Source organism: Labrus bergylta, chromosome 20, assembly GCF_963930695.1.
Source record: "Labrus bergylta chromosome 20, fLabBer1.1, whole genome shotgun sequence".
Taxonomy (NCBI): domain Eukaryota; kingdom Metazoa; phylum Chordata; class Actinopteri; order Labriformes; family Labridae; genus Labrus; species Labrus bergylta.
In genome coordinates this window covers 2496748-2785105 of record NC_089214.1, presented here as the reverse complement: position 1 = coordinate 2785105, position 288358 = coordinate 2496748, and the positions used below count along the sequence as shown (strand labels likewise).

Here is a 288358-nt window from a genome sequence, read left to right as displayed (position 1 = left end):
TTTTACTTACTTTAAACTGTGATCAGGGTGACTTTGTACGTGTGAAAAATCACAACTATTTATTGACTTTTGGGAGCAGCAGCTCTGTCATTTGTTGAATAAACTGTGAAAATTTTGGGACAAAAAGGTAAAGAAATAGAGTTTGAAAGAAGGAACAACATATTTTTTTGTTGCGGAGGATAGGCAGCAACAGAGCAGAAAAAAGGAGAATCATTTGGACAACAGAAGGAGAGATAGTGAGAGGAAAAACTGGGAAAAGAGGAGGCGGAGAAAGAGAAACTCAAGTGTGAAGGAGAGTTGGACGGAGAGAAACAGAAACAGAGAGTAAAAGAGGAGTCGGAGAAGAAGGAGAGGAGGGTTGGAGTGGCCATGGGGGGCTCGCTGGCAGCCGATTCAGTAACCAAGGCAGCTGACATGAGGGAGAGCCAACAGGGGACAGTGGGATTTCTATTTTTCACCCTCCCCGAGATACGCCGGGGCTCTGCCAAGTCCCCTGCCTCATCCCCCCACGGATAAAGATTTCATTGTGCCGAGCCGTGACCAAATTCATTAAGCATCAACATGTACTCTCCACTGGCCGCTCTAGACTCTCTCTGACGCTCTCTCTCCCTCCTCTCCTCCTCTCTCCCAACACTCACTCTCACCGCTGATACTCGCTCTCCTGTCGTCTGCTCCTCCCCTCGCGCCTTCATTACTGTCTCAATTGGCTCCACAGTCAGCCAAACCCTCGCTGCAACAGTTGCATTTTGCAAAAAGCTCTGCAGAGAATAATGTACAAACATTTTGGAGGGGTGGTTTTATATCACAAGGGGGGGGGGGGGGATACTTCTGGACAGACAAGTTCAGGATACTACACGGGGTCTCTTTGTGAGCTGCTTCAGGGGTTTCTGGAGATTTTAAATATGGCCACTTTGCTTGAATTTGGGTGATTTATACTTAAATGTTTTACAAATGGAGGATGAAATTCAAATGTATATTTACTTTTTTCTTGCTAAGATTTCCAAGCACTATAATGGATATGGGATAAAAAGCAGCCAGCACAGCTTGATTGGTTAATAAGATGCTAGCACAGAATAAGACATCTTAATTATTTTAGAAAACTAATGCTGTTATATTTGTAAAATAAAAGAGCCATTAATAAACTATTGTGTGAACGTTGGCTACAAACAGAGATATGTAAACCTTCCCTTCAGTTCTCCATATATTGTTTTATGGAGCATTTTACCATCGTTCAGCTACTTTTGTTTTTTTACGTTTTGGTTTTTGCATTCAGAAACAACAGGCACACATTTCAGTGGAAAGAGCTGATAAACAGACTCTAAGCTAGCACAACAGAGCAGCCTTACCCTGGCAGCCCTGCAGCGTTCTGCTAGAAGGCTTCCAGAGAGCTGGCCAATCAGAACACAATGGACATGTGGGTAGGGGGGCCTTAAAGAGACAGCATCTGAAACTTACCGTATCAGTGTGTTGTATTACAGACTCACATCATGAAATGTGAAAATGTGTATAATATGGGATGTTTAATGATTTACCTTTTCAAGGTATTCAAAATGATTCCATTTACATGCTCATGTTTTGTTTCTGCATGTTGTTCTCATAAGCAGCTTTTGTTTTTAGCATATAAGAAGTGAATATTGCCAGTGAAAACATTAAGTTTGGCAATTTGTTTTTGCCATTTTCTTTCTCTTTATGCCCAGAGCAACCGTATTTGGTTGTGAAGGTCAACCCAGTAGAGAATTGTCAGTCAAAGGTAACCATGCCCAAAGCATACCCTGCTTTATGTAACTTTAACTCTTAATGGCTCCTTAAGGAACAAAATTAACATCAGGCTGTTCTGAAGATTCTAAACTAGTGAAATGTTTACAGGGGTGAAGCAAGAAGTAAGCTAGATTTCCAAAGTCGCCCCCTGCTGGACATTAGAAGAAAGCAGCTATGTTGAGCTTCTGCTGTGATTTCACTTTTCTTACCCAGTGGATACTTTGCTTTTTTCTGGAAAAATGAAATCTGATTTGTTACGTTATATCCCCAAAGTATCAAAACCCTCTCCTAAGGTTGGTTAAGTAAACTGACTATAGGTTCAAAACATTGTCCACACAAACTTGTATGGAGTTTTTATAAATGCATGACTCTTTCCATTTTAAAATATTAAGTGAATATAAAAAAATCCCTTTTGTTTAGCCTCATGGAAATGAATAAAATGCTACTGAGGTTAAACTCCAACCACCCAGTGTTCTTTTGCATTTGGTGAATTAATCTTAAATTGTGTCACGTGGGTCAATAGCTTATTGGTATGTCGAGCACCCCATGTGTGGAGGCTCCTCCCAACATTTCTGGTCTCTCTTAAACTGTCCAATCTAATAAAGGCAAAAATATTTAAATATATTTTAAAAAGTATCTCATGAGGGGAAAATTAAGCACCTATATGTTCTTTATTGTGTGCTACTCTTGACAAAAATTAGTCATTTGTGTTCCTAGCTAATATCTTTGCCACTGTAACTGTTTATTTTTTTATTTCAAATGGTTAAAAGTCCATTTTGAAAGCTACATTTAGGACGTTTTTCCTTTAATTTTGAATACATTTAGACACAAAAGAAAAATTATACCTCAAGGTTTGGGTCAATCCCAAAGAAAGTAAAAAAAAGTTTGCATTGGGGGCATCTATGGTCTTGTGGTTAGGTTGGGGCACGATGTACCAAAGATAATCCCAGGTTTAAATTCAACCTGCTGCCCCCCTCCCACATGTCATCCCCTACTCTCTCCTTGGTTACTCTATCCACTGTCCTATCAAATTAAAGCATTGACAATGACTAGATACTTCATATAAAGAAGTGTTTACACATAATCTCTATATGGTATCACACATTTGCAATAAAAGGTTTTATTATTCCCTCATAGATAATCTAATATATTCAGACAAAAAACAACCCTGAGTGAAAATGTATCATTCTAGAGAAGTAAATGAGTGAAGTAGGAGTAAGCTGGTGTTCAGTCTATCCATCACACTGAAGTCTTTTCATGCCCCTCTACACACTGGAGACCGAGTCACCCCTTCAGCTAAAAGGCTGGTAAAAGGCTCCTCATTGTTTCCAAGACGTGAACACTTTGCTTGTGGTGGAATCAATAGCCCAGTAAATTCTTAATTGAATGACTGCGGGGCTCGGAGCCTGATGGTGCTTTATGGCCCACCAGACGGCCCCATTGAGAGCACAAGGAATGACAAGGACCCTGTTGGCATTGTTGTGGTCTGGGAAACATTCACGTCAATCAGCCGTGGCCTGGCAGGCGACAGCGGCGGTGGGAGTGTGTTAGCGCTTGTACACCTGCCACGTTATACGCCTGAGCTGAGCCTGGTGTCGTATGACCTCCACATAGCTTTTGTTCCTTTTCAAAACACTTTTTTTGGCTCATTTGATCATCATGGAGCCTGTTTTTTTTTATGTTTTGTTTTTTTTCTCCTGCCGTTATTCAACACCAGAGTGAGGTTTGCTAGATGTCATCCAGGTGAATAAAAGGCAGAAACCACCCTCAGGTGGTTGAGGGTAGAAAGTTGGCAGCGAGATGTATGTTTTTCTGTACACAAAAAGTAGCTGAACAGATTCTTTTGTCGGAGCTGCAACTCATACGTCTGAGCTGGTGATGGATTGAATGACCTCTGGTTTCACACTTCAACACAAGCACACAAACTACAATGCACACTTTTGGTCAATTTTTCTGAGTCTACTTTTTCAAGCTGCAGAATCTCACCCATCACTTTGCTAACCTGATTCTTCACAATGGAAAAGTGTTGACGCTAAAGAGTTGAAATTGTATACTGTGATAGAGTAGAAATACCTGGACGTTCTGGAAAATAGGGAATATACGTTTCCTTAACTTGTTATTTCAGAGCACACTTATAATTCATCCTTTATTAATCCCGCGAGGGAAAATTTAATTTTACACTCTGTCTAATGAACATGAACACACACATAGGCCGAAATACACACACATGCACAAACAGGATCCTGTGGACATGCATTAATAGAGAGGTCTCAGAGTGAGGGGGCTGCCCACAGCTGAGCGCTCCAGAGCAGTTTTGGGGTTCGGTGTCTTGCTCAAGGGCACCTCGGCAGTGCTCAGGAGGTGGACTGGACTTGAGCCACTGAGCTACTGCCGCCCCACTTAGGCCAAGACTTCAGCAATGATCAGAAACAGTCCCAGATTTAGCTTAAAGGCTTTATATGCGATCTTTTGATCCAGCAGATGTCGCCCTTGAGCACCAGCATGAAACCAAAACAACTCGCGCTGCATTGTTGTGTTAGCATGCTAATGCTAGCGATCTTTATGATGCTGGTATCTTCACACTGCATGTAAATTTACCTGAAATGAGCGTGATCTAGAAACACAGTTAAGCAGTGAGTACAGTATGTTATTCTTCTTTTCTCTAGTCCCTCAATTAAACAACTTTTATACACGAGGGGAGGAGTCGGCCGGCCGTCCTGGCGATGTAAACAAACTGAAGATAGGACTCTGAAAACTCTGAAAACATCACAGACAGTGGGACTCGGGTGTTACACCCATTGTAGACAGTCATGACTCACAGAGTTATTTTCAGAGGATATACTTGATTTATATTATATTTAAGTGGCATATAAAGCCTTTAAGAAGTGTGCCCTTTGCATTCTTTAAATAAAACAGTCACAACCAGCACTTTTCAACTAGAAACCTGTTCAGTAGTTAAAGTTAAAGTAGACAGACACACAGCGGGCAAATAGACTGCAGCAGCTAAAAATATGGCTGTAATTTAAACTGTCAGCAGCAACACAGGGAGCGCAGCGCAACCTTAAAGAACACCTACAGCGAGTAATAAGTTCAATCCCGAGGCACTCTGGGTTTTAAACAAAGGCAACACTTCCACTTCTCCCTCAGCGTTCATACAGTACAATAATGTTCATCGGTGTGTGATATATGCGTGTGCGTGTGAGTCATTGTTAGTGTGTAAGACTGAACAAACTCCTCATTGCCTGAGTCTGATCATGCAGCGGAAGATGCAGGTTTTCATTTCATTAAGCTGTTCCTGCGACTCCCTCCGAGCTCAGACAGTGAATTATTTCATCCCCTCTTGGATTGAAAAAAGTAATCATGTTTTCACTCCTTCTCCCCCCCCCCCCCCGAACTGACTCTCAGGCAATGGATCTATTGAAAATGATAGTTGCTTAAAGTAATAGACAGAAACAGCTCATCTCTGAAATTAATTTGAATTGATTCTCTCCAGTCTCTTTTCCGCTGCTCAAAAACCAAGGTTTTCAGGAGGAAATTTGAAGAGTTCAAGGCCACATGTAAAAAATCAATTTCCAAATGATGAGCTGATCCGAGGGATGAGCTTGTCCGTCTCAGGAGTCCTCATAATGGACAGAGTATCATTCAAAATCCTGCAACAACGGCTGAATGGAAAAACATAGTGGAGCGCTCCTTTGTGTAATTAATGATTTCCGGTAGAAGAAAATACATCTCTGCTTGTGTTTGTTCAGTGGAACATTGTTGAATCTTCTCCAGGCTCATTGTTTGATACCATTTGTTTGAAAATATATCACCTCTGTTATTGTATTGATTGATAGTATTGAAAAGTACCTACACTTTCAATCTTTGGTCATATTTTAAACCAAAGCTGCTGCGAGTGAAAGAGAGTGAGTTCTGTCTAAATTGCAGAAAAACATTGGCAACAATTCTGTATTTGTGCGTTCAAGACATTGTGCAGGAGTTTGTAAATTCAAAACAAGAAAATGAGCCAACATTGGGTGTCTATGACTTACAGCTTTTGTGTCCTTGATATGGAAACAGGTATTGATAACACTTGAGTTTTACTCAACAACTTGAGAACCCAACCACAAATGATTGTAATAATTGTAATGTAATAAAGTCCCCATGAAATGGAATGTAGGGCGTATCAAACTGCCATGTAGTGATGTATTTCCTACTGAAATGGGATAGAACCAATCACAAGATAGAAGGTGGGACATAACGTTGTGATGAGTTAGATTGGATCGTTGAAAAGTGGACGTATCACAACAAACTAGGCATAACAATTAGACAAAGCTTATTGGTCGAAAATGATTAAACACCTCTGAGTGCAGGATGAGTCAGAGCATTTTACAGGAATAGAAAATACTGTGAGTTTGATGTAATAATACACAGAAAATGAACATTACACACAGGAACACTGGATTCAAATCCAGAAAATGTATTTCAAGAGTCCCAATCAACTTCACCCAAATGACAGAGTTTAAAGACCGCTTTGTTACGAGTTGTCAGGACTTTCCGTCATCGTCCGGAGAAAAAACAATCAATTCACTGCAACTGTGTTTCTTCACACTAAAAACATACAGGTTGACGAACAACCTACAAACCCATGTAGCTGTTTTTGCAAATAGTTGCTACGATCTGGTTAGCTTGGAGATTTGAAATCAAGTGCCAGTAGGCTAGCATGCAGTTATGGTAGCTAAATATGTGCAAGATGTGAATTATCTTATCCATCCTTGAACTTCCCCCACTGTGGATCAAAAAAGGATTGTCTTATTATATCACTTCTTTTCACTGCTTAGGATGTCATTACTACACAATTCATTTACATAGGATATACAGTATATTTGATTTTATATTTATATTAATATTCAGAATGTCAGATGTCAAGTATTTATAGCTTAACCCATTAAGGGGCAAGCAGGGTGCTATACGGTATTGATTCAGCATATACTTAAGCTTCTTGTAAACTTCCGATCTTCAAAAGGGAATATTGATTAATAGTGAATTGTGTTTATAGCTAGTTGTTGAAAAAATGAGAATAATTAAAGCAACTTAAAATAATTGCTTGCTAGTAGGTTTTGTGTATTAGAGAGAAGGGGCTCAAAATTGAAGATGTTAACGCCCCTAAACCCAAGATGAGTCATTGAAATGTTTCTTGTAGATGGTGGCATAACCCGAATATCTACAAAACAACTTCTTTTTGATGAAGCAGCCTCAGACAGTGACAGAAAATGTGATTGGTTGAATGGTAGCTTTAGGTTACATTACCTAAAACAGGAAACAGGAGACGGGATAGTCAAGGAGACTGTTACCTTACAAGCAGATTTCTATATGCAACACCAAATATGCTCAGAGTAAACCGGGTCAGATATCGAACCAACTCTGTTATCACACACTCTGGGTTAGTGCTGAAGGAAAAGCACCTCAAATATATTCCTAAGCTATGATTTGCAATTACCTCAAAATCAACCCCCGCACCCCACCCCCTTATTGATTTTTATAAAAATCCATCTCTGAGACGAAAAACAAACAGCTCATCGACCTTGAGGCCAGAATAAGCATCTCATTGCATAAAGAACGGAGTGTGACCTTGGTCCTGGCAGACAGTGATTATGTTTTATTGGTCCAAAAAAAGGAGCCCAATACTCACCAATGTACTCTGAGAGAATAAAAAGGGAGCGCAGCGCAGAGAAATGAATTATAGTCCCTAGAGTCTGTGGGCTCCAGTCAACTTTTTTCTCTCCTTTAGCAATGGAGGGGATGAGTCGCCATAAATCTGAAGCCGCAGATCCATTAAGTTTCTGGACTCTGCAGCACACAGTATCGGACTACTCTCAATTTCTCACTCCGTCCAAGCTCAGTAGACCGGAACTGACTGTAAAAATCTGGGCTGTTAATGGTGTTAGTTCATGTATTTCTGAAAACATATGTCCCTGTGTGTATATATTATTTTATATTAACTGTTTGATTGTTGCAAAGAAAGTACTACGTTTGTAAGACAAACTCATACCATTAATCACAAGAGGTCATCGTGGTTCCGCACCCTAAACAGACCTGCTGTAAATCTAAACAAAACAGGATGTGGGGAACATTTCTGTGGGGAAAAAATTAGAAAAAGGAGGTTGTTATACGCACGTCACGTAGGTGCAGGGCAGTGCAAAATCATCAGACTGTGGAAGAAGATTTGCTCAAATGCCACAAAAAAAGTTTTATAAAACACACAAAAAAGCACAAGTGTGCAGGCCTATCTTCTCCCACAGTCTGTGGGAAAAATGTACAAATTAATAATACATCAACCGATGTAGTGAATGTTTGAACTGGATTGAAAAAAAAAGACCTTTTCAATTTCCACACTCTCCCTAATCCTGGTTTGCTCGTCTATCCACGGTCCTATCTACTAAATGAAGGCATATAAGCCCCAAAATAAATCTTAAAAAAAAAGGTTGTCAACAGATGTAATGTGGACCTATTGTAGATTAGCTGTGATATTCTGCTACGTGCTGCAGACAGTGCTTAGAGTAATGTAAGATTGAAGACTTTGTGCTTGGATTGACAAACTATGGTTGACACCTTTTCTAAACGGCTTAAAGCATTTTTTTTCTGCATCATAATGACTGCAAATATGATGTTCATGTTGGTTGGCAAAGAATTTGGCAGCCAGATTAATGAACAACAAACTTCATTGTCCATGCAAATTCGACCGGAAACTGGTGGCTATTTTTTTTTATTTCCACAAGTTACACTGGGTGCAGACAAAATGCTTCTAGATGCAACAAGAAGGCCACATACTGTATGAACACATGGATCTCCTTTAAGATTAGAGCTGAACGTAGATGTTTTTTGACACCTCCAAATCAATGTTAGCAGGAAAAAATGTTCCTATTAATATATTTTACTAAGTTTGTAATGTTGGCTCGACACTTAAAGCAACAATATGTAACTTGTCCACCTTAAAATAGTACTTTTAAAGCCGATCTGTACATCAACTTTTAACAGGGAACTGGGATGTTAAATAGATGTAGGCTTCTATGTTAGCTAACTAGCTGCGACATCAAACTACGAAGCCTTCTCATTCAAAAGACAACACAGGAACTAGCATATATCTAAGAATAGTAGATTTGGTAGTTACATTCTACCTGGAGAGTTACAGTTTCACTGATGTGCCCCCCCCCCCCCCCCCAAATTACTTCTGGAATAGCATTTTATCTTTGAACAGTTACAGGGACCAAATTGTCCTCTGATTACAGTTTGCATATATAATTATGAACATACACCACAGAATCTGAACATTTCTCTACCAAAACTCCACAGTGCACTTTTAACTATAATTTTAATCCAAAAGTGCAGACAGCAGTTAGTAAAAGAGAAGTGTTTAAAAGGTTTAGTCAAAACTTTAGATGAATAAAATAGATACTTTTTTTTTTTTTTCAGAAAAGGCCATGGCCTCTGCTGATACATTTGTATTGAGAAGCTTTCAGCATTAAAGAGTGTTGTGAGCAGAGTTCAGTAGGTGAAAACTAATAATAAAGAATTTGTTAAAAAATTGCCTCTTTGTTCACAACAAAAGTCCTTGATCGTCTTTGGCTCATGGCCGAATTTTCCGTTAGATTTAGAAATAGAAAAAAAATAATTCTTTCCTGCGATCATGTGTGTTCTCCCTGCAGGACCTGGAGCAGATTCTGCTTCTTTTCATGCCCAGGCTTGATGTGAGAGCTGCTACTACTATAGTATTGTATTTGTGTGTGTTTTCTTTTTGTCCACAACCCGTGACTACATGTGTGTGTGGGTGTCAGAAGGAGGGTGTTTGCATCAGAGCAGATTGGTGATGAAATCTGACCTCTGGAAAAAAGTTTCCTGTCCACATTCTCCTCCTTGAACTCCAATCCATTAACTTCAGGTATCAAATTCATCCCAACAGGTGTATGTGGTAAACGATACGGGCCTGTGGCTGCCTGCCACAGATGCCGGGATGAAAGGGAAGCTCGAGATCAAGTGCTCTGCTCACACACACATACACCCAACATACCCTACACATTTCACAGGGGCCCCCATGCAGCAGCTATCACCCGCATCATCTGCAGCTGTGAGGAAAGTGAACGCGTCACGCCATGGTAGTCATCTGATGGAGGTTTAAAGAGTTTTGAAGGAGATGTGACAAGTTTTGAGAAACACATTTTATTGTAAGATACAGTCGGCTCTCTGATTGGCTGGGAAAGCTTTTATCTGTGCCTTCCTCAAACATAATTTTTTTCTCTCCGTATCCCTGAGCAGCCAATCAATAGGGAGAGTCGTGTAGACAAAAGAAGACGAAGTCAGAATAGAAAGCTCTTACATCTGTTTCTTCCCCGCTGTTTGCTGAGACGGGCAGGAATTTTTTAGTTGTTTGAGGAGAAAAAAATAAATGTTTGCCGAAAACTTTTTGACTTACAGTACTCTGTAAAAAGGTCAGGTTCATCCACTCCTCCTGAACCTTGAGGAATAAGTTTCCATGTGCATGCATCGACTCAACAGCTCTTTTATGTACTAAAAAGGTCATAAAAAACTCAAAATTCATGTTTCACCTAAACGTCACACTCAAGATTTGCAGCAGATTTAAGTAATGAGAGTCCTGGACGAGATTTCTTGTTTTCTGGTTCATTTAAAAATGAGCTCAGAGGTGAATGTCAAAATAAAAAACAATAGTTTGGAAAGATAAATATCAAGTCAAGCAAATGAATGCATGGCACATTCTAATCCTCATTTGCATGATATTCTGCATGAATACTTCTGCATCTGACAGAATTTCCACTTCTGTTTCAGAAAAACGGAGCTTTGAAATTGGATTTTGGATCTTTTACTTACAGTTGAATAATACAGTACATGTTGCTGATCCTCTCAGAAACTATTTATTTGCTCACGCTGAGCTTAAATCCCCCCGTGTGCTATGTTCGCGCTAGCTGTTTGATGGGCCCCGACATCTCTTACGCCTTGTTGCAGTGATGGGTGGGAGTGGTGGGGCGGGGTACCTATACCCCCCTCCTCCTCCTGCTGTACACACGAACACAGACGAGTTGTTTGATCTCACTCTACAACGGTTCAAAAGAGATCTACGCCTCAACTGCCGTCATAACCCCCCTTCACACTTCATCGCCCGCCCTCCCTCTCTCTCCACCCACCCACCCACACACACCCCTCCTGCTGGTGTCGGTATACACTATTTCCCTTTGAAATCACATTACCTGTGTCCCCTCTTCAAACTGAGCGGTGTATAGGAGCAGATGAGACAGAATGGGAGAGGAGAGGGCGAGTGAAGTGAGGAAACAACCGCAGTAAGAGCTCAGTATCAGCTGTCTGCAGGAATTCCTGCTCAGATGGGAAGATCGGTTGCTCTGTCTGTCGGTTTTCTGTCTTGCATATCTAACATATTAAATATAAGGATATTTTAGTGTCTCATTAGGTAGCCATGACATCAATCTGTGAAGGGGAAACCAATAACAGTGATTTTGTTTTCCTTTCTGGCTTTGCAGATAAAAGCAATTTATTAGCATGGTTCAGTCTTTTTCAGGTAAATGCTTCTTTAAAGTCTTTCTATGTGATGTTTCACACTTAAATGTAGAAATCAAATATCTCCTCTGAAAATAACTCTGTGAGTCATGACTGTCTACAATGGGTGTAACACCCGAGTCCCACTGTCTGTGATGTTTTCAGAGTTTTCAGAGTCCTATCTTCAGTTTGTTTACATCGCCCGGACGGCCGGCTGACTCCTCCCCTCATGTATAAAAGTTGTTTAATTGAGGGACTAGAGAAAAGAAGAATAACATACTGTACTCACTGCTTAACTGTGTTTCTAGATCACGCTCATTTCAGGTAAATTTACATGCAGTGTGAAGATACCAGCATAATAAAGATCACTAGCATTAGCATGCTAACACAACAATGCAGCGCGAGTTGTTTTGGTTTCATGCTGGTGCTCAAGGGCGACATCTGCTGGATCAAAAAATCACATATAAAGCCTTTAAATGAGTTTTAACAGCCCTTTAAATCTAAATGTGTATAGTCACTGGGCTTAATGACAACAAAAGCAGTATGAAATCGTGTATGGCCACTTCAGTGCAGAAGAGATATCCTAAACAGTCGGTATAGCAAATGTGCTAGCCAACAATTGTTTGTTTGCCGTCCGCTCTTTAAGCTATTTGTGTGGCTAGCATATTAGCCAACACTTGCTCATTTTAACATCCAAGTGCTTTGCAGGAACTTGCATTGTTTTTAATCATTTTCAGGTAAAATTGCTGCTTTAACAGCCTTTGAATTATACGTTTTATAGTCACTGGGCTTCACAACATCAACAGCAGTATGAAGTGATGTTTTAGACATTTCTGGGCAAATGAAAAAACATAGTGGTTGATTTTGCAAAAATGCTATCTTACAGTTGCAGGCTCTTTTCTGCGTTCTAGCCTAGGCCTTTTAGTGTTTTCTGGGCCAATAGAAATGAAACTTAATCCATCAGTAACTTGATATGGCTAATGTGTTAGCTAAAACCGGCTAATTTAAACATCTATGAGCTTTGCAGTCACATTAGTATTTCCTGGAGTGTCCATTTTCTTACTTTCTAACAGCCTTAAAAGACCTTTGGTCAGTGCATTGGATTCTTGGTCATCGGGACTGTTTCAGGAGCCAAACAGTTAATAGGCTATAGCAAACATGCTAGCTAACAGTTGCATTTTTAAATAATACCAGGAATGGAGAAACATTTGCATTCATTAGCCGGTTTGTACACCTGTAGTTGTCTTTCTGTTTACTCAAAATAATCGAGCACAGCATAAATCTTCCTTGTAGTCCTGTTTTGGTCTTGGTTTTGACACGTATAGATGTAGAGGTACGAGGTTTCTTTTTGAAAAGGAATTTTTAGGTATCCACCACAAGAAAATAAGTTATTGTAACATGAATATTCTAATGTATGTATTTGTAAAATGGTAAACAATCAGATTAAAACCACTTAATTTTAGAAATGAAAACTAGCTATTAGAAAGCCAGACAGTTTCAATTTAGCAGTCTAGATGCTTTTTCACCTTCCAAATCACTAAACAAGTACTTCAGTTTGATATCCAAGAGTGCAGCTCGCGAAAGGTGAACTGCACGAGTACATCGTTGTTTTGGTAATGGAGAAATGTCGGTCGGGGACAACGCTTCGGCTTCACTCCTTAACAAGAGCGGCGAGCACTGGTGGCCATATGTTTGAGTAAGTGCCTGTCTTGTACAACAAGCCAGCCTGCCTAGTCAAATGGGGCCTGGGATCCATGTTTGCAGTCACTTCAATTCTTAAATCCTACCTTTAAATATTTGAAGAGCCAGACGCGAATTAAGAACAAGGAGCGGAGAGTCAGCACAGAGCACATGCAAGAATAGGAGTGCATTTATAATGAATGGTCCCCCCTCTTCATTTATTTCAAGGCCAATGAGCATACGAACGAGAGCATTAACTTGTTTTACACACTTAACATGTGACGGGAATGGCAATTGTTTCTTCTGGCTTTGGTTTCCAAGGTTGTGATGTTTATTGAAATGGAAACTACCTACTTTCTCTGCCAAATATGAGTTTGAGTCCTTTATTTCGGGGCTTAAACTCACTTCCCCCCTCTTTCTAGCTTGTGTGTGTCATCTTGAGTTTTGTCATTTCTGACATTTCCAAGGATATGTTTTTTGAAAAGTGTCAGACAACATCCTGTATGCAACCACAGGAAACACTGGAGCCACTGTCAGGAATAAAATGGGGAGTCGTGTAGTCTTGTATCATCACGGTCTACTGAACCTGCTGTTGTTTCAGAAATCGGTCTCTGTCTGACTATGGATGTTTCTCAGTATGAAGCTTCAGATGGATAAAAATGTTGACTTGCCTTCAGACATCACTGTTGTTGGGGTATTTTTGTGCATTGCATCATCAGGATTGATTTCTTCTCAGGCTGCCCCAGATTGAAGAGTTTCCTGGTGTTTATCTCAAGCCATTATTGAACTAGTCTTTACACTTTTTTGGCATCAATTTGATAATTTAAATATATAAGTTTTAAGCTTCATTGTTTGAATCCCAGGCCTGTAAAAGAGCAGTACTGATGTTGAATCTAAAAGAACAAGTAAGGACTGTTATTATTATAATTATTCAAATTTTATCTAATAAAGTCCCTCTCCAGCTTTTGTCCAAGCTGTAGTTAGGAGATCTCTTGTTTCTTTAAAGGCTTTATATGTGATGTTTCACACGTAAATGTAGAAATCAAGTATCCCCTCTGAAAATAACTCTGTGAGTCATGACTGTCTACAATGGGTGTAACACCCGAGTCCCACTGTCTGTGATGTTTTCAAAGTCCTATCTTCAGTTTGTTTACATCGCCGGGATGGCCAGCCGACTCCTCCCCTCGGGACTAGAGAAAAGAAGAATAACATACTGTACTCACTGCTTAACTGTGTTTCTAGATCACGCTCATTTCAGGTAAATTTACATGCAGTGTGAAGATACCAGCATAATAAAGATCGCTAGCATTAGCATGCTAACACAACAATGCAGCGCCAGTTGTTTTGGTTTCATGCTGGTGCTCAAGGGCGACATCTGCTGGATCAAAAAATCGCATATAAAGCTGAAAGATAAAGATTAAGGCCAAATTTACACCATAACAATCCACCAAAAATTTAATTGTTTTCATTTTCAAAATCCACAGTCCCATCCACAGGGAACAACATTTTGTTAACAACCAACTGGTACAAAATGACAAAAATGCTGTAGTTGGCAGAGAGAATTTCTGATGTATTAACACACAAATGTGCACATACTCCTCCTTCTACAGAGCGGTGAGGTGGAAACATATAAAAAAGGCTGATGGCCCTTTGGCTGCCTTTTGCCGGTGAATAAGGTGGAATAGCGTGGTTAGACTCAGTAGAGTGAGCAGCACAAACCGAACTCAGGAGTCCACCATTGTTGTTGTTTTCCACCTACTCACACGTTGCTATTGACTGGAAGCATTTGCTAAAATATTCAATTTTCAGAGGAACTGCCAGTTTACACAAAGACAGAGATGGTGCCGTTTTCAAAAGTTTGCACTCCGGGGACCATTTTCAGCAATTCAGGCACCCAAAATGCTGTTTTGTGCAAATAGGATAGGATAGGATAGGATAATACTTTATTGATCCCCAGAGGGGAAATTCAGGCGTTATAGCAGCACAGACAAGAAAGCTCAAAATACACATTAAACAGAATAGATAAGATAAATAAAAATAAAATAAAATAAATAAAAACAGGGGGTATATAAAGTACAAAATGAATGATGAAGTTAACTGGGGGGAATTGAGAATTGAGACAGTAATTGCAGAGAATGACAAGATAAAGTGACAAGTGATTAAAGTGATCTATGATGTTGTATGTTACAGTTTCCGTTCATCACGCTCCTTGTTACTCTGTTACCATCCTGTCTTTATCTGATTGTTGATGCAATTGAAAAATCGTCTTTCAGTATGTGGCAGTGATGCTAACAAGATAGAGTCTTTCAGCGTCTGTTGGAGTAATGATGAAAGAAATTGGCACCTCAACCCTTCACTCGTCAAACTGACCCTTGAAGTTGAAGTACATCGTCACATTTTAAAGCGAATGACAAAGTTGACATTCGTCAAGTGAGACGTAAGATTGTGTCGCACACAGATTTTCCAAAGTTTGAAGATGGGCTTTTTTCTGTAGTTATCAAAATATTATTTCAAAGATTAGATACAATCTGGCAAACTTTAGCATACAGAGAGCTGGACGGATGTGCTTAAGATTCTCAACGACGCTTCAACAAAGTCCCATCCTGCTCGTTCTTGGTTGGGCAAACCAACCACACACTGCAAAACTAATAATAATCATTTTTGCGTCGGTTTGTTTTGTAATGGGAATTGGAAGCACACATAACCACGAGAGAAGCCGTATTTGAGAAGCATTTCAAAACCTTCAGAGTCATGTTTTATTTGCTTAGTGGATACTCTAATCTGTCATTTCAACACCGACAGCTTTACACATTCTGTGCCGCCGGATGGATTTGTTTTTATGGCTGAATGTTTATTAGAGGCAGCTGAAGTAAATGACTTCTCTTGAGGAAAACACTACAGCGCCGTTTCATTTCCCTGCGCCTACAATTACACAGCTCCATCGAGTACAACACTTTTTGTTTACTACAGTGTTGAGATGATAATTTGCAAGTTTACAGCTCCGCGTTCGAGGCTTGTAAGGAAATCTTGATTAGTATTCAAACACAAAAAGGAGAGGAGTGTGTAAAATCTGTTTCCAGACATCCGTATGAATATAAGCCGAGCTGAAACGAATAAAATAATAAATGTCAGACTCTGATATGAAGAGAAGTGCGAGACATAGACAGACGTATGCAAACAAAGCCGGCAGAGAAAAAAGCAGGGTGGAAGCCTGCTGAGTGTTGGACTGTGGATTTGTCTCCTCAGCTGCTGGCTAAGTCTGTCATCTGTTCAACGGTTGAATCAACATCTGGTGAAACCCTGCATAAACACAGCTTGCCGGGAAAAAAACCCACCGACAGAGAGGCGGTGCGGGAGAGGGAGAAGCTTATACACTCGACTGGGTGTCACACTTGTAATGCTCCTACAGTGAGAAGCAGATATAGAGCTTTTTTTCAGAACACCTCAAGTCAATCCTGTTGGAAGTAATGCATCAGAAAGCTGCTGTGATAACATTACAGCTTCCTGTAATAGAATAAAGCTCTAATTTTAGTCATCACATCACATTTACTGATCTTATCAACAGGTCATGACTCGAATTACATATAGAGTATCATAAATAATTCAGAAATGGTATACCTGTTAGAGTCTTATTTATTTAGTCTACCTTGCTCCTGTGTCTGCATTACAACAAAGAGAGCACAGAGGATGCGTGCAGTTTGGAAAGATGAGCCGAGGCAGTGTGAGAGGAAGAAGAGATCACACATGATAGAAGAAGAAGCATCTCATAGCCAGAGGAGCAGATTCACTTTTGCTTAATATCATCTGGGGGGAGCTCAGTGTGCATTTGCAGGAGGTTTTTGGGGTGTGAGCTAGAGGTCTGCAGTCAGTTTTAATCTGATCTGAGGAAACCAAGACAAGACCTGGGATTCAGGTTCAGGTCCATGTTTTATTCAAGAGGCAAACAACTGTGGGTGAAATGAAACAAATGAAGCCAATGCAGGAGTGCGAACCAAAAAAAAACTGCCAATCCTTCGAGTGTCCACTTGAAGCTGGAGCTTAAAAAAGCCTCAAAGTCACAAACACAACCAATTCGAAAAACTGTTAGGCAGGTACGTCATGGCTGGTTTCCAAGAGGCTTAAAGCCCTCCTCAGCTCCAACTCTTGGCAACAACATGGCAACCGGCATTGTTGGGCCTCAAAAACTCCTCTTCAGACACCAATTGTGTCAAACTATGTCCATGTTTGTACAGTCTATGGTTTTATCACACAGTCTCTCCAGGATTTCAGGGGGATTTTTCTCTGATTTCATGGCTGATTCCGTGGCAGCATTTTGAATAATTTGCAATGCAATGATAGAGTAATGAATACAGACTGTATGGAATAATGACATAGTCTCAGCCACATCACCCACTGGTGTCTGATTGGTGTTATGAAGCCGAATGATGGAGGCTGTGAAGAAGGGACTAAATCTCTGCCCCTGCTAAATTTCAATGATATGAAAATAATTCAGTTGCAGCACTTTTCTTTATCCTTTCATGAATGGGACCCTTTTTTGTTTTTGTTTTGTTTTTTTCACTCAGGATTTTGATTTGAGTTATTTTACACAACTTACGTGCACTTCCTTCATTTAAATTGTGCACCTTCACTTTTTACAATACACTGTCTGCCATATTGGATGTGCTATTTTGACAAAAATTTCAAAACAGATGAAGAGGCGGAGCTGAGGCGGGCTTTTAGCCTCCTGGCAACCAGCTACATCATGCCATGAAAAGGGATTCTTTATGAAAAAACTCCCTGTACAGTCTTTATGAATATAGAAATGAGCTACAGAGGCGAAAATGTTTTTTTTGTACTGGGCTGTTAACTGGTTTATTTCTGCTGTAACATATATAATGGGACCATAGACTGTGAATAAATATTGAAGAAGCCTCAGTGATGTCACTCATTGGTTACTTAAGGCGCCTCGATGGCAGTTGCCATATTGGACTGTACAAACACTCTTTGGGACGACTCTCATTTAATTTGCCTCTGATTAATCATCAGCCCAGTCCTCTAACCACTCTTGATTTGCTGTTGTGTCTTCTTCTATTTTTTCTTAATTTTTTTGACAAATATAAACTATGCTAATGATGATCAAGGTTTTTGTAAATTTGGCACACAGTGAGCACTGGACTGGATATCATTTCAGGCAGTTAGCGGTTAATAAAACAGAAAGGCATGTGAAGGTGTTTTAAACTTTTGTGAACAACAAAAGCTATTTGGAATTCATACTGAGTGCATAGTTTGGCATTAGAGACGAAGATCACTATGGAAACCAAAATCTTCATCTGATGGACTTTGGACAGAATCAGTACCACAGCAACACAACACTGTTTTTGAAAGTTTTCATTGGAAAGAGCGCCTGCAGAAACTTCTTTTGATTGACGAGGATGGATGGGTTACAACATGCCATCGAATATGGCGCCAAAAGCTAAACAAAAACAACTCACAGTTAACCACTTTAAATGCGTGTGCAGACAGTGTTTTCAGTCAGCCGTCACAGGCCGTCCTCGATGCGTCAAGCTGTCGTTCTATTTCTGGGCAGCGGGAGAGAGACGTCCTATATCAGCGCCCGCTCAGGCCCGCTTCATGGGAGACCTCCTCCCCATGCAGTTCAAGTCAATTGTCAACATGATTTATGGAGATGTGAGCTATCTCCAGACCGGCTCCTCAATCTTCCCCCTGACGAATTGCTACCATCGGCCCCGTGTAACCGTCATTTGTTTTCTTCACTGGACGATTTTCATCCACGCTAACAAATTAAACCTGCCATGTTTTTGAGGAAGCAATTTTTTCCCTTCCCTTCTTCTTTCTCCATGTATGACCTGCTCGGCAATTACGGGAGATGTGGATCTGACTCTAAGCACTGAACTTCACAGAACAGTTTGCCTCTTCTTCTTTTTCCCCCTCCTGCAAGGCTCCAGTATGAGTAATATCCAGGTTTTAATGGAGGCAGAGCGTCGTAACATTTAATGGCAGGGAACATGACACGTTCGGAGTGTCACATCTCTCAAAGACACGCACCACTTATTGTCCCAATCATCTCGTACAGCTCACCAACACCAATACAACTTGATTAATGCGACTGGTTTTTACGAGCAGGATTAAAAGGCTCAGCATATTACCGAGGCAATTATCATACCCCAGGAAACTCCTCTGAAAACAATGGAAAAGCTCACGCAATCAACGTAAGTGGAGGTAACTTTTTTGAAAGTTTGGCTATTTAAGTTTTTAATTGACTCCTCTCAGCCAGCGCTAAAAAGGAAATGAGGGTCCGGCGAGCAATCAGCCGTATCTTCATCCAGGAAGTTTGTTGCCCTGCTCTGACCTGACCTGCCTGCAGATTAAAGGAAATGAACAGCCGGTGGCAAGGTGGCTAGAGGTCGGAGAAAACTGAAAATGCAGCAGGTCCTTTTTTGTCCTGAGCAAAGACCTGTTTGTCCATCTGCAGCCCGCGAAAGAGCGAACAGTGCTTTATCTTGATGTCAGCAACATACCATTCAAGCAGTCCGTCTAACTCAGCTCAACTGAACACCTTTATGTTTCTGTTTTTATCTAATGTGGGTTGCAAATACATTTTATTTAGTAAAACTAAAGCTATTCAAGCATGGGATGATATTCCTGAATTTGGATTATGTGGAAAACAAATCAGAGAGAAGGACAAACTGACAAAATAAGCCAAATCATGTGTTGTCTTCGAGAAACATGCTTCAAAAGAAACATCTTTTTTTTTCGGCCAAAACAACAACAGCAGCTCCAGATTCTTGTGTAGCCAACACTCCAAACAGAACAAACTGACTGGGACATGATTGGTTGGAATTAAGGTTGATCCACTGTTCATTACTTTGATGTTAATATGAGTTTTATCCACCAGCAAATATTGTCATATTGATACAAATCAGATACTTATTGTCTTCATTTTTCAGTGTTTTGTGATTCGTCACTGACCAGTAGAATAAACTGAAGGAATTAAACAAAGCGTGGAGCTCTGAGAGAAAAGTAATCGAGCTGAAAACAGCCAGGATGGTGATTCATGGGAGTTGTGGATTTCAGGAGACAGCAAGCAAAAGCTTTAAAGACTCTTCATCAACCCCCCTCTCTCTTTTCCTTCTACTTCCAAACAACACACAATCACACTCTGGAGTAAGCGCACACACACATGGTCGGCTGAGAGAGATGGATGGGGCGGCGATGGTTTCTGATTTAGTCCCCACAATGAGGCTGAGTGATTTTCCCTGTGGAGCATGTCTTGCCTCTTTTAACCCTGTAAAGAGAGATCGCGTCCCCCCCGACGAACTACCCCCCCCTTACTCAAAAGATTGCTTCCCTTTTGTTGGTGTGATTGTGGAGATAATCACTAATGGATGGAGGCCTGAGTGCATTTAGGAGGAGAAATGTTGGTGAATCTTTGCTTTGCCTCTGCCTTAAGCAGGAAATGCTGGGAGACGTTAACTGAGCATTAAAGTCAGGATCACGATGGTGAATAAGAGACATGATTGAGTGTTGACCGTCTCTATTGGGGTTAGCAGAGAGTTTATTTCCTTCTCTCATTCATTGATACCAACACTTTGGAGGAAGTCAAATAAAGTACTGTTTTCCTTTTTTTACATTGCTAACCTAAACTTAGTGCAGCTTAGGTGAACATAAAGCTCAGACTAACTGCAACTAAAACAGTTAAGTGTCGGCGCACTGGTTAGCTTAGCGGTTATGACGCTGTGTGTTATGTGCGCCCCCATGTGTAGAGTCTGTAGTCCTCGTCGCAGCAGCCATGGGTTTGAATCCAACCATGACCCTTTGCTGCATGTCGTCCACCCCCTCTCTCCTCCACACATCACCTCCTGCCCCTCTTCAGCTGTCCTATCAAATAATGGCGTCCATGACGTACTCATTTTTTATGTTTTTCTTCTTCCATTGTGTGTATGCTGTTGTTGTTTTTTGTCGATGTAAAGCACTTTGTGACCTTTGTCTGCGAAAAGCGCTATGTAAATAAAAACTTTCATTATTATGTGTATTATACAGAATTGCCACACGTTGTTGCTTTAAGCATCATTTTGTCATGACAGGAAAAGATGATACATTGCACCTCTTAAAGAGGTGTTTCATTATTGTCGACCTTTCTCATTGTCCTGATATAGCCAGCAATAAAATGCCTGTATGTAGCCGAAACCTTGGATCTCCTTTTGTTTATTAGAGATGGGAAAGGTTGTCTTATTGTCTGTAACCACTGCAGTATAGTTCTTGGTTCTTATCATGTCATTTCATTTCACATGTATTTCTTTAATTCGCTAACGAGGAGGAACTTTTTCACTTACAATGAGGAAGAAATGTTGGGTTTTTATCTGTTTAAAAGTCAGGAAATGGGAACATGTTAACACTGTGTAACAAGGTTGGTATGACAAAAGCCTGACACAATACCGACTGTTTATTGTGCATTGGAGACATGGAGGATTGTTCCCCTTCCATTCATAAATACCAAGACCTTGAATAATAGTCGAGCGCAGCAATGTTTTCCTCTTTTTCTACACCAATCCCTTGAAGGAACGGCATCAACAACAGCTCAGCACGGGGAAAAACTAAAGCGCAAGAATCACAAATTCATACATGCAGCCTAAACCAAATGTGTACAAACAGTGGAGCGCCTGCACAGCGGGATCTGTACACAGGCGTCTGTCACCTCGCCTCAGGGCGGGCAACCCTTATTGTCATGTTTAACAAATGTGCCGTCAAAGCTGCACTTTAAAGATGGAACGTGTCACAGGGGGGCAAAAGAAAGAAGCCCACTCGCCTGCAGGCGATGCGGGACGAACGGTCCGAGACAGAAGGGGAGGGAGGAGGAAGTAAACACAACAGGCTGCAGCAACAATCCTTGACATTTTGCTATGAGCGCTTGTCTTAACAGGCCGCTGAGTACAGCGTCTGAGGAGAGGGATGATAAATATCTCGACGGGTGGAGAGAGGGGGAAAAGCTTGAGCCGGGGCCTCCACAGGGAAGAGTTATTGGGTTTGAGGTGAGGAGTCTGAGACGCGCGGGGAGTCCATTTGACTTTCATCCAAACAGAGACAAATCAGATGGTGGCTCTGTGCTGCAAGGCCAAAACTCCTGACTTCATAAAAACACTCCCTCTGAGTGTGGAGATGTGTATTTAAAAGGCAATAAATTACTCATTCATGTTAAACAAATCCAGGAATTTATTGGCAAAATAGTAAGTAAAAATGTAAAAACCAGACCCTCAAAGTCCTCCAAAAACAAAATAAAAAGTAGTTTTTTTTGGCCATTATCTAATCTAGCACCCATATCCGCAGCATTATTGGCCATCGCCTTCCTAATTTGTTATGTTGAGTCTTCCTTTCACCCCGACCGCCTCCCTACAGGTGATGTTTTCAGACAGAACACACAAAAACAGAATGTGTTATTTGCACAAATTTGCGCCGGCGGGCTGTTTTTGTGGATGTTGTTTATACGCCCCAAACAACCAATGTACTGACCTCAGATCTCACCAGGAACTCCACTTATTTTTCCTCCACTCTTTATTCTCTTTTTCTCTCACCTTAAGGACGAAAGATTTACAAAGCTGCAGAAATAATTCTGAAAAGTTTGGCTGTAACACTTTCATGTGTCTTGTCCTCAGCTCTCACACTGCCCACTGTGAACTGTGCTGCTTTTTGTTCCCACGCGAACATTTTCATTGGATTTGTAAACAATCATGTCGCACCAGAAATAGCTTTGCACTCTTTATGAAGATGCTACTGTAGACAGAAAAGGGGGTTTTGTATGCTGCATTTTTTTTTTCTCAAAACCACAAATATTGCATCGAAGGAAAAATGAAAGAGACAAAAGATCAATGTCTTTGTTTTTCTTCATCATTTTTTTTTGATCAAGTTAAACTATTACTGTCCCTATGGTACATTTCAAAAAGTTATTCATACTTTTTTATACTCTCACAAATCTCAAATGTATTTTCTTCCACTGGTCATCACTTTATCTCTTTTGTGTCCCAACAAGAAGTTCAATGTAGCATCTTTGTTAACACATTATTAGGTCTGTCTTTAGGCACCATACTGTGTTTCTGTGTTTCTGTGTTAAGATTTGTTTTCTTTTTTATCTAACTTATTGTTTGACCTGTTTCAGGGAATCATTTATCTCCTGAATACCTGTTTTTCTTTCAACAAATTAAGGCCTATTTAAGGTACCCTAAGCACAATATAAGGGTTTGTTTCCTACTGTCTTAAGAAGCCTTTTATCCTCTGATGATAGTCTTGTTTTCTTTCTTTCCATCTCATGGTTCGGTCTCTGTTTTGAAACGCTAAATCATCAGTTTCAAAGCCAGTTTTTCTTCTTATCCATAACAGCATTTGCTGCGTTGTCTGTTTTCTTCCCCTCTAACACATGATGCAGTCTGTTGCTAGGTACCCTTAAGTCCCTGTTTGGAACTTAACTTGTAGTTTCTTTAGGTACTTGTTAGATTCTGATTTAAGGTCTGTTTTCATCCTTTTCACACTAATCATAAGTTTTCTTTAAAGGTGCTTTTGAACACAGTATTGTGGCCTGTTTTGCTTCCTATCTAGCACATTGTTTGGCCTGTTTTGAGGTACCCTTAACCTTCTGTTAATGGACTGTTTTCTCCTCCTTTCTGATCTAAAATTGCCTTTTCATTTAGATTTGGGAAAGAAAATCTACTTGTAATGTTACACATTAATCCAAACACATCATGGGTTGGATTAATATACTTAATCACCAATCAATCTTTATTTGTATATTGCCAATTCATAACAAATGTTATCTCAAGATGCTTTACAAAAAGTGAATCTATATCCACTTTCTATTTTCCAGACTAACCGGTTCTCCGGGGTTGAAGGTCTGTCGTTTGACGCATTCATCGCCTCCACTCGTCACCTGAATCCGACTCTTCTGCACCTCCTCTTCAGGTAGGACCTCTACATTTGCTAACACTAACAGGGATTCATTTACAAGGAGATTTTCTAGCATTTTAAATAAATTAAAGTGACAAGGAGGTTCCAACACTCAATACAAAGTCAATGAAGACACATGATGTTTCCACATTTTCTTCTTCTTCTTCCACAATCTCAGCGGTTTTTGTGTTGGATGGATATTCTTCAGTTCCCAGAAAGCTTCTTACTGTGTAACTTATGATCTTAGTTACATAATATCAAATCCCTTAAAGTATTAGAAGTTACTTCCCAAACATTTTTGAGATTCTGTTTATTCTCCAGACAGTAGATCACCTGCTTTCTTTGTGTGAATGATTTTGACATAACGAGGGAGAAAAGTGGAGCTGCTACCTCTGTTAGCGTGGCTACGGTTACCCATGATGCTTTGAGCAGCAAGTCATCACACGATGAATAAAGGAAAATGTGGATTGACATAATGTGAGCTGCCACGACCACACAGTCTTGAGAAATGACCTGTTTTACAAACAAGGTTTTTTGCTTCAACAGATGAAAACATGGACGTGTAAATAAAGCAGAAAGTGCAACAGATTTTGATTAATTACCTGCACTACTTAAGGAGACAGGTTTTATCTGCTTGTTTGGCTCAAAAATGTAATATTTCTAACATCTGTTGCCTCTAATGAGGAACTCTTGAGAATACGAGTTGGCTGGCCGGGTTGTCACAAATCTCAGCAACTGGCAGGGTACCTGTTGCTTTATTAAGGGGGCTATTTTGGATTGTATCATTTTGAAAATTAGCAAATACATAGGTCAGTTCTTTTTTAGGAGTGATTTGATTGTTGCTGTGCCGTCCAGATTGCAATATTTCATCCACCGCCAAAAAAAACAGATGTTTTTCAAGTTCTTCTTGCTGAATATTGGAAAGAGAGTTGGGCATTTCTTTCCCTCTCCTCCTGTTATCTGACTCCCTCCCCTCCCCCCCCCCCCCCCCCCTCTTGCACCGTTTGTCGTCTAACACGCTGCCTCAGAGGGCTTTCATGCTCCAGTAGGTGAACATGCACCTCGATGGAGCTTCTTAAATGGGCAGATAGGTTGAACACTCGCAGGAGTGGAGTCGACGCTGGACTTACAGGCGGTGTGGCCAATTATTTTTCCTGCTCTTCATGTCCGCTTCTTTTCTCCACCTGTTAAAACTACACTGAAGATTCCTGCTTCAGAGTGAAAGGTTCCCCTCTCTTGTTAACGTCTCCGTGAAAGGTGTGGATGGACAGATTTTTGCGTCTTCTTATCAGTTCGATCCATTTTGACACGTTTCTCGGCTCTTTCTTAAAGAGTTTTTGGCATCAGAGGAGGAAACAACCTCGTGCTGGCCTCAGTAAGAGCGCGTACTAATCAATGATGTGTAGATAAGCCCCGCTATCAGTCCTGACATCTGCTCGGCCTCCTCTTCATCTCCCTGTCTGTGAAGAAAAAAAAACAACAGAAACACAAGCATCAGAAAACATTGTGCTTTGTGTGCACACGTCACATCAGGGGCAGAAGGGGAGGAGAAGGTGTGAGGAAACACAGAAGTTTGGATTTTGAGAAGTTTGCGGATGAAGTTGCAGTCAGAACGCTCATTTTGAATTATGGTAATTTTCTCTAAATCCTGAGTCTCGCATCAGCAGGGGGGCGAGGAGAGGAAGTGAGAGGTTCAAGGTTTAGCGACGGAAAGTTGTGAGAGATCTAATTAAATAATTTCAAACTACAGTTGGAAATATTCACTTTGCAGGGTACAGAAGGGGTTTGAAGCATTTAAAGAGGACACATCGGTCAACATGTCTCATTGCACTTAATGTTTAATATTTATTTTATTCTGACATTTTTATGTATTTTATAAAAACATTACATTCTTTAATTTTTTGTGCTTTTAAGTCACTGATAGTGGGAACTGATGTTTTCATTTTTTCACTTTGACACAAAAGTCAAAGGGATAAGTCCACAACAAGCAGTTTTTGCGCAGCTGTGAAGCTCTTCATTAGATTAGATTTATCTTTATCGTCATTTCATGATATACAACGAAACTCAGTTGAAGCAATCCTGTTTGCAGCATATAACATATAAAATATAAGATAAGTACACATACACCAGCACACATACACATACACAAACACAATCCAAGCACATCTCACCCACACCCACATGCACATTTATACCTGTAAACATTTGTAAAAAAGAATGTAATAAATACTCTATAAATTAATTAAAATATAGGGAGTTAAAACACGAAAGTTATTGCACAGTCCATGTCCACAGCTCTGGGGAAGAAGCTGTTCCGCAGCCTATTTGTGAGTGTGTTGGGGGTTCTCAGTCTACCTGAGGGGAGGGTGGTGAAAAGGGGGATACCGGGGTGTGAGGGGTCCTGCACGATGCATGTACGAACTGATTTCACCACATGGCAGCACATCACAGTAGTTAACCTATACATTAACGTTGATAGTTGTGAAGTTGACCACCTCAGATGGTCTACTTTTCAATCAAACCAGAACCCCTCAAGGTTAATACTTAACAGTGTACCACCGCGTCTTTAAAAGCAGGATTATGACCTAATGAGGTAGAAAAGGTGTTAAAAAGTGGATCCACCAGCCTGCTCTATGTTGCTATACATCCCAGCATGCTTTGAGCAGTGAAGACCTGAAGGGCCAATTTTCCACAGCGTAAAGGTGCATACAATGTGTGATGATTGAACCTGCACTTGCGGTAATGATGGTGACTGTCTCCATATTTTTATTCTGTTATATTGTTCGCTCCAGTACATATGACGCAGCCAACCTTCAGAGAAAATAAGAGGTATTTAAAGTGCATATTGTAAAATGACCTGTACAGTAAATGGAATACTATTTTTTTTTCATGTATTTAGTTTCTCCCTATGCGTTTATTTGAAGATACATTTGTTCCATCCTTGCCATCATCGCTGCTACACTTTTGCTAACATGCTACAGGTGGCCTCACTAAGCGAGCAGAAAGACAGAAAAGTCACGTCTGCCAGTTGTAACGCGTCAGAAATGGATGATTGACTTCATCACACCACCCTGATCCCGAGCTTTCATTTTATCCGTTCGCTCTCTCTTCAGCTTTACTCGATTTCAGACGTGCTGAGAGGGGAATGAGACCCAATATTCTCTCCCCCCACTTCCCCTTCCCCTTTCCCCTGCCGCTCTCTCCTCCACTTGCAGAGGCTAACATGAGACATGACAGGAGGCAGGAGATGGAAGATTCATCTCCTCAGCCACACAGAGTAAGCCTCAAATTACAGGCTAGATTAGAGCCAGCATCAGAGGCGCACATCAGGGCTCGAAAAGTGCCCGGCGTGAAGAGGTGCGGGTCAACATCAGAGTGCGTCCTAGAGCCACAGCTGCATACGGGCCCTGTCGCCGGCAGCAGATGGTTTGTGGAATTACACATAATGAGGAAGAGGAGCAGGCTGGAAAAAAAACCGGCTATGAGGTTAGGGTGAAGGATCGGAGAGCGAGGCAGCATACTCATGTCTAATTCAGGACGTTCAGAGAGACAGTGAGACAAGTTTCAGGATGGGAGATGCTGTCGTTTTCTCTACAATGTGGAGGATGTAGTTATTATATGGCCGAGTGGAGAGGGGGGGGGGAGAGATAGAGAGAGACTGAATGAGGTGTGAAGAAGTAATCATGGTCTGACTGCAGAGGAGGATGTGAAGAGGTATACTGCAGCTGGACTGTTACAGTTTTTCCACTCCCATTGTTTGTTGTTTTTACAACCTCTTCACTCACAGAGATATTTAAAAAATGTCCCCAATGAAGTTTCTTTACTCTATGGGTCCAAGCAACAGCAGAGCTTTGCAGGAAGTTTTTGAGAGTGCAAAAGGGGTAAGCAGGGCTGAAATGATTGGACTGATTTCTTGTGATTAAAGCAGTCATACATGGGAATAATTAGATTAGATTAGAAAACTTTATTGATCCACAGCGGGGAAACTCATTTACGACCTGGTCAGTTCATACACACAACAAACAATATCGATAGTACACAACAAGATAGTAAATAACAAGCACCACTGAAACCATTTGAATAATCAGGTACAGCCGAGTGTTAAAAATGTTCATTAAAATATCGGACTGCTGCAGGAACAAAAGGACCTCCTGAGCCGTTCAGTGGAACATTGTGGCATCACTAGTCGACCACTGAAGGAGATTTGGAGTCCATTAAAAACACCGTGTAACTTTCTGCACCCGTCTTTCCCAAGTCCCGGCGGAAAGGGGGACAAACAATGGACAAATAGTTATAAGAGGATCAAGGAAGTCTGTTAAGTAATGAAGGTTATGTGCAATGTAAATTATACTGTGCTTTTCCTAATAAAAAGAAAATAAAAATAAAAAAACACAGTGTAAAGGATTGCCTTCAAAGATCAAAACAGTTTTAAGTTTGGTCCTCATTTTTTTATCAACAGTGATCTCAAGTGAGTCTGGGGTAATGCCAATCACAGAGCCAGCTTTTTTAGTCAGCTTATTGATCCTGTTTTTATCATCCACACAGATGCTGCCACCCCAACACAGCACAGCATAAAAGAGGACATCAAGAAGATTCTTGATCATTTCAAAGGTTCTCAGCTTCCTTAAGAAGAAAAGTCTTGACTGTGCCTTCTTGAACACAGCATCAGTATTCTTTTTACAGTTTAATTTACTGTCCAGGAAGACACCAAGGTATCCATAAAACTGGTCAGTCTCGATCTGCTGACCCTTAATGAGGTTATAGTTTGAGGTGATCAGCACCTGACCCTAACAGACAGCACTGGAGAGTCTATGCATGCAGAGTCAGTTTGCAAAGCAGCCATCTTTATATAAAGATTTTGCAAGAAGAGTTTCTGTATATGCCTTAATCACCTCTAGGGACAGTGGGGGTCCCAAGTCTCTGGCACCCTTATTTTTGGGGGTCAGGAGCTGGTAAGTTGGAGAACCCCTGACATGTGCATCATTAGGCTTTGGCTGTCTGTGTTGAGAGAAAAAAAAGAGGTGGCACACAATCGCAACCTTTTTGTGGTCCTCACATTTAACCTTTTGTATTTTCCGACTGATATCTTCATGCGAGTGAAGCTTACGATCTGCTCTTATATGTCATCTGTCAACACCAACACCAACTCAATTCACACAACGAACTGAAAATAAATTTCAACTGTCGGCTGCACCAAAAGGCTGTTGCTCACAGAGGCTATCATAACATTGGCAGACAATAGCCGATGAGTACAAAGATTAGAAAAAAGCAAAACCCTCAGGGTGATTGTGAAGGCCAAAAGAATTTAAAGATATTTCAGCCAGCAGTGATTAGGAGCAGCTCTTCCTTTATTCTTAAAATCTTCATCCAGAAAGAAATATATATATATAGGGGCTATACACTGGAAGATATTCTCTTTCTATTACACACATTGTAAAATAGTTTAGTGCAACAGGACAAAGTGATTTTCTTTGCTATTTTTGTTCATTGTGATGTCATTTATCCTTCATATCCCTTAATTCAAAACCTCAGGGCAGTGATCACTATCTGGCGGCCCGTGGGCAACGTCCGCCCCCCTAAAGCTTCCCATCCGGCCACCTGAATATAAATCATCTCGGGTGATTAGACAATAAACATCAAAATACAAATCACAAGGCTGAAATACTCCAATACCAACTTCTTCACATCGGGCTTGACAGCTGTCAGGCTTATGTGCAAGCGTATTTGAAAGTCCGGCCCCCACAGTGTCAGTCAAGAAAGAAAAGCTGGCCCTTGTTCAAATGTCGCTGATGACCCCTGACTTAGGGTACTGTTAGTTTTTGTAAATTGTGCTTTAGCTGTTGTGGTTTTATTGAAACACAATTCAAACAGAATTGTACAAACAGTGATCTCCTGTAGCCAGATTTCATCGCCCCGGACAACCGTGCCTGTTAACCCACACAAACAACAAAAGCATAAACTTTATTTAGACAAAACAATGAGCTGTCTTGCCATGAAAGCTCTTATTTAAGATCCATAAAGAGTCCATGTGAACTAGTATCTCCAGGCAGCATGAGGTCTGTGTTAAAGCAACATCCAGAAGGCAGTTAGCTTTGTTTAATGTCAAGAAATGTAAAAAATAAGAAATAGGGGGGACTTCCTAGTTTGAACAGGCCAAGAAAAAATGTTTTATAAAGAGCTGTTTTAAGTATTTTAAAGCTCTGTGTGTTGCTGATGTCTCTTATTCTGCAAATAAGAGAGTAAGTGTGTATTTTAAAATGTGGAGCATATGAGTGCACATTATTTCTGCACTTCAAAGAAGATGTTTCCTTATTTCACCTGCTAATAAGCTGCTCTAGAGAGAGCTGAATCAAGCTAGCTGCTTGGCTATAAGCATCTGCTCCTCTGTTTCTCTGTCATTATACTTGCAAACTCCGAGGTTTATACAACATGGAATCAAAGGCTTTAAAGCTGAAATGACAAACAAAAAGTTTCAATGAGAGTGAGCAAGTTTTGAGAGGAGCAGACAGCAGAAGAAGGAGAGAGAGACGATGGCACCCTCGGGGTCTGTGGTCGTGTCATTTTGTTCTTCTTCTGTGCCAGACCCTGTTCCCTCTGGGCTCCATTACAGCCTGAACCAACTCTCCCTGCCCCGGCCAGATACAAACATAATCCCTCTGTGGTTTGGTGCAGCCAGAAGCTCGGGGCGGGGAGCATGTTTAACATCTCGATTCTTCTTATTCCACGGCGCGGGGGGAGGAGGGTGGGGGGAGCGGTCTTTTGGCATGATCGTGCTCCAAGATCAACACGAGGTTGACGGCCATCTGGTCTACAGCGCTGAAAATCCTCACATGGCAAATATACCACCCACAGCCCGGGCCTCTGTCTCCCTGCAAACACAGCAACAACAGAACCGCAGCGCAGTCCAACAATCAGTCAGGCAGGCAGGCAGGCCGGAGCAGCGGCCGGCCCCCGACCGAACCGGGGAGATCAGATCAAACAAACGATCTCTTTAAACAGTGAGGTGACCGGGTTTGTGCTCTTTTTTCTTTTATTATTTATATCAGCGTTTATCTGTGAGAGAAATAGACTTTGTGAAGGCCAGGAGGCTCAGTCATCCGAGGGGAGTCGAGTTTGTGAGGCAGTCAAGGCTCCGAGAGGATGGATAGGAAGCCGTGCACACAGGGGTACCATTATCCTCCTTCACTAACATGACCCCCTCTGGATCATCATTTCTGCGAGCGCCCCTCTAAATCATTTTTACCGCGATGGAAACATCTATTGTGATTGCCTGCCCTTCTATTGGCAAATGTCATTGTCATAATAATACCTGGGAGGGTTCGTTTTACTGAGATTATGAGTGCCACGCTGATGCTGCCAGGCGGGCCGCGCAGAGAGGTGAATGTGAGTGAAGAACATCCTCAGGGGGGAGGATGACTTTTACACAGCAGTTAGAGACTCGTGTGTGCATGAAAAGTTCTGTTTGAAAAAAAGTTGAAACAGGAATATCAATGTTTAACCGTGCACTCGGAGCCATAACAGCACTTTAATATATTTTTCTTGGTCAGAGAAAAACTGTTGCTAGATAACTTTTTGGACGCGTAAAGTGCAAAGACGTTACACATTTAAAGTTTCAATGTCAAACCAGTAAGTTATACTCTAATGCTCAAACTGCCTTCAGGAAAATATCAGTAAAAATACGCATTTCAGTGCTTGACACTAGGGCTAACTAATGCATGGGACCAATACCCTTATTATGAAATTGATTATGCACTTATTACATTAACAGAGGAACATCTCTTTTACAAAGAAATGTTTTTCAGAATCATCTTAGCTGAGCCCGGGATTCAGATTTGTTGACCTTTGGAAATAATGTTGGGATAAAATGTTGTTTAATGAAATATTCAAGACTCACTTTGGAGCCAGTATTGACTGCAGTTTTTGGCACTTCTGCTTCATTTTTCAGCCCCCAAGATTGAGGCTGTGTCGTGGCTGGTTGGGCGTCAGTGCACCAATCAGAAGGAAGCTAAACTTGACACAAAATGTGATCACAGCTGTTGGATCGTTTGCTTAAATTACCATGAAATAAAAAGACATTTTTAAGTTGTTAAGTAATTCCTGAGACATTTAAACCTGTGCTGACTTTGAGCGGTGTACTAATAAAGCATCCATTGGGGACTCTCTCTCACCACAGTGACTTTATTTATTACTAATTGTTGCGCAGGAACCACAATCTAGCTAACGCTACATGCTCAACAATTTTCTTGTTCCCTCTCCTCGTGATATTAATTTCCTTAATTTTAGTTTCCCACTCCTTTAATGTTGTAATAGTACCTTTTGTACATTGAAGCTGATCATCCCAGAGTCCTGATTACATGAAAATGAGCTTGAATAGTTCGACAGCAGAAGGGAATTTGCATGAAACATGTTTTTGTCTTGATCTTTTTACCATGAAGTGTCTGTGAAGGAACGAATATGATAACAATTTAGGAGATGTCATAAAGTTTTTAGTTTCCTTTTCTTCTAGCAAAAAAAAAAAACACTATAAAATAACTCACTTAAATTGTCTTTAAAGGCTTTATATGCTTTTTATTTTTTGATCCAGCAGATGTCGCCCTTGAGCACCAGCATGAAACCAAAACAACTGGCGCTGCATTGTTGTGTTAGCATGCTAATGCTAGCGATCTTTATTATGCTGGTATCTTCACACTGCATGTAAATTTAGCTGAAATGAGCGTGATCTAGAAACACAGTTAAGCAGTGAGTACAGTATGTTATTCTTCTTTTCTCTAGTCCCTCAATTAAACAACTTTTATACACGAGGGGAGGAGTCACCCGGCCGTCCTGGCGATGTAAACAAACTGAAGATAGGACTCTGAAAACTCTGAAAACATCACAGACAGTGGGACTCGGGTGTTACACCCATTGTAGACAGTCATGACTCACAGTTATTTTCAGAGGAGATACTTGATTTCTACATTTAAGTGTGAGAAATCACAAATAAAGACTTTAATATCAAATCTTCTGTTGCAAATAAGAAGTTGACAGATATCATTTTTTGTAGTGCAATAGAAGTGTCCATTAACACCACAATGAAAAATCCAGTTCTCTCACTTTTCCAAAGCTAATACAGTTCCCAATGCTAAACTGCATTGTGTTTAAACATGGAGCAGAAGGACAGAGCATTACACATACAGAAGGTGTATAGGTAATTACTAACTAGCTTTATTTGCTTAAGTGCATTGAGACGCACAAAACAGGCAAATCGAATGAGCTGTATGCAAACGCTTCAATCTGCCACATGCAGGAACAAGCTCCCAGCAGCTTTCTGTAAACAGTGTTTTTTCCATGAACCTATATGTCAAACATTAGCATGCACAGTGTCTGACTCGCTCACTGAAGAATCCTGTTGTTTGGGACCTGGGATGTGTCATCCCCAGTTAAGGATATGTCAGCTACGAGGGTGGCTCCCTGCTCTCCCATCACCCTCCACTGGACCCAATACATCCATGTAACTAACTTCTTCTTCTCTGTCTGTTATTCTGCACAGCTACACATTAGATGTACTCCCTCTGCACCGAGCATCCTCCATGTGTCTCTGGTTAGCTGTTCATAGATCAATCCTCTGCCCGTTTAGCTAATTGTAGGCAATTGTGAGTGGTGTGTAATTTATCCCGCGGTGTGATCCATCAGCCGATCGATCGTATTGACGTGCAGAAGTCTCCACGTTTCGACGCGTGTTTATCACAGTGTGTAGCCCAGAGCACATGCAGAGAGAGAGGCTGATGTTTGTCATGTTGATGAATGAGGAACAAAAGAATTCAAGTGGGATAAGAGCATCATTATGAGTCATGCTTTGTCGTTTATTGCTGTAGTATTTTATGTTTACATTATGCATTTGTTGTTCATACAGTTCAACAGGTTTTAGTTCAACATTAACACTTTGGTTTCCATTTCTTACTTTAAGTATCTCTTTTAAACTTAGCCAGTGCATCAACACAATTTGAACCAATAAATCCACCAATAACTCTGGTTGAGGTTAGGGTTAGGGTTAAGGTTCCTGCCTGTTTAACCAGTAAAAAATCCAATGGCTGCCCGCAGGCCGGGAGTCTGTTTACTCATTATCATGAATATTTACACAAATGTGGTATATAATTATGAAACATGTCAGACATCTTTAGAAAGTTCCTGTGATTCTGACCATTTAAACCATTTCAAGATCCAACCACCTCAGTAGCCACAATCGACACATATGTCAGATCACCGACAAAGAGACAATGATTTGTACTGTCTTGTGATAGATAGATATGATAGATACTTTATTGGTTATTATTATTTATACCTCTAGATGAATCAAACTTAAACTGTGCAATTAAAAATAGACTTATACAAGAAATGTACATAACCCGTGCAGGGATAAAAATATATGTGAGATTTAAACAAGAACCTAAAAACAGTTGAAGAAAAAGAAAATCTGTAATTAGACCTAAATATAAAAAAGAATAAAGTGTTGACCTTCTGAAGTTGTGATTTACCATTTGTACTGTACTCTCCTGATCATCATATTCCACATGGTCTTGCTGCATCTGCATCCATAAAAATCTACAGATTGCATCAAATTCTCCCCCGCTGTATCTTCTAAAATAATACATTTTTGACAATACATTTTTTCGGTATTGCAAAACATCAAGATATCGGCCGCACTTTGACTTGTCATCACACACCTCATTTGGCCAATTACAACCTTACTCTGACTATAATGGTCCAATGACAGCATGAGTTGAAAGGAGGTGCCTGCCCTTGCTCTGATATCTCTGTAGCATATCCAGTATGATATCTTTGTATTATATCCAATATGAGTTATCATCAGGGAAATCTGCTGTCTTAATCCGAAGCTCCACATATGGCCAACGAGCCCTGCGATTGGTAGATAGACAAAAATAAATCTAATTTTATTCTTAGCACTAGGTATTTACTCAACAAAAATGCCCCAAAAAAAATGCACTTCCCCTTAAAAAATAAAATATATAGAGATAATATGCTGTCTCTTCCAATTTTAGATTAGAAAATGATGAAGAAGGTGGTTTTTGAGTCAACAAGAGAGCTTATGTAGGCATCTCTTTAACACCTGATTGAGTTAATGATTCCCCAATTCATGGATTTATTTTTCAGTTCTGAAAATCACAAGTAGCAGCCCTTTTTAAAAGGGTTATTCTGGGTTATTCTGTAAACAACAGCAGATACAAATCACCTTTCCAGATAAACGTTTTGGGCCTTAAGACAACATTGAAATGATTCCCAAAAGCCATTGTTCGAGTAGGGGACAGAAGGGCCAAGGACTCATTTTTGCTAGAGATAAAGAAAGAGAAAGAGAGCTGAGACACAAACCGACCACACAGTCTCTGCGCTAAGATCTAAGAGTCCGAGAATCCGAGTACAGCGATGGCAGCGCCTGCACTGGGTGACAGGCCTGATCCATTTGGCGCCGGCGTAGACACAAACACAAGCTGTCTGGAGGGGAGTAAGGTAGACTTCAATCAGCTAAGAGGTGATAAAACATAATTAATTCAATCACCCACTCACTCTCACTTCCTCTCTCTCTCCCTCAGTCTTCTCCCTCGTCCTCTGAGAGAAGAGCTAAAAATGTTTTTTTTTTAAAACAGCAGTGCGTTCACATTTTCCTTTTAAAAAGCTCCCATGTTCTCTCGTTATCAAGTACTCGATAACAAGGTTGCACCTGATTTTGTGCTAGGTGGTTCACAAAAAGAGCCCCTGCCATTAAAAACACACTCAAAAAATATTCACACAATGCACGTCGAGCTCCTCTTTACATCTCCGTTATTAACTTCAAGACCTCGAAAATTATAAATGACGAGCAAGTGAGAGATAAAAGACTTCGATGTGAGCAGGTGTGAGCGCCTGTGTGTATATTGGCATGTTGCAAAGTGGAGCGAGAGATCGGACCATTAGCGCTTTTCAGTGCCCTCGCACTTGTCTGATAGACCATTAACACCCAAACCAACCCGGCTCTGCGTCCGTCAGGGTCAAGTATAGGCTGCGATTGCTCCGCCGCTTCACGCTCCACGTCTTTAGAGAAAGAGAAAACAAGCTTGTGGGGGAGGAAAATGAGTTAGCATTAGATCTGTTGTCAGACAGGTGTGAAATATGCAGCAGGAAAAAATTAGTTGAAGATCGCGAAAAAGCTAAGAGGGGTAGGAGAGATCAGAGAAGTGAAGCTTTTTTTTTTTTGGTCGTTAGCCAGAATTTTGCAAAGTGAGCAAGTAAAGTGTTTGAGTGAACCTGAGTGGGAGAGTAGACGCTCATTTCAGGCCATACAGGCAGCGTATATATTTATAACGCTGAGAACGAACTAATGCACCCGGTAAAGTAGAACCCACTTTCCCCGAGGCGCTCGTCTCCCACAAGAGCAAAGTTGTGAGGAATGAGAACAATAGCTTGTTGAAGGCAGAGTCTTGTTTCAGCACAATCGCTGCCCGCTGTAACACAAGGCCACTACATCCTGTGTCCCTTGACAACTGAGCGCTATACGCTCGAGGGATTGGCCTGTATCGCAACCCTCTCCGGCGCCTGACTGTGGTGCAGAGTGGCTACTAGAAGTGATGTCGAGTGAAAGGACTCTCAGAGGTAAACAACAGCCTCCTGTTAAAAAGACAAGCTGCATCAAATCAATGTGCTTCAGTGAGTTTAAGGTGCTAATTCCAGCTTTTCTCCCTTAAACACTGTAATCAGATAGCTTTCATTAGCCTTACCAAAGCCTTCTCTAATGCCTCTACCAGATGCAGCTGTTTGTGAAGTTTATTTATATAGCGCATTTCAGCAATAATGCAATTCAAAGTGCTTCACACAAGGTATCAAAACCACCAAAACAGGCAATTAATAATCACAGGGAGAAGAACGAAAGGAGAAACTAGCTTGAAAACTGCACCAATTATTTCACTTCAAAATGTTTGATTGCTTGTCAGAATAGGTTTGTGAAGTTACCGACCAAGATAGGATGATGTTAAAGGCTTTATATGTGATTTTTTTTTTTGATCCAGCAGATGTCGCCCTTGAGCACCAGCATGAAACCAAAACAACTGCCGCTGCATTGTTGTGTTAGCATGCTAATGCTAGCGATCTTTATTATGCTTTATCTTCACACTGCATGTAAATTTACCTGAAATGAGCGTGATCTAGAAACACAGTTAAGCAGTGAGTACAGTATGTTATTCTTCTTTTCTCTAGTCCCTCAATTAAACAACTTTTATACACGAGGGGAGGAGTCAGCCGACCGTCCTGGCGATGTAAACAAAGTGAAGATAGGACTCTGAAAACTCTGAAAGCATCACAGACAGTGGGACTCAGGTGTTACACCCATTGTAGACAGTCATGACTCACAGAGTTATTTTCAGAGATACTTGATTTCTACATTTAAGTGTGAAAAATCACAAAGAAAGACTTTAAGAAAAACAACATTTCAATTGAGCATTTTAGCCAAAGCAAGTTTAAAAGCTCATAGTTTTAGCCTACTAAGGGTCTACACAGCTTTAAGCAAAATATAATAACACGTGGAGGTGAGGTGTCTGAAATATTGGCTAAACCATCAAGAAATACTTATATTTATGTTTTCTGCTATTTAAATATAATGCCTGGCTCTTTTGGTTCAAATGACATTTATATTGTTCGACAAAAGAGGGATTGGAAAGCCAAAGATGAGAAATTAGATTATAAAAAATAAATTGCTAATTAAAACTTTAATGTCAGGAATGCTAATTACTTAATTTCAACAAACTCATTATCATTCCAGACTTGTTTCATTCATTTGGACCAAACAACTTGTTAGACTTCTTTTATGTGCATTTAAAATGATGATTTAAATAGCTTTTCTCCCCACCTGACGACATCATAGTGTAATGTAGCATAGCGAGCATGCAGGACAGCACATTATAATCCCATTATGAAAAAGTCATTTAGTTTCTATTGAGTTTTTTTAATCTTGTTTTCCTCAAATCAGGTCAAAATTATCTGCCAGTGGGTTAAAACCATAATGAATACAATCTTAATATTGTTTTTTAAAGCTGTTTTGCCTTTTATGGGATTTTCTTTACTGTTAAAAAAAAATGATGGAAGACAGGTTTAACATCCCAAAATCACCTTACATTAGGTTTATGAAACAGTACACATATGTAATGGTTGTTTTCCTGTGCTGAAATACAGCTCTAGTTCTGTTTTTTGTGCAGCAGTGGGTGACGCTGCACATCAAACAGAAGCCATTGAGCAAGAAAGAAAAGGGAGCATAATAGTTAGACAGACACACAATGAGACAGCGGGGCAGAGGGAAACACGGTCTCAATGTGGATAATTACATTTCTACCTTTCTCTAGCAGTTGCATCGCCTTAATGCTCGTAATTAATTTCATTATTTTTCGGCCCTGGCTGTTGAGTGCAGATTAGTTCTCTCTGAGTTGTGGGGATAAACACACGGTAATTGCTTATTACTCTCAGAGCCCACATTAGATTATACTAAAGCCAAAGAATTCCAAAATATTCAATCACCTTTAGCTCAAAACCCGCTGTTATTGTCGCTGCTCGTTTTCCCTTCTTTTACTGCGCCCTCAGTGCTCGGCTGGATTAGTTCTACCTCTGTGGTTTTTATGTTACTTTCCAAATTTTGGGGTATTTTTTCTCAATTTATGACAAGGCTGTGTCCCAAAATTGCCTTACAAATGAATGAAAATCCACATGGTAAAAAAACTAATGAATCTTTACACTGTAAACATGTTTTTTTTAGAGTAGTATTTATAGTCGACATTCTTTTGTGAATCGAACTCTACCAAGTCCTTGAGTCTTCTGTTATTTGTGTGAAGGTCATCAGAGCACCGCTGCCCTTTTTCAGTCCACAGTTGTCCTTATACCCAGGGGGCCGGTAACACAGTCCTCTTTTTCTGACTGCCGAGCAGCAACAGGCTGGGGGGTTAAGTGCCATGCTGAAGGGGACCTCGGAGCTTTTTGTTTATGTTCAAGCACACAGCTGAGACTTCTCCAGCTGGACTCAAACTGGCAGCCTTCTGGCCACAACAGCAATATTTTTTTTAAACTTTGTTTGTGACTTTTCTTCTAATGAAAATCTACACGTGAACTCATTCTTCATTGATAAATGAATGAACCGCCGTTTACCATTATACCAATTTAGTCTTTTAAATCCACCAGGCCATAGTAAACTGTGTCTATTATAAAACATTTTTTAACTAAAAAAAAGTAAAAATACAAACAATGTTCAATCCTGGCTGATTAGTTCAGATTAAGTTTGCTGTTATGTTTGTGCGCAACTTCCTTTTGGTGACGCTCCTCCTCGCTCTCATCGGCCATTTCCTCATTCCGTCAGAGTTGGCCGGATCTAGAATCTCACATTCAGTGCTCAGTCTGTAGGGACTTGGGTTGGGAACCGGAAAATCGCCGGTTCAAGTCCCGGTGCGGACCAAATATGGAATTTGATCTGGTAGCTGCAGAGGTGCCAGATCTACGGTGGCTGATAAGTGCAAAGCAAAATCACAAATGTGAGACAAATTTACATTTTGGAAAACCTTTTTACATTTTTAGAAAACAAAATTACAAGATGTGAAACACTTTTACAATCGATGAGACAAATTTACAAACGACAAAATGGGAATGTACCAAATGTCAGAAGTGACCCGGAAGTGATTGAGTGAGGCGCCATTTTGTTTTGTTTTGTCGTGGTACATTCCCTTTCCGTCAAGATTCTGTAGTTTGTAAATTTGTTTGGGGACTGGTAAAAGTGTTCTGCCTCTTGTAAGTTTTGTAATTTTGTTTCATAAAATGTAAAATTGTTTTTCAAAATGTAAAGTGTAACACTTTCCCAGCCACCGTACAGATCACCACCTGAGCACTGCCGAGGTGTCCTTGAGCAAGGCACCAAACCCCCTCCCCACCACCCCTTCAGGAGCGCCTGCTGTGGGCAGCTCCGTCACTCTGACATCTCTCCATTAGTGCAGGTCCATAGGATCCTGTTTGTGCATGTGTGTGTATATTTCAGCCTGTGTGTGTGTTCATGACTTACAGAGTGTAAAAACTGAATTTCCCCTCACAGGGATCAATAAAAGTAAATCTTAATCTTAATCTTTCATATAAACTTAAAATTGAATTTAAACTCAATATGATGTTTATTCATGTGTTTCAGCCTACATTACATTATATGTAAATAATTTTGCATTAAACATCAAACCCATTTAAGACAACACCTTTGGCAGGCATCATGTACAGTAGCAGCTAACACTCCTGGGTGTAGAGAAATCTGAGCGTCAGCCTGCATTCATACGCCTTTCTGACAGCGCTCAAGGCTCTGATTTACAACCCCGGTAGTGACACACATGTGAAAAGAAAGTAGACTTGAAACCTAAGAATGTGCTGCAGGTTACACAATGAAGCTGCTCAGAGGTAAGGTCGATAAATGTAGGTGTCAGTCGACACACACTTGAAATGCGTGAGGTTGTAGTGAAGGAGGAACTGGATAGATGAGTTTTGTAGATACAGTAAATCTAACCAAGGGCAGTCGATTTGAAGTAAACTATACCTTCTTTTGAATCTGAAAATGTTACTTTACACCTCTGTTTTGTTGTAAAACTCGAGTATCTATGTCTAGCTTGCAGCTGAATATGTTGTTACATCCCCCTCAAAGGCAGAAACCCACTTATCTGTCAGCAGCAGCACACAATCTACCTGAGAAGCACCTGAGAGTGCAGGCTGTTATGAATAGATCATAAGTCAGGTAACAGGATCTCAAAACAGACACCTTGTGTTCCGTCAGGCAGGATGTGAGGCTGAGAGCGACGGAGGGTTAGACCTCAGACAATGTGCCTTTATGTTTGCCCAATTTTCAATATGGCTCTGGAAAGGCAAATGAAACGAGATCCAGCAGTCAGGAGAGGAGAGGAGACAAAGGAGACAGTGACTCAGGGGAAACAGAAATACAAAGAGAGAGAGAGAGAAAGAGGAGTCACTGTGGAGACATACCTCCAAGGAATGTGTGCAAATGTTTTCTTAAAGGTCCAATATGTAAGACATCTGGTGAATAAAATCATAAAATGACCTCACTATCTCATCAGACATTTTGGAAACATTCATGTTGAAGTGCTGGCTTCTGTAAAAACAATGCAGAAGCCTGTATGTCCTCTTTCTACGTTTCAAAACTGGTACAGAATGGTCTGTATTTGTCTCGACCAGAAAAAGAAGGTGGTTTTAAAGAACCCCCCACACAATCGTTTTGGATGCCCCTCGGTTTACCAGATATGAGACCAGTCATCGCGGGAAACCAACAGGTGTTGCAGTGTTGGGAGCGGGCAAGCTAACTGGTTCTGATATAACTGACTATACCCGACCTTAAAAAAGCTCCATGGCCAGAAACGTGGAAAAACTAACATTATTGGAGATGCTTTTAAAAAAAAAAAAAAAAAGGGGGACATATTAGAGCCCTGAAGGGTTGCAAGACCGATGCAGAACAGGCTAAACCTGCTATCTTCTAACTGTCCTTTTAACATTGACCTTTCCTTTCAGTCAAACTAAAGATAGGACTCTGAAAACTCTGAAAGCATCACAGACAGTGGGACTCGGGTGTTACACCCATTGTAGACAGTCATGACTCACAGAGTTATTTTCAGAGGATATACTTGATTTATATTATATTTAAGTGTGAAAAATCACATATAAACCTTTAAATAATGGTAAAAAAAAACAGAGAAGCTTCCCAACCTACCTGCGCATTGACTCTAGGGAGGAGGGGGAGGGATATCGCTCTCTAATGTTTTGAATTTGGACTCCAGTACCAATTTTAAACGCTACATGTTACATATTGCTCCTTTAAACTTCTAACCTGCTCTGAATGTTTTATTTCTTTCCATTTTTGTTTTTTGGTTGTTTTTGTTTAAATCACCCACGAGCAAGAATTGATAAGAATCAGCAAACAAGCCAAACTTATCCAACTTTACTCTTATTTCGTCACACCCTTAAGTCGTCTCTAGTTATATAGATGCAGTAGGATAACATAGCATACAGAGTGAGACAACCAGGGGGGTTTGAAATTGGCCCAGAAGCAGATTTTAGCCCACGGGCTGCTCAGGGCGAGTCATTAAGGAAAGTTTTTTGTGTGTTTTTTGTAAATTTTGTGAACAAACCCTTTAGAGATGTAAGTGTATGGGTAGCAGATAGTTTTCTAAATCGTACCTTAATTTGCAGTCAACCTTCTCCTCATGCAGCCCTCACTCCTTCCTGCTCTACATGCTAAATAGTATGGGGATTTTCTCTAATCACTTACATACTAGCATTGCTAACGAACGGTTCTGTCGACCCCTTCGACTACATCAGCTTATTAACATGACGTGATTCGACTCACAGATCAAACACTTGCTTGTCATTTCTCGCTGTCAGATTCACATGTTCGTAGGGAACGCATGTAGAGTGCAGTATGCGAAGCGCCTCCTTCAGAAGCCCTGACTAAATTTCTTCTGAAGAGGTGGAGGAGCTCTCCCTGGAGGAAGCAGCCTGGCCCTGCCACTAAAGGTAATAGAGTCAGACAGCTCCACATTAGCTGTGGATCATCTCCTTTGACACAGCCAGTGATCTCACTGGCTGCAGCAGTGCAGCGCCCATACCTGTACCTGCCAGGCATATATCCATGCTCACTGCAGAGAGAGATGCGGGGGGGGGGTTTTTCTGATCCTTGCAGCCTAGTAACACCTCATGCCTATTGGAATCTTGATGAAGTACCACTGGCTCCACATGACATCGTCTTAGGTTTTAATGGTGAGATTGTATGGAGTCAGAGGAGTGCCATGGGAAAAACATTTCCTATAGAATGAGAAAGTAAATAATCGCTAGGGTTTCAAGAGGGTCCTTGCATGGTTCATGCTCGGGCCCTAATGAAGAAGTAAAAAGGACGGGGAAAATAAAGTAATTAAGTCAGTGTGGAAACTAGAAATACATTAATCGATAAATAAGTTGATGATATTTAAAAAAAATGACAAAGTAAGGATGATAAATGAGAATAAAATATTAAAAATGTATCATTAAAACTTTAAAATAAAGATAATAAAAAATTAACAGGTTAATCAAATGTGTATAAATAAAATCAAGACTCAAGTTATTATTGTCATTGTGCAAGATATCTAAACAACAAAGCATCTCCCGTGCAAATAGATAAGAATAGTATATTTTTGATTTTTTTTTTTATTATAACTGAATAAAAACATTATAACCTGATTTAAAACAGATTTAAAAAAAAAAACTATTTACAAGGAATCATAAAGTATATGCAGGGAAAATAAGAATAAACACAAATGTAAAAGTTTAGAGACTTTTAATATCCATCTATCCAAAGACATTTTTTTGTATCCATCTTGTTTTTTAATTTGTTTGCCTTTAGTTTATTCATATCCTTTCTATGTTTTGATTTGACCAATTCTTTGAACATCAAGTTGTGAATCAGTACTTTTTAGTTTGGTCTTGCTTCTTTCACAAACGTATTCTCTTTTATGGCACTCATGGGACTCCATACATTTTGGTAAAAAAACAAAAACAAACACTGAAACAGGTGTACACAAACTCTTCATCAGCCACAGACTATAAACTCACTCTCATTTTCTTCTTTCAAACATTCTGTTGGAGGAGGATGAATGCTGAGAGAGAAGGGTGGTCAGGCCATTTCATTTCACTGAAACAAGAACAGATCAGACTTAGAGAGCTGCTTCTCCCCAAGGCCTCTCATTGGAACAAGACAAACACGCGGCCTGTAATTAAAGATGTAACAAAAGCTCTGTCAATTGTCTCTCCTCTCTTCTCCAGCGGCGAGTCTGCTTGCATTATGGCACAAAGCTTAGTCTGCTGTGCTCCAAGCACAAGGCTGTACGAGCTGAGGTTCTGCTGTCCTCACATCCACCCGGATAAAAAAAAAAACTCCGGAGAGTGGGAAAACAGCACTCCGGCTCCGGTGTCGTGCTTTTGTTTTAAGCTTCATAACATCAGCGGCGGACATAATGAAATCCTTCAAGCTTGTGGTGATTCATATTGCATGAGTGAGCAGGTTGGGATTTAGAGTCTCGCTCAAGGACACTTTGACGTTGATGGACGTATGCCGGTTGTAAAGGGAATTGAACCTGTGAGCAGATTTGAGATTTTGCTCACAAAAGAGACGGAGCTGTTCTGGAGGCGGAAATAATCTCATTGATTAAGTTAAACCTCAGTGGGCAGAGCCAAAAAACACTATTTCAAGTATCAAGTCGAGGTACATCTTCAAAAGAAAATGTGATTTTCTGGTGGATACCTCACGCTTTTTTTATGTTTGAAGAGCACTCGAGTTTATAATACTACCTTATCCTCATACTTAGTCAGTTTCTAAAGTGCCAACATGGGTAAGATGGACATCTAAATATTACCAATTGACATTTGTGCTGTGTTTATGTTTTCACTAGTGTAGGCAGCTTTGTTTTAGCGAGCCTGAGGTGACCATGTTTGGCTCAAGAAGACGCATTGTGACGCCTTTGTCCTGACATAAAGGCGTCCATTCAGAGCAAACCCATCATTTTTTTGTTGATCCTTAAATAATAAATACTGACTTAACTGTCACTAAAGCCATTTATCAGGTAAGCGATCAGCGATCTTCAGTTCAATTTGGCTAAATTTTAAACTAGTGGAGTCGCCCCCTCCTGGCCATTAGAAAGAATGCAGTCTTCCCATTTAGTGCAAACTTTTCAGAACCTGAATATATGTATTAACATCTCATTTACAGACTCAATGTGTCCAACACACAGACTGTGCAAAACAACGGACGCTGTCGTAGTGACATCACCTATAGGTTTATGAAAATAGGTTTTTATTTAACCCAAAGATGGTGGTCACTATATTTAAAAATGCAATCTCCGACTAACTTTTGATTAATCTAGAAACAAGCAATGTAGTAGAGATAAGAAGCCGTCTTTCAAAAAGCCACAAAGCACCCACCTGTCAGTTCACTCAGCCAAACACCTTAAAAAGCAAATTTATGCTGTAAAACTGAACATTTTAATATGGGACCTAATGGGGATTCTTTGGCTTTTGCTCACAGCCTCAAGTGGACAACCAAGGAACTGCAGATCCTACATTTCGGAAACACTCAGTTTTCATCTTACCTTCAAATAATCTGGTAAAAGTAACTACAACCTGTCCAATTATCTGAACACATTGCTTCATTTTTCATCTAGATTTCTTAAATCTTTGATGCTGACCTTTATTCCCAATCCCGACGGTTTCTCTGAAAAGTGTTTCATCATTGCACTTCAGTTGTTGGGTGTGTTGTACAGTAATAAAATATCCAGATGCAGAGGTAGAAACGGCCTCATTTGCAGTGTGCTATAAGTTATCCTGAGTCTCTTCTGCAGCTCTGAACATTAAAATACCCCGACACTTCCTTATAATCTGCCCCTAATATTATATGTCACTCTGACTTTCTGGCTACAGCATCTCAACTAAATTTGCAGACGTCCATTCGGTGAATGTGGAGGTGTCACATTATCCCCATTTTTTGGTGCAGGGGGAATGAATTCTGGTTTAATTTTCCTGCAGATAATGCCCAGATCAGTCCCAGAAGTGTCACATCTTCAAAAACTCATTCATCGCATAACGGCAGCAGTGACGACAATTAATTCCGACTTTAAGGGAGCTCTGGCCTTTGGTCTACTCTCGTCAATAACGTTTCCACATTCCTGGGATAGTTTTTGTCAGCTCGGTAAATGAGGTATTCAGATTCTCCTTTGCTTTTCTGAGGCTGTCTTTCCCTGCGCATAAATGACTCTCTTTTAGAAGTAACTGATGGCGACGTTTCTCAGACGCCTCCAGATCCTGCCTCACCGTCGGGTTGAGCACAGCAGCAGTCATTAGAGCAGTCAAAGTGAGATGATTTCAGATCAGTCTGTCACCAACCCCTGGGCTGCAACCTCAGCGTATAGCGTTAATGGGAACATTATTAAATCAGCCAGAAGAACAGGTGCCAGATTTTTTAGTCTGAATCACAACGCCACTTAAAGCTAAGTTTCTTCTTCTCTTTCTTTATCTCTTTTTTCTTTTGATGTGTCTCTCCATTAGCAGTGTAACAAAACAATCAGCTCAAGTAGAAGATCAAAAGTTCCTGGTTCGATACCAAACTGATAAGAAGATGGAGTAAAAGCACGCCGTGACTGTGTGAAATCCTTTAAAAGTTTATTCTCAGGTAAAACTTGCGCAAGAAACCTCTTCAACTTTCACTCTTCTCTTTTCTTTTAGGTTTATATGTAAGTTAAAGAGTCTCTTAAATGTAAAAACACTGCAAACTTTTGTGCAAGGAGTTTCACCTTCACCATCGAATGAAGACATGTGTATCTGAATTTGAAACATTTTGCAGATTTCTGGGTGAAAAGACAAATTTTATCGCAACTTTGACAGAACTCGATATGTTGTGTCAATGTTAACAACTCTTTTCTACTCTTGTCCTGTCTTAAAGGATTAATATGTGTTTTTTCTTAAATATAATAGAAATCAAGTCTATCCTCTGAAAATAACTCTGTGAGTCATGACTGTCTACAATGGGTGTAACACCCGAGTCCCACTGTCTGTGATGTTTTCAGAGTTTTCAGAGTCCTATCTTCACTTTGTTTACATCGCCAGGACGGCCGGCTGACTCCTCCCCTCGTGTATAAAAGTTGTTTAATTGAGGGACTAGAGAAAAGAAGAATAACATACTGTACTCACTGCTTAACTGTGTTTCTAGATCACGCTCATTTCAGGTAAATTTACATGCAGTGTGAAGATACCAGCATAATAAAGATCACTAGCATTAGCATGCTAACACAACAATGCAGCGCAAGTTGTTTTGGTTTCAAAAAACAACGCTTAAGGGCGACATCTGCTGGATCAAAAAATCGCATATAAAGCCTTTAATATCCATCCTCCATCATCTTTGGTCATACGGGGTGTTTCATGCTAATGCTTTTCTTCTTTATCCATGAGAAGTGCTCACAAAGCTCCCACACACACATAAAATAAACACATGTACCTTCTAACAGGCGGCACCTTTTAAAGTCACCAGCTCTGAGAGTCTTCAACATAATCGCTGTAAAGTGCAGAGACGAGAAAGTTCTCCGGTAAAAGGGTTTACCGCGCAAGTCTAAGTTACTCTAACCTGCAGGTAGCATGTTTTGAAGACTACAGCATTTGATAAAGCAAAGGTTTTGTGCATGTCAGACCTTCTGAGATGAACAGGTCCTTTGTAGCTTTTAGTTGCCAGGTGACAGAGAAAAAAAGATTTCCCGCCTGCACAGTTCAACCGAGGAGGCAGTTACAGACCTTGGGAGTAGGATTCCAGGTGGACTTAATAACTATCATAATTGATTTTTGTCATGCACCGGTAGTTAAGGAGTAGTTTGCCAAGATTGAGCAACAGCTTCATCTTTAGTGGGACCTCTCAGGAGATTGCACTAATGAAACAAACCAAGCGTCCCGTCCTCCTGTTCCTTTCCATTTATCATGTTTTTTGTAGCGGGAAAAGAAAAAACAGAAACTTCTCAAACATGTAGCTTTCAAATAACCCTTTTTTTTTTTTTTCTATCCACGGTTGGGGCCAGGGGAGTGGCGATCGGTTTTGTTTAAACCCCCGCTGAACTATTTTTTTCTCTGATCACTGGATCAGTGTGAAACTACAAACACACAGGAACTACCAAAGGAGACATTTATCCTGTGTGTGTGTTTGTCTGTGGTTAGACCTGCATACACCCCCTGCATACCAAACATGTAATGGAGCGCGCTCACTCCCCCCCCCCCCCCCCCTAATTGCTATTCCATAGTCTCTAGGAAGTAGGGGTAGAGACAAGGACTCAGCAGACCTGCTGATAAGAGACACGTACACTTGCTACCGAGGCATGAACCCCTTTTGAACCCCAAATTATGTCCATTATTTGCATTTAATCAATCCAGATGTTTAACCTTTTAAATCACGCAGCAAACACAACCCTGGGCAATTTACTTCTGTCTTTGGTTTCCAGACATCCTCTTCCTGTGGCATTAGCATGTATTATTACTATTATTATTATTATTATTAACTCTGCTCGGTTCTGATAAAAATGGAAAGACAGCCTGCGACCAATTCCGACTTTGTTGCTCTGCTCACCTCCGCTGGTGTCTTTAAAGTCTTCTCAATCATAATTAGCACTTCACAAGGTTTATTTACTTTACAACAGTGCTTCCCAAAGTGTGGGCCCCCCTGGTGGGCCGTGTGGGTACTGCAGGTGGGCCGCGAAAACCCCTCCACCAATTTTAAAAATACAATAAATATCACAATAATGATGATTTACCATGAGTCAACCCTTTAAGTGATTATTAAGGCGTGTCATGGCTATTCATGGACATATTGTTTACTAAACTTTTGTGTCTATCTTGCCATAATATCATGTTGTCATGTCCAATAATATACCCTTACTGAAAGTGAGAGCTGAAGTCATAAAAAAAATGTATAATGGGCCCCGGAGTAATTTTGTATTTCAAAGTGGGAAAGGCTGCTTTACAACATACCACCGTTTTCTTTGAATAAAGGATTATGACCTAATGAAGGAGAAAAGATGGTAAGAAGTGTAACAGCCCAGCGCGCTTTGCTAGTGGAAGCGGCTGCTTGTAATACACGATCAGATCAGGTGGCGTGCAATGGGTGATGGTGGCGACTGCACTTGCAGTGATGACAGCAATGTCACACACATTTTATAGCTGTATTGGTTGCACCGGTATAGAGGATGCAGCCCACTTGTTAAATAAAATAAATGCATTCAAAGTGAATCTTTAATCTTTAAACCTGAATGCTGACTGTGTGAGTTAAACCACTCTGGAGCGCGATGTAATTTTTCATTTGGAGTAACATGTTTTCCTTTCTTTTGCATGCATGTTTTTCTGCATGTAAATAATTAAGCGGGAACAACACTGCAAGACAGACTACATATAAAAAGCATTCATAATTCAGTCGTTGCATGTTCTGTGTTCATTACTGTTTGTTGCTTATGTCAGTCATAACATATGTGGTCCCTTTTAATTCCGACTTCAAAAGTAACTTTAAGTCTCTCATTTATGATTTAGCAGACGGGGTCACAGGCGGAGAGAGAAAGGGGTTATTGGGGATGACAGAACGGGGAGGGGTAAATATGAGAGCGCGGCACACTGTTTCTCTGAGGTTTTGTGGTCCTGCTGCTCAGAAGCCCCCACGTCTCCTCAACTCCTGTCAGCTCATCAAGGCCAAGTCCCTGCCTATCCCCGCCGGAATACCGCATCAAACAGCCCGGGGAGCCCTTTTATCCCAAACAGAACACATAGTCCCTCGTCACTGCAGAGGGGGCTCTGCTACACCGCCTGCACGCGCAACACTGAAGTTTAACACGGGGAGTGAACGTCGATACCCTGCAGAGGTGGCGTAGCTCCGACATGGGGAAGGGGGAGAAGCGGTGAAAAGGTCACCAGGAAAAAACAGGATCTTGAAAGACGCAGCTTGTCTGAGACAAGCGGGGGGGGGGGGGAGTCAGATGATGCCAGGCAGCCAGTTAATGTCACGGTTCACTCTTTCGACCTTGTGCCAATTTCCATGTCTCACAATTAAAAGCCAAACATTTTATTTATTTTATTTTCCACCAATTACTGAAAAGGTTACTGCTCCAGTTGCTTGCGTATATAAGTCACCCCCCTCATGTGCATCCACCTCAACAAAGACGCATTACCTCCCTTGTCTTACTTTTTTTTTCTCGACCTGTAGCCAAAATCAGACATGAAAAGGCTTGACTGTGCACCCCCTTAAGACACAGAAGAGCTCTTTGTACTTGCGGCTCGTTCTGCTCCATGCCATTTTTAATCTTGGGCAGAAGGAAAGAGAGCTGCTCCTCTTATCTTAGATGACATGGAGGCTTTGCTCCCCCTCACTGCCGCTCCCTCTTCATCTCGTTCTTCTGAAACATAACCCTCTTTCATGCTTTCCCCTGGTGGTGGTGAAGTGATACACGGGATGTGACTGGGTTGAGTTTTTGTTTAGGTTATTCAGTCTAAAGGCTGTTACTTGATAAGTCGGGGTAAGGAGGTGTAGACGAGGAGAGGGTATTACCGTCCATGTTCCTCCAGTCTGCTGCACCTAACTTGTTGTCATTATTTTGAATTGCTTATTGGATGCGCAGCACTATTAAGAGCTTATTTAACTTTCAATCTTGGGAGAGAGACGAAGGAGTGTTTATAAAGTGGAGGATTGTGTGCTTTGTCTGGTTAAAGCTGGACCTCTGAAATGTTGTCTCAGTTGAGGAAATAATGTCCCAGTGCAGTTTAAGACTTGTCGGGGGCTTTGGTATACAGTATGTTCCACAAGGGGGTGATGTGAACTATCACAGAAAAGTTTGTTCTGTTCAAAATAATTATATACATTGTGTGAGAAAGGGATAAGTGGAAAATGGCCTGGAAAAAAAAAAAAAATTGCTAAAGAATCTTCTCATAAAATGTCCTGTTAAAGGTCAAATATGCAACATATTCAAAATGAATACAGCACATATCAATTATATCCAAACCAAAACTATTGAGTAATTATTTTATCAAAATGAAAAATAATGAAGTCAAACTTGTTGTTTTGAGCTCCATGTCCACACACTTTTTCTGATCTTAAATAAATTGTTTAAAGAAACTGTAATCAGATGGGTTCAATGTTTTTTCCTTTTTGAGGATACTTCTTTCTTCTACATAAACATACTTAACAAAAAACTATCTCTAATCTAATCTAATCCAAGATGTTCTCCTTTATATGTTTGTCATTCTATACGCACCATTTTACATAGCAGCTAAACGCACAGTATGTAAAATCCGCCACCAGGGGGCTCTCAATCAAAACAATAACAAAAGATGACGTCGAGGCCAGCAGGGAATCATGGGAGTTTTCTTTGCTATTCTCTCCCTCCCCGAGACAAACGGACGATACCGACCTGTGAAAGAGAATATGTTTACCAACGAGGTGTCCAACTATAATGTTCGCCTCTCAACCGAAAGGTTCAAATCCCCAGCTGAGCAACATGTCCGATGTGTCATTGGGCAAGACAATTAACCCTGCATTACCCTTACTCACAGATGTACATCGCTTTGGATAAAAGCATCTGCTAAGTAAATTGTAACATTGTAATAAATGTGATGTTTATGTTTATTAAATTAAGGACATACAGCAACAGTAAGTCAACTTTCAGTAGCAGCTCCGTAACATCCGGTGTTTCCTTGGCGATACACATTCCATGTCTGTCATGGCGGCTGCCGCAACAAGACCCGTCCCATTACTACTATAAAATTATGGATTTCTCTGGCTTTGATAACTGTTGGAAACATTTGAGGTAATGTAACTACTCAACAACAAAAAATAAATATAACATTACTGCTATTACGTGCTTTTTGTGAAGTGTCTCGAGATAACACTTGTGATGAGTTTACACGATACAAATACAAATTGATTGAAATTGAATTGATTGACATACTATACCTTTAAATGTTATCAGAGCCGGATACGCAAGTGACGCAAATGATTCTCAGTGGCCAACAAGACAATGACATCAGACTGACTTACGGCAGTAATAGATGGTAATTGAGAGGATATGTAACTTAACAACCATGAAATCTACTTTTCTAATGAAGACCTGAATAGTCTGTTTGTAACTTCTGGTACAAGGTACTCTGAGGTGACAGAACAAGTCACGGCCTTTATAAAGCCTGCGACCCTCAACCCTTAAGAAAAGGCGTGTTTGATCAGATGCGTGAAAGCACCGTGTCCTCATAACATGCTTTTAAACCATCGCCAAAACAAAGTTCAGCAAACATGCAGAACGCAACTGTATCCAATCTATTTCTACGGCGGATCTGGGGCCTTTGTGAAGTGACCCAGTGGGACTTGTTTTTCCAGACGTCTAGCACCATAACAGACTTTAAACACAGACAGAGGTCCTATAGGTTCAATTTGTTCTGCCAATTATTATCCTCCGCTCTGCCACAGTGATGGAAGGTGCTGTTCAATGGGCCTGAATGCCACCCTCTCTACGGCCCGCCCTGACAAAAAAGGGAGCCCCTGCCTTTTTCTTTTTTTTTTTTTCTTATTCAAGGGTCCAGTCAAGCATTCTCTGACAGATTGGCTGGGGTGCTAACCAGTCAGGTCTTCAAAGAGACAAAGACGATGGGGGGGGGGTGGAGGGGTCGGCAGTGAAGAAGAATGACCTGCCAAATGAGAAAGAAGACATATTGAAAGGGACAGAAAAAAAAGAAAAAAACATATTGAACCAATGAAGAAGTGCAACCTTTTGACCATCTGGCATCTGTGGGTGACAACAGCCTTCATCTGTATTTTTAGAGCTGTACAACACACCAAATTACTCTGTCAGGAAGATTAAGGAGAGTCAAGAGGCTGTCGAGTGGAAAGAAAAGAGCAAAGTCATCCCAGAAGGCCGTGGATGGTGGAGAAAGTTTGCTAGCTTAAGTCTGGAGCTCCATCACTTCACTTTGACTCAAAATATAACACACCATTTTAATGAAGTGTTAGAAGTAACAAAGTAAAGTGAATAGTAGTTTTATTTGTAGGTTATGATGTTAAGATCTCTAATGCAATTTAAAACAGACATTTAGAGGGATTGATCAAAATCAATTACTGGCTAAAAGTTAAAAATCATTATGTGATTAAAAAGGTTTAAATACTTCTACTAATAATCTGGGGTCTGCACATTAATCAGTAAGGCTGAGATTGATTGCTTTTGTCTCCACCCACGTACCAGAAGAAGAAGTAGAAGATTATTGATCCAGCGAGGGGAAATTCAGTTTTACACTATTATTATTGAGACATGCTTACACACACACGAGCTGAAATACACACACATGTACCAACAGGATCCTATGGACATGCACTAAAGGAGAGACACCACAGCGAGTGCTTCTGAGCTGGTTGGGGTTGGGGGGGAGGGGAGGTCGGTGTCTCAAGGGCACCTCGGCAGTGCTCAGGAAGTGACCTGGCACTTCTACAGCTACCAGACCAATTTCCAGATTTGAACCCTCTGGACCCTCCAACCCAAGTCCTTACAGACTGAGCTCCTTATTTTACCATCAGTGTTGCTGAGGAAACATCTTGGGATTATTTTCTTCCCATTTTCAGGTGTTCTATTTTGAACACTCACTAGGCGGTTGTCAAAGACTACATCATACATACATCAAGTACACACAGTATAACTCGTCATGTTTATTTAACATTTCTGCAATATTTACATACTTATAACTTCCCACTGTGTCAATGACAACATGTGTGTTTCAGGTTTCAAACTCTTCCTCGACCTCTTCTCTTCATAGAGCTTGAGCAAAGAAGCAGTAATTAAAGAATCTTAGAATGCTTTGCAAGACAAGAATATGAGACTATTGTTGTCATCATGTAACATCAAGTGTGGTGGTACACGTCAACCGCTCTAGTTTATTGTCCTTTTGCTCCAAGCTGACAGTTTCTCACTTGTCTTGCATGCATTATGATATACAAGAACCGTGTTGAAATGCATCTGCTACAGTTTGAAAAAAAGGCAAAGCACACATGAAAGAGAGGAACTTGCAAACATTTCAAGACAAGATTGTCACGATAGTCGAGGTAAACTTTAAAAGTTTAAGTTTATTTAAGTGTTTGTTGATAAAAACAGAAGCTGTTATTTCATCTTAAAAACTTGCGTGCATGTAAGAGTGTGAAGAAGAAGGCCAGCCATTGACTTGAGTATTAGTCAGTGACGACCCGTCTCTGTCTCCTCTGCCGTACAAAAGTGAAGCCAAAAAGAACGCCCCTTCCACAAGTAAACAGAAGATTACATTTAATTTACTGATGAAGTCAAAGATTCCTCTGGTGGGTTCAGTCCACAGCAGAACAGATTCTTAGCGTTGGGTTTTGAAGCAGACACTAACGGTTATAGAAAGTTCAATGACTCTTGCGTTAGTGTTTGTTATGCTTCCTCTTACTGTTCCTTCTCTACTGCTGCTAATCCAATCAAGACAGCTGTAAATCATGACGTTACATCCGGTCTTTTTTGCATCGAGTAACTCATTAAATCAAAACTACTCCAAAAAATAACCGCTTGGACATGGATCAGAAGTAACTAACTATCACGTCAGATTCCGGGTTTCTGTCTCTTCTGTTAACATGGAGGAGATGAGGTTTATGACCTAGACTTTCAGCCATTCCTCAGCGGGAACTTTAAATATTTGGGTTCACTCCCAGGTGGCTGTCCATATATCTTAAACAGTCTGGTGCAAGCAGAGCCCCTGCTCAGGCGTCAAGGTAAAACAGTAGCTGTGTTAAAGAAACCCACATTTTCTTGAGTACAAATTCACATTTACTCTTTAGGGTTACATTCTTCACATATGCTAGAGGAGCTCCTGTTTGTTCACAGAGGAAACCCAATAGCTGCCAGCTGAAGTGCAGTCATACTTGTACTGACTGTGAGTTATATTTTATACTATCATCAGTATATGTTTCATTCACTTTGAAGTATTTTAATGAGCTTAGTGAGAGGCCAGAGAGTGTAAGCGTCTTTGTGTTTAAAGGCTTATTATGTGACTTTTTCAGACCTAAACAAATGTTCTGTTTGGACACACGCCCTTCATCCTTCAGCCCCCCCCCTTCAGCCTCCTTACTTTCTCCGCCACTCCATTCCTGTTTCACCAGCAAGTGTCTGTGAGACAGAGAGCGCCACTCAAGTCTGAAAACAGCATTCTTTGATTCAGTTATTACCTTGTTTTCCTTTAAAAGACAATATTTTCAGTTAGTTCTCCCTGGATTGTACTACGCCCAATGAACTCCGCCATTGTTAATCTACAAACAGCGTTCATGAGAGTGGGAGGGGTCCTCTCTCTCAACAGTTGGATAGGGAGGTGTTCACATGAAAAACAAATGAATGAAACATGTTCGAATCTCTGAGTGAAACATTAACAAGCTGAAGGAAGCTTGGCCCTGTCGGTGTGAACACAGTGCTGTTAACAACAAACCCAGAGGGACTTTGACTTCACACAACAACAAAAATTGTGTGAATGCAGATAAAAAAGTTGTACGTTAAGCTTTTAAATAAAAAGGCAAAGAAAGTTAGTAATGTGGCAGGAGAATACCGGGTTTGTGATTTAACTGAAAACTGGGTGTGTACTCTACCTTTCTGTACATGTGCTGATGTGTAAAAGAAGTTCAACTCAAGAAGTTTCTGAGAAAACATCGCCTATCAGTATTTTTTCAGGACTGTAACAGTTCACACTTTGCACTGAAAAGCATACAAAAATAAGCAGCGGAGCAGCAGCCTAGAACTCTTCTTGTTTCTGTGTAATATATTCTCATTTCTGTTTAAACATGCTTCAGTACATCTCCAATATGATTTCACTCCCACCACTCGCTCTCCTCCTCAGGAGAAATATGCAAGAGACTCAAAAACTGAAAAAAAGCTCTTTTTGCTGCATTAATTCCATGATTGCTTAAATGAAACACTGCTATTTTCTCCACTTGGTGCTAAACAGGGATCAGATCTGCGTGACCATGACTAATCTTCCGCCGCGCTTTTTGTGCGTATTGGCGTGCACCTAATTTTTCGGGATCTATTTGCCAATTTGGGAAACTAATTGCTTTGGCTCTTAACTGGGCAAGCTGAGGAATACAATGCAGTTTTAAAGCTTCATCTTTTATTCCCGTAAATCCCTCTACAGATCCAGCGGTGTACGACGCCGGCTTATTAAAATGCATTAAGACAGGTTTCTACGGCCTGAGAGGGAAAGTGGTTCCCCCCCTTCATCCTGTGCGTTTTCTACTTGGCTGGTCAGTGATCCAAGCGCCTTGCACTACGTCGCAATTTTTAACACTCTGGAGTTCTTCCTCCCTCCATGCTGGTCACTTTATTCATTTGCAAATACCCAGTGAAGAAATGAATTGCTTTGGTGGTGGTGCGTGCAGGAGCATTTCCCTCCACTGCTCCTTATCTTCTTCTCCTCCTCTCATTCCCTCCATGCTTAGCTTGCCTCCCTCTTTGATTTCCACCACCCCCCCTCCTCCTTCTCGCTGTAATTTCACCCCCAATACTGCTGTCAATCTACCCCCCTACGACTCCCTCTCTCTCTCTCCCCTCCTCCTCCTTTCTCCACCTCTTGCCTTCCCATGCCAGCAGTTGTAGATGACTGGAGCCAGAGGAGGCCGTCCCACTGATTGTAAAGAGAGGGGACAATTGCTCCTTTAGTCTGATTGGGTCCCTAGATAGGCCACACCAATGATGAAGAGTGTGCAGACAGCACTAAGAGGCAGAAAGCACGAGTGACAGAGCAGAAGCAGACGGAGAAGACATATATATATATATCTTTTTTTCTTATAGATGAGGAGAGGGGAAACTTTACAAAGAGGACAGTGAGAGAGAGAGTAGGACTCAAGGTGACTTTAGGGGGAAACTGATGCACTGCAGGCAGTCGCTTTCACAACTTTTACAAGGCAAATTTAGGGAGCGTGCGGGGAAAAGAAGAACAAAGACGAAGAAAAACGAGCATTTTTCACAGAAGAAGGGAGGAAGGAGAAAAATGGAATAAATTTTGAAAAGGAAAAAGGTAAGGCGGGGGAATTTTCTGCTTTAAAAAAAAAATGATCCTTGACTTTCACCGGTCATGTTTCCAGAAACAAATCGTGAAACTGGCAATAATACTTTTGAAGCTGTAAACAGGGGGAACGGAGAGATGATGATTTAAGCGTAACTGGGGAATTGTCCCAGCTGGAGCTGAGTGCTGAGATGAGTGAGACACGTGGTGGGGAAGCACTATTCCCCCGACTGTACCGAATCGATAGCGGAATGTTTTATGTGTTAATTGATAAACAATGTTTTAGAGAGAGACAAATATCACGTGTCTGGCTGTTCAAAAGTAGGTCATGGTGATTATTTTTTGGGGGGTTGGTTTGTTTTGCACTTTCAGAAACTTTTCAAGAACATGGAGGTTCAATTCTCGGCACGTCTGCTCTGTCGCTGCTTCAAACAAGTCACACTGAAGGAGGAATGCCGATCTGCTTTTTTTATGGACCTCTGTTTGGCATTCAGACCTCGTTCCTCCGCCTGAGCCAAGGGTTCTGGTTCCTCCAAGATGAGGACAGATGCATTTTTTTTCCCCCCCTTTGTAAAAATCCATTAAGCTATCGCCTGTCTTGTAAGCTCAGCTCGACAAATAAGAAGCTCGAATTGGCAGGTGCCTTGCCCTGCGATTATCAGTGTCAGCATGAGGTGTTGAAAGACGAGCGTTGTGAGCAGGATCTCCATATTAAAAAAACCTTTTCAGCTTTCTGTGGTGGCTCCTTGTAGGTTCAGAAAGCTTACATGACAACATGTGGATGCAGGATAATAGAGGAGAGGGGTTTTCCAGCTGCAGCCACGTGGAGAGTTCAAACTGTACACCCAGATTTCCCTGTAGACCCCAAACCCTTAAATCCAAAAGAGATGAGTCCGATATTAATTTGAAAGGATCCTTCCCCCCAAGACGCCCCGCTGCTCAATTTGCGGCTGGGTGACACTGATTGCACAACTTTTTCCAGATGACGCTCATGCACAGTGACATCATCTCCATGCACCAGTGCCCGGGATGAATGCCAGTTTGTGTGATTTAATTTCTCCATAAATGACAAGGGCTCCTTTCATGGCCTCCGCGGAGGAATGAATGAACTGAATGTGCATCTCAAGAGGAGGAGGAGGAGGAAGAGTAGAATAGGATTACAAAAATAGCTACAACAAAAAAAGTTGGAGCAGGACAGTCAGGCTGATGTTGAAGACATATTTTTTTTTTAGTGTGGGTTGCAGAAACAGGAGCAGCAGAGCTGAGCAAACTTCTGAGGCTCAGCCAGCACACACAAAAGCAGATAAGAGAGCGGGACGAGTAATTAAAAGCACCTTACAGTAAAAAACGAGCCGCAGGGAGGGGAGACCCTCGTGGCGGCACAGCGGTGGCGGCGCACACAGCTGCACGCACCGAGCTCCCCCACAAATTAGAGAGAGCACGGCGGAGGCGGGTTCAAAAGCTTGCCCCATGCCGGCATCTCTGTCCTGAGGGGGGGACGAGGATGGAGGAATGAGGACGAATAGAGGGTAGCACTGACACGCAGTATGCAGGCATGCTGTGCGTACACAGATACACATATTTATATCCCCACACACACACACACACACACACACACACACACACACACAAACAACTGTGTGATGTTGAGAGAGTTTGGCCAGAAAACACACCTTCGCTTTTTATCCCGGCTGTGTCTTTGAAGGCTCGCCTTTGCTCCCTGGGAGACGGCTCACCAAACTGGGTCCTTGCTGCAGGCGGTGATGATATAGAAACTAGAAGACCTGGCCACCTTATTCCATCTGTAAACACACACACACACACACACACACACACACACACACACACACACACACACACACACACACACACATACCAGAGGCCCTGCTACTTAAAAGTTACTACAAGACACAGAAAATGCAACTAGATTCAACTTCAACTCTTCTACATCTTATAACTTCTTTTGCAGTATTTTGAATTTTTTTAATTCATTTTTTGGGGCTGGTTGTAGTTTCCAACCTCCATCTACCTTTTTATTTTCACCACAGAACACTTGTTTGACCTCTTGGTGTTGGTTTTGTACTTATATAGTTTTAACTAAACTTAAGCCAAAAGTCTAAAAAATCATGATTCAACTCTGTGTATGCAAAAAATGGATTCCCTCCACAGCATCATTTGCACGAATGCAGTGTAACTTTGGGACCTCGTGATTCTGAAAATGACCCACCACATCTTTATTTAGATTAATGCATTAGCCCAGAATAACTAGAAGCCATGCCCTGCTTCTTAAAAGTTAGGGCAGCTGCAGAGTCTGAATTAAGTTTTTGGGTAAATAAGTGAATAAAAAAAAAAACTATGCTTGGTGGAGGAATGTGGCCCGTCACGCTCAGCTCTCCACCCAGGAAGTAAAATTAGATTCAGCTTCAGCTCTTCCACATTTTTGCAACAGGCTTATTGTGCTCGGCTTATTTAAAGACACTTCTTCATGCGGAGGGATTCTGATCCTTCAAAAAAAAAAGTCAAAGTGCATCGATGCACCCGCCCCTGGCTGCCTTGGTCGGAGATATGCAGCGCCTTCATGGTGGCGTCGCTTTTTGCACCGTGCAAAATCAATTGTGGTTAACAAATTGGCCATGACGTTTGGCCCTGCCGGGGTGGGTGGATCCCCTTTTTCATGCTTCCTCCCAGTTTTTTAAGGACCTTTTCCACAGTCTGGGAGGCCTTCCTTTAAGAGAGGAGGTGAGTGGAGCACAGACATGGCTACTGTGAAATTAACACTTAATAATGCTCCACATAGCACTTAAACAGGGCCGAACCATGCTAATGCACCACACACTGAGCTGGCCCTCAGTAACCTCTGTCAGGAAATGAGAGTTTGGTGGAGCTAAAGGTCTGGAACTAATGATTATTTTGGTGATTAATAAAGTCATCATTTGGACAATAAAAGGTCAGAGAATTGAAAAAACCACCCGGCACTTTCCCACATCCCAAGAGGAGCCCCCTTTTTCTGAGTGCCAAACTTCAAATAAACATTTTTTCTCTTTAAGATGACAATCCCAGAAACCAAAGATAGACATTAAGATCTTAACTCTTGAGAAGATGATTCATATATTTAATGTAACGTTATTTCCATTATGACTTCATTTCTTTATAAAGACAGTGCCGCCTTGAATACCTCACTTTGAGAAACTAAAACTTTTCACTGTCTGAGTGAACAAAATAAGAAAAAAGGAAACAAAAATCCACCTCAAACCACCAAAACTTGGCTTATATCATCACATAAACTCTGCGTTTATAGAAATATGGTAGATAAATTGTGATGGAATTTTTTTCTCTATTCATTTGCACACAATTAAAGTCACAAATGATCTCTGAATAAATGAAGATTCCTTCAGGGCCAAGGGTAACAAAAGGGTCGTACAAATAGGGCTTTAAATGATCCGCTAGGCGATATAAGTCAGGAACAGAGATAGGAGTCAGTGCCTCAAAGTCAGTCTAACTTCACTGGTTCAAATAAACGAATGAAATGCTTTTCTTTAACTATATTTTTACAGAACAGACTCATTAATCCAAACAGGTGAACTTAGTGAGATCCCGTCTTTCGGTTCAGTCTGTCGTACTGTAGCAGGTGTTTCCTGTTTGTTTTTTTCCTCCATTAGATGGATGCATCCACCTCTCTCTCTTTTTTTTGCGTAGGAGCAGTTTGATTTAGTCTGTTGTTGTTGGAATCGCAGTTAATGGAGCAGCAGGTGGACTTGGGAGTAAAATGATACAACAATATGGCCGATCATTTTGTCACACCAGCTGCTCCCCCCCTGACAATCAGCGTCTCTTCCTCTGTCACTCAATTTCCGCCTCCATCTCCACAAACGCATTTCCTTTCAAGGTTGTTTTTTTTTTCTCCTTCAAAACAATCATAAGAATCGGATGTTCCTACACCTGTTTTTCTGTTCTTCTGTTAAACTCTAACAACTTACATTTTGCTGTTCTTTATCGATTTCAAAGTTTTTTTTTTCCGCTTGGAGGAGGAGAATGTTTCAGCCTGGTGGGAAAATACCTCCTCCCCTTAAGTCTGGCAAATCTTTTTCATATGATCTCTCCTCCACCCCTCCACCCGTCTCCCTCTACATCCGCCTTTCACAGCTTGTGTGGCAAACACCAGCTGCTTTTTTCCTTAAACAAGCGGCATGCCATAAGATTAACTGAAGAGAGATGTGTGAAATGTTTTGCCAGCACAATTACGTTGCATGTCACCCCATTAGGTTCGACAAAACGGAGCAAAGAAGCCCGGGTGCAAGCTGTGACCTTTGAAGGGGGGCGGAGTTGAGGGGGTTTGTGAGCCGAGAACAGGGAGCTAATTTCACTTCATAAAGGCGACCGGGCGCCTTGAATGGACAGAAAAGAGGGGAGCAAGGCAGGTCAAGTGTCAGAGCCGTCCTGCCAAGCAGTGTGAGGAGGAGGCCCAGAAACACACACACACACACACTGCCTCATGCTGACAATGCAGCCACGCCCCCCCACCCTTCCCTGCCTTTTGTGCCTCTTCAACAATGATTAACTGAGTTTGGCGATTCAGAGAGAGTCTCCAGCCGCACAATGCACTCTCTCTTACAAAACATAATGGAGTCAGCCCGCGAGTCAAACAGTCTCTCTTTCTTCCGCTGTTTTTTGTATTTTTTTTTTCCATCTCCCCCTGCTAACAGCCTCTTTGCTTTTCTTTTCCTTTCATGCTTGCTCTTCTTTTTTGCCTTTTTGACCATAAATCCGTCTATTTTACCCCCCCTGAGCTCGTTAATGCAGGAAGAGCGAGCAGATGCCATGGCGTCCTCCTAATACATAAAAAATAAGATGCAGATGGAGAGAGGTGCCATGCGCTGCATTTGAAAAAAGGTATTGATTGGCTTAAATCGATGCGTAACCTTAAAAAGCATCTCCTGCAAGAAATTTGCGGAATTGACCTCGCTGATCTTAAAGATTCACATGATGTTTGAATCCAAAAGAGCAAAGCGGAGGGAGAAAGTATTTAGAAAGGAAAAACCACAGGGGCCTTCAAAAACCTGAGACACGGAGAGAAAGAGAGAAAAAACACCTTACACTTGTAATGAGCGGTGTGCAGCAGCGCTGACAGGAACTTGTAGAACATGGTGTGAGTAAAGCTGAGCAGGGGTGTTAACAGAAACACAACAGTCTCAGAACATCACACCCCCTGGGTCTTTTACAGGAGGTGTGAAGGAGCTCACCTCTCCTCATGACAGGAGGAGAAGGAGGAAGGGAGAGAGTGCAGCTACCATTTTTATTTTTTTTTTTTTTTTTCGATTTGAAAACTGCCTGATTGTCCAGAGCTGCAGGGAGAGAGAAGCTGAAGCTGGTGGTTTTCAAAGTGTGCAACATATTTCTTTCTTCTCCTGCAGGCACCAAAAAAGTTGAGAGATCATGCCAGACCCAGGAACTGTGAGAAGCCTCCTGAACATTTTTAGAGAATTTCAGGATAGGCTGCCTCTGAAATCTTCTTGAGTTGCCTGTTCACAAATGCACCTCAGCGGGAGACTTTTACTGTCGGATGTGGGGGGGGGTGGGGGGAGGGGGTCTCAGGAGGCAGGACATGACATGAACAGGATGATGGTGACATCAGTGCTTAATGTAATTAGACATAACCAGGTATCAAGGAAGGGTTGGTTAAGAACGTACTAGCAAGGAGAAAAGAGCATTAAGCAGCTTCATAATGTGCACGATGATCGCACCATCCATGTGATAAAACATCATCATGCCCTCCCGCTTGCTTGCAGTGAAATTTTGTGAATATTACGTATCACCCATTGACTTACCCCAGCTTCACGCAGAAATATAAATTGGATGCTAGCAGGATTTGCGCTACACATGCAGCTTAAAAAAAATGCATACAATTCCTGAATCAGAAATACTTTACACATGCCCGGGGGGGTAAATTTGGTTCTCTTATTTTTTGTTGTAAAGACAGTTGTTGCAATCCAACTATTTTCTCAATTTACTCATGTTGTTGCACAGTCATGACAAGCGCTTAAGGAGACATAATCCCGGAATATTTTTGACTCAAAGATAAGCAGCCTGTGGAAAAAGGCGTCCTCTGGTGGACGTTTTTGCCAGTGTTTTTTTCTCTTTAGCTTTCACATTTACTTTTGCATGGAATCTGGGCTAGACACTCAACACGTCTCAACACGTGAAGTTCACCAGGATGTTAAAGGGTTGAGAATATATGTTTTATCTTTTGCCAGAGTATTTGTCAATACTTTATATATATTTTGCCTGCTAAGCTAATGGAGCACAGGTTTGTTTCGGCTCACTGGTTATATATATATATATAATACATGTGTTCTGTCTGACTGTGGCAACATACTGTAGTTCAGTTATTGATTATTAGGTGACGTTTTCGTTAAAGGCTTTATATGTGATTTTTTGATCCAGCAGATGTCGCCCTTGAGCACCAGCATGAAACCAAAACAACTCGCGCTGCATTGTTGTGTTAGCATGCTAATGCTAGTGATCTTTATTATGCTGGTATCTTCACACTGCATGTAAATTTACCTGAAATGAGCGTGATCTAGAAACACAGTTAAGCAGTGAGTACAGTATGTTATTCTTCTTTTCTCTAGTCCCTCAATTAAACAACTTTTATACTCGAGGGGAGGAGTCAGCCGGCCGTCCCAACGATGTAAACAAACTGAAGATAGAACTCTAAAAACTCTGAAAACATCACAGACAGTGGGACTCGGGTGTTACACCCATTGTAGACAGTCATGACTCACAGAGTTATTTTCAGAGATACTTGATTTCTACATTGAAGTGTGAAAAATATATATAAAATATATAAATATATATATACGCATATAAAGCCTTTAAGGAGACATAATCACAAAATATTTTTTACTAAAAGATACAAGATAAACAGCCTTTGAAAGCCACAAATTGTCTCCTCATTTTGCAGTCAAAGACAGCTACTGTACTTTGACATTGTCAGTCCTTTTTCTTTATACCCTCACCGTGCGGTGTTAAGGTAATGATGAATGACATGCTCTGTTTTGTACCTATTGTCCTCGTCTTCTTCTCTGCTTGTATTACCTCCTCTCCTCCTCCACTGAGTAACCACAGAGTAAGAATAACCCCTGCATTCAACACAAAGACACAGCTCATTATAACTCCACAAAAAAACTCAGTAGTGGACGGCTAATTTGGAGGCAGAAGAAAAGATGTGGAATATGTGTGATCTGTGGGACTCCCGCAGCGCGACACAAACTGCTGCTCACTGTATGACAAAAGGATGATGGCGTCCAAGAAAAGAGATAAATCTGAGACTCATCTGTCTTTTTTTTTTTTCTCTTTGCAGGACACCAAAAGAGAAGTTGAAGAAAAGCCTATAACTGCACTCCTGAAGAAAGAAGACCTTTTGAAACACTCCTCTGTGCTTAACAATGGGTGACGGTTCGCCTTTTCCAGCGGTTTCCAGCACCCTGCTCCCGCTGGCCCTTTGCATTTTGACCCTTCTGCCTCACTGCCTTCTGGGTAACCCTGCGGAGGAGGAAAACAAGGGCAGCTCAGCGCTCCTCCGTCGGGTGAAGAGAGGCTGGGTGTGGAACCAGTTCTTTGTCCTGGAGGAGTATACCGGACTGGAACCGCTTTACATTGGAAAGGTTAGTGTTGACTTCAGGTTGTATTAGCATGCACATGTGCAGTACATGCACACACATGAAGGTATGACCTGAAGAAATGCAAACTGTACATGTTTCAGGCCCGGGAGGAAGAGGGGGGAGCAGCTTCTATGTGTGACCTTTCTGATCGATGCGTTAGGTGCCTCAGTGCACGTTATGCAAAGAGATTTCAATCCTAACTTTTTCAAACAGCCAAAGAACTGATCCAGCGCTCAGCAGCCTGGAGGTCATCTCCCGCTCCGCTAGTGCTGAGCGCATGAATGCAAAAGAGAAGATCATAGGTGAGGCGGAGGCAAACTTCAACAACCGATTCCCAATTTGAATCCCTGGATGCACTGCGTCCCTGCTAAGACAGCCTCTCTTCTGTCCACTTTGAACCCCAGCCAGACAGCAGTGATTGAGTTAATTGACTCTAACCGAGGCTTCACTCAGTCCTGAGAAGTGGAGGGTATGTCTGCAACACAACTGACATGCTCAGGAAAAGAGCAGACGAGGGAGCCGCTCACAAAGGAGCACTTTGATCGGTCGGTTGCTAAAGTGAATGGAGCATTTGATCAATAGTTGTAAGGACAGTCATCATCAGGAGAGAGAGAGAGGCAAAACTATCTTGCAAACTGTAATGAAACTGCTCATACCTCATTAACATGGTAGGTCTTAGTAGAGCTATTAAACCATCTCAAGAGGTCAACCCATGGAAAACATGGCACGCTCTGTTTGCCAATTTAATTAATTTGCAAAAATGTTATCAATCCCTTTAGGAGCCACTAGTTTGGATACATAAAAGACATCTGAACACATAGACGTGCAGACCACCAGTAGAGAGGTTTTCAATGTGCATGGTAGTCGGTCATCGCCTCTAAATATTCATTACAAATCTGTAGTCCCTCTGCACCTTTAAGAAAAAGCTAAAGACCCAGCTCTTTCATGAATACCTACTAACTTAATGATGATGGGCTCCATATTATTGATGATGATGATGGTAATGACGATGGTTTTTGTTTGATAACGACGACTTATAAGATGGTTTCTATACTGATTAGAGCTCTCAAGAACTGCCCTCAATGTTGTGCTTTGCCTCTGGTCACTTCCTGTCAGCACCTGTGTGTCCAATCAGACTCAAAGCTGATCGTTTGCTCTTACTGACATTGTTCCCTTTTTTCTAGATCCTTGCTTGTGTTGTTCTTACTCTCTGATGTACGTCGCTTTGGATAAAAGCATCTGCTAAGTGAATTGTAGAATTGTAGACGAATGGGTTCCAAATCGTACTGGTCTATTTTTCTGTGAATACTGTTTACAAGATCACTTTAGATCATTTCTGATCCAATCTTCAGCTTTAACCTTCACACGTGGCTTACCAGCAGTTTGTCTTCATTACCATGAGTGAAAAGTCATCATGAAATTAATGATGCCACTGTTGAATGATAGCTCTTTTAAATAATTGTATTAACTCATAAAAGTACTCCTGCTGATGTAGTGAAATAAGAGTTAGAGTTAGTTGTTCTGACTTCTCATTTGTAGATCAACTTTGACGCATTTTAAATTTATAACTGATAGGGTTATTTGTGGTCTCAGATCATTTCTGTGTCTGCTTATTTAGCCTGAGAAAAAAAGGAAAACTTAATCCTGTATGACTATTCACAAAACCTTCACATTTCTTACTGTCCAAATGTTTGAACACGCGTCCCAAAATTCCTAGAAATACGCTGCCCCAAATTCCAGTTCCCAGATCTTTTATAAAATTGTTAGTGGCCTGAGTCAACTTCTAAAACACTGCAGTGCTTAACACTAATCTTTTAAATCTCTCTTAGAAACGATGTAAACCCTCCTAATTAGTGTAAAAGAATCATTTCCCATGACAGCGCACAGGAATCCCAAGTAGAATGCCAGGTTCAAGGATTCTCAGACCAAATAGATGAGCCCTGGGAAAAGCACTGTACCTACTTATGTGGTATGCCTAAGTTTCTTAAGCATGTCCACTTCAAACCTAGCTCTTCAACTTTCCCACTTAGCATTTCTTCAATGATTCTTTTCAGGACGCCCACCATAATTTTCCAAGCTGAATGAAATAAGTGATTCTGACAGGCCGGGCTACTTCCCAGAGAGGCACTCAAGGCAGAAAGGCATTGTAAGACATGACAAACCAGGAGAAACATGTACTGTAGCCACCCTCATGAGTGTCCCCCCCCCCCCCTTGCAGCTCAGTATTCTCAGTATGCAAAGCCATGGGGATGTTGGATTTTTCAGGCTTAGGCTATCAATTACCTGCTTGATTTTAGCCCGAGAGTCAAAGTCCTTCTTTTCATCGGCATGGTTGGAGAGGAGGGATAAGTGTAAGAGAAGTCGGATAAAGCGTATAGGGAAGTGACTGGTGTAAGATATATCACCACGAAAACGACAATGGGTTGTTGATTAAAAAAAAAGTCTTCTGGGTCAAGCCGGGACGCACAGAGCTTTTGCAAAAGAAAAATGCAGGAGGGCCACAAGATAGCAAAGCTATTTCGTCTGCTTCTCAGGGAACGACGATGGCATATGAAGATTGCTTCTGAACTATCCACCTGAATAACAACAATGAATGCCTTGCAAACTTGAAGAGTTGGACAACATCAGTCAAGGTCATTTCGCTTTGTGGAGCCAGACGACCCCGAAGGCCAACAGCAGTATCTTGAATAAAGTGTGTTTCCCATCAGCAGGTGGTTTCTGTGTTGTTTGCTCTCTGCGCAAGTCAACAATATGTGAGACAAACGTCAATAGGGGCATTGAGTTTTGCTTCACCAGTAGAATGGGAGAAAGCACTCATCATACACCAAGACCCTTTGAGTACACAGTAAGCAGTGATTGCAAATCAACAGGCTGGAATTTGCACTCAAGGCCACAAAAGCTTCTGATTGCACTGCATGGCTCGTGGCAACAATTGGGCTGTGAGCCGTGATTAGTTGTCTTCTTACAGCTTCGGCATTAAGGTAAAAGCACACACCAACCCTGTAGGTCTACAGTTAACTCATCAACTGGTTTAAGAATAGGCCTACTAATTTTTACATTTTAGACCAAGGAATAAAGAAACAGCTACATTCCTAAAATGTTTTTTATCTGCAGAGTCCCTCTGCACCTTTAAGAAAAAGCTAAAGACCCAGCTCTTTCATGAATACCTACTAACTTAATGATGATGGGCTCCATATTATTGATGATGATGATGGTAATGACGATGGTTTTTGTTTGATAACGATGACTTATAAGATGGTTTCTATACTGATTAGAGCTCTCAAGAACTGCCCTCAATGTTGTGCTTTGCCTCTGGTCACTTCCTGTCAGCACCTGTGTGTCCAATCAGACTCAAAGCTGAGCTGAACAACTGACATTGTTCCCTTTTTTCTAGATCCTTGCTTGTGTTGTTCTTACTCTCTGATTTACGTCGCTTTGGAGAAAAGAGTCTGCTAAGTGAATTGTAGAATCTGCAACTAAAATCATTCACAAATAACAAAGATTGTGGATTCCTTTATTATCTTCTTTTCTTCAAAGAACATCTCGATTGAACGCTCTATAAAGTACCTTACACCACATTTTCCGTTGGATCAGACTAGAACTCTCCATTATTTGGCCCAAAAAAATGTCCTTTGTCTTGTCTTGATTTTGAGGATCACTGTGAAGCTGCATTGCAAGGTATGACCTGAATAAATAGCCTCAGAAATAGGTCACTGTTCTCCTACTTTTGGACTGACTTGTTCCCATTGTACCTTAGTTGTTTCTTTCTTGTGGTTTTGTCATTATTTCTAAGAGTTACCCCCTTAAGTTTCTCGAACAAGTTTTGGCATCTGGCACCAATTTTACTCGTTTAAATTACTTTTTGTTGAACCATATGACTTTCCCAACCCCTAATTTGTCTTATGTATTTACAAAAGAGCATTGTGGAGTAAATTGTTTTTTTGAGGTTGGGTTGTTCCAATATCAATAACAAGCCTAAAGCTTAAAATGTTGGGTCCAGTTTCATCACTTTGTCTGTCTTTGAACCAATCTGAAACCAGAGTCTATTCGCCCCAATTTAAGTGAACATGGTACACAGCAAATCTAGTCTCCCACAAAAAAATGTTCAGACCTGTGTTATCTTTTTGGATGTCTGATGGCTACTACAGGCAAATTAGAAGTGTTTTGACAAAACAAAAACCCTGCGTAATGTGATAGATTAAGTTCGCAATGCAGCATGTTCAGAGGGGTTGCCAACTGAGCTGCTACCAAAGTTAGCTTTGCTTCTTTCTATAAGCATGTTTATATTAGTTTATATTGTATGTAATTATGTCGTATTTGTTTGAAACTGTGTTTAGTTGGTTAGAAATTTACTGGGAAAAGTTGCTCATTGTGCTCAGGACCACTGTTGCATCGAAAAGAATTATGATTTGATTTCTCATACTCAGTCGTTCAAAGGTTGGAATCCACAGTTGAAAGTATTCTCAGGGTTCAGTAGCAAATTAACTACAGAGTTCTTTTCAACATTAAAAATTACTTGGTCATTAGAACCAGTAGAAACACTGAGTAAAGCTACTTCATCTCTTCTTTCTAACACTCTTCAGAAAATACTAGAGAGAGAGAGAGCGATCTGTCACAAAATCATCACACAGGAATATTTACTTCTGCGTTCATTTTGATGTTATTTTTCAGCTTCAATTGACTTGAAATGTTGAAGTTTTGAAAGAAAAGAAAGTCCTGTTGCATTTGTTCTCTGTCTAGGTTTGTTCATGTGTTAAAATGATTTAACAAGAGCCAGGCCAAACAACAATCACTGCAGTCATATCACATCCAGAGAGCTTGAGTAGTATCAAGTTATTTCATTTTTAGACCACAACAGTTGTATCTAAACTCAGTATGGGCTGGTTAGCAATTTTGGGGATCAGGCTTGGTATTGAGTCTGATTTTTAAACAATTCTGTGAACTTCCTCTTAGCTCCACTCAGACATGGATAAAGGCGATGGATCCATTAAGTACATTCTGACTGGCGAAGGTGCCGGCTCCACCTTCACCATCGACGACAGCACCGGAGACATCCACGCCCTCCAGAGGCTAGACCGGGAGGTGAAGTCCCAGTACATCCTCCGAGCACAGGCCCGCAACCGCCTGACGGACAGGCCTCTGGAGCCGGAGTCCGAGTTTATCGTGAAGATCCAGGACATCAACGACAACGAGCCGAGGTTTCTAGACGGACCCTACCAGGCGTCTGTGCCGGAAATGTCCAATATAGGTGAGCAGGGCGAGATGAAGGCAGTGGCTACTTTAAAGTGAATACGTATGGTTCATTCCTCCAGCTGCAGATGGAAAACTCCAACCAGTACTTTGATTTATGTGTTGATACTGGCAGGACCGGACCAACTTCTTTTCTCTTCCTTATCTCCTCACAAGCCACTGTAGAGATGGAAAAAGTAAACTTGTTCTTAAGTCCATATAAAAGTACTGAAACGTGTTTAAAGAAGTAAGAGTGAAAAGTACAGGCTTTGAGATTTAGGCTACTGGCTGTATAAATGTAATAAGTGGACCTCATATGGACGTTTCTATAGCCTGTTTCTGTGCAAACCAACTGAACCTCATGTCATATTTGGTTGGATTGGATTTGACTTTAAATATTAGAAGACAAAAAGATTCAGAAAATATTAATAATTTGCTTTGTAGTAATTATGTCTCTACAGCTTCACATCACATTTATAGTGTATGAGCCAACACAGGGGTTTATTATGCATACGTATATCCTAGAATAGCATTGTATTGTAGTGGTTTGTATTAGCTGTAAGTATTGCTGTAAGACAAATGCTCAGGTATAATTTGAGAGAGTCTCTGTCCAAGTCAGATGTTTGATCCTGGAAAGTGCTGCTATCACTGTAGATATGGGAAATTTTGATTATTTTGCACTGTTATAGACTTTAATTCCCATCATTCCACTGTTATAGACTTTAATTCCCATCATTCCACTGTTATAGACTTTAATTCCCATCATTCCACTGTTATAGGATATAGATGCATGACAAGTACCAAACAGTACAACAGTGTTGGCAATATTAAAATAAGTATTGACAATTCAGACCCAGATACAAAAGGAAAATGTAAATAAGTATTTGTTACCTCTCTCTAACCTCTTCCTGTTGTCCCCCATGTTGTTAACTTAAACCCCGCCTCACCTCTGTGTTTACCCAGGAACTTCTGTGATCCAGCTGACGGCCACAGACGCAGACGACCCCACGTATGGTAACAGCGCTCGCGTGGTCTACAGCATCCTGGAGGGACAGCCTTACTTCTCAGTGGACGCCAAGACTGGTATGACTTTCACACATGATGCAAAACCTCCCTCTAAGACACTCAATCTGTGACCGCAGAAAGCAACATTTTTATCTGTCACATAAAGCGTTTGATGTATTTCAAACCTCTCTAGGAAAGTCGTAAGTATTTCATGAACTCCATATGAATTTGTGATGATGTTAGATAACCTGATAAAGCACTGACATTTGGGATTTGCTAACACTCATTTGACAGCTACTGTTAAACCCCCACCTTGCTTTCTCACACTGTATCACACTTATAATTGCACCAGAGTCTGAATTTAGCAGTGCTCACTAAAAGCCCCTGTGTATCCCAGCCGGCTCCAAATGTGGGAAGCTCAGCATGGTTCTGGTAGCTGTTACGAGACTACCAAACACTTTTTTTCTGAAACACTGCTTCCTTTTATTACAACTTGCAGAATCTGGAAACTCTTCTTACAAACCAAAAAGAAGTGCTAAACTCAAAGTCTGACTGCTTTGTTGAAAACAAGGACAGAAAGAGACAAGCTACTCTTCATAGTGAAGTGGCTTGTTAGAGTAAGTTCAGGTTTAATCTCCTACAAATGTATCCACTTATCATTGTGTAGCAACTAAAGGACCATGACAACCATTTAGCATGTTGACTGTGAATAAAAACACAAATTACATTTCAGCCAATCAGTTGGCAAACACTGCTGTTGTGTTTACTTATTTATATCATCATGTGTGTTGTGATCTGTGAACATACTTGAGGTGATAAGCGTAGCTTAGCATACATAATGAAAAAGGTGGATACAACTAGCTTGGCAATGTCCAAAGTTAAAACAAACTGTTTTAAAGCTCAAATTTTATCCCTGTATATCTAATCCAAACAAACTGGAGGTTAGACTATCTTAGCATAAGAAATTACATTGAAGAATACAAAACTTTTATGCGATTTTTCACACTCCAATGTAATATAAATCAAGTATATCCTCTGAAAATAACTCTGTGAGTCATGACTGTCTACAATGGGTGTAACACCCGAGTCTCACTGTCTGTGATGTTTTCAGAGTTTTCAGAGTCCTATCTTCACTTTGTTTACATCGGCAGGACGGCCGGCTGACTCCTCCCCTCGTGTATAAAAGTTGTTTAATTGAGGGACTAGAGAAAAGAAGAATAACATACTGTACTCACTGCTTAACTGTGTTTCTAGATCACGTTCATTTCAGGTAAATTTACATGCAGTGTGAGGATACCAGCATAATAAAGATCGCTAGCATTAGCATGCTAACACAACAATGCAGCGCGAGTTGTTTTGGTTTCATGCTGGAGCTCAAGGACGACATCTGAAAAAAAAATCGCATATAAAACTTGTTGATAATGAGCTAAACTCCTTGAGCCTGAATATTTCCCTGCAGCACTACCTCCTCCAAAAGATCCATTAGTTCCCCTATAGGCAGAGAGTCAGTGTCCATTGTTTACCACAGCTGCCTCATTTCCTTGTTTGTCAGCACAGAAATCTGCTGCCAAACCTCTCAGGCTGCCCGGCCATCAGCAGCCTCTCAGACGGCTGCTGCTGTACATTCATTCATCACTGGAGCACAAGTGGCTCTCCAGCTATCAATCAGCCTCCCTGACTGGACTATAAGCACCACACTTGGGGGGGTTTTATTGGAAGAAACACAATGTAAAACCTTAACACACACACACACACACACTGCTACACTCACCTCTTTTCTTACTCTGCAGCACAATACATCTCTTGACCTTGGTTTGATTCTGCTGCCTCTGGCAAAACTGTCTGTCTCCGTTTATAATAGTGTGAAGATGGCATGCAGCGATAGAAAGTGGGGGACAGAGAGTGTACAGTTTTTGTCTAATATTTGATGTTTGTCTGTATTTCATGAAAATTGTAATTTCCAGCCATGAACACTCACTTTTTTTTTCTTCAGTTTCAAGTCTGTTTTAACCATTTACAGTGAAACTTTCCCTATTTCATGTCCTTATATGTCCCTGACAGCCCTGCAGCGTTGTGTGTGTGTGTGTGTGTGTGTGTGTGTGTGTGTGTGTGTGTGTGTGTGTGTGTGTGTGTGTGTGTGTGTGTGTGTGTGTGTGTGTGTGTGTGTGTGTGTGTGTGTGTGTGTGTGTGTGTCTCCTTCACACTGCATCCTTTAAATCCTAATGGTCGTCTTGGGAGCAGGATAATTATAGGACCTAATAATTTCAGATTTGGTTGTGTGTCTGACAGAAACAGATTGACCTTTAATGACAGAAGTGGCGGCCACATGACTGTAATGTGATAAACTTTATGACATTTATGTAATCCTGTACTTAACGGACTAAGCCTGGGATGCAAAAACCGTCGTTAATGCAGATAAATCTCCATTTTCCCAGCATAAGAGTAAAATAAAAGTGCACTCAAACTTTCCCATTTCTTACGTCTTTAGGGGCAAGGATCACTTTGTTTCTCTGCTATTGCGTCCACATAAAGAAGCTGCACGCATAGTCCATTAAAGCTTTACTTAAACAGACTATAAGATGAAGAAGTTTAATTAACAATCAATTCATGCAGCCTCTTGTCCAGTCCGTTGGGATTTTGACATTCCAGGACTCTCGCTCGGACACATGACCCTAATCTGTGTCACCAGCTCTCCCTGTCTGACCTTTACTTCACCTCCTGTCTCTGTGTTCTCCTCAGGCGTGGTCCGGGTGTCTCTGGCAGACATGGACAGGGAGACAAGAGAGAACTACACGGTGGTCATCCAAGCCAAAGACATGGGGGGCCAGCTGGGGGGGCTCGCCGGCACCACCACTGTGAACATCACGCTCGGCGACATCAACGACAACCCGCCCATGTTTGACCAGAGTAAGAGAAGGACTTCACTTCTTCTTCTACACTGCACTCTCTCTTTTTATTTTTACTTTTCACTCCCTGTTCGCTCTGCAAAAACACATTGTGAGCTTCAAACATGTCTTCTAAGCTTGCTTCATTTATCCACTGTTAGAGTTTCCCTGCAGATTAAGACTTTTTTCTTTTCGAGTAAGATGCTTTTTGATATCAGAAACAACTGTAACATCTTTTTCTTCAAAGCCACCAAACTCCATCGACAAAACCAGTGATTTTACCCTGCAGAGTAGTAGTAATGAGGTGCTTGTCTTCCGCCACCTCAATCAGTACGTTTTGTTAATGTTTATTACATACATTTTGTGTTTGATCAAAATCACACAATAACACAGAAAAACTAGCCGATGAATGCAGCGGCAGACCAGCACCTCCCAAGAGCTGTAAGATAAAATCGTTGTTTTTATCAATGGAGTCTGGTGGCTTTGAAGGGAGCGATTTAAGGTGTTTTCATTAACAAATACGTTTTATCTCTGTAGGTTTCTTATTCCGTAATGTTGTCAGGCCTTGGGAATAATAACCTGAGACTGTCAGTTGCAGAAATAAGACCTCAGATGTGCACATTTGCCCTGCAAGATTGCATTGCAGCCATTGCAGCCTGTCTTAAGCGGCTTTCTCTAACCATAAGCCATTTAGACCCCAAAATATGTTGTGAAAAAACGGCTAAAATAAAAAATAAAAACACAGAATTGCTCTAAAAATGACAGTGAAAATGAATCTCTTAGGGTTATGGACAAAACAATATTTAAAGACTTCTTTGAGGCCATCATCTCAAAAAAAAAAAAAATCAATTCATGGAAAAATAAACAATTATTAACAGTAAGAATAACTGTTAGTTGAAGCTGTAGTAAAGGAAAACCAGATGCATCATGGAGCTGCAATAGTATCTCAAAAGAAACTAAATCAAGTCCCTTGTTATTGTTTGATTTTAAGGCTGAAACTAAAGATTAATCAAAATATTAGCACCCTTAATCCGCTCCCAGAGGTATCCCACATGTCGTTCAGTCTATAATTCCATGAATTTATTATTTTAATTAGTGCTTTCTTATAACACCATTGTAAAGAGACCCCAGTGGAAAACGGCCAACCATGCTGATATGGACTTTTAAGAGATTGAAATACTTATTGGGCTGCGTTTTTTTTGTTGCCTCGAATGACCCTGAAGTTCCATGAATCTTAAAAACAACACTCTGTCTTGTTTCAGGGCTGCTGCTGCTGCTTAACTTGTGGTTAGGGTCATCTGTGTTTTTCAGCTGCATATGGGGCTGCAGAGTGGCGTGTCTGCAATAAAACATGGAACAGCAGCTTACATATTCATCGTGACACACACACACACACACACACCAGGAGAGTTCACTGTTTTTGTATGTGTGCCTCCACCTCGGTTCTCTCAGGCCTCCGAGCTGTTAGCCCCTCTGCCCTTCTCCCTTCTGTCCTCATCTGGCCACCAGTCCCTGAGCATTTACCCCCTGCCCCCCCCCCCCCCCCCCCCTCCTTCCCCCTCCCCCCCTCCTCTCCTTCCTTTAGCCACCAGTCGCCCCCTCGCTGTCTCTTTGATTATCCCTGTTCCTGCTCCTCTCATTACCGTCCTCCTGAGGTCAGGGTTTGTCTATAGCTGTCCGCGGTCATCTCTCCCTTGCTAGACAAAGAAAAACACCCGCCGCCTCTACGCGCCCGCCCGCCCACCTCCATCACCACCAGTCCCCCGCACCAATTAGCGCCATCACTTGGATAGAACTTTGATCGGTTGTGAAGAGCTTCAGGGATTCCCCTCTGTCAAGCACAATGTGCCGGCATTTCACTTCGGACTGCAGGGAGCGCCGCAAATTGGGCAGCTGTCACCTCTTCTTTGAGGTTAAACGGTAGATGAAATTGAAGCTGACCCGTGAGACTGTACGTAACCCAATTGTGAGGCGTTTGTGGACCCGTTAATTCTGAGCTGTCTGAGATTCTGAGAGCACATGGAAGAGGTTTGGCTCCCTCTAGAGGACAATTAAAGACAGGAAAATGTACAGCAGGATGATCACTGTTGTTTGTTTACCTCCTCAGGGTTGTATCAGATGAGCATCCCCGAGTCGGCCCCCGTGGGGTCTGTGGTGGGGCGGATCTGGGCGAAGGACCGGGACATCGGGGTCAACGCAGAGATGAGGTACAGCATCATCGACGGAGACGGGAGGGACACGTTTGATATCAGCACCGACCCCACCAACCTGTTTGGCAGCATTACGGTGAAAAAGGTACAGAGCTTTATAAAGAAAGGTCTTACATGTACTTTTTTTTATCTGTGTTACAAGTTAGAGGTCACTAAATCACTTTAGTATTCATTTATCCTTTTGTCAAAAATCCATAAATTACTCTTATCCTACCAGTCGACAGATTTGATGATCTTTGATCAACCATTTCCTGTGAAACATCAAATGAATAGCCCAGGTTTTTATTGATGTCAGTCTATAGAATTCCCCTAACTTGATTTGGGACAGGCGACAATACGTACTATGCCTTTAATTATTTTCAAACAAAGAAAACTTGTGATGTGTTATAATAATAATAATAATAACTTTATTTCTATAGCACCTTTTAAAAACACAGGTTTACAAAGTGCTTTGACAAACAGCAAAAACAAGAACAAACTAAACCAAACACAGAAGAACATAAACAACAACAAGAACAGAACATGACAAAATACTAAAAATAATTAAATACAATTCAACAGAAAAGAACCCAAAGTGCACAATACCCAACAGACATATAGAACCCGACCATCACAAGAACCATTATAAGAACCATCATACGAACCCAACAACACGAGCTGAGACCAAAAGGAACCAAAGATTTAAAAAGATGTAAGAAACTAAAAGAGCTAAAAGAAAATAAAAAGATGACAGCAATAAGAAGGTAAGAGCAGGAAAAGAAACAGAAACAAGTGAATAAATTACCAAAAAAACCAATAATATTAATAAAAATAAAAAGTATATATACATATAAAACATAAATAGACAAAGTAAATAAGATTTTTTTTTAAATTACCAAGTTAAAACACAAGAGGAGTTAAGATAAGAGCATAAATAAAAGGACAGTAAGAAGTAAAAGAAGATAAAAATAGTAAATGACGATGAGGAGAAACAGCTTGAGTTTGTACTTTTTTTATTTCATTGCAAACCTGCTACATCCCTGAAAAGCTACTTCAAGATAAAGGGAGAAAGTTAGAGAAACCTTTTGGAAAAATGTATGAACTTAAAGATTATTCCTGCTGTTTTTAAACGTGTTCCCTACTTGTGTCGTTTGGGGTCTAAATGATTCATTCCTACAAAATGATCTGGCTCCTGTGGAAGCTGGCAAAAATGACTTTGGGACAATTTTGCTCGCTCAAAAAAATGCATCTACTAAAAGATTGTCTTCTCACTGAGAGGCTCAGATTGTTCCTCTCTGTGTCTGACTAATTACAGCGAGGGTTCCTACAGAGATACCGCCAAGATTAATGGGCTTTTTTGAAACCCAAAAATAGCCTTGACATTGTTCTCATAAAAGTTACAAGGCTTGATTGACATGAAGTTTCTCTTAGTAAGTATCGCATATCTGCTGCCTCCCAGTTCAGTTTGAATGAAAAGGCACATCATGTCAGTGTGTAGCACTGCAGGAACTTCTTTCTTAGGCATCAAAATAGCGACGAAATCAAACTTCAGGGAGCTCAAAGTTGTTTCTTGTGATATACTTTAAAACTGCAGTAAAAAAAAAGTATGTCACCCTTGAAAGGCTTTGTGTGTTTGTGCACCCTCCAGCCGCTGAACTTTGAGAGTAAGCCCAGTTACACTCTGAAGGTGGAGGGCGCCAACATCAACCTGGACCCGACTTTGCGCCACCGCGGGCCTTTCAAGGACGTCACCATTGTGCACGTGAGCGTGGAGGACGTGGACGAGCCCCCGCTGTTCGACTTGGAGGCGTACATCATCGAGCTGCCAGAGGATGCAGAAATAGGGACGGTGTTGAAGACGGTGTCAGCAAGGGATCCCGACGCTGCCAACAACACTGTGAGGTGAGGAAGACGACGACAAACACCGCTCTGACTTCATGTGGTGCTGCAGAATTCTTTAAATATTCTATTCTAGTATTCTAGAATACAAGCTGTCAGTGCCTCTCTTGCCAAAAATGCTACATCATATTCATCACAAAAACACTTTTAAGGTGATGATATGTTTTTTTTTTAAATGCAGCAGAAAATGTGCATGAAACACATTTTACTATCTCACTGTTGGATGGCAGAAACAATGAAACAAATAATACAATTTTACAACAAAAGAAACTCGTTCGAGAATTTGTCTCATTTTAATTGAAATAAAATGAGTACAAATCACGTTAATAATACACAAACGACATCAGCAGATTCAGGGATTTGAATGACCTCGTTCATTCAGAATAAGTCATATTTCTTGTTTATTTCCCAATGCATGCTGGGTAAGGCTGTAACACCTGCAAAGCAAGTGTGACTTTTTGTAAATAAACAGCGATTAGATAATTAAATTACGCTGGATTTAACCAACATGAAGAAGTTTACAGTCAGTGGTAACACGTTTTTTTAGAATGTGGCTCTTCTTGTGTGTGATGCTACCTGATCACCAGCAGGCGGCAGCATTACAACATATCTAGCAGGCACAATTTAACAACCCTGTGTGTTTGAGATCTCCATGGTAACACATGTGACAGTAATGAGGAGGAGGAGGAGGAGAAGGACTAACGTGATAACCGAATCTGACAGGTTTAGAGCTCCAGCGATTAGTCAGCACCCAGAGACTGAAAGCTGAGGACTTCTCTCAATTATGGAGGTGTTTGTTTGTTGTGTTCTGACGGAACAGATGTTGCTTGCTGGGTTAACTGTCCAGACTGCAACTCTCATAAACTAATTAGACATAAAGCCTTTTAATTAGCACATTAATCATGTGTGGGAATCAATGACTGTGGCGGTGGATGCACACTACACGGGCTGCACCGCGTCCCAGCTGTACCACCTCGATTAGGGCGAAAAGAAGAGCACGAGAAGTGGATGTAGTTGACAAGGTGGTTACTCCTGTGTGTGTGTGTGTGTGTGTGTGTGTGTGTGTGTGTGTGTGTGTGTGTGTGTGTGTGTGTGTGTGTGTGTGTGTGTGTGTGTGTGTGTGTGTGGACACTCAGCAGTTTATCTCAAGCGCTGCATCTGAAAAATGTCCTCCTCATTCTCGATTGTTTTACAGTCAATACTGAGCAGGAACACTTATAGATCCTCATTATTTTACCATCCTTGAAAGATAAAGTGCTCTAAAATTATAGTTTATCTAAAAAAATTTTTTTTAATTTTGTATGCAAAACAAGCAGGGCACACACGTTGTGGATCATACTTTATGCTGCATCATGGAAATTTATGGCATTTGTGAGACTTTGGTATTTGAGGCAAAACATAGTCCTGGAAATGTAAACATTTTAACTGGTTGCAAAACAGATAAAATGTAAATCGCTAAATTATTAGGTTCCGCTTTTTGAAAGAGATTATCTGCTTGATGCAGGAAAACAGAAATAACTAACAAAGATATGCAAATGACAAAAATGAAACTTTTCACATTTTATAAGCGGCATAACAGTTTGCCTTCACCTGAAAGCTAAAACAAATGATAAAGTTGAAGATCTGATCCTCCTCTTGGAAGTAACCAAGAGAAAACAGACACATACAAAGACACACCCCTGTGGAGCTCCAGAGTGAAGTGACTGTGTACACAGGTACCTTCACGGTTACATAAAGACGTTTCTAAAGCCTGGAAGAGGATGAGCTGGGTTCTTTCTGTGTGTGTGTGTGTGTGTGTGTGTGTGTGTGTGTGTGTGTGTGTGTGTGTGTGTGTGTGTGTGTGTGTGTGTGTGAGGAGTGTTTTTGGAAAGCGGCCCGCAGTGGCATCACTCGAGCCAAAGCTGCAGGTCTGTGTGTCCCCGCGTCGTCTTTGGCAGAGGAGGCAGATACTCTGATGAAGTCTTATCTTCTTCCTCGTGTGTCTTCAGACGCTGCCAGCCTGACGCCTTATCACACACACACACACACACACACACACACACTGAATCACTTTACATAACACATACATTCCCCGTGTCTCCAGGTATTCCATCGAGAGGTCCAGTGACCCCGACAAGTTCTTCTACATCGATATCACTTCAGGGTCGCTGATGACGGTGCGTTCACTGGACCGAGAGGAGCTCGGCTGGCACAACATCACCGTCCTCGCCATGGAGATGAGTACGTCCCACACACACAAACACACAAACACACACACAAACACACACTAGCAGAGAACTTTTCCTGCACACAATCTCTTGATCCCACAAAATGAATCAAAGTCCAGAGAACTGCAATCGTCTTGACTTTATGAATGGTATCTGTTTCCAATTGTCAAAGACAGAAGGAGATATTTGTCTTTATCATCCATTTATTTTATGTATTTCATTTTAAAAACAGAACATGAAACAAAACAAAGACATATGTTATCGAAACGTCTAAACATTTCAATTCCATTTCATTTTTTAGCAACCCTTTTTAGCTAAGATTGCACCTAGTTTAACGGTCTTTAAAGTAAAATAAATACATGAATGAATAATAAACGACAGCGTAACGTCCTGATCTGCTGGATGTCAAACTCATGTAGGTTTCAAAGAGAGATGGAAGCAACACGTAGAGTGCTCTACCAGAGAAAGAAAATGTCTTACCCTAAAGAACAACCTTATTGAAGTCAAACTCTAAAGTCTGAACCTGCATTGAATTAAGGAAAACGACATTTAGTTTCTCCAGAATTAGGGAATAAGCCTCATTTAGTAAGAAAACTTCTCGCTATTTTTAGGAGAGAAAAGCATTCTGGGAAAACAAAAATTTGAATTTAACTTTGTTTTTAATAAACTGAAAGGATATCGCAGTCACAGCTGTATTTTTTACAGTTTTTGTGGAAACATTCAACATTTTGGGATGATGAGGTTTTTTTTCTCCCTTTTTTTGATAATTTGCTTCAATTTTCTTTTGTAATTTTAGACTTTAGAAGACGCAATGTGCTTCAAAGTGAAATGATGATACTGACAATAAAAAATAAAAAAACAAGCTTTCTCTCTGTAAGCTGAATCTAGTTAGCCAAAATAAAAACTTGGAGGAAACTGAACTTCAAACATTAATTAATTTGAATGATTTCTATTAGAAGAAATGAACTCTTTTTGCTTTTTTCTCAAAACTCTTAAAGTTATAAACAACAAAGGGAGGATTCAAGGAGACAAAGAAAGCCCACAGACAAACAGATCAGAGAAGATATTTGCAGAAAAACAGAAGCAGTGATGTTTGATAACATCTCCTGCAGAGTTACATAACGTGGAGCACAGAAACCGTGCAGATCTGCACACAGCTGCACAGGCTCTGAAAGTCACCTTCACCCTCCTCCCTCTGCGACTCTCTGTTTGATACACAAACACAATCAAATGAACGACTAATTAACAAAGTTTTCACATGGAGGCTGATCAAAGAAGTGACGCAGGCAGAGAGGGCACAGGTGAGAAGGCGTGGAGAGAGAGGGAGAGAGGGAGAGAGGAGTGACAGAAACTATAAAACAAAACTGATTGAATTAATAGAATAATTCAAAATACTCAAAACCAGTGAATGTTTCCTTCCTCTTTGTTTTCCAGTGATCAACTTTCATATGTTTTTTATTCTATTATAACTCTGTAAAATACATGAACTGATTTATTCCAATTAAATTGCAGTGAAATTATACCCAGAGGATAAACTTTCATTCAGAAGACTTTTACTTTTTGTCTGAATAAATAGACACATTTACATTCACTTATTTCCCTTCTGTTCAAACCGTCAACAGAGCTCAGTGTATGAACTCCTCATTGACCCACACACACACACACACACACACACACACACACACACACACACACACACACTAACACATACTCAAAGCCGCGTGGAGCTTCGACCTCGAGAGCAAAAGTCACCTCATCGATTGATCGATCATGTGATGAAACCTGAGAAAGTAGTTACCACTCACTAATTGCGTTTCTATTGCCTATTACACAGCTGGTTAAGAAATGCAAATGTGTGCTTGTTAATGGAGAATAATAGAATCCTAATGTGCCGCCGGCTCGCTGTAAATGAGCCGAGGATTAAGAGAGGCACAAACTGAGCTCAGCAGGTTCATCAGAGCCTTTTTTTCTGAGGCCATTGATGCATCGTATACAGCCTTTGACCTCCTCTGTGTGTGTGTGTGTGTGTGTGTGTGTGTGTGTCTCTGCAGATGACCGTACAAAGGTGTCGAGTGTGCCTGTGGCTGTGAGGGTCCTGGATGTGAACGATAATCCCCCCTCGCTGATGCACTACCTGGAGGCTTATGTGTGTGAAAACGCCAAAGCAGGACAGGTACCGAGACACAGACAACTTTTAACACCCCGGCATGCAGAAAAATACAATCCACAACTTAAAGAACGTTCAAGTTAAATACCTCGCCTCCACCAAACTCCAGAGGAAATAAACTAACTTTTAACTCCCTTGTATTTATTTAACTGCTAAAGCTACTAATTATCTTGCAGATGAAGATTTTTTTAAATCAAAAATCAAAAATATTCCTGTGAAGATATTCATTTTTCTTCCTAAGTAGACTTCCCACTAACTCTGAGTTTGTTGATGTAATCCAGCTGATCCAGACAGTCACAGCCGTGGATCCGGACGAGCCGCTGGGTGGACAACACTTCTACTACAGTCTGGCTCCAGAGGCTGCAAACAACCCAAACTTCACCCTGAGAGACAACCAAGGTGAATAAAGCATGTGTACTATCAGGCTGCTCTGCACAGATCAGGGTTTATACCAACCTGCACTCATAAACACCCACATAAGTCTTACATGATTATACAACTACAGTGTTGCGTTGGGTCACTTCCCAAGTTCTGACGAGGTTCCCATTGAGCAAGGCACTGAACACCCAACAGCTCCCTGTGTAGCAGCCCTACTCTGACATCTCTCTACTAATGCATGTCCACAGGTGCTGTTTGTGTATGTGTGTGATTTGTGTCTCTCAATAACAGAGTGTAAAACTAGAATTTCCCTCAGGGATTATTAAAGTTTGTTTAAAAACATTGATGACATGAGTCTTTGAAAGCTATGGCTCAATTTGTTTTTGAAGAACACCTAAAACCAAACAGGAAATCTAATCCAAACCTGACCAGAAGTCAAAGCTAAGTGTTAAAAGGAAGTAAACAGGTATGGGCAGCATGGGTTCAACTCCTGGTATGGAGACTAGACTCTTCTCCTTTGTTGCCCCCCGGTGGTGGAATGAACTTCCAAACTCCATCCGATCTGCAGAGTCCCTCTGCAACTTAATGATGACGGTCTCCATATTATTGATGATGATGATGGTAATGACGATGGGTTTTGTTTGATAACGATGACTTACAAGATGGTTTCTATACTGATTAGAGCTCTCAAGAACTGCCCTCAATGTTGTGCTTTGCCTCTGGTCACTTCCTGTCAGCACCTGTGTGTCCAATCAGACTCAAAGCTGATCATTTGCTCTTACTCACATTGTTCCCTTTTTTCTAGATCCTTACTTGTGTTGTTCTCACTCTCTGACGTACGTCACTTTGGATAAGTGTCTGCTCAGTGAATTGTAGAATTGTAGGTATGGATAAGACTGGGTGATTTTTTGTAACTGTAGTCAAAACTATGTGTATAACAGCTGTATTCTTCACATTCTTCCACATGTGTGGATTTTAGGAAGTGTGGCATTTTGGTTTTAGTTTAAGGGTTTGTTTTTTTTTCCTGGGGGATAAGTGCTCTTTTATTTTCTTTGGTGTAAAACAAATCTCCATAATTTATAATACCCATAATGGTTTCCATGTCCCATATGGTCTAGCGGTTAGGATTCCTGGTTTTCACCCAGGTGGCCCGGGTTCGACTCCCGGTATGGGAATGAAGGTCTTTGTGATACTTCTGTTTACATGACTTCATTAGGCCTGAATCTTCAAGATCTGTTGTAATGCAAATTATCAGATAACTTAAGAACAATGCTTGGCATTCAATGCCCTCTTCTTCTTGTTAAATACTTACCAATAACAAAATCAGTCTTTGCTTTACAATTCATCAATTCAGTTAAGTTTGGATTTCCATACATTTTGTCAGTTGTTGTGAGGAAATCGTCTCCTTTTTAAAAAATTATTTTATTTCATAAAACCATTAATTTCTGACTTAATGTCACAAAATGTTCAGGAGTGACTGAGTGTCCCTTATGGTTGAACCCTGTATGGTCATGATCACCTCTAGATATGGGATTGGATTGGTGTTTGTCAGTATTTCTTCTCTCTCACACTGCCATTTGTAAAATACAGTAAAGGCTCCAGGATCCTTGAAATAAAGTGATTTCATCTCTATAAAGCTTCTGTTGTGTAGATGCCTTTTGGCTGGGTTAAACTAGCTTATAAGCCTAAACTGTTTAATAAGATCTAAAGTGACAGCCAAAAATCTGACTCCTTTTAACAAGCATAGCTGTCCCATATGGTCTAGCGGTTAGGATTCCTGGTTTTCACCCAGGTGGCCCGGGTTCAACTCCCGGTATGGGAATTAAGGTCTTTGTGGTACTTCTGTTTACATGACTTCATTAGGCCCTAATCTTCAAGATCTGTTGTAATGCAAATTATCAGAACAATTCTTGGCAATGATTTGTCCTCCATTCAATGCGCTCTCATCTACTTCTAGTAACCAATAACAAAATCAGTCTTTGCTTTACAAGTCATGTATTCAGTTAAGTGTGGATTTCTATACATTTTGTCAGTCCTTTTAAAAATTATTTTATTTCAGAAAACCATTCATTTCTGACTTAATGTCACAAAATGGAGTGACTGAGTGTCACTTATGGTTGAACCCTGTATGGTCATGATCACCTCTAGATATGGGATTGGATTGGTGTTTGTCAGTATTTCTTCTCTCTCACACTGCCATTTGTAAAATACAGTAAAGGCTCCAGGATCCTTGAAATAAAGTGATTTCATCTCTATAAAGCTTCTGTTGTGTAGATGCCTTTTGGCTGGGTTAAACTAGCTTACGTCTAATAAGCCTAAACTGTTTAATAAGATCTAAAGTGACAGCCAAAAATCTGACTACTTTCAGTGAAACATAGATGTCCCATATGGTCTAGCGGTTAGGATTCCTGGTTTTCACCCAGGCGGCCCGGGTTCGACTCCCGGTATGGGAACACTAAGTTTAACTTGGGAACTCTAAATACACAGTCATGTTCTCCACAATAACGATAACAGCATCGGTAAGACAGTTCTCTGATAATCAGTAAATAATGCTTCATCACAATGACACCCACATGGTGTCAGTTTCACATTTTATCAAGCTTCATCCTTTAACTTTAACTAAGTTTTGTCCGACATTAATAAGCTTTGGCCGATTGGACACACAGGTGCTGACAGGAAGTGACCAGAGGCAAAGCACAACATTGAGGGCAGTTCTTGAGAGCTCTAATCAGTATAGAAACCATCTTATAAGTCGTCGTTATCAAACAAAAACCATCGTCATTACCATCATCATCATCAATAATATGGAGACCATCATCATTAAGTTAGTAGGTATTCATGAAAGAGCTGGGTCTTTAGCTTTTTCTTAAAGGTGCAGAGGGACTCTGCAGATCACATGGAGTTTGGAAGTTCATTCCACCACCGGGGGGCGCCAGAGGAGAAGATATTTCAGCTCAAACACTCCTCTTTGATCCAACTCAACCTTTTCCCTGACATTTCTCTTCTCTTTCCAGACAACACAGCGTGGATCCTAACTCGGCGAGGGGGCTGGTCTCAGCAGGACCAGACCGTCTTCTACCTGCCCATCTTCATCTCTGACGGCGAGCAGCCGGTCCAGACGAGCACGAGCACGCTCACCATCCGAGTGTGCAGCTGCGACCAGGAGGGGAACGTCATGTCGTGTAACGCAGAGGCATACAGTCTGCCGGCGAGCCTCAGCAGAGGAGCGCTCATCGCCATCCTCGCCTGTATCTTTGTCCTGCTAGGTGAGCCACATCCTGCTGACTGAAACTATGACTGCTCAGAAATTACATGTTTTTATGCCGGGTTTACACCAAAAGTACCCAGAATTCAAGATCGTGAAATCTCATTTGTTATAGTACTCCATTATCACCTGAATTCCAAAAAATATCCAGGGTTCTCAAGAGTGCGTAGAATCCATACTAAAAATGTACGTGCGCCAAAAACCCAGAAATGGCGTGCGTACAAAATGATTCAGATTTATAAAACCGTTCGTACACACACCTGCACGCAATGTTCCCTTTATAAATCACGATCCACCTGGAATTGTGCACACGTACATTAGTCCCATGTCCCACCCTCTACAGGCCCACATTCAACCATAAACGGTCAATGCAAAGCAGCTCGTGAATGAAAATGCATACAAACGAGGGGGCAGATCAAAGGTTTCCAGCGCTGGATCCCGGAAGTTTAGACAAAGAAATGAAACTTTCTGACCCAGAAACAGAGGAGTTTGTGAATGAATTGAAGGATAAAATGGACATATCGGTAGTTTGCTGCAGCAGGAGGATCACAAACTTAAGAAAATTCAGAGAATGACACCACGTCGCTGCTGCATTCACGCTGTCCTATGTGCCAGAACATCCACCGTTCATCATTACGCACGAGTATATCTGCAATGTTTACATGTTAACAGGACCCACACTGACTTCTTCATATTGTCAGAGTGCTCACGTCAGTCAGCAGTCTCCCTCACTCCATCATATTAGTAATCAAAAGTTTGATCAACGAACTAAAACGTTTGATTGTTGGCCCCTTTTTTTCATGAGAAACTCGGTCTGCTCTGTGACTCATTATGAGGATATATAGACCTAATGATCGTGTCAGAGATGCCCCGACTTAATGTCCACACTTGAATTATTTACAGAATAAATACGTGCAGCTGATGAAGATGTGCTGAGTATGATGATGCGCAGTCATCTTTATTAAAACTAAAGATCACACTTGATGATAAATGGACGATATTGAAAGATATTATTGAAAACTGGAGGCTCTATGGTTTTTGTGTTAGTCTAATTTTTAACTGTAATCAGTGATTACATTAGTGTACAAGTCCGGTCCTCTGAGGTCCGTCCGGGATAGTGAAGGCGAGACGGCGCTGATGCAATATGTATGTGGCGGACTTATATTTTTTATTGTATGTTTTTATTTTTAAGATTCATTTTTGGGCTTTTTATGCCTTTAATAGAGAGATAGGACGGCGGATAGAGTCGGAGATCAGGGAGAGAGAGTGGGGAATGACGTGTAGGAGGGAGGCCACGGGTGGGGTGTGAGCCCGGGCCGCCCACTTGAGACGACAGCCTCCATACACGGGGCGCGCGCACTAACCACTGCACCACCAGCACCCCTATGTTTTTTTTATGTTTAAATATTGTCATAATGAAAGTTACTTATCGGAAACGGCTCACTACATGCACGATTATAGCCTGAATAAAATCCTCAGTTAAAATGATTAGGATGACGTGGATCTGTCAGTAAGTTTGTTAGTGAAATAAATTGTGGAAGAGGCATCAATATGTATCGGCAGGCTTCAATTCACCACTTCGCCGTCTGTGTCGCCAATTTCCCATGCCTCCAAAATGTACGTACGCCTGGGTCAGAGTTTGCTTACCGATGCGCACATTTTACCGTCAGGGTTTTTTTTATAGATCACAAACTTTGTGTGGGAAAAGGCATACGCCAGTTTCAGACCCGCTTTTGTGCGTACGCAACGGTTATAAATGAGACCCCATAACTTTCAGTCAGAGGAGGAGCTCATAAAGGATTAAAAAGTTCATCCAAACTTTTCCAAAGAGGTCTAATGAACGTGAAGATTATTAGGAAGATCAGTCATAATTAGGCAACTTGTTCTTCTGCAAGTGTTCAACCAATCAGAATGTGTTCTGGTCTGTAAGTCCAATTACTTTCAAAAAAGTTATTTTACAAGAGCGGAGAACTTTGGAGGGATAAATCTCATACTGTGATGTACCATAGGGTTTCCTTACAGCACAATTTAACCTGGAACACAGACTGCAGACACAGTGGTACAAAGTTCAGAGGGAACAACAAACAATTGAATTCCCATACCGGGAGTTGAACCCGGGCCGCCTGGGTGAAAACCAGGAATCCTAACCGCTAGACCATATGGGACTTGCTGTGGACTTAGATACTGAAATGATTTCCTCACAAGTTTGAGTTCCCATTTTAAAGTTAAAAGAAAAGCTGAGCCCCTCTCTGGACCCTCACAAAAGAGTGACATGTTCTGCCAAATCGTTGAATTGATTTCATTAGAAACTAAATTAAACATGTGGCAGATTATGTACCCTGATATTTGTGAGTGAGGAAACATTTTTCAACATATTTTGAACTTTGTCCTCCCCCCCAGATCTTTTCCGCCCCCTCTAAGGGGACCTTGGACCCCAAGTTGGGCACTAATGTAAACATCTGCTTTACAAATAAACAGTAGGTTTAACAGTAAACAGAACAAATTGAGCATAAATCCATTGCAGAGAAATAGGGACTTTAAAGGCTTTATATGCAATATTTTTGATCCAGCAGATGTCGCCCTTGAGCACCAGCATGAAACCAAAACAACTCGCACTGCATTGTTGTGTTAGCATGCTAATGCTAGTGATCTTTATTATGCTGGTATCTTCACACTGCATGTAAATTTACCTGAAATGAGCGTGATCTAGAAACACAGTTAAGCAGTGAGTACAGTATGTTATTCTTCTTTTCTCTAGTCCCTCAATTAAACAACTTTTATACACGAGGGGAGGAGTCAGCCGGCCGTCCCGGCGACGTAAACAAACTGAAGATAGGACTCTGAAAACTCTGAAAACATCACAGACAGTGGGACTCGGGTGTTAGACACATTGTAGACAGTCATGACTCACAGAGTTATTTTCAGAGGATATGCTTGATTTCTATTATATTGAAGTGTGAAAATTCGCATATTAAGCCTTTAAGGAAAATCTCTGTTCCCATACCGGGAGTTGAACCCGGGCCGCCTGGGTGAAAACCAGGAATCCTAACCGCTAGACCATATGGGACTCTTCTGAGAGATTAGTGACTATTGCTTCTTGATAACAAATGGAGCCAATGCTTTCTAAGTTTCTAGTGATTATAAAACATACAAACATGATCAAGCATATTCATATACATGCATTTAAACCTACAGTATGGACGTTAGGGGGACAATAACAGGAGGAAAAGTGAGCTCACATTGTAGTAATGCTTCTGTAATAAAGTCACTGCAGATGAGACTTCAGGTAGAACATAATAACCTTTATTACTATTCAAATCAAACAATATTCAAGAAATATTCTTACCAGCAACAGTATCCATGTTTAAAAAAAGCTAAATTCAAAAGCATAAATAATCATCACTTGGTTGCATTTTTAGTATATCTTGGACACCTTGTTGAAAATGTGCTCTGCTAACACGGATTTACATCATTTAGAACAAAACCCTTCCTGCGAAATCAGAGTGAAGACATCTATTCAAAAACAATAAGATCATAATGAGAGACGTTTTTAATTTAAATGATTGCTTCCTCCTGGTGGAGCAGATGTATTCAAATTCACAGGTCTACAGGGAGAGATAAAGAGCGTCCATATCAGCCTCTGGGGATGAGACGGAGTGATGCTACAGGGAAGCTGGTGCTAATGAACGCTAGCCAAGACGCACAAGAGAAAGTCATGTTTTAATCCTCAGCTGGCTTCTTCTAATAACCTGGAGCTGTCTCCTATTTCAAGTTGAGAATATCTACTGTGAAGTGTAGAGGACAGGACTTAGTTTAAGAGTTTAAGAAATGTACATCTCGATTCAAAACAGCCTCTCTTCTGATGTTTTTATTGGGGGAAACGTCTTTATAACAAGTGAGGACATAAGCCCCTTCTGAGGTCATAAAATTCTGCAGATATTATGTTTATTGAATTTGCATACAGTATATTCCTATGTCCTAAGGAGACATTTTATCAATACCCAAAGCCGGACTTCTTAAAGAAAGAATACCTCAAGGCAGGAAGGTCAGGGAGTAAAAGTGCTGCAAAGATTTTAATCATGTCCGGCTGCCCTGAGGCTCGCCCTCGGTCAGTACTTAAACATTCCACTCATAAAGATTTAAAGGTTTTCTGAGTAGGAAGCATGTTTTACCAAGTGAGAGTTTCTACTTTACAGCAACTGCTTGATAACTTCTTAAAACCATGTGCATTCATGAGGTGAAAAAAAATCTGCCTCAGAAATGGATAAAACTAACTCACTTTTAGTAGCCTGATAACAACTGCTTAAACTTTGCCACCCGCCCACTCAGGGACACTGTGTCAAGGGACATAGTAATGGAGAGTCGTAGCAAGAGTACGATTAGTCAACAGGCTTTCCAAACCTGCCACTTTCAAAATAAAGTCGTATTTGGATCCACACATGTTCATAATACAACACTAACTACAACATGCTGCTATATGTATTGTTGCTGAATGTATTTCTTCTCCTGTTACAGTGATGATTCTGCTCATGCTGTCACTGCGGACTCACCGCAAGAAGCCGTACCTCTGTGACGAGGAGGAGAACGTCCACGAGAACATTGTGCGCTACGACGACGAGGGTGGCGGCGAGGAGGACACCGAGGCCTTCGACATCGGCGCCATGTGGAACCCACGCGAGGCACACCACCACCCCGGCGGTAAGATGCGACAGGACATGCTGCCGGAGATCGAGAGCCTGTCCCGTTACGTCCCGCAGGCGTGCGTGATGGGCTGCGGCAGCGGGGACAGTAACGTGCACGGGTACGTGCTGGCGAAGCTCCTGGAAGCAGATGTAGACCCGTGTGCGCCGCCGTATGACTCCCTGCAGACCTACGCCTACGAGGGAGAGGGCTCGGTCGCCGAGTCGCTCAGCTCGCTCCAGTCGGGGGGGTCTAACGCGGACCACGAGTACGACTACCTCAACGACTGGGGGCCTCGCTTTAAAAAGCTCGCCGAGATGTACGGCGTGCTGGAGACAAACAGCCCCCCGACGTGGTAGAACAGAACCGTTTGCCTTTTTTTTTGATGAAGTACGCAAATAAAACGAAAAGAGAAAATATCAGAGAAAAGACACAATAAAGCCAGGATGTGCTCACGCTCTCATCCATGACTGTTAGCACTTGAATTCCTGCCGAAGCCGCGATTCTCCTCGGCGATGATGGCCTGGGACGCTCGCAGCAGCAGCACTGTGAGCTGGTTTTTAAATCTAAAGAGTCGGGTTGGATTGGCCGCCCCCGCGAGGTCTAGAAAAGGAACAGCTTCAAAGCACATGTTAACTCTCCTGCCTGACCCCGCTCTGTTCAAAGTGACGACTGATTTACGGCAGAAAGAGGGACTACTTTTTCTAACAGAGGGAGATAAAACCCCTGAAAGCTGATCCACTCTTCTGAGTTTGAGCTTTCTGACATCATTGCTGCAAACAGAGATGTCTTTTTTTCCCCCCGTTCCATCAGTGGCAGGTCTTAATTTATTCCTTTGTTTCTCGTGCTGTATTTATATTTTTTGCTAAATTATTCGGGTACTTAAAAACCAACACTGTACTTAAAAACTGCAGCTGTGTGAGGAAATCTTTAAAAGATCACTTCTATGTTGTAACATACATGATGTAACTGCCCTTGTTTTTTTGTCTGTTTGTGTGATTTGTCATCTCTGCATATCACACAGACGAGATGTGTAATCCCATGTGGGTTTCTCCAGGTTGATATGTTTGTTGTATTCTTGTTTTTTGTATCATTTTTGAGCTCTTTGTATTGTAAATCCCCCCAAAACATAAAGCAGTTATCTATTCCCAAGGATGAGAAGGAAGCCATTTCTAAAAAAAAAAAAAAAATCTTTTGATTGAACTGTAGATTTTTTTCCCCAGCAGACGGTTAAATGTTAAACGGAAATTGAAGTCGCCTTTCAATTTTCCGATCCATCCACCACCGTGCCACAGCCAGTGTCGGACGGCAACTAAAAGGCTTGATCTGTCCTTTCAGAGATACTTGTGTTGCTTTTTCTGCCACCACACAAATGTGGCTTAAATCTCCAAATCCTGTGGACTTCAGAGACATCGATAATCTGCATCAAGTGCCAAATGTAAAAAAAAAAAAAACGGACAAAAAAAAGAAAAACCTGTTTTGGATGAAAACAAAAGAAAAGAACACAAAAACCAAAAGACAAAAAAATGATTTTTCAAACTGGGAGAGAAGTGAAAGGAACATTTTTGATAATTTGATTGAATTTTACTTGAATCAATGTGGTGAGTCATGCTACAGTTAGTGGTATGTGAATGTAGATAATTTTTGTATTCTTGCTAATAAAAAGATCGAAAAACAACGCGGCTGCTCTTCTGTCCTGAAACCACCTTGAGTTCAGAATTTGTTTTATCACAACACTCACACTATAAAATTATACTTTGAAATCTGTAGAGTGTCTCACATTAACAAAGTGCTTCTTTTCATGGTGAAGAGCAACTCCCCGAAGCATTTAGAAGATTAAGTAGCTTTTTTAAAATTTTCAATCACATGCTGAATTGTCCTCCAAAGTGTTACTGTAGTTGATTCACTTTTCATAACAGTTTCCCTCAAAAGAACTTAATATGCTTGACTTGTTTTTGCAGCGCTGATTAAAAGTTCATCCCCTCCGCACTGCATGCTGCAAAACAGTTCCATCTGATTGCTTTCACTGTAACACTTACGAGAGCGAGCGGAACATTTGCCACTGGGGATTAATCAATTATAAACAAGAGGCTTAATTTAATTGCTTACGTCAATCAAAGGGATACCAAGGAAAGAGAAAGAAAGAGAAAAGAAAACAAGAGAAAAGGGAAGAAAATCAGAAGAATCAAAGTGATAATCTACCTCGATATTGTTTTCCACAACAATAAAAATCCATTCCAACTGTCACAACAAATAACAAAGACCTAACCCTGAAATCATCAGCTCTGGCTCACCTGCTGGTTGGCATTCAACAGTGAAATTGCAACAGAAGATGATCCCATAATTCTCCCTGGATTTTTAGTTTTCACATAAATACATTTATATCCTCTGGCATACTGAGCAGAGCACTTCAAATACTGACTCAGGACTTCTCTCTAGTCTGTCTCTCTTTATTTTTACACTCAAAAGTTCCACAAAGGTTTTAGGTTTCTTCATCCCTTCTTGCATCACATCACACCTGCTCCTTGTCTGGATTTTACAGAAACACTTTCTTACCTGCAGCTTTACATTATTTTTTTGATGTTATTTGCTTTACTGCCCTCTAGTGGTCCAAAAAAAAAAGCTTTAAACAGCTTTTTAAAAAAAAAAAAGTAAAACCTTTACAGTAGCATCAACATGATTAAGAGACAAAGATAAAAACAGCAGCTATGTTGGTTGATCCACTATAAAAGTCCTTGCGGAGGAGAAACTTTTATGTTTTGACTGCTACTTTGGAACACAGTTTAAGGCAGGGGGTCTCAAATTCAAACTGGCATGGGGCCACTGGGAGTACTGTCGACTTAAAGGAGGGCCACTACAAAGTTCAAGCACCACAAAAAGGACTTTATTTTTGCAAATGTACTTTTTGTTTCTGCAAAATTTTGTCACACATCACTAATACAAACAGCAGTTTATATACATTTTTCACAACATCTGCTTTCATTTAGTAGTGCAAGTCTTTTGTGTTTGCTTTATTACTTAAATAACTAAAATAACTTAATCAAATAATAAATAAAACTTGCACTGAACCAAAAAATGCAGTTACTCAAAATACCAATACATTAATCCTGCATTCTATTTCTTGCCAGACACCTGGCAGCGCTTCTGCTCACACAGCTGAGCCACATTTACCTTGATGGAGGTCACAGTTGAAACCCTGAGTACAGCTTCAAGGTGTGCATCACTAAGCCTGGACCTGTACTTGCATTTATTAAAGTTCATTGTCGAGAAAAGTTTCTCACACAGATATGTGCTTCCAAAAAGGCACATTATACGACTGAACAATTTGGATAGCTCTGGGAAGGATGCAGGTAATTCTCTTAGAAACTGTCCAGTCAGGTCTGCCTTCCCCTGTACCTCTCTGAATTTATTTTTCAGTTCACTGTTACACTGCAGGTCAACAAGTTCCATTTGCAACACACTTGGTACACTCTCAACATCAGCTGAAAAAGGGTCTGCAAATACCTGGAAAGTGAAAGTCAGCAAAACGCTGATCAAACTCCTGCAGAAGATTGTCAATAGCAGAGGCATATTCATCACCTCTGTACCAGCGCAACTAGTCCGTTTTTTTTGCCTGTCATGGACGGGGCTCCGTCAGTGGTGATGCCAACCAGTCTATTCCATGGCAAACCCGCACACTCAATCGCGTCAGAGAGCTGCTGAAAAATGTCCTTGGCTGTAGAGCGGCCGTGCATTGCGCACAAACTCATCAGTCACTTCGAATTAGTTATTAATACCCCTGATGAATATGGACAGCTGGGCAGTGTCCGTTTTATCCGTGCTTTCATCAAGCGCCATAGAGTATGCAGTGAAACGTTTTGCTCTGTCACATAACTGGTCATGAATGTCACTTGATAAACTGCTAATCCGCTCTGCCACAGTGTTTGCCGATAGAGAAATATTGTTGAACAAACTCTTCTTTTCTGGACACAGAATGTCAGCAACTTGCAACATGCACTCCTTCAGAAACTGTCCTTCCGTGAATGGTTTCCCCGTTCTGGCAATTAATTCACTCAACACGTAACTTGCTTCAACAGCAGCATCGGCCTCCTTCTTGGATTTGTGGAAAAGACTTTGCTGAGAAAGAAAATGGCCCGCGGGCCGGCAGTTTGAGACCTCTGGTTTTAGGGTTTTATTATTCTTACTCCATCCAGGTCGTCAAAACAATTCTCCATGGGGTCCAGCTTGGTTGAAATTGTATTACGATTTCAGAAAAAGAAAAAGGAAATGAGTTTGAAGAGAGAATACCGGAAAAAAAAATATGCTTAAAAGTCTGATCAGAGTTGTTTGTTGTTGTCTAGCAGCTGGACGCCGCGATCATGGATCTCGCGCTGTCTCGTGAGAGTTGCGTTCACCGTGGCATTGGCGTTCTTCTGCTTAAATTAAACTTACCGGCCTCGACACACGAATCGCACTGATTGAAGCTGTACACTAAAAAAAGGGTGAGATTTCTGCCAAAGCACCCTGTCTCTCACCCACAAACAACAAAAAGTCATAATAACATACAATTCTAAGTTAGTTTTACTTCAAGTCCATGAAAATGCTGTGTTTACTCAATATTATACGTTTATGTCCCCTCAACTAAATGAAAGGTTTCCAACTTTGAATAGTAGTTCATATTAACTTAAAAATGGCGAGCTCTGTCGAACCCACCTTGCTCACAGACAGGTGGTCCATACGTCTGTTGTTAGTGCAACAGAAGGCGCAACTGTTATTTGTGCTCATCTGCATATGATTTTGAACATTGTCACACGGCACTTTTAGGGAGAAATCTCGCGCGAGATTTCTCCCGAAGCTGCCCTGTCTCTCGTCAAAAGCTGTAAAAAAAAAAAAAGAGCAGAAAAGAAAGCAGCAAAACAGCAAATTATACAAAAGAAATAATTTATGATTTTATTGCAGATTTGACATGTACATTTTGGCCACAAAGCTTAAATGTCTTGTAGAAGACTCTAATCACTATTTAACTAATAAGCTAGCATTTAAAGGGTTACAGAATGTTGAATGTTTGGTAGTTTTGAGCAATTTGGAAGTTGTTTAAATCAGGTTCAGGTTCAGGTTCAGGTTACTTTATTTTTACCCTTCGGTAGTTTTGTTTTGCAGCCAGCAAGATGCTGTGATATTCATCACATAAATTACAGAGTGGATATAGCAAGAGACAACCACATAAGAGAAAAGGAAAAACTTTTTCAACCAATAAGAGTTATACAAATCACAAATAAATGAATTATTCCTTCTGCTCGGATAAAAAGAGTTTTGCTTGTGCAAATATCGCGACAGCTAATTTAGTTCAGTGATAGCAGCAGGAAACTTTCTTCTGCACCTTTGGACCTCTGTCCACAGGAAAGAAGCTGAAAATAACTGTGCAAAGGGGTTGGTGTCATCCTTTAAGATAGAGTTATATAGCTATCCGCTGTGACTGTCCAGTAAACAGGGATGCTGGGTAGAGCTGTGAGTCACCAATCAGCCAACTTTACCATTTAACACTGTGGTTTAAGGAATTTCTATCTTTTAAAGATGTGTTGACCAAACCATGACACCAAAAAAAAAGGCAGCCTGAGTCAGTGGCTATACTATACTGCAATCTGGCCTAATGCTGCGCTATGACCTGAAAGTAAACAACAGGACAGTGGAAGAAGGGCATCTGATAGCGCTACACAGTTTGGCAGTAGTTGCAGCTATAATTTGGAGAAAATGGTGTGACCACATTTAGCACAGGCATGAATACTTTAACCTGTAAGGAGGACTGAAAGCTGTTGTTAGCGATGCTAACGTTAGCCACACTCAGCAAACCTATTTGACATCGTTTACAGGCGGACAAATTTAACCCACAATGCACTTTTGCAACATTTTGGTTAACTTCCCTCGCTTGGTTCGGACCACGTTCTCACAGGGCGAACCGAACTCTGGTGCACTTGGAAGTTCCCCGTTTTCAAGTACATAAATTGGTTCTTTTGTCAATACCAGGGTTAAAAACAACTATGCTTTTTCCCTGAATTTGATCAGATATGTTGGTAGCTATAATACACCAAATGTTTTCATAATGTTGTTTACAGTTAACCTTAAAGATAATACTTGTATTTGTAGTAGCATTTTTTTTTCACCAAAAACTGTTTGAGTGGAAGTTCAATAGACCTCCTTTTTGTTTCTGCGTTTACTTGAAAGTTGGACCCTGTTCCCACTGAGCTGTTAATAAGTGCATAATAAAGTATTTATTAATCTTTATAAGTTGTGTTCCCACTTTAGATCCAGTACCTGCAGAGGAGCTTTATTAACTCTTAATAAGTGCATAATAAAGTATTTATTAATCTTTATAAGTAGTGTTCCCACTTTAGATCCAGTACCTGCAGAGGAGCTTTATTAACTCTTAATAAGTGCATAATAAAGTATTTATTAACCTTTATAAGTAGTGTTCGCACTTTAGATCTAGTACCTGCAGAGGAGCTTTATTAACTCTTAATAAGTGCATAATAAAGTATTTATTAACCTTTATAAGGCATTGATATGAACCTAATAAAGTCTTATCAATGTCAATAAACATCTTATGAATGTTGATAAGTGGTCTATAAACAAGTTTCTTTGTGTTAATTAATATCTTACAAGCCAATTATAAATTAATTTATAGTTTAATTAACACTCATGAAGTCTTATTAATGTTCATAAACATCTTATTAATGTTTATGACGGTATATAAAGTGTCAGTACATTTCTAATAAGAGCCTATAAGTTTCTTCTTTCTGGATCTGGTGTGATTTGGATTCAACAAGACTCGTTCGTGTCTCACATCGATCATGCAGAATGGGATCCTTGCGCGTATCTGTGAAAGTGTTGGTGTGTTAGGTAGAGAGAGAGACAGAGAGAGAGGTAGTTGAAATGCGCGGTGCATTCTGATAAATACCTCATTTTTTTCTGTAAAAAAAATAGCTTGTCGCTTTTTCTACTCGTGAGGAAGTCCAAAGCCTTTTTTGTTCACTCCACATTCAAGCTGGAAGTTGTGTTGCCCGGAGCCTCCTGGGAGTCTTGTACCTTCCCAGCCCCGTTTTGGGGGGGTTGATTTGTCCCCCTGTGGATCATCAGCATGGAGGATTCTCCATTTTGGAGAATATCAGTACAATGGTAAGATCCAATTATCAACTGTAACTTTAATGTATCGAATCAAGCTTGCATTTTGCATTTTTAGTTTTTTTGCACGAGCGTTGAGCTATAGTCTTTGAGGATGTTTAGGGGAGGGGAATTGAATAAGCATGCCGGGATCTTGCGGCATGTGTCGGCTGGGCTCAGTGAGGAGGTTCCCTTCTTTCTCGTGACTCCTCACATCGAGCAGATTGCACAATTGCTGCAAAACATAAACCATCAATCAAGGATTGCAGAAAACATTGCACGGGCTTATTAGAGGTAATGAGCTCACTGACACCCACTGCATGTTCTTTAACATGTTGACAAATGGGTATACTCTTCATATTTGCTCATATGCATTAGGAGGTTTAACACCTTTAAGTCTCTCAAAGTGGTTACTGAATAAAGATTGAAGTGAAAGGAAGGTCATACATGACGTTTGCTGCTTAAAAATGATGTCAGTCAACATGCATTTTAACAGTACAGGCCTGCAACATATTGGCGTTTGCAGGAATTACATTAACCAACATTATGTCAATACCAGCTTCCGTTTCATGTATTTAAGGATGTAGTATTTGGGCGTTTGTATTCCTGAAGATCAAATACAATCCAGGCACTACAGAACTCTGATGTTTGGCTCCTCAACACACACACACACACACACACACACACACACACACACACACACACACAGATCACACACCAGTACAAGTCTTTAGGTTCAGAGTAATAAGACCTGATAGTTCCTGTCATGTGACCATGTACAAGTGTTACTGCACACTTTATCTTTAAATATTGATAAGGCAATGTATCCTGAGGTAACGCATATCCAGTGCCAAATCAATAAGAGAACATTTTTTTTGTTTTTTTTAAATCCTAAACAAGCACACACACACGAACCCAGCTGATTTCCTGTAAATGGAGGGGGAGGGGCAACACTAACCAAGTCATCCAGGCTCATGAGAGGAGGCGGGACGGTGAAAGTGAAAGTGTTCAGTTAGTAAGACTCCATTTTAAATAGACAGCAGCAGAGAACTGAAGAGTGAAGCGGGGTGAGTGTTTATCCAGTTTTTATATCTTCACTTCTGTTGTCTCAGTTTTCTCCTGAGAACTGAACACAGAGAGTTTCAAATGAAGTCACAACTGAGATTAATATGACGTGTGTGTGTGTGTGTGTATGTCGCTGGATCAAGCTGTTTCCTGTTTCTTGTGTGTTGATCTCTCAGTGTGTGTTTCTGTTTTTCCTCTTAGACTGACTTCAGATCAGAACATGGACGTGTGTTTAGAGGACGAGGAGGACAGAGCAGAGTCTCCTGTACCCAGCTGTCTGTCTATGAAGAGTGATCTGTCCAAAGATGAAAATCCATACTTCAGTAAAGAACCTGGACCCTCAGACACAAAGTAAGAAAACTTACCAACTTATTACACTTCAGATTTAATTTCTACTTAAATCAATCTGCTAGCTTAAACTTTCTGATTTAAAGAGAAATCATTTGATATTAAAGAGGACATATCATCCCCCTCCTCCACCTTTTCAAACAGTCCCCTGTGGTCTAAATGAAACATCTGTGCTGTGCTTTGGTCAAAATATAACATGAATCAAGCACCAGAGGAGGTTTTTGACCCTGTATAAACAGCTCTCTCAGAACGCTCCGTTTTGGTGTGTGTGTCTCTTTAAATGTAATGACCGCCCCCTGAGTTTTCCCAGTAGACATCACTCCTTCACTAGCAATAATAAAAATGGTTGACCTGCGCAAAAGTTTTGTTCTAGTCTGGGGGTGGAGTCCATGGGTGGAGGTACCAGGGGAGGGGAGGAGATTTATTTTTACCAGAATCCCACTGTGACATCACAAGGAGAGCACATTTGAAACAGAGCTCTCTGTGTTGTAAGACTTATGCAGACCACAAACAAAGGACTGGATGAGTTTTTTTCACATTTTGTGGGTCAGTAGACTCTCAGGTTACCCAGATATATGTTCAACAACATTGTAGAAGTGGATTTTTCATAATTTGTCCCCTTTAAAAAAAATCCTCCTTAAAAATGTTCAGCCTGTCATCATATCAGGCCGTCTGAAGTAGCAGAAACCAAAAATACTTAATTTAACAAGAAGGCAAAAGTCAAAAACAAGCTACTTGTTTAAAGATCAAGACCACAAACAGGTAGAAACACAAAACTCAGGGAGCCAGAGAGCAAAAAGCAAATGAAACAGGAGCACAGGAAGGTAGACGACTGACAATGAACTGACACAGAAGAAACACTAAATACAAGGGGCAATCAAACCCAGGTGAGACAGACAATGAGGGCGATCAAAACTGGAGGGAAACACACAGGCTGGAGGAAGCACTAAAGACACAACACACAGAGGGAAAAACTACAACATGAAACAGGAAACACTGAAAAGTAAACACAGGAAATGAACCAAATATGAAACTAAACAGGAATCATGACACAGTGATCTTTTCTGTATCACCACTGTGTGCAGGTTGCTCATTCAAAACAAGAACATTACCTCGTCTGGGTGCCCAGACTTCTGTTTTTTGTTGCTGTGGTATCTAAAAAGGTATTCATGTGATGGAAATATAACAAAAGTTTGTTATTGCAGATTTGAGTGGAGCAGACAGAGAGCAGAGTCTCCTGTACCCAGCTGTCTGTCTATGAAGAGTGATCTGTCCAAAGATGAAAATCCATACTTCAGTATTGAACCTGGACCCTCAGACTCAAAGTAAGTCTGCTTACTAACTCCTTCTCACTTCAGATGTTTCCTTGGTTGTGGCGTTAGATCTGTTCGAAAGGCTCTCTGGGTGATGATGTCATAGCCCCGCCCCCGAGTGTGAGAGTTAACTGTTTCTTGTTAACTGCTCTGTCTGAATCACCAGTTGTGTTGAGTGCTTTATTGTGTGCGTCCATGAGAACCTAACCACACACGTACACACGGATATTCTTACACACATCCTAACAGACAAACAGCTACCTATGCCCAGATACTGTACCAGCTTGGCTGTATTTCAACACACTGGAATAAATGAGAAACTCAAGAAGGAAAACTGCTTCACTGGTGTGCTTACCGACATCACCCGAACAACACTCACCATCCATACCCAGTTATACAGTCCTAACCAGGTCCTCACCTACAGGATCAAACTGGTTTCCTGTTTCTTGTTTGTTGATCTCTCAGTGTGTGTTTCTGTTTTTCCTCTTAGACTGACTTCAGATCAGAACATGGACGTGTGTTTAGAGGACGAGGAGGACGGAGCAGAGTCTCTTGTACCCAGCTGTCTGTCTCTGAAGAGTGATCTGTCCAAAGATGAAAATCCATACTTCAGTAATGAACCTGGACCCTCAGACACAAAGTAAGTCTTCTTACTAACTCCTTCTCACTTCAGATGTTTCCTTGGTTGTGGCGTTAGATCAGTTCGAAAGGCTCTCTAGGTGATGACGTCATAGCCCCGCCCCTTGGACCATGTGCAGCTCTACTCACCTCATGTAGTTCAGTTAAGCAGTGTGTGATAGTTAACTGTTCCTTGTTAACTGCTCTGCCTGAATCACCAGTTGTGTTGAGTGCTTTATTGTGTGCGTCCAAGAGAACCTAACCACACACGCACACACAGATATTCATACTGGAATAAAGGAGAAACTCAAGAATGAAAAGTGCTTCACTGGTGTTCTTACCGACATCACCCAAACAACACTCACCATCCATACCCAGTTATACAGTCCTAACCAGGTCTTCACCTACAGGATCAAACTGGTTTCCTGTTTCTTGTGTGTTGATCTCTCAGTGTGTGTTTCTGTTTTTCCTCTCAGACTGACTTCAGATCAGAACATGGACGTGTGTTTAGAGGACAAGGAGGACGGAGCAGAGTCTCCTGTACCGAGCTGTCTGTCTCTGAAGTTCAAAAATGAACCTTTACCTTCAGACATAAAGTAAACAAACCTGGAAACCTTCTCGTTATCAACAGCTGTAGATCTTTTTGTATACGGCTTCTTTTACAGCATTGTCATCAGAGAGTTGATCAAAGATTCATAGAAATATAAAACTTGTTGGTTTTTTGCAGAGTTGAGTCGCGCAGACAGAGAGCAGAGTCTCCTGTACCCAGCTGTCTGTCTATGAAGAGTGATCTGTCCAAAGATGAAAATCCATACTTCAGTAAAGAACCTGGACCCTCAGACACAAAGTAAGTCTGCTTACTAACTCCTTCTCACTTCAGATGTTTCCTTGTAGGGTCGCTCAGTCACCTTGTAAAGCTGTAATCTAATCTAAGAGGACTCTTACAAAGCTTTGGACCTGCTCCTTATCCTCTTACTTCTCATTTGTACGTTTATTACCAACAGAAGATGGCGTTCAGCACGTCCCCTGTTTCAAAGAGTTTGTTATTGTCTCAGTTTAGTTTTTTCCATCATCGTCTGATATGATACTGTGTGGTCATAGGTAAGAAGGTATTTGAGAAACCAGAGAGCCAAAGAAAAAGGCTGTGTGACAGGTAAAGTGTAGAGAAGATAAGAAACTGAGTCTTTACTGCTTTAATAAAAAAAACTGCACACAGATCATTATTGTTTCAAAAGACAGTGAGAGAGAAAATGTTCTTCTTTAGTCTTTAAGAAAGCAGGAATGTTAAAACACAAGAAACACTCATCTCACTGCAGACTATGAGCTGAATACAAACATAAGAAAGAAGGTGTTACCTGCTCTCTATGATCATCTAAGTGTTTGGATCGTGTTTGATAAATCTTCATTTTCACATCAGTCAACAATCAGTTTAGTTCTAAAGATATGTCTTCACAGGGGGACGAAGAGGACTCATGTTATAGAGGAGCAGCCGTCCTGTCCTTTGTGTCAGGACGTCCTGAAGGATCCCGTCTCTACCAGCTGTGGACACTGGTTCTGCAGACAGTGCATCACCTCATACTGGGACCAGTCCGGTTCACCAGGAGACTCGTCCTGTCCTCAGTGTGGAGAAAGATCCAGAACAGGACCTGGACTGCAGACAGTCAGTCAGAGCAGCACTGAACGAAGTAAGACTGTACACCTTTCTGCTTCTGTGATCTCCTCCTAAAACAGGACTTTTATTTGTAAATGTAAAAAGTAAAGAAATGAAAACTCTTTTTTTCTTCTTTTACAAAAACATTTGAAAATAATAAGCAGATTCCATCATTCTCTCTTTCAGTAGATAGAGGTCTGCAGGAGGTTTTAGATGAACATAAGGTCAGTCTGAGGAGGAGATGTGAATGTGTGACTGAAGGAAGTGATGATACAGGAAGTAGAACCCTCCTCAACAGGATCTACACTGAGCTCTACATCACAGAGGGACAGAGTGATGAGATGAACACCCAACATGAGGTGAGAAAGATTGAGAGAGACTCTAAAAAGAAGACCCTCCATGAGACTCCAATCAAGTCCCAGGACATCTTTAAAGCCTTACCCAACCAACAGAAACCAAAGACAGGAGCTCAACCCGACCAACAGAAACCCATCAGAGTGGTTCTGACAAACGGCGTCGCTGGTGTTGGAAAAACCTTCTCAGTGCAGAAGTTCACTCTGGACTGGGCAGAGGGCTCAGAGAACCAAGACGTCAGTCTGGTGATCCTGCTTTCATTCAGGGAGCTGAACTTGATCGGAGATAAGGAGTACAGTCTTCTTGAGCTGCTCCGTGTTTTCCATCCAACATTACAGAAGGTCACAGCAGAGACGCTCGCTGTCTGTAAACTGTTGTTCATCTTTGACGGCCTGGATGAAAGCAGACTGTCATTGGACTTCAAAAACAGGGAGGTTGTTTCTAATGTCACACAGAAATCATCGTTAAACACACTGTTCACAAACCTCATCAAGGGGAATCTGCTACCCTCAGCTCTCATCTGGATAACTTCTCGACCTGCAGCAGCCAATCAGATCCCTCCTTCATGTGTTGACAGGGTAACAGAAGTACGAGGCTTCACTGATGCCCAGAAGGAGGAGTACTTCAGGAGGAGGTTCAGTGATAAAGAAGATCTGTCCAGCAGAATCATCTCACACATCAGGACATCCAGGAGCCTCCACATCATGTGTCTGATCCCGGTCTTCTGCTGGATCACTGCCACAGTTCTGGAGCACATGATGAGCACAGAGCAGAGAGGAGAGCTGCCCAAGACCCTGACTGACATGTACTCACACTTCCTGCTGGTTCAGACAAAGAGGAAGAAGAACAAGTATGATGAGGGACCTCAGATGAGTCCACATGAGCTGATGGAGGCTGACAGGGACGTTCTTCTGAAGCTGGGGAGGCTGGCATTTGAACAACTGGAGGACGGAAACATCCTATTCTACCAAGAAGACCTGGAGCGGTGTGGTCTGGATGTCACAGAGGCCTCGGTGTACTCAGGAGTTTGTACAGAGATCTTCAAAACAGAGTGTGTGATCTTCCAGAAAACAGTCTACTGCTTTGTTCATCTGAGTGTTCAAGAGTTTCTGGCTGCAGTCTACATGTTCCACTGTTTCACCAACAGGGACACAACAGTTCTGAAGGCTTTTCTGGAAGAAAAAGAATTGAAAAGATTTTCAATCAAGGATATTCTCCAAAATCAACCCATGATGAAATCTAGGAAGTCAGTTACTGACAGTCGTTCCTGTCAAGATTACGATGACAGGAACGACGACCTCCCCGAAGATGACTACCGTGAAGAAGACTTCCGCAAGGACGACTTCCCCGTAGACGACTACTACGAACACGACTACGACGACTTGCTCGTAAACGACTTACCCGTAGACGACTACGACGAACACGACTACGACGACTTGCCCGTAGACGACTTCCCCGTAGACGACTACGACGACTACAACAACTTCCGCGAAGACGACTACGACGACTATGACGACTACAATGACTTCCGCGGAGATGACTACGACGACTACAACGGCAACAGCGAAGACTACGGCAAAAAAGACAACGTCAGCAAAGGCGACAATAGCGGCAAAAAAGACAACGTCAGCAAAGGCGACAATAGCGGCAATAGCGACAATGGCGGCAAAGACAACAGCGATGACTACACTTCTTTAAAAGTCTTTCTCGGTAGAGCCATGGAGAAATCCCTGAAAAGTAAAAATGGTCACCTGGACCTGTTTGTTCGCTTCCTTCATGGACTGTCTCTGAAGTCAAACCAGGGGCTCGTAGGAGGCCTGCTGGGTCAGACAGACAACAGTCCAGAAATGATCCAAGGAGTAATCAACAACCTGAAGGAGAAGAACAGTAGAGATATCTCTCCTGACAGAAGCATCAACATCTTCCACTGCCTGATGGAGATGAAGGACCTCTCAGTCCATCAGGAGATCCAAGAGTTCTTGAAGTCAGAGAACAGATTAGAAAAGGAACTCTCTGAGATCCACTGCTCTGCTCTGGCCTACATGCTGCAGATGTCTGAGGAGGTTCTGAATGAGTTGGACCTGAAGAAGTACAAGACATCAGAGCAGGGACGATTGAGACTGATTCCAGCTGTGAGGAACTGCAGGATGGCAAAGTAAGTCCAGATGTTTAGAGCATTATAAATCAGTGTCATGTACTAATTCACTTATTCTAAAACTAAACAAAATCTTCACTGTTCCCCAAATAGTGTTCGACTGTTAATGTTCAGGAGAAATAGTCAGTCGAAGTTTTTATTTTTATTGCCCTGAGTTCAAAAAGTGCTTTGATAGTTTTTTTTGTGAACACATTCAGGAGGGAATTCCCAAAGAACTGACTGAGATGGCTGATAGTGTTGATCCCTGAAAAGGGAGATATCAGATGCTATGGGCCCCCTTCCACATCTGCCAGCCTAGCAGCCCTCATGCATGGGTCCTGTGAGAGACCCTCCTTTAGATGTTCAATACCAAGGCATGAATGGCAACGATCGTGGCAATCCTCAGGATTGAACAGGGCCATATAGTTAGCACAGTTATGAGAATTCATCCTAGCGGCTATGTCCGATGAAGAGGACTGGTGAGTCAGGCAGAGTGAGAGCACTCCACTGACTGAAATATCCAAATCAGCAAGTGACGATAGTCTAGCTAAAGTTAGCCTGAGCAAGAGCACTTCACCTAAGTGTGAGAATGTGAGGCAAAATCAATATTACACTACTACAGCAAGAGGGGAGCGAAAGCACGCTCTTCACAGATACTTTAACCAGTATGTAACACACACATATATACATATATATATATATATATATATATATATATATATATATATATATCAAAAAAAAAACACCTATTGAACTTGCTCATGTTAGCACACCATCAGTTAGCCTGAGCGGGAGCACTCTGTTTCTCCTTGGAAAGAGACAGCTTGTCGCAGCCTTTGGGGGGCTTACAATACAATCCGCTGCTCTGACCGTATGGTCACAAGGCTAAAGGCAACACATTCTTGTTAAAGTTAGGTTATTCGATGCTATTCGATCAACTCAATGCTACTACAGTGACCTGCGTAAGAGAGAAGATGATAGGGAATGAGTGCTCAGATGACACCGGTAGTTATACCTGTACGGGGGTCATCAGAGGTCACACATTACTTTGTTGGTATGAATACTCGACCTGCGCAAGATGAGATATTCAGTGAGAAGGACTGCCTGCTCCTGCATCAACATGTTCGATTTGTCCTTGGGCAAGACACTTAACCCCAAATTTCTCTCGCTACCTCGTCGGTGGCGTATGAATGCGTATGAATGGGATTAGTTACTTCTGATGGACTCCCTACATAGCAACCTCTGCCATCAGTGTTTGACATACGGTGTAAAAGCGCTTTGAGTAGTCAGAAGACTAGAAAAGAGCGATATAAGCTCAAGTCCATTTCCCATTTAATTTGAGTTTTGTGTCAGTGACAGATTCCACTGATGTGTAAAGTTAAGACCAAACAGGACATGACAAACTGTTTAATCATCAAATGTGAGACATACTGTATATATCAAACACTTCTTCTATGAGTCACATTTCTCTATTTTATGTGTCACAACAGACTTTCTGGCTGTGGACTCTCAGAGACTCACTGTGACGTCATAGCCTCAGCTTTGAAGTCCAACCCCTCCCACCTCAGAGAGCTGGACATGAGTCGGAACAACGACCTGAAGGATTCAGTCGTGAAGCTACTGGCTGGACTGGAGAGTCCAAACTGCAGACTGGAGACTCTGAGGTCAGATCACTGACTGTAATATATATATGTCTGTCATAGAAACTGTGTTTTAATTTATTAAAGGTTAGCCCCTTGAGCTGCATCGTCTTATCTTTAAGGGCGTCCTAACACAAATATAAAGTAATACACAAACATCCAAAACAGCATTACTTAACAGACACACTTACAATCACACAAATACAGACTGACTGAACAGTATGTAGAGTGACTCAAAGGAGGGAAATGAAGTCTGTGATGGGATAGTTTTCTGTGTTCACAGACTCAACATTGTGCTCCATCAGTCGGAGTGTAACAGTCTGAATATTGTTGTAGTACCAAATAGCTCCACCAGGTAATGCCTCTGTTGTGTTCTGAGTGTGTGATAGAAAGAGTTGTTGATCTCTGACCTCCATCATCATGTGTGTAAGACAGTGAGAGACGGTATCCATCCATCTACTTTAATGAATGAAGTATCCAGTTGCGGCTTATAAAATGCAACAACACCTGCTGCCCCCCCTCCCCCTCCCTGTATGTAAAGAGCCTTTTACCTGCACACAAATTAAAAAGAAACCCCTCCAGAGATCAAAATGTAAGCTGTATGCCAACAATAAAAACAATTGACATTCACCATTCAAATACAAATTAACACACGCAGGAATAAGAATAAAACCCTTTATACAATTAAAATCACAGATTAAAATGAGACCTGTCCAATATAGAGCAGCCCTCTGTTACAGCTGCGCAGCAGCATTTATAAGGCAAGGTACAGCAGTGTAATTATTATTTAAGTGTCCAACAAGAGGCTGTCTCTTTAAAACAGCTGTGCAACTGAAAAAGCTTTAAGTCCAGGAGTGTGCTTCCCCCTCTGCTTACACTTTGTGACTATATGATCCGTAGTCTCGATAATATCAGAAGTATGTCTAGAATTCTTTGACACACGGCTAAACTAAGGTCAACTGTTAGCCTGGTCCGGAGCAGACTTGTTCCCTAGCATAGACTTGTTGAAATATGCGATGATTCTGCTTAATCCTGCTTCATGGAATGACTCCAAGCTATCCTGGGATTTCTGCTAATTGCTATCTGCAGCTAGCTTCTCCACCTGTACCAGCCACGTTACAAGATGATGTCAGTGCTGATGGTCCAGAGTGAACACCATCAGCTGGGTGGTGTGGTTATCATTCAAACAGAGCTAAGAGTCATAAACAGTCTTGTGCTGGAAATTTCTGTTAACAATGCAAAAGAAAGGATCATGAGTCAATCAATGTCTTCGTTTAGTTAAATTCTTCTTGCAAGTAGAAGGAACAAAGCTTCAGAGTGTCAATACAGTCTGAAGCTCGAAGTAATCACAATATGCTTGGGTACATGCTTCACAGAAAAACCTTCATGCCTATATAAGAATTGCTGATACAGGCGCAGTCAAATATCAAATACATTTCGTCATGACTTTTAACACGTCGCACAACAGTAATGTCAAGGAAACTTCAAGTCTGAGTATCGTTGATATTTAGCTATTTGTAAGCAACCTTCATCCTTGGGTAAAGAGAAAACAAGAATATTACGTATTAAATTATTGTTGCATTTCTCACGTGAGCTGTGAGTAAAATGTGTCCTGGACAGTTAACAGAATTTTTCCATTACACTAACACAGGCCACAGTGTCATACCAACGCAGGATTCAAGCTCTGATGAAGAGTCCAGAAAAAAACACAAAGGAGGCAGGTGGGACCAGTCAGAGAGTTGATCATTTAGAGCAAGTTTAGACTGAGTTTTTGTAACGTTTCTATATCCTGTCAAAGTATTCCAGATTTAGGAATCATCTTCATGCAGAGATTTCTGATAATGTGGAGAACAGCTTAAAACTACTCATGAAGATGAAAAACAACGTGCACATGAAGCCTCTGGTTTCCTCTGGTTCTGTTAAGAAGTGAAATCATGAAGACTTTGGATTAAATAATGTGTTGAGCTGACTGAGATCAGCAGCCTGTTCTTCATCTGTGTACATGAACAGCTGTATGAATGTTGTGCTGACATTTGGAGGATTTAGATTTAGTGAATACACAATCAGAAATGATCCTCTAATCATTTAGAGAAAACTTTATTCATCAGGACAAAGTGATGTTGACCTGAACACATGAGTGGATTATACATTATTTTTATTCTTCATTTATTCTTTATTCAGATTGAAGTACTGCAGTTTGTCAGAGATCAGCTGTTCTTCTCTGGCCTCAGCTCTGAAGTCCAACCCCTCACATCTCAGAAAGCTGGACCTGAGCGACAACAAAAAGCTGCAGGATTCAGGAGTGAAGCTGCTGTGTGATTATCTGCAGAGTCCAAACTGCAGACTGGAGACTCTGAGGTCAGATCACTTACTGTAATATATATATATATATATATATATATATATATATATATATATATATATATATATGTGTATATAATAGAAACTGTGTTTGAATTGATTCAAGGTTAGCACATTTGAGATGCATCGTCTCATCTTTAAGGGTGTGCAAGTCAGAGCCAAAGCCCCATTTCTTTTAATCATCACCAACATACACTGCTCAAACACACACACACACACACACACACACACACACACACACACACTCTGGAGGGAGCTCCAGCCACCACGCGTACCTGTTTACTTTAAGTTTAACAGAACAGAGTTGATCCGTACGGCAAGTCAGGAAAACCTGTGACCCGGTCAAACGGTCGGTCCGACTTTTCTCCGTTCACGCTCACCGTGTCTGCAGCTAACTTAGCGATAGCAACGTCATCTCACAGCCTGCTGTCTGAACTTTTCCACACAGACTCTGTGAAACAGTGCTGCGTTATAAACAAAGATATGTCGCTTGTAAATACACGCTCCACTTTTTACTTCCATCACATGCAGCAGGAACAGTCAGAGACACACCCAACTCCAATAATTAACAGTCTGCTTATATTAAGTGTTTGATATTATCAAAGTTAAATAAAATAAAAACTTTTTTGTGTATTAAAGCAGATTGATCATTATCAGATGGATATTTTGTTTTAGTTTGTAATGTTGTAATACAGGGGCGGTTAAGAGCTGACTGAGATCAGCAGCCTGTTCTTCATCTGTGCACATGAACAGCTGTATGAATGTTGTGCTGACATTTGGAGGATTTAGATTTAGCGAATACACAATCAGAAATGATCCTCTAAACATTTAGAGAAAACTTTATTCATCAGGACAAAGTGATGTTGAGATACTCATCACAACCTGAACACATGTGAGTGGATTATACATTATTTTTAATTTATTCTTTATTCAGGTTGAGTGAGTGCAGTTTGTCAGAGATCAGCTGTTCTTCTCTGGCCTCAGCTCTGAAAACCAATCCCTCCCATCTCAGAGAGCTGGACCTGAGTGGGAACGAGAAGCTGCAGGATTCAGGAGTGAAGCTGCTGTGTCAGGGACTGCAGAGTCCAAACTGCAGACTGGAGACTCTGAGGTCAGACACATTTTCTTTCTTTGAGTCTGTGCTACTGTTCAACACCTCAGGAATGATGAACACTGAGTGAATCCTAACGTAAAAATAAGCTGAACACCATGAAACAAGCTAACATTAGCTCTGCTGAGATCAGCAGCCTGTTCTTCATCTGTATACATGAACAGCTGTATGAATGTTGTGCTGACATTTGGAGGATTTAGATAAAGTGGATACACAATCAGAAATGATCCTCTAATCATTTAGAGAAAACGTTATTCATCAGGACAAAGTGATGTTGACCGGAACACATGTGAGTGGATTATATAAATTATTTTTTTCTTCATTTATTCTTTATTCAGATTGAGGGGCTGCAGTTTGTCAGTGGTCAGCTGTTCTTCTCTGGCCTCAGCTCTGAAGTCCAACCCCTCCCATCTCAGAGAGCTGGACCTGAGAGGGAATAACAAGTTGCAGGATTCAGATGTGAAGCTGCTGAGTGATCTTGAAAAGAATCCAAACTATCGACTGGAGACTCTGAGGTCAGACTCTTAGTGTTCTTAAGTAAACCCTCCACATATCAGGTCATACATATATTCAGATTCTTGTTGTTTTTTAGTTTTCCTCAGATTGCAGGGATCACAAAGACCTGATCTTCAGAGCATGAAGAGAGATGTGTTGAAACTTCTGTCTCTAGAAGAACATTGTTAGCGGCAGTTGAAAATGATTTATGATTTCTGTGATCTCTCTTCTTCTCTCATTAGCTTGCGATGGTGATCTCGTAATGTGAGCGATAAGGACGCTGGTGGTGCAGAGAGGAGCAGCTGTGTCCTGATGAGCCACAGAGGATGAACCTCCACCATCTTGTGGGTGGAGAAGCTCTGAAAGCTGAGGAGAGCTTCATCCATCAGGGACTGACAGAGGAATCACATCAGAGCTCATTTCAGTTATATTTCTAATGATAATAATAATAGAATCATTTGTTCTCCACACATTACAGGAGTGGAAGGTCAAACATGAAGCAGCTAGTAGAAATGTTAAGGGATCAAACTCTACCAAGAAATGCTGCAGTTATTCTTCTCGTGACAATTATTTTGATTCTATTTTTTACAAAAAGTACAAACCAGAACTTGATCATATGTAACATGTATTAAAGTAATCTTCTCTTTATAACCTCTTTAAAACATGCCCTGCACTCCTAAAATGTCCTGACCTCATCGGGCTGAGCTGCATGTGTGAATAGGAAGTGTCCTTTCACACTAAGTGATAATAAAACATAATGAACTTCAGAACACAGAGTTTGTGTCTTTTTTGTTTTCACTATCAGAATTGCTTCTTTATTGCCAAGTAGGCTACATTTACACATACAAGGAATCTGACCTGGTGTTTTAGTGCAAAACAATTAGCAAAGGACATAAAGCAAAAACAGCAAGAATTTAAGTTAAAGCTGCCCAAATAAATACTTATTCTTAAAGATGGAGTCGGTAGAAATGTTGGCTGCAGCTTGTAAACACAACATTCAAACTGGGCCCCTCATGTAATGTGTACGTTTACTGCTTGTAACTACACTGCAAGCTAGCACACAAGCTAACCGCCGGTGTTTGTCACCTGCCTGTCCAACAGGAAGCAGACCAACTCCACGTCCACGGGTAAAAGCCAACACAAGGTTCACCCTCGTTTTAGAATGAGTTTTATCCGCTTGGTGTTTCTCCTCACTGCTATTGGTTAAAACTGTAGCAGCCATGGCAACGACATTGATTGACATATTTAAAGACAAATCAGTGTTGTTAGCATGGTGTGTTGTTTTGGTTAAACCCGGGACATATTAGTGATTTATAGATATTTGTGGGGACTCGGGACTCAGAGCTTGTAAACGGGTCCCGGGTCAAATCAGGACGTGTGGTGGTCACCCTATTAATGCTAACTGTTGCCAACACGTTAGCTTGTTGCACAGCTCCCAAAGAAGTGCAGCTTATACAGCAGTTTTTAAAGAATACAGCTGAAACATATCCACCTCCATTCAGCACACACTATCCATACTGTAACATAAAATAAAGCAGAACATAACAAAGTGTTTTCTTGAAGCATTTATTGGTAAGAGTCCATAAAAAAATGAACATGTCTTTGATATCTCTACATTTCCACCTTTCAAACAACCAGGAGAACAAATACTGAAGGAAACATCAAATGATGAACACCGGGATGAGAAATCTTTTACAAAAACACCCACGAGAGGTGGACACTCTGTCTCCTCTCTACTGAAGACGTCTCTCTCTTCTAGTCGTAAATAAGCGTCCTCTGAACAGATTGACCTTCGCCTGTTCTTTTCTATTCACGCTATCACCCCAGTTATTGTTCCATCGTATCAAAAAACAAGACGGCTGCTTGAATTCTGCTCCGGCCTAAAATTCAAACACAAAATTAAAAAGACAAGAAGTCCAATCACGGGAGATTAAGTGTCTAAACGTGTCACTTTACATCCGTCGGGCCCACCCACAATAAATACAGCGATTAAAAAAAGCTTCACTACTAAAAATGTTTCTTGGACAAAAACACAACATGAAGGTGAGATCTCTGCAGGCCGACCTCTGACCCCAACCCTAACCTGCACCGCAATATTACACTAATCATGGATGGCGCTTCTGCCGACAACTATACATATTCATGTGTGTGTGTGTGTGTGTGTGTGTGTGTGTGTGTGTGTGTGTGTGTGTGTGTGTGTGTGTGTGTGTGTGTGTGTGTGTGTGTTTAAAAAAAGGCTCCGAGTCCACCAAACCGAGGGAAGTGTCGAGCAGCTCTTTTCTTTTTCGACTCGGCCTCCTTCGGCCACTGTTTCTTCCTCTTGGTGTCCGTGTGTCCTGAAACAGAAGAAGAGGAAACAGTGTCAGTAAATATGTTATCAAATATAATATGATGCAGTCCCTCTCTCTTATAAGACTCCTATAGCGGAGGGTTTATACGCTGCAACACGTTGCTTAATATTTAATTTTCTTTAAGATGAATTAAACAACATTTGCTGGCTGTAAAATGTTTTTTTTAAAGTAGGAAGTAATGGAAAGACAAGTGCTCAACAGTGTGGTTCAGGAAGTAAAAACCTTGTTCATTAGCCGATAGCCGATATTATTACTAACAGTGATGTCATAACCACCACAGGTAGACTGACCACCAGCTAACACGGTTTATTCAAGATATCGGGGGAAAAGAACTACACTACCCACGACCATAGAGTGTCACAGCTTCGTCTCTGAATGGTGGAGCTCGCTGTTACCATGGCAATGTTTCCCTCTCTGCAACATATGTGACAATAGTTTTGAAAGCTAACAGGAAAAGTGCTAATCACCTCGTTATGTTGCAGTGAATGTAATTTATATTTTCAACAACACAAGGTATTACAACACTTGAGTTCTCAGAATAAACACGATAACAACGACTTAATTTACATTTAAGAAGAAGAGGTATTATTCACAATGGATTGTGGGATGTGTAGTTCCTTGACTCAATTCTCCATTAATATGCTGCCTCTTGGCCAAATAATTGAACGCCACAATGTCTCCTTTCACTGCTACGCAGACGACACACAGATATACCTTCCTTTGAGACCTGAGGACCCTAGGAGCCTAGCTGCTGTCAGAAACTGCCTAAGCGATATCAACTGCTGGATGGCGCAAAACTTTCTCCAACTGAACAATTCTAAATCTGAAATCATAGTATTCAACCCGCCAAACACCACTCATATCTCAAAGAGCAGCCTCGGTCCCTTATTCACCAATGTCCAACCCACCGCCAGAAATCTAGGAGTAACATTCGATTGCAATCTCACCTTTGAATCCCATATCAAAACAGTTGTCCGATCAAGCTTCTTCCATCTACGCACCATCTCCAAAATTAAAACAATCCTAACCCAACGAGACCTTGAAAAGATCATCCACGCCCTCATCTTCTCCCGACTTGACTACTGTAACTCCCTCTTTTCCGGAATCACAAATAAGTCACTGTCTCGCCTCCAGCTGGTCCAAAATGCAGCAGCTAGGCTTCTTACTGGTTGTAACAGACGACATCACATCACTCCAATTTTAGCTTCATTACACTGGCTTCCTGTACGTTCTAGAATCGATTTTAAGATTTTACTCATTACTTTTAAAGCACGGACGGGGCTGGCTCCAAGCTATATAACAGAGTTACTGACACCATATGAGCCAGCCCGCAGTCTTAGATCCTCGGGTGGGAGCCTCCTGGTCGTTCCAAAGTCGAGACTTAAAACTAAAGGTGACCGGGCCTTTTCAGTCAGGGCCCCTCGACTTTGGAACGACCTCCCTGAGGAGATAAGACTCGCAGACTCCCTCAATTCTTTTAAATCCCTTCTTAAAACATACTTTTACAGACTTGCTTTTATGTGATGTCGTCTTCTTAATGTCTTCTCTTACTGGTTTTACTATTTTTATCTTCTTCTACTTCTTACTGTCTTTTATTTATGGTCTTATCTCGTATTTATGCTCATATCTTAATCTCCTCTTGTGTTTTAACTTGGTAATTTCTTATCTTACTTACTTTGTCTATTTATGTTTCGTATTTATAGTTAATTTTTATTTTTATTAATATTATAGTTTTGGGTTTTTTGATCCTTTAACCACTTGTTTTTATTTCCTTTACTGCGCTTACCTTCTCATTGCTTTTTATTTGCTTTTATCTCTTAGTTTCTTACATCTTTTTAAATCTTTGGTCCTCTTGGTCTCAGCTCATGTTGTTGGGTTCTTGTGTTCCTGGGTTCTTATGATGGTTCTTATGATGGTTCTTATGATGGTTGGGTTATATATGTCTGGTTGTGTATCGTGCACTTTGGGTTCTTTTCTGTTGAATTGTTTTTAATTATTTTTGGTATTTTGCATCTGTTATATTCTTACTGTTGTTAATGTTTTTCTGTGTTTAGTTTGCTTTGTTCTTGCTGTTTGTCAAAGCACTTTGTAAACCTGTGTTTTTAAAAGGTGCTATATAAATAAAGTTATTATTATTATTATTATTATTAATTATTATTTGAGTATTTGGGTGTCTGGATGGTAGAGGTGAGAACGGCAGAAAGGTTTACAGACCGATGCAGAGCTGGCTAAACACTGAAGCTTCAGTGTCCACCACATGGCAACCTGTGTGAGCATCGACTCTAGAGAGGAGGGGGGGAGACAGCTCTCTACAATGTTTAGAATTTGGACTGCACTACCCATTTTTAACACTAGGTGTCAGAGTTACATACTGCTCCTTTAAACTCTTACTTTCATTTTGCAGCGGAAGTTAAAAACATGTTTTCTGAGGAGCCGTACGAGTAGGGAGGTATGCATGTCTTTAAAGGGGAGCCGTGTGTGCGGGTAATTAATCAGCCTCTGCATTGGCGGGTGGGCGAACCTCTTGTTAGAGAGGGCGGAGTTCCTCAGGTAGCGCTGGTGCAGGGCGATTCCGGGGAGTGCGTTCTGCCTGCGGCGACGGAAGTCTTCGTCCAAGGAGTCTTCAGTTTTTTTCTGTCTGCCGACGTCTGTGGGTGTGAGCAGAGCACAGCAGAGTGGGTGTTCAAAGCAACATTTAATCTGTATTCATCTATTTATTTCTACTTGGCGCCCAAGATTTTCAGATCTCATCGCCATTGTGTCATGTAATTAAGGCGGTTGAGAGGAGAATAAAGGGGGCCAGATGCTCGCCCCCCTGCTTGAACCTGGTCCTTGTTTAGAGGAGGAGCTAGAGCAGCATTTCTGAAAGTGTCATAGCAGGTCCTTAAAGGCATCACCAGTTTTTAGAGACCCGGAAGTAGGGGATCCCAACGCATTTTAATGGAGCCCCCCGACTTGTGTCTAAAAAAAGCTGACCCTCAAGGACCCACATTGAAAAAATACATTGCTGTCAAAAGTGAACATCAATTGTAGGTGTTTCCGTTGGTGCAGTCCCGACAGAAGAGGCCGACAGACTTGTCCTATAAGACGTTTGTTATGAGGAGGAACTCAAACTCATCTCCATCCTGACACAGATTAAGTTGATTTGACTTTATATTGTTGCTGTTGTGATGCCTCGTGTTGTCATGTTGATAGTGGATGGAGCACTGTAAATAATCAGATACTAGTTGAAAAATGCTAAACCTCTGTGGATCCAGCAGAGGGCGCAATTGCACCATTAATGTAACACCTGCAGCTGCACCTCTGCTGTTTGAGATCCTCCCTTTGGTTTCTTTCTTTACATTAATTTAACCCTTTCCTTACTTAATATCAATGTGTCTGATCTCTCCTTAAAATCACATGAACATGAAACAGACTTACACATGCAGCACAACAACCAGCCGTGTAGGCAGCGGGCTGCAGCGTCACCTAGCAACAGGACCGCGCAAGTGCAAACGCCTCTTGTGGCCGGGTCCAGGTTACGTCAGCTCCGGCTGCTACTTATCTGTGCAGCGCTTCTGCAAACGTTGTCACTGGTGAAAAGTTTTGCCCTCATGTTGCTGTTGAAACTAACGCTGCTTCTTACACACACACACACACAGGAGCTGTGGACATGCATTAGTGGAGAGGTGTCAGAGTGGGACTGCTACACAGGGAGCACAGCAGAGCCCAAGTCCCTACCCACTGAGCAGCTGGACACCTTGTAATTGTAATTATTTTTATACAAACACATTTGCACTTTTTCACATGACAATGGCTGTATCATTGTGATTTAGGACCATTACAACATTTATTTGAAATGACACACTCTGCATTTATACTGTGACTCTTTCTATCTCTCCAGCTGATTTTCAAGCTGAGGACTCTGCTCACCTTTATGTTATTTGGTGCAGTATGAAGTGGATGTGAGAAGTATGTCACTAACAAAGCAGGTTTTTTTCTGTCTGCCTTTTCTACCCAACAGGACAACTTCAGATTTGGAGAACAAAAGCACACCCTCATGTATGCAGAGAAGCAGTTTGGTCACACCTGTATACAGAACACTGACCTTGCTTACAGCTACTGATTATAACCACCAGAACCCCCGACTTCCTGCTCGAAACCGTGATGGAAACAAGATGTAAGTATTTAGTATTACAGTTATCTAACATAAAAATGTATTGTTGCTGTTACCTAAACAGTTTTGAAAATAGGAAACCACTCTAATACAAAATTATATTATTGTCCAAGGTCCTGAAGTTGCTGCAATAAAAATCAAAGAGCTGGAGTGTGAACGCCTTGAAAGAGACTACGACTACATTTCACAGGGAGAAGCTGCTCCTAATCTTTCTGTCTGCCTGTATCTACATCTGTGCATCATCAGAGCTCAGGTCCATCATAACAAAGCTCCAGGATGGTGAAGGATCAGCTAGGATCAGAAAGTTCTGTTTAGATAGGGAATTTGTATCGGGTCACAGAATAACTTCAATGCTACTGAAACGCGGAGATAAAGCGAGTCCGACCGGGATTTTGACATCGGGGACGAGAGCCGAGTGTGGGTCTGTGGCTGTAGCCCCGGAATGCCCGGAGCTAGTGCTAGCTCTGGGACTATGAGCTGCAACTCATCCCTCTGCACCCGCTTTACCAGCCTGACACTTGGTGCTTTCGCCATCCCCAGTGTCCGGGTTGAACTTGCTACTCATCTCTTTGCTACAGTTTAACATTCTCCCTGTCATCAAACACTGACACGTCACCCACAGAGAGCCCTCTTCCCCCGGCCCTGACAAGTTCAAAATCCTGGCAGACGGAAGTCCCGTAGCCTGGAGTGCTTAGCATTTCTGTCAGTGTACCATCCCTCTCATTATTTAACATTATAATCCTCTGAACGCACACACTAGATTCAGACCACTCACCTGTTGTTTGTAGTTACGACACTTCTCACCATGTTTCTCTAACATGTGTCTCTAGTCCGTCTACAAACCCCCCACTGATGAAAAAAGTCCATCCTCTCCGTCTTCTGCCTGCTCCACTTTTCAGAAAATGTGTGCTCAAACAGTCCGTTTGGTGATTTTCCCTTCATGACATCACAAAGGGCAGTAGCCCCTCCCCCAGGTGGGTGACCCTCCCACAGCTTAAATCACTTCAGTCAGATCTTAAAAATAATCAACGCGTACAAAGAGTGCGAGTTAAGGCTACTGAACAAGCGCTCTAACAAGAGCTTCCACATCAAATTCAGTGCTCGTTTCAGTTGCAACCAAAACAGCTTCACACATTGTTTCCCCTCATTTCCTCATCTTGATGTGTGTGTGCGTGTTTTTAACTAGTATGTCATGATTACAGCCAGCAGGAGGGGAAGAGTTGTGCATTAAAATAGCTGGTGGATTACTGCTCTTTATTTGTGTTGCACAGTTTGAAACGTCAGCTCGGGTCAGCTCAATCAGCAGACGGTTGTTTGATTTGTAGATTATCTTCAGTGAAACATATCCCAGAACATTTTCCTTCTTAATAACGTCCAACATGTAAAAGGAATATTTTTCTTTGGAGAGGAAGTGAAAGCAGTGACTCTTCCCTACCTGTGGTGGCCCTTTTTATTTTACCTTCATTTACCTGGAAAATATTCTTGCTGAGGTGTAAGATCTTTAAAGAACAAATGAACAAAACATAAAGAAAAAGAAAAAGGTGTTGTTCTTCTTAAAAGGTCTTTATTTGTTGTTTTTTATGAAATGAGGGGAGTGAGGTATCCAGTGTTAATTCTTCAAACATTTTCGTTAGAGTCCTCTTTCCTTTAATGACACACTAAACACAGCACTCGTCTCCTTTCCTTGTTATTCAATTAAGTAATTTTCAAAGCCACACAGTCTGATCTGCGTAATCTTCAGGCAGCGGTGGAACTGCTGACAACAACTATGGGCCACAGGAACCTTTTAGTTCTTTAAAGAGAAGTCCCTGAAACATTTAGTTCTGGGGACCATTGGTGGAAAAGGGGTTTTTCTCTCCAGCCTCGAGGCCGCTCGGTTCCCATCAAACTGTCAGTGATTGCAGGTCAGCACAGGTTCTATACAGATGAGCTGTGAGCCAGAGGGTCTTAATATCCACGGACTGTGACGAGCAAAGGATATATCTTATATCTCTTCACACACAAACCAACAGTTCCTCACAGGAGCTTCAAATGCCTCTAAATCAAAATAAAACATGACTGAGAGCTGAGCACAGCTGGATCCCACACTGAACTTTTGAACCCAGCTGATTTCCTGTAAATGGAGGGGGGAGGAGCAACACTAACCTCATGATCCAGCATGAGAGGAGGCGGGACGGTGAAAGTGTTCAGTCAGCAAAGACTCCGTTTTAAATTGACAGCAGCAGAGAACTGAAGAGTGAAGCGGGGTGAGTGTTTATCCAGTTTTTATATCTTCACTTCTTTAGTCTCAGTTTTCTCCTGAGAACTGAACACAGAGAGTTTCAAATGAAGTCACAACTGAGATTAATATGACGTGTATGTGTGTGTGTTTGTGTGTGTGTGTGTGTGTGTGTGTGTGTGTGTGTGTGTGTGTGTGTGTGTGTGTGTGTGTGTGATCAAACTGGTTTTTCTTGTTTCTTGTTTGTTGATCTTTCAGTGAGTGTTTCTGTTTTTCCTCTCAGACTTCAGATCAGAACATGGACGTGTGTTTAAAGGACAAGGAGGACGGAGCAGAGTCTCCTGTACCCAGCTGTCTGTCTCTGAAGAGTGATCGGTCCAAAGTTTTTGATATAAACTTCGGAAATGAACCTTCACCTTCAGACATAAAGTAAGAAAACTTATAAACTCATTACACCTTAGATGTTTCCTTGTAGGGTTGGTCAGTCACGTTGTAAAGCTGTAATCTAATCTAAGAGGACTCTTACAAACCTCCTTATCCTCCTACTTCTCATTAGTACGTTTATTACCAACAGAAGATGGCGTTCAGCACGGCCCCTGTTTCAAAGAGTTTGTTATTGTCTCAGTTTAGTCTTTTCCATCATCATCTGATATGATTCTGTGTGGTCATGGTCATACAGAAGCAGAGAAACTGAGTGAGTTGAGGAAAAGTAGACATGGTGTTGCTCTAAAATTAGAAGGCAGCTCATTCTCCCCACAGGCAGTTTAAAAAGTAGACCTCTTATTTTTCAATGTAAATAATCCTCGTCAGTCATGTTCCTTTGATCGTGGGATGGCCAGAATCATGATTCAAATAATATAATTTGTGCAGCTATAGTTTAAAGACCCTCCTGCCAGTGACCATGATGTGTTCAGGGTCAGGTTGTGTCAAAGTCTAGGACTGCCTTTATGTCACAATCTGACCTAGGACAGTAGAGACGGAATCCATAAAGAGAAGGACAACAAATGAAACCGTAACATCACTAAGGGCACACTCACAGTAGGTCATCCGTACTGTACCCAAGCACGTTTGACCCCCAAAGTCCAGTTCCTTTGAGTGTGAGTTCTCTGATTCCCTATCAGGGATGGAAGAGATGGGCTTAGGCATGGTACGGTTTCTCATGCACGAGCAGAAGCACGGGAACACAACGTGAACATGAAGTATGATTCCAGAGTGTTATATCTGTATCTGACAAAAATAAGCCTCAAACTCTGTAAAGTAGCTGTTGTGTTCTCTGTGTTGTTGTACGATGTGCGGATGCAGACTTGACGTGTGAGTGTGCCTTGATACTGCTGATCCACCACAATGTAATTCAAAATGTTTCACCACATCTAACCTCAGTTTAAAGACAGACTAACCCGAGCCCAGCTGTCTGAAGTGACAGTGAAACAGTTGATGACAGGATCACACTCTTTGAATAAGCTGCACGTGATGTTCAGTCTGCTTTAATAAAAAAAAACTGCACACAGATCATTAATGTTTCAAAGACAGTGAGAGAGAAAATGTTGTCCTTCAGTCTTTATGAAAGTAGGAGGGTTAAAACACAAGAAACAATCATCTGACTGCAGACTATGAGCTGAATACAAACATAAGAAAGAAGGCGTTACCTGCTCTCTATGATCAACAGAGTGTTTGGATCGTGTTTGATAAATCTTAATTTTTTCTATCAGTCAACAATCAGTTTAGTTCTTAAGACATGTCTTCACAGGGGGACGAAGAGGACTCATGTTATAGAGGAGCAGCCGTCCTGTCCTGTGTGTCAGGACGTCCTGAAGGATCCCGTCTCTACCAGCTGTGGACACTGGTTCTGCAGACAGTGCATCACCTCATACTGGGACCAGTCCGGTTCACCACGAGATTCGTCCTGTCCTCAGTGTGGAAAAAGATCCAGAACAGGACCTGGACTGCAGACAGTCAGTCAGAGCAGCACTGAACGAAGTAAGACTGTACACCTTTCTGCTTCTGTGTTCTCCTCCTAAAACAGGACTTTTATTGGTAAATGTAGAAAGAATAGAAATTAAAACTCTTTTTCACTTCTTTTACAAAAACATTTGAAAATAATAAGCAGATTCCATCATTCTCTCTTTCAGTAGATAGAGGTCTGCAGGAGGTTTTAGATGAACATAAAGTCAGCCTGAGGACGAGATGTGAACGTGTGACTGAAGGAAGTGATGAAACAGGAAGTAGAACCCTCCTCAACAGGATCTACACTGAGCTCTACATCACAGAGGGACAGAGTGAAGAGGTGAACACCCAACATGAGGTGAGACAGCTTGAGACAGACTCTAAAAAGAAGACCCTCCATGAGACTCCAATCAAGTGTCAGGACATCTTTAAAGCCTTACCCAACCAACAGAACCAAAAGACAGAAGATCAACTCGACCAACAGAACCAAAAGACAGAAGCTCAACTCGACCAACAGAAACATGAGACAGAAGCTCAACTCGACCAACAGAAACATGAGACAGAAGCTCAACCCGACCAACAGAAACATGAGACAGAAGCTCAACCCAACCAACAGAAACATGAGACAGAAGCTCAGCCCGACCAACAGAACCAAAAGACAGAAGCTCAACCCGACCAACAGAAACATGAGACAGAAGCTCAACCCGACCAACAGAAACCCATCAGAGTGGTTCTGACAAACGGCGTCGCTGGTGTTGGAAAAACCTTCTCAGTGCAGAAGTTCACTCTGGACTGGGCAGACGGCTCAGAGAACCAAGACGTCAGTCTGGTGATCCTGCTTTCATTCAGGGAGCTGAACTTGATCGGAGATAAGGAGTACAGTCTTCTTGAGCTGCTCCATGTTTTCCATCCAACATTACAGAAGGTCACAGCAGAGACGCTCGCTGTCTGTAAACTGTTGTTCATCTTTGACGGCCTGGATGAAAGCAGACTGTCATTGGACTTCAAAAACAGGGAGGTTGTTTCTGATGTCACAAAGAAATCATCGTTAAACACACTGTTCACAAACCTCATCAAGGGGAATCTGCTCCCCTCAGCTCTCATCTGGATAACTTCTCGACCTGCAGCAGCCAATCAGATCCCTCCTTCATGTGTTGACAGGGTAACAGAAGTACGAGGCTTCACTGACGCCCAGAAAGAGGAGTACTTCAGGAGGAGGTTCAGTGATAAAGAAGATCTGTCCAGCAGAATCATCTCACACATCAAGACATCCAGGAGCCTCCACATCATGTGTCTGATCCCGGTCTTCTGCTGGATCACTGCCACAGTTCTGGAGCACATGATGAGCACAGAGCAGAGAGGAGAGCTGCCCAAGACCCTGACTGACCTGTTCTCACACTTCCTGCTGGTTCAGACAAAGAGGAAGAAGAACAAGTATGATGAGGGACGTGAGACAAGTCTACATGAGCTGATGGAGGCTGACAGGGAAGTTCTTCTGAAGCTGGGGAGGCTGGCTTTTGAACATCTGGATGAAGGAAACATCATTTTCTACCAAGAAGACCTGGAGCGGTGTGGCCTGGATGTCACAGAGGCCTTGGTGTACTCAGGAGTTTGTACAGAGATCTTCAAAACAGAACGTGTGATCTTCCAGAAAACAGTCTACTGCTTTGTTCATCTGAGCGTTCAGGAGTTTCTGGCTGGAGTCTACATGTTCCACTGTTTCACCAACAGGGACACAACAGTACTGGAGGATTTTCTGGGGAAAAAATATGTAGATTCAACTCTTGATGTTCTCCTAAATGAAGCAATGGAGAAATCCACGAGGAGTAAAAATGGTCACCTGGACCTGTTTGTTCGCTTCCTTCATGGACTCTCTCTCAAGTCAAACCAGAGACTCTTAGGAGGCCTGCTGGGTCAGACAGACAACAGTCCAGAAATGATCCAGAGAGTCATCAACAACCTGAAGGAGATGAACAGTGATGATATCTCTCCAGAAAGAAGCATCAACATCTTCCACTGTCTGATGGAGATGAACGACCTCTCAGTCCATCAGGAGATCCAAGAGTTCCTGAAGTCAGAGAACAGATCAGAGAAGAAACTCTCTGTGATCCACTGCTCTGCTCTGGCCTACATGCTGCAGATGTCAGAGGAGGTTCTGGATGAGTTGGACCTGCAGAAGTACAAGACATCAGACCAGGGACGATTGAGACTGATTCCAGCTGTGAGGAACTGCAGGAAGGCAAAGTAAGTCCAATCTTTTTCACACGTGATGTTTTTTAGCTTTTTGTCCTGAGTTCAAAATTTGCTTTTGTTAACACATTCAGGAGGGAATTCCCAAAGAACTGACTGAGCTGGCTGATAGTGTTCATCCCTGAAGAGGGAGATATCAGGTCTTTTTCAAACCAGCTACTACACCCTCTCCCAACCCACTACCCCTCCGTTTGCGCTTCCACGTGGAGGGTCCGCCATATTAAGTTTGTCCCAAACCAATTTGCGGGCAGTGGGTTATAAAACCCTCCACCAGCGAGTCTGCACCGATGCCAACTTTCGGATCACTTGCAGCGCCTGTTGTGTCTGGCTTTGAGTTGCCACCCGTCCCGTAAAATAGGGAATTGTCTCGATTTTACACTTTACACTGATATTCTCCCGTATTTCCAAGATGCCTTGAACTCAGCCCGCATTTAGCCGGCTATTTCCCGCCTCCTCAGAGCGTCTGTTGGTTTGTTTGGTTCTTTTTTGGCATGAGCAATGAGAGCTTTTTAGTGATTGGGTGAGAGAAAGTCCTAGGAGTCAGAAGGAAACATGTCTGCAGCTGCCTCTGATACCCGCACCGTGCACCATTGAAACATAAACGGATACAGAAATACAGACGTGAGTAGAAAGTAATGTCTGGCTTGACAGTGTCAGTGAAAATGAATATAATATAAAGGAAACTATTGTAGGCAAACTTAATATATTTTCTCAGATGTTTATAGAAAGGTTATTCCAGTATAGTTTGGATAGCGTGAACATTTTTCAGTACATAAAACAAGAACATGATTTATTTTAGCCAAATCTGTAATCACACTATGGCCTGAGATATCATCAATACAACATCAATATATCGACAGTAGACACTTAATTAATACAATAAGAAAGTAGTTCAAAACCATATTAATACTATGATTCATGAGAAAACAACAAAAAAATTAAATTCGTACTGTTCATTTAATAAAAAATCTGTCATCTTACTGCTCCCCTCTATGGTACAGCAGTGTCAAAAGCACTTCAATAATACTCTGTTAATGAATGAATGTTAAGTTATTAACTTTATTTGAAGTTTAAGTTAAGATGTAATTACATTACTGTATCTGCCTTTACACTGAAGTTTTGCGTTTGTAAATTATTTTGGAAAAAAAGTGTTAATAAAGCACTTAAAACTTTAAGTATGACTCTTAATACTTCATTAAAACAACGTTTTAAATCATGATTCACCACAGCTGGTGCCCCACCCCATCGTTGGGTCAGTGGTGGTCAGACCCCTATGCGGGGTGTCCTTTATTTTTCTGCTTGGAAGGTGGCAACCCTCGTCCGGTCATCGTCATGGAGGAAGCAACCTGTAAGTTCCATGCAAGTGCCTCCAAACACTGCTCTTAGACATTTAATGTTCTCATACAGACGTTAACAACTTCAAATGTGTATTGTATTAAGGATCAAATATTGGCTTAATCTTCTTTCTCCCTCAAGTTGAGGTGTTTATTTTATCGTAAAGTGTTTTATATTCACAGGGACTGTTGCGAAAACAAAACAATATTAAGTCATGTTGCAGACAACTTCTCACTGTCCATATTTATTTCTTATTTTTCTACTTTTTTATGTCTTTGTTAAATCTCAATACAACCTTATGTTACAACAAAAAATAAACTTGTTCAACAATAGTCTCCTTTTATTTGTATTCATTTAGGACAACCTGTTCTCTGAAATTACAAAAAAATGAACTGAACATTAAATTATAAATAAAAATAAAGAATGTAGGCTCCATCTAATACTTTTGTTATTATTCTACACTTATATAACTTACTGAATAAGGAGAATCTACATCAGGATTTTCACAGAATGCATTAGCTAAAAAGAAAAAGCCGCTCCGCAAGATGCCGCTGAGAAACCATGGTAACACACAGTTCCTGTTTCCGCCTGAGAGAGTGAAGTTTTTCCCAAAGCCTGCCGCTGTATTTCTACCCTACACCTTGATGAATTGGACTTCATTCAGCTGCGAGTGTGACTTCTAACAGAGTGCACTCACAGAGGGGGAGGGTGTAGGGGTTGGTTTGAAAAAGGCACATCAGATGCTGTGAGTGCCCCCTTCCAGCTTTGCAGTTATTACAAATCAATCATGAGAATCATATCTTAAAATCTCAGCAGGTAGATCACAGAAAAACTGTTCTGGAAGGAGATCCTTTACCTCACTACATATTATTCTTAGCTGATTTATTTGATTTCTGGATCATTCTGCAGCAGTCACTGTATTTTCCCGTTTATAGAAGAGAGCCAGGCGGCACGAGAATGAGATCCTCCTCCTCCAGAGTTACTGTTCAATGAGTTTCAAATGGTTTTCTAATCCAGAGAGAGTCCTCTGAATAGATCACACTTTAGATCACAGACTATAGACATGATGTAACCCTAAATAAAACTACATTTGTTTCCTTTCATCTGCAACATTTAGTGAATGATTGAAAGATGAAAAATGTGCAGGTTTGAAAACGAGTGATGAGACTTTTTGTGTCAGTGACAGATTCCACTGATGTGTAAAGTTAAGACCAAACAGGACATGACAAACTGTTTAATCATCAAATATGAGACGTATATATCAAACGCTTCTTTTATGAGTCATAATTCTCTATTATATGTGTCACAACAGACTTTGTTACTGTGGACTCTCAGAGACTCACTGTGACGTCGTGGCCTCAGCTCTGAAGTCCAACCCCTCCCTTCTCAGAGAGCTGGATCTGAGCTACAACAACAAGCTACAGGATTCAGGAGTGAAGCTGTGTGAGGGACTGCAGAGTCCAAACTGCAGACTGGAGACTCTGAGGTCAGATCACTGACTGCAATATATATATGTCTGTAATAGAAACTGTGTTTGAATGTATTAAAGCTCAGCAGCTTGAGATGCATCGTCTCATCTTTAAGGGGCGTCCTAACACAAATATAAAGTAATACTCAAACATCCAAAACAGCATTACTTAAAGAACCCATATTCTGCCCTTTTTGGGGTTCGTATATATATAATCTATGTACCAACTTTTGTACGTTCACAATAGATAAAGTTTGAAAAAAGTGTCTGTTTTCATGAACTGCTCCTCCTTGCTCCCTCTACGCTCTGAGTCCGTCAGCTACACTCTGCTGAGCCCACACTGTTAGACCCCACGTGGGCCAAGTCTGCTCTGATTGGTCTGCCGATCCGCTCTGTCGTTATTGGTCAGTTGCTCAGCACGCGTCTCGGAAATTTCAACATGAGCTGCAGGGCTTGCCACAACGAGCCAATGGGCTTAGATCAGTGATCTCACACTGACAATGACGTCGGACTGACAAATTCTTATCGAGGGGGGCTAGAACCGAGCGTTACATGCGGCTAATGCTACAGCTAACAGGAGGACGTAGGAGAAGCCGCGTTTCCGAGGACTTTGAATTTTTGCACATAGATGTGCCTAAACATGCACAGGACACTTGGAAAACACACTAAAGAGCAAATAAAACCAGAAAAAGCAGAATGTGGGACCTTTAACAGACACACTTACAATTACACAAATACAGACAGATTTGAAATATATGATGGGATAGTTTTCTGCTTGAAGAGTTCAAAAATAAACACAAAGGAGAAAGGTCAGTCAGAGAGTTTATCATTTAGAACAAGTTTAGATTGAGTTTTTAAAACATTTCTATATCCTGTCAAAGTATTCCAGATTTAGGAATCATCTTCATGCAGAGATTTCTGATAATGTGGAGAAAAGTTTCAAACTCTTCATGAAGATTAAGAACAACGTGCACATGAAGCCTCTGGTTTCCTCTGGTTCTGTTAAGAAGTGAAATCATGAAGACTTTGGATTCAATAATGTCTGATTTGATAAATGTACTAACATCACAGAGCTGACTGAGATCAGCAGCCTGTTCTTCATCTGTGCACATGAACAGCTGTATGAATGTTGTGCTGACATGTGGAGGATTTAGATTTAGTGGATAGACAATCAGAAATGATCCTCTAATCATTTAGAGAAAACTTTATTCATCAGGACAAAGTGATGTTGAGATACTCCTCACAACCTGAACACATGTGAGTGGATTATACATTATTTTTATTCTCTTATTCTTTATTCAGATTGAGGGAGTGCAGTTTGTCAGAGTTTGTAAAGAAGTTTCACTTTGTCCACAGGGGGCGCCAAAACGGACACGCAATTAAAGTTCCTCACAGGAGCTTTGAGTGTTTGAATCTAAGAATGATCAGGAAGAACAAAAACATGAATGAATCACAATCAAGTCCTTAAATGTTGGAATGAACAGATGATGATCACATCAGTGTGTTCACGTGGACAACATCACACATTCATGCATAAAGCTCACTGTCATCTACATTTACATCTTTTATTCTTTATTCAGATTGAGGGACTGCAGTTTGTCAGAGATCAGCTGTTCTTCTCTGGTCTCAGCTCTGAAGTCCAACCCCTCCCATCTCAGACAGCTGGACCTGAGCTACAACAACAAGCTGCAGGATTCAGGAGTGAAGCTGCTGTGTGATTATCTGCAGAGTCCAAACTGCAGACTGGAGACTCTGAGGTCAGATCACTGACTGTGTCATTCATTTCTATCATTTCAATCCACATCCTCCATTGTTGCACATTTCAGGATTTATATATTTTCAGTATTTGCCTGAATTTAAATCTTGGGAAATTTAATTATTTAGTAGATTTTTTTTTTTTTTAATTGCTGAGTGATTCAATAACCCCTCACTGCGATCGTGGAAAGAGGCGGGGTCAGATGTCCGATGCCACCCCGTCACCCACAACTTTTACTAGTTTATTCATTTTGAAATTTTTTGTTTAGTTGTTTAGTTCATTATTATGAAATAATTATTGTTATCAGAACACAGTTTTTTCAAAGGTCATGCTTTATTTAGGAAAATAAATACAGATAATAATCCATTATTGCAAACTTAACAATGAAGAGGTAAAGGCAACAAACTGTACGCCATTTCCTCGGACACTTTAATTATTTTGCCTTGATAATCCTAAAATATAACAAGTATGCAAGGGTCCATGACCTCTATGTTTGGGGTATTTATACATTTCAGCAGAAATGGAAGCTTAGGTCGATAGGATGTGAAACAATATTTTTTTCTTCGGCACGAGTTCGAAACACTCTCCATGATAAGTTAACCTGGGAAAGTCCTCTCTTTCTCTCAGCCTTTTTTTGATGGTGATATTGTTAACCAACAGAACTTATCACTCTTATGGCACAGTGAAGTTGTCAGTGAATATATGCTCCACCATTTCCTTAAATGACTCATGTCAAACTACACAAACAAGACACGTATTTAATTAAAAAGGCAACAAGGATGAATCAAATGGATCCCTCTGTGGTCTACTTCAATGGATATCAAAAGCTGACTCCATCACAAAGTAATAAAGAACAGAACATTGAACTGAACACATCTTTTGTCATAATAACCTTAATGTTTCCATTTACTGTTCATCATGGAAGCCAGCACCATTAATAGAATCTAAACAAAAGATTTATCTGTATTGTGGCTTCATTATCTGTAAAATAGTTACCACAATAAACAGAACACGCATACACACTTTGAGCCTAAATACTTCAAGCACTGATACTGATCACGTTTTGTAAAAGTGTCGACCTATAATGACAAGTAAATACATGTCACAAACACATATGGACCAGTGCCCTGGTCGCCGAACAGGAACCAGAATCCAGTGGAAATCATCTGCTTTATAGTCAAAAATGTGAAATTAATTGTATAAATTCTTCCTCTTTTTCATACTGTTCATGTTTTTTATGATCATATATAAAAACAAACTCTGTGATTTGAAACGTACTGTGAGGAGGTTTGATCTGCTGATGGAACAGACTGAAAGTAATCTGGATTTCTCTTGGTGATTGGCTAAAGTCATTGAGACCAACAACATTATAAAGTCCTTTTGAAAGTCTGCCTGTTTCCACCTGGTCGCTGTCACATGAGGAGAATCACAGGACGCTGTCTGGAAAAGCCTTTATTTACATTCTCTACAGAAGAGAGTCACACTGACTTGTAGTTTGTAGAGTTCAAAGTGGGAAAAACAGTTTTTTGTTAAGGAATACTGTACAGGACAAGATCAGTAAAGAGGTTTCACTTTGACCAGAGGGGTCGCCAAAATGGACACGCAATTACAACTCACTTAGTAGATGCTTTTATCCAAAGCGACATACATCAGAGAGTAAGTACAACACTAATCCAGTCATACACTGCCACTGAAGCAGCAGGACCAATGTGGAGTTAAGTTAAGTTCAGACCAAGGACACATTGGACATGTTGCCCAGCTGGGGATTGAACCCTCAACTTTTCGGCAGAAAGGCAATGACTCTACCAACTGAGCCACAGCCGTCCCAATTAAAGTTCCTCAAAGGAGCTTTGAGTGTTTGAATCTAAGAATGATCAGGAAGAACAAAAACATGAATGAATCACAATCAAGTCCTTAAATGTTGGAATGAACAGATGATGATCACATCAGTGTGTTCATGTGGACAACATCACACATTCATGCATAAAGCTCACTGTCATCTACATTTACATCTTTTATTCTTTATTCAGTTTGTTCAGCTGCAGTTTGTCAGAGATCAGCTGTTCTTCTCTGGCCTCAGCTCTGAAGTCCAACCCCTTCCATCTCAGAGAGCTGGACCTGGGTGACAACAAGCTGCAGGATTCAGGAGTGAAGCTGCTGTGTGATTATCTGCAGAGTACAAACTGCAGACTGGAGACTCTGAGGTCAGATCACTGACTGTGTCATTCATTTTTATCATATCAATCCACATCCTCCATTGTTGCACATTTCAGGAATTATATATTTTCTGTATTTGTCTGAATTTAAATCTTGGGAAATGTAATCATTTAGAAGTTTCTTTTTTTTTTTTCAAGCTGCTGAATAATTTAAAAGATTTGATGTGAAAATGTTTTTCTGCCTATATGAAGTTGAACAATGTGCACATGAAGCCTCTGGTTTCCTCTGGTTCTGTTAAGAAGTGAAATCATGAAGACTTTTGATTAAATAATGTCTGATTTGATAAATGTACTAACATCACAGAGCTGACTGAGATCAGCAGCCTGTTCTTCATCTGTGCACATGAACAGCTGTATGAATGTTGTGCTGACATGTGAAGGATTTAGATTTAGCGAATACACAATCAGAAATGATCCTCTAATCATTTAGAGAAAACTTTATTCATCAGGACAAAGTGATGTTGAGATACTCATCACAACCTGAACACATGTGAGTGCATTATACATAATTTTTATTCTTATTTTATTCTTTATTCAGATTGATTCGCTCCAGGTTGTCAGAGATCAGCTGTTCTTCTCTGGCCTCAGCTCTGAAGTCCAACCCCTCCCATCTCAGAGAGCTGGACCTGAGCAGAAACGTGAAGCTGCAGGATTTAGGAGTGAAGCTGCTGTGTGATTATCTGCAGAGTCCAAACTGCAGACTGGAGACTCTGAGGTCAGATCACTAACTGTGTCATTCATTTCTATCATATCAATCCACATCCTCCATTGTTGCACATTTCAGGAATTATATATTTTCTGTATTTGTCTGAATTTAAATCTTGGGAAATGTAATCATTTAGAAGATTTTTTTTTTTCAAGCTGCTGAATAATTTAAAAGATTTGATGTGAAAATGTTTTTCTGCCTATGTGAAGTTGAACAACATGCACATGAAGCCTCTGGTTTCCTCTGGTTCTGTTAAGAAGTGAAATCATGAAGACTTTTGATTCAATAATGTCTGATTTGATAAATGTACTAACATCACAGAGCTGACTGAGATCAGCAGCCTGTTCTTCATCTGCGCACATGAACAGCTGTATGAATGTTGTGCTGACATTTGGAGGATTTAGCTTTAGTGAATACACAATCAGAAATGATCCTCTAATCATTTAGAGAAAACTTTATTCATCAGGACAAAGTGATGTTGACCTGAACACATGTGAGTGGATTATACATTATTTTTATTCTTTTTTTATTGTTTATTCAGATTGATGAACTGCAGTTTGTCAGAGATCAGCTGTTCTTCTCTGGCCTCAGCTCTGAAGTCCAACCCCTCCCATCTCAAACAGCTGGACCTGACCTCGAACGTGCTGCAGGATTCAGATGTGAAGCTGCTGAAAGATCTTGAGAAAAATCCAAACTATCGACTGGAGACTCTGAGGTCAGTCTCTCAGTGTTCTTTAGTAAACACTCCAAATATCAGGTCATAAATAGAATTTAGATTCTTGTTTTTGGTCGGAGAAATCATTTTCTGGGGTCTATACTACGAAGACAGTTAAACATACCCAGGGTTTATTTTTCTGTTATTTGGCTTCACTAACTCTGACATAAGAGATCGTGCTGAACAGTCACATGAAGCTGGTTATCAACCTGATAAATAAATTCAATTCAATTCAATTCAATTCAAAAAACTTTATTTGTCCCCGGGGGGCAATTCATAAACCCGGAGTTTCAGAGAGCACGTTCACAGAAAAGGGGCAGAGTTAGCTTCATGACCTATCACAATCATCACAGTCTGCTGTCAGCAGATCGTCATATCTAACAAACTCTGAACAAACTATATTAATAACATGAAGAAGTTTAAGACAAACAGGCTCCCTAAGACTAAAGTTACACAGCTGCAGGAACAAATGCAGGAAGGACAACTGGCAGAAAAAAGAAACATCAGAGAGTATTAATGTCCAAACTACGGCTTCAGTGTTAAAGTACAAAGGTGGAGTGAGGGCGGAGCTTAGTTACAGCGCTGTGGGGGAATCTGATGACTTACAGCTGATGACGGGGGTCTGTGTAGAAAATGATTTCTGTGATCTGTCTTCTTCTCTCATTAGCTGGTGATGATCTCTGACAGAATGTGAGCCATCAGGACGCTGGTGGTGCAGAGAGGAGCAGCTGTGTCCTGATGATCCACAGAGGATGAACCTCCACCATCTTGTGGGTGGAAAAGCGCTGCAAGCTGAGGAGAGCTTCATCCATCAGGGACTGTATCACAGGAATCACATCAGAGTTAATTTCAGTTATATTTCTAATGAATTTGTTCTCCACACATTACAGGAGTGGAAGGTCAAACATGAAACAGCTAGTAGAAATGTTAAGGGATCAAACTCTACCAAGAAATGCTGCAGTTATTCTTCTCATGTGATGATTATTTTGATTCTATTTCTTACAAAAAGTACAAACCAGAACTTGATCATATGTAACATGTATTAGAGTAATATCCTCTTTAAAACATGCCCTGCACTCCTAAAACTTCCTGACCTCATCAGGCTGAGCTGCATGTGTGAACAGCAAGTGTCCTTTCACACTAATTATCAAATCACTACGCGTTGGCTCCAGAATTTGTGTTTGACTCTAATGGTTAAAAAAACGGTGTTTTTACATTTTTCTTCTGGTCGACATCGCGCATCAACTGCATGAGATGTTAAGATCAATGGTCGCTCAATGAGTCAGGTTTCTGAGGTCACTTATGGAGGTCTACTGCTGGATTCTTGTCTGACATTCCAGTTATAGTCTGAGGAATAATCCCGGTTTCACCATTATCACCATTATTTTGCATGAATTTCACATTACAAACATTTGTAAAATCACACTAAACAGTAAATAGACTTGAGCTTCTTTATTTATTTTCTAGTCTTCTGACTACTAAAAGCACTTTTACACATTCATATGCCGCCAATGAAGCAGCGGAAGCAACTTGGATTTAAGTGTCTTTCCCAAGGACACATCGGACATGTGGCTGCAGGAGCTGGGGATCAAACACTCGACCTTCCTGTTGAGAGACGACCGACTCTACCACTGAGCCACAGCCATCTCTCCCTTCTGAATCTGAAGCTTTGTGAAAAATATATCTAGTTGGCTTTTTTCACTTAAACTGTTGCTGCCTTTTGAAGCATAAATGATAATTGAACAGTGATAATAAAACATAATGAACTTCAGAACACAGAGTTTGTGTCTCTTTTGTTTTCACTATCAGAATCACTTTATTGCCAAGTAGGCTACATTTACACATACAAGGAATCTGACCTGGTGTTTTAGTGCTAAACAATTAGCAAAGGAATTTAAATTAAAGCTGCCCAAATAAATATTTATTCTTAAAGATGGAGTCGGTAGAAATGTTGGCTGCAGCTTGTAAACACAGCATTCTAACTGGGCCCCTCCTCCTGGGCTCATCGCCCCCTGTAGGACGTAGTGTGTACGTGTGTACGTTTACTGCTTGTAGCTACACTGCAAGCTAACTCAAGCTAGCACACAAGCTAACCGCTGGTGTTTGTCACCTGCCTGTCCAACAGGAAGCAGACCATCTCCACTTCCACGGGTAAAAGCCAACACAAGGTTCACCCTCGTTTTAGACCGAGCTTTATCCGCTTGGTGTTTCTCCTCACTGCTATTGGTTAAAACTGCAGCAGCCATGGCAACGACATTGATTGACATATTTAAAGACAAATCAGTGTTGTTAGCATGGTGTGTTGTTTTGGTTAAACCCGGGACATATTAGTGATTTATAGATATTTGTGGGGACTCGGGACTCAGAGCTTGTAAACGGGTCCCGGGTCAAATCAGGACGTGTGGTGGTCACCCTATTAATGCTAACTGTTGCCAACACGTTAGCTTGTTGCACAGCTCCCAAAGAAGAAGTGCAGCTTATACAGCAGTTTTTAAAGAATACAGCTGAAACATATCCACCTCCATTCAGCACACACTATCCATACTGTAACATAAAATAAAGCAGAACATAACAAAGTGTTTTCTTGAAGCATTTATTTTTAAGAGTCCATAAAAAAATGAACATGTCTTTGATATCTCTACATTTTCACCTTTCAAACAACCAGGAGAACAAATACTGAAGGAAACATCAAATGATGAACACCGGGATGAGAAATCTTTTACAAAAACACCCACGAGAGGTGGACACTCTGTCTCCTCTCTACTGAAGACGTCTTTCTCTTCTAGTCGTAAATAAGCGTCCTCTGAGCAGATTGACCTTCGCCTGTTCTTTTCTATTCACGCTATCACCCCAGTTATTGTTCCATCGTATCAAAAAACAAGACGGCTGCTTGAATTCTGCTCCGGCCTAAAATTCAAACACAAAATTAAAAAGACAAGAAGTCCAATCACGGGAGATTAAGTGTCTAAACGTGTCACTTTACATCCGTCGGGCCCACCCACAATAAATACAGCGATTAAAAAAAGCTTCACTACTAAAAAGTTTCTTGGACAAAAACACAACATGAAGGTGAGATCTCTGCAGGCCGACCTCTGACCCCAACCCTAACCTACACCACAATATTACACTAATCATGGATGGCGCTTCTGCCGACAACTATACATATTCATGTGTGTGTGTGTGTGTGTGTGTGTGTGTGTGTGTGTGTGTGTGTGTGTGTGTGTGTGTGTGTGTGTGTGTGTGTTTAAAAAAAGGCTCCGAGTCCACCAAACCGAGGGAAGTGTCGAGCAGCTCTTTTCTTTTTGGACTCGGCCTCCTTCGGCCACAGTTTCTTCCTCTTGGTGTCCGTGTGTCCTGAAACAGAAGAAGAGGAAACAGTGTCAGTAAATATGTTATCAAATATAATATGATGCAGTCCCTCTCTCTTATAAGACTCCTATAGAGGAGGGTTTATACGCTGCAACACGTTGCTTAATATTTAATTTTCTTCAAGATGAATTAAACAACATTTGCTGGCTGTAAAATGTTTTTTTTAAAGTAGGAAGTAATGGAAAGACAAGTGCTCAACAGTGTGGTTCAGGAAGTAAAAACCTCATTCATTTTCTCCATAGCCGATATTATTATTAGCAGTGATGTCATAACCACCACAGGTAGACTGACCACCAGCTAACACGGTTTATTCAAGATATCGGGGGAAAATAACTACACTACCCACGACCATAGAGTGTCACAGCTTCGTCTCTGATTGGTGGAGCTCGCTGTTACCATGGCAATGTTTCCCTCTCTGCAACATATGTGACAATAGTTTTGAAAGCTAACAGGAAAAGTGCTAATCACCTCGTTATGTTGCAGTGAATGTAATTTATATTTTCAACAACACAAGGTATTACAACACTTGAGTTCACAGAATAAACACGATAACAACGACTTAAGTTACATTTAAGAAGAAGAGGTATTATTCACAATGGATTGTGGGATGTGTAGTTCCTTGACTCAATTATTATTTGAGTATTTGGGTGTCTGGATGGTAGAGGTGAGAACGGCAGAAAGGTTTACAGACCGATGCAGAGCTGGCTAAACACTGAAGCTTCAGTGTCCACCACATGGCAACCTGTGTGAGCATCGACTCTAGAGAGGAGGGGGGGAGACAGCTCTCTACAATGTTTAGAATTTGGACTGCACTACCCATTTTTAACACTAGGTGTCAGAGTTACATACTGCTCCTTTAAACTCTTACTTTCATTTTGCAGTAGAAGTTAAAAACATGTTTTCTGAGGAGCTGTACGAGTAGGGAGGTATGCATGTCTTTAAAGGGGAGCCGTGTGTGCGGGTAATTAATCAGCCCCTAAATAGGCGGGTGGGCGAACCTCTTGTTAGTCCCAGACTCTGTAGGCCGTGCTCCTCCTCTTCCTCCGAGGGGTTTTGGGCGGAGTTCCTCAGGTAACGCTGGTGCAGGGCGATTCCAGGGAGTGCGTTCTGCCTGCGGCGACGGAAGTCTTCGTCCAAGGAGTCTTCAGCCGCGACGTCTGTGGGTGTGAGCAGAGCACAGCAGAGTGGGAATGAAGCACACCTAAAGCCTCTCTTCTCGCTGTCTGGCCTGAGGTGTTCACACCAACATTTAATCTGTATTCATTTATTTCTACTTGGCGCCCAAGATTTTCAGATCTCATCGCCATTGTGTCATGTAATTAAGGCGGTTGAGAGGAGAATAAAGGGGGCCAGATGCTCGCCCCCCTGCTTGAACCTGGTCCTTGTTTAGAGGAGGAGCTAGAGCAGCATTTCTGAAAGTGTCATAGCAGGTCCTTAAACGCATCACCAGTTTTTAGAGACCTGGAAGTAGGGGATCCCAACGCATTTTAATGGAGCCCCCCGACTTGTGTCTAAAAAAAGCTGACCCTCAAGGACCCACATTGAAAAAATACATTGCTGTCAAAAGTGAACATCAATTGTAGGTGTTTCCGTTGGTGCAGTCCCGACAGAAGAGGCCGACAGACTTGTCCTATAAGACGTTTGTTATGAGGAGGAACTCAACATGTTCAAGTCAACTTTTGATGACCTAAGAGCAGACAGAGTTCACCATCTGAGCTCTTTGGTGACCCCATAGAGGGACCTGGACCCCAGGTAGGGAACCAATGCCTTAGAGCAGGGGTTCCAGCCCGTGACCCCCAAAATAAAACCCTTACTGTCCCTGAAGTTCACATTCGAACTGTAACGAGACGTTCAAATTCAAAATGTACAGTTATCATCCTATCAGGCTGCATGAAGTAGTTTGCAGTTTAATCCAGCAGAGGGCGCTCTCAACATAACTCGACCATTGTATGCACTCTTAACCTTAATTCAGCAGAATCAAACTGACATGAGGGAGACTCCTCTCTCTGCAGACAGCAGCCCACCGGTAGCAGGTTTCACCCCATAGACTGTAAATATTGGTTTCACCCCAAAAATCACAAACTATGATTGGCTATTTGCCTCATCAGAGGTGGGACTTAAGTAAGAATCACTCAAATAAAGTCTATAAAATAATTTTGATTTAGGACAAACATCATCTTCTTGAGTCCTCAAAGAATAAAGTTATGAAGATTCATATGTTGCCATTCTCTCGTGTTACTTTAAAGTAGATGTGCTCGATAGAAAGGGTTAATAAATGTGCACACAAACTTCACTCCTGTGTAATGCTGCATTCAGGTGCTCCTCGGATAATCCCAGTTTCCAAATTGAGAAGTTGATTTGACTTTATATTGTTACTGTTGTGATGCCTCGTGTTGTCATGTTGATAGTGGATGGAGCATTGACTGTAAATAATCAGATACTAGTTGAAAAATGCTAAACCTCTGTGGATCCAGCAGAGGGCGCAATTGCACCATTAATGTAACACCTGCAGCTGCACCTCTGCTGTTTGAGATCCTCCCTTTGGTTTCTTTCTTTACATTAATTTAACATTTTCCTTACTTAATATCCATGTGTCTGATCCCTCCTTAAAATCACATGAACATGAAACAGACTTACACATGCAGCACAACAACCAGCCGTGTAGGCAGCGGGCTGCAGCGTCACCTAGCAACAGGACGACGCAGGCGCAAACGCCTCTTGTGGCCGGGTCCAGGTTACGTCAGCTCCGGCTGCTACTTATCTGTGCAGCGCTTCTGCAAACGTTGTCACCGGTGAAAAGTTTTGCCCTCATGTTGCTGTTGAAACTAACGCTGCTTCTCACACACACACACACACACAGGAGCTGTGGACATGCATTAGTGGAGAGGTGTCAGAGTGGGACTGCTACACAGGGAGCACAGCAGAGCCCAAGTCCCTACCCACTGAGCAGCTGGACACCTTGTAATTGTAATTATTTTTATACAAACACATTTGCACTTTTTCACATCGACAATGGCTGTATCATTGTGATTTAGGACCATTACAACATTTATTTGAAATGACACACTCTGCATTTATATTGCGACTCTTTCTATCTCTCCAGCTGATTTTCAAGCTGAGGACTCTGCTCACCTTTATGTTATTTGGTGCAGTATGAAGTGGATGTGAGAAGTATGTCACTAACAAAGCAGGTTTTTTTCTGTCTGCCTTTTCTACCCAACAGACCCAACAGACAACTTCAGATTTGGAGAACAAAAGCACACCCTCATGTTTGCAGAGAAGCAGTATGGTCACACCTGTATACAGAACACTGACCTTGCTTACAGCTACTGATTATAACCACCAGAACCCCCGACTTCCTGCTCGAAACCGTGATGGAAACAAGATGTAAGTATTTAGTATTACAGTTATCTAACATAAAAATGTATTGTTGCTGTTACCTAAACAGTTTTGAAAATAGGAAACCACTCTAATACAAAATTATATTATTGTCCAAGGTCCTGAAGTTGCTGCAATAAAAATCAAAGAGCTGGAGTGTGAACGCCTTGAAAGAGACTACGACTACATTTCACAGGGAGAAGCTGCTCCTAATCTTTCTGTCTGCCTGTATCTACAGCTGTGCATCATCAGAGCTCAGGTCCATCATAACAAAGCTCCAGGATGGTGAAGAACCCCCCCCACCCCCCACCCCCCTCAAGCAGCTGAATGTGTAAATAAGTGCCAAAACGTGCTTTTGATTGTATTTCTATAGACTGTCAGTGTTTTTCTAATAAATAACTATTTTATCTTGATCTCTTTAGCTTTTCCTTCTTAATATATTATCCTATTTTCTTATTACCTTTGGTATATTCTGCATGACAATGCTCAGGGAGATATTTTACATTTTCATTGTTCTGCCCAATGGCAATGGCTTGAATCTTGAAACCTGGATAATGTTTTGGTTATTATGTAAATATAAATAAGAAGATAGAATAAAAAAATCAGTGGGAGTAATGCACACAATTACTAATTGTTATAACCGTTACCAGTACAACTACAGTCACTAAATGCAATCACAACAATAGACTTAAAGTGTGTATTTTATTATGCAAACTGGTCAAAACAAAAGACTTCAAGGAAGTCAACATACAAACTCAACTTGAATTGACACAAAAATACCTAAAAGCAAAGCCACCACAGGTATTTACAAGTCTGTCAGACACATTTTGTACACAAGGCCAACACTACGGTGGCCGGAAGGGGTCAAACGCTCAGCAACTGATGAAACGACATACATTTAGAAAAACGTGCAGCATATATAGAAACGCTGCACATTCAAAAGCAAATGCAAACTACCAAAACAAATGCAAAGGCTGACACGCGCTGCAAAGACACAAACGCGCTGCAAATAGGCAAAACAACTGCATAAGCATCAAACGCGCTGCAAGTACAGAAACGAAACTTAAGTCAAAACACACACAACCAGAAAACAACAGCAAACACAGAAACGCTGCAAGTTAATCCTTAAACGGAAGTGCTCCAGGCCTGTAGGGCGCTGTGGAACTGTTTATTTAGCCTACGGGGTAGAGTAAGAGAGACAGCTAGGATCAGAAAGTTCTGTTTAGATAGGGAAGTTGTATCGGGTCACAGAATAACTTCAATGTTACTGAAACGCGGAGATAAAGCGAGTCCGACCGGGATTTTGACATCGGGGACGAGAGCCGAGTGTGGGTCTGTGGCTGTAGCCCCGGAATGCCCGGAGCTAGTGCTAGCTCTGGGACTATGAGCTGCAACTCATCCCTCTGCACCCGCTTTACCAGCCTGACACTTGGTGCTTTCGCCATCCCCGGTGTCCGGGTTGAACTTGCTACTCATCTCTTTGCTACAGTTTAACATTCTCCCTGTCATCAAACACTGACACGTCACCCACAGAGAGCCCTCTGCCCCGGGCCTGACAAGTTCAAAATCCTGGCAGACGGAAGTCCCGTAGCCTGGAGTGCTTAGCATTTCTGTCAGTGTACCTTCCCTCTCATTATTTAACATTATAATCCTCTGAACGCACACACTAGATTCAGACCACTGGAAATCAGACCCAGCTGATTTCCTGTAAATTGAGGGGGGAGGAGCAACACTAACCTCATGATCCAGCATCATGAGAGGAGGCGGGACGGTAAAAGTGTTCAGTCAGTGAAGACTCCATTTCAAATTGACAGCAGCAGAGAACTGAAGAGTGAAGCGGGGTGAGTGTTTATCCAGAGTTTTTATATCTTCACTTCTTTAGTCTCAGTTTTCTCCTGTGAACACAGAGTTTCGACTTAGATTAATATGACGTGTGTGTGTGTGTGTGTGTGTGTGTGTGTGTGTGTGTGTGTGTGTGTGTGTGTGTGTGTGTGTGTGTGATCAAACTGGTTTTTCTTGTTTCTTGTTTGTTGATCTTTCAGTCAGTGTTTCTGTTTTTTCCTCTCAGACTTCAGATCAGAACATGGACGTGTGTTTAGAGGACGAGGAGGACGGAGCAGAGTCTCCTGTACCCAGCTGTCTGTCCCTGAAGAGTGATCGGTCCAAAGGTGAAAATCCAAACTTCAGTAAAGAACCTGGACCCTCAGACACAAAGTAAGAAAACTTACCAACTCATTACACCATAGATTATTTTTTAATCGTTTTAACTCACATGATTTTAATGAAGAACTGTCTGTGTACAAGAATGCTTCTCCACAACAATTGGAGATACATATTGATAAAGACTGTGTTTTTAAACTCTTCAGGGGAGTGAAAGAAAGGAAAAGTCCAGGCCCAGATAATATCATTGGGCGACTTCTTAAGAACTGTGCAGAGCCATTGGCTGACATTTTTCCTTTATTTTTATGAAGTCCTTGCAAAGAGAGTCCCTTGCCTTTGGAAAGACTCTGTAATTGTACCTGTACCCAAGAAAAAACACCAAAATCTTTTAATGACTTTCGGCCACTAGCCCTCACTTCTCTTGTTATGAAGGCTTTTGAGAAGATTGTTAAGAATTAAATTTTTGGTGCAACTCAGGAAAAACTGGACCCACTTCAACTCGCTTATAGGGCAGGTAGGGGGGTTGAGGATGCTGTAGGCACCTTACTTCACATGGTCCAGTGTCACCTGGATGGTGCAAAAACTTCTGCACAGTTGCTTTTTGTTGATTTTTCTAACCCCTAACCCTTTTAATTGTATCCAACCTCACATTTTAGCAGATCGACTTTCAAGCATCTTTAACGTTGACTCTAGTTTAATGTGTTGGCTGATTGACTTTTTAACTGATAGATCTCAGAAGGTCAGAGTAAATGGGGTTTTATCTGATGTTCTTTTGTCTTCAGCTGGCTCTCCCCAGGGCTGTGTCCTTTCACCACTATTATTTGTATTATATACAAATGACTGTCAATGTCATTACGATGGCAGACAAGTAATCAAGTTTGCAGATGACTCGGTAGTTGTGTCTTTACTTGGTGAACAGGAGTTCACCAGTAGTGGCAGACTTCGCTGAGTGGTGCAAACGCTCCTTTTTAGAAATAAATGTCTCTAAAACCAAGGAGATGATCTTTGATTTTAGGAGGAAGCCTTCACCTGTTACCCACTGCTGGCTGTAAAGCAAATTGCCCATCAGGGATAATAAAGTTTACCTTGACACCTTAGATGTTTCCTTGTAGGGTTGGTCAGTCACGTTGTAAAGCTGTAATCTAATCTAAGAGGACTCTTACAAACCTTTGGACCTGCTCCTTATCCTCTCCTTATTCCCTGCTCCTACTTCTTATTAGTACGTTTATTACCAACAGAAGATGGCGTTCAGCACGGCCCCTGTTTCAAAGAGTTTGTTATTGTCTCAGTTTAGTCTTTTCCATCATCATCTGATATGATTCTGTGTGGTCATGGTCATACAGAAGCAGAGAAACTGAGTGAGTTGAGGAAAAGTAGACATGGTGTTGCTCTAAAATTAGAAGGCAGCTCATTCTCCCCACAGGCAGTTTAAAAAGTAGACCTCTTATTTTTCAATGTAAATAATCCTCGTCAGTCATGTTCCTTTGATCGTGGGATGGCCAGAATCATGATTCAAATAATATAATTTGTGCAGCTATAGTTTAAAGACCCTCCTGCCAGTGACCATGATGTGTTCAGGGTCAGGTTGTGTCAAAGTCTAGGACTGCCTTTATGTCACAATCTGACCTAGGACAGTAGAGACGGAATCCATAAAGAGAAGGACAACAAATGAAACCGTAACATCACTAAGGGCACACTCACAGTAGGTCATCCGTACTGTACCCAAGCACGTTTGACCCCCAAAGTCCAGTTCCTTTGAGTGTGAGTTCTCTGATTCCCTATCAGGGATGGAAGAGATGGGCTTAGGCATGGTACGGTTTCTCATGCACGAGCAGAAGCACGGGAACACAACGTGAACATGAAGTATGATTCCAGAGTGTTATATCTGTATCTGACAAAAATAAGCCTCAAACTCTGTAAAGTAGCTGTTGTGTTCTCTGTGTTGTTGTACGATGTGCGGATGCAGACTTGATGTGTGAGTGTGCCCTGATACTGCTGATCCACCACAATGTAATTCAAAATGTTTCACCACATCTAACCTCAGTTTAAAGACAGACTAACCCGAGCCCAGCTGTCTGAAGTGACAGTGAAACAGTTGATGACAGGATCACACTCTTTGAATAAGCTGCACGTGATGTTCAGTCTGCTTTAATAAAAAAAAACTGCACACAGATCATTAATGTTTCAAAGACGGTGAGAGAGAAAATGTTGTCCTTTAGTCTTTATGAAAGTAGGAGGGTTAAAACACAAGAAACAATCATCTGACTGCAGACTATGAGCTGAATACAAACATAAGAAAGAAGGCGTTACCTGCTCTCTATGATCAACAGAGTGTTTGGATCGTGTTTGATAAATCTTAATTTTTTCTATCAGTCAACAATCAGTTTAGTTCTTAAGACATGTCTTCACAGGGGGACGAAGAGGACTCATGTTATAGAGGAGCAGCCGTCCTGTCCTGTGTGTCAGGACGTCCTGAAGGATCCCGTCTCTACCAGCTGTGGACACTGGTTCTGCAGACAGTGCATCACCTCATACTGGGACCAGTCCGGTTCACCACGAGATTCGTCCTGTCCTCAGTGTGGAAAAAGATCCAGAACAGGACCTGGACTGCAGACAGTCAGTCAGAGCAGCACTGAACGAAGTAAGACTGTACACCTTTCTGCTTCTGTGTTCTCCTCCTAAAACAGGACTTTTATTGGTAAATGTAGAAAGAATAGAAATTAAAACTCTTTTTCACTTCTTTTACAAAAACATTTGAAAATAATAAGCAGATTCCATCATTCTCTCTTTCAGTAGATAGAGGTCTGCAGGAGGTTTTAGATGAACATAAAGTCAGCCTGAGGACGAGATGTGAACGTGTGACTGAAGGAAGTGATGAAACAGGAAGTAGAACCCTCCTCAACAGGATCTACACTGAGCTCTACATCACAGAGGGACAGAGTGAAGAGGTGAACACCCAACATGAGGTGAGACAGCTTGAGACAGACTCTAAAAAGAAGACCCTCCATGAGACTCCAATCAAGTGTCAGGACATCTTTAAAGCCTTACCCAACCAACAGAACCAAAAGACAGAAGATCAACTCGACCAACAGAACCAAAAGACAGAAGCTCAACTCGACCAACAGAAACATGAGACAGAAGCTCAACCCAACCAACAGAAACATGAGACAGAAGCTCAGCCCGACCAACAGAACCAAAAGACAGAAGCTCAACCCGACCAACAGAAACATGAGACAGAAGCTCAACCCGACCAACAGAAATCCATCAGAGTGGTTCTGACAAACGGCGTTGCTGGTGTTGGAAAAACCTTCTCAGTGCAGAAGTTCACTCTGGACTGGGCAGACGGCTCAGAGAACCAAGACGTCAGTCTGGTGATCCTGCTTTCATTCAGGGAGCTGAACTTGATCAGAGATAAGCGGTACAGTCTTCTTGAGCTGCTCCATGTTTTCCATCCAACATTACAGAAGGTCACAGCAGAGACGCTCGCTGTCTGTAAACTGTTGTTCATCTTTGACGGCCTGGATGAAAGCAGACTGTCATTGGACTTCAAAAACAGGGAGGTTGTTTCTGATGTCACAAAGAAATCATCGTTAAACACACTGTTCACAAACCTCATCAAGGGGAATCTGCTCCCCTCAGCTCTCATCTGGATAACTTCTCGACCTGCAGCAGCCAATCAGATCCCTCCTTCATGTGTTGACAGGGTAACAGAAGTACGAGGCTTCACTGACGCCCAGAAAGAGGAGTACTTCAGGAGGAGGTTCAGTGATAAAGAAGATCTGTCCAGCAGAATCATCTCACACATCAAGACATCCAGGAGCCTCCACATCATGTGTCTGATCCCGGTCTTCTGCTGGATCACTGCCACAGTTCTGGAGCACATGATGAGCACAGAGCAGAGAGGAGAGCTGCCCAAGACCCTGACTGACCTGTTCTCACACTTCCTGCTGGTTCAGACAAAGAGGAAGAAGAACAAGTATGATGAGGGACGTGAGACAAGTCTACATGAGCTGATGGAGGCTGACAGGGAAGTTCTTCTGAAGCTGGGGAGGCTGGCTTTTGAACATCTGGATGAAGGAAACATCATTTTCTACCAAGAAGACCTGGAGCGGTGTGGCCTGGATGTCACAGAGGCCTTGGTGTACTCAGGAGTTTGTACAGAGATCTTCAAAACAGAACGTGTGATCTTCCAGAAAACAGTCTACTGCTTTGTTCATCTGAGCGTTCAGGAGTTTCTGGCTGGAGTCTACATGTTCCACTGTTTCACCAACAGGGACACAACAGTACTAGAGGATTTTCTGGGGAAAAAATATGTAGATTCAACTCTTGATGTTCTCCTAAATGAAGCAATGGAGAAATCCACGAGGAGTAAAAATGGTCACCTGGACCTGTTTGTTCGCTTCCTTCATGGACTCTCTCTCAAGTCAAACCAGAGACTCTTAGGAGGCCTGCTGGGTCAGACAGACAACAGTCCAGAAATGATCCAGAGAGTCATCAACAACCTGAAGGAGATGAACAGTGATGATATCTCTCCAGAAAGAAGCATCAACATCTTCCACTGTCTGATGGAGATGAACGACCTCTCAGTCCATCAGGAGATCCAAGAGTTCCTGAAGTCAGAGAACAGATCAGAGAAGAAACTCTCTGTGATCCACTGCTCTGCTCTGGCCTACATGCTGCAGATGTCAGAGGAGGTTCTGGATGAGTTGGACCTGCAGAAGTACAAGACATCAGACCAGGGACGATTGAGACTGATTCCAGCTGTGAGGAACTGCAGGAAGGCAAAGTAAGTCCAATCTTTTTCACACGTGATGTTTTTTAGCTTTTTGTCCTGAGTTCAAAATTTGCTTTTGTTAACACATTCAGGAGGGAATTCCCAAAGAACTGACTGAGCTGGCTGATAGTGTTCATCCCTGAAGAGGGAGATATCAGGTCTTTTTCAAACCAGCTACTACACCCTCTCCCAACCCACTACCCCTCCGTTTGCGCTTCCACGTGGAGGGTCCGCCATATTAAGTTTGTCCCAAACCAATTTGCGGGCAGTGGGTTATAAAACCCTCCACCAGCGAGTCTGCACCGATGCCAACTTTCGGATCACTTGCAGCGCCTGTTGTGTCTGGCTTTGAGTTGCCACCCGTCCCGTAAAATAGGGAATTGTCTCGATTTTACACTTTACACTGATATTCTCCCGTATTTCCAAGATGCCTTGAACTCAGCCCGCATTTAGCCGGCTATTTCCCGCCTCCTCAGAGCGTCTGTTGGTTTGTTTGGTTCTTTTTTGGCATGAGCAATGAGAGCTTTTTAGTGATTGGGTGAGAGAAAGTCCTAGGAGTCAGAAGGAAACATGTCTGCAGCTGCCTCTGATACCCGCACCGTGCACCATTGAAACATAAACGGATACAGAAATACAGACGTGAGTAGAAAGTAATGTCTGGCTTGACAGTGTCAGTGAAAATGAATATAATATAAAGGAAACTATTGTAGGCAAACTTAATATATTTTCTCAGATGTTTATAGAAAGGTTATTCCAGTATAGTTTGGATAGCGTGAACATTTTTCAGTACATAAAACAAGAACATGATTTATTTTAGCCAAATCTGTAATCACACTATGGCCTGAGATATCATCAATACAACATCAATATATCGACAGTAGACACTTAATTAATACAATAAGAAAGTAGTTCAAAACCATATTAATACTATGATTCATGAGAAAACAACAAAAAAATTAAATTCGTACTGTTCATTTAATAAAAAATCTGTCATCTTACTGCTCCCCTCTATGGTACAGCAGTGTCAAAAGCACTTCAATAATACTCTGTTAATGAATGAATGTTAAGTTATTAACTTTATTTGAAGTTTAAGTTAAGATGTAATTACATTACTGTATCTGCCTTTACACTGAAGTTTTGCGTTTGTAAATTATTTTGGAAAAAAAGTGTTAATAAAGCACTTAAAACTTTAAGTATGACTCTTAATACTTCATTAAAACAACGTTTTAAATCATGATTCACCACAGCTGGTGCCCCACCCCATCGTTGGGTCAGTGGTGGTCAGACCCCTATGCGGGGTGTCCTTTATTTTTCTGCTTGGAAGGTGGCAACCCTCGTCCGGTCATCGTCATGGAGGAAGCAACCTGTAAGTTCCATGCAAGTGCCTCCAAACACTGCTCTTAGACATTTAATGTTCTCATACAGACGTTAACAACTTCAAATGTGTATTGTATTAAGGATCAAATATTGGCTTAATCTTCTTTCTCCCTCAAGTTGAGGTGTTTATTTTATCGTAAAGTGTTTTATATTCACAGGGACTGTTGCGAAAACAAAACAATATTAAGTCATGTTGCAGACAACTTCTCACTGTCCATATTTATTTCTTATTTTTCTACTTTTTTATGTCTTTGTTAAATCTCAATACAACCTTATGTTACAACAAAAAATAAACTTGTTCAACAATAGTCTCCTTTTATTTGTATTCATTTAGGACAACCTGTTCTCTGAAATTACAAAAAAATGAACTGAACATTAAATTATAAATAAAAATAAAGAATGTAGGCTCCATCTAATACTTTTGTTATTATTCTACACTTATATAACTTACTGAATAAGGAGAATCTACATCAGGATTTTCACAGAATGCATTAGCTAAAAAGAAAAAGCCGCTCCGCAAGATGCCGCTGAGAAACCATGGTAACACACAGTTCCTGTTTCCGCCTGAGAGAGTGAAGTTTTTCCCAAAGCCTGCCGCTGTATTTCTACCCTACACCTTGATGAATTGGACTTCATTCAGCTGCGAGTGTGACTTCTAACAGAGTGCACTCACAGAGGGGGAGGGTGTAGGGGTTGGTTTGAAAAAGGCACATCAGATGCTGTGAGTGCCCCTTCCAGCTTTGCAGTTATTACAAATCAATCATGAGAATCATATCTTAAAATCTCAGCAGGTAGATCACAGAAAAACTGTTCTGGAAGGAGATCCTTTACCTCACTACATATTATTCTTAGCTGATTTATTTGATTTCTGGATCATTCTGCAGCAGTCACTGTATTTTCCCGTTTATAGAAGAGAGCCAGACGGCACGAGAATGAGATCCTCCTCCTCCAGAGTTACTGTTCACTGAGTTTCAAATGGTTTTCTAATCCAGAGAGAGTCCTCTGAATAGATCACACTTTAGATCACAGACTATAGACATGATGTAACCCTAAATAAAACTACATTTGTTTCCTTTCATCTGCAACATTTAGTGAATGATTGAAAGATGAAAAATGTGCAGGTTTGAAAACGAGTGATGAGACTTTTTGTGTCAGTGACAGATTCCACTGATGTGTAAAGTTAAGACCAAACAGGACATGACAAACTGTTTAATCATCAAATATGAGACGTATATATCAAACGCTTCTTTTATGAGTCATAATTCTCTATTATATGTGTCACAACAGACTTTGTTACTGTGGACTCTCAGAGACTCACTGTGACGTCGTGGCCTCAGCTCTGAAGTCCAACCCCTCCCTTCTCAGAGAGCTGGATCTGAGCTACAACAACAAGCTACAGGATTCAGGAGTGAAGCTGTGTGAGGGACTGCAGAGTCCAAACTGCAGACTGGAGACTCTGAGGTCAGATCACTGACTGCAATATATATATGTCTGTAATAGAAACTGTGTTTGAATGTATTAAAGCTCAGCAGCTTGAGATGCATCGTCTCATCTTTAAGGGGCGTCCTAACACAAATATAAAGTAATACTCAAACATCCAAAACAGCATTACTTAAAGAACCCATATTCTGCCCTTTTTGGGGTTCGTATATATATAATCTATGTACCAACTTTTGTACGTTCACAATAGATAAAGTTTGAAAAAAGTGTCTGTTTTCATGAACTGCTCCTCCTTGCTCCCTCTACGCTCTGAGTCCGTCAGCTACACTCTGCTGAGCCCACACTGTTAGACCCCACGTGGGCCAAGTCTGCTCTGATTGGTCTGCCGATCCGCTCTGTCGTTATTGGTCAGTTGCTCAGCACGCGTCTCGGAAATTTCAACATGAGCTGCAGGGCTTGCCACAACGAGCCAATGGGCTTAGATCAGTGATCTCACACTGACAATGACGTCGGACTGACAAATTCTTATCGAGGGGGGCTAGAACCGAGCGTTACATGCGGCTAATGCTACAGCTAACAGGAGGACGTAGGAGAAGCCGCGTTTCCGAGGACTTTGAATTTTTGCACATAGATGTGCCTAAACATGCACAGGACACTTGGAAAACACACTAAAGAGCAAATAAAACCAGAAAAAGCATAATGTGGGACCTTTAACAGACACACTTACAATTACACAAATACAGACAGATTTGAAATATATGATGGGATAGTTTTCTGCTTGAAGAGTTCAAAAATAAACACAAAGGAGAAAGGTCAGTCAGAGAGTTTATCATTTAGAACAAGTTTAGATTGAGTTTTTAAAACATTTCTATATCCTGTCAAAGTATTCCAGATTTAGGAATCATCTTCATGCAGAGATTTCTGATAATGTGGAGAAAAGTTTCAAACTCTTCATGAAGATTAAGAACAACGTGCACATGAAGCCTCTGGTTTCCTCTGGTTCTGTTAAGAAGTGAAATCATGAAGACTTTGGATTCAATAATGTCTGATTTGATAAATGTACTAACATCACAGAGCTGACTGATATCAGCAGCCTGTTCTTCATCTGTGTACATGAACAGCTGTATGAATGTTGTGCTGACATTTGGAGGATTTAGATTTAGTGAATACACAATCAGAAATGATCCTCTAATCATTTAGAGAAAACTTTATTCATCAGGACAAAGTGATGTTGAGATACTCCTTACAACCTGAACACATGTGAATGGATTATACATTATTTTTATTCTCTTATTCTTTATTCAGATTGAGGGAGTGCAGTTTGTCAGAGTTTGTAAAGAAGTTTCACTTTGTCCACAGGGGGCGCCAAAACGGACACGCAATTAAAGTTCCTCACAGGAGCTTTGAGTGTTTGAATCTAAGAATGATCAGGAAGAACAAAAACATGAATGAATCACAATCAAGTCCTTAAATGTTGGAATGAACAGATGATGATCACATCAGTGTGTTCACGTGGACAACATCACACATTCATGCATAAAGCTCACTGTCATCTACATTTACATCTTTTATTCTTTATTCAGATTGAGGGACTGCAGTTTGTCAGAGATCAGCTGTTCTTCTCTGGTCTCAGCTCTGAAGTCCAACCCCTTCCATCTCAGACAGCTGGACCTGAGCTACAACAAAAAGCTGCAGGATTCAGGAGTGAAGCTGCTGTGTGATTATCTGCAGAGTCCAAACTGCAGACTGGAGACTCTGAGGTCAGATCACTGACTGTGTCATTCATTTCTATCATTTCAATCCACATCCTCCATTGTTGCACATTTCAGGATTTATATATTTTCAGTATTTGCCTGAATTTAAATCTTGGGAAATTTAATTATTTAGTAGATGTTTAGCATCGGGGTCAGATGTCCGATGCCACCCCGTCACCCACAACTTTTACTAGTTTATTCATTTTGAAATTTTTTGTTTAGTTGTTTAGTTCATTATTATGAAATAATTATTGTTATCAGAACACAGTTTTTTCAAAGGTCATGCTTTATTTAGGAAAATAAATACAGATAATAATCCATTATTGCAAACTTAACAATGAAGAGGTAGAGGCAACAAACTGTACGCCATTTCCTCGGACACTTTAATTATTTTGCCTTGATAATCCTAAAATATAACAAGTATGCAAGGGTCCATGACCTCTATGTTTGGGGTATTTATACATTTCAGCAGAAATGGAAGCTTAGGTCGATAGGATGTGAAACAATATTTTTTTCTTCGGCACGAGTTCGAAACACTCTCCATGATAAGTTAACCTGGGAAAGTCCTCTCTTTCTCTCAGCCTTTTTTTGATGGTGATATTGTTAACCAACAGAACTTATCACTCTTATGGCACAGTGAAGTTGTCAGTGAATATATGCTCCACCATTTCCTTAAATGACTCATGTCAAACTACACAAACAAGACACGTATTTAATTAAAAAGGCAACAAGGATGAATCAAATGGATCCCTCTGTGGTCTACTTCAATGGATATCAAAAGCTGACTCCATCACAAAGTAATAAAGAACAGAACATTGAACTGAACACATCTTTTGTCATAATAACCTTAATGTTTCCATTTACTGTTCATCATGGAAGCCAGCACCATTAATAGAATCTAAACAAAAGATTTATCTGTATTGTGGCTTCATTATCTGTAAAATAGTTACCACAATAAACAGAACACGCATACACACTTTGAGCCTAAATACTTCAAGCACTGATACTGATCACGTTTTGTAAAAGTGTCGACCTATAATGACAAGTAAATACATGTCACAAACACATATGGACCAGTGCCCTGGTCGCCGAACAGGAACCAGAATCCAGTGGAAATCATCTGCTTTATAGTAAAAAATGTGAAATTAATTGTATAAATTCTTCCTCATTTTCATACTGTTCATGTTTTTTATGATCATATATAAAAACAAACTCTGTGATTTGAAACGTACTGTGAGGAGGTTTGATCTGCTGATGGAACAGACTGAAAGTAATCTGGATTTCTCTTGGTGATTGGCTAAAGTCATTGAGACCAACAACATTATAAAGTCCTTTTGAAAGTCTGCCTGTTTCCACCTGGTCGCTGTCACATGAGGAGAATCACAGGACGCTGTCTGGAAAAGCCTTTATTTACATTCTCTACAGAAGAGAGTCACACTGACTTGTAGTTTGTAGAGTTCAAAGTGGGAAAAACAGTTTTTTGTTAAGGAATACTGTACAGGACAAGATCAGTAAAGAGGTTTCACTTTGTCCAGAGGGGTCGCCAAAATGGACACGCAATTACAAGTTACAACTCACTTAGCAGATGCTTTTATCCAAAGTGACATACATCAGAGAGGAAGAACTACACTAATCCATTCATACACTGTCACTGAAGCAGCAGGACCAATGTGGAGTTAAGACCAAGGACACATTGGACATGTTGCCCAGCTGGGGATTGAACCCTCAACTTTTCGGCAGAAAGGCAATGACTCTACCAACTGAGCCACAGCCGTCCCAATTAAAGTTCCTCAAAGGAGCTTTGAGTGTTTGAATCTAAGAATGATCAGGAAGAACAAAAACATGAATGAATCACAATCAAGTCCTTAAATGTTGGAATGAACAGATGATGATCACATCAGTGTGTTCATGTGGACAACATCACACATTCATGCATGAAGCTCACTGTCATCTACATTTACATCTTTTATTCTTTATTCAGTTTGTTCAGCTGCAGTTTGTCAGAGATCAGCTGTTCTTCTCTGGCCTCAGCTCTGAAGTCCAACCCCTTCCATCTCAGAGAGCTGGACCTGGGTGACAACAAGCTGCAGGATTCAGGAGTGAAGCTGCTGAGTGATTATCTGCAGAGTACAAACTGCAGACTGGAGACTCTGAGGTCAGATCAATGACTGTGTCATTCATTTTTATCATTTCAATCCACATCCTCCATTGTTGCACATTTCAGGAATTATATATTTTCTGTATTTGTCTGAATTTAAATCTTGGGAAATGTAATCATTTAGAAGTTTCTTTTTTTTTCAAACTGCTGAATAATTGAAAAGATTTGATGTGAAAATGTTTTTCTGCCTATGTGAAGTTGAACAACGTGCACATGAAGCCTCTGGTTTCCTCTGGTTCTGTTAAGAAGTGAAATCATGAAGACTTTGGATTCAATAATGTCTGATTTGATAAATGTACTAACATCACAGAGCTGACTGAGATCAGCAGCCTGTTCTTCATCTGTAAACATGAACAGCTGTATGAATGTTGTGCTAACATTTGGAGGATTTAGATTTAGTGAATACACAATCAGAAATGATCCTCTAATCATTTAGAGAAAACTTTATTCATCAGGACAAAGTGATGTTGAGATACTCATCACAACCTGAACACATGTGAGTGGATTATACATAATTTTTATTCTTATTTTATTCTTTATTCAGATTGATTCGCTGCAGTTTGTCAGAGATCAGCTGTTCTTCTCTGGCCTCAGCTCTGAAGTCCAACCCCTCCCATCTCAGAGAGCTGGACCTGAGCAGAAACGTGAAGCTGCAGGATTTAGGAGTGAAGCTGCTGAGTGATTATCTGCAGAGTCCAAACTGCAGACTGGAGACTCTGAGGTCAGATCACTGACTGTGTCATTCATTTCTATCATATCCATCCACATCCTCCATTGTTGCACATTTCAGGAATTATATATTTTCTGTATTTGTCTGAATTTAAATCTTGGGAAATGTAATCATTTAGAAGATTTTTTTTTTTCAAGCTGCTGAATAATTGAAAAGATTTGATGTGAAAATGTTTTTCTGCCTATGTGAAGTTGAACAACGTGCACATGAAGCCTCTGGTTTCCTCTGGTTCTGTTAAGAAGTGAAATCATGAAGACTTTTGATTCAATAATGTCTGATTTGATAAATGTACTAACATGACAGAGCTGACTGAGATCAGCAGCCTGTTCTTCATCTGTGCACATGAACAGCTGTATGAATGTTGTGCTAACATTTGGAGGATTTAGCTTTAGTGAATACACAATCAGAAATGATCCTCTAATCATTTAGAGAAAACTTTATTCATCAGGACAAAGTGATGTTGACCTGAACACATGTGAGTGGATTATACATTATTTTTATTCTTTTTTTATTGTTTATTCAGATTGATTCGCTGCAGTTTGTCAGAGATCAGCTGTTCTTCTCTGGCCTCAGCTCTGAAGTCCAACCCCTCCCATCTCAAACAGCTGGACCTGACCTCGAACGTGCTGCAGGATACAGATGTGAAGCTGCTGAAAGATCTTGAGAAAAATCCAAACTATCGACTGGAGACTCTGAGGTCAGTCTCTCAGTGTTCTTTAGTAAACACTCCAAATATCAGGTCATAAATAGAATTTAGATTCTTGTTTTTGGTCGGAGAAATCATTTTCTGGGGTCTATACTACGAAGACAGTTAAACATACCCAGGGTTTATTTTTCTGTTATTTGGCTTCACTAACCCTGACATAAGAGATCGTGCTGAACAGTCACATGAAGCTGGTTATCAACCTGATAAATAAATTCAATTCAATTCAATTCAATTCAAAAAACTTTATTTGTCCCCGGGGGGCAATTCATAAACCCGGAGTTTCAGAGAGCACGTTCACAGAAAAGGGGCAGAGTTAGCTTCATATGGCCTATCATAATCATCACAGTCTGCTGTCAGCAGATCAAACTATAATCTATATTGATAATATGAAGAAGTTTAAGACAAACAGGCTCCCAAAGACTAAAGTTACACAGCTGCAGGAACAAATGCAGGAAGGACAACTGGCAGAAAAAAGAAACATCAGAGAGTATTAATGTCCAAACTACGGCTTCAGTGTTAAAGTACAAAGGTGGAGTGAGGTCGGAGCTTAGTTACAGCGCTGTGGGGGAATCTGATGACTTACAGCTGATGACGGGGGTCTGTGTAGAAAATGATTTCTGTGATCTGTCTTCTTCTCTCATTAGCTGGTGATGATCTCTGACAGAATGTGAGCCATCAGGACGCTGGTGGTGCAGAGAGGAGCAGCTGTGTCCTGATGATCCACAGAGGATGGACCTCCACCATCTTGTGGGTGGAAAAGCGCTGCAAGCTGAGGAGAGCTTCATCCATCAGGGACTGACAGAGGAATCACTTCAGAGTTAATTTCAGTTATATTTCTAATGAATTTGTTCTCCACACATTACAGGAGTGGAAGGTCAAACATGAAACAGCTAGTAGAAATGTTAAAGGATCAAACTCTACCAAGAAATGCTGCAGTTATTCTTCTCATGTGATGATTATTTTGATTCTATTTCTTACAAAAAGTACAAACCAGAACTTGATCATATGTAACATGTATTAGAGTAATATCCTCTTTAAAACATGCCCTGCACTCCTAAAATTTCCTGACCTCATCAGGCTGAGCTGCATGTGTGAACAGCAAGTGTCCTTTCACACTAATTATCAAATCACTACGCGTTGGCTCCAGAATTTGTGTTTGACTCTAGTGGTTAAAAAAACGGTGTTTATACATTTCTCTTCTGGTCGACATCGTGCATGAGATGTTAAGATCAATGGTCGCTCAATGAGTCAGGTTTCTGAGGTCACATATGGAGGTCTACTGCTGGATTCTTGTCTGACATTCCAGTTATAGTCTGAGGAATAATCCCGGTTTCACCATTATCACCATTATTTTGCATGAATTTCACATTACAAACATTTGTAAAATCACACTAAACAGTAAATAGACTTGAGCTTCTTTATTTATTTTCTAGTCTTCTGACTACTAAAGCACTTTTACACATTCATATGCCGCCAACGAAGCAGCGGAAGCAACTTGGATTTAAGTGTCTTTCCCAAGGACACATCGGACATGTGGCTGCAGGAGCTGGGGATCAAACACTCGACCTTCCTGTTGAGAGACGACCGACTCTACCACTGAGCCACAGCCATCTCTCCCTTCTGAATCTGAAGCTTTGTGAAAAATATATCTAGTTGGCTTTTTTCACTTAAACTGTTGCTGCCTTTTGAAGCATAAATGATAATTGAACAGTGATAATAAAACATAATGAACTTCAGAACACAGAGTTTGTGTCTCTTTTGTTTTCACTATCAGAATCACTTTATTGCCAAGTAGGCTACATTTACACATACAAGGAATCTGACCTGGTGTTTTAGTGCTAAACAATTAGCAAAGGAATTTAAATTAAAGCTGCCCAAATAAATATTTATTCTTAAAGATGGAGTCGGTAGAAATGTTGGCTGCAGCTTGTAAACACAACATTCTAACTGGGCCCCTCCTCCTGGGCTCATCGCCCCCTGCAGGACGTAGTGTGTACGTGTGTACGTTTACTGCTTGTAGCTACACTGCAAGCTAACTCAAGCTAGCACACAAGCTAACTGCTGGTGTTTGTCACCTGCCTGTCCAACAGGAATCAGACCATCTCCACTTCCACGGGTAAAAGCCAACAGAAGGTTCACCCTCGTTTTAGACCGAGCTTTATCCGCTTGGTGTTTCTCCTCACTGCTATTGGTTAAAACTGCAGCAGCCATGGCAACGACATTGATTGACATAGTGATTTATAGATATTTGTGGGGACTCGGGACTCAGCTTGTAAACGGGTCCCGGGTCAAATCAGGACGTGTGGTGGTCACCCTATTAATGCTAACTGTTGCCAACACGTTAGCTTGTTGCACGGCTCCCAAAGAAGAAGTGCAGCTTATACAGCAGTTTTTAAAGAATACAGCTGAAACATATCCACCTCCATTCAGCACACACTATCCATACTGTAACATAAAATAAAGCAGAACATAACAAAGTGTTTTCTTGAAGCATTTATTGGTAAGAGTCCATAAAAAAATGAACATGTCTTTGATATCGCTACATTTCCACCTTTCAAACAACCAGGAGAACAAATACTGAAGGAAACATCAATGATGAACACCGGGATGAGAAATCTTTTACAAAAACACCCACGAGAGGTGGACACTCTGTCTCCTCTCTACTGAAGACGTCTTTCTCTTCTAGTCGTAAATAAGCGTCCTCTGAGCAGATTGACCTTCGCCTGTTCTTTTCTATTCACGCTATCACCCCAGTTATTGTTCCATCGTATCAAAAAACAAGACGGCTGCTTGAATTCTGCTCCGGCCTAAAATTCAAACACAAAATTAAAAAGACAAGAAGTCCAATCACGGGAGATTAAGTGTCTAAACGTGTCACTTTACATCCGTCGGGCCCACCCACAATAAATACAGCGATTAAAAAAAGCTTCACTACTAAAAATGTTTCTTGGACAAAAACACAACATGAAGGTGAGATCTCTGCAGGCCGACCTCTGACCCCAACCCTAACCTGCACCGCAATGATACACTAACCATGGATGGCGCTTCTGCCGACAACTATACATTTTCATGTGTGTGTGTGTGTGTGTGTGTGTGTGTGTGTGTGTGTGTGTGTGTGTGTTTAAAAAAAGGCTCCGAGTCCACCAAACCGAGGGAAGTGTCGAGCAGCTCTTTTCTTTTTGGACTCGGCCTCCTTCGGCCACAGTTTCTTCCTCTTGGTGTCCGTGTGTCCTGAAACAGAAGAAGAGGAAACAGTGTCAGTAAATATGTTATCAAATATAATATGATGCAGTCCCTCTCTCTTATAAGACTCCTATAGAGGAGGGTTTATACGCTGCAACACATTGCTTAATATTTAATTTTCTTCAAGATGAATTAAACAACATTTGCTGGCTGTAAAATGTTTTTTTTAAAGTAGGAAGTAATGGAAAGACAAGTGCTCAACAGTGTGGTTCAGGAAGTAAAAACCTCATTCATTTTCTCCATAGCCGATATTATTATTAGCAGTGATGTCATAACCACCACAGGTAGACTGACCACCAGCTAACACGGTTTATTCAAGATACCGGGGGAAAAGAACTACACTACCCACGACCATAGAGTGTCACAGCTTCGTCTCTGATTGGTGGAGCTCGCTGTTACCATGGCAATGTTTCCCTCTCTGCAACATATGTGACAATAGTTTTGAAAGCTAGTTAGTTGGCTAACAGGAAAAGTGCTAATCACCTCGTTATGTTGCAGTGAATGTAATTTATATTTTCAACAACACAAGGTATTACAACACTTGAGTTCACAGAATAAACACGATAACAACGACTTAAGTTACATTTAAGAAGAAGAGGTATTATTCACAATGGATTGTGGGATGTGTAGTTCCTTGACTCAATTATTATTTGAGTATTTGGGTGTCTGGATGGTAGAGGTGAGAACGGCAGAAAGGTTTACAGACCGATGCAGAGCTGGCTAAACACTGAAGCTTCAGTGTCCACCACATGGCAACCTGTGTGAGCATCGACTCTAGAGAGGAGGGGGGAGACAGCTCTCTACAATGTTTAGAATTTGGACTGCACTACCCATTTTTAACACTAGGTGTCAGAGTTACATACTGCTCCTTTAAACTCTTACTTTCATTTTGCAGTAGAAGTTAAAAACATGTTTTCTGAGGAGCCGTACGAGTAGGGAGGTATGCATGTCTTTAAAGGGGAGCCGTGTGTGCAGGTAATTAATCAGCCCCTGCATTGGCGGGTGGGCGAACCTCTTGTTAGTCCCAGACTCTGTAGGCCATGCTCCTCCTCTTCCTCCGAGGGGTTTTGGGCGGAGTTCCTCAGGTAACGCTGGTGCAGGGCGATTCCGGGGAGTGCGTTCTGCCTGCGGCGACGGAAGTCTTCGTCCAAGGAGTCTTCAGCCGCGACGTCTGTGGGTGTGAGCAGAGCACAGCAGAGTGGGAATGAAGCACACCTAAAGCCTCTCTTCTCGCTGTCTGGCCTGAGGTGTTCACACCAACATTTAATCTGTATTCATTTATTTATTTCTACATGGCGCCAAGATTTTAAAAAAAAGATCTCATCGCCATTGTGTTGTGTAATTAAGGCGGTTGAGAGGAGAATAAAGGGGGCCAGATGCTCGCCCCCCTGCTTGAACCTGGTCCTTGTTTAGAGGAGGAGCTAGAGCAGCATTTCTGAAAGTGTCATAGCAGGTCCTTAAACGCATCACCAGTTTTTAGAGACCTGGAAGCTTTACCTGACGTATTGCTGTACAACCTTAGAGCAGGGGATCCCAACGCTTTTTAATGGAGCCCCCCGACTTGTGTCTAAAAAAAGCTGACCCTCAAGGACCCACATTGAAAAAATACATTGCTGTCAAAAGTGAACATCAATTGTAGGTGTTTCCGTTGGTGCAGTCCCGACAGAAGAGGCCGACAGACTTGTCCTATAAGACGTTTGTTATGAGGAGGAACTCAACATGTTCAAGTCAACTTTTGATGACCTAAGAGCAGACAGAGTTCACCATCTGAGCTCTTTGGTGACCCCATAGAGGGACCTGGACCCCAGGTAGGGAACCAATGCCTTAGAGCAGGGGTTCCAGCCCGTGACCCCCAAAATAAAACCCTTACTGTCCCTGAAGTTCACATTCGAACTGTAACGAGACGTTCAAATTCAAAATGTACAGGTATCATCCTATCAGGCTGCATGAAGTAGTTTGCAGTTTAATCCAGCAGAGGGCGCTCTCAACATAACTCGACCATTGTATGCACTCTTAACCTTAATTCATCAGAATCAAACTGACATGAGGGAGACTCCTCTCTCTGCAGACAGCAGCCCACCGGTAGCAGGTTTCACCCCATAGACTGTAAATATTGGTTTCACCCCAAAAATCACAAACTATGATTGGCTATTTGCCTCATCAGAGGTGGGACTTAAGTAAGAATCACTCAAATAAAGTCTATAAAATAATTTTGATTTAGGACAAACATCATCTTCTTGAGTCCTCAAAGAATAAAGTTATGAAGATTCATATGTTGCCATTCTCTCGTGTTACTTTAAAGTAGATGTGCTCGATAGAAAGGGTTAATAAATGTGCACACAAACTTCACTCCTGTGTAATGCTGCGTTCAGGTGCTCCTCGGATAATCCCAGTTTCCAAATTGAGAAGTTGATTTGACTTTATATTGTTGCTGTTGTGATGCCTCGTGTTGTCATGTTGATGGAGCATTGACTGTAAATAATCAGATACTAGTTGAAAAATGCTAAACCTCTGTGGATCCAGCAGAGGGCGCAATTGCACCATTAATGTAACACCTGCAGCTGCACCTCTGCTGTTTGAGATCCTCCCTTTGGTTTCTTTCTTTACATTAATTTAACCCTTTCCTTACTTAATATCAATGTGTCTGATCTCTCCTTAAAATCTCATGAACATGAAACAGACTTACACATGCAGCACAACAACCAGCCGTGTAGGCAGCGGGCTGCAGCGTCACCTAGCAACAGGACCACGCAAGTGCAAACGCTGATTCAACCAGAAACAATCAGGAATTGAAAGAGAAACAAAGCAAGTAGTTACAGTCATGGCTCCTGATTATCAGCCACACACACACAGACACACAGACATGACCCTGAAGACTGATAACGTTACTTTATGATGTCTGGATATCTGAAGGCCTCACCCTAACCCTCCACTTCTCTCTCTCCCTCTCTCAAAAATATGCAGTGAGGCTTGTGTAAATAAACTAGCCTAGAGCGCATTCCTCATGACACACACACACACACACACACACACACACAGACACACACACACTCACTCTTTGTCTGTACACAGTGACCTCTGAGACAACTGCAATCTTACACACTTCTCCATTTAACTTTGACTTTTATCCTAAATCGTTTCATGTTTACTGGAGTTTTAGCATGCAGCTTTTTTGTTAACCTAAATCCGAGTAAAAGTTGGATTTTTACCAGTTAGAGGGGGATGCGTCATGTTTAAGGAGACACGATTGAGCTTTTTCCTGGGTTTGTTTTTGTGTCTCTGCAGGATTCAGGTGCTCATGCTGAAAGAGATGAGCGCTTTTGAAAGAAAAAAAGGTCTTTATGGGAGTGTCGAGCAGAGACGAGCACACGGAAGGGTTCATCAGTCATGAAATAAGGTGTTTCTGTCTCCAGGGTTTGTAATGAAAAGCAAACTTACCACGCAGAAAAACAAATATTTCAGGGTTTAAAGGTCCAATCAGTGAGACGTGTAGTGAGTGAGATGATAAAGGTGTCTTACTATTTGATCAGACATTATGGAAACATGCTATGTTGAAGTGCTGGCTTCTCTGACAACAATGCAGCAGCCAGTATGTCCTCCTTCTAACTTTAGATTCTGCTCCTGAATGCTCTGGATTTGTTTGGACCAGAGAAGGTAGGCGCTTTTAAGGCGACCCCCTCACACGGCCGTTTTGGACGCCCCTCTGTTTGTCAGATATGAGAGCAGTTATCAGGTCAACAGGTGTTGCAGTGATGGAAGCGGTCAAGAGAAGTGGTTCAGATAGAAGTGATTGTACCCGACCTAAAAAGCCTCTGCATGTTTCTAATAAGCTCCACGAGCAGAAACGTGCTCAAACTAGGATCAATATTGGAGATGCTTTTGAAAAATGGAGAGAGGTTAGAACACAGAAAGGTTTACAGACCCATGCAGAGCTGGATAAACACTGAAGCTTCAGAGTCCACCACATGGTGACCTGAGTGAACATGGACTCTAGAGAGAGAGAGAGAGAGAGAGAGAGAGAGAGAGAGAGAGAGGAGGGGGGGAGAGAGCTCTCTATGATGTTTAGAATTTGAACTGCAGTACCCATTTTAAACACTAGGTGTCAGAGGTTCATACTGCTCCTTTAAAGAGCCCATATTCTGCCCTTTTTGGGGTTTGTATATTTAATCTATGTTCCTACTTTTGTACGTTCACAATGGATAAAGTTTTTAAAAAGTGTCTGTTTTCATGAACTGCTCCTCCTTGCTCCCTCTCCGCTCTGAGTCCGTCAGCTACACTCTGTTGAGCCCACACTGTTAGACCCCACGTGGGCCAAGTCTGCTCTGATTGGTCTGCCGATCCGCTCTGTCGTTATTGGTCAGTTACTCAGCACACGTCTCGGAAATTTCAACATGAGGGGGGGCCAGAGGGGGCCTAGAACCGAGCGTTACATGCAGCTAATGCTACAGCTAACAGGAGGACGTAGGAGAAGCCACGTTTCCGCGAACTTTGATGAATTTTTGCAAATAGATGAACCTAAACATGCACAGGACACTTGGAAAACATACTAAAGAGCATATAAAACCAGAAAAAGAAGAATATGGGACCTTTAAGGGTAACGTGGTACGTTTGCTGAAACAGTCAATATTTCCTCAGGATCATGCCGTCAGTGACCAAGCCCAAACGTGAGTCAGCTTTTCTCACACGGAGACATCAGTAGGATTAAATGAATGAGCACACACGAGCTGTATGATGGGTGAGTGTTAAAACAGAAGCAGCCACTGTGGTTTCCTTTATTGCAGTTTGTGTGAAGCAGGTTTCAGATGTGATCAGGCACACACACACACACACACACACACACACACACACACAAACCTTAGTGAGAAACATCACACAAAAAACACTGCAGCAGCTTTATTACAAGGTTCCACAAACGGAAGTTTATTGACCAAATCTGATTTTTTTTTTCTTTTTACAAAATCTGAAAATTCCCCTGGCTGTCAAACATGAAATTTGTTGTTAATGGTTTATGTTGTTGATAAAGTTATAGTAAAAACTACAAAGCAGCTTCCTGGAAGCAGCGATCATCATGCAGGAGCAGAGAGAAAGACACGGTGGAAGTTTCAAACACACAAACCCATGTCAAAGTAAGAAAAGAGTGCACACAGTCGTTAATTTATTAAAGCTCTATACGTCCATCATATTACACAGGCGTGAACATGGTGACAGGTTAGCGAGGTGGAAGTTCAAGTTAAAGACATTCAGAGCAAAATAAACGACATGCGTGAGTGTCAAAGTACAGCGAGGTGTTTCCCCTGCAAATACTCAAAAGACAACATCCCCAGAATCAGGAAAGTGTAGAGATATAGCACGTCGTCAGCGTTGATCACATGGCACAGTAAAAAGTATAGTTTCATTATTGTACAGAAACTCCAGCGAAACGCCCCCCCTCCCCCGTTAATAATGGAATAAATACAAATATACAAACATGGTGGACATGTCGCTCGCCTCTCCTCAAAGTGAGAGAATTGTTCTTCAGGGATAAAGATGGAGGAGAGACCAACCGCCAAACCCCGTAGCAAAACGTGGTCACAGCCAGTTTTGTTCCAGCTGTTTGTTTGTTTGTTTGTTTGTCGAACTGTTTGTTTGAAAATCGAGATAATTACTTGTTATCCAGTCTTAGGAGCTGCTCCTTACCATTTACTGTTAGAGATTTTAACTGACCGTCCTCCTCCACTTCCACGCGCTCCTGGCCGTTCTCCACGATCCTGTGACAAACACACAAGAAGGCAGACAAGTTGATGAAGACAGAAACACATGGCGTCCCCCTAGGAGAGTTAGAAAAGACGATCAATACCAGCTTTACCTCCTTTTTGTAACATAATAAGTCTTTTTACCTGCTTTTTGTAAAGTGTCTCGAGATAACACTTGTTATGAGTTGACGCTATACAAATAAAAATTGATTGATTGATGTCTGCAAAGTAGATAACAAGCTTCAGTGAGAAGATTAGCTTAGCACGAATACCTGAAATAATCAGAAACTGTTTCAGTCCTGAGATAAGAAAACGTGCCTTCAGCTCAGGTGTTACATGCTGTTCATTTGATTTACCGAGAGGCGACCCCATATCAACCAATCAATCTTTATTTATATAGCACCTTTCAGACAAATGAAATTGCAGTTCAAAGTGCTTTACAACAGAAAAGTCATTGATAAAATCAGAGAGACTAATGCACACTGATAAGAATTAAAAAATACATGTATATAAATGAAAAAATAAAATATGACGCATAAAAGCAATAAGATATTAAAATTAATACATAGGAGAAGAATATTTAAAATTGTAGTAGGATAAAAAAGACAATACAATAATGTTAAGATTTGAATTGATATAAAGCACTATAGAAAAGCCAGACTGAATAAATGAGTTTTATATGGTCGAAGGTTTTGTCCGTCAGAGCCTCAGTCGACTGGACGTAAATAAGAGTACTTTTATTCCACTCCTGTGAAAATGCTGATGAGGTAATTACCGCTTTGTCGTAATTTTTCTGCCGTTGATGAACTTGGTGGAGGTCGACACCGATCTGAAGTTACCCATACCTCCGCCGCCTCCTCCTCCTCCTCCTCCACCGCCAAAAGACGAAGAAGAGAATGAAGTGATCCCTCCTCCACCCATCTCTCCAAACGAGCTAAAACCTACAGAGAAGCACACGTGTTTCAATAAACACCTCCGTTAAGATGTTTATACATTCAGTAGAGTAATGCAACACATTAAGGTAAAAGGTAAGCACCTGAATCAAACCCTGAGAAGCCATGCCCAAAGGCTGGGAAGCCTCCAAAACCAAAGACGGGCCCCGCCATCCTGCTTCGGCTGGCGCCCCTCTGACGACTGCGACCTCCTCCGAAGTCAAAGGGGTCATCAGCTGTGGAGGGAAAACGCAAAAGTTCAAACTAGGCAACTTTTCCCACTCATGGACGATACCTGGGCGGGCCGCCGAGGTTTATTCATGGCCAGCCAAGTATATTCCCCAACCTTTATTTTGGTTTACCAATCAATTCCCCGCATACGAGCTAAAGAGAGAGAGAGGGGGGGGGGGGGGGGGGTAGAACATCTGAAGGTCTTATTGATTAGGATGCAGAATAAGTACCTTATAATAAAAAGAGCTGGATGTCATCGCATGCGATCGTAATTTCCGGAACAATCTAAAAAAAAAAAAAAAGAAAACCCTAAACCGTCCCATCCTAAAGTGCCCACCACTTATTCTCGTCCTAAAACCCTGTGGACATGCGACTAATTGCGTGCTGTCGATCTGGGTCACAGCAGCAGGATCAGTGGCACCGTCTGCTGAGAGAAGACTCGGATGTACCGAGGCAGCGACAAGAACGCTTCGCTTGTTTCCCTCCGACAGAGAGCAGAAAATAAAAATTGGTTCCCTGACTGATGCTTCTGCTTTGTGTTCATGATCAGAGTACACGTAGAGGCAGCTGGGGAGGAAAAGTAAAGGTAAGGCGTTCTGACAGAACTTCATAAAACCTGTCAAGCACAAAGGAGGAATTAAATCTGTGAAGAATGTGCCACACCTTCAGTACATGAGGCTGCCAATGGAGCTTAAAGGTCACATACTCTCCTCCTCTTCAACCAGTTTAAATTAAAGTGTCAGAGCTCCTCAAAACATGTGTGTGAAGTTTCTTGTTCTAAATCCACTCTGATCCTGTATTTGATCATGTCTATAAACCCCTCTATTTCAGCCCTGCTCAGAACAGGCTGTTTCTGTGTCTGTAACTTTAAATATGTAAATGAGCTGTGTCTGACCACGCCCCCTCTCTGGAAGGGCTTGGTGTACTTGGTGCTTTCTCGCTTCATGTCCTATTGTTTACGGTGAGAAGGCAGACTCAGAGGGCAGAACAAACACCTAGCTGTGGGAGTGTCACCCACCTGGGGGAGGGACTACTGCCCTTTGTGATGTCATGAAGGGAAAATCTCCAAATGGCCTGTTTGAGCACACATTTTCTGAAAAGTGGACGTTTCTCATCATTGGGGAGTTTGTAGACAGACACAGACTAGAGACACATGTTAGAGTTAGAGGAACATGGGGAAGTGGATTTTAAATAATATGTTACCTTAAAAATGTACAAATTAAATCATATGAATACGTCTATTTGTTTTAGTGCAATATTTCATTTAAAATCTTCCATATTTCAATTTCAAGTGTGTAAAAACAACCTCTTGGTAACTGCTTCTTCACATGTCCATTTAAGAATGAGTGTGTGCTGTTCTTGGAAGGCAAATTAGCCCTCCCCACCAAGTGAACATCTACAACCCCCCCCCCTCCAGGTCTGCTGGCCGCTCTGAGGTGAGTGACAGATCCAGAGGACCAGCTGCTGCTCACTGAGACGAGCTGCTGGACAGTCGGGGCAGATGAGATTTGAAAAAACAGATCTGAACGCTCTCAGCCGTGTCGAGTTAAACAAATCAAAGAAATTGTTATTTCTTCACAGATCTATTTGAGGAAGACCACTTGAGAGGGTAAAAATAAGCACTACAAGATGTATCCTGTTTCCTACCAGCTAAGCACAATAAAGGTCAAAAAAAGAAGGTCGAAGGTCACATATTATTCTCCTTTTTAACCCGTTTAAGTAAGTCCCAGAGCTCCCTGAAAGAATGCTGTATTTCAGCATGTGAGTCTTCTGTGCGACACAGCTTTACAGTTTGTCTTTTTTTAAATGCTCCTCGTTCACTGAAAAGAGTAAACAGCTGAGGTGACCCGGGCCAATACATACAAAACTAACACGGGTCAGTGTGATAAAGAAAAACAACTATCTGATGTCAAAGACGATCACGTTCTCGTCCACTTCCCTCTATTTTTAAGCAGCACTTCTAACAACAGGTGTGCTAAATGTACATGATTTTACGATGTTTATGTGGCTCAGTCCAGTCGCCATGATTCAAATTTGCTGCGACTCTCTGAGACCCCTTGCAGACGCACACACTTGTCGTTATTACATCTGCTTTTGTTTAATACTGAAGCTATTTTTGAAAGCATTCCAGTTGAGTGATGCAGACTCTCGATCCATCCTCCGCCTGCGTCTGAGCTCCATATTTAGAGCTCCATGGGGTGAAGTACACATGCCGTCCAATCAGCCTTCAGCTGAACCCAGACCGCTCAGGACAAACCATGCAGGCCAGACGGGTGCCTCTCAACCGGTGTAGCCTCAGGACCCTCCACCAAACTCCACCAGACACCAGACTTTTCAACCAATAAGATTGATTTAATGAAGAGTGGTACAGTTTGGACCGTGGAGGGTCAACACACGAGACAGAACCAAACAAAGGTGTTTAAAAAGCGGTTCTGCTGGTATTCTAAGCTTGTTGTTTGTCTACATTAGTGCTGTCAATCAGGATTTGTTATTAATGAATCACATCTATCGATCAAATGAGAAAGACAGCATCACTCGGGGGGATTATACTCGGGTACATTAGCTCGTCTGTGAACATATTCTCTTCCTCAAGTCAGTTTCGCCCCAGTCGCCATGACTACGGTCGACTCAGAGTTTGTTTTCATCGGGAGGTGGGGGGGGGGGGAGTAGCAGAGAGAACTCCCATGATTCCCGTCGACTCAACGTCATCTTTTCTCTCTAATGATGCGGCCTTCTGAAGCCACACTGAGGCAGAAGTCTAGACCCAGCAGAGAGGCACACCTGTGACATTTAGTGGCTGATGACCTCCCCAGGTGAATGCAGCACCGTGGGGGGGTGATCACCGGGCTTCACAGAAGGTTTCCCGGGTATGATGCTCCATTTCCACACAGCAGGAGCAGCGAGCTAATCGCTAACAAGCACTAATTAGGAAATAAAAGAAATCTACACGCTATGAATCTAGAACCTAAAGGGTTTCTCCATCATGCTGGGTTATCTGTGTTAAGTCTTTTTAAACAGATAAAATGATGCAGCTGATAATAAGCCAAAAAATAAAAAATGGACTCACCAAAAAAGTCTGCAAATGGATCTCTGCCACCAAAGAATTCCCTGAACACGTCCTCAGGATTACGGAATGTGAAGCCGCCGCCGCCACCGCCAAAGTGATCGTAATGGCCTCCTGTAAGAGATGATGAACAGCTATGATTAATAATGAAGCACCACAGAGATGTGTGTCCTACATTTTAAAGAATAAAAAGAGCGTTTTTTTCACTGCTGCCAACGTTATATCAACATTAGCCTCGTTCACGCCGCCACACAACTCCAGAAAAACTCCTGAAGTTTTCATGAGTGAACACAAACAGCTGAATGTTTCTCCTCCAGCCTCCTCGTATTTATTCTGTTATTAACAACTAAAATCTTATCAGTCACCTCCGTGGCACAGATACAAAGTCATCGTGTCCTTACCTCCTCCTCCTCCTCGCCCTCCTCCTCCTCCTCCTCCTCCTCCTGAAAGGCCTGCTTTGCCGTACTGGTCATAAATATTCCTCTGGCTTTCTGTTTTGGCAGAGTTTGGACTTTAGATAAAGAGCAATAAAACAAACGTACAGAGAAATCTTTATTACTGTCTGACTCTTGATCAGGCTTCTAGCTCCTTCTGAAACCACAGACAGTGCACACATAATGTCACATCCACAGCATGATGTTTTGTGTTTACAGCAGATTCAGAAACAGGAACGAGACCATTGGACTGTATGAAACTGAACACCTCGGTTAAAGAAAGGGAAGTGAATGCAGAGGCCTGAGAGATGCGTTCTTAAAGTCTCACGTTTGGTGTGCAAATGGACTTGTTGTGAACAGCTGATATCACATGCAGACTCAACAAACACAAGAATAAGATATGAACTGTGACCTTTTTTAGACACAGCACGATCAGGAAGTTTGGTGTTCAACACACGGGTTCAGTAAGACGCTTCACAAGCTTTGCTGTGTGCAACATTAAAGTCCTGTGTCAGTCTCGACCTGTTGAAATGACAAACTGAACTCCTCGCGGTTTAAGAGACACAACAGATGTTTATCGTGCTACAAGTTTTTGTTTTGTGCTACAAGGCTATCAACCTTTACCAAAAGTGAAGGCAGAGCCCTGATTCATTTTGAACGGTGTGTTTCAGAGGAGCTCAAGGTTACGGTCCGGTGTGAAAGAAAAAGTCAACATCGAGTCGAGTCATATTTCTTACCCACACGAGGATGGACCTCCTCACCACAACTTAACAAATACTGGTTATAAAGCAAAGCCACCAGGGCGATGTGGATCGTGTAAACTAAACTGAACGTGAACGCATCTAATACATGAACCGTCGTCTTTCTAGACAGTCAGAGAAACAAACCGTCTGCATGTTGGTTCATATTCTGCAGAGAGATCCTCACCATCTGAAAGCACTTCATAAGCCTCCGACAGCTCCTTGAACTTCCTCTCGGCCTCCTCCTTGTTGTCGGGGTTTTTGTCTGGATGCCACTTTAATGCCAATTTTCTGTAACTGAGACACACAAAGCACCAAGTCAAACATGGGACATAAAAATAGAAGCCGACGCATCGTGTATGAGATTAGGAGTGTAAATAAGCCGATCGCTTCTTGGAACAGAGCTGAGGGTGGAAAATATGAATGTATGTGTAACGGACATGCTCCTATCAGACACACAGATCCACGTGCACGGCGTCTTTTTTTAGATTGGCAACCATGCCTACACCAAACATACTAACCGCTACAACTACTCTGTGAACACATACACTCTCTCTCTCTCTCTCTCTCTCCCTGTCCTCCTCCCCCCCTCCTGAGCAGAAATAACAAAGACAGCCTGAACTCCAATGAGGCGCTGTGCAGGCTCACACAGCCGCTGACGCTGCATCAGCTGTTTGGTCTGAAGCCCTGCAGCAGCCAACACAAAGATACTGCGGATGAGACCGGGGGACCCCGATGAGACCAGGGGTCAGCCGGGAAAAAGGGCTGAACACAATCCAGGGATTGACTTTCCTTATGGCCGTGTGTTCTATAGTGAACAGTCTAAAAGCCTGCTCAATGGAGGACAGAGCAGACTGACAATGTGCTGCCGGTCTCTGTGTAGTCTGGGTTAGGGGTTAGGCTGTGTGTTCTCAGCGACAGCCATTATCTTTGACTGAATGCTCGGCTAGTGTTAACGCCTGCTCTCTGAATGGATGTATGAGATTGTAAAGGTGTCTCATGTGAACGACTCTGGAGTTTTTTCCAACATCTCTGAGGTTTTAAAACACTCCCACGCTGCCATTAAAATGTGACTTTAATTACATTCAACAACCGCCTTAGTGGGAGAGATGTGAGAGTGGGGCTGCTGCACAGGGAGCGCAGCAGAGCGGTTGGGGGGGCACCTCTGCAGTACTTGGGGAAGTGCCCTGGCACCTCTCCAGCTACCAGAACAACTTCTGTATTTTGGTCTGCACAAACAGTACCTGCTGACACCTAACTGCACCTAACTACTGATTCAGAGACGAGGATTATTATATTTATTGGGAGGAGGAAGTCTCCCGTCAGGCAACCTCTGATCTTTGATCATGTTCAAACATGAGAGAAAAGGTCGGCCATTGTGGGAGTCTGACACCAAAAGAAGCAAGGTGCTCTCCAAATCAGCAGAATTGTTATTTTTAAGCATCGTTATCGGCCCCTGATTTTATACAATCAGTGCATCCCTAATGACCATCCATCCAGTACTTGTGGAGAAGTTAAGTCACCTATAAGCACAACAAGTCCACCTTCTCCTGGCACCGATGGAAGAGCCAGGAATCTTTCTGTAGATAGTTTAATGTAGACTAGCTGGTGAAACAAATTCCAAAGGGATTCGTCCTCCTGCGACTATGAATATCTGAATTTACTGGCAAACAGGAGACATTCAGTCAGAATTCAAGAGGTCAACTTATGAACCAACATCGCCATCCCGAGCACCGAGCGACTAACAAGGCCAATAAATCAATCAGAGATCATAGAGTGCGAGCTGGGGGGGTCAAAGGCTGATTTGACTTATTGATTGGCCCCATTAAAACACTGACTCAGAGTCTCAGCTTATTTCTGTGCTCTGCATTACCCAGAGTAACTTTGTACTCTCTCTGAATACAAACACACATGTTGCTGTACTTGACATTCAAATAGAAACCTCAACTCAGGATGCTCTTATCAAAACAAAGCAGAAACCAGAGGAAGTGCAATTAACTGGAGAGGTGGGTGAGAGTAGGGGGGGAAGGTATGTGACATCACTACAACAAGGTTACAGGAAATACAGTGGAAACTCTCTCTCTCCCTCTCTCTCTCCCTCTCTCTCTCTCTCTCTCTCTCCCTCTCTCTCTCTCCCTCTCTCTCTCTCTCTCTCCCTCTCCCTCTCTCTCTCCCTCTCTCTCCCTCTCTCTCTCCCTCTCTCTCTCTCCCTCTCTCTCCCTCTCTCTCTCTCCCTCTCCCTCTCTCTCTCTCTCTTTGAGTCCTGGAGATTTAGCAACATGGGGGGAACTGGAGTAGAAAACACTTACGCTTTTTTGATGTCATTTTGTGTTGCATTCTTGTGGACTCCTAATATCTGGTAGTATTCCACCATGGCTCTCTGTCGGTCTGCCCTGCGCGGCCTCTATGGAGAAAAAAAATAAATTCTGTTAAGACATGTTAGCTCGGAGAGATAAAGCTCACAAACTGCGACTGAGCGTAGCCGTCTAGATCTGAGGGGTAAATCTGGGAGGGGGGCGGGAGGGCATTAAGCAGGGTGGCAATACTCAACAATGTAATCAAGTGCACTGAAAATAGAGATGCAGCGAGGAGGACAGCTAAGCTAAAACAAGCCCAGGAATATTACATAACAAGCAGGTGATCATCCCCCACCCTGAGGCTCTAACAGAAGAAAACGTGAATCATGTTTTACTCTTGAAAATCTGGAGACAGCTTTAAAGACTTTGAAGCTGCTGCTTCTTTTTTTTTTATTACCTAACATGTAAGTTATGAAGCGATGCCTCTCTAAAACAAGACAGGACAGGTCTGATGTTAAAGCATCAGAAAACATTCAGTCCCATGAGTTTCAGCCGCGAGATTTCCTTTTTGTCTTTGCAATACTAAATCACTGTGGAGGTTACCTGCAGCAACACATCAATGTCATCACAGTTATGCACCTAAAACCTCCAGTCCACTCTGTACCCATCTGCAACTGCTAGCAAACACACTGAGTCCACTTGGAGAGGCTTCATGGTGCAAAGCTTCTGTGCAGGATACACTGATGTAGCCGACTCACAGTTCATTCAAACTGACATCAATTTGAATGATAATATAAATCAAGTATCTCCTCTGAAAATAACTCTGTGAGTCATGACTGTCTACAATGGGTGTAACACCCGAGTCCCACTGTCTGTGATGTTTTCAGAGTTTTCAGAGTCCTATCTTCACTTTGTTTACATCGCCAGGACGGCCGGCTGACTCCTCCCCTCGTGTATAAAAGTTGTTTAATTGAGGGACTAGAGAAAAGAAGAATAACATACTGTACTCACTGCTTAACTGTGTTTCTAGATCACGCTCATTTCAGGTAAATTTACATGCAGTGTGAAGATACGAGTCTGAAGAAGATGTCATCTGTGTAACAAATACAGACTTGTTAATATAAAGAGTTCATTCCTATGAAGGCTGTTAAATCATCCATTGTTTGGGCGATGTCGTGCACCCCACATGTAGAGGCTTAAGTCCTCATCGCAGCGGCTGTGGGTTCGAGTCTGACCTCGGCCCTTTGCTGCATGTCCTCCTCCCCCACATTTCCTGTCTCTTCTCGGATGTCGTCTGGAAAAAAACATCACATCAATCCTCTTTTACAAGGTAAACGAGACACTTAAAACCATCGAAGCCACAGGCCAGTGAGACCATGAATTATGAAGATAATCCAGCGAGGAGGACGACTGAGTGGGGGGTGCACTGTGTCCTGTTTGTTTGCTATTTTTAACCTGTGGCCTTTGCTGTTGGATTGTGTTTGTGTGTGTTTGGAGCGGGTGGGGTGGGGGGGTGGGGGGTGGGGGATGTTTGGCACATGGCTGTGGCGTTGAGTGATTTCTGGATGGTACATGGCGGCACTGAAACTCCTCTCTGTTGGTTTCCAGAGTCAGGCAGTAACTTAAGATCTCCCTTAAGACACTTCATGATGGAGCCTTTCTTTCTCTATTGAATTCATAAGAGCCCGACCCGACCACTTTCATCAGATCCAATATTTACCTCTCAAAGACATATTGAAATAATGCCGACTGATATGAACACTTTTACACAACTCAGTATGAAGATATGTGGCTCACCGTGAGATCTGACTCAGCACATTAAATCTATGTCACTTTATTCTTCTTACACACCTGGGTACCGCCGCCCCCCCCTCGGAGCAGTGGGAGTTAATGGACACTAGTGTCTGCTACAGATGTTCCTATTGGTGCTCGTGTGCGGTGTGTGTTTCTGTATGTTCATCCATGCGTGCATGTGCAGCGCTGTGCCTGGTGGTACCATCTCACCCAGATCTGATGGATTCTGTTCAGCTCGTTGGGAGCAACAGATGTAGGTCAGTCAATCCCATGATGCCTCAGTGAACAAGAGGTGATCTTATTGAAGGTTTCTATTCCCAGACAGAAGAACTCCAACATTATACTTTTTTTTTTCCTGCAGTAAGCGCCACTAGCTTTAATGCCGATGTGCCGATGTTTGTCAACAGAGCCGATATCGGCCGATACCGATGTTGAACCGATGCATCTATAGTCCGTGTGTAACTTTGAAATGGTTAGCTCAAACCTGCACTGTTTCATCTCAATACTTGCTCCGATGATTTCCCTGCTTTTTTTTATTTATTTTATTTAGTTTGAGTTCTGACTACTCAAAATGTTTTTTAAACCTGAGTCACATTCTCTTTTTCAAGCCGCAGTCGCACCAGTTATATGATCCTCTCAGTGTTTCACAAACACTCAGTCACACGGTCATGACCGCCATAAATAAATGATACCAGACTTTTTTTTTGTTTATCCAGAACATCGGTGCATGTGAGAGTGAGATGCAATTGAGAGAGAGAGAGAGTCCGCTGACAGACGGTGTCCTGAGTGGTTTTAGTAAGACTATGGAATTACACAACAGACAAATCTCACCAGAAATTCAATATACTAAAGATAACAATCTCAATTCGAGGCCTACAGCGCCACTGGAATTTCCCCAGAAATGTCGGCCATCACATGTTATCAGCACTCTCTGGCACACTTACTGAACAATGTTGTTCATTGTATCAGCTGTGCTATGAGCAGGGCATGGGCTCATCAATGTAAAAGCTTAACAAAGTCTGTTCCTACAGTTACTCCCCACTTAAATACCTGCAGAGGTTTTTATCTCCTGATTAAAACACACGATTAGAAGAACGCTTCATTTCAGGCCCGTTACTGTCTGCATGCTGGAGTAAGTCCATCAGAGTACAGGAACCCTCAAACAACACTTGATATCAGACATCAACAAGTCAGGAGTCCTGGACATGAGGAGGGAATACGGCTCTGAGCAGCAGCAGCAGCAAACCAGCTCAAATGTAACACAGCTGACAGGAGAGACACACATGACAACAAAGACATCACTATGACACTACATGATTCACAGCAATGTGTAGAGTGTATCAGAGGCTCCTTTCAGTTTCTATCTGGACTTAACTATAGACTTCAACAGGCCTCAATCTACAGGAAACAACAGTAATGCTGCATTTATGAGCTCCGAGGATCCCAGTGCTCCCAGTTTCAGAGTTGGTAAACAGCTCTTTTCTAGTCTTCTGACTTCTCAAAGCGCTTTTTTCACACGTACACATTCACACCCTGATGGTAGAGGCTGCTGTGTAAAGAATACATCAGTATCTATTCATACACGGCCGACGAAGCAGCAGTTAAGTGTTTTGCCCAAGGACACATTGAACATGTGGCTGCATGAGCTGGGGTTCAAACCTCTGACCTTTCGGGTTGAGGGACAAACTACTCTACCACTGAGCCACAGCCGCCCCTGTTGGGACTTTGTTCTTCTCAGTGTGTAATGTGTGGCTGCTATGTGTACATTGGGCGTAAATCTTGCCCCTGATTAGGCGAATAGTAAATCGTAGATGTGGATTTTTGAGTGGCACATGAGGAGCCAATCAGATCTCAAGTGGCCAGCCCTCTGGACACGCCCCCTGCTGGCAGCTATCACAATCTGTGGATTCTCATCATTGTCTGGAGCCTCTCTTTAAGTGAATAACTTTCATCTTTACAAGGATCTCCTCTGAACCATGAGTAAGTCTTTGTGTTTTAAGGGGGCTTTGTGAATACAGGCCCCCTGAAAAACAGCTGGAAACATCAGCAGGTCGGTGCAGATCGTCAGAAACTTCTAGAAAGTCTTCAGAAGCAGACTGTCAATATTTAAAAAAGGCAGCCATACTGCAAAGATGATAGCAATAAAAATGGACCAAAAAAACATTACGTAACGAAGGGAAAAGCATCTCTAAAAATAGTCAGGTGGTAACTTTAATTCTGGACCCGGAAAGTCTCGTATTGCTGGAGCTTTATTAGCAACGTTCAGCCTGACAGTGACAGAGTAATAATCTCTGCGACAGACGACGGTGTTTCAACACATTCAGCGCCCTTTCAGCATTACACTTTATATTATATTATTATATATTCCTCACCTTCGTTTTGAAATGAAATGTCAGATCCAACGGCGTCCCGAGTGTATTTGTCCCCCCCCCTTCTTCTTGTCTCCTGCGCCTGAGTGCAGCGGAACCTGAAACTGCAGCCGCTGGTTGTGATGTGGCTGGACGTCTGGCCACGCCCCCCTCTGGCATCCAGCCCCGCCCACATCTGATCCCGCCTCGTTCTGCGCGCTGCAGCCATAGGAGGTTATTACAAAAGAGAAACAGACAAGAGGTTACAGCGCCACCTGTCGTGAACTGTGAGGACAAAAAAGGGGGATTTATGATAATTTTTTCTTGCTTTTAAAATGATTTAAATCACTTCTTTATAATCTCACTTCTTTTAATTTTCCTATTTGTTTCTATTTCTCTTCCTGCTCTTACCTTCTTATTGCTGTTCTCTTTTTATTTTCTTTTACCTCTTTTAGTTTCTTACATCTTTTTAAATCTTTGGTTCCTCTTGGTCTCAGCTCATGTTGTTGGGTTCTTGTGTTGCCTGGGTTCTTGTGATGGTTCTTATGATGGTTCTTGTGATGGTTCTTGTGATGGTTCTTGTGTTGCCTGGGTTCTTATGATGGTTCTTGTGATGGTTCTTGTGATGGTTCTTGTGATGGTTCTTGTGATGGTTCTTATGATGGTTCTTATGATGGTTCTTATGATGGTTCTTATGATGGTTCTTGTGATGGTTCTTGTGATGGTTCTTATGATGGTTCTTATGATAGTTCTTGTGATGGTTCTTATGATGGTTCTTATGATGGTCCTTGTGATGGTTCTTGTGATGGTCTGGTTCTATATGTCTGTTGGGTATCGTGCACTTTGGGTTCTTTTCTGCTGAATTGTATTTAATTATTTTCAGTATTTTGCATTTGTTATGTTCTTGTTGTTGTTTATGTTCTTCTGTGTTTGCTTTAGTTTGTTCTTGTTTGTCAAAGCACTTTGTAAACCTGTGTTTTTAAAAGGTGCTATAGAAATAAAGTTATTATTATTATTATTATTTTAATGGTTAATGTTTTATTTGTGGCGATTCTAGAGTCTGTTGGGGGCAAAAACTAACCAGGCAGAAAGACTGAGAGATAATTCCTCTTCATTTTTCTTTGATGACTTTCGTTGACAAACTTTGGTTTTCACAGCTTTAATACACGCAGGGCAACAAGAGTGAGTAAAGTCAGACGGGGCCCCATTAGGGGATTTCCTACTATCATTGTAAAATGTTCACATTTTGAGCCACTTCTTAAAGTTAGTCAGCCCTCTGGGTCCCCCCTTACTGGTCTGGGACCCCCAGCAGTTGCCTGCCTTGCCTGTTGACCACAAGTAGCACCTGTGGGTGTGAAGTAGGGGGGGGCTAAGTAGGCTGAACTTGTGATAACCCAAAGACACAGAATGAGACAGTCCAGGTTATTGGAGGTTTGAAGAAACGGTGCCTGAAACGGCGCACTTGCATTGATTTTATAAGGAAAATGAAGGTCGTTTTTGCAGTTAGAGCCAGCCGAAGCGCTCGCCAACGAAAGGAGACCCAATGAAAATGACAGATGGCTATTAATTACATCGGGCGTTATGGGCAGTCACTATCTAATTAGACTCTCTGAGCAGGAGGCAGCACAGCCACAGATAGCATGCACAGGTCATTTTTTATCTCGCAGTCAATAGCGTCCTCTAAACATCTTCTTTTATTGTTATGGCTCAAGATTACTTTGAAACTGATACAAGTGGATGGTTATTATACAGACGAGGATCTTTCTAGACTGAAGCTGCTGCTCACATTCAGGCTTTTAGGAAACCAGGATGGCCTCCTCCCTGTTCAAGTCTGGACAGGTAGAGATTACACAGACGGTGCTGCACAGTGCACACACAGACACACACTTTCTCTTTCTCACTCACTCGCCCAGTTAGAGTAAATGTGTAATAATAATAATAATAATAATAATAATAATACATTTTACTTTGATAGCACTTTACTTGAAGGTGGAGAGTGAGTGGGGGGGGGTCTCTCATGGTGAAGAGGGAGAAGTTCTCGGTGGATTAGATGAGGGATGAAGACTTCTGATGTGTCATTTGTCTGTTGTCAAATTGTTCATTTAGACAGATTTTGGGGGGTTTTCTGTGTTTGTTTAAGAGACGGGACAGAGGATAGAGTCCGTAATTAGGGCGAGAGAGAGAGTGTGGGTTATGACACGCAGGAAAGGAGCCCGGGGTCGGAGTTGAACATGGCCCACCCACCTGGAGGCCGATGTTGACTCTACCAACAAGCATGTAGAAAAAAAACACACCTCCCCTATGTGAAACAGTCTGTGCAAACATCAATCCCACCACGTCCGGGTCTCTGTCTCTCAGTAAAATGACAAACAGGAAATGTAAAGTTCTACTAAATTAATTGAAATAGCTCTTGCTGCTGTTCCCAGGAAAAGTATTGAATGGACTTTAGGGTCTGAGTCTCTACTCCCCCAACACTGTACAGTGAAACAGCATGCCCAACAGTGCTTCACTTCACTGCACTTTACCCCCAAAGGATGCTTTAAGTCCTGTTTGTTTTGCTTTCTGTGCATTCTATCATAGAGGGAATACTTGATTTGCATTTTGAAAACTTTACCTTAGCGTTGACTCCGTCCGACGAATGAGCTTGGATTCAAAGATGTTTGAAGGACAGGCCTGTAAATGTTCAAATGTTCAAATGTTCTTCATGCAGTACCACTTATTGACCACCAGATGGCAATCTGTTAATATGGAACAACCTCTGATAGTGTTGCAAGACTTTCTCATCTTTGATGCAACACCTGCAGCAGTAAATATCATTCTCCAGTCTCGTGATTTTTTTCACGTGTTTATTAAAGGATCAATCAGGTATGATTCATCTGTTGGATATACCTCCTTATTGTGCACAAACTCTCATTGGGTTAAACGCTCACTTTCCACTCGTGCACAGCAGGTTTCACTTCTGGAGTAATCTTGTGTAAACCACGTTCCCTCCTTAACCCCCATCAAGTGAGTTTTGATGTTTCCTGCTCTGCAGCAAGATAAACAAGCCTAAAAGCTTCAATTAGCTCTTAAAAGGCCTACCGGCGAGCTAAAGTATATTACCTACTGAGGATGATTCATAACACCCAGCATTAACTCTGTCAGTTATAATCCATCACAAGGTAATAGTCTTAAATAAATCTCAGAGTAATTGAGATGAATCCCTCATTTCAATGACAAGTCTGCTTTTTAAGACCCAATTATCACTGTGAGTTCCCTGGCCCGGCGGATGTGCGGGGTTCGGCCTGCGTTGGCTGTTTCAGCAGAGAGGAGAGACGATGCAGAGATGGCCTCGGTCCAACGAGCGGCTGAAATCTTCCTCCTGCATCAGAGGGCAGGGAGATTTATGAGCAACGCACGCAATCTTAATTTGTGCTCAGCCCGATAATGCATCTCAAGGCCAGAATAGTTCTGCTCAGTGTTTCTTAACTGGATGTTTCTTTAATTATATGTCAGAGGCCATAAAACTCAGGAGGAGATTTTCCCACAAAGCACTGTTTTATGTCTCGTCATTACTGTGAATTACAAGCAGCGAGAGAAAAAAAAAAGCTAAAAGGGAAAAAATGCAAAAAGAAAAAGTGGGTTTTATTCATTTCCATACACTCTGTTTTTTTTTCACCCTGTTGGTACACTGATCATTTGAGAGTCTTGTCATCGACCAGGCGAGAGATTGTTCACCTCACACGCCCGCCTCCCATTCGTCACACAATGGAAAGAAAAACAAACCTGTACAAGTACTGAATAAATGAATCATACAAGAGCAGTTGTAAACATATACATATTCACAAATCCATAATAACAGACAATCTAAGCCCATTACACATTTCAGACGGCGTGTGCACACTGATGGTGTAGATATCGGACATGGCGGTTATTTTATAGTTATACTAATCATCGGAGACGTCGCAAAAAACTGGAGTTCTGATGACCTCTACATGAAGGCTAAACACAAAAGCCCCTCCGACTCAGCAGCCCCTTGGCACACGGCGAGCTGGCTGCCCCTGTCCGTCTCTTATATTGCCTTTTTTATACGATGCCGCTTAATCTTTGGTGAAGAAGAATAACTGTCCATTCATGTGCGAGAGATTTCCTCCCAACAACTACGCACTTTCACTTTCATTCAGAAGAGTTTTGACAGGTGATTACTTCAACGTTTAAGTTACTTAAAAGGGTTTTTAAAAAAAAAAGGCTTCCTACCCTGCGTCATCCTCGCACCTTTCTGCTCAGGCTTGGCACACGCACACACACACACACACACACACACACACACACACACACACACACACACACACACACACACACACACACTAACAAACAGAAAATCAGGCAGGTCAGTGCATCATTTGCTTCCCCCCCCCTCCGTCTTGTTTGTATTTTCTCTCAAGTCTTTCTCTCACAAGCCGTCCTTTTTCTGTGACATGGGGAGTCCACGGGGACAGAGAAGCCTTCGCCCCTCCTCAGCTCAGCTCGAACCCAGCCGAGGACTCGATGGCGTACAGCAGCTTGTTCCTCATCTGGTGCTGGTCGCAGAACTCGGGCAGCTTCAGCAGGTTCATGCAGGTGCTGGCGGTGGGCAGGCGTTCTAGGTCGGAGCCGCCGTTGTGGATGCAGAAGACCGGGTAGAGCTCCTGTGTGTGTGAGATGTTATTAGTGTCTGATTAATTGGCTGCAGTTAAGAGAAAAAAAAAATCATATTTTAAAGGTGTTTAAAGACGAGACGTGAATCAACTTATGCTGATGATCGTAATGTCCAAAGCAATCCCCATTAAGCAATAAATGTCAAATTCCACCGGGGGATAAATGTAAAAAGAGAGACATTAAGCGTTAAGGAAGTATAAATTTAGGAAATCAGGTTAGTGCTTGAAAGGTAGTGATGGCGTTGCGGGCCCACGCTTTGACCCTTGGATGAGACGGGAGGAATGGTCATTTCATGTTGTCTATCTGGCATTTTTTTAAATCAAGCCTCCCCGTGATGAGGCCACCTCATCTGCAGACTGTGACACTGACCGTTTCCATCACGAGCTGCACCAGCCAATAAGCTCCTCCGCCTCTGATTTCATCCCATTCATTTGAAGTTTAGCGCGTGCGGTTCAGCGGCCGTACTCGCCCCATTAAATGGCTCTTCGGGGGCTTAGCTGTAATGACCCCATTTTTCTGACAATTACCGTATTAAACTATCGTTGCTTATTGAGAAAGTGCCATTACCTCGGCTATCATTTTGGAAAAAAAGAGAGTTTCCATCATCTTTTTTAAATTGCTTCTCCTGACAGAGCTATTTCTTCTCTAATGAATCCTGGGCCGTTTCTCGACAGCTAATTAAGGCTTAGCTGGCTCAGGCTGAGGGCCAGGTCAGGGGCCGCTCACGCCGCGAATTATCGGCCCGGAGAGGAGACGATGAAAGAGGGCGCGGTGATGGGAAGGGGGGGTTCATACTCACTGCTGGCCAAAGTCAAATTGATTAAAAGGGGAGCCAAGGCAACTCTCAAAACCCTTAGAGGAGGTACGTCAAACGATTTAAGGAGAGTTTTGTTCCCTCGTATCCTGCAGGACTTCAATTAGTTTTTTTTAACTGATTGGAGTCATAAAGAGAACTAAAACCAATCATATGATGATTACAGCAGCTGGTTTGACGAGCAGAGACTCATAAAAAACTCTTTAATGGTCCTGAGCAACACTTTCAGATTTCTTCCCCCCCCCACAAATCAAGTCAGAGAGAGAGCGGGACAGCTTCCAATTAGAAAACCATTTTAAAAAATAGGTGAGCAATAATGATTCAGCACAGCTGGAACAATGTTGAAGAGGTGGGGGTGGTACAGTTCACCCTTGTAGAGTCATTAAAGAGGAAATAGCTGTTTTCTGCCGTGTCACTCAGGAGGCAAACGTTCAAAAGTTCAACCTGCTACAGAGTTATGAATGGACTTATTTGTCCAGACAGGATCGACCACAGAGGGAGGTCTGGAACCACAAAACCGTGAACAAAGAGATAAGATCTCAGTCAGTGCACAGGCCCGACATTAACCCTGGCTAATTTGAAAATGATCAGTCTAGAAGTTTTAGTTGCCGGCCCGTTAAAAGGAAACAGTCGCTTCTGTTGAGATAAAGACAACCTGCCAATGACGAAGGACCGAGGTAGAACACGGCGTGCAGAGGGAGTGTGAGGAGGAGAAAAGATGGCATGAGCGGGGGAAAGACGATAAAGTCTCGTCACCTTAAAGCCCAGGAGAGGAGGTCTAGAGCAGCTGGTGACAAACTTCAGCAGCTTGCGCTTCTCCTCGTCTGTGAAGCCTTCAACCACCTCCCAAAAGATCTGGATGACGGGGTGAGTGGCTGTGTAACCACCTGAGGGAGAAGAAGAAGAAGATATCGTTATAGCAGCTACAGCCAGACACAGATTACCTGACTGTAACGGTTAGTCTGTCAGGAAAACATTTCATTACCACATGTTTAAAAACAATAGAATTGATCCTCTTTATTTTAATTATGGACAAAAACTTGAAAAAAATTACAGATTTCCCGTTGTTTGAAACTACATACAACATTATACATATTGGACATAATCCACATAAAGCACAACATAAAGAGTTGAGCTGTTCTAGGAACTAGGCCTGTAATGTTTTTTGGAGTGGAGACAAAAAACAACCACACCCAATCCAGGTAGCGGTAATCTGCTCATAGCAGTTAGCTAACCGCTATTAAAGAACAAACGAAGAAGAAGAGTAAAAGACAGTAGCATGACATGGCGGAGCTACAAGACCCGTCTGCTTCTTTTAAAGGTCACATTCTGTATAATCCACTTCCCCATGTTTCTCTAACTTTAATATGAGCCTCCGGTTTGTCTACAAACCCCCCAATGATGAGAAAAGTCCATCCTCTCCGTCTTCTGCCTGCTCCACTTTTCAGAAAATGTGTGCTCAAACAGGCCGTTTGGAGATTTTCCCTTCATGACATCACAAAAGGCAGTAGCCCCTCCCCCAGGTGGGTTACACTCCCACAGCTAGGTGTTTGTTCTGCCCTGAGTCTGCCTTCTCACCGTAAACAATAGGACATGGAGCGAGAAAGCACCGAGACACCCAAGCCCTTCCAGAGAGGGGGCGTGGTCAGACTCATTTACATATTTAAAGGTACAGACACAGAAACAGCCTGTTCTGAGCAGGGCTGAAATAGAGGGGTTTATAGACATGATCAAATACAGGATCAGAGTGGATTCAGAACAAGAAACTTCACACACATGTTTTGAGGAGCTCTGAGACTTATTTACACTGAAGAAGAGGAGGAGGATATGTGACCTTTAAACATTTGTGTGGGGACAGTTTAGGTTTACAAACTTTCATGAGTCATTACAAGGTAAATGAGAGAAACCTAGAAATATACATCCAAGACTTTTTGTTTCTTTTTTCCTGTTGAACCGAATTCGTAATGAAACGTGACCCCTGAGAACGGTTACACCCCGACCTTCTGCCTCTGTTCAGCTTCACAGCTGAAGTAAAGTGAAAGCTCAATTCCCAGAAGAACCCTCATAAGTAGAAATGTTTTTATCATCAGCTCCTACCTGAGTAGTTTGTGAACTTTTTCAGGTCATCAAGACAAATTGGCACATGAGCCCCGGATATCAGCACCTGTTTAAAGGTAAAAAAAACAAAAAAAACACATTTGAACTCTGTGATGAATTTCAAGTTGCAGCTTGACTAACGGTTGTGACACATACCTGGATCTCCTGTTGGTCGAACATGCGCAGCCACTCCAGGTTAACAACGTTGGCCAGACCTTGTCTGAAGGCCAGGCAGTGAGGTCTGATGTGCTTGTTCAGTCTGTAGTCGGCCACCAAATGGATGTAGGCGATGCGGTTTGCTGTGGTCACGGGAATGTCTTTGCCTCCTAGCTTAAGCTCAACCACCTGAGTAAAAACAAACAAACAAGTTAAGAGTGATTTTTAACCTTCCTGATCTGATTGGAGCCGCCCCGATTTGAAATTTAAATATTAAACATGCAGAACATTCACAATCAGAAATCCTGTTGTGTGGGGCGAACACAGAGGACGGAACAATAGCCAATAAGGAAGAAAGCTGACTGAAGCAGGAAGCACAACAATCGTAGCCATGGCAACAACAGAAAACGTGAAGCAGGAAGTTAAACGGACGTCAGAAATGGAGGAGCAACTTAGCTGGCTTAGCTAGCCACATTTAGCATGACCATCATGTTTGTTTACTCTTTAGGCGCGTTTGATGGCGTCAGATGACGAGTTCTGAGAGTGGACGATCTGGCTCTTGGTGAAGGAATCTGTTTGTGTCTGACACCTGGTTTTTATAAACAGTTTAAGATTTTAAAAACCTTTCAGTGTGTACCAGACTTAAACTGTAAGTTAGCTAAGTGTCCACTTTATTTTGCACATCGCTGCCCGACTAACAATACAAGTGTCAGTTGGATTCAATTCAATCACAGAGGGGTAATTAAAATGTTTTCCAGCAGCACTCTGATTAAAGGTATGGCTCAGTGTGTGTGGTTAAGTGCATTTTCTAAATTTAGCACACTCGATGAACATCTGGTCCAATACAATTTGGCCCTTAGTTCTCTTTTCATTAGCTATAGAGCCGTTATTACTTGATAGAAAGTGCTCATCATCCCTGTTCATAAAACGGTGTGTGATGACATCATAGCCAATGCAGGGAGGCCGAACAGAAATGTTCATCTTGTTTTTACAATAAGGCTTCCCTGCATAAGGCCCCGTGTCCACGGAGAGAATTTATTTTCTGAGCGGCAGCGTCTTTTTCCGCCCAATTCTTTTCAATAAGCAGAGAGCAGCCACCTGGAGAAAAAGCGCACGCCCAGTGTCCTTTTTTTCCAGCGCTCTGACTTTTTATGTGCGGCCAGTCCGGGCACTCAAGTTGAAAATCTTTCAACTTTTCAGAAAGACGTTGTTGACGTTATCCGGCGCTCGTTTCTAAATGTTTGATATTCCCAGTAGTTTTGCTGCCTACAGATTGTGTCTTGTACCAACATCCTCCTCGCTCCGTGTCTGATCGGGAAATAAACTCAAATATAAAACATGAAGTAAAAAGTAACGGAGCAGTGTCGGTCATACGGCGACCGTCGTCAACAGACTGTTGTCATGGAGACAGGACGAACGTACAGCTCTTTTCTTCTCAGAGCACACACGCTTCATGCAAACGCTCCCGAGCGCACAGCCAGCGCTTTCCTGCCCGGAAAATATCTAGATACTTTCAGGAGGACTGCTCCTGAAAGTATCTAGTCAGAGAGAAACATTCAGCTGTTTGTGTTCACACATGCAGCTCCTCCTGAAAATATCAAGACGTTTTTCAGGAGTTTTCTGCAGGTGTGAAAGCCGCTCTAACTGAAACACTTGACAGGATATGAGTTAAACCGCCGTCGATGGCAGCAACAGGCATGAATCAGCGCCGCTCTGACGCAGTTTTAACAAGGACGGATTGTTCAGCTTCACAAAGGGAATCAATGCAACAATACTGAGAAAGAATGTAATATTAAGCAAGGTTTTTTTTTTCTATGTGGTTCACTTACAGGCAGTCCTTTTCTGCTGTTTTCTCCCCCACACACACAGAAGGTTCTGATTATGTGCTAATGTAAAAGAATTACCGTCCTTATCTTGTTTGCTTTGGTTATCTCACGGGGGCAGATGGAGGGCAGACTGCTCCCGTGTGTGCCTAATCTTTCACAAATTGTTTTTCCTATCGTGTTTGTGATTCCCCTATTTGAGAGCAGGAGGGTTGCATTGTAACTCGACTGTTTCAGGTGTTGTTTGAGGAGAGCTAATAAGACGCGTTAAGGCCCTGAGCAAACAGGGGCTCCGGGTAGAGTGCAGGTCTGAGTCCCGATGAGTCAGAGTGGCTGTGGCGACTCATCTCCGCAGCCTTGAGCTTTGGAGAGGGACGTGCTTAAGAGCAGTGAGTAAGTTTCCGTCAGGCGTGTAAGGAGATGTTTTCAGGGAAGGGGGGGGGACACGGAGGTGGAATAGTCAACAGAGCCGCTGTGTTTCCTGCTCTGCAGCAGAGCTAAAGGCAGCAACGTGCTTTATCTTCCTTTAGAGCTGAGAAGTGGTAACATCATGAGGGAAATGAATTATTAACGCCACGCAGAGGAACAACACAGGAGGAAGGACAGACACCTGATCTAGAGCGACTGACCAGAGCAGAAAAAAGAGAGAGGGCACCAAAGGCACAGAAAAATATAGCAGGTGAATCATTTATTCCCCGAAGCCACTCACCTGAGCCTCTCCCAGATCGTTGTTGACCACCGTGAAGTTGAGGCCCAGCTCCTCCACGTCGCCCTCGTAGCTCTTGAGGAAGAGAAGGTTGCGGTACATCTCCGGGTCCAGCGACGCCAGGTGGTGGATGTCCACATCGGCGCTCGTTCCCAGAAGTTTGGACAGGAAGAAACTGGCAAAGGGCAACTCCACCAGCATGTTCTCATACAGCGCCTGTTGAGCAAAAATAAAGGGATTTTAGAGGACTGCTGCAGGACATAGAGGCAACCCTGACCCCCCCCATCTGAGTAGGGCTGACCCCTAAAGAAACCTTGGGTCAGTTGACATTTTGTCAGTAAAATCTCGTCGTTCAGACTATAATACCGAAATACCAGCATGACGTGTTCAAGAGGGTTTAATGGTCCCATAACATGTAAAAACACATTTCACCATGTTTCTCAAACACTAACATGTGTCTCTAGTCTGTGTCTGTCTACAAACCCCACAATGTTGAGAAAAGTCCACTTTTCAGAAAATATGTGTTCAAACAGCCCGTTTGGAGATTTTCCCTTCATGACATCACAAAGGGCAGTAGCCCCTCCCCCAGGTGTGTGACACTCCCACAGCTAGGTGTTTGTTCTGCCCTCTGAGTCTGCCTTCTTACCGTAAACAATAGGACATGGAGCGAGAAAGACCGAGTACACCCAAGCCCTTCCAGAGAGGGGGCGTGGTCAGACACAGCTCATTTACATATTTAAAGGTACAGACACAGAAACAGTCTGTTCTGAGCAGGGCTGAAATAGAGGGGTTTATAGACATGATCAAATACAGGATCAGAGTGGACTTAGAACAAGAAACTTCACACACATGTTTTGAAGAGCTCTGAGACTTATTTACACTAGTTCAAGAGGAGGAGAATATTTCACCTTTAAATGAGACTTGGATTACTCGTTCAGGCTGATGAAGGTGTTGGAAAGAAAAAAATATGATTTGACTGTGTTTGCGCTGACGTCACCACTGCGATTGTTTTTCTCTTGGTCGTCACTGAATAAAACAAGATGAGCAGATATCTGAGATAACTAAATGGACTCGCAGACTACAACAGGACCCAACATGACGTATCAAAGAGTGGAGCGAGGGGATGCTAAATCAGCTCAAAACACGATCCATCCAAACACACGCACGCTTCCTGTTCACCCAGCTCAAACTTTATAAACGCCACTTCTCACCTTGACCCTAAATGCCGTTAAGAACCACAGCCGGGCAGGTGACTCATAAAGCCCATAGCTAATGTACTGGAATAGTCCGAAAAGAGCCCGTTGGAGGCATTAAAATATACAGGTCTTTATAAATGATGGCGCTAAAAACCCTGACCGCATCAGCTAAATGGATTATAAATCTAGAGGATTTCCATAATGCATGCATCTTAAACACACAGGCACGCATAAATCACGGCTATTTTCTAAACACAGGTTAATTGCACAACTTCAAACATTGTCTATTTTTTATGCAAAATAATCCACTTAGTATTTCTCTGGTGGCCGCCGCTCGTTTAGGACCATATGCGCCGCGTGGCCCCTTGAAACCTATCAATAACACTTATGCCGGGAAGAGGCAGCAATAAGTATATGGAAAAAACCTGTAGCCTTATTTTTTCAATGCCACTTACTTTATTTACGAGTGTTTATTGCCAGAAATTGTGCCAAAATGACTCTGCCTGGAAGGAATTAATTATCATGGCTGGGGCCTTTTTAATATAAGTGAGTGCAGTGGCAACGCAATTAAAGCAGATCGCCGCACCATCAGGTGGAATAAACGCCGGCCACGCTGCAGGTGCTTTCTGTTAGCTGCCAAATATGCTTCTTAATTTACAACATTAAGAATCAATAAAATTATAATGCCTTTCAAACGCATCTCTATCAAGCAAGGGGTGGGGGGCATCAGGAGTATCAGAGGAGGAGGAGGAGGAGGAGGAGGAGAAACTTTCCTCCGCCGCACTGTGAGCAAAGTGGAGAGGCCACTTCTGATGAGGTTGAAGGTTTTGTTCTAATGAGAGAAGAATGAGGCACAAGAAGAACCTCCTGCTGGTCATATTACATAATGGGAAAATGTGATTTTCTTCCCATTAAGACTCAGCGTTTTAACTTTTTTTTTTAGGGCGTAAATCTGCAACGATGAAACCAGTCGACGAAAGCAAAGCAACCTGTTTTCACCATTTGCGTCTTAAATCTTTCCGCCTGTCAGCCGGGTGGACAAGTGAGGAAGAGGGATGATGACCGGCCTCTATTCTGATGTTCAATCCCATTTCAGTGAGTACCCTAGACAAGCCACTCCTGCCTGTAATACATCACCTCCACAACAATGGCACGCCTCGGACATTAATTAACAATATTAATCTCCCGTGTCCTTTGAGCCGCAGTGTGCACTGGGCACATTGCAGCTGCAGTGATGCAATCCCAATCTATATAAACGCTCGCCTTTTATCCGGGGCTATAACGGCACTAAACAAATATCAATACGCCTCTCAAATGGCCCACTCAAACGTCCATTTTTATGGAGAAAGAGGAACTTAAGGTAGGGTTAATTGAAAGTCAAATTCAAATTAATTTCCCCCTCGCCTAATTGCCTGAACCATTAGCTATCGAGAGCACAATATGGAGAGAGTGGGGGGCGGAGAGCTCGTAAGCTGCTGATTGATCTTTTCTTACTTGCAAAGAAAAAAGAAAAAGCAGAAGAAGAGCAGGATGAGAAGAAGAAGGAGAAGAAGAAGAAGAAGAAGAAGAAGGAGGAGGAGGAGTTAAGATGCTCTGATAAGTGAACTGGACCAGGAGAGAAGAGACCTGGATGTTCCTAACTGTAAAACAGATCAAAATGCTATTACCACATGCTTTGAGCGCTTATTTATGTCCTGTCTGTGTGGGTCTGCTGATTTAGTGCCAGCCCAATGCGATCACTACACAAACAAGAGGTAGGAATCATCGGCTAATGGAAGCCCTAATTGAAAGGCGACCGCTTGTCATGAGGTAATTCCTCTCCAGACAGAGATGATGCCCCCCCCCCCGGCCACCCCCTTACATCCCCCCAAAGAGGAAGACATCTTGATAAACAATCGCTACCACATGCATTAAGGATGATTTAGAAACATTAGGCTCTGGTAAATAGTGCCATCAAAGGAAGGAAGCGGTGGGAAAAACAATGCCGTCAACAGATTATGCACAGGGGTGATTAACTAAACCGAAGCTTGTCGAGTTAGAGGTTCAGGTTGTAGCCGCAGAGCTACGACCCTTTTTCCTGAAACAAATGACCGTGATATTTCGAAACAAACAACATCACGGCCTCTGAATTAACAAGCGTGGACACCGACAGCAGTTAGTCCTCATAACTGATGTGTTGTGACTAAATCTTAAAATTAGCATGATGCTGCTTTGGCAAACAGCTTTGACACCTTCAGACATTCCTGCTTGAGAAATTATGACTTTAAAAAGTACACAAGTACAGCATCATTATTATTGGGTTGTGTTCCGTGCAGCCGTCTTCTCCTGCTCCCTGATTCTCCCTCATCCCTCCGCCTGATGCACACCTTCAGTCTCAGGGAGGAGGAGGAGCCAGGTAGGAGAGCTTCATGGGACGCACACACTTGCATTCTTTTTGTCCAACGCATGTCTAGATTTCTTAGTTATTAAGTTTGGGCTGGAGATACCAGTCGCCCTTTTTTCCCTCCTATTGTTTTCATTTGGTTAGACTTCTCTTCTAACCCGAGCACACAACGTGGACATGGAGTATAATCCATCCAGCCTCCATTACCCCGGAGTGTTCTGTCTGTATCTGACTAAAATGTACAAATGATGAAGCTCAGGTTTAATATCTTACATCTGTGTGGTGTCTTCTATCTTCTTGTCTCTTTGAGCCTTGATTTAATTATTTTGGTTAAAGGGGGCTGTAACAGATTGTACTCACCTTTCCCAGGATCCTGCCTAGAAAGTAGTAGTGCCTCGTGAAGGAGTCGCCGACCAGCATCTCTGCGGCGGGGCTGGGGTACAGCAAGCCCTCGTTTGTGGTCTTGAAAAAGCCCTGGTTAGGATTGAAGCCCGACTTCAGGAGCTCGTTTAGGAACTCGCGAAAGATGCCACCGCCGTCGATGCCGGCCTCGTCCAGACCGTGAGCGTTCAGGAGATGGACCCGGATCCGTTTCTTCAGGTCCGGTTCTGAGGAGGAATTCATAACGGTGTAAAAGTAATAAGAGCTAAAGCATCATCCAATGAAATTAAAAAAGCTACTTCATCTTTCTCTCATAAATCTGACCAAACAAACAGAAGACGTCACTGATTTTCTTTGTTTACATTTCCAGGAGGGGAATCCAGTCATCCTGGTCAACTGTAGCTGTATTCAGAGCGCCGTTTCAAGCCGTGATAATCGCGAGCTCCACCAATCAGAGACGTCGCAGTGACTCTCTATGATCGTGGGTAGTGTAGTTCTCCCCCCCCCCCCCCCAAGATATCATAAATAAACCGTGTTGTTCTTAAAGGTTGATATCAGACAAACTTGTGTCTCCTTCAGGAGCATTGACCATCGTTTCACACTCAGGTAGCTCGTGGTCAGTCTACCTGTGATGGTTATGACATCATAGCTCATCATCAAATCCACTATGGAGAAAAAATGAACAGGATTTTTTTTGTTCCGGAACCACACTGTTGAGCTGTTGTATTTGACAAGAAAGCACTTTCTCGACCTGCTGCTGAATATTCAAATCAAACTCCACAGCAGGTCATCTCTCAGAATAATTGATGCACCGTGATAAATCAAGTCAGCTGTAACTTATAGACACATAAATGATATAGATCATGTCTTCAGCCCAGGTCGCCCACTACTCTTTTTAATCAGATCGCCCCAACCCGAGTGCCCTTTCAAATTCAAACACAAAAGAGGTGACTTAAAATAATTGATTCTGCTTTTTATGTGATCCATTATAATAATCGGAGTCGAGATTATGCTTTACTGGAATTCAATACTGAGCTAACCTTCATCTTGAATACTAACTTGAAGCTTTATCCTCGATATTAAGATTTTAAAGAGTGAAACGAGGAATTCAGAACCAGCAGCAGCATTTACAACACTCTGCTTTCTCTCCTTATGCAGGAATAACAAAGCCGCTGTAGCACTTTTCCCTGACGACACATTTCATGAGGTGAGCCGAGGCTGCACGTGTTGAAATCTACCGTTTTCAGGAGAGAGTTTATCGTAGGCGTCCTCGTAGATGTAGTTGCGTCTGATGGTGACATTGATGCCGTCTGGGAAAGGCCCGTCACCCTGCACGTCCCGTTTGTCAGCATAGATTAACCTCTGGAATATCTGCAGGACAGGTGTTAAAAGGTCAGTGGCAAATCCTTTCAGGAATAAAAAATGTTTCATTCTGTGTGTAGATTCTGCTGCGTGTTATTCAGCCTCTGTGTTTGATTATTCTATTAATGCTCTTTTTTTGGAAATTCAGAGAAAGAAGACACAGAAGGTGGAAAAAAAGGATCAAAAGCGATGATGAAATACACTTAAAGGTACAACCAGTGAGATGTGTAGTGAGTGAGATGATAAAGGTATCTTACTATCTGATCAGACATTAAGGAAACATGCTATGTTGAAGTGCTGGCTTCTCTGACAACAATGCAGCAGCCAGTATGTCCTCCTTCTAACTTTAGATTCTGCTCCTGAATGCTCTGGATTTGTTTGGTTATCAGGTCAAACCAACAGGTGTTGCAGCGATGGAAGCGGTCAAGAGAAGTGGTTCAGATAGAAGTGATTGTACCCGACCTAAAAAGCCTCTGCATGTTTCTAATAAGCTCCATGAGCAGAAACGTGCTCAAACTAGGATCAATATTGGAGATGCTTTTGAAAAATGGAGAGAGGTTAGAACACAGAAAGGTTTACAGACCCATGCAGAGCTGGATAAACACTGAAGCTTCAGTGTCCACCACATGGTGACCTGAGTGAACATCGACTATAGAGAGGAGGGGGGGAGACAGCTCTCTATGATGTTTAGAATTTGGACTGCAGTACCCATTTTAAACACTAGGTGTCAGAGTTACATGTTGCTCCTTTATTGTGGTTTGTGACATAACAATGCGGTACCTTGACTCGCTCCTCGAAGGGGACCACGAAAGGGAGCTCAGTGAGGATGGCCAGATGTCTCTCTTCGGAAACAGACAGCTGCGGAGGCTCGAAACCAACTGCAGAGAGAGGAAAAAAACATGATATTGTTTATTTTTAGGGCTTCTTTATTTGAGAAATTGGACAGTGGATGATGTCGGGGCGAGCTAGAGAGAGTTAGGGATGACCCAAAGGTCGGAATCGAAGCTGAGCCGCCCTCTTCGAGGACCACAGCCTCTGAACATGGGGCGTGCAAATTAACCTCTCGGTCACCAGGACCCCTAAAGAAAACATGTTAGAGCTTGATTTTCCCTGTCCTCAATCCTTGTAAATTACGACACATGATTTGGAGACAATAATGATGAGGAATTTGAACAGAAATGTAAATTGCAACCTCGTTCTTTACATTTACGGTTTCAAAACTTGTGAGAAAGATCCTAAAGTATCGTAGGCTGCAGTTTGTAATTAAAGCTGTAAACCCTGAAAAATATCTCGGGCCTAACCCCTGCACTCACTCTGAATGGTTTTAGGATCACTTTGATGATCTCTTTCACAATGAAATCAATGTGAGGATAAATCAAACTGTCTGCACACACTTAAATCTGTGAAAATGTAAAGTTCAAGAAAAGTTATCAAACAAAAATCTAAGAGTCTAAGTCAGCTACATATGGACAGAGTAAATCCTGCAGGGATTAAAAAGTCTAAACATCCCAACATCAGGCGTCCTCAGCGTGCAACACTCATCTAACAGCATCATTACTGTGCTCACTGATGCAGGGTTTTTTTTCCCTGTTGTTTACAGGCCAGCCATTAAGGACATTTCCATCCGACACTCTTTTAATTTGACCCAGCTCGGAGCTGTTCATCCACCTGCTGGTCTGCTTCCATTAAGCTGATGTTTGTCTTGTATTAAACTCAGGCTTTAGACCGTTTAGCCCACCAAAAAAAAAAAAAAGCCACAATAGCTAAACCGGCTCTTCACCCTTCTCACTTAGCGTCCACCGCAGCTCAATTATTCTGCTCAATTAGTCAGTCTGATCTGCATTTTCCCATCAGGTTTCCATCTTTGAGAAGAAATATGGCCTCTGAGTGGTCAATACGTTGCTCATTCATCAGCCCTGGGCCCGTCCATTTAAGGAAATGAGAAAAGGCCAGACAAACACATGGACCAGATGTGGCTGAGCTCATCAAGTACTTTCACACTAATTGAATTTATCCCATACAGCCTGTGAGTGGGATTAGGCAGATCATACACACATTGTTATCAGCTTGTTTTCACACCTTACTTGAGTCGGATGAAGCTCTTCAATGTCGGGCTTATCAAGTAAACAAAGATACATTTATAGGGCGTTCACACTTACAGAAAAACTCCTGATATTTGCAGGAGGAGCTGCATGTGTGAACACAAACAGCTCAATGTTTCTCTCAGACTTTATCCTGAGTTTCTCCTCCTCATATTTCATCTGGAGAATTTTTTACGTCACAGGAGACCCCCCCCCCCCCCCCCCCCCCCCTCCTGTCTGACCTCCTGCTGTGAGGTTCATGTGTTAACAACCAAATCAGGAGAATATCCAGAGCAGTCCCCCTGAAATTATCTCGATATTTTCAGGAGTGAAGATGTGAAAACGGCTTTCAGAAATTCATCTTTTGCAACCAGTGTCAGTGACTCTTCTTGTCTTTTTTTTTTGCTGTGAGAAAGAATTTCTTCCACCCAGCTGAAGACAGACATGATCAATATGTTCTTGGATTGTCATTTTATAGTTCAATTTGCAACCTTAAGACCTTCTCTCTACCGACTAAAGACAGACATTTTTAGAGATGACATCTAGTGGGAGATAAAAAATCAATGCATGGCTCAGCAGTGTAGGAAAAGCAAACACAGAGAAGGTGACTTTGGACAGCAATTAGGATGATTTCTGGGCTCTGCATCAGGCTGACACCAGCATTACTGTAAATGATTCAACATATTCCTTCATAGCCGCTGAAGGAGTTCAAAGACAGATAATCGCACGCTACTTTCTTTAAAGGGCAGGAGAAATGTCAGAATAGTGTATTTGTGATTAGCTTGAACACAAGAATGAAATGTTTCTTTCTAAATAGCACGAAGCTACACACAGAGATCTCATTGGTCGCAGCACAGGAGATAGTTTCAGGTATCATTTCTCAGATCCAGGAGATAACTGTACCATCAAGGGTTGATTGAAGTGGCCCGATGCGGCCCATCCTTCGCGTTCTCCACACATGTCTCGCAGACGGAACATACAACTGTGTGACCTGTGGAGAAGAGGGGAGGGGAGTGAGCAACATCATCCTGCTAATGGTCGAGACTTCAGACGCTATTTAACGCCAGAGGCTTAAACTTTTAGAAAGTTAACACTGACTTGTACTATTGTTTCTTTTTCATACTGTAATTTTCATTATTTTATATCGTTTTAAAATGAATGGATTAAAGGCTGGAAACAACAGGATAACTCACGATAGGATAACATAATATGACAGGATTTGATGCGTTAGGTACAACATGAACTGTTGTCAAAGAGAAACTAGGCAAAAAATATTCTGTGACTGATTATAGCAGGAAGCAGGAACTATTGAACAATTAGGCCAAAAATCATCTAACAAAGCATCCCAACAATGATCAAATCTAAAATCCAAACAGCTGCGATCCAAGTCTGGTACCTTATCTGCTCGGATGTTGACCTCCTCGGAGAGCCAGTGACCTGCTGGACAGAAGGGTCGCCTGATGTCGCGAGCTTTCACCATCTTCACCAAGTTAGTGATGACCTGTGTAGTAGATCAAACACACACACAAACACACACGTGTCACTATAACATGTCTTTTAGTGTATGTTACATACTCTTCACAGTTTTTTTTTCTCTGTATAGGTTGCTCAACAGGAAGTGGTGCCACCGCTTAGAGAGAGAAAGAGAGAGAGAGAGAGAGAGGGGGGGAGAAAAAAAAGCAATTTGAGAATTCAGCCATTAGTGCGCCATTTATGGGGAGTATAAAAGAAAAACGACCTGTGCCGTCCCTCAACGTCCAGCCCTGTTAATTACCGACGACGAGGCCTGCTGACATCAGCCGCCGGGCAGAGTATGCAGAGACGAGGGAGCACCGGCTCAAAGCACAGCCAGTCTGAGCGTAGCTCTTCAGTGGATTGAAAACCAAGATTGCACATTGATGTAACAAAGATATTACCGTCAAACTTGAATGAACAGCCCGGGCTTTCATTGACTTCAGTTTATGGAATGAGGCGGCCTTTTGTTTGGGACAGGCATCATGACGAGACGGGCCTTTCACTATGTTTTAAAGAAAACTTGACTTTGATTCTGTAAATTTACACCAGAAGGAAGTTTAAACTGGAAGCTGATAAACATATTATATTACAAATCAGCCCATACATACGACCAAGCCTCTTTGCTTTTATGAAGATATAACACAATTAAAGATGAATACCAAGCTACAGATTTTTTATATAGAACCATAGACTGTAAATATTAATGTTTAAAGCCTGAGTGACGTAACCCCGTCTGTTCCTGTAGGGGGCGCTGGAGTCCCCCTCGATGGCGGCCTCCATGCTGGAAATGCTGTCTCAGTCTAACTTTCAGTCAACCTAATGACAGGCTGCGAGCTGGAGCTGAGGCGGGTTTTAAACCTCCTGACAAACCGTTACACCGCGCCCACCTGTCAATCAGGTCAGCTACACGCCTTATTGTGAATAACTCTTATCCTTCATCAAATCAAAACTGATGAGTCATCAAAACATTCACCCCCCGTACAGTGTGTGTCCATCCAGACATGAGCTAATCACACCTATTTGGTTTTTTGAACCAGGCTGTAAACATGTTCATCTCTGCTGTAAAAACAGGCTTTTTAGAATGGGTGTGTATGTGACTTCCTGTGCTCCTGCAGCCCGCCTCTTAATTGGCCTCGGCTGGACGTAACAAAGCTCCACTGTTGCTACGGCAACTTGCCATCAGACACATAACCTCACGCGTGTCACTGCATGAAGATTCGATAAGGGAGCTGTTGCGTCTGCCAATAACAGTCACAGCCGCTCCATTTCCATATAATACCCCGGCTGGATATTTCAATCGAAATGTTCTTCTCTAAAGCGCGTTCATTTTCATACAGCGACGATCAATCTCGGCCAATCGCTGCGAGGCGACCGCAGTCGGCAATAATTGCAAGTGCAAAATGCTGTAAGAGGCGCACGCCGATGGGTTTGGAGTAGGCCAACCCCCTGACTCTGGGAATGAATAAGCATTCCTTAATTAGCCCATCGGGTTAAGTGCACGCCTTAATGGGCCTTTCCCAAACTCCGGCGTGACATCGTTCTCCAAACATGGCCAAGAAGAAAGTTCCATTAGCAATATTAATACAAACTTAGTTGATCATTTTCATTCAATTAACTTCTTTCAATTAAATAGATAGCTCGACAATGGAGGTGATAAAAGATGGGGAGGGACGGCTGATGACACGAACCAAACATTAGCGTGTTAGGGGTCAGCAGCGTTAAACCGACTGTAAATCCCGCCGTTCAATTTGGAAAATGCATTTCCCTGCTACCCCACTTCTTTAATGGGTCGTTTTAGCTGACAGGAGGCCTTTGAGAAGATCCTTTATGAAAAAGAAAAGAAAAAAAAAACTGACGTGCTCTTCGGGTATTTGTCACCTTTCACAGAACTCTTTCTCTCTGCCGTCAGAGCGTCACAGCCAAGAGCAACGCCGCCTAATCCTCCGTGATAGAGAACAGGAGGAGAAAAGGAGAATTGAAAGGGTGATGTGCGATCAGAAAATAGGGGTCGAGGTAGGAGAATGATTTTAAAGCTCTTTTCTGCCTCGTTTGCTCAGAGTAAATAAGCAATGGATGACCTCCGTGGCAGCGCTCCTGCTCATGCATTCACGCTTGGTTTCCACTAACAAAATCAAGAATTAGAACCTTTGGCTTCAGCGAACAGAGAGGTAACATTTGAGTCTACCAAAACATTAAAGCACTACTTTATATTTAAGAATGAGGTAACATCTTGGATGACTGTCATCGTCATGTCAGCTTATTAAAACCGTTTGTACTGAAATTTGTATTTTCAGCTGACAAACCAAGAGAAGCCCGCAGACTTGATAAAGACTTGTGCAAATTAATTCCAGTGTAAGAATTATAACTCCAGTACAGTCTGAGGTTCTCGACACAGTTGGATTATATTAAGGTCAGAGCGATGTGGGATTTGTTTTTGGGCCGATACTGATATCGATATTGTGGAGAGAAAAAGACGAATACAAGATGGTCGCTCGACTGGAAAGTAACTGAGCATCACCGCTTGAAACTCTGGAGAGTGATGTTGCTTGTTGTAATCCATATAGCGCCCTCTGCTGGTGACAGAGAACTGCTAGTGTAACACAATGAAACTCAGATTAAATGCTGGTTGACTGGTGAATAAATGTCGTAATATATCGGCGCATATCTGCGATAAAATTGGCCGATATAATAGTCACCGGATATGCTCATAACTTCTGTGTCAGTGCGTTAGAAGCCCAGGAGGCTCTCGGATAGACGGAGCTCTTCCAACCTTCAGCGAGGTGATCTGGCATCACTACCACCCGATGTCCCTGACGCCCAGCCACTACCACCGGCGTCCTCATACATGCACGGCCTGCTCCGACCTCCACCTCAGCGGAGAGGAAGTGTGGACAACAGGAACGAGAGGAATACAAAGGAGAAGTCCTGGATCTTATCCCATATCTCTTGTAAAGCGTCTCCAGATAACACTTAATATGACTTGGCGCTATACAAATAATGATTGATTGATTGATTGATTGATTGATTGATTGATTGATATTACCGGCTGGCTGATTAATCGGTCTGGCTTTAGATTATCTATTTTACTAATCTTTTGCCAGAAAAAAAAAATTCTTAATAACTTACTCCTTGTGTGTGAAAACGGCTCTACTGTTGTTTTTAAAATGTGCTGTATTGACGTTTTCATCAAAATTAAGTTAGCATTTCTTTGTGACCTATAATTGATGTTTTTCATAATTTTGGATTTTTCTCGAAGTCTGCTGATCAATTTGAAATTCAAGTTGTGTGACGGGCAAAGACGCACATTAATCTGTGATGCAGTGACCGTGTGATACACTCTTACCTTGAAGAGCTGTACCCAGCGTTTCTGCTCGGCCTGGATGCGTTGCTGAACCTCGGTGTTCGTCTTGACGCCCACGCTGCGGAAGGCGGCCATGTACTCCTCCCTGTGCTCGGTCTTGGTCTCAGGGTAGGCCAGCTTAATGATTCCCAGGCACGCGTCCCTCAGACAGCGAGACAGAGTCACCAGCTCTAACAGCGTGAAGGGCATCATGGAGGACTGCGTCTGACCTGTTGAGAGGTGGAATGGATTCAGTGTCTTTTACAGATATTGATTTTTAAATTCACACGGCGGCAACGAGCTGCGTTACTGCTGAAAACAACAAATGATGAGAGAATATCCGTTTCCCCAAGAAGGAGATTCAGAGGGATGAAGGTGACTGTCCACAGGATGAACTCACTCTGCTTCTTTTCTGGATATTTAAAACAGAAGAATAAATCATAAACTCAAAAAGTACAGCCTAGAAACCGCAATTTTAAAGTGTAATCCGCAATTTCCAAATAGTCTATGCGACACCTTGAGCAGCTGCACACACGGGTTCACAAGATCACATGAGAACTACAAGATCACGCGGGAATAAAGAGCAAAACATGTTGCTTTGTCTTTCTGAGGATGATTTGTTCTTCATTCGGTGCCTGTTTTGAAGTAATCAGTCTGTATGTTGTGTTTTATTTTGAAATTGACCGGACGCTCTGTGCGTTTCCTTGTCTGACTTCCTGTCCGGGTCGATCTATTCTGTCGAGCTTGACACGTGCCTGCAGCGAGCTCAGTCAAAAACATACTCGGGGCGTATTTGTAAAAGGAGCAGAGCGGAGTAGCGCTGCTGGCACGCTCAGTGGTGTGTTGACTAGAGTGGCAGTGAACGGCGCCGTAGTGCTCGGTGCTGACGGGACTGCAGCGCACCCAGACTGTGTGGAAACCGGGGTTACGTTTTTCCCCAAATCTTGCAGATAAAAAAAACAAACGTATTATAATAAACAATGAACAAGAAAGGAGTGCGTCCTAATTAGCAGCCCCTGCAGCACGTCTTTAAAAACACTTTCAATGTGTGTGCGCTCCATAAAACTACAAATAAAATCAAACTGAGGTTTCATCTCGACATTCTGCCGAGGTCACGCACCAGGTCGGTTTTTTTGTCTATGAAGACATCGGCGCCTTTACCTTCCATTTCGTGACCGAAGAACTCGCTGTCATGCACGGAGATGAGGGAGTGGCTGAAGAGAGAGCTGAAGAGATAGAAGAGGGGAATGATGCGGTTGGAGTCCTCAAACGACATTGGAGACCCCCGTGAGATCAGCTGTAGCAGGGGCACCATGGAGCTGAGGGGGGGGGGGGGGGGGGGGGAGAGACCACATATGAGGCATGAAGTCTAATCACACAAACATGCATAATGCTCACACGTTGATTTGCAGACTTCCAGGTTTTGAATAAGCTCACCCAGTGATCATTTTCGTTGTCATGGACGTTATGAGGTACCAGAGATGCCTCAGGAAGCGTGCGTTGAAAGCTAAACTGTACAGGAGCCTGCAGAGAGGAAAGAGGAGGAGGAGGGCGGTTATCCATCAACATCAACAAGAGGACATGAGTTCAAGAGTATTTCAATCAGAGCGAGCACACACAGTAAAACGACTCTCTGTCTGCTACGTTAGGATTGTTAACATCGCCCTGTTAACCAGAGGACACAGGAGTAAAATCCCTGTTATCCCTCATAGAATTTTCTTGGCCTTTTCTCTCTCCTTTTAAACCTTGCGAGGGCCGAAAAAGAGATTAAATGAGCCGTTAAGCTTTATTTAGGCGAGGCACCTTCCATTAGTAAACTAGTTGCTGGCGAGGGTACCCGGGCTCGGGTCATAAACAGCCCTCTCTGGCTTCCTGCTGGAGCCCCATTTAACTTAATGGCCAGGGGCGCAGGACAATGGAGGGAGGAGGAGGAGGAGGAGGGGTGGGGGGGCCTGGTCCTCGCTGTGACCCCTGCAGCGCCAGCATGCTTCCACACTCTCAGTGAATTACGTGATAAAGCAAAGGAGGGCCTGCATACCTCGCTAAAGTCGCTCTGCTGTGGCACCAAGGTGTGAAGCTGCTCTTTGTTCAAGTGTGTGTTTGTGTACGACGTGTGTGTGTGTGTGTGTGTGTGTGTGTGTGTGTGTGTGTGTGTGTGTGTGTGTGTGTGTGTGTGTGTGTGTGTGTGTGTGTGTGTGTGTGTGTGTGTGTGTGTGTGTGTGTGTGTGGTTCCCTAAATTGCATGGCTTTTCACACAGAGGGTAAGTACAGGTGACAATAATGTCCTAAGTAAGCTGAAAGGTAAAATAAAGTGCCCCTGCATATAATAGGCCCTTGTTTAAGAGTGACAGTGCCGACACCTATTAGGACGCTTGGCTTTAATACGGCTGCGTCTTTGTTTTCTCAGCAGACGGTAGGAGGAAAGGTCAGCGGAGGGAAAAGACACAAGAAGAGACATACTTTTTTTTTTTTTTTTTAAGTCAAGCTAGACAAATATTCTCATCTCAATGTCAACCCTCAAATCCCCATTCCCTCGTTCAATCTACGGAAACCCATTCAAAACTCCCAAAATGGAAATGAGAAACAGGAGCAGGGTGTCGGACGGCCCCGAATACAGCTTGAAAAATGGTTTACCGAGCACACACACACACACACACACACACACACACCATCTGTCAGGACTACAAGGGCTCCGGAGAGAAGCGAGGAGGAGTGCAGTGCGCTCATAACAAGTGATGCGAGTGTTTGATTGAAATGGGAAACAAAGCACTAAACGCCAGCTGACATGCTGATTTATGGCCCAAGAGAACCCAAACCCCCATTTCAATCATGGAATGAACCGCTAATAAACAAAGTCAAGACATCAAAAGGGGTTACGTGTGCACGTGTGTGTGTGTGTGTGTGTGTGTGTGTGTGTGTGTGTGAAAAGCAGCTCGATGAATAACACCCAGATCATTTCATTTTGCGGTAATGAAAGAATCTCTTTTCAGCAGGAAAAAAAAATAACAGCAATGCTCGTTTCAAATTTAATCCAATAATACCCTGAAAGAACCGGAGTAAGGCTCGTTATCTCATGAAAACACCAAAATCACAGCAACCACTGAAAAGTCAACAAAGTACGTGGGCTGATCTCTGCAGGGACTTTCATCAGAGAGAGAGAGAGAGCGCTGTTAGCAACAGAGTGCTACATTCAGTGAAGCCAAACAATTAAAGTGAAATTACACCAAACATCCAATTCTAAACAATTAAAGTGAAATTACATCAGAGTCACTAAGACAAACCTGAGCTGAGAGCAATTAGCAAACCAATCAGACGCCTGTTTCCACCGCAAAGCTTTTAGATTCTTAAAAAAATATATATATTTCAAGAGACATTGGACATATTTATTAAAAAAGGCAGCGTGCCGGGGGACGGCTGGACCACCGGCCAGCCTCGCTCTCTCTTTTCTTTTTTGCTGTATGAGCAGTAAATCAAGGCCGGGATGCAATTTGCTCCCCTTAGCCTCTTGTAAAGCTATCCCGTCCACTCCTGCAGTGATTAATCTTTCTCAGTGAGCTAATTATTTTGTACAGATATCCAATAATGATGGAAGACGAAGGGGCAGGATTTATGGTAAAAGCGAAGAGAAGGAGGAAGCCATATTAAAAAAGAAACTGGATGCGAACAGAAAGAATCTTCTAAACTCTGATCAAGCAGCCGATAGAAATCCTGAAACATTACCAGCCGACGTTAAGACTCGGGCCCTTATTTTTTTATAGGAGAAACATTTGTTTTTATCCTTTAACGTTCAGTTTTGTAAAAGCCACGGCCTCTAAAAGAGACACACAGTAATATATCAACAAGATAGTCTTCAGACACACACACACACACACACACATTTACATCCACTGGCTCTACTAATAATTAACTAGAGCAGGTTGAGTATCCACAGAGCTCAGTCTGGATCACCTCCCGTCAGTCAATGCACCCAACCTCTGACATCCTGGTCCTAATGTAATCAACCTGAGAAGGGGTAATTGCCCTCATCCACAGCTGACAGCTTCCCTGACATCCCAGCTTCCTTTGCCGGTTGTAAATGCCAGAGGGTGCGGATCACTGATAACTGCCTGCCTCGCGTCCCCGTTATTTACATTACTGCTTACACAGTTTTCCTCTCAATCAGTCGGATGTGTAAACATGCTCTCTGGACGCCGGAATGCTCCTCGACAAGACGTTTTAAACGTTATGATGTAGAATTAAATTGAGAAGGGGCTTTAAGTTTGTTGTCATGCTATGTGGTTGGCCGTCGGCTGTAGTCTTTGCGGTGTGTTCAAGTGCAACTTTTTGGCTTTGTTTATTGTGTGTTTCAACCACATTCACCAGCAGTACGTTTGAGACGCTCAAACACATCACCCACTATCACCTCAGGAGATCCGCACTCGATGACAGGTATGAAGCGCATCACAACAAGTCACTCAAAATCACCGCGGCTGCAGAGAAATATTCAAACAGGGTGAAACGTAGCACCACTATCATGGCATTCACGGGAGGGACACACGGGCAGCAGACTTCTCTCTCTCTCTCTCTCTCTCTCATGCTTTACTTTATGGATAAGGCAAAGAAAACAAATATAAACGGGTGGCCTGTCCAGGTGTCGTGTATGTGTGGGAGACATGATACATTAACGTCTTTACTCATTTGCACATCGAGGAATGCCAAACAAAAAAAAAAAAAATCCCTTTGTTTTTGGTAAATTATGGTTCACAAGGTCGTATATAAAAATTGGGTCCTGACCTGACTTTTGGCACCATGAGGCGATGCTGCACCATGAGCGTGTGACAGATGGATGCCATCATAGTAAAAACCTCCTCACTGGCCGAGTCCCTCCACACCAGGTTGAGCAATGCGTTGGTCTGATGCTTCGTGTCCAGCTTGCGCACACACTCCTCTGTGATCAGCTGCACAGAGATCCTGGTGTTATCCTGGTGAGGAAGGGAATATGTGGGGTAAGAAGACTGGGGGAGGAAATGCGAGGGATTTGTGATGTTCAGCTGACACGTTAGTATCTTTGGGATGTGTTTAATTAGCACTTTATCCAAGTTTACTTCAACTGATTCAAATGTTCACCTCAAGTTTTTTCTGGGGAAAGTGAAGCGCTGTTTGTGCGCTCGGGACTTAGTGAGCTGAGGAAAAAGTGCTGCACGTCCGTCCCGTCTCTATGACAACAGTCTGGCCGCTGTATGACCGACACTGCTCCGTTACCTTTTACTGCATGTTTTTTTATTTTAGTTTGTTTATTTCCCGGATCAGAAACGGAGCAAAGATGATGTTTTTTATGATATTTGTTTTATTTAAGAATATCTGTTTTGGTACGGCAATGACTGTGCATAAGAGTGGAACTTCTGTCATAGCTACAAAATGTTTGTATCTTGCCTGCATGGGCGGTGGATGGATGCCAGTGTTGTCTTCATCCTCTGAGTCGCTGTTGACTTCAGGCCTGCTGCTGCTCTCAGACACAGGCAGCAGCGGCAGCAGCGTCTGCAGAGCCCGAAGATACAGAAGGAGACCCTCCTCTGACAGCGAGGCTGCCAACACACGACATCATCACATTACTGTGCAAATCCACATATCTTCATCTCTATGAATTGCATAAAAGTGGTAATGCTTCAAAGGAGCCATGGACATTTTAAAACCACCCACCTAAGCAGTTCTCCCCCGCAGAGAGGACAAAGTAAAACACCCAGGGGGCCTTGCTCTGAGGCGAAGAAGAGGAGCTGATGGTGGCCTGGAGGGAGCTCAGGAAGGCCTCGAAGGGGAACGAGAGACGGACGTCGGACAGTGCCGGGATAAAGAAGTGAAAGATCTGCTCGGTGAACGGTGCAGAGATGAACTCCTCAGTAAAGGCTGCAAATACAAACTGCCTGCAAGAAGACAAGACAAAAAACACAAGTCGAATCCAGGGCATAAACTCACATGGGAAAGAAACTAAAATTCAGTGCCTATTTCAGCAGAAATTAGCGGAAAAGGGTGGCTTGTTATAACATCACTTTGCTCATTCTGTTCCAATATTGTGTCTCCAAACAGAGCGGCTTTGTGTGGCCCCGTCACACACATCTGGTGGGTGAAGTGAGATAATTAGCTGTAAGAGTTAGTGTGTGCACAAGTTTCTCTCACTCCCGCCTTGCTTTTCTTCAAAGAATAAAAGAAGGTCCCTGTCGTTTGTTTTTGAGAATGTCTGAAATCGACGGCAAACAGCCTGACTTTTTGCACTCCGGCGGGCGAGTGAGTCTCGGGGACTTTTATGGCTTGTTGTAAATTAGTCTTCGAAGCAATTACCGCTGACCACAGGGGACAAAAAAACTGCTGTAGTTCATCTGATCAGTTTAATGGAGGATTTTTTAAAGAATTCACCAGAGACAAAAAATTCCCTGCCATGCAGTCGTCATGTGTCAGTGACTGACAAGCAGCAGTTTGAGCGGTCGACAGACATCACTGATTTGAGGTTATCTCATAATCTGTAAATATGAATGTTTCATCATCATCCATCTGTTCCTGTCCCATCGATGGCGGTCTCCATGCTGGAAATGCTGTCTCAGTCTAACTTTCAGTCAACCTAACGACAGGCTGAGAGCTGGAGCTGAGGCGGGTTTTAAACCTCCTGACAAACCGTTACACCGCGCCCACCTGTCAATCAGGTCAGCTACACGCCTTATTGTGAATAACTCTTATCCTTCATCAAATCAAAACTGATGAGTCATCAAAACATTCACCCCCCGTACAGTGTGTGTCCATCGAGACATGAGCTAATCACACCTATTTGGTTTTTTGAACCAGGCTGTAAACATGTTCATCTCTGCTGTAAAAACAGGCTTTTTAGAATGGGTGTGTATGTGACTTCCTGTGCTTCTGCAGCCAGCCTCTAGTGGACACTCGAGGAACTGTCTTCAACACCACAGGTTGCTGCTTTGTCTATCTTTGTGACCTGATTCTCTGAAGAGTTTAAAGGTGAGGGTAACACATTATGTTCACGAGACAATTCTTCTTTTGCAAATGATTAAAAAGTTGTTTTTAAAATTGTATTTAGTCCAGATCTATTGCCGCAAATAAGTCATCATTTTGAGACCTGACTACATGAAAGAAGTAAATGGAAAAGTGTGTGGAGTGTAACTGGATAACTTAAATCTCATGGCTGAATTTTTGGTGCTGTACCTTGCGCCTGTTGTGCAGGAGGAGTAGGTAAAGTGCAGAGGTTTTAGAATGTGCTCCAACAGTGTGCTTGCTAGTGGGACAGAGGGAGCGTCGCTGTAATCCAGACTGGAAGGAAGTCTGTGATTCACTAGAATATACAGCGACCGGTAGTATCCTGGAGAGAACACAGAAGGAGAAATTAAAGATATTTAGACAGCAGCTCAACATCATCTCTAAACACTCCTTTATGTGTGAAGTTTATTTATTATAGACTCTGGAATTAAATCCCTGTGTGCTTACCTTTCTGTACCATATAGTGCAAAATCTGCTCTAGTAAAGAAGCTACATAGTTAGCATCTTGATTAACGGGAAGATAGGTTTTCTCTGAAGAAAAGATTTCTAGCATCCGCATGGGAACAGCCACATTTAAACCATCATCGTTACAGTTTTGTAGCAGTCTGCGGAGGCAAAAAAAAAGGGACCAGTAAGAGAGTGACAAAGCTTTTTATCATGCATATAACAGCTGAAATTATGACTCCATTATTATAATGCTTTTAACTACTGTACCTGCAGCAGAAGCCTAAGATCCTCTTGATCTGAAACAAACATGTATCTCTCTGTTGGCCCAGCAGCAGCTGCACAAACTGACTGTTGAGTTTCACCAGGTTCTGGCACAACCATATCTTTGGAAACACACAAAACAGACACAACTCGTAAAATGCCAAGTGTCAAATCTCTTGTCGTTTGAGAGCACTGAAGATGTTTAAAATGCTCACCAATCTATGTGCATCCACACTCTGTCTGTAGAAAAATATGAGTTGTCTTGATAGAAGGCTGAGACCAGGACCGTCCAAGGAGCGCTGAGCTCCCCCTGCCAGCTTCTGGCTGGCACACTCATCGAACCTGGCCCTCTGAGTGGCATACTGGAAGTAGCATAAACGTCACATATCTTAAATATCACAAATGTGTTGTTTAATGCATTTAAGGAAACAGTTTGTGCCTCTAATTTAGAGATAGGACAGTGGATAGAGTAGGAACCGAGGGGAGAGAGTAGGGAAAGGAGCAACAGGTCAGATTTGAACCTGTGCCGTCCACTCTCCAGGACTTCAGCCTCCGTACATGAGGCGTGCACTAAGTGCTAGGTTACTGGCAACGCTGAACTCAGGTTTCTTTGAGTCTCATAAAAACAACCATGAGACAGGCAGCCCCATTCTTAATGCATCCTGAATGACACAATTTAACTTGCAATAAACAGAGCTGTAACTCTCCTGGAGCTCTTTGGAAAACGCTGACTTCCTGTTCAGTATGACAGCTCTCCAACCTGTAGTTACACAGCAGGACCAGTTAGTACGCTAAGCTAGGCTAACTAAGCTACAGACGCAACCCTGAGATTGATTGACACACGTACAGACAAATCAGTGTAGCAGAATAGTGTACTGTTTTGGTATTTCATTAGTGTTTTATAGACATTTGTGAGGACCCTAGACACAGAGCTTGAAATCGGGACGGATGGTGTTATTGTCTGACTCAACAACAAGCTAAATATACAACTTACCTGTCGTTTCAAATCCTGGTAGCCACGTATATAGGACTGGATGATAATGGCGTTCTTCAGTCGTTTTCTTTCATCCTGAACAATTAAAGAAAACATGTTGGAAATGATTCAACTTCCTGACCACTGAAACAAGGTCGAGGACGATACCATGACTATGACACGGGACACCTATTGAACAGCATTGTGAGATGGACTCAGTGTGCAGAGGCCTTTAGTTTGGACATCCTGACATTATACGATGTTTTTAAATATGGATCAGCTGAGTCTCATTTAAACTGAAAACACTGAAAGGTAAAGGACTTGGTCGGCTTCAAAACAAATCACGTCCAGAGTAAAACGTCATCAGCAGTATGTAAGAGGAGGCAAAGTAAACCTGACCTCAGAGGAATATTTAAGCAGTAAGGACCAGAACGTGAGGCTACACTGTGTCACAACAAAAGGGGGTTAACCTGTGGAACAGCTGGAGAGATCTGGTCGAGATGTTGTGATTGTGTTGGACTAAAAAACCTTTTGTGGCATTTCAGGGTTAGCTTGTAAATAAAACTTTACACCAATGAACAGTTACCTCTCTTTTTCGTCTTTCTTCTTGAGTGCGGTGCAGCAGAGACGCTTTCTCCTCCTACACAGACACAAGAGGAAAACTTTCAGAGTGCTCCTTTACACTGTAGTGTCCTCTGACTGATCAAAGCGCTTTTACACCTACACATTCATACTGAGGCTGCTGAGTAAAGAGACCATCAGAAGTAACTCATCCATTCATACACCTCAGACGAAGTGTCTGACCCAAGGACACATCATACATGTGGCTGCAGGAGCTGGGGATCGAACCCTCAACCTTACGGCTGAGAGACGACCGACTCTGCCAACTGAGCGACGGACGGACATTTTTTAACTAACCTTTTTACTCGCTCCTCCAAGTGACACCTTGGGTCTTGTTTTGAAATCTCCCTCAAAGCTGAACATTGTCAGATTTTTCCCATCGACTGATTACGGGGGTTTTGCTAATATCTGAAAGAGACAATGAGACGGAAAAACGCTGTGGTTAGATCTAATACGTGAAAGTGAACGGTGACAGGAATCAGTTCATGGAACAAGCGTTATCGTGACTCTCCGGCGTTGCACATTGGGTGTTTTCAGCTGTAGCAACTTAACGCAACTCAGATGTCTGAAAATAAAAAGGGATCCAGTTAGAAGCTTCACCGAGCCTTTAAAAACATATTACTCGTGTCTTCCTTGTCCCTTTAATTATAAGGCTCCTGCTTGTAGCCTTTGTTTTCACCACCAGTAGTTTCAATGTAATCGATGTTATTAGCGTAATATGCGATGGGAAATGTAGTCCCTGTTCACACTGTGATGGTGGCGATAAGGGAATAATGTGCTGGTGTGTGAGAGCCTTTGTATGTGTTGTTGAATGTGTCCGTGTCACTTGTTTTTGTGTGTGGTGTGTTGGACCCCCCTTTGAATATGAGGTGGTTTAGGTGCAATCCTACGGAGCCCCTGAAGTGCCTAAAAGTTTGTTTTTTTAAGTATGTGCGCACTAGAGATGAAATGATCGGGAACATCCGGTCCGATACCTATACCAATTATACGATTGCTGATAGTTTCATGAATAATTTTGGTGTAAGCCTCCCCGTGATGCCTCCATTTCCTCTCTCGTTCGACCATGAAACCAAGTCAGTGTTTGTCTGGTGACTTCTTCTGCCCAATAAAAAACCAAGGGTGCGTTCGAATTGTCCCTCTTATCTCCTTTCACTATCCACTTCACCTTAACCCCGGGGAAAAGGTCACGAGGTTAAGGAAAGATGTTAGGAGAATTCATAAAGGACTTAGGGAAAGGCGATCTCGTTGCTCTGACAATCCGACCACATTTCCACTAGGCCACGTCATTCAATGCGACGGGCCGGCGGAGGTTAATGACGTGGGTCCGCCGTGTTAAAACTACAATGTTCAGAAAATGGACTACAAAAAATGCATCTGATAAACTTTCCCCTGTGCTTCTTACCGGTGAAATAATCCTAATCACCACGAGGTTGGGATTGAAATAAAAGAAATATAGACCACCAGGCTACAAGTAAGAAAAGTGAAACCATCAGCTTCCTGTCCAATCAGAAATCAACATCAAAATAAATATAATTATATGAAATTAATTGCATTACATTACATTACATTAATGTAAGATATAACCTACACATAATGTTTTATACAAATGTACAGCAGCACAAAACATTCTTAAGTGAATGAAATATGTTGAATAAAACATCATCTGATAAAAATGTCTCTTATCTTTTATCTCTTTACGATCATCGTTAATGTTCCTGAACGGTCGGATGAGCGACTCGCTTTAAATGTTGCGGCCGCAAGGAATTGTGGGACGTCGTATCTCATCTCCTTTGGTAAAGGATGGTCCAGTGTATCCTAAAGGAGGTTATAAAGGAAGCATAGACCCACCTTTCCTTAACTTTTAGAGAATTCAAACCGCCACTGAAATGCTTCCGGGGGGTTAAGGTAAAGTGGAAAGTGAAAGGAGATAAGAGGGACAATTTGAACGCACCCCTAGTCTCTGAATCAGTACTGAGGTGTACGTGCCAGCTTTAAATTGATACGACAACGATCGGCTACTGACATCAGCTCACGTCACATCATTTGGTGACGTCATAACAGCTGATACAGATGTTGACCCCATGCTGGTGCACACGAGTTCATTTACTGTACACACACAAAGATATCATAATGTCCACAAGCTGTCATCTAACTTGTGCACACAAAAAACATAATAACTTGTGTGAACAACATATATATTATTTTTTAATGTTTTTTTAGTTTGTGTCCCTTCAGGGCCTCCGTACTGAATCACTTCATGAATCAAACAGAAATAACCTAACTTATAAACACAAGATATGTGAGATAAAAAGAGAAATATAAAGCCCAATGTGTCAGCTGTTAACTTGAGTAAATAAACCAGTAAAGACTGTGAATGTTTACAGCGTGTCAGGAGGTTTAAATCTCATTAATTATCCGGGTTTTTTTGGTTTCAACAATAGTTAGCTCGCCGGTTAGCATCGCTAGCTAATGACTCAGCAGCTGTCAAGCTTTAAATACATTACAAACATTATCTGACACCAGAAGAGCAACGGAGGCTTTAAATCACGAAACAACTCTTCGTGTCATGTCGCAGCGCTGTTTTGTTTTTTTAATGTATTTGTGAGTAACGTGGTTTTGTTGACGTTAGCACAGCAGCTAGTTAGCACAGCAGCTAACCACTTTGAGAGGCTAACTGAACGTTTTCTTTTACAGGACACACACGTGACAAGGAGAATCGTTTACCTTTGATTCTTTAGTATTAAGGAGTGAAAGTGACTCACTAACTCTGGGAAGGCAGCTAAGGTTAATCCAAACGTCAAAAGAAGAACCTCTTTTTCCTTCTCTTTCCTAGAAATCAACACAACACAGGGAACTGCAAGCTTAACTGCTTCCGGTTGTTTGGATACCTGGAAGCTGATTGGACAGAAACCGTGTCAATCATATCCGGGGCAGCTCAGACCCGCCTCTCAACCAGAGCAGTTGTGTTTGAGCAGCTGTGCCGTTTATTAGTCGTCCTGTCGGAATAATTAAAAATCTGATGCCTAACTTCTAAATATTTCATTAAAAACAAGATTAAAGGAATATCTTTTATTCTTTATCTTTTTTTTCCCGCCAATTATTTATTTTTTTTACAAATGTTTAAACAGGTTTTTGAAGTAAATTGCTCATTTTTTCAGTTTCCTGAACATTTAAATTATTAAATTTGGTCATTGCGTCCCCTCTACTGTGTCTTTTGACAAGAGACGTGTTCACTTTTTGTGACTCTGAATTTTAACTTGTATATATACATAAACAGGGTTTTTCCTGGCTCAGAACGGGCCTTTGGGGGGTGACAAATACGCGCAGTAGTAGACATTCGACCTGTGTATTACAGTATAGTCTACGAGTCTGTATTACCTTATTTGACAGAAATCTGTGCATTTCATCGTTTGATGTATTGATATTTTTAACATACATTCAGAGAGGATTTGATTTGCAATTTGAATCGTCTTTTTTTTCTTTTGACGCTCGTGAATTTCCTTTGGCGCTGGGTAAAACCTCTATGAGGGGGTGCCAAAGAATTCTCTATGCAGGAAAAACCCTGCATAAATCTCGATGATAAAACAATAGGCTCGACTGATATGGTATTTTTAGGGCCGATACTAGGGCTGGGCGATATGGACCAAAACTCATATCTCAATATTGATTAGCTGAATGGCGATACTCGATATATATCGATATGTATTTTATTAACAGTGAAAACACGTGGAAAATCAACCACCTGTTTGTGAATTTAAAAAGTAATATTATAAAATAAAAATGTTCCTTTAATACAATAAAAGAGAGAGAGAGGAGGAGCAGACAGTCAGTCATCATCAGTGAGATGAGAAAAAGGAGACCTGGCACCTCTGTAACGTTATTTTAATGCAACATAAACTATATCCATATTAACAATGTCGTCTTACCCTATATCTTGTTTGAAAATATATCGATATATCTTAAAAACTCGATATATATTTCCCAGCCCTAGCCGATACCATTAAATTCACCCTGTGTACAATGTGTGCCCATGATAACAAAACTAATCACACCTATTTGTTTTTTTTGAACCAGGCTGTAAACATGTTCATCTCTGCTGAAAAAACAGACTTTTTTTTAATGGGTGTGTATGTGACTTCCTGCGCTCCTGCAGCCAGCCTCTAGTGGACACTCGAGGAACTGTAGGATTTTACACTTATGCATCTGCTTTGCAGGAGGTTGCAGCTTGGCCGATATGTACTGTATAACAATATTAGGGAGAAACACGATACCGATATATTGGCTGATCTTTCATAGATCTATTTTCGAGCTTTAGAGATCGATAGATAGATGAATATATTCACATGTATTGCGTTGATCCCAACACTTGTGGAAAAGATTTATAATGAAGACACAATGGTCACTCAACTGGAAAGTGCCTGTGTATCAGCACCTGACTCTCTGGAGGGTGATAACGCTTGTTGTGATCCATTTAAAACACTCTGCTGGTGAAAGAATGATTCAAATGGGATTAGTAAATAAATACTGATGGACTCTTTACACAGCAGCCTCTACCATCAGGGTGTGAATGTGTAGGTGTGATCAAGCTCAAGCGTTTACCATTTAACACTTTGGGTTACCCCTGCACAAGTCAGTTCAGCCACAGTCAAAAAAAGATGGTATCATTTTCACACATAGATAAATAAAATAACCATTATTTTACGAATAAATGACACAGTCTAAGAAAGTCAACCAAAAATTACATGGTAAAGATTGAAGATTCAGCTCTTGTTGGGTTTATTTAGCAAGTCTTTACCGTAGAGCTACTTTCCTGCATTAATCCTATTTGTATTATTCCAGGATGAAGGCCTACTTTAAGTATAATTTTACAGAACTTTTGATCCAGCCTGCACACACACACACACACACACACACACACACACACACAAACACACACACACACACACACACACACACACACACAGAGAGAGAGAGGTCTGAGATCAAAGGAGAAAGATGGCTGTTAAACTGATGTTGGAGGCAGCAGTAGCTCAGCCTGTCGGGACTTGGGTTGAGAATTGTAGGGTTGCTTTTTTTAAGTCCAGGTGAGGATCAAAGGTCAGGTAGATGGAGAGGTCACTTCCAAGGTTCTGCCGATGTTCCCTTGAGCAAGGCAGTAGCAGCCTCCCTCTGACATCTCTCCACTAATGCATGTCCACAGGTCCTGTTTGCATGTCTCTCAATAACGGAGTAAAAACCGGAATCTCCCCTCGGGGATATCGTCGCCCTGATCGGTCAGTTTATCCTTATTTTTCTGCAACGTTATGTTTTGTGCATATATGAAAATGTGCATTAATATGTTACAATATGTTGACTGTCCATGAGTTTTTGTGTTGTTGTTTTTACCTGTTTTGGCTGACTGTTGACTTCCTGCCTTTGCTTTGTCTGTCACTTTGTAAACATCTGTTTTTATAAATAAAAGTTATTATTATTATTACCTCAATGTTTAGGGTTGTTTGCTTTAAATGGTAAATAAAAGAGATTATATGTATGTTTATTATTGACATTCAGATTATATTTTTAATATAAATGTAGAACAGCTCACTGGAGAGACGCTTAAATGTCAGAGAGGAAAATAAAATATAACTTGCTAAAACAAAAACAGCTTTTTAACACATTTCTATAGCAGCGTCCTTTAAAACAAAACCTGTTTGTTGGATTAGAAGAGACACAGCATGTGCTTTTAAATTCATCTTTTTTATAATGACCACATTCAGAGAACGTAATTCAAAACTGTCCCGATTTGTCACCGTGATTTGTATTTTAGTTAATTGTCAAAGTAATTACAGAGGAAATTAAACGCTTTTTTTTTTTTTGGTTTTGAAGGATCTGCTTCCGTCTTGGGTGCCTTATTCACCCCCCCTCCCCCCTCCTCCCCCCTCACCCCTCACCACCCCCCTGGATGTGATGAAGAGGAGTAATAAATCTGCGGTGATCGGTGAAGGCCAATACTAAATGGCTCCATATTTCACCGCTGCTTTAATAGAAATATTCATGTGGGGGGGCCTTTAATGAAATTAAACTGATGGGGGACAAGGGAAGGAGTCCTGCTGTTGGAGGGAAAAAGAGGAAGGGCGTGAAAATGAGTTGAATCGATGAGAGGAATTCCAAATGAAACTCTCGATGTGGAGCATCACGTGTTCTATATTAAGGCCTTTCAAATATTTTTAAAATGCTGCTTTCTTAACGCTGTTTTCTTTTCTTTTTTTAAATAAAGGGCTTTTAGAGGAAAACAAATCAACAGAAACACTTTAAAAAATAAAAACAAAAGGTAGCCGATAACCAGGGATAATTCAGAAATATTTCAACAAGTGGAGACCTCTGAAACTCACACACATTTACACATTTCACAAATAAAGACATCTACTCACTCCGTCCTCCTCCTCCTCCTCCTCCTCCTCCTCTCTGTTTCTTCTCCACGTCTCCATGCAGGTCCGTGAACGTCCCACCCCACATCAATCTCCCCGTTATCATCCTGTAATTGGTCATGATCATCAGGGTCCACAATTAAATGGCGATCCTTTACTTGAAAACTACCCGGTGACTTGTTGATTTCCCCCGAGCAAATAAAACGTCCCCGGAGCGCGCTCAGCTGATGAATTGACAAAAACTAATCAGCTTTATTGGTAGACAGGTTAAGGGCAACTGGGTGTCAATAATTCTCATTTTGACCTCCTCTTCCATTAACTTTAAGTGGCTTATTAGACCGGAGTCACCCGGAGCCACGGGCCTATTAGCTCCATCTTTCCTCAGCACACTTTCAATCGGCCTTTTCAATCAGCTCATGTTTGGCTGCTCGTTGTGTTCACATTGGGTCCAAATTTGATTTTGACAGATACTCAAAGCCGGGAAGAAAAATCCAGTTTCTTGTCTTTTTCTGTTTAAAAAAACGTTGCCCATCATATTCCCATCATTACAGCAGAGATGTTTAGTTGTCCGCGCACGAACCTGCATCACCAAGAATCTCAGAATAAATGCTGCTGGCTGATCAGAATGATTGTAGAGTGGTTGAGGGTTTCAATCAAAACGTGCAGGCCATATATCTCCATTACAGGAGGGCAGTGTTGCGTCTGTCAGCCTCAGCTCTGCAGCGACAGAAGGAGGGCTTTTACTTAAATTTCCCTGTTGGCCTCTCAGGGTGCTCAAGATGTTCATGTTTGAGCATGCTTTGATTTTTTTTTATTTAACCCCCCCAACTAAAGGAAATATGTAGGCCTACTTATTTTGCTTTTTAACAAGAGAAAATAGGCCTGAACTGAAAATCCAGTTTTACATCAAAAACGCATCCAAATACTTTCCTATGTTAGGTCTATGAAGTCAATGTTTTTTTATTTTATTGTGTATCATAAATAAAGTTATTTTGCATAATGCATATAATGCAGCTCGAGTTAAAGCAAACCCTTTGCTTTTAAATCAGGCCAATCAAAGAAAATCTGGACCCTTTACGCCTTCTGTAAAAATAAATAGAGTGCAGAACTCAAAAATATTGATCCCATGAACTCACTGGGATTTACATATTTGATTGTTTTAATTCGTTCTAATGGTGATCTTTGTTATGTTGGATATTTAAACCTCAGGACAGTCCCAGAAAAATAAGCAGCCAGAGGAGCAGACTTACTCCCTCTGGACAGCTGTGCTCCAAACAAACACTGTACATGAATTAGGCCTAAATATAGGCAATAAAAAAAAATTCATCCAGCTTTCATTGAATTGTTCACATTCTATATTTTGCGCCATTTTTCTTTAAACGTGAATTTATGAAGGCAGTAATCGAGCTGCTGCACAGTGAGGAGAGCAGAGAGGCGGTGTTGGTTTCTGTGACGCGTGGGCCGGCCCCCCTGCAGCCGGCTGCACCAATCGCCTTCATCTGTCGGGGATTAAGTGTGACACGGAGCTCCACTCTCACACTCTGGAGCATATCAGAACTGTTGAGAGGTGGGAAAACGGCGCGTTACTTCTCCTTTCGTTAGCAGGCAGGCAAGAGGCGACAAGGACGCGCATCAGGCGGCCCCGATGGAGAAGTCCAAAAACTTTCGAATTGACGCGCTGTTAGCAGTCGATACCCCCAAAGTGCAGACCTCTCCGCTGGCGCTGGTCACTTCCCTGTCCTCCTCCTCCATCATCCCGTCCCGCGTTGGATCCTCGGAGTTGAGCACCAGCGCGGAGTCTTTACGCACAGAGACCCCCTCTCCTCCGAGGATTTCCACCTGCGGTTTGATTCCTAAACCGGGGTTTCTCAACAGTCCACACAGCATGGTTGGATTACACCCGCAGACCACCGCAGGAATCCCCGCACAGGCTCTGTACGGTCATCCCATGTACACTTACTCCGCGGCTGCGCTCGCAGGCCAACACCCTGCCCTGTCCTACTCCTCCTACCCGCACGGCTCCCATCATCACCACAACGATCCCATCAAACTGACAGCCAGCACCTTCCAGCTGGACCACTGGCTGCGGGTCTCCACGGCCGGGATGATGCTGCCCAAAATGTCAGACTTTAATTGTAAGTAGATGTTTTTATTTAAAGCCTTCTGGCATTGAAATCCTAAAAAAAAAAACAATAAAGCATGGTCGCCAAAAAAAGGGCTGATTTTGTGTTTTATAATTCTGCTGATAAAAATGATGTCTATAAAAAGATACTGAGACCTTCATGATGAAACATTTGGGGCCTCTTCTAATCTGTTCCTCACACTCAGATATAGAAACGTTATAATTTTTATTTCCCTAAAAGTAGAGTTAGCTTTTTTAGAGATTTTTCTGCACATATTTCCCTCCGATATGTGATGTTCTGAATGGAGAGGCTGTCACACACTGATGGGTTTTTCTGAGAGGAACTAAAATGGACAGATAATGGACAGTGGGAAAGTGGCGGAGGAGTGTGAAACCCACAGTCGACATGCTATTTGCTCACCAGATACTGCCTTTTTTGTTTTTGCTCGTTTTAGCAGATTTGTTCCAAACGAAGGGGCAAATAACTCCTGCACGGAAAATATTCATAAGTGGATGACCTTGTAGCTTAAAGCATGAGCAGAGAAATGTAGACATTATGACACTATAGTGGAACAGATAGATAGCTGTCAGCTTTGGGAAAGGCCTCCTCGTTTTTTATCTCTTCGTTTTCAGTTGATGCCAGAAATAACTGAAATAATGTGTTATTTAAATGTTTGATTTTTATTGTTATTGCAGCTCAGGCGCAGTCCAACTTGCTGGGCAAATGCAGAAGACCAAGAACTGCTTTCACGAGTCAGCAGCTGCTGGAGCTGGAGCATCAGTTCAAACTGAACAAGTACCTGTCCCGACCCAAGCGCTTTGAAGTGGCCACGTCCCTCATGCTCACAGAAACTCAGGTGACAAATCGCACTTAGTTTCCTCTGTCTTCAAATTAACAGCACATTCATGTTTAGTTTGTTTATTTTCTTTTTTTGAATATTACGCATCCGCACTGTTTCAGATTATTTTTGCACGAGTAGTCTCCCTTTTTACTCCATTGGTTTAAATTTAATTTGTAAAATTTGTAGTTTTTAAAGATTCCTGCAGTTTGTAACACATGAGGTTACATGTTGGTCCATGTCTGTGAGTCTTGGTGCTGTCCTGTTAAATTCCATTGTTTTGTTTTGTTTTGTTTTTTTGTTGTGCACTTTGAAAATTAACATTTATTTAAAAAAATGCATTTGTAAATGTCATCAAGTTTATCCAATTAATGATTTTGTCTGTGTATCAACGAGATATATCAAATAATTGTATGGATAAAATTAATTTCAGGATAATAGTAAAACCGTGGAGGTGAGATAGTCAACCTTTACGCAAAGTTTACGCGTCATTACGCAAAGCGATAGCCTCCTTATGAATAAATACATTAAAATAAATGTGTTTTTATTTCTTTCTGTAGGTGAAAATCTGGTTCCAGAACAGACGCATGAAGTGGAAGAGGAGTAAGAAGGCCAAAGAGCAGGCGGCCCAGGAGGCCGAGAACAAGAAGGGCAGCAAGAGCAGCCAGGAGAAATCCGAGGGACTCGAACAGTCGGACTATAAAAGCAAGACAGACTCAAAAAACGGCAGAATAAGAGACTTCAGAGACAGTGACGACGACGACGAGGGCGATCACTTCCTGTACAACTCGTCGGACTGCTCATCGGACGACGAAAGGAACCACGGCAGCGACATCAGCCCGCAGCCCTGAAGACGGAGAGGGCCGGAGGTGACGAGCTCCGTTTATAAAGACTGATGCAGCTGCATGTAATCCTCCAATGAACCTTATGAGCATTTGTTTTGTCCAGAAGAATATAAATTAGGGTCAAATATATTCAACAGTTTGATCAACGTGAAAAGCAATAATTCAGGAGAGCTCCCTCACCTTTCAGCACTCGGCTGCAGGTGAACTGTGACTCATTGCATGGTTTTTAATTCGCTGTAAACTGGCTCAGGATTCTATAGGATGCTTCATTATTAGGCAATAAAGTTCAATAATATCCTACAGCTCACACCACAACTGATGGTTCAATGTCTGTTCTTACTTTGGCCTGTTTTTGTTCCATATGGCGTCCCGTAGTGATTCAAATTTACGCAGGAAAAAAAAAAGTTATGTTTATTTTTATATACTGTATTTATAAAAAGTAATACAAGTGCATGCTGGATGATTTGTTTAGCGTCATTCTTGGTGCAAACAATGTGAAATAAAGTGTGTTTTCTTTTGTATACATCTCAGTTGAGTGAGTTTTTTTTTTCTTGTTTAAAGAAAATAGTCCCCCTTTGATTTACGGCGGTGTGATGCGGCGCGGACGCGGACAGAGGCTGGTGTTTTTCTCCTTGCTCTGACAGCTCGGGTCATGGGAATTACTGTTAATAGCGCTGTCGGATGTGTGCAAACGTGCAGTGAGAGCAAACAGCAAGTAGGCAGGCAGACGGGGGAAACATTTCACACCACACTGACAATGGGCTCGCGTTAAGGAAAGCCTTCAAACGGCGCGCTGAGCGACAAGGTGGCTGAAAGCATTTCAAGAATAACTCTCCACATATTCAAAAATAAGTTTGGTTTTTAATTTAAGAGTTAGAAATAATACTACACTTATTTTCACAAAGTTTGCCTACATGCAAGGCCGCTCATAAAGGGGGGAGCTTTCAGGGGCCCCTCTGCATGTGGGACAAAAATATAATGCATCTTAAATTTAAGATATGATACCACATACACCTTAAAATGGTTAAGACGGCTTTTTGTTGGTGATGTAAACGGTCCATTGAACTTAAATGCTGGACTTTACACGCACCAGGACCTCAGCCTCAGCTCCAAAAGCTGAGGCTGAGGATACAGCTACTGATCCACACAGTGCACTGTGTGAATACATGGCGTCTGCAGAAAGGCTTGTTCACGCTACCTTTCAGGGGCCCCAGTGTGTGCGTGTTATTTCTCATCTCAGGACGCTCCACAAAACGCTTTCACTCTGTTATTTTATTTTATTTCTAATTTTTAATTCTGTTGTTATTTTATTTCATTATATTTTTCGGCCCTTTTTGATTTTACTAGAGAGGACAGCTTAAGAGAGACAGGAAATGTTGGGAGGAGAGAGAGTGGGGGGGGGGGGGGCGACATGCAGCAGAGGGCCGAGGTCGGATTCAAACCCACGGCCGCCGTAATTAGGACTACGGCCTCCATACATGGGGGCACGCAAACTTAACCGCCAGGCTATCCGGCGCCCTCTTGTTTGTTTTTATTGCACACTGTGAAGCACTTTGTCACCTGCATTAAAAAAGTGCTTTACAAATAATAATTATGAAGATGATTGGAGTTTTCCTGAGTTCTTCATTTACGATACTTTACTGTAATTGTTCGCAATGCGGCGGAATCTGGAAGGTGACAAGTGGCCCTGCGGCAAAGGACACGATAAAAAAATAAAAAAAATAAAAAAACACAAACAGCAGATTATCTAAGAATTTAAAAACACCCCGAGCCGTCCCGTCACAAACACTAAACTTAAACTTTGAGTCATGTTTAAAGACGAGACAAATCAGAAACGACCTCTACAAATATACCCATCAGTGTTTATTTCTTACAAGCATGAAAGATGAATTTATTAAAGGTGTGCCTAATCTATTCATACGGATGTAACCGTGTTGGTTTCTGCGTTGTGTCACAGATGGAATAATGATGAAAAGCGAATGGGGAAACTGTCATCCAGCCGTGTGTTTACATTCTGCGTCATTGTTCCCTCGGTAATCAGCTGTCGGACTGATTCCGTCCCGTTTGTAGCGGGATTACTGAGCGACATGCTGGTTATCTTCGGCTGTTTGCTTTTGGCTTTTTAGCAGACCAAATCAAAGTTCAGCTGAGGGTCATGGCCGACCTGCGAGCGCCAGGTGAAGCTGACGGCGAGTCTGTGTGGCTCAGGGCTGCAGACAATGGTCTGTGTATGGACTGCACAGTGGGCCTATTGATCCCACTTGTCTCCACCTTTGAACTCACACATTCTCCAGTTGTTCTTCCAGTAGCCCCATTATGTCTCCGTAAAGACACCACTGCTGCTCAAACCTTTAGTCTGTGTGTCAGGGATCTGCAATGTCATACCTCTGTACTCCCATCCACACGAGGTCTCTCTTTGAATCTTTTCAATTCTGACCTCCATCAGTCAGGGTCAGGGACTTAAAATCTTCAGCCTCAGTCCCTTTTCTTAAAGTCTGTTTAAAACAGTCAGAACTGAACCGGGGAAAAAGTTTGCTGCTCCTGTTTTTACTCTGAACGAATGAATGCTCTCATTGGATGCAGCGATGGAAGTGGGCAAGAGAAGTGGTTCAGATAGAAGTGATTGTACCCGACCTAAAAAGCCTCTGCATGTTTCTAATAAGCTCCACGAGCAGAAACGTGCTCAAACTAGGATCAATATTGGAGATGCTTTTGAAAAATGGAGAGAGGTTAGAACACAGAAAGGTTTACAGACCCATGCAGAGCTGGATAAACACTGAAGCTTCAGAGTCCACCACATGGTGACCTGAGTGAACATCGACTCCAGAGAGAGAGAGAGAGAGAGAGAGAGAGAGAGAGAGGAGGGGGATACAGCTCTCTATAATGTTTAGAATCTGGACTGCAGTACCCATTTTGACCACTAGGTGTCAGAGTTACATACTGCTCCTTTAATGAAGCTGTAAACAAATGGACAAATGTTTAAATGACATCTGACTGTATTTGTTTTTCTCCCTGATGTGTTTTTTGGATGATCTATACAAACATGTGTTGTTTAAATTTGTTATTTGAGTCTTTTAATATCTAATCTTTTTTTTTTGTATGTGCGGCTTCTCGTTGTTTGTTGCTGCTGACCGTCTCGACCAGGACTCTTTGGAAAAGACATTTTTAATCTCCATGAGTTTAACAAATAAAATACAACGATGCAGCGAGTGAAGTAGATTTCCTTTGGTTGACCTTGGTGGCCCGTTCGTGACCTCCAACAAGCTCCGGCCTCTCTTGATTGATACAGACGGCACTGACGGGAGCTTATTAATAAGAGCAAGTATCAAATGTAACAGAACGACTCTGCTATGCTAACCATGCGGGCAGAGGCCGGCGTCAGCGAGCAAACAGAAGAGACCAGACTCACGGCCCCCGGGGGTCACTTCATCAGAGCGTGTAAACACTGAATGAAACCACAGCGCCGTCCCTCTCTGTTCTCGCTGCTCGTGTTTGTCACTGTCGCAGGAGGCGAGTGGAGATATCAAGAGAAAGGGACCGAAACACAGTTGTACAAACATTCACGGATCAGTTGTGTTTAAGCTCGCGATAGACTGTATTAGTGTGTGTTTCTGTTGTAAACCAGAGTCAATAGGCTCCGTTAAAGCGGGAACAATAACTCCAGCTGTGTGAATTTAACAAAATTAGCTCCTGTAATGGACTGTGTGTACGAGGTCGAAGGGAAAACGCAGGTCATAGAAGAAGAAATGATACAAGATTAGAGCTGATGCAGGAGAGAAGGTGTTTGGAAGTCAAGCTTTTAGAGAGTAAAGACGTTTAAATGACTCTTGTTTTAAAGGTCCAATCAGTGAGCTGTGTAGAGAGTGAGATGATAAAGGTATCTTACTATCTGATCAGACATTAAGGAAACATGCTATGTTGAAGTGCTGGCTTCTCTGACAACAATGCAGCAGCCAGTATGTCCTCCTTCTAACTTTAGATTCTGCTCCTGAATGCTCTGGATTTGTTTGGACCAGAGAAGGTAGGAGCTTTTAAGGCGACCCCCCCACACGGCCGTTTTGGACGCCCCTCAGTTTGTCAGATATGAGAGCAGTTATCAGGTCAACAGGTGTTGCAGCGATGGAAGCGGTCAAGAGAAGTGGTTCAGATAGAAGTGATTGTACCTGACCTAAAAAGCCTCTGCATGTTTCTAATAAGCTCCACGAGCAGAAACGTGCTCAAACTAGGATCAATATTGGAGATGCTTTTGAAAAATGGAGAGAGGTTAGAACACAGAAAGGTTTACAGACCCATGCAGAGCTGGATAAACACTGAAGCTTCAGAGTCCACCACATGGTGACCTGAGTGAGCATCTCTAGAAAGGAGGGGGGGGGGGGGGGCAGCAGCTCTCTATGATGTTTAGAATCTGGACTACAGTACCCATTTTAAACACTAGGGGTCAGAGTTACATACTGCTCCTTTAAGAAGCTGTAAACAAATGGACAAATGTTTAAATGACTCCGAGGCAGAAACATCTGGCTGTAGATGTTCTCCCTGATGTGTTTGTGATCTATACAAACATTTGCTGCTTAAATTTGTTATTTGGTTTTTTATTGTCTAATCATGTTTGTTTTGTATTTGTTTGTGTGGCTGCTCGTTGTTTGTGTTAAACTCTGTACACTGTGCTTCTTCCCGTCTCGACCAGGACACTTTGAAAAAGAGATTTTTTATCGAGGTTGGCGAGTTTCCATATTGGTTAAATTAAAAAAATAAAATAAAAATTTGGAGGTAGAAGATGTAAATGTCAAAGGGTTAACAAAACAAATGGTGTTAATGATCAAACCTTAGTTATTTATTACACACAATATAATACACAATGCATCAAAGAATATACAGAGTGTTGAGATCTGTGTGTCTCTAAAGGCATCTGTGTTTTTCAGATAAAAACAAAAACTTTGTACAAGAACTCCAAAACACACATCACAGAAAATTGTTGGTTTGTGTTCTTACAATCCTTCTTCTTCTTCTCCACAGTTTAGTGAGGTCAGTCTGTGTGTGTGTGTGTGTGTGTGTGTGTGTGTGTGTTTTACAGTTTGAGCTTGGCCTCTTTGGCCTCCATGGCTCTGGAGGCGACCTGAGCGCGCTCCGACAGCACCGATGCTTGCTCAGCTGCTCCCGGTGACGGAGCATTCTTCAGCAGAAAGTGACTGATGAAAAGCTTCAAGCCCTCCCGCAGCATTCCCAGCTTGGGAATTCCTGAAATCCTGGCGGAGGGGAGACAATGAGGGACATTGATTTCAGGCGTTCACAAGAGAAGTGGTGTCACAAGATGTGGGTTAAAGGGGCTTAACCTTTCTGAACAGGTAGAATAGACTTTCAGCTGAGCTAGCACAGTGAAATTTAAACATCCCTGTAACGACACGATGAGGAGGTCGAATCTCACAGACTTGAATCTCCTTAATATTTCTTTTTTTGGCAGCATGAGGCCCAAATTTTGGATTTCTCTAATATTTTTTTTTTTAGCTCTCTCCAATGTTTTGAATTTAGACTGCAGTACCCATTTTAAACACTAGGGGTCAGAGTTACATACTGCTCCTTTAAAACTGCTTGTAACTCCTGTGAGGAACTTTGGCGCCCCCTGTGGACAAAAACAGCACGTATTTCCTCTTTGCTGGTTCTGAACCTCCTCATAGTTTCAGACATTCAAAATAACTTTAGAAAAATAATTATTATTCACGCCGATGATCTCGTTTGTAGACATCAGTATAAATTTCAAGCTCACCTTCCAAATATGGCGGCGAGGTCCTCGGGCTCGGTTTCTTTCAGAAGTTTGGTTAGCACCTGACGCAAGAAGCGCACCGTGGGCTTATCGAGTTCTCCAAACTCGATGACCTACACAGAAAAACACACAGATAAAAGAATCACTCACATTAAAAAGGCAGACTGGAAGCAGACTGGAAGCTTCGACCTGCAGATGGCGCGTTGCTTACTTTAAGTACGGACAGAGAGAGGCTCTTCCTCTGGAGGAAGCGCGTGACCAGCTGGACCAGGTTGTTGAAGGTGCTGCTGGGAAGGTTTGACAGATCCCTGAACTTGTCCCATAGGTTGAACTGGAAAGTCATCTTAAAGAGAAAAAACAAAAAGAACATGAAGTTAAAGTCAGAGTGTATGATAAAGAGATGATTCCCACAAAGACTGCAGACAACAAACAGCCTCTCTGCTCAGGTAATCCTCGGGGAACAGATGCAGTTTACATGTGAAAAGCAAACATTCCCGCCGGCTCTGCTCTGAGCTCTTTGATGAGGACAATGGTCGTCAGTTTCAGGTATAGACCCGGCGGCGTGCAGGGGAGGAAGTACGGTCTCGCCCCCATTGTTTGTCCTCACAGTCTGAGTGGACTCATATCAGAGGTAAAGGTGTGAGAGGCTCCCACACTGCAGAGGTGAAGTGAAGGCCACACGCAGCGGGTCACACACAGTTCAAGAGACTGGGTGGTCACACACACACACACACACACACACACACACACACACACACACACACACACACACACACACACACACACACACACACACACACACACACACACACACACACACACACACACACACTAACAGATATATATATATTTTTTTTTTAACCTCTATTTATCCGGGGTCGGTCCCATTGGGATCAGAGACCTGACGAAGATGCTCAGCAACACGGTTTCAACATCTCAAACAGAACACATTAAACAACCAGAAGGTCTGGATTCAAGACTCAGCACTGAGGATTTCAGAACATTCAGGGTAACTGAGGTTTGCAGATTAAAATCAGAGTGCAGGTTGTTTCGAAGCTATTTCCAAATCTGTTCCAACGATTTAAAAATCATTACGGACGGCTTCCTAAAATGTCTGCATGTATTCACATTTTAAATTCCTGCACACAGTTTAGAAATCTAGGATCTCAGTGAGGTCTACGTCCGAGCAGCAGACCAGCTCTTCCTCTCTCTCGGGGGTCAGGCATTATTGCTGAGGGGGTCTACCAGTTTGCCGACCCTGATGTAAAGATTAATAACAATGTTAAACTATTCTGTATGAACGATAGCATGTCGACCTTTAAATGTCTTTATATTGAGCTCTTATTCCTTCAAGAATCAGAATAAGCTGTATTTTGAAAATAAAAAAATAAATACAGTGTGTGCACAGGAACAGAATTAAACATTTTTTCGACAGTCACAAGTTGTTGAAGTTTGAGTTTACCTGGAAGCGGCGGTCGTGGGAGCAGAATTTCTCTCCCAGCACGGCGTAATAAGCGTTGAAGGTTTTCTCCTGCAGGCAGCAGTCCATCAGGACGTGAACGATCTCTCTCTCCTGTTTGTCCTTCAGGCCCATCCTTCAACACGGAGCAAAACCAAAAGAATCAGAATCAGAATCAGAATCTGGGTTTATTACCAAGTACATTTACACGTACAAGGAATTTGACTTGGTGTATTGGTGCTAAACAATTAACAAGGAAATAAAGCAGAACTAGCAAGAACTTAAATAATACAGAATAAGAAGATATTACAATATATAAAATATGATTTAAAAATGTAAAATATAAAAAACACAAAATGTACATGAGAAAAGGATTCTTAAAGCCACTGAAGTGAAACATGCAGACGAGGACGACAAACCTGAGCAGCTTTTCAAACGCGTCCAGGTAATCCTCGCTGGTCATGATCACGCAGAAGATGTTTCTTCTGACCTCAGTGTTCATCCTCTGTTTGCGAGCCAGATCCAGGACTTTGGCGCTAAACTGAAACACGAGGAACGACGACATCAGTAAAGTCAGAGAGGCCTGCTGCTCATCAAAGAAGTGACCTGGATACACGCGCATACGTTCAGGTGTTTTATTTGTTGAACACAGAAACAAGACCGACTTCTCAAATGTTTCCAAAACACAACAAAACACACGAGTGAAGCCGACTTGTCCATAAAGGAAACTGGTGAGAAAACACTGAATGGTTCTGGTCCTGCACATCTTTACAGTAAACTTTTGGACCTCAGATGTTCAAACTTTATCGGAGGTAACCGGGACTCTTCAACATAACGCAACAACTGCTGCACACAAACAATGAACGCTTCAAAGATTATGAATCTGACATCTGTTTTCAGTACTTGATGCATCTTATACTTGAGCTGTACGGACATATTTAAACGTTATATAACAGTACAGGATGTTTTTAACACAGGAAAACAAAACTATCTTATTTGTAGAAAATAAAAAGAATTCTAATATCTTAAATACGGGGTTTTAGTACCTGTCCTTCAGCGGCGCCCTGTTTGGATGAAGCGTTCCCTTCTTCTTTGTTGATCATGGGCGCTCCGCTCCACGAGGAGCCGACGATCCACCAGCGGCCCACCTGCTCTGCTGCCAGGAGATTCTCCAGAGAGACCCTCAGTTTAACGTCACTGCCTCCTGCACTGCGGTTGATCTGAGGACACAGAAATAACCATAAGTGGAGCAAAAGGACACAAACACAAAATCATTTCAGAACTGCAAGAAATAAGGCGCTCTGATTCAGGTTGATTGTTTAAAAACAGTAAACACTAATAATCATGATGACAGAAACAGCAGCGCTCTGGACACTGGGTCTATAAAGGTGGAACTGTGGAGCCACCTGGTGGTGCAAGAGAAGCAACTATGAACTAACAGAAGACTGCATTAGTGATTTCACACCTGCAGAAACCTCCTGAAACACTCCTGATGTTTTCAGAGTTTCTCCTCCAGCCTCCTCGTGTTTATTCTGCAGAAAGTCAGAGTGAGCTGACGTGAGAACGCAGCAGGATATAATCAGGAGAATTCACCTGGAGCCAGTGGGAGGAGCCAGTGGGAGGGGGTGGTGACCTTTATTCCCTGTGATCGCTGCACGACCATAGACTGTCTGCACGCCACCTCTACCATCTCTAATGTGCTCTAATGAACCTGCTGCTGCATGTTTCCTGTTCTCCAGTTTGTTAATGTCTGGGTAAAAAATTGTATTCACACATGCAGCTCGCCCTGAAACAACGTCAGGACATTTACAGGAGGAGAAGGAGTGTATGTGTGAAAAGACAACACCAACCAGAGTCCTTTGCAGCTTCCTCAGTCTCTCCACGGGCTCCGGATCATAGCCTGGAATCTTCCGCATGTCATTGTTCTTCAAAGCCATCATGGTTTCAAGCATAAAACGCACCTGACGACACAAACAAACCATGACTTTGTATTTGTTTGAGGAGGTCGGGTAAATTGAAAGTGGTGAATCTGAGTCCTCTTACTCTGGTCTGATCTGTGAACTTGGAGCCCACGTTGCTGGCCTTGCGCTGCCCGTCCGAGATGAGCTCTTTGAGAGCCAGGGCGTCGTCCTTCCTCAGGCCGAAGCCGACGTTCCTCAGCACGAACAAAACCAGCTCGACGTCCTTCTCTGTGAAGGCTCCCACCAGCACTTTGAGGATGTCGAAGATGAGGACAGAGTGCACCACCTGGAAGTTATAGAGGTGACCCACGATCGCCACCAGGTTGTCGCACTCTTTGCTCTCAGCTGGATTCTTGTACGCCTCGTCAAACTTTCGCACGACCGTCTCTAAGAAATGGGCGCCGACCTGGAAAATGATGAAGAAAAAAAAAAAAAGTATATCACACACATGATTCAGACTCTTATCACTGGGCAAATCCCGTCGTTGGTTCAAACAGATAAGCAGCCCTCAAAATAACAAAATGAGAATTGACTCTTTGTTGGCTCTCTGACTCACCAATCAGAGAGCCCCGTCTCATAGCAACCGTTGCTGGGCTCCTTCCCGTTTCAGAAACTTTATTTTGGGCATTAGAAAAAAATCTAATCAATTAAATACAAATTGAAGTCATCAAATCTCGAGGCACTTCTGAATGGGAAGGAGCCCGGAGACAAGAGATTTTGTTTAACCCGGAAACAGCAACTAAGGAGGGCGGGGCTTATGCTACCAGAGGGTTACTTTCTGGTGAGGGCGGGGCTTATGCTACCAGAGGGTTACTTTCTGGTGAGGGCGGGGCTTGACAGAGGGTCAATTGTTGAAAAGTCCAAAAGTGTCATTAAATAATATCCAATAGTCCTCAGACTGTGTGGACACCAAACAGAATGCAGCTCATTATGATCCAGTTTGAGGTCGTTCACAGGACGGAGAGACGATCTCACCGAGAGATAACGATCCTACAACACGTTGAGTGACGGAGAACCGGGGTGTTAAGATATCTCTACCCCTCATTAGCTTACAGTGACGGTGTGAAAGAGTCTGATCCCTTTGGAAAAAAACAACTCGTTAACTCAGAGGATCAGAAAACCAAACTCAAACTCTTCAAAAGGAAATCCCCTCCAGAAAGTAAAACTTACACAATTGTACACACACACACACACACACACACACACACACACACACAGACACACAGACACACACACACACACACACACACACACACACACTCCTTTACCTCCAGCCCGACGGTGTGATGGAGGATGCTGACGAGCAGGACGTGCTCCATCAGCAGCCTGTCAGGCATCAGGGACGGCGTCACGCAGGCAGCGAGCAGCACCTCTGTCAGGGTGTCATTCATGTCCTTCCTGCTGCAGCTCATGTAAAGCTCCTCCAGCTGACCGCTGATGGACGCCATGTTGGGCTCGCTCAGCCTGAGAAAGTTAGAAAGCGGTTAATTGATAGGTTAATTATTTAGCGCCGTTATCTGTTATTATGAATATAATATAATCTGTCAGCGCCGATGTCAGGCCCTGTTTTCACTGCAAGTCAACAACGTGCAAGTTCATATTGGATTTTGAGCACCCTCTGCTGGACAAACTGGGTAGTGACACTATTTACAGTCTTCATCACTCCACCGACTGTTTTCTACCTGAAGTCCTCAAAAGATTAAATGTTTTCCTAAATGTACAAGTTAGAGACAAACTTGTCTTGTGCCCGAAAGTTTATTTTTTTTAGCTTTTTGGGACTTCAGGGCCTCCGTAGTTGTCTGTATTATATGACCTTAAAAAAAAAAGTTCCATATCCGTTCAAAAGGAGCCAAAACAGACGTGACAGTCTTAAATCACCCTCTGCAAAATGTTCTTGTGTTCTGTCTTCATGTGTTTGAGAGATAAGTTACCTGTTCACCAAGCCTTTCACGTTCCTCTTCAGCTTTTCAAGCTCCGCCCTGCGTTTATCATCGCCAGCGCCTCGTAAGTGAGGCGGCACGTATTTCCCCGCCGCGGCATTCACCTGGACCTTCAAACATGAAGCTTACAGTTAGATACAAAGATTGCATGAGACATTAATGGCATCACAACAGGAGGCACAAACTTCTGAACTCACCGTCTCTGACTTTGAGTCCGTTGTGGTGATGTCGCTCCTTCCTTCTTCTTCCTCCGGTTCCTCTTCGTTGTCATTGTCGGAGTCGGCTGCATCGCTCTCCTCCAGATCATCATCATCATCATCATCCTCCTCCTCCTCCTCCTCCTCCTCCTCCATTTCCTCCTCTGCTCGCTCATCATCCTCCTCCTCCTCTTCATTTTCATCATCCAATGACTCCAAGTCTTCATCGCCGGCTTCACTCGCCATCTCATCTCCAGATTCCTCTTCCTCCGACGGCTGAGACTCGTCGTCCTCCTCATCATCATCATCCAGCTTTTCAAAGTTCTCCTTGGCCAGGTCCATGTTGTCATCATCATCATCAGCGTTGTCGCCGTACACACCTGCAGCAGCAGCAGCTGATGAGCCGGAGTCCAGCACGCCCAGGATGTAATCGAGTCCGTCGGCCACAAACGACTGAGGCAGACTTTTTTTGTTCCTTCTCTTATTCATCCCCAAGTACCGCTCTAGTTTCTTTATCTCCCTGTCCTCGTCTTCATTCGCCTCCAGCAGCGCCATTCTCCTGGACTCTTGGAGTTTATTCACCTTCTTGCCGGTCTTGGAGGAAGACTTTGCTTTGGAGTTGTCAGACTGATCTTCTGCAGGAGCTTCTGACATGTCCTTTTTTTTCTTCTTCTTCTTCTTCTTCTGCTGTTTCTCAGCTGCTGTCCCAGAGTTGTCACCATCATCATCATCAAGGGCTAAACTGACGCTCTTCTTTCCCTCATAATGACTTTTCATGTTGGCCTTTTTCATCAGTCTCTTCTCTTTGCGCAGCTCCTTTCTGCTTTTCTTTTTCACAAACCTTAAAGCATGGTCACTCTCCACCTCCTCAGTGCCACTCTTTTTAACAAACTCATCCACTGCCACCATGTACTTCTGCAACACCTCGTTTCCCTTCTTCTTCTTCTTGCTGTTCGGCTTCCATTTCCCCTTCATTTGTACAAGTAACGTCGAACCAAAGCGAACCAAAGCGAACCAACGCGAACTCAAGCGCAGACTGACTTTCTTTAAAGATAGTAGTTTCTCAGCTTGGCTCAGTTAGAGCTGCTTCATACATAAACACGGATAAATATCAGATGTTTAAACAAATAAATACCTTAAACCACACATGTGTTTCCATGAGGACAACATTGTTGCTTCCTTCTTCTTCTTCGTTTAGATTTCCTGCAGACTAGACGCAGCCAAGGCGATTTGCTGCCCTCCACAGGTCATAAATAAAATCGATTTGGATGCCTTAGATCAGGGGTGTCCAAAGTGCGGCCCGAGGGCCATTTGCGGCCCTTGAGGGGATTTTTTTGCGGCCCGTGATTTCAAATGAAGAATCAGAAGATTTTGGCCCGAGGCCTTGATTAAGATTGGCACATTATCTTCTTTTTCTTTTTCATGTTAAGAAGGGCTGAACAATATTCCTAAAATAGAAAATGTTCAGTAACATGTATGTTGTTGTTTTTTTTTTTTTTAAATCTACAGATTTTACTATTTTCCACATTTTTTTGGAAACTATGAACAAAAACTTGTGCAAACAAGCGGACTGTTGTTTAACCATTTAATGATCTGAGCTACATGAACCACGTTACAGACTTGATTCTGAGAAGAAAACAAATAAAGTAGAACGAAGAAATCAAAATATTTGATTTCCTTTTATTAAAGGGTTTCTTCAACGAGCCTTTTGATTCTGATCTACAAAGCCTGACTATTTTTAAAACTATATTTAAAAAAAACAAAACCTGTGGCCCGTGAGAGATTCTAACACGACAATTTTGGCCCGTAAGAAAAAAAGTTTGGACACCACTGCCTTAGATTCTTGCACACAGCCCAGTGCGATGAAGAAATGTTATACCAGTGTTTGCTGTTTCACTGTGCTCCCTGCTGAGAAGTAACTCCTGTTTGCATAAGGTGTGATAGTTGGTGCTACCTCTCCACAGGTGCATTTTCCATCAGGGTGCTTACTAACCACTGCCAGCCCATGAGTTAGTGCACAGTGACCCAGTCTCAGCCTTGTCATTACCACACTGTCCCTCCTGTCCAGTGTTATAGTGGTGCCTGAATAAATGGGTATCCTCTTTATTTTTCCCCTAAAATGTTTTTTCAAAGTCGCCGGTCCAGCCTCTGTTGGAAAAACATGCAAGACTCTTGCATATTTAGTTAGTGCATACACTAGCCAATTAGAAACAGAGGGCAGGTACCCATGCAAACCCGACATTGTTAATGATTCTGTTTAACATAATCTGTATTTCTACTATAATAAATCCGGTCCTCCCCTCACTTTTGCCACTCTTCAGTGGAATGAGTGCTTCAGCAGACTTTAACATGTAACCCCATCTCAAGTTCTGCCTTCCTCCACCCGCCCACTCGCAAGGGAAAGGAGCCACAGGTCGGATTCGAACCCGGGAAGCCCGCTTAGAGGACCACAGCCTCTGTACATGGGGCGTGCGCACTAACCACTCTGTATATATATATTTATTTCTCGTTTACTGCACATAGTTCTGTTTACATCTAGACTTCAGACTTTACTTTACTTTTCCACTTCACAGTACAGTTATGGACAGCACGCCGACAGATAATCACAGAGGGACAAACACAACAAGATAACATGCAGACAAATATATAGACAGAGTGGGACTGAGGTGTTTTTATTTTGGCCTTTTGTTGAGGGCTGCTATGGCTGCAGTCACCAGGCTTTTGCCATATCTGGTCACTACTGCACATAGTTCTGGTTACATCTGTTAATCCGATCACTGTCCACTTATATCTACTCTTTTATATTTTGTATTTTTAAGTTAAGTTTAAGCTTTAAGTTGTATTTAAATTGACACTTTATGTTTAGGTTAAAATGTTTCATCTACCCGTACTATTGTTAATTTACTGCTCTGTGTGCCTTTGAATTGCTCCCCAGGGACAAATAAAGTTTTTTGAATTTGAACCACTGACCAAATGATTATTTACTATAATGTTTTTTTGTATTGTATGTATTATTTATATTTTATAATTTAATCATCATTTATGTACTTATTATTTTAATGATAATTATTATAATTATTTAATTATTATATTATAATTTATTATAATTGATGTTTTATAATTTAATCATCATTTATTTATTTATTATTTTTATATGTATTATTTTATTTTTTATTTATTATTATTATTATTATTAATATTATTGTTGTTGTTGTTTTCCTGTGCCGGGTTTCTGATCTACTCTCCAGTTTACTGATCCAACTCCGCTGTCACAAGGACAGATACAGGAAATCTTTCTTACCGAAGGCCATAACTCTGTACAACAGCTCACCTCATGTGAGCAGAGAACTGTCATCATGATAACATCTGTCTGTCCATACTGTCATCTGATCTGCACATGTTACATTTACAAATGATCCCTGCACTCGTGTTCATTTCATTTGTCTGTCTACTCGCCGTTATATTGTATAGTTTCTGCTGATAACATGTCTACACTCATGCACTTTAACTTATGTCAATACTGTCCATTTACAACTCTGTTTTTGCACATTTAAATGTAACATTCCTATTTAAGAGTAGTAATGCTAAGTTAAATCCTGGTTGTATATATTCACATTCTTAGTTTTTATATTTTTAGTGCTTTTTTACTTTGTATTTAATATTATATTGTGTTTAAATTTGCTAACATTGTGTGTTTGGACAACCTGCTGCTGTAACGCCACAATTTCCCAGTTTGGGATCAATAAAGTTATTTTATTCTATTCAGCAGGTGGCACTAATGCACCGATAAGCTGGTTTGCCAACCACAGAAGAAGCAGAAGAAGTGACGCATAACGTGATGACGCGGTTGATAAGAAGCAGAAGAAGTGACGCACAACGTGATGACGCGGTTTATTTTGGGGCGGTTGGTTTTCCTCCTCTGTCAGGACCGAGGGAGGGAGTTTGTCTCTGTTGTGAGAGCTAGCATGTAGTCGCCTTCTTTTTTTTTTTTTTTTAGATTTTTGCAATATGAAGAATGGAAGAAGACGATGTTTATATCAGAGAGCAGAATTTCCACAGCCAAGTTCGAGAGTACATCGTAAGTAACGCTAGTGACGGCTAACGAGCTAACGAGCTAACAAGCTAACAGCGTCCTCTGCTGCTGCACAGGGACGTTAACGGACATCTGTCAGTTTATCTCCGTTTTACACTCAAAACATCTCTGTTTCTAATCACTAATGTGTATTTCTCTGTTTCTAATCACTAATGTGTATTTCTCTGTTTCTAATCACTAATATGTATTTCTCTGGTTCTAATAACTAATATGTATTTCTCTGTTTTTAATAACTAATATGTGTTTTTTATTTATTCATTTTACATGTATATTTAACAGGGAATGCAATAATGAACATTACTTCATATGTAAAATACAAAAGCAGGTTTTTTTGCAGGTGGATATTTGGCTGCTCTCTGTCCCTTTGCTGACTTTTAGGATGAAATCAGAAGAATTAGACTTAAAGACAGACATAAACATGACACTTTAAAAATACAGAAACATTATAAACTCAATATGAACAAGAGATTAAATGAGAACAACTTTAAAATGAGAGGAAACACAGTCAATGCTCACAGACTTTTTTTTTTTTTTTTTAATTTTTTGTAAATTTTATTTAATTCAAAGAAACAATAAAATTAAGAAAAATATAAAATCTTAAATGTTTAATGAAAAGGAGCAGAAAGAAGACTAATCCCTCTTTCACAAAACATTAATTAAAACAAAACAAAACACTTAATTCAAAAACAATTTAAATTTAATTAAATTGGCTGCAGGTAAACACAGCCACTGGCAGCCCCCCTGTAAGTCCTCCTTAACAATTCATTATACACTGTACAAAGTATTTCACAATAAGTTTTTGTTACAGGATCACAAAACAAAACAGTATCTCAGTGACATATTTCCACATATTTATTCAACAAACTGGCTTTAATGTTTCTTTTAAATATCATGTTTGATTTTGATTCTTTAGTTTCTCTGTTGAGATTCCTTTCACAGTAAAACATCGTTCCCTCAATTTGGTTCTGAATCTCGGTTTGTTAAAGATCTCTGTTCCTTTTAAATTATAACGGCTTTCCCTTTTTTCAAATCTGTTTTGGATGGTTTTTTTTTGCAATGTTTTCTGACTAGCTTTAAACATAATTTGCAGAATACTGTAATCAACTAATTCATGAAATTTCAACAACTTTAACTGAATGAATATCGGGTTTGATGGAGCTCTATACCGACTTCTACTGATGATTCTTATGGCTCTTTTTTGCAAAATGAAAATTGAATGGGTGAATGTTTTACAGGCACTTCACCATACTTCAACACAGTATGTGAGATATGGAAAAATCAATGAGTTATATAAAATGTACAATGCTTTATTATCTAATGAATCCTTAACTTTGCTTCAGTTTCAGATACTGTTTTTTACTTTGTGGCTACAAAACCTCTGAACTCTTATTTAATTAGTTTAGTTTAGTTTATTTGCACATTTTTTTTTTAAATAAGAGTCAAACAGAAAATTAAAACAAATAAAGAATAAAACACGTGCAGGTGAGGGCTTATCTCAAAACCTCACCTTAAGAGATTAAACAAAGTTAAAATAAAATACAGTAAAAATAACAAAGTAAGAATATTTACTATCACAAATAAAATGTACCCAATTGAAAATAACATACAAACATTGAAAACATAAAAATAGAGCAAAACAGGACAAATCTTTCTGACATCAACGCATTTCTGATTAAATTAAAACAGGGACAGTGTAACCATATGGAACACTTTCCATGTGTAGTCCCTTTGACAGGTTGGTGGTACACACGTAAACACATATACATAACATACAAGAACAACATAAACATTGTTGTTGTGCATTAGTTGACAGACACATTCATAGTTAACTTATAATTCTGACATGAGGGTCAATGTCCGTCTGAAGCGAGGAATGAGATAGACACTAGAGGTGTGGGGAAAAAATCTTTAAAGCATAGTATCGTGATATTTTGTGTGGTGATATTATATTGATTCATGTCCGCCAAGTATTGATATTTACATTATATTGAAAGGAAAATGCTTATTTTTAGCTGAAGGGGTTGCGCAGTTAATTTTAAACAAGTTGCATTGTTAAAAATTACTGCAGTCTTACAGTCGTCCATACATGTTTGTGTTCAGTTGAGTTTGATAACCCCTGAATTCCACCAGATGCATGATCGGTCTGTCTCCGCTCCTTTACGGCAGTAGAGCTGATAGATTTTTACTTTATTCACTGGGCGTGCCTCCACTGGCTCTTCTGCGCTGCTTCTCTGCAGCAGATGCACAAGGCTTCTATTTTTGCAGGATGCCGGAGCCCGACCCATCAATTTACCACAGAACAGGAAGTCAGACACCAAAAAAATAATACGAAAAAATCTGTTTCATTTTCAGTATAAAACACTCAGTTTTAATGTTTCAGAACAATGGCCGTATGTGTGTTTGTTGATGTGTTTATAAGGGTTTTTAAAGGATATCTAAATCAAATCATCATTTATATATCATGATTCCCTCCCACGATTCAGAATTTTTCAACAAAAAACTTTATTGCACTCGGACAAAAACACGTGTCGTCTAGTGCCATGATGTCTGAATCATCGGCTGGTCTATGGCCCGATTAATGAATTAAATGAATGTTTTGCTTCACGCTGTGAGTGTGACTGATACCTGAAGAGAAGCTGGGATTTTTCTGAAGCAAAGATGTGAACCTAGTGTGAATGCAGCTTGTTCTGAATGCAAAGGGAAGTAGCAGCAAGTGAATCACTGTCATTTAGAAAGACGATTGTATGAATCAAGATCGTGATTTATTTTACGATTAATCGTGTAGTCATAGTGAGATATGTTTAAAACCTTTTATATTATTTTATGGAGTGAGTGAGTGTTCCAACACAATTAATAATCATAGTTTCATAAGAAAGTAAAAAGTGTAAGAAGTGTACTTTTGATCATATAGAAGAGGCTGTTACAACTTGTCTGAACGTCGTCATGGAGACGATCTGTGGTGACTTCTTAACAGTTCAGTCTGAATGTGTTCAGTTCTTTAGGACGTTATCTCTTTTTTAATGGCTCATATTATTAGCAGACCTTTGGGGCAGGACACTGAGCTCTTTTTGTGATATATTGATTACAAGAAGTTCTGTCTGATCTTGTCTGACAGTTTTTTCCCTACTGCCACTTCTTTGTGGGCTGGTCACTTGAATGTGCATCACATATTAAAAAAGATAATAACTCTTCTTGTTATGCTGAGACCGGAAGTACAGAATCTTCTTTGGCCATAATCCACGTTGTTGTGTCTTGATGTCTCGTCCTAATTTCTCAAAACAACAGTTTAAGTGAGATGATTTAAGAGGGGACACGTTGTCTGCAGCAGGGCTTCTTGAATAATCTTGATAAACACGACCGAAATATGGAAACTATCAAGTGTCTCTGTGGAGCAACATGCAATCTCAACATCTCAGCTGAAGCTTGCACATGTTGTCCTAAGCGTCTTCTCAGTGTCCCATATCGAACTTCTGTACCTATGATCTCTTTGCATGAGGCTGTGATGACACTGAATCTCTTAATGCCTATGCTGACTCAGCATATGGATTGACTTCTAGGAGCTTTAAATGATATTGGTGTGCAGGCGATATTGGTGTGCAGGCGTTAAACATTAGTCTGCTGTTTTTAAAAAAAGTTGTTACACATGACTTAGAAATAGGATAGACCTGAAGTGTGGGAAACCGATTATCCTGTAATATGGTCCGTACTGTAAAACATTAGCTAAAGAATGCAAGGACAACCTTGTTTATGTGATCGCTGAGGTGAAAACAGGACGCTGTGTAACAGTCTGATGTCACATTTCCCAACTTCCACCTCGAAATATCTACATGTTACATCATTCTTATGCTTTCTTAAATAAGAATGATTTTTCTTTTTTGAAGCAGAAGTCTGTCTTCTAATCACGTTTATTAAAAGCAGAAACCTCCAGTGTTCTGAAATGAAGCCGATGCTGAAGTGCAAAATCCTGCAGCTCCTCGAGTGTCCACTAGAGGCTGGCTGCAGAAGTCACACACCCGTTCAAAAGTCTGTTTTTACAGCAGAGATGAACATGTTTACAGCCTGGTTCAAAAAACCAAATAGGTGTGATTAGCTCATGTCTGGATGGACACACACTGTACGGGGGGTGAATGTTTTGATGACTCATCAGTTTTGATTTGATGAAGGATAAGAGTTATTCACAATAAGGCGTGTAGCTGACCTGATTGACAGGTGGGCGCGGTGTAACGGTTTGTCAGGAGGTTTAAAACCCGCCTCAGCTCCAGCTCTCAGCCTGTCGTTAGGTTGACTGAAAGTTAGACTGAGACAGCATTTGCAGCATGGAGACCGCCATTGAGGGGACTCCAGCGCCCCCTGCAGGAACAGATGGATGATGTCACTCGGGTCGCCATTAATTTTTAAGCCATTCAGTCTGTGGTTAATTATAACTCCTTACAGTGCATGTACCTGTAACTCGTGTGGACAAATCTGAAATGTGATTACTGCTAAAATACCCCAATAATAGAACTACTACAGAGCTTAGATAAAGGCGAAGCAGCTCATCTAGTTGCAAGATTTGTACCATCTTCCCTCAAGAAAAACTTTAACTACCGCCCTTGACCTCCAGCTCGAGTCATCTATCATAAAAGTGTGAAATACAAGTGTGAAATACTGTTCCTGAGTTGGTTGGGGTGTGCTTGCAAACCGCCCCCCTCCTGACTTGATACCTGCTCCTCTTCCATTGCTTACAGAACTACTCTTTATTTATTTTTTTAGATGAAAACAGGGCGATCATGTGTTGTTGGGTCTGTCCCAGTTTATCTGCTCTGTGCACCTGATTCTGTGTTGTTCTAGGCGTTAATCTATTTTTGTCTTACACCACTGTCACCACAGAGATCATAGCTTTACATGTATCAGCTGTCTTAGTGTTTGAAAGGGACTGCAGAGGATATGAAAAATGTTTTCTCTACTGCTATCATATAACACCACATACCCAGCAGATTGACCGAGGAGGTCTGGCACCTTTTTTTGATGTCATTTCGTCCTTCTGAAATGTACACGCTCGGCCTGCTGTCTGGCTGAGTCATCTCATAATCCCACTTTGGGACATGATGAGTTGTGCAATGTTGACAGGGAGCAAAGTGCTGAAGTGGGAGCTTCTAACATTAGTTAAGTCCCGGACCCGGTCACAGTAGAAGGAGGAATGTGGAAGGTGATCTTTCTGTAAGACCATCCAGCTTGTTTAAAGGCTGCTGGTACCTAATAAATTCCATTCAGTGGCAACTTCTGGAACACTCAGACCAAAACATGATGCATTACTCACTTGTGTTCTCTGAAGTTATCTACTTATAACTTACTATTTCTGCAATCTTTAATGGCAAAATCACATTTATCTTCATTATTATGAGCAGTGATACATGTTTATTGACATCATATTATACAATTATAGAGCACAGGCGATATTTGACTGGACAAGTCTGCATCCTCTTTGTATTCTTCACTCTGCCCTTACTGGACGATACACTGAGATCATCAACAACAACGCCTTTTCAAACTATTAAAGCTGAATCAGTCTGTTCATCATCTGGCTATTTTATTATTTAATCAGCTTTGCATATTAGTACCGTAATGTGAACATTTTCTGTTTCAGTCTGTCATTGTTAATACGTTTTTTTTGTCATGATCATGATAAAATAACCAACCCCAAAAATAATCTGTGTAACAACAACTTGCTTGAATGTTTTATGTTTTTTAAAGATTTATTTTTTGGGGCATTTTATGTCTTTATTTTAGAGATAAGACAGTGGATAGAGTCAGAAATTGGAGAGAGAGAAAGAGAGTGGGGAAGGAAATGAGGGAAAGGAGCCACAGGTCAGATTTGAACCCGGGCTGCCTGCTCTCGAGGACTTCAGCCTCTGTACATGGGATGGTAGTGCACACTAACTGCTAGGCTATTGGCACCCCACTGTGTTAGGTTGTAGTAAATGCATGTACTCGACAATTTTGACGCAAAAAAATAACACAAATGACCACTTAAATGAGACAGACAGTAGATGTAAAAAGTTAGTCTGATATATGGGAGTCTGATAAAATAGCAAAGCTTGTACAGTGCATTGAAGCACATTTGATTTATGTAAGTTTGAAATCCTTGTGAAGTGTCAGCTTTAAGTTCATTTTCATTTACTGTCATCGGTCAATATTAACTTAAATGTTAATGTTGTCTTTTCAGATTTGCTTCCTCCTGTTTGCAGTCCTCTACATTGTATCCTACTGCATCATAACAAGATACAAGAAGAAGAGCGGTAAGTGTTTGTGAGCCCGTGGGAACAGAAAGAAACCGTGTCTCCTTTTAAAGAATCTTCTACACTTAAGCTGAAGAAATGTGTCCGTGGTGGATCCGTTTCCACAGCTAACATCTTAGAAGTGAGTCCACCTGGTCGTGTTGTGTTTACACACACACAGAGCCTGTCATTGTGTTTAAAGGACACGGCAGCCACACAGGGTTTGTGTGTGTGTGTGAGAAACCGCACCCAAGCCTGTAGAGTAATCTGTTTCAGTCAGCTCGGTGTCAGTGTAAAATGTATCCGCCCAACATCGCTTTTAGTGAACACAATTTGTCTTACTATAACAATCAATACTGACTAAAACTGTCCAGTTGAATGATGTTCAAACAATGAAGGTTTATTGAAGGACTAAATGTCAACATCCTAAATAGAACGACATGTTTCGTTGTTTTTGTCGACTGTGAAACTGTGTTTGAGTCACAAGAAAGAAAAGACTAAAAATAGAAATCCAAATATTCAAGTTGACATGGTCACATAGTCTGTAAAATCCACTCCCCCATGTTTCTATAACTCTAATATGTGTCTCTAGTCTGTCTACAAACCCCCCAATGATGAGAAAAGTCCATCCTCTCCGTCTTTTGCCTGCTCCACTTTTCAGAAAATGTGTGCTCAAACTAGGGGTGTGCACGTGTAACCGGTTAGTAAATCATAACCGTTTAGGAAAAATCAGTAAACGAAAACCGTTTTTAAATTTTACATTTTAAAATGTTTTTTGATCGGGGGCCTGAGTCCTTCTGATCGAGGCTCAGCCCGTGGACGGTGTGAGGCTGGTAACGGCCCCCGTTGCGCCGGGGTCCGGTCTTCTCAGAGTCGGGTTGTTTGGGAATGCAGCCCAAAGCGGGTGGTAAACTCCATCTAAAGCTAAATACTGGCACGAGACTGATAGTCAACAAGTACCTTAAGGGAAAGTTGAAAAGAACTTTGAAAAGAGAGTTCAAGAGGGTGTGAAACCGTTGAGAGGTAAATGGGTGGGGTCCGCGCAGTCTGCCTGGGGGATTGAACTCGGCGGGTAAGGGACATTTGGCTTTCATACTCATCATGGTCGTTGTTTTATCATAGCCTTATTATAGGCCTAAAATAAATACATACAGGTATTTGTTTTTTCAAATTCTATGGCAAGTTTTCTGTGTTACTTATACAGCCTACTTCATAAAGCACAATTGTATCTGTCTGACAACTTTGAGTGGCGGCAGTGATGCGGAGGAATCTTTCTGAAAAGCGGCTGCACCCTCCATTGGTTGTATAGCATGACTGCGGTCCACGTTTCTTTTCTTTTTTCTTTTTATTAATAAAAAAAAAAAAAAAAAAAGGTTAACCGTGTACACGGGAAAAAATGATGTCGTGTAACCATTTACAATTTTTTGTAACCGTTGGAGATGTTCCCTTCATGACATCACAAAGGGCAGTAGCCCCTCCCCAAGGTGGGTGACACTCTCACAGCTAAGTGTTTGTTCTGCCCTCTGAGTCTGCCTTCTCACCGTAAACAATATGACATGGAGCGAGAAAGCACTGAGTACACCCAGCCCTTCCAGAGAGGGGGCGTGGTCAAACACAGCTCATTTACATATTTAAAGGTACAGACACAGAAACAGCCTGTTCTGAGCAGGGCTGAAATAGAGGGGTTTATAGACATGATCAAATACAGGATCAGAGTGGATTTAGAACAAGAAACTTCTCACACATGTTTTGAGGAGAAAACGGAGAGAAAGCCCAGGCAGTCACTCTGAACTGTATCCTACTTTCCCAGGACTAATTTAGTACGTCCAGGTCACCTATAGGCTTCCGTTGTTACATGTTGAGACCCCTGTGCTCCAGAAATCCCCTCTCCAGTTAGTGCAGTAGTCTGTTATTTTTCTTACACCTATTGGATTAGTAGGTGACTCTTTGTCATCACAGTTCAAAGGAATGGTGAACTTTAAAATGTTGTTACATGCATTACTAAGTACAGTTTCATGAGCATTCTCTGTGCAGTCACACACATTTGGACGATTCTCACATTATCCTCTTAGTATTAAAACCACTGCTCATTTTTCTATTTTGTATTTATAACAGCTTAAAGACGTCAAACTTGAATGTTATATCTGCTGTAACACATTGATCAGTATAGATAGGATAATTGTGTCTTTTGTTATTTTGAGTGCTATTTATTGAGTGGTTTGTTTTTTATTCCAGACGACCATGAAGATGAAGATGCTGTTGTCAATAGAATATCGTGAGTAAAGCTGATTTCTTTTATGATCCATGTTTTTTACAACAATCTGTTGCAACCAACCACGGGTGGGAAAATGAACTTTTCAGAGCAACTCAATATTTATTAAACCCACAGTATGTAAACTCAGCCACCAGGGGGCTCTCGATCAAAACAATAACAAAAGATGACGTCGAGGGCTGGATGAGAAAAAATGCAGAAAATCAAGCTGTTCAGAAAGAAATAATGACGGACGAAAGTCTCAGAGTCAGTGTGTGAACATGACTGACACAACATGAGATCGTACTTCTGTTTTTTTAACGTGCGGACTCGGTGTGGCCTTAACAGTGTGATTACTGCACTACAGATCTGTGTTTGTGGTATCACATACCAGTCAGTTTAGAATTACAGAACACATCACACTGTGGGGGGGTCTGTTGTAGCCGCAAAGCAAGAGCCCAGAAAGCATTTCACTTAATGAGTTCCTTTAGCGATGTGGTGAAGAGCAGACTTTTTGCTGCACACTAAGGACCACTGAGCAGATGGTCAGTCCCCCCAGGGCCCGATCTGGAGCCTCTGAATTTCAGACAAAAATCATTGCAGGCTGCAGGAACACAGCCAGTGTCTTTTCTTTTGTCCTAGGCCAGGGGCAGGGCAGGGTGGAGTGTGGAGGATAATTAAAGGTATAGATTGACTAGAGCCCACTGGCAGTTAAAACCGGTGCTGTAGAAGTGCTTCCTGTTAGTTAATAGGTACATTTCTCACCTATTTTTGGCTCCTAAATCCTGTCACACTGTAAAGTTACTCTTTTATATCCTAACATGTGATCAAAAACTAATCCTCATGCATTTCTTCATGAGATTGAATCTAATCTCAAATGAAATGTGGTGTGATTCTGCTCGCTTTGGTTTTTTCTATTTTCTCGACCAGTCCTAACACTTGTGTGTGTGTGTGATTCCATTTGCAGATTGTACTTGTGCACCTTCACCCTGGCAGTGTCGGGTGGTGCCGTCTTCCTACTGCCTTTCTCAATCATTAGTAACGAGATCCTCCTCTCCTTCCCCAAAAACTATTACATTCAGTGGCTCAATGGCTCCCTCATTCACGGTCAGTGGATCACACACTTCATGTATCTTTTTCTATGATTAACCTTCTCCCTCTTTCTGCTCGGAAGCAAAGAAAACATCTTCTGGAATATTTGATTTGATGCTATTAACAATCTTTTTGGAATATCCAAAAGAGCAGCATAGTGCACTCAGATGTCAGCAAGGTTTTTATTTTGTCTCAACAAGGGCTTCTTTTTGAAAGAAATGTATTTGTATTAATTTATTTTTTATATACAGGAAATGTTGGGAACACAGAGCCTAGGCGGACCCCCAGCCTCTGTACATAGGGTGCATGCTCTAACCAACTAGGGCTCGATGTTACTGTAAATGTGTCGGCTTCTTTTTATAAGAACAGGCCAGTTGCTTTTTTCCCGATGTTTTAAAAAAACAGGCCATGTGTGATTGTCATGAGGTTGTAGATACGGGACTCTGACCTGGATGAGGGCATGTTACAAAAAGCTCTCAACAAACTTTCTCATTGACTCTTATATTGGCTGCTATGATATACCGTTATGTGTTTCTCCCTGTGTTACATGTTTAACTACATATGTGTATCCATGTACCAACTGTGCAAGCTGTGCCGACAAAGTTCCCCCTGATTTAGTTCCCCAACTGCTTTATTTGTTTTATCAGAAAAAATAGATTTGTATCTCACAGTGAGTCATGCAGAGTGTTAAGAATCAGTGTTAACCACCAACTCTGTTATTAAGGCTGTTAGATGCAGCAACAGCCACCAGGGGGCATCAGACTCCACAACTTAAACATGGCTGGAACACTTGACAGAAAAATACAAGTTTGCAAATCGCCTCCCAACTAGTGCAACATTATTATCAAAGGAAGTCGGTTTATGGGAAAAATTAGCATTTACAGGTTTAAAAAAAATCTGAATAATGCTGAATAAATTACACATTTTTCATTTGTACAATCTAATTAACTTGTTTTCTGCAGGTTTGTGGAACCTGGTGTCACTGTTCTCCAACCTTTGCCTCTTTGTCCTGATGCCCTTTGCCTATTTCTTCTTGGAATCTGAGGGATTTGCAGGATCAAAGAAGGTACATTTTTAAAGTATATATGAATCATTTCCCCTTTTTTCTTTCTACTCTTCTTTGTATTTGAAGTGGAGAATAAGTTTGGGCATCCTAAATCTGAGAATAACTCTGCATCAGAGGTGAAAACTACAATCTTTAAAGCTTTAAAGGTCCAATCAGTGAGATGTGTAGTGATTGAAATGATAAAGGTGTCTTACTATCTGATCAGACATTAAGGAAACATGCTATGTTGAAGTGCTGGCTTCTCTGACAACAATGCAGCAGCCAGTATGTCCTCCTTCTAACTTTCTGCTCCTGAATGCTCTGGATTTGTGTGGACCAGAGAAGGTAGACGGTTTTAAGGCACCCCCACACAGCCGTTTTGGACGCCCTTGTTTTTTTGATTGGTTTGGAAAATCATTGTTGTCCCTGAGGGACAATTTGGTTTGCGACAGAGGTCAATACACGTCATAAAAACAACATAAATACAAACATATAAAGCATCACTCCCATGGATATCATCATGATGGACGTGAGATAAGAGACACAATCTAACAACAAAAAGTGCCACTGGAGGGAATTTTAAGTCATTTCCAACTCATGGTGGGTAAAAAATGGAATGTCCGCCGTTAATTATGTTTGCAGTATTTATTAATCAGCAATCTTAAAAACACCAACAAAAACACGGGTGTAGGCCTATTCTGCATCAGACGAAACTAGCTCATGAACATAGATAAAGTCTAAATGCGCCAGACAACATCTTTACACACCTATGGTTGAAAAACTGTGTGGCTTCCACTAATTCCCTCTCCCCATTCACCTGTGTCTCCCCTTTCTACCTACCTGTGGCTGTAATTACCAACTATGCCCAGGTGCGCAGGTGACGTTTGCAGCAGGAAACGTCCACACTACCAACCACACACACAAACCACAACACACATGAAATTGGCGTCAACAAACAGTTTATTTAGAAACTGCTGCTGGGACGAAGGACCTGAGATATCAGTTTGATTTGGCCCTCCTAACATAAGTGAACCTCCTCCCTGTCGGCAGAAGTCTTAACTTTGCATGTTTTGAATCTGGACTGCAGTACCCATTTCAAACGCTACGTGTCAGAGTTACATATTACTCCTTTAATTTTGGAAGATTAAAAAAAAAAAATTGAACTTGAAAATGTGAACCTCAGTTTATTTTCTGTCTTTGACTGACAGAATGTAGTTGATGTATTCTTCTGTCATGTATGCATGGGGTCTCTCTTCACAACCAAAGCAGCAGCAGGTGCCTTGTCCTTGCCCTCTCACTGACTCACGCCACTGACTGTAACTGCCACCGCAGAAAGCTCATTAACCATGAAAGTCTGAATCTGGACTTCGCCCTGCCCCACATCCTGACAAACCCTTCCAATAAGGCCATAGGCTGCAAACGCTTCAACACTGCTGCATCGGCCCCACTGATTTAAAGCCTGATTCCTTGTCACCCCCTCCCCAGCCCCCTAAAATAAAACTTCAAAAGGACAGGCTAATAATCGAGTTGTAAGGCTCAGCGAACTTCCTCGTTTAATTGATTACCCACCAAAAAAAAAAAAAAAAAAAAAGCAGGCTGGGAGCTCGTGTTCCAAAAGTCCATAAAGTGGCAGCAACATGACAGCACAATAGAGCCTCGCAAAATGGAGGGGGAAAGATTTACTTTTAATACACCTCTATCCTGTGTCACAGTTTGAGACCTCTCTGGTTTATGTCCCTCCTGGCAAAAGCACATAAAAATTAGTCTGTACTGTAGTGTATAGCCAGTTCTTTTCTTCCTCGGCCCACTAATTTGTTTCGCTTGGATTTCTGTTTCGGCAGAGGGCAGACCCCGATGTGTAAGAAGCAGGACACGGGCCTCTTTCTCCTTTATGTTCTTTTTTCATTTCTGCAAGACTGTTTCTCGCTACTGATCTTCCATAAATTTGCTCAGAGGAAGCCCTGTTCAATGTTGAGCTGCACTCTCTGCGTATATATTGTGTGTTTGCTCTACAAGGTGGAGGTGACACCCCTGTTTCACCTTTTAAAAGAAAAAAAAAACAGAGCGGCCTGCAGGGACGATCATGCGGCCAACAGCTCGAGGAATGTAAAACACAGATCCGACTTTTTATAATGTGATATTATCCCTCTCCAAATCACAGCATTGGAGCACATTGTCATAAGGTTTTATGTGGCATTTTAACCTCCTGTGCTAATGTTATGGCACTGCGAGCTCCCTCTGACTGCGGAAATGAAGTGAATGATGAATTTCACCGCTAACCTCGCAAGTCAGCCTTTTCATGTGGCTGTGTTTATTTTTGACGATGTACTAAAAGACGCCACCAGAATAAAGATGGAAATGTGGATGTTTTTTTTTTTTACGTTAACTGTTCACCTCTTCAGAGGCTCTGTCACCTTAGTGATTAATAGTTCAGCAAATTGTCTAAATTGTGGATGAATCAGGGAGACTTAGGCTCTTGATGTCAGATGTTATGATCTGGCTTTATTTGCTGCTGTAAAATGTCTCCCACTTTTACTGCTGGGCTCTCAAATCTTTGCTAAGGGCCGTTGTGTCATGTTTTAAAAACTTCTACCACTGTTTGTTTTTTATGCAGTTGCATCTTGCATAAAAGGCTGTTTCCTAAAAGGAGGTACTTTTAAGATTGTTTGGAAGTTGTTGTTTTTTACAGAATGAAGGGCTTTATATAGCCAGGTTTAGCATTTAGTTTGACTCATCTGTTATAGTTGTCTCCACCAGTAGATGGCATTATAATGACGAGAGCATCCCTGTCGTCCTTCATGAGATGATCAGCGTGCTCTGACAAAGGCTGTGAAGACATCAGCACCAGCCTTTGTTCAGACTTCTATTTATATCAAGGGACTTAAGTGTGCTCAATAATTATGCATGAGGAGTAGGAAATATTGTCGCTATATTGACTCGGAAACAATAAGCTGAGAAATTAAGGTTTAATGATGACAACTTCCTGGTGTTTTTCTAGTGTAGGCTAATCTTATTATCCCAGCACTAATGCTCCTGAAATACTCAATTATCAGTTGTGCATGATGTAAAAAAGGCTTCTGCATGAAGAAACATAATTTGCTGTGCAGTGAATAGTCTGTTGGTCTTCCCCACAGTATGGAAATGTGTTTGATCCTGAAACGAGTTGGAACGAGTCTGACCCCCTGACTGACCCAGCAAAGGGCCAACAGGTTTCATCTGGTAGTTAAAGAAACTCCTCATCAATCTCATCCTAAGCCCTAACCCGCCAATGATGAGAAGTGTGTTTATTGTGGAGGGGAGTAGAGGGGAGGCAGGGGAGAGAAAACGTCTCGCCGAGCAAACCCCGCGTGGTGTTACTAAGATACTCGTCTTTGTTGGAGCTCCACAATGGGGGCCTGGATATTTATTTCAAATCTCCTGCACATGCAGACATTTTTCCCAGGCCTTCTTTCGGGCAGGGCCAGTCGGTGAATATAAAGTGGTGTTTACATACCTTCCTTTAAGGTCACAATGTCTCCCTAAAGCTGCCTGTTACAATGTTCGTTACCATAGCAACATATTAGTTCGAGCTGGGAATTTAAAAAGGAACAAGCGAGAGTTGCTCAGGATTTTTCCCCCCTCCTCATCTCGTGACTCAGTTTATTTAAACAAAGTGACTCTTGTGCAAATTTTGAGCAGTTTTTCCTGATTTTAAAGAATTATCATCTATCATACATGTAGACAGCATTCTTTAATTTATTTTTAAAGTAGGGCAGAGTATTATTTCTACAGCCTACGAGGTGCACTTGGTCTTGAGCTCTTTGATTTGATGAGAAATCCAGGAAACAGTCATTTCTTCTTTGAAGACGTAGCTGTCTGACACCTTTTCTGCGTTCAGTGTAGGATGTCAAATAAAACTCTGCAGACATCAGGCAGTACTGAAGCTTTCCTCTCTATTTAAACTCTTTGAGTTTTCTGACTCATCTGGTGACTTTGATTCACATCCCAAAAACCAAGTCACTGAACTTTTACCTATGTTCCCCCCCCCCCCCCTTCTTGGTTTGAACGATACGATGTGATGCTGATCATGTTCAATGCTGTCCCGTCATTGGTGCTTTATTAAGAAGTCTTATTAAGCGTCTTTAGAAGTTAATTGTGCAGCTTTATAGGGGAGTGTCCCTCTCCTCTGCTTTCTGTCTCTGACACGGTCACTACGCTGTGGCCCGACTGGTTGAAGGATACGTTAATAAGGTCCCTGTGCATCTGGCACGTCTTTAGCAAGGAGGGCAGTACTTTTTGCTCAGGAGCTAAAAAGAAGAAAGAGTTGCCCCCTCCCTCAGTTACTCTTGCCCCTTGTTCCACACGCCCCTGACAGTGAGCAGAAGGATGGTCTGCTGGATGATCTCTGCCACAGTTTGCTGACCTGCTGAGGATTGATGGCTGCAGCTAGGAAGCTCTCCTGCACCACTGAACCTCTCTTTCTTTTGTTTGAATTCTTTTCTCTTCCTTTCCCCTCCAAAAACATCCAAGTATCATTTCTTCCTCTCTCTCACACGCTCTTCCACCTTTGCACCGTGGTTAGATTCACCGGCCAAAGCACTACATCAGGGACAGCGTACCAGACTGTTCTTTAGTTTTTCTGCAGCACGAGCTAGGCGAAAAAAAGAGCTTGTGAACTGTTTCCAGGCCCTCTGCGGCTTTGTGTAATTGGGTGGATTTAGAGGTTGATTTACTTGGCTGGCTGTGTGTCTGTGTGTGCGTCCGTGAATTCATGCATGTTTGTTTGCTGCTGTATATGAAGCGGTTACTCTCCTCTCTGGTCACTACATTCTTGGAAGTCTCTCCAGTCTTGTTTCGAGCATAGCTGCAGTTAAACAGCCCCTCACTCGATGTCGGTGTGAGGATCAGGGGATGCTGAATATTTCAGAGCTGCTATATTTAGAGGTAGTTACACATTTAGAAAGGCAAGAATAGAAACTTTCAGCAGGCGCTCTGGATGCCAAGGCGGAGGTCTTATTCTTGCCTTCCTTCACCAGTTGACAGTTTAATCCTTGATCAGTGATGATAGGTTAGTTGGATTTTCCCTTTAGTGTCCCTTTCTCTACCTCTGTGATAGGAAACAATGGTAATTCTATTGCAATAATAGGAAAGGGTGCAATGTCATGGATGTGGACAGATCAATGAAACCAATCTGGCCTCAGAGTCTGTGTCCTCCTTCTCATGCACATTCTGACACGGATGATTGTTCTTCTAGGGAGCCAGGAGCCGGGGATGATAGTAAGGGAGGTGACAAGCATTGCCTTTGCCCTAAATGATCTGAATGGGTAATGATTTGAGTCTTATAAATGATTGAGCGACCTATCTAAAGGGAATACACCTTCAGCATGGCATGGGCAGCTTGTTAAGGTGGACTGGTGCGCTTGAGCGGGCGCGCGTCCCGCCTCTGGCTCCTGCTCGTCCCGATGCATCCTTAAGAGCGTGCGTGTGGGACGTGGCTCAAGTCCCTGAAAGCATTCCTCTCTCACCTCTCTTACCTCCGGGGAATGAGATGCGCTCAGACGTCGACTCCTCTCCTCCACCAGTCTCTCTCTCTATCCTCTCGCTGTTGTTCTCCTGCTTTATTTCTCTCCATCTCGTCTTTTTCTTGTATTCAGGGGTGTTGAGTGTTTGTAATGTAATGTCATTGTATGCAGAAGCGTATGAGGCAGTCAGCAGAGTAAGATGTCCATGTCAGATTTGTGGCAATATTTTTTGTGTATTGATTTTCACTGATTTATGGATTTAAAGCTACTTATGGAACATTAGCAAATATGTGTGTATGGCTTCTTTAAGATATGTTATCTCTATGATGCATGCATCATTTTTTACGTCTTAGTTATAAGATTTATTTATTTGTTTGATGCTGACCAAAGATCATCAGACCCACATCCCCCCTCCAACATTACCTGTCGGGTGGATGCAGTGTCCACCTCAGCCACACTGGGGCACTCCAGACCCTGCCCACTCTTCTCCCTGTTGTGCTAGAAAATTCTACACTCACTCACTGAGGCTTTCCCATAATGTCACCGTAAGAAGAGGCGAGCGATTGCTTAGTAATTGCGAATGGATGCATGAGGGGTTCATCACCTCATAAATAAATTGAACAAATCTATATGTCTACTCCTTTGCTATTTGTCAGACAGGTGCTTATTAAAGAGATAAATGCTCCGAGTGAGTAAGACTGGACTATGTTTTAGGTTGCATAGAAGAGAAGACAGCTGTGATCCAAGTTTGAATGCATTTGCTAAAGGACAGGTGGTTTAATCATGAGCTGTTCTGGGGGAAAAAATTAAGCCTTGTCTGATTTAATCTGCAGAATTGAAACCATTTCCATTCTATAAAGCCACTTGATTAACGGGGGGAACTTTCAAAGAGAGACCTCCTTCATGTACCTGTTGGCAAATACTGAACAGCAACCGCACGGCCATTATGTTGGCTGGTAACAAATTGCTCATATGTGCCCAATTTAAGCAGCGCTCCAAAAGCAGAGAGCCCTTGTTATCCCACGCCTGCTAGCCTACCTGACATGTGTATGAGAACGCCTATCTATCTCACAGTATTAGACAGCTCGGCTCTCCAGCAGGGGGGAAATGGCAACTGTGTGAACAGGTAGAGGAGGACTTTATTAACCACTCAGCAGTTTGTGACCCGGAAAACCCAAATTACCCCAAAAGCCTCTCGTCTGCACGGCCCGGGACACGACCGTGGTGCTAAGGGAGCGAGTAATCGGCCCCAGATGGGAGGCCTGCTCTTGATCGCAGACAGTAGCTGACCCAGCCAGGCTTCATGCTCCTTGCAGCACCCCCCCCCCCCCCCCCCCCCCCCCCTTTACGCTTTTTAATTTCACCTCTGCAAGCACCAGCCCCAGTTAGAGCCACTTTATAGACCACGATATATGTGTATAAAAGAGCTATTTAACACAGGAATCTGTGGGAGCGTTTATGTCATGTTTGTGTGCAGTGGATGGAAACGATGGTGTTTAATATGAGCGAGGCAGGATGAATGAAGAGGAGGGACATGTCTAGTCAAAAGTATCAAGATCTGAATTTAAAGTGTGAAATGTATGATACAGACCTCTAAACTCATGAATCACTTTGAACTCTGTCTGTTATGCTTGTTGATGCACATTTCTCATATTTTGTTTCTGATTTCAACCCTGTTAGCCATATCTAAAGCCCTTCTTCCTTCTCTCTACACTTTTCCTTTCAGGGCATTAAGGCACGTATTTTGGAGACCTTTGTGATGCTCTTTTTGCTGGCTCTGCTAATCCTGGGCATTGTGTGGGTGGCCTCAGCGCTCATTGACAATGATGCAGCCAGCATGGAGTCGCTCTATGGTAAGTTTTTGAAAAGCATGTTTTAATATTTGTCCTTAATTATCTGTTTTTGTTGTAGCAGAGTTATTTGGGATATGTGTCTTTTGCAAGCGGCAACCTTCGGTGTTGAAAAATGAATTACAAAATTCTGCAGTTCTTCGAGTGTCCACTAGAGGCTGGCTGCAGAAGCACAGGAAGTCACATACACCCATTGTAAAAAGCCTGTTTTTACAGCAGAGATGAACATGTTTACAGCCTGGTTCAAAAAACCAAATAGGTGTGATTAGCTCATGTCTGGATGGACACACACTGTACGGGGGGGTGAATGTTTTGATGACTCATCAGTTTTGATTTGATGAAGGATAAGAGTTATTCACAATAAGGCGTGTAGCTGACCTGATTGACAGGTGGGCGCGGTGTAACGGTTTGTCAGGAGGTTTAAAACCCGCCTCAGCTCCAGCTCTCAGCCTGTCGTTAGGTTGACTGAAAGTTAGACTGAGGCAGCATTTCCAGCATGGAGACCGCCATCGAGGGGACTCCAGCGCCCCCTGCAGGAACAGACGGGTGACGTCACTCAGGCTTCAATTATATTTAGAGTCTGTGCTTTTTTGATGGTAGAGCATTACATGTCTGTGAGATGTTTAGCTCAGCGTGAAGACTATCTTTTGCCTTTACTACTATAACTGTAAAACACATTTTACAGGAGGTTGTGTGCTGAAACTTTTTTGTCTTTTTCTTAAAATTACCCTTTTTTATAAATGTGCTTATTTTTTTATTTAGATCTTTGGGAATTTTACCTACCATACCTCTACTCCTGCATATCTCTGATGGGAGGACTGCTTTTACTCAGTAAGCCATCTTGTTTCTTCTCATACACGCTAAAAAACAAAACTGTCATTGCTGCTTGCTGTTTAAATCTCAGTTTGGTTGAACAGTCACAATGATCCCACTGTTTTCTGTCTCACTTGTAGTGTGTACTCCTGTGGGATTGTCCAGGATGTTCACTGTCATGGGCCAGTTACTAGTGAAGCCAACAGTAAGTTATCAACTTTTAGTTTGTGCTACTGATTGTTTTTGATTTCGTTCTAAACCTACAAGATTTTAAACACACAGTTAAACTTGTTACTTAGCGCCACCTAGCTCCTCTGATCTGAAATAAATCCGTCTCAGTCGGCCGTTTAGATGTGCGACAGAGGACTACAAATACATCACCAACTCATACTCCCATCTGCCATCTCTCCAGTCCCACTTTAGGCCTAATTATAACCCATTTCATCTCCTTTTCCTCTGCTCCCTCCCCTTCAGATCCTGGAGGACCTGGATGAGCAGATTTACTGCATCCATTTGCAGGAGGAAGCCCTTCAGAGGAGATTAAACGGTATGTCTGTGGTAGACGTGTTGGCACATTATAGAGGAGAGGAGAGGGGTTGACTGCCCTATTGGGTGTGATGGAGCGTGTCACACTGGAATCAATTAGCATTGAAAATTCAACCAGACACACACTTTCTCATACACAGACAGACATAGAGACACACTCACCATGGCCTTCCCCAGTGCTCTCTTACACTCATAACTTTCTGTTAAAGGGCGAAGCAGCCAGCACAGCCAGGATCATATTTTATGTTAAGGAAGTTTTTAAGGATCCATTTAAGACACTGCAGAGCCACTGTCACTGCTGGCGAAATAATTGCCTCATTTAATGTGAGGCCTAGAATGGCAGCTCGGGTAATAGGATGGAAATGAAATCTTTTATAAGAACTTTTGGCTCAGTCCCGTGGACATTAAAGCGACTTTTCAGTGACTTCTGAAAGGCGTCCAGGAGCCGTGTGCTGTTCACAGGCACAAAGGGAAAAGTTTAAAGAGTTTAAGGATGGTGAGGACGTTATTTTTTCAGCCTGCATTTCCAGCCCCCTGTGTTCACAAATTTCCTTGTCTGACGTTGAATTATCTCAAAAAGCAGGAAGTATTTTGAACTAGTTCCAACAGCTACTTTAATATTAACTCAAGCACGCAGCCAGGAGTACAGATGCGAGTAAATGAAGAGGATGAGCGTCCTTTCAAACCAGGGTGGTAAGGGAGATGGCTGCCTGATAATGAAGCATGTTTTCAAATGCTACACCGGTCACCTCCATAGACTGCCATCAATGCGTATGGTTCCTTAGTGCTCATTCCACACTGCCCTGCTTTGAAGTTACTGTTAGAATAATTGTAATCTGTTCCTTATCATCCTCGGCACTGTTTGATCTTGACAAGTCTCCGAGGCACAAAAAAAAACGCTGGTCAGCAACAATGTGTGTGCAGTGTACTGAGGCCAGGCTGCTGACCACTTTAACCCACAAATAACGGAGGGAATAAGAGGCAAAGGAGGATGCTGACATGAATGTTCTTTATGCACATACTGTATGTTCATGCACAGTCTCGGTGATCACGCACACACTCAGGCTTGAGTGGCGATTCCTTTGATCTGCCGAGAGCAGACGGCAGTTCAGGAACAGTTCACAGGACACACTCCAGAGGCGAGCTATGTTGTCTTCTTGCTTCACCTGTGTCTGCATCCAGCTCCTCCAACAGATTATCCTCTTTCCCAGTTTGTATTTGTAGACGTGCACTGCTGAGCCACATCAGTTGAAGCATCAGCGTTTATTTACACATCTGGCCTTTTGTTGTCCTCCATCTTCATGCAATTGCCCATTTGTGATGTTGATGTTTTAAATTTTGCAGATCAGAGACTAATGGCCTTAACTATTTAATTTCAGAGTCTAATGAGGCTAATATGTTTAGAGTCATGCCCCTGGACCACAAAGATAAAGATTGAACTTCTGAGAAATCATTTTCACAAGTTGCTCGTCCTGCCTTTTATCGACATAAAGTCTGGTAGTAGTTGTGCTGTCTCATCAGACCCGTGACTTCCTTTTTTTGGATTTATCTTTACAACCCTAGAGCTTCACAGAGCGTCACAACACTAGGAGTCTGCACTGTCGTCCAAGGTTAAAGTATTTGACCTTTAGCCGAACCCTGAGATAGTTACCAGTAAGATGTTACTTAACGTCACAAAGACAAAAACATAGACTGTATAACACATGGACATTGTCTCAGTGACATTACCCATTGGTTTTTCAGGAGGCACTTTGAAGCTCATCGATGGTGGTTGCTATTTTGCTTTCGGTTAATCTAGTAACTGACAAAGAGGTGGAGTTAAAGCTGGCCCTAAACCTCCCTGCAGAAGGCTATACCTGTCAGTCAAAGCAGCCACGTCCTGAATTTTTGCAAACTTATGCCAAAGCTTAAAGGTCACATATTAATTAAAACAAACTTTACTGTGTTGTTCTAACTCTAATAAGTGTCTCTAGTCTGTCTACAAACCCCCCTAACATTAGAAAAGTCCATCCTCTCCGTCTTTTTCCTGCTCCACTTTTCAGAAAATGTGTGCTCAAACAGGCCGTTTGGAGATTTTCCCTTCATGACATCACTAAGGGCAGTAGCCCCTCCCCCAGGTGGGTGACACTCCCACAGCTAGGTGTTTGTTCTGCCCTCTGAGTCTGCCTTCTCACTATTCTATTACTTTGACTCTGCATGTGGCCCAATAATCCTTTTATCCTGTTTCCATGATTGTTGAGAGACAGCTCTTAATTGAAGATAAATTAAATCCGCTAGCCTGACTACCCAGTTTGAACCAAAAACTTCTTCAAGAATAATGATACACAATATGCATCATTATGAGCGTTATCTTAAGATTAATGGAGATGAATAGAGAGTTCAAGAAGTACGCTTAATGCTCAGATCTTAACCTTGTAAAGCAGCTTTGAGAGGAACGGCGCTCAAGTTTTTACCAGATTATATTTGTTTTTGTTTCTGATCAAATATACAAATATACTGCAGCACAGGTACGGGGGCTTTCACACCTGTCCACACTGCCCTCTCAGACCCTAAGCTGCTGATAGCAGAGCAACAGAGTGGCGGTCCAGATGCTCTGCGGCACGATGACCTTGTCGTTGCCTCTGTTGTCTCAGCAGGATGTTTAGCATTTGTGTGGGTGACGTCACTTTTGACTGTGCTGAAGGTTGGAGAGGATACGTTGAATTACTCCGGCCGTCCTGGCTGCCAGAAGCCTCACTCAGCATCTCTGCCTCGCTGTAATTCAGTCCTGTACTTGATGCTGCCAGCAGAAGCAGAGAAGGATATATTTAACTTCAGTCTGGAGGAGTGATGTCATCGTAGATACTGCAGTTGTAGTCAAGCTGTTTCGCTCTGCAGCCTGACACAAGTGATATTATTCTTTGTTCTTTTGTTAGTTCTGCTAGTTTTTTATGACTTTTACAAACCAGACATTCATGTGATCAATGATTTATCAGTTTAGAGCAGTGTTTGGATATGTTATGCACAGAGGTGATGGATTAGTTTACTTGCAACTGAGCAGGTTTGGCTTCCCTGAGGCTGGGTTCAGTTAGTCTCTGGAGAAAAAGAGCGCTTGAACTGTCCATGACATTTCCTGTTTTGTTGTGACTGCCTTTGCTCGGAGGGTTCAAACTTTCCCCTCTTTAGATCCCGGGACAGGTATCTGCGAGGGCACAGACGCACTGTTCACTCTCTCCCTGTCTTTCTCTCCTCAGTTGCCTACTTAAAGCCATCCAGACAGGGCGTGTCGTAATAACACAGGGAAGAAACCGGTTTGATCAAAGTGATTGATTCTTTGCTCCTGTAACAAAGATGAAAGATGGTATTTTTATTGCACGCTAGTAACGGTGTAACACTGAACTAATTGGTCTTGATCTGTCAATCACCCCAGGGGATGCAAATGGATACTCTTCCACTTTGGCTCCAGGGGTCCTTTACGCTGGTGCGTCAACCTGGAAGGAAAACACAGTAAAATAGATAAATTAGCCTTAAATGAGCCGGCCCTGCGGTTTTCCTGGAGAATCCCTTGCTGTCTTCTACAGCTCGCTCAACCAGTTGTGGCATGTGCGAGACAGCTCCTGACACAAGAGATTATTTTAACTTGTTTGAGATCACATTCGTTATGTTCGAAGAGGGATCGCTTGTTTTGATGGGATTTCTTAATAAAGATGAGTCAAATACCATTAGACAAACACAGTGAAAATGTAAAATGCTCTTGACATGTCATTATCTCATGATTTTTTTTCTTTCTGATTAGATGGATCAGGTGAAAATACAGTTTACAAAAGTTTAAGTGCTCTGACAGAAATAGTTAAAGGTCCAATCAGTGAGCTGTGTAGTGAGTGAGATGATAAAGGTATCTTACTATCTGATCATTAAGGAAACATGCTATGTTGAAGTGCTGGCTTCTCTGACAACAATGCAGCAGCCAGTATGTCCTCCTTCTAACTTTAGATTCTGCTCCTGAATGCTCCGGATTTGTTTGGACCAGAGAAGGTAGGCGCTTTTAAGACCCCCCTCCACACGGCCGTTTTGGACGCCCCTCGGTTTGCCAGATATGAGAGCAGTTATCAGGTCAACAGGTGTTGCAGCGATGGAAGCGGTCAAGAGAAGTGGTTCAGATAGAAGTGATTGTACCCGACCTAAAAAGCCTCTGCATGTTTCTAATAAGCTCCACGAGCAGAAACGTGCTCAAACTAGGATCAATATTGGAGATGCTTTTGAAAAATGGAGAGAGGTTAGAACACAGAAAGGTTTACAGACCCATGCAGAGCTGGATAAACACTGAAGCTTCAGAGTCCACCACATGGTGACTCTAGAGAGGAGGGGGCGGGAGACAACTCTGTATGATGTTTAGAATGTAGGCTGCAGTACTCATTTTAAACACTAGGTGTCAGAGTTACATATTGCTTCTTTAATATATGCAAAATGTGGTGCTTACCTGTTTAAAAGAATATTAAATCTACTTTTTAACCATTTTGATCTTTTATTTGACACTTATTAGACTTTCTAGCAGTCTTGAGAAAACGTGGTCATGCCACACTTTTCATTACCTTCAATTGTTTCTGTTTCTGCAGGAGCATCTACTTACACTTACACTCGAGGAAGCTTTGCTCACCAGCTCATCAAAGAACTGGACAATATCAGGAATCAGAGGAATAAATTGGGTAAGTATTTGTATTGTGTGACAGGGCTGAATTATTTCTCTGAAAGACTCTAAATTGCCGTGGAAATAAATGCCAAGAAGTTTGCTTTTTACATATTGCTGACAGCCGGCTGCTTTCTTCCCGTCTGCCTTAATTTCTTAATTTGGACCTAGACCAGAACTGCCTGATAATTTTCCATCCATTTTAGGATATTATAAATGAGGCCTGAGCCTTTTGGGGAGTAGAATTGGGGGAGGGTGGAGGGGAGAGGGTGGGGGGGAGGGGGGCACAAAGGCACTTAGGATATTGGAAAAGATGCAAACTTTATATTGTAGCAAGCCTTTTAGTGATGTCATTAATTTAGAAGGATGGTGCATATAAAGTGCACTTGGCAAACTTCTTGGGCAAGCAGGGTGGGTGCACTTTGAGAATAAAGAGGACTAACAAGGTTGGAAATGGAGAAAGAAAGTCAATATGGCAAGGACTGGAGGGCAGACAGATACACATAGTACGTGGGGGGGGGGGGGCTACGGATGACCATAACAGAAAATAAAGTGCAGTCAGTTCATAGTACAGTCTGTCAGCAGTGTCTACAAACATGACTGATGAGCTGTTAAAGTTAGATATAAAGTCAAACTTTCATCTGGTTGGGAAGAACGACACACATTAGTTTCCCACCACACACACACACACACACACACACACACACACACACACACACACACACACACACTCACAATCTGACCAACATATCATTGACAGAATTAATATCCTAGTCTTTCTTTGTATCCAGGATTTATTAAGGCAGTAATGAGTGTGTTTAATTACAGAGGAAGAGCATCATTTCTAAAAGTTATGAAATAGATGTAACCTGAAGGCGAGGAGGAGGGAGGGGGGGGGGGAGGGCGGGGGGGGGGTGATTGTGTTTGAGACACACATTCGTGATAGGTTTTACCAAACCCACCTGTACAACTGGGGTAAATAAAGCCAGAGGGCTTGTGGTCGTCTTTGATGAGCGTATTAATTAACCAACAGTAGAAAGTGGTTTGTAAAGGGCCATTTAGCTCGTCTTTCATTCTTGTTATTAAAAAGTTGGTTGTCGTAAATTTCTTGAGCCTAATTAACGTCACATTTTGATTCTCAGAGAGAAGAAAGAAAGCATCAGGTTGGGAGAAGAACTTGCTGTATCCCATAGTGATGCTGATCCTGCTCTCAGGAACGGTGAGTGACCTATCATTAAGCCCAAACTGTTTACTGATGGCGCGTTCAGCCTGGCAGGTGGCCAGGGGGACTAACACCCTACACCTCAAACCCCATCCTCACTCAGCTTCCCCACGTCGCCTGGGTGTGGAAACTTCTTTTGTTTAATAGCTGTTTAAGACAATGCTGAATAGCCACCTGCAACAACTGTGATTTTCAACAGATTATAGTGTGGGAACACTGTTTATGCCGTCTGATATCGTTGTATAAGGCGTAAAAAGGCCATGTGAGAGGCATGGCACGTGCACCAAACAACCCCCACATTGTTCAGGCTTTGCAAGGCTTAATGTGGAACAGTTTACAATCACAAGGTGGTTATTATGCATTACCATACTTAAGGATCAGCAAGGCCCCCACAATTCAATCATATCATGATGTTGGATACTTTGTGGATTTCATCAATCTTTTTTATATCCATGTCATGTGTAAACAAATCTTTATCTTCCTCTCTGTCTGCAGACAATCTCTGTTCTTATGGTGGCATTTAATATCCTCTACCTTCTGGTGGATGAGACTGCCATGCCCAAGGGATCCACAGTAAGCCTAAACCACACACACACACACACACACACACACACACACACACACACACACACACACACACAGAATGTAAACTGCTCTGAAGCTTGCCTATCAGACCTTCCATGTTCCTGTCGTTGACAATCAAATTCCGGATATGCCCAGATGCGTGATGGAATAAAAGGCCCGACCAGATGTTAATCGGGCTCAAACCTTGTTCCCCTGGTTTTGTTTTGGAAGCTCATTGAAAGTCATTTCACAGCCGTCTGCGGATTCAATGAGCTAACTACGTGTCTGCTGGCCACAGTGTGAATAAGCTGCTTCTGCTCCCTCCTGCAGCAGCACACAGGGCCAGGTGAAGGGCTCTCACTGTGAGCCACACTCACAGAGATTCTCATCTCCGCCTAACATGCAATGTGTTTTAAGCTCTCCTTATCTCATCTCATCTCTTCTCTGCTGTGACAGAGGACCATGTCTGTGTGTGTGTGTTTGTGCGCGCGTGTGCTTGCATGTGTGTGTGCGTTTGTGGTTGCATTCTTGTCTGAGAGCAGGGAAACATAATGTATCCTATTTCTCCCTCATTCCATTTCTCGTCTCGCGGGCATCTGACAGAGCTGCCTTCGACATTCCAATTATTTTATTGAGCAGAGATGTTTTCTTTGGCATGACACATTGCAGAAAATCCCCCAAATTACACTTGTCATGCAGCTTGAATCTGTCCTCCCTGACAGTATGGCCCCACTAAATGGTTTACGCGTTTGTGAGCTGGATGGATGCCACACCTCTGATCTCACAGCGCTACGATGGGAGGGGGAGGAGGGGGGGAAGGTCTCGTCCTCCAAAACAATCGATACTGATATGATATCCATCTATCTATCCAGCCCGATTAACCCCAGCCTCCAACACTGAATCGCTCTGCCCCTGGAGCACAGAAATCCCCCCACAGCTACCTACAAACTGTCTGTAAAGAGATAAGCACAGAGGAGAGAAAGTGATAGTACAGAGAGCGGCTGTTCTGAGGTCTGGAGGAAGCACTGATGGTGCGAAGAGACTCAGACTGTGGGAAAGTCAAATGAAGCCCTGATGAGCTGATTGTTGTGGGGGGGGGAGCTGAATAGAAGTGCCCTGTCAATGTTTGTCTTCCCTTCCCTCCAAGTATCCTGCAGTAGTGCTCAGCACACTGTGCAGAGGAAGGATGATGAAGAGGAAGAGGAGCAGGTGGATTGGAAAGAGAATGCAAGGATCAGAGAAGGAGGAGGTGAACTGGAGAAGCCTCTGTCAAAGGACATGTTGTTTTACAGCTTGATGATCAAGCACTAAGAGGAACCAATAAAATAGTTACTGCAGGCCCTTCTCTTTGGTAGCCGCCACGCTTGACACTGTAAAATCAACAAAAGGCCACAACAGGAGCACAATTCGGACCTCACTAAAGTTGCCCTTCTCTAAACATGTTGCATAGCATCACCTTCAAGTGTTCCCAGGCATGCATACTTCTGATATGACCTTTTAACTTTTTAAGCGAGTTCCAGTCTTGCCATGACAGATTTTCTAAATTAATTTTAAAACCTTACCGACTGCAGAACTTGAAGAAAAGCTTGGATTCCATTTTGGTTCACATATCTCATCATTGTCGTTACACTGCAGACACTAATTCAGAACTAATCAGCAGAAACTTGGTCCTGAAATGAGGGAACCATTGGACAGGAGGGTCCTGACGAGAGAATGACTGTACCACTGGGACTCCTTTTTAAGAGCATAACTCACCTTTTATTCTCATCTCTGTTTACTTTCATGTTTAAAGATGTAGAAGCAGTTTGGGTGGAGATGCAGAGAGAAATGTGTCTATTGTGATATTACCCGCAACTATCAGAGCAACAGAATAAAGAATCCTCATCCTTCTTTAATTATCTACCCGGGATTAAGAATTGGTTGTTGTACAGTTGTTCCCACTTTCAGAACTCTGAATTTATTAGTCCCTCTATATATCTTATAGCCTTTGTTTTTATGGCAGCTCCTCAGATTTGTGCTGTTAAAGAACGTAAGATAAAACACATCTATCAGCTCCGCTTGTTTTCTACGTTTAAAGAGCATGACGTTGCATTTACTAACTCACCTGAAGTCAGGACGGGCGGGAAGCGTAGGCTTGAATGTTAGTACAACACTGATGGCCTTGCCACTGCACCGTTTATTTTTTATTAAGTGATGCAGAACAGTACGGGACGAGCAGAGCAGTACTATGTGGGAGATGAGACAATATGTGTTAACACTTAAGTGTGTGTGTTTGGAGTGCGTGCGCCTTTATGTGTGGGGGGGCAGAGATTGTGTTAAATAAATAGAAAATCGAGAGACAAAATAAATAAGTCAATAAAAAAATCTTCCTTCCTTCCACCCCTCCCTCTCTTTATAAGTGAATCTCATCTTCAGAGGAGGCCAGTAAGCATTTCAAAAAACGAAAAAGAGAAACTAAATAAATACAAATTAAAGGGAGGTATTGCTGCACAGGTATTGCTGCTAGGTGAAACAAATGCAACATGTCTGCTTAAAGAGCTACGGCAGGCAGCACAGATTAACGTTCCAGCCCCCCTCCCTCTCTCTGACACACACAAACACACACTCCGTCACTCCTTCTGCTACTGGAATGAAAAGTAAGAGTTGAAAGAGGGCGCGATGTGAGAGCTAGCTGTCCAAAGCGCGTGCATATGCACATACTGCCAGTGCGCACATACACACAATCTTAATGCACGGCCGCCCGCCCGCCCTCCCTCCATTAATAAATTACATCAGATGCTGTCTGCTAATTCCCCTTGTAAGAGAGAAAGAGCACTGCACCATGGCTCTGCAGTAAGCTCCCAGAATGACAGTTGCATAAAAAGGCATGAAACAACCTGCCAGGCTTTCCTTTTTTCTTCAGGCTCTTTGACAAAACAAATCAAGTTAGCACACTCAGGAAAGGTACTAAAAAAAAACACCCATCAAATAATAAACCAAATCTGTGTTTAAAAATATACTCTGGATTGTTTCTGCAGGTAAAGTAATAAACTGTAATCAGGCACGGTACCTCGATGTCATGGTGAAGTGCTGTGTTTGAACTGCAGTGCTGTTCAAATACATGGAGTTATGTACAAGTGATCTCGGAGAGGATTGATTTTTAAAAGACTGCACTCGTCATCAGATAAACTTAATCCTTATGAATACCTCTCTACAAAAGCTGAATTTGCAGCATTCACTTGTTTGCATTTTACAATAAACTTAAACCTCTAGAAGTGAACTCTGTGAGGTCTTAAGTTCTGAATGTGCCCCGTACAACACCCTGATCCCTGAGAGGATCAACACTAGTGCCAAGGCCGACAAAGCAAATATGAATCACTTGACGACACAGATGCTTGGTATGTGCAGCGTATGGAGATGTATGTGTTTTTCCTGCTCTAGTTTCCAAAGGTCTCTGAGGTTTAGGGGGCGGAGGGGGTGTGGGGAGGAGGGTTATTCACCTTGTGTGTTTGCTGAAGTATTTGTTTTGTTGTTTTTATGTTTTTGGCTTGCTTTCAGCCCGTGCACTCTCCTTACCGTAAGCAATGTGCCGTTTTTGTTTGAACACCTGTTCACATATTGTATGATCGACAGTGATTTGAAAAGAGCCTCTTTCATCTTGTTCCATTCATTGCTCAGCCAATTTGATTCTGTCTCTCAAGTGGGGGAAATTCTTCGTGCACGGCGCGCTTACTTTGCAGGATTTCTGTAATTGCATGTGTGTGTGCAGCCAACTGGAGTGCTGTCGTTTCCCATCTTCCCTTCTTTATTTGTGATGTGTTTATATAAGGTTGGTGTGTGATGACATTGAATTACCTCGTTTTTCTGTCTTGTGTCTTCCAGGATCGAGGCATTGGGAACACCTCTCTTTCCACATTTGGCGTGGCTCAGGCAGCGCTAGAGATCATCCTCATGTTGTATCCTTTCAGTGACCCCCACCCTCCTCCTCCTTCCTTTGTCTGTGGCCGAAGTAGCATGCTCCATGGCCAAGAGCAACATTGTCAGGGCAGCTTTGTTTACCCAGGACATAGTTAAGCTGGACACCTTCCGGAACACAAGATGTGCTGTTTCGTCACCTTTTATGGTAGCTGAAAAGGTGCAGAGTCAGTGAAGCTGCTGTGCACAGAAGTGTTGTTGGTCCTTGATTGATTTTCTGAACAGCTACTTGATGGTGTCCTCTGTCGTCGGCTTCTACAGCCTGCGAGTCTTTGAGATCCTCACGCCCAGGAAGGATGACACGACCATGACAACGGTAAGGCTGGGAAGGAGGGAGAGTGTCGGGTGAAGTGGGGGCAAGGGTGCTGAGACTCTTCCTGAGATGCTGAGGTGCTCGGGGACCCCCTGTGTTTCCTCCTTAATTCCTCTTCTGTCCCCCCGCCTTCCTCTGTAGTCAGAGCTCCTACTGCTCACTAATGTTTTCCTCGGGGACCCTCAATGGCTTTAGTTGATCTGTCCAATATTTGTTTGTGTGTTGCGCAAACACCGGCAAAGTGCAAGCCCCCCTGTCTTGTACATCAGAGGGAGAGTGGGGTTTTTTGGGGGAGGGGGGAGTGGAGGATGTGTGCTCTCTTTGGCCCATAGTAGCACCCATTCACTTGGTAATGAGTTTGGGAGTGGTGAGGCTTGTTAACTAGCCATGACGCTCCAGTGAAAGGGCTTGAAAGGACAACAGAGAAAACCTGGTAATGAGCAACTTCAGAGCGACTAATTGTACAATATGTTGGGCCAATTTAACATCGAGTGCTCGGTGCATATGTGTGGCCACATTTTAGCTTTCTCCTCCACGCCTCACAGTTTTCTCCCTTTACATAAACCTGTACATTATAAAGATACAGAAGCTGAAGTTTGATATTCTGTTGAAGTTGAATTACTGTACATAGCACAGACTCTTGCACTTTCTGCTTATTTGCACTTCTGGTGAGATGCCAAACCTCATTTCGTTACTCTATACTTGTATATGTGTAATGACAATAAAGTTGAATCTCATCTCATCTCATATTCTTATTTGTAGATCATTGGTTGCTGTGTGTCCATCTTGGTCCTGAGTTCAGCCCTGCCGGTGATGTCCAGAACTCTGGGTGAGTACAGGTGTTAACGTGCGTATGTACCAATTCACACCAAGCCTGTGTGCACTCATTAAATGTTCACAGCAATACTGAAGTTTTGTTAAATAGGCTTTTTCTCCTTCTCGTTGGGAGAATAAGCTAAATATGAAGCTAATGTGAGAGCATTTAGCTTAGCATAAAGACAGGGAACAAGGAAAACATCTTAGCCTGACCACCAACCTGAGACCCCCTAAAACAGTCTTATACCAGTGTGACTTATATTCTGGATTTTCAGGTTAGTGTTAATTATCTCTTGAATTGCTTGTAGGCGCTTCTGGATGGAGCCAGGCTATCCTCATCCCCGGTTTTAAGGCTTGTGCTATGCTAAGCTAATTTGCTGTAGCCCTATGTTTACCCATAGGACAAAAGAGCGGTATCGATCTTATCTGACCCCAGCAAGAAGGATTTCATAACAACCTCACCACCAACAACTGGACAGAAGATATGCTCCCCCTCCACAACATTTTGTCAGTGCTGCCACCAACAGGAGATCATTAGCGCTAGCTGGTTGAATAGTTTCCCATAGTGACACAGAGAGAGGGTGAAGGGGTAAAAATGACAGGAGAAGCAGCATCACAATGGGACTAATAAACATGCAGAGTTCAGAGCACAGCTGTTCAAATAGCTGTGTGTGTGTGTGTGTGTGTGTGCGTGTGTGCGTGTGTGTGCGTGTGAGACCAACAGAGTGGGAAAAGAGGACGCAGTGAGCATACAGTGACTCATTGGGGGCTTTACAAAATATCAACAGGTTCTGCTTTGTGACGCTGAATAGATAAAAAGGAATAAATGCATGAGACAGAGTTGAAGAGAAGAAAAAAGGCCTTCCAGAGAAGAAGAAAGACGTACAGAGAGTTGAGTGTGACGAAGTGAGATGTTAAGAGACAAGAAAAGGTATTTGTGTACTGCTGTGTTTTGTGTGTGTCAGTGTGGGAAACATGAATTGTGCAAGAGGACAGGGAGACAGAGACATGAAGTCTGTCTGAAGCTGTGAAATCATCACTTTTTACACAGACGTTTAAAACATAGAAAATCTGTGTTTAAGCTAAAGTGTGTTTCCAAAGTTGAGTTGTTAACCTCAAAACATTGTGAATTGTAGGAATGAAAAACTTTTTTTTCTAGTGCCTCTAGTGCAGGTCTGAAGCCTAGAATATACATTTGGTGTTATAGTTTAAATCAGCTCTTCCAAGTTTCTATATTTTAATCATTCCCATGACAAGAAAAACAACGCTTGGGTGTGAAAGAGGTCACTTTAAAGGAGCAACACGTAAATGTGGCTGTCTTAAAACCGCCTACCTTCTCTGGTCCAAACAAATCCGGAGCATTCAGGACCAGAATCTAAAGTTAGAAGGAGGACATACTGGCTGCTGCATTGTTGTCAGAGAAGCCAGCACTTCAACATAGCATGTTTCCTTAATGATCAGATAGTAAGATACCTTTATCATCTCACTCTCTACACATCTCACTGAGTGGACCTTTAAGTGATTAACCCTCAGAGAATTATCACCTGCAGCTCCTCTCTGCTTTACCTGGAGCTTCATAGAGAACACAGAGACTACCTTCTCTCAGGCAGAGGCCCAAAGCTAAACGTTAAGACAGTGAATAATGGACTCAGTGATAACTGTGCATGTAAAAAGTTGACATACTAAAACTTACATAGGGATGTTTTTGGAACTCTGTATTGTTTATCGACCCATGCTGAGTCGTGAATAATGGCCTTTGGTATTGTGACTTGGAGCTGGTGTTCCTCACATACAGACAAAATAATCTCACTGAGCCTTATGTGCTTCTCGGATGTATGACTAACTGAGGGCTCGTGTATCCAGCCCTTCTACTGTTAGCCTGCTATTCCAAATGTCAAGCATCTTTTTACCCCCCCCAATTAGATTTTGTCCGATTACCAAACCGAGATCAAAACCCCGGGCATTAGAAATGGATGTAGTCAGACCACAGTGGCCAGCTGTATCGACTGGGGTCTCCATCATATCTCTCCCTGGCTCTTCACAGGCAATTTTGTTAAAGGGTCCTCGATGCTCGCAAACTGCTTACTGCGGCTGTAAATACATCTCTGCAGACACTGAATCGATTGGACGGTCTAATTGACGACAGAGGTTGTGAAGATGTTACCAGAGAAGTAGAAAGTGAAGTGCCACGTCTCCAGATCATTTCTGCATGTACAAAGTTGTGGTTGCATAGATTTAACATAGTGCTCCCTTTGCATGCAAAATGATTTTAACACCATTAGCGGTATCAACCACAATTGTACACATCAGGTTAGTGGAAGCTGAATTACATCTCTGTATAACTTCATAATTGGAGGTCACAGTCGATCCTTGCGGTTGAAGCCTGAAGCGTTAACAGGAGAACGAGGCGCTGATGGCTTCCCCCTGCAGCATTCAATCAGCTGAGAAGGCTGGTTTGAAAGCGGTGTTGCTACGTAGAGCGGCGAGGATTCTGCAAAGAAAACCTCCTTTTTCTCTGTCTGAAGATCCTGAGGGAGACATGAAGTCCACCTGCACACCTCTGCTGCTGCTATACTTAGCGAGCCATTCTTTTAAGTCATCCAGGGAACAATCTTCACCTGCTGCATGTTTCCTGTTCTCCAGTACGTTGTTCTCCACTCTTTAGTTCAGATTGAGATTCTGTTCAACTACACGTAGCATTGATAGAAAGACAAATATTGTCATTATAGCATCGTGTAGAGGACTCTGTTGACTCTGAGACCCCCCTCCCGCCCCCCTTCTGTCTGACAGAGATAATCTCCAGCTGTGAGGTGCATGTGTGAACAGCCAGATCAGGAGAATCTCTGGAGCAGTCCTCCTGAAGTGATCTCACTATTTTCAGGAGTGCATCTGAGAAAACAGCTGTAAAGAGTTTTCTGTTGTTGTCAGAATCCAAAAAGAGTCGATCTGCTTATTGTTTCTCTCTCTCTCTCTCTCTCTCTCTCTCTCTCTCTCTCACTCACTCAGGTATCACCAGGTTTGATCTCTTGGGAGACTTTGGGAGATTTAATTGGCTGGGAAACTTTTACATCGTCCTTTCATACAACCTGCTGTTCGCCGTCGTGACAACACTCTGCCTTGTGAGGACGTTCACCTCAGCGATAAGGGAGGAGCTTCTAAAGGCCCTTGGTAAATTGATCCGTGGTTTTTTTTCACTTGTTCTGACTGTTGATTAGATCCATATTTCAGTCCTGCTCATTCTCTGCCAGATGTTTTATAAAAGGTAAAGAAATCTATTTAATGACAACTCCTCCTAATTTCATAACACCAAAAGGTGAGTTCAGACACTGACATCATCGACCTTCTCCGGGGTCGGGAAGGGCGATCGCGTTCATTCCTCTGACAGCACGACCTCGAGCGAGAAAATGGAAGAAATGTTAGCGAGATGCAATGTGCTGCAGGACTGACATGTGACAGAGGATGGGGCTAGTCTCACAGGCTTGTGGTGACAGGCCCCGGGTGTTTGATACACAGCATAGGATAGCGTTAGAAAAAGAAAAAAAAAAGCACATCAATACCTCTGTCTAAGTGAAAGTCTGAGGCTGTGTAATGAGATTTCTCTCCCTTATCTCCTCCTGCCCAGGTCTGGATAAATTGCAACTGTCAAACAGCCCCACAGACCCTGAATCCGGGAAGCTCTCGGCCAATGGGCATCAGAAAACTCTGTGAAAGGGACGATAGATCAGCACACACACACATGCACGTCTCCACACACCTTAGCACAGCCAAAGGGAGATTTCGACAGTACCGCCTGACTGCTGAAAGGTGAAAGGGATTGGAAGGAACTTAATAAACCCGGGCAGCGTCTGCCGGATGCTGCAAATGGAGGGCCGAGAGCAATTTAGCTTCGTGACATTCCATCCTCTGCGTCTGGGATGGAGGCTGGGACAGAGCCAGGGATGAAGCCTGGCATCACTGCAGTGACCTTGATGTTGACCTCAAACGTTGACTGTGACATTAAACCACCCATCTCTTGCTTCAGGGTGCGCTCTCCCACCCCCCCCAGCTTTACTTCCTGTTTCTTTGACAGAAGCTGGTGAAACGATTCTCTTCTACGTCCTGCTCTTCCTCTCCATGCAGCACAGACTATTCCGTTAAGACTTGTTTTTAAACGTCCAGCTACAGTTCTGATTGTGATGTGAACTGAGACAGGAATGATGATTTGTTGAAGCTTAAAAAATGTGGAAACAAAAAATGCTCATGAAGCATGAAAGTCATTGTTTCACTTCTGCAATACAACTCACTCGATATGCATTAACGCCGTTGTTCCCGACCGGCCTCACACTTTAAACACTCGTGCTGTCGTCTGTCTTTTGATTTGGCTTTACTCAAGTGCGCTTTAACTTAATCGATGATGTCATTCGATTGTACGGAGTACGATAAGAACTTTTTTTAGGTGCTCGAGATTAGAGTAGAGCTACTCTCCAAATGGGGAAACCACGAGGAAGTCAGGTCCACCTCACGTCCACTTTTAGAAGCTGGGCTGCAGCTGGAGCTGATCCTGTGCTCCTAAACTTTAATTATGCACATGGTGAGGAAATGTCATCACATTTTTGCTTACCACCCCCCCCCCCCAATAAAACCCCCATCTATTTTAAATTCCCAAGGCGCTGAAGAACTGGTCAAATGTTGTCTTCTTGTAAATGTTGTATCTACATGTAAATAATGTGTTTCATACCTCTTTTGCATTATTTGGGTGTAAATTATGGGGACCCTCCTGGAGCCCTCTGAGGGTCTGACTCACTAAGCTATCTGAATTTTGTTGTACATATTTTTGGAAGTGGAATGCAAACGTGGAAGTCTTCACATGCAGAATGAATGATTGACAAACTTTGTTAAGACTCAGTGACTCAGGCCCCGTGTGCGTGTTGTCGTGTTGCTGCATCCTTCTTTGTCTCTAGAACCACCTTAATGCCTTATATGACAAGCGTCTCGCAGGCTCCATGTTAGGGTCGTCTTTGTACCTGTGTGTGTCTGTGTCTGTGTGTGTGTGTCTGTGTGTGTGTGTCTGTGTGTGTGTGTGTGTGTGTGTCTGTGTGTGTAGACAGTTCCACTGTGATCTCCCGTACACCACAAGTTCTCATCTAAAGCCAGCTGGTCAAACATACACAATGAATGTTGTCACAGTATCTCTTATCTGGTGAGAGGATCCGTTATGAGACGCGTTCATTAGCCTGAGTTAGCTAATGCTAATGCTGTTAATTGTATGGTGTAATTGGTGTCGTGTGTTTTAATGGGGGCTAAAGTGACGGGAACGAAAAAGGAAGTAAGGAAACTGATGACATTTTTGTTTGCATTTTGAATTTCTTAGGACAGGGACAGTTGTACTACAGAGCGTTCTGCCGTTGACTGGACTTTGTAAACAACGTGCTGCTCTCAATCACACGTCTTTTTTTGAAGGCGTTTTCTCAGATACCACAAAAATGTCATTCCCCACTGTCTCTAAAATAAATGCATAAAAGACCCAAAAATAAACCTTTAAAAATATATACATAAAAGCACTGGTTGTGTTTGGAAATAATTAAAAACACGTCTCCTATTGACGCCCCAAACAAAGGTAACGTCATTTCATAGACTGAAGTCAAAAAAAGCCCGTGCTGTTAATTGAATTTTTCCGGTAAACAAATCAGAGCAGGGAATGTCTCGTAAAGGGCGAATCAAACCGGTAACCATCCCTAAAACACCGGACGACCGTGCTTCTATTTTTGAAAGATGTCATTTCAAAGGAGACTTTTTTTTTCCCACATTAACTGGATTTTCTTGTCTGTCGTGTTCAATTCCATTTGTTTTTGTTCGTTTCCTGTTTCTGCAGCTATTTTAGTGACATTTAAGACTGTGAAATCTAAAGATAGCCTCAAAGTGATATGGACGACCAAAAGAGGAACTTTTTAAATTGGCTAATAAGATCTTAAACTGTTGAAAGTATCATTTTTAGACTTTTATCTTAATGAGCTCAATTAACCCCCAACAGCTTTGGTGGATTTTTCTACCAGCTCCTTCGTACTTAGCAGGAAAACCACACCGCTGATAGAACTTGAGAGCCACACTCCCCGCAGCAGGCCCAGCGGCCCGTGTGGTTGTCTCCTCAGTCCGTCTCTGTGTTGGGGGACGTTGAGAGTTGGCCTGTGCTGTAAGTGAAGCAGCTTTTTTTTTCTGTCTGTTGGTCTCTGCATGTCATTTTTTGGTACATGTTTTGTGAATGTATTTAATTTTTTACGATTTCTCAGTTTGCTAAATGTACGTTTCATTATTTCTGATGTTTTGTGTGTTCGCAAATAAAAGTAGAGAAACTCCTCGGGTACATCCCTTCATTCGGTTCATGCCTGAGCAAGATCACCCATCTTTCTGTAAAATTACATCCACAACCTCCAGTATTAAAAATGAAGCTGATGCTGAAGTGTAAAATCCTGCAGTTCCTGGAGTGTCCACTAGAGGCTGGCTGCAGAAGCACAGGAAGTCACATACACACCCATTCTAAAAAGCCTGTTTTTACAGCAGAGATGAACATGTTTACAGCCTGGTTCAAAAAACCAAATAGGTGTGATTAGCTCATGTCTGGATGGACACACACTGTACGGGGGGTGAATGTTTTGATGACTCATCAGTTTTGATTTGATGAAGGATAAGAGTTATTCACAATAAGGCGTGTAGCTGACCTGATTGACAGGTGGGCGCGGTGTAACGGTTTGTCAGGAGGTTTAAAACCCGCCTCAGCTCCAGCTCTCAGCCTGTCGTTAGGTTGACTGAAGTTACAAATACTACATCTGCATGTAAGGGCTTTTAAAGCGCCACATCGCTGTACCTGCTCAGATGAGTTTTTTGTGGTAGGCGGATCTGCACAGGGGGCAGGAGGGTCTGCTGTCGACAGTAAAAGCCTCGAAAGCCTCCAGACAGGGTTGGTGGAAGATGTGGGAACAGGACAAGAGCACGGTGGGTCTGTGTCGGCCAGGGTTGGAGGTACTCCTTTGGGCTGGGAGGCTCGGGTTGCCCAGTGGCGTCAGGCAGATCGGGCAGTCCCTGACTTCTCTCTGGACGACCTGTTGATTGAAACAGACATACCTTAAAATACTGCACTTTATTTACTTTATAGAGGTCTGTCTGCATAATCAGAGGTAAGTGGAGCGTTGGTTAGGGGGTTATTTCCATGTGTCTGTGGAGAACATCCATCTGAACACAAATCATCACGCACAGATACAGCTTCCTGTGTTTGGAGGCCGACATCTTTAATGTTCAGAGTTTCACAACAAGCTGCATGTCGCTCTAGAGTTTGGACCAAGGTACGTGTTGAAAGGTAATTTACTGTTTAATACTCGATCCACTCCTGCCTTTATTCAACCTTTATTCCACAAGATAAAGAAGAAAAAGACGTCTCCTTTGCACACACCCCGCCCCCCTTTATGGAAACGATGCTTGTTGCAAAGAAAGCAAACAATGGCGCCTCATGGAACATCAAATCTTAATGTGTTCTCAGTGGAAAGCCTGCCGTGCATTATTAGACCGTCCCGTGTTTTTTTGTAAACACAGGATTAATATTGTTCCTCGTTTCCATTCACCTGGTGAACGTGACTGATCACCTCTGCAGAGATGTTTGCCGTCTGCACAGCAGCTGTGATGTCGTTTTCCCCGTGCAGGCATCGACATGTCGAGGGAAAAGGCAAGGCTTCCAGAAAGAAGAATCACACTGGGATTATTACAGATTTTTTTTAAACGGGGGCCTTGACGTGCGTCTCGCTGCTGACCTGGCTCTGTATCCGGTCCCAGTCGTTCTCCCCGGGTTCCGAGACGTTCCTCCTCTCCAGCTGCTGAAACACTCGCCTGCTCGACGACAACGAGCGGTTGATATCACTCAGAAAAGCCTCCGTGTCGGTGTGACAGTATCGGACAAAGCTGTCATTCAACTCCTGCAACTAATGAGGAAAAACCATTTTAGTGGCACAAAGGACGCCATGTGTCTTTCAGATACACAATAGAGTCGTGTTTTTGACGAGGGCTTGTGTGTGTGTGTGTGTGCGCGTGTGTGCGTGTGTGTGCGTGTGTGTGTGTGTGACAGGGTGCAGTTGTTAAACAGCCAGATCAATACAGTCACGTCTCCCACTACCAAAGAGGATTAATGGAAACCAGTAAAAAGAGTGTGATGGTGCTGGGAGACATGGAAATGCACACATCTGTGACACGTTGAGCGTCTCAGGAGAGAGATGATAGATGGACCACAGTGTGGTTCTTTTAAAACAATAAAGGTTCAGTCTGTAACGCCAAACGTGCTGTGAGGACGGAGACGTTTAAAACACAAACACAAAGTGAATGATTAAAACCTAACAAAGCCATTTATCTCAGCCGTTAAAAAAATGTTATTATTAGTTTTCGTCCGATTGAACTTGGACTTCTGCCGCCTCGTTTATCATCCATTTCAAAAATGCGGCGTCTCCACTTGTTGCAGCGCTCGGTCGCCCTCCCTGTTCTGAAATTGACAGGTTTCAAAAGACGTCACGAGTATCTGTCCTCCCAGAAATATGTCTTCTCCCATTTACAGCAGCTGTTGCTAAGCAACGATTAATGTCTGCATTGTGGACGTTTTGTGTCTGCGAGACATTTTCATTAGAAAAAAAAAAAAGCTATTTATAGAAGCAGGTTTTTTTTTTCTCGACAGCGCCGTGCAGTTGACCAATTGACAGAAATGTCCCCGTGTAACAACGTCGTCATTAAAATCGAATGGTGAACAACTGAAGCGTCTCCATGACAACGGAGCAAACTGCATCTACGGTTGAAGCGACAGACGGGTGAAACCTCTGGAGAGCAAACGAGTACTTTCTTCAGTTTAATGACTGATATCATTAAACTACATTAATGTGTGTCAGCAGCTGATCCATCCATCGGCTGATTTTGATTCTTTTATTGATTAAAGGCGATTAAATAATTGTGGAAAACACCCTTCACAGTATCCTCAGGCTACAGTCAGCACCTTCACATCACTTGTCTGCATAGCTCCAACATTTTCCCTTTACTGTCTCGTTTAACAGAGAGGAGCAGCCACATCCTGACAGCACTCTGAAACAACAGAGGAGCAGATCATTTAACTATCAATATGTTTTCATTCACTTTACGATGCAGGAAATGATTAAAAGTTAAGTTACAGATGAACGGGCCTGACACTGGTTACAGCAGCTTCCTGTTCACCACACACCAGACTTAAAGTCAGGGTTGGTCATTTTCCTCCAGATCCACTTTTTAAGATTTTGGAGTAAATTGTCTTTAGGTCCTGACAGAAATTAATAACTCGTGTTCTCTGAAAAAGGAATGAAGAGAATCCATCATCTGTATCAGTTTGTAAGTCTAAAAAATTCAACCAATGTCTGCCACAAGGTACCAATCTGATGAACCAATCAGACGCCTCCCTGTCTCCCTGCTCGCTCTCTACCTCTTGCCTGCCCACACCGATGACTGATGAAGAGTTTATACTGCGAGTTATACTTTAACACAACAAATTGATTATCTTGCCTCTCAGTTGCGGTTCATTTTTTCTGTGAATGAGCGAGACAAAGAACATGTCAGTATTTTCTTCAACAGTTGAAAACATCTCCCTCCATAAGATAACCTGTTTCTTAAATACTGTGAGCCTTTATTTGATATTATCCGTCATCATTACATCACAGCTGCCGGCTAAAAAATTATATTTTTGAATCCAGCAGTCACAGTGGCAGGTAAGCGAAAAAGGTTTATCTCAAACCCTGATCCAACTATTATCTATAACACATTTCACATTCGGGGCGGCGGGTGCTGGTGTCGATCCCAGCTGTCATTGGGCGAGAGGCGGGGTTACACTCTGGACTGTTCACCAGCCAATCACAGGGCTGACATAGAGACAGAAAACCAGCCACACATTGGGGCACGCTGGTGGTGCAATGGTTAGGGTGTGCGTCCCATGTATTGAGGCTCTCGTCTCGAGCGGGAGGCCCGGGTTCGCTTCCACCCGTGGCCTCTTTCCACATGTCATTCCCCGCTCTCTCTCTGGTTTCAGACTCTATCCACTGTCCTCTCTCTCCCTGGTTTCAGACTCTATCACTGTCCTCCCTCTCTCTCCCTGGTTTCAGACTCTATCACTGTCCTCTCTCTCTCTCTGGTTTCTGACTCTATCCACTGTCCTCTCTCTCTCTCTGGTTTCAGACTCTATCCACTGTCCTCCCTCTCTCTCTCTGGTTTCTGACTCTATCACTGTCCTCTCTCTCTCTCTGGTTTCAGACTCTATCCACTGTCCTCTCTCTCTCTCTGGTTTCAGACTCTATCCACTGTCCTCTCTCTCTCTCTCTGGTTTCTGACTCTATCACTGTCCTCTCTCTCTCCCTGGTTTCAGACTCTATCCACTGTCCTCTCTCTCTCTCTGGTTTCTGACTCTATCACTGTCCTCTCTCTCTCTGGTTTCTGACTCTATCCACTGTCCTCTCTGCATTAAAAGCCCAAAATAAATCTTAAAAAAAAAAACAGCCACACTCACGTTCAGAGAGTCAGCAGTTAACCTAACGAGCATGTGTTTGGACCGTGGGAGGAAGCCGGAGAGAACCCACACATGCACTGGGAGAACATGCAGACTCCACACAGAGAGGCTCCTGTCAGACGGGGATTCTAACCAGGAACCTCCTCGCTGTGAGGCTAAAACGCAGACAACCGTGCAGCCCAAGATCAGACTAATCCTACTCATAAAGATTCAAACACCACAGACAAAGCAGCAGGAGCAACTCGGGGGTTAAGTGTCTTTCCCAAGGACACGTTGGAAGCTGGGGATCGAACCCCCGACCGACTCTCTACCACTGAGCCACAGCAGTCTATAGTAAACAGAGAAAAGCAGCGATATCCTGACAATTAAAAACCTGAAACATGGGAATGTTAAGTCATCTTTGCATTGATTATTCATTAGAAATCGAGGTGCAGGTAATTTAACGACATCTGTGAAAAGTGATTTCTTTACATGATGTAACACCTGCTTGCACACATGTACACCTTTTCTCCATCTATGACTCACCTACTCCCACACCCACACAAACACAAAGCCCCCCCTCCCTCGGCCTGTGACAGGAGCATCAGAATTGCTTTACAGCGGGGCTTTTATCACTAATTAAACAACTGTTGACCATCGGGATGGAGGCTTTTATGAGCCTGGCTGACTTTCTGACAGTCAAGGCAAACAGATCAGCCTCCTCTGAACTTTGCCTTTGCTCCACAGGAGACGTCGAAGGGGAGAAGACACGGAGGGTGAAGAGGGGGGGAGGAGGAGGCGTTATCTCATAGCAATCCATCTATGTGTCGGTGGTGTCACTCTTAATGTGTTGACTCAGGGTCGGACCTCCAGAGTGAGTAAAAAATTGAAAGCTGGGGCAGCAGGAGAAGCTGATAGGATTTTCTAAAATGGGGCCGATACGTGGAAGTGAACACCTGTGTCTCTGCGGTACAAAAATGCTTTATGGCCCTCCTGCTCCAACAAGGAAAAAAAACTAAGAATAGATTTCCTCGTCTCACACAGGTTCCAGCCCGGCACTAACACGCCTGTTTGCATTACAGTCAGCTAAGCAAATAAGTCTTCCCCTTGAAAATCAAGTCAGTCAGACTTGTCAGCGCTGTGTTGCTCGGCTCAAAGCTCTTGAAGATCATCCCGGCGTGACAAAAGACATGAGACAACCTGATGACCACCCACAAACCACTGAATCACACGGTGTGAATGTAAAGTGACTGACAGCGTCGATGACTCCGTCCCGCAGCGTGTGGACCGGGGGACATGCGGACCTTAATGTGTCGGAACACCAGTTAATTGGCTCTGTAAATTCTGCGTCTTTGTTTATGAGACATGTAAACGTTTGCATTTTCAGGGCAGATGATGGACAGTGGACGGGGGGGGGGGGGGGATGGGTAGGAAGCCCGGACCCTTAAAGACATTAAAAGTGTGGCCCTCACACATTTGTCACTTCTGCTTAATCAGCCTGTGAAGCGCAGGGGGGGCACTCTGCATGATTACAACAATCCTCACAGGGACTGAAGAGGTCCTGTTCTTAAAGAAACTTAACACACAGCATTATGTATCGGAGCTGTGAGCATTTCAAAGCAGGGTCCATCTATTGTGTCAAGAGCTGCATAAAAAAAGGTGGATGTGTGGTGAAGGGAAAAGGGAAAGGGTGACCGGTCTTAGTCTTTGGTCATCTGGGACTTTGGTTGGGGGAGGTTCACTAGGTGGCAATGTTCCCTTTTCCTGAGAGCGACCATGAAGGCATCACAGCCTCAGAGTGGAACGACTCGAGGCCACTTGGAAATAATCCCTCCGTCAAGTCCAGTCGTTGCATGATTTATAGCTTTGAAATAGCAATTGAGAACAAAGACTAAAATGACAACCCGGTCCACCTCTTCACCCTCACCCGTCCGACCCAGGAACACAGAACACACACACACACACACACACACACACACACACACACATACATCAAACATCGAGACAGATGAAGGTAAAAGCAGTCCCAAATAAAGCTTTCACGTTGACCCTGGAAGATCCAGACTGTTTGACTCAAACACAAAACACTCTCCACATTATTGGACAAACAGTCTGTGATTCACAAAGCATCAAAAGAAGCAGGAGAGGGTGAGAGCAGGTGAAGGTGTGTGTTTTTGTGGTTGTTGTCTGCGTGTGTGTGTGTGTGTGTGTGTGTGTGTGTGTGTGTGTCGGCTGGCAGTGGGGTCAGAGAGTCCCTGTAACCCAGGGCTCAAGATGAGACGTTTGTCACTGAGCGATAAGCTCCTCTGTGTGTTCACTACGATCTAAACAATCACAATTAATCAATAAGTTAAAAATCCACACTCACCTTTGCTTCAAAGAATTTGCGTCTCAGTCGTTCATCTTTTGGACAGACAGACTTGCTCAACTTTCGGTACCTTTTTCGAGCCACATAGCCTCGCCAGCACGCTTGAATTCTACGCACACACACAATAGAGCCAGTCAGCTTAGACAGCAGCCACATGCAGACAGAGACCTCTGAGACCAGAGCGCTGCAAGGCCGAGACAACACCCAAAAACATTCAGGGCGTTCTCACTAGGCAATCCATACCGCGCCCAAGCACGCTTCACCCCTAAAGGCCAGATCGTTTGACTAGTGTGAGCGCTCCGATCTGTGCTCAAGCTCGGTGCACTTTGACCTGGTACAGTTCATGCACGGGGACACAAGGTGGACAAACAGACACACGAGTAAGATGTTGGATGTCTGAGTGCCCGCTGTCGTGATTAATACATTATTAACTGGTTGTTTGTTCTTTACAACGACAGTGGTCTATTTACTGTCTCTAAATCAGTGTTTCTCAAATGGGGGTACGTGTACCCCTAGAGGTATGTGGGAGTACTGCAAGGGGTACGTGACAAATGTAATGTAAGAAAAGTTGCATCACAACAAGCCAATTAATTATTTAAAGGAAAATCCATACACTGATTTAAGACTTAATTAACAGCATTTGTTCTCAACTTGAGAATATTCATTTATAATCTAGCTTTATGTGCAGAGCCGCTTCAACCAGAGGGCCTCCGTCTGTTGACCTGAATTGTTCAGCGAGCAAGCAGGTAAGTTCGCATGCTAAAAAGAGCGCAGCCATGAAGATAAAAATGAACAGGTTGTTGAAACGAGGTAACGAATCAGTTGCCGAAAATGAGGTGGAAGATGAAAAATGTTCTTGGGGGTAAACACTGAAAGGGGGTACACAAGCCAAAAAAGTTTGAGAATCTCTGCTCTAAATAGTGACACTTATAGAGTTACGGGACGCGTGCCCCTTCACAGTCCGGATGGTACGTTATTTACTGTGTGATGAAGTTTTGTTCTGGGTTTCTGAGGATGGGAATGTCTGCAATCTGTGTTTATTGAAACACGATCTATGTCATGCATTTCTGTTTTTCAGTGCACGCACCTGGTGGCACAGCGGTGTCTGAAGAGGCGCGCTGCATCGCGGATCACCCGGGTCTCATACGGCTCCTTCCTACACATGGGGCAGCACTTCTTACAGGAAAACCTCTCGAAGGCGTGCAGACAAGCTCGGTGGAAAATATGAGAACAGGACAGCAACACCTACATAGACACACAGATATATATGTGAAACAAAGGTTGTATAAGATGAAACAAGAGCAAGCACGGAAACCTATCCACAGCTCTACGGGTCGACTGCATGGGTCACCATCGCTGCAGAGGACAATGCAGAATGTGTATTGGTCGTCTGTTTGTTGTATACAGTCTGTGCACATGTGGTGTGTGTATGTGATCCTTCAGACATGCTAAATCTGTGTGTATTCATGCACCTTTTTCAGGAATGTGTGTATCTACTCTTAAGTGTTATTTGCTCAGAGGATAGAGGGAGTCAGCATGACCCCCAGTGGGCCGGCTGGGACCAGGACCAAAGTGTCCTCTACCTGTGAGGGGGGACTCTTTTATCGTCTGAAAGGAGGCACACAAAGCAGTTTACTCTGATCTCCAGGGGAGGCGGGCGGGCGGCGAGGGGGGGGGGGGTCATATTGATTTCCCATTGTTTTTCAGGCTGACCAACACACTCGGTGAACAGTGAAAGGACCCCCTGCAGGGTACAGTTTCCAGGAGCTCAATCAGAGCATCGAGAAATGTCAAAAGGCAACCGACTACATTTAATGCCGAAAACACATAATAGAGAAGTTAAAAACACAAAAACAGAACATGTGTTATTTTTTCAAACCCTGCCTGATTCGTAGTTGGTAATAAAATAATGAGAAGTAATTCTTCTGACTCAGTGAATCTGCTGCTGTAAGCTTGTTTTTTATGAATAGTCATATTATTGCTTGAATGCAACAAGACAGCAGCACACAAACGCATCGTTACAATATGAAGGCTCGCAGGGAAATGGCAAATCAACAAAGATTCTCTCCTGTCACTTTCCCTTGTTAGCAGGCTCTAATTAACTTCCCCCCCTCCCTGAGTCAAACTTATATTTACACGTGCATCTATGGCAACTGTGCTTTGTGAGGGCCGACTATTCTAGTCCCACATTCTTGAGGAGATTGGCATCTCAAAAGGGGGGATTGGAAAGGTGTAAAAGACTGAATGACCCTCACAGTAACACACTGATTGCTACATCATCACGTCACAGTTGAGTTCCAAGGCAGTATGGGTAAATTTGTACAGTTGTCTACACAGATTAGAACATACAGGAACTGCAGGGGGAGGGGGGGGGGGGGGAGAGAGAGGGGATGTGGGCGTGCTTTGTGTGTGTGCTCGTGTGGATACACAGGTTTCCCTAGGGACGGACAAATCATTGGAAACATGAAAAAAACAGAAAAAGTTCTCAGATAGTGTATTTATTTTATATATTTGGGGTCGGGTACCAGAGGGATGCCGGTTCAAATCCCAGTGCAGACTAAGGGCGCACTCACATTAGGCAAGCTTCACCCCTAAAGTCCAGTTTGTTTGACTAGTGTGAGTACTCTGATCCTTGGCACCACTGCAGAGGTGAGCAAGGCAACGGACCTTCAACTGTTCTGTTGCTCTTTCATGTGCACCCCCCCCCCCCCCCCCCCCAATCTGACATCTCTTCATTAGTGCTTTTCCATAGAATCCTGTTTGTGTATTTCAGCCTGCGTTTGTGCAGCATGTCTCAATAACAGAGTTTTAATAAAGGATATCTTCTTCTTCTTCTTCTCTTTAAAAGTAGCTGCTGTGTTGGGGAAATACCTGAGGCTGTAGATGAAAGTCCTCCTTGCATATTGCACAGGGCTGCGCTGACTCCCCTTGTTGAACAGACCTCGCCTTCACCTGCCTCCATTCATCCTCCGTCAGTCTTCCTGCAGGGCGGGCCACCAAACCCAACTTCTGTGCTAAAAGAAGAAAAATAAATGCACAAGATACTTTTTTTTAACCTCTATTTTACCAGGAAAATATTCTCGTTGAGATACAAGAAGGTCCTACCGAAGACAGCAGCCTCAAAGATAACAAAGACAGACGATACACAGACATGTCAAGCTTTAAGCAGCGAAACATACAGTCTTTAAATGTTCCTTTGTCCTGCTTTTCAAATCTTCCAAGCTGACTAAAGGCTCTAGTTTAAGGTGACTCTGCAGGTCACCATGACGACGGAGCGAACACACTGAAAGCTCTTTGACCAAAGACAGAGCGAGTTGATGGAGTGACTAACATGATGAGTCCTTGAGATCGAAGTCAGCAGCTGCTGACAGATTCAGGAATCAGCAGACAACATAAATGAGAAGGCAGCGTATGAAGTACGGCCTCATAAAGAAAACTGTAGCAATGCTCCATCCTTCAGACGATGTGGACCCAAACCAGAGACAGCGTGGTACTGAGTCCAACACACATTCAAAGTGTTTGACTTACCTAATGTTAAAGGAGGTAGAGCGGCATCCAGCACATATTCTCTCTCTTCTTCTTTTTGAGGATCTGGTCTCTGTAGACGGCGGTCAGCTGTTCCTCTTGCTTGTGGATTTCTGGCTGCTTCTCTTCTTTTGCTTCTCAGCAAAGGGTCAGTGAGCGGGAAATGTGGACGCAGCACGGTGCGTGTGATGTGGTCTTGAAATGCAGCCGAGTTAACAACCAGGTTGTTGCTACCTTTAAGTGTGAAGCCCTGGAAAAATAAGTGTTGTGATGTTAATCATGTATTTAAATACATTAGTGAGCAGCCAAACCTGATTTCAACCCTGGTAAAAGTTGGAAACGAAGACTTTATGTTCATCTTTTTACCACTAAGGCAAAAAATACACCGAATTATAAGAAGACACACAAAGACACGAACTGTCCAGACCGAGTAGTGGCAAAAAAAAACAAGAAACAAGGTGGCATCAAATGTTGAATGCTAACTCAACAAAATGTCACAATGGAGTCAGTCTAAGAAATCACTTTATTCTGGTTTGCATAGTTTAAAAAAGTCTAAAAGTTAGTTTATTAGAAACTATTATTAATTATATAACATATTAATCATACATCATATTTATTAGAAACTATTATTTATCAATACTATTAATTTTATTATTATATTATTAGAAATAGATCATTTCTAATAAATTACAGAATGAGTTGGTTCTCAGTTGAAACGGAAGTGACGCGATCTGATTAAATATCTAGTTGTCCGGTTACCAGGCAACCAGAACAGGAACCTTCTGGAAACCCCGGCAAATAATTTGTTTTCAACTATTTAAATCTATGGCAATAAATACACCGAAATATTTGAAGAAACAAAATGAATGTGAAGAAACACACCGTCCAGGCCGAAACCGGAAGTCACGCAGGTGTTAACTAGATGCTAAATATGCTACGCTACCGGACACATAAACAAACAAACACTCCGTCTTCTAACGATATTATCTTACAGTTAAAACACAAAGAAAAGTCTAATAAGTGAAGGTTTTTATACGAAGAATATTAAATATATAACATGTTTCACCTAAAGTCACAAACATAACGAGTAAATATTTAAATATTCAAACCTTCCGCATGCTCACGGTTAGTTAGTAACACACTGTTTGTCCGGTTACCAGGCAACCAGTCAAGGAACAGCCTCCTCCTCTCCCACGCTGCCTCTGATTGGCTGAGGGGAAACCTTTAGATTAGCTGATTGGTTATTGTGTCCAAAATGAGGAACCGGTGTCACAGCTTCATTTAAAAGTAACCCAACACAACACAGAAGGTTACCTTTACAAAGTTCAGAATGTGGCCCACAGTTCAGATTCAGGTGACTTTATTTTCAATAAAAACAAGCTGTAGTCCATTTACCATTTTACCCCACTCTCTCCTCCTGGGACTTCCTGTCTCTCTTCAGCTCTCCTGTCTAATAAAGGCAAAAACAGATCTTTACAATAATTAACACATGAAGCTTCATGCTCAATTTATTTTATTTTATTTTATTTTATTTTATTTTATTTTATTTTATTTTTATTTTTATTTTATTTTATTTTTTATTTGGATTTAATTTATCATGAAGCTTCATGCTCAATTTATTTTATTTTATTTTATTTTATTTTATTTTATTTTATTTTATTTTATTTTATTTTATTTTATTTTATTTTATTTTATTTTATTTTATTTTATTTTTATTTTATTTTATTTTATTTTTTATTTGGATTTAATTTAATCAATTAATTTATTTCATTTTATTTATTTTATTTTATTTATTTATTTCATTTTATATATTTATTTATTATTATTATTTATTTATTTATTTATTTATTTTTTTGCATTGTTAAGAAGAGCTTGGAACACAAAAAATTCATTGCCAGCTATGACTGCTTTGCCTGTCATGTTGTGCATTTGACTAATAAAAATAACTTGAACTTGATGTATACTGCTTACAGAAAATACATCGCTATTCTCTGATAAGATGCCTGATGTTTATTCTAAACTGTACTTCCATTAGTGATCTTTAACAGTCCACTGATGGTCCGTCCCCCTTCTGTCGCCGTGCAAAGACACTTTGACTCCTCCAGATCGGCGTGCAGTGTTGTTTCAATCTCTCTAATGATTATTTTATTGTCAGGGAGTTGTCAGTGAATTGCTGGAACCTGACCAAAGGAGGTTAAATGTGTGTGTGGAGGTGACTCACCGAGCTGTCGTCAGAGCAGGCGCTGAACAAAGCTAAGCTGCTCATACCTGTGCTGTGAGCTCAGGGATCCCTCCCAGGTCACCCCTCACATGGAAAACCCTGCACACAAACACACACCATCCAAACACGCTCTTTTTTGTGTGCCTGATGAAAAGTTTGCTTTTATTTCCCTCGCACACGAGCACAGGAGTGTGTGACTTTTAAAATGCTTTGCAGCCTTGATCGACTTTGATGTGTTAAGTCAGAATCGGTGAAAACAGATGGGCCGGTGGAAGCAGGTGAACGCTGAGGCCTGTCAATCTAAGAAAAACAAAGTGAAGACCCCGGCTCTGGGAGAGGAGGAAACCCCTGAGCTTCTCAAGAGGCTGCTGCATTCTTGAGATTAGGGCAAGAAAAACGCAGACCACTGCCGTTAATGCCCTAGACAAAGGCGGGGGAACAATTTATTAGCTAAGAATTCAAGCTCAGAGCTCAATCAAAGGCTCTGTCGACCACAACGCCAGACTTGAGGCTTTGGGTTTGTTGTTTTAAGTAAATAATCACGTTTTAAAAGAAAACGGCAAAGATGGGGCTCAAGTCCTCCGCAGAGAGAGAGAGGCTGCATTCTCAACTGTCATCAGAACGGATTTGAGTGTGCGCTTTTATTTTCAACAGGTACATTGTTTGTCTTTTTTCTTCATGAATACCCTTTTAAAGAGCTTTTTATTTAACTTTCTTCCCCCCTGCGCCTCCTTACCTGATCTGTGGTATTTTTTAAAAAGACAACTCACCTTGACGACGTGCACAGAGCCGATGACTTAAGCAGGTTAGAAGAAAAAGGAGGGGGAAAAGCTGTGTTGGTTGGAAGTGAAAATGAAAATCTAACCTGCAGTGATTCATCTTATAGGCACCTGTAGAAATATCGTGTAATAACTAAAAGTGAATGAAAATCATTTATTCAGTAAACAAAGCATCCGACACGGTTAAACGTTTGACACTTTAATGACCCCGAGTCATTTCATTCTCGTAAAACAGCTACCGTGTTCATACATCATCTGCTGTGATATATATCGTATTGTTGTCAAATGAGTAACCGCCGTGAGATATAGATGAGAGAGGGCAGCCCATAATGGTTAATTAACAATTATGTGTCAGCTGCTGAGATGACCTGGAGACCAATCACTTTGAGAGGAGACAGTGGAGGGGGGGACAGAAATCAGATTATTTAATGACTTTGACCCGTAATGCTTCCCTAACACGACTTTAATCATTCCACAGTGGGAAGGAGTCCCCCCCCTCCCCCCTCCCCCCTCCCCCTCTGTGGCTATCTGGAAGCGGACCAATCAGGGGTGGAGGGACAGTGAAGGCATCACCATCTTGTGCATCACTGCTGAGTAAGTAAAGCATAAAGGAACAGAGACATCATTACAGCCAGTTTGGTTGCTTTTCAAAGAGATGGAGCTCCTAATGATTAGACATGTCCTTTGTAAATGAAATACAAATCACCTCAGGCTTTTGGTTTTACTTCATTTACTAAGTGCTACATTACCTCATACTTTGGACCTAACAATGGATTTCCTATAAATCTCAGAGTAGTTGAAATGATGAAGGGGCTCACATATCACAAAATGTGCCAGTGCTTATTAGCACTTGAGAAGTTATTGATCGGGCATTTTGATTAATGCCCGCTGGGGGCTACGGTGGCATTCAGAGGCCCCCGCGCGGGCCCCCCCTGTGCAAGTCGCCGGGACTTCTCTCTCTCTCAACCTCTCAATTACCTTCAGTTTGTGCTGACTGCCAGCCCGGGCCCTGGCGAGACGACAGCCACTGCAGCATCACTGTGCCAGGAATAATTGCAACCCCCTATTTCCCAATTCTTCTCCATTATTCAGACATAAACATATTGAAAGCAGGGAAATGGTTATGGATGGTTTACCTATTATGTTTAATGCAATGTCAGGATCATCGGCCGGTGTAAAGTTCTTACATTATTGCCAATGTTGTGCAGACAATGTGTGGGCTGGCTGAAAGACAAATACAGCATCGGTAGTTTTTTAAAGTTGCAGAGGAGAGGAGATCGATTCTGCTGATCCATATTTAAACACATGAGTGTTACGATGTTCGATGTCCGTACTAAACCTCGGCAAAGTTTTTTCAAACATAACACACACAGTTGTTGGGGTTATCCCTGGATATGGTTTCCTGCTGCTCTGAACGAGACGAGAACTTAGAGTTAGCTCGTAGCTTCACATTTCATGTAAACTGACACAGAATGAGCGTGATCTAAAAACTCTTACTAACATCCAAATAATCAGTGAGTATGTTGTTCTTCTTCTCTCTAGTTCTTGACTAAAACAGCTTTTATACACAAGGGGAGGAGCCGGCCGTCCCGTCCATGTAAACACGGCTCTGACAACAACACAGCCAGCGGGACTCGAGCTTCTCCCTCATTGTAGACAGTCAGGACTCAGAGACACATTTACACAGGACAGACTGGGTTTATGATATATTTATGTGTAAAATGATGCACATTCTTCCTTTAACGTTGAAAAACATTTGAATTTTTTGAGAACGATTTTCGAGCCCTTAGCTGTTATATTACCACCAACAAAGATATGTCCAAAAGAGTTGTTCCAATATTGTCAATCATTCATCATTTATCTGTAGCAGAAGGACAGGATTTCAGTTTAGGTTACTTTTGGTTACACTGAACATGCAGCTATGATTGAAATGTAATGTCTCTGCAGTGGGAAGCAATATACTTCTAGGACCGTGGCGCGGCCATCTTTCTCCATAATGGACAATAATTGAGTAAAATCCATCACTATAGCTAAAAATAGACCGCCATAATGGCCATAAATTGTTCCCTGTGAAGGCATGAGCACTGAAAATCCAGCCATCCCCGCTGTGTCTAAGAGGCATTGCAACTCGGACACGTTTCCTTTTCATCCTTACATTTGGACTCCATGCTGATTACACACAAAGCCCTCCTGGTGGAGTCAAATGATTCCCTTTAAGTACAAAGTGAAGCGGACTGACCTTTGCTGGGTGTAAAAAAGCACGATGCAGGGTAAAAGCTCTGAGATTTAAAGATTGATATCTGTTAAAGCTTCTTGGTGTTTGCTCTCAAACAGGAAGCTGATTATTTGTTTGATAGTTTCTTGATTCAGCGCTGACTTCATCATGATGATTGGTTTTCCTGTTTCAGCCCATTTTAACAAACTGTTCGCCTGACGATCAGTTGATGTGGCTCAGCGGTGGTCGGCTGTCTCTCAACTGGAAGGTCGGGGGTTTGTCAGGAGGTTTAAAACCCACCTCAGCTCCAGCTCTCAGCCTGTCGTTAGGTTGACTGAAAGTTAGACTGAAACGAAAAATGAATGATAAAATTCTGCAGTTCCTGGAGTGTCCACTAGAGGCTGGCTGCAGAAGCACAGGAAGTCACATACACACCCATTCTAAAAAGCCTGTTTTTACAGCAGAGATGAACATGTTTACAGCCTGGTTCAAAAAACCAAATAGGTGTGATTAGCTCATGTCTCCATGGACACACACTGTACGGGGGGTGAATGTTTTGATGACTCATCAGTTTTGATTTGATGAAGGATAAGAGTTATTCACAATAAGGCGTGTAGCTGACCTGATTGACAGGTGGGCGCGGTGTAACGGTTTGTCAGGAGGTTTAAAACCCGCCTCAGCTCCAGCTCTCAGCCTGTCGTTAGGTTGACTGAAAGTTAGACTGAGACAGCATTTCCAGCATGGAGACCGCCATCGAGGGGGACTCCAGCGCCCCCTGCAGGGACAGACGATTGACCTCACTCCGGCTTTGTCTATTAATATTGACAGACTATGCTATCTGTCTCTCTCTCTTTCGCTGATTTCTGACTCTGTCCTATCTTTAAATAAAGAAATAAAAAGGTTTAAATCTACACAGTTTACCTTTAAGTCTCCGAAGACAAACACTTTAATGATATTTCTAACATCAGCACTTTAAGAAGTAAAATCCTCAGACTGAAAGCTGAAAAGAATATTAATCATCGTCTCAAAGAGGAGCTACTAAACATAATTAACTTATTTCATATTTTAAAGGAGCACCTGAATTAAATAAGCAGGGCTGTCGAGACTTCCTCTCAAACTCCACCATAAATCAGCTCCGTGCCGTTATTTCATCTGATTGAACGAGAGCAAAGAGCCTGAAGTTTGCCTGTGCCGTGGGGAATGTGTTTGTGGTGAGTCTCATAAATGCCAAGTTCTTTGGGCAATAAGAATAAATATCACAACCACTCTCTAGAATTACCACATAATTGGGGACTTTCCGCGTCTGTACAGGACCCTGCTGTCTCCTCCTTTTTACCATGCATGTAGTGCAGTGGATGAGTCCATAATATGCGATAAAGGGCGAGAAGGTAGGAGGAAACACCATATTTAGCCCTGTCAGTGCACTCATTGTAAGACTAGGTTTAGAAAAAAACTGTAAATAAACGAAAATGAACCAAAAACAGACAAAATTTAAAGCTACTTTAAAGGGTTAAAAAATATTTCCACATCCTATTTAGGCTTTCACATATTTAATATCATTTTTAAAGGAAGAATCTGCGACATGTTACTCATCATAAAGTCTGTCCTGTGTAAATGTGTCTCTGAGTCCTGACTGTCTACAATGAGGGAGAAGCTCGAGTCCCGCTGGCTGTGTTGTTGTCAGCGCCGTGTTTACATGGACGGGACGGCCGGCTCCTCCCCTTGTGTATAAAAGCTGTTTTAGTCAAGAACTAGAGAGAAGAAGAAGAACATACTCACTGATTATTTGGATGTTAGTAAGAGTTTTTAGATCACGCTCATTCTGTGTCAGTTTACATGAAATGTGAAGCTACGAGCTAACTAAAGAGCGCTAACATTGGCATGCTAACACAACAATGCAGGCCACAGGTGCTCAAGTCAAGGCTTAATGGTGATAAATTATGGTGCGTTATAATTGTTAACTCCTTTGTTTGAAAGTGAGTGGAGCAGGTTGTAGGTATGTCTATGAGGAGAGTGGAGGCTTCAGTATGGAGGAGGTGTTGCTTCCTAATTGCCAAATCTTAAGTTAAAGATTTGTAACCAGAGCGGTTAGGGATTCAGTGCTTTGCTCAAGTGCACCTCTGCAGTACTTGGAAAGTGCCCTGGCATCTCTCCAGCTGCCAGAACAACGTCTATATTATTTTGACTTGAACCGGCGACCCTCCGGTTCCCAACCCAAGTCCCTACGGACCGAGCTACTGCCGCCCCAATTTAATCTTCAAAATCAAATCAAATCATATAAAAAATAAAAGTCCAAGTATTAGTCATCTGCATGTTGCTTCACTATTCAGCTGAACAGTCATTCACCATCACTCACACACACTTCAAAGCAGCTGAGATTCTGCCAAACACACCAGGTACCTCGCTGTCTTGTTGTAATTTAAGTGTGCGATGAAAGATAAAGTAGAAACACTTATTTACAAGTTCCTCAGCCTGCCAGAGACGCTGACACAGATGTTTGTGTTTCCATTGTCTGTCTCATCAGATCCATTCCTCTGATCGTCTGATGAACGATTATTTATCTATCCCTGTTTTAATAACACTGTTCGAAAGGAACCAAGAAGATATACTGATGACACTCAAACTGTAAACTTTTTTTAACTTTGAAGCTGAAAGTCACTGATTTGATGTTTGATGTTTGATTGACACCAGTTTAGAGCATTTCCCATGATGTATCCAGGTGAGTGCAGAGGACTTTGAGCGACGGATTTTAAACTGGCGGGAGACGGGAATGTTGGATATTAGAAAAATGAAGGTTGGAGTCATTGACAGAAAACATAACAAACTTCACAGACAAAACATGTGTGTGAAGTTTCTTGTTCTAAATCCACTCTGATCCTGTATTTGATCATGTCTATAAACCCCTCTATTTCAGCCCTGCTCAGAACAGGCTGTTTCTGTGTCTGTACCTTTAAATATGTAAATGAGCTGCGTCTGACCACGCCCCCTCTCTGGAATGGCTCGGGTGTACTCGGTGCTTTCTCGCTCCATGTCCTATTGTTTACGGTGAGAAGGCAGACTCAGAGGGCAGAACAAACACCTAGCTGTGAGAGTGTCACCCACCTGGGGGAGGGGCTACTGCCCTTTGTGATGTCATGAAGGGAAAATCTCCAAACGGCCTGTTTGAGAACACATTTTCTGAAACGTGGAGCAGACAAAAGACGGACAAATTACACCTTTAAGAGCAACGCAGGAAACGTTAGACTGTATCTATCCACTCACATGAGAAGGGGGTCCCAACAAGCAGAGGATCCAGCGTGGAAACAGACAAGCTACTGGCTGTTTGCCTGCTCCGACTCCGCTGTCTGCCAATGTCAACACAAGCTTCTCATCCCTTCACACCTCTGCCTGCTCCTGACAGAGATCACATGCAACAGAATCAAGAAGAACAACATCGTGGACGATTGTTTGGCCCACTTACAGGTAGCCAAAGTCGTTTTTTTAATTTGTCTTTTCAAGTTAAATACTCCAAATACAACTTACCCTGTGGGAACCGGCTCTGATCAGCTGCTGGATTCTCGCCTCGCGGTGAAGATCTGATGTGCAAGACGAGAGCTCAAAAAGAAGATCAAGGTTCGTGAAGAACAGCGCTGCTTTGTTTACATTCCTGCATAAAGTCCCACTCAACATCTCCCGTTTGACAAATCAATTTAATACAGACAGGGTGGAGATGAGCAAACATTTCTCTGATCTATATTCCAATTTGCTCGACCTTTTTTTTTTTACCGGGTCAATAGCGCCAAGTCAGTCAACATGAGACGGTTTTTTTGTGTTTATTTCCCCTCCCAACATCTGTCACATACTTTGAGGCCTGAAAAACAGTCCGCGCACAGCAGCTGCCTGCTGGGAACCCAAGATGTCATACAAGAAAGCACAATACCTGGGCCTTCAAAACTGACAACCTTTGAACTGTCACTCCTCAAATCGAGTGAATCCGCCGACGCTAAACAAGACGTGTCAGGCCAAACAAGCTGGCGTGTAAGGCAGACATTTGAAGGTCATGCAACACGGGGAGAACCACAGACTTATTCTGCATTGAGAAGCTCTCTGACCATACAGAGATTTTACTGTACTGTACACGCACACACACGCACACACACTCACACCTTAACCCACGCAGCAGCGACTTCAAAAGGAACAAGGAGATAAAACAAAAATGAACTGCAGACACATCAAGCCTCCCGTGCCCTTTAAAGCTTAATTATACCTGTTGGGGTGATGAGAGACACATCACAGAACCTAGTGATTAATA

The 288358-nt window shown here is 42.1% G+C and overlaps 9 protein-coding genes, 2 long non-coding RNA genes and 5 other non-coding genes across 20 annotated transcripts; 9 read left to right on the top strand and 7 right to left on the bottom strand.

Annotated features, from left to right (window-relative positions):
- Positions 1–56142: 56142 nt before the first annotated feature.
- LOC109977296 (cadherin-20-like) lies at positions 56143–91763 on the top strand. Its single transcript, XM_065949043.1, has 12 exons — positions 56143–56532; positions 63881–64184; positions 69135–69429; positions 70374–70493; positions 73155–73322; positions 75408–75595; positions 77138–77391; positions 79472–79608; positions 81647–81768; positions 82044–82161; positions 85155–85406; positions 89921–91763. Exons 2-12 carry the CDS (start codon positions 63966–63968, stop codon positions 90442–90444), a joined length of 2397 nt encoding a protein of 798 aa, XP_065805115.1. The 5' UTR covers positions 56143–56532; positions 63881–63965; the 3' UTR covers positions 90445–91763.
- Positions 83244–83315, top strand: trnae-uuc (transfer RNA glutamic acid (anticodon UUC)). The gene has a single exon. It is a non-coding gene; the product is annotated as a tRNA-Glu (tRNA).
- Positions 83891–83962, top strand: trnae-uuc (transfer RNA glutamic acid (anticodon UUC)). The gene has a single exon. It is a non-coding gene; the product is annotated as a tRNA-Glu (tRNA).
- Positions 84522–84593, top strand: trnae-uuc (transfer RNA glutamic acid (anticodon UUC)). The gene has a single exon. It is a non-coding gene; the product is annotated as a tRNA-Glu (tRNA).
- trnae-uuc (transfer RNA glutamic acid (anticodon UUC)) lies at positions 87499–87570 on the bottom strand. Its single transcript has one exon. It is a non-coding gene; the product is annotated as a tRNA-Glu (tRNA).
- Positions 88401–88472, bottom strand: trnae-uuc (transfer RNA glutamic acid (anticodon UUC)). Its single transcript has one exon. It is a non-coding gene; the product is annotated as a tRNA-Glu (tRNA).
- A 6165-nt stretch (positions 91764–97928) lies between the features above and the next one.
- Positions 97929–155012, top strand: LOC109996902 (uncharacterized). The gene is made up of 26 exons (XM_065949149.1): positions 97929–98638; positions 99841–99960; positions 100439–100588; positions 101043–101162; positions 101294–101413; positions 102022–102251; positions 102404–104726; positions 106196–106369; positions 108527–108703; positions 109641–109817; positions 110156–110332; positions 125879–126052; positions 127615–127791; positions 129821–129994; positions 130545–130721; positions 131254–131427; positions 139461–139632; positions 140243–140388; positions 142746–142975; positions 143128–145120; positions 147773–147946; positions 149509–149685; positions 151661–151834; positions 152382–152558; positions 153091–153264; positions 153918–155012. The coding sequence occupies exons 1-26, from the start codon at positions 98415–98417 to the stop codon at positions 153922–153924; spliced, it is 8292 nt and encodes a 2763-aa protein (XP_065805221.1). The 5' UTR covers positions 97929–98414; the 3' UTR covers positions 153925–155012.
- Positions 118939–123229, top strand: LOC136177250 (protein NLRC3-like). Its single transcript, XM_065949172.1, has 4 exons — positions 118939–119065; positions 119321–119466; positions 120785–121014; positions 121167–123229. The coding sequence occupies exons 2-4, from the start codon at positions 119336–119338 to the stop codon at positions 123227–123229; spliced, it is 2424 nt and encodes an 807-aa protein (XP_065805244.1). The 5' UTR covers positions 118939–119065; positions 119321–119335.
- Positions 134625–136255, bottom strand: LOC109976205 (uncharacterized). The gene is made up of 2 exons (XR_002277229.3): positions 135795–136255; positions 134625–134781 (listed from the first exon to the last, which is right to left on the bottom strand). It is a non-coding gene; the product is annotated as an uncharacterized lncRNA (long non-coding RNA).
- Positions 137479–138518, top strand: LOC114918165 (uncharacterized). Its single transcript, XR_003806792.2, has 3 exons — positions 137479–137763; positions 138020–138183; positions 138294–138518. It is a non-coding gene; the product is annotated as an uncharacterized lncRNA (long non-coding RNA).
- Positions 155013–156347: 1335 nt separating the features above from the next.
- dnajb6b (DnaJ heat shock protein family (Hsp40) member B6b) lies at positions 156348–174281 on the bottom strand. Of its 3 annotated transcripts, none has more exons than XM_020652083.3 (10): positions 174113–174281; positions 169959–170053; positions 167837–167946; positions 166877–166966; positions 166479–166589; positions 163285–163416; positions 163024–163189; positions 162193–162263; positions 157529–157687; positions 156348–156504 (listed from the first exon to the last, which is right to left on the bottom strand). In XM_020652083.3, exons 1-10 carry the CDS (start codon positions 174266–174268, stop codon positions 156395–156397), a joined length of 1200 nt encoding a protein of 399 aa, XP_020507739.2. In that variant the 5' UTR covers positions 174269–174281; the 3' UTR covers positions 156348–156394. The 3 variants fall into 3 exon arrangements, with proteins under 3 accessions (XP_020507739.2, XP_065805246.1, XP_065805245.1); XM_065949174.1 differs by lacking the exon at positions 174113–174281 and adding an exon at positions 170958–171171; XM_065949173.1 differs by lacking the exon at positions 166877–166966.
- Positions 174282–177691: 3410 nt separating this feature from the next.
- ube3c (ubiquitin protein ligase E3C) lies at positions 177692–208836 on the bottom strand. 3 transcript variants are annotated; one of them, XM_020652079.3, is made up of 24 exons: positions 208704–208836; positions 206239–206349; positions 205907–205960; positions 205342–205416; positions 204563–204709; positions 204354–204469; positions 204087–204244; positions 203808–203961; positions 202299–202519; positions 202032–202183; positions 201393–201580; positions 198057–198143; positions 197781–197938; positions 196623–196849; positions 193161–193265; positions 192668–192755; positions 190464–190561; positions 189560–189692; positions 188301–188548; positions 184365–184577; positions 181833–182021; positions 181677–181743; positions 180336–180466; positions 177692–178755 (listed from the first exon to the last, which is right to left on the bottom strand). In XM_020652079.3, the coding sequence occupies exons 2-24, from the start codon at positions 206302–206304 to the stop codon at positions 178585–178587; spliced, it is 3246 nt and encodes a 1081-aa protein (XP_020507735.2). In that variant the 5' UTR covers positions 206305–206349; positions 208704–208836; the 3' UTR covers positions 177692–178584. The 3 variants fall into 3 exon arrangements, with proteins under 3 accessions (XP_020507735.2, XP_065805241.1, XP_065805242.1); XM_065949169.1 differs by having other exon boundaries at positions 208666–208823; XM_065949170.1 differs by having other exon boundaries at positions 208708–208810.
- A 5039-nt stretch (positions 208837–213875) lies between these two features.
- On the top strand, positions 213876–216663 carry mnx1 (motor neuron and pancreas homeobox 1). Its single transcript, XM_020652074.3, has 3 exons — positions 213876–214483; positions 215167–215327; positions 215870–216663. Exons 1-3 carry the CDS (start codon positions 213994–213996, stop codon positions 216158–216160), a joined length of 942 nt encoding a protein of 313 aa, XP_020507730.1. The 5' UTR covers positions 213876–213993; the 3' UTR covers positions 216161–216663.
- Positions 216664–220963: 4300 nt separating this feature from the next.
- On the bottom strand, positions 220964–228673 carry nom1 (nucleolar protein with MIF4G domain 1). The gene is made up of 11 exons (XM_020652075.3): positions 227470–228673; positions 227264–227382; positions 226601–226796; positions 225415–225738; positions 225222–225332; positions 224418–224591; positions 223791–223912; positions 223375–223507; positions 222124–222255; positions 221916–222025; positions 220964–221397 (listed from the first exon to the last, which is right to left on the bottom strand). Exons 1-11 carry the CDS (start codon positions 228442–228444, stop codon positions 221220–221222), a joined length of 2574 nt encoding a protein of 857 aa, XP_020507731.2. The 5' UTR covers positions 228445–228673; the 3' UTR covers positions 220964–221219.
- Positions 228674–231355: 2682 nt separating this feature from the next.
- lmbr1 (limb development membrane protein 1) lies at positions 231356–268784 on the top strand. Its single transcript, XM_020652081.2, has 17 exons — positions 231356–231547; positions 237768–237840; positions 240055–240094; positions 241038–241177; positions 242125–242228; positions 249435–249561; positions 250321–250389; positions 250512–250576; positions 250846–250918; positions 255513–255602; positions 256726–256802; positions 257301–257378; positions 261231–261304; positions 261549–261639; positions 262399–262465; positions 265459–265620; positions 266075–268784. The coding sequence occupies exons 1-17, from the start codon at positions 231485–231487 to the stop codon at positions 266158–266160; spliced, it is 1479 nt and encodes a 492-aa protein (XP_020507737.1). The 5' UTR covers positions 231356–231484; the 3' UTR covers positions 266161–268784.
- Positions 254257–279970, bottom strand: rnf32 (ring finger protein 32). The gene is made up of 8 exons (XM_065949148.1): positions 279962–279970; positions 278856–279102; positions 278199–278341; positions 276415–276572; positions 275328–275436; positions 270231–270398; positions 269294–269528; positions 254257–254387 (listed from the first exon to the last, which is right to left on the bottom strand). The coding sequence occupies exons 1-7, from the start codon at positions 279968–279970 to the stop codon at positions 269298–269300; spliced, it is 1065 nt and encodes a 354-aa protein (XP_065805220.1). The 3' UTR covers positions 254257–254387; positions 269294–269297.
- Positions 279971–288358: the final 8388 nt, after the last annotated feature.

Bases quoted from the DNA above. Each gene is read 5' to 3' on its own strand.
- mnx1 (XM_020652074.3), top strand. From the start codon at position 213,994: ATGGAGAAGTCCAAAAACTTTCGAATTGACGCGCTGTTAGCAGTCGAT. The intron at 214,484-215,166 runs GTAAGTAGATGT...TTGTTATTGCAG, and splicing joins CAAAATGTCAGACTTTAATT to CTCAGGCGCAGTCCAACTTG. The intron at 215,328-215,869 runs GTGACAAATCGC...TTCTTTCTGTAG, and splicing joins TCATGCTCACAGAAACTCAG to GTGAAAATCTGGTTCCAGAA.
- LOC136177250 (XM_065949172.1), top strand. From the start codon at position 119,336: ATGGACGTGTGTTTAAAGGACAAGGAGGACGGAGCAGAGTCTCCTGTA. The intron at 119,467-120,784 runs GTAAGAAAACTT...ATGTCTTCACAG, and splicing joins CCTTCACCTTCAGACATAAA to GGGGACGAAGAGGACTCATG. The intron at 121,015-121,166 runs GTAAGACTGTAC...TCTCTCTTTCAG, and splicing joins TCAGAGCAGCACTGAACGAA to TAGATAGAGGTCTGCAGGAG.
- LOC109977296 (XM_065949043.1), top strand. From the start codon at position 63,966: ATGGGTGACGGTTCGCCTTTTCCAGCGGTTTCCAGCACCCTGCTCCCG. The intron at 73,323-75,407 runs GTAAGAGAAGGA...TTACCTCCTCAG, and splicing joins CCCGCCCATGTTTGACCAGA to GGTTGTATCAGATGAGCATC. The intron at 85,407-89,920 runs GTGAGCCACATC...CTCCTGTTACAG, and splicing joins CTGTATCTTTGTCCTGCTAG to TGATGATTCTGCTCATGCTG.
- rnf32 (XM_065949148.1), bottom strand. The intron at 278,342-278,855 runs GTAAGTCAAACA...TTCTTCTTTTAG, and splicing joins TCTACCTCCTTTAACATTAG to CACAGAAGTTGGGTTTGGTG. The intron at 270,399-275,327 runs GTGAGTGTGGAT...TTTCCTCATTAG, and splicing joins GCAAATTCTTTGAAGCAAAG to TTGCAGGAGTTGAATGACAG.
- nom1 (XM_020652075.3), bottom strand. From the start codon at position 228,444: ATGAAGGGGAAATGGAAGCCGAACAGCAAGAAGAAGAAGAAGGGAAAC. The intron at 223,508-223,790 runs GTTTGTCGTCCT...TCCGTGTTGAAG, and splicing joins GCGTTTGAAAAGCTGCTCAG to GATGGGCCTGAAGGACAAAC. The intron at 222,026-222,123 runs GTAAGCAACGCG...TTTTCTGTGTAG, and splicing joins TCTCTCTGTCCGTACTTAAA to GTCATCGAGTTTGGAGAACT.
- LOC109996902 (XM_065949149.1), top strand. From the start codon at position 98,415: ATGTCGCTGGATCAAGCTGTTTCCTGTTTCTTGTGTGTTGATCTCTCA. The intron at 99,961-100,438 runs GTAAGTCTGCTT...TTTTCCTCTTAG, and splicing joins CCTGGACCCTCAGACTCAAA to ACTGACTTCAGATCAGAACA. The intron at 109,818-110,155 runs GTCAGACACATT...TTCTTTATTCAG, and splicing joins TGCAGACTGGAGACTCTGAG to ATTGAGGGGCTGCAGTTTGT.
- ube3c (XM_020652079.3), bottom strand. From the start codon at position 206,304: ATGTTCAGCTTTGAGGGAGATTTCAAAACAAGACCCAAGGTGTCACTT. The intron at 201,581-202,031 runs GCAAGATACAAA...CTTCCTCACCAG, and splicing joins TCCATCCACCGCCCATGCAG to GATAACACCAGGATCTCTGT. The intron at 198,144-201,392 runs GTCAGGACCCAA...TCCTCTCTGCAG, and splicing joins CTCATGGTGCCAAAAGTCAG to GCTCCTGTACAGTTTAGCTT.
- lmbr1 (XM_020652081.2), top strand. From the start codon at position 231,485: ATGGAAGAAGACGATGTTTATATCAGAGAGCAGAATTTCCACAGCCAA. The intron at 250,577-250,845 runs GTAAGTTATCAA...CCTCCCCTTCAG, and splicing joins AGTTACTAGTGAAGCCAACA to ATCCTGGAGGACCTGGATGA. The intron at 256,803-257,300 runs GTGAGTGACCTA...CTCTGTCTGCAG, and splicing joins TGATCCTGCTCTCAGGAACG to ACAATCTCTGTTCTTATGGT.
- dnajb6b (XM_020652083.3), bottom strand. From the start codon at position 174,268: ATGCCAGAGGGGGGCGTGGCCAGACGTCCAGCCACATCACAACCAGCG. The intron at 170,054-174,112 runs GTGAGGAATATA...TTTTCTCCATAG, and splicing joins CATTTCATTTCAAAACGAAG to AGGCCGCGCAGGGCAGACCG. The intron at 163,417-166,478 runs GTGAGTCCATTT...TTCCCTCCACAG, and splicing joins TCCATTTGCAGACTTTTTTG to CTGATGACCCCTTTGACTTC.